The 288,358-nt window shown below is 38.1% G+C and overlaps 4 protein-coding genes across 6 annotated transcripts; 3 read left to right on the forward strand and 1 right to left on the reverse strand.

Moving 5' to 3' along the window:
- Window positions 1-42,140: 42,140 nt before the first annotated feature.
- On the forward strand, window positions 42,141-46,641 carry CCDC179 (coiled-coil domain containing 179). Its single transcript, XM_087433964.1, has 4 exons — window positions 42,141-42,185; window positions 42,977-43,021; window positions 44,365-44,469; window positions 46,522-46,641. The coding sequence occupies exons 1-4, from the start codon at window positions 42,141-42,143 to the stop codon at window positions 46,639-46,641; spliced, it is 315 nt and encodes a 104-aa protein (XP_087290090.1).
- An 11,045-nt stretch (window positions 46,642-57,686) lies between these two features.
- SVIP (small VCP interacting protein) lies at window positions 57,687-65,350 on the forward strand. Its single transcript, XM_087433083.1, has 4 exons — window positions 57,687-57,808; window positions 60,125-60,175; window positions 60,703-60,816; window positions 64,665-65,350. The coding sequence occupies exons 1-4, from the start codon at window positions 57,755-57,757 to the stop codon at window positions 64,677-64,679; spliced, it is 234 nt and encodes a 77-aa protein (XP_087289209.1). The 5' UTR covers window positions 57,687-57,754; the 3' UTR covers window positions 64,680-65,350.
- Window positions 65,351-70,273: 4,923 nt separating this feature from the next.
- Window positions 70,274-199,444, reverse strand: GAS2 (growth arrest specific 2). Of its 3 annotated transcripts, XM_087433976.1 has the most exons (9): window positions 199,380-199,444; window positions 192,971-193,108; window positions 190,798-190,962; window positions 179,817-179,938; window positions 150,831-150,972; window positions 139,360-139,423; window positions 130,146-130,287; window positions 123,234-123,341; window positions 70,274-71,458 (listed from the first exon to the last, which is right to left on the reverse strand). In XM_087433976.1, the coding sequence occupies exons 3-9, from the start codon at window positions 190,940-190,942 to the stop codon at window positions 71,240-71,242; spliced, it is 942 nt and encodes a 313-aa protein (XP_087290102.1). In that variant the 5' UTR covers window positions 190,943-190,962; window positions 192,971-193,108; window positions 199,380-199,444; the 3' UTR covers window positions 70,274-71,239. The 3 variants fall into 3 exon arrangements, with proteins under 3 accessions (XP_087290102.1, XP_014639087.1, XP_087290103.1); XM_014783601.2 differs by lacking the exon at window positions 192,971-193,108 and having other exon boundaries at window positions 199,380-199,435; XM_087433977.1 differs by lacking the exons at window positions 192,971-193,108; window positions 199,380-199,444 and adding an exon at window positions 199,126-199,266.
- A 24,838-nt stretch (window positions 199,445-224,282) lies between these two features.
- Window positions 224,283-227,615, forward strand: FANCF (FA complementation group F). The gene is given in 2 exon segments (XM_004443958.3): window positions 224,283-225,388; window positions 225,390-227,615. Coding segments are annotated over 2 exon segments (1,155 nt in total). The 5' UTR covers window positions 224,283-224,314; the 3' UTR covers window positions 225,471-227,615.
- The last annotated feature ends 60,743 nt before the right edge of the window (window positions 227,616-288,358 follow it).

The following is a 288,358-nucleotide window of genomic DNA, read 5'->3' on the forward strand; positions in this document are numbered from 1 at the left end:
CAGCAAATACTTGCTGAGCCCCTGCTCTGTGCAAGGCACTGAAGGAACAACAACAACCAGTATGCACCCTCTCTTCCCACACAGAGAGTGGAATCTAGTGGAGGAGACAGCAAATCAAGCAGCAGCCACAGGGGACGTTCCCTAGATGCCCGCAGAGTGCCTAGGGTCACAAAGGGGCCATCTGACTCAGACCAGGAGGGTCTTAGAGGACTTTCCTGTCTAAGGAACACCTGACCTGAGCTTAGAAGAACCCAGTACTAGTTAATTAGAGAAAAATGTTTGTGTGAGGGACAGAGAGTGTGTGTGTGTGTGTGTGTGTGTGTCACAGATGGCATTCCAAGCAGAAGAAACGTGTAGCAATTATTTTGATTATTTATAAGGAAAATTTTGACTTGTGGTAAAATATTATTTTGGTGAGGTGGAACTTTTAACCAAAAAGCTGGTGGGGGTGGAAGTGGGGATGGGGGAGTGGAGTGGGGGGCGTGGGGAGTGGGGTAGGGGGTGTGGGAGTGGAGTGGGGGGCGTGGAGAGTGGGGTAGGGGACGGGGGAGTGGAGTGGGGGGCGGGGCGAGTGGGGGTTACTGAGCTAGTGGGAGAGCCCAGCTTACCGCCCAGCAGCCGTATCTCAAAGATGTTATTTTTGTCCATACTTATCTAGTTGATCATAAATTTCATTGTGAGATAAAAATACATTTTATGAGTTTATGAAAAACATAATAAAGGTTAAGATTATTGGTTGCATCTAATCGGCTCTAGTTTGAATAAATGTGTTATTTCCTGTCTTTTGTTACCAACAGCAGATATAGATATGCTCCCACTCTTAAACAGACAAATCATATTACTTTGTATAATAATTTACATTAATTTTTACTTAATTCATCTATGACCAGTATTCTTTCACGTGGAGTGAGTATAAGTAATAGTACAGTACAACTTTCAGGATCACAAGGGCTGCAATTAGCGAGACCTTGCCTCACTCGTTCAGGCAGCTCAGGCTAATCTCAACACAGCAGTGCTCTCCATGAACGCCTTACCAAAACTCTTGGGAATCCCCTCTCTTGCTTTCTTACTTTCCCAGGACTGGAGTCAGATCACCCTGGCTTTCTCAAGGGTGAGTCACGCATCCATTCTCCGAGACCCTCACTGCAGGAAGCACATTTTAAAGTTCTCCAAGAGGAACTTTTGATCAAACCTGGGGTCAGAAAATAACCACTCCCACCCACCTCCATACGGACACTCATAGGTCAACCACAGCTCTCCAAAGAAAGCTCTTCACCAGGAACATCTCCTTGATCTTTTTCAATCTGAGAAGTGGTGAAGGGGGCCATGTGTTGCAGGAAAGTTGATCCTCCATTCCCCTTGTAAAACATCTGTGAGTGCAGGGGATGTGATTGGTCTCACTTTTGTATCCCCAAAATATCTAAAACCAAGCCAAGAAGAATTCCTTTCTAACATGTTATTACATAAGGATTTGACATTAAATCCAAACGATATGAATTTAAACATTTCTTTCAGAAATTTCTGACACGTTAGATTATCCAAACAATATTAAAATCAGGAAAATAAAATATTTTTCAGAAAGTATTCTTTAAATATCAGCACTGGGCTCTAGACCCTTGTTTTTTTTTTTTTTTTTGAGACCAGTAGGATAAAAAAATATCCAAAGTAGTTGTTTGAAATCAATTGAACGAAAAATTTATAAAACAGAAGCATGTTTATAAGAGAATCATCGATCAGGAAGAAACCTGAGAAATCATCTTTTTCCTCTTATAATTTTGCTAAAATTGTCTTATAATCGTTTCTAGTGAAGGGTGATCCATGTCACTTAAAGTAATCATAAGTCACTAATGGTGACACTGAAATAGTTAAACAATAAAACTATAATCATTAAGATGTTTAATGGTTCTATTGTTTCTAAATAAGAAGTATAATCTGGTCTGAAAAATAGAGGTTCTTGCTGTTGTAGATTTGTAATCCCTTATCTGAAATTCTTGAGGGCAGATTGTTTTGGAGTTCAGAACTTTTATGATTTCGCAAAAGTAGTCAAGTGCGTAATCTGGGTATCACATTATGCCCCAGAGGGGTCAGAGGCAGTAACCTCTAATGAAGCATTAATGTTACCACAATGAAATGTGTGGTTATTCACAATAAGTGGAGAAATAGAGGCCATTAATAGATTCTGATCAGTTCATTTCAAGTTTTGCCATGAAATAAGTTGTGAAATCTTTTAAATTTCTGATACTTTTCAAAATTTAATTTTCTGATAGTTTGTGGGTTGTGAACACATTACACCTTCAGAGAGAATACTCAGCCAGCTGATCATAAAACACAGAACACTTAAATTACAGAGAGATAGGAAATCTCATGGCCATGTAAACAGAAAATAAAGTCCTTTTCCTGTAATAAGTAAGTATTTTCACATTGGAAGGAACTTAAACCTCTTTATCAATAAAATTGAAAAAAAATGTTTCTCTCCTTAAAGGGAATCTTAAGCAAATGAACATAACAGACTGGGATTAACATAGCAAGGGACACGCAGGAGACAATAAACAAAATCTAGAAAACTGAAGGAGAAAAAATTTTCTTAACCACTTTGGTGAATGGATTTCTTCAATTTTTCGGAGGAGAAGAATGAATGGAAATTAAAATCATTGACCTATTCTATATGTCATAGTTCTGAATGTATGAATATTTGTAAGTTACCTCGCTAATAACCAGCATAGTGTCCTTAATCTATAATGGGAGTTGAGCCAACTGTGTAAAGCCTGAGCTGAAGAATCTTTATATTTGTGTGGATCTTGCAGAATTCTTCTCAATTCGGCAGCTAAAGCTCTAACGCCAGAGTAGGCAGATTTGGTGGCTTTATTTCTGTAGTGGGTGCTGCCTATTGTCCTGCCAGGCCTCCTGTGTGCATGTGCCTCCTATTTCATAAGCATAAGGCGTGAGAGAACATGTAGAGCTAGATAATTAATTAACATTAGGGTAATTTTTATCCTGCCCAATTCCAAAAGAGATTGGTGCTCAAAATAACAGTTATGATAGACATAAACAATGGACATAAAAAACTAGAGTATAAAACTGGGGATGGCGAGATGTGGAGAAAAAAATTAATTTCCTTTCTCTAAGAAAAGATAAAGTAATTGAGTGCAAAAATTTAACCCTGTGCTTCCAAGTAATCATGACACAAATGATGAATATAACTATGTGCTTTCAATGAAATAAGGTCAGATTCATTGACAGAGTCTGGAAATTTCCTTTATTTTATAAGTAATATTATGAATTATTTGTATATAAAATTATTTTTGGAAAAAGAGTTTTGTCTCTACCGTTTGAAATATCTATGAGCACTACATACAGATGTAATAAGTTTGGAGAGACCTATATAGATTTTAAAGATTACTATTCTGTTTTGATTTTCCCAAAAAACTTCAGAGGTCACTTTTTTGTTTTTAATAAATCTGAGATGCAGACAGCTGAGATCACTAGTCTAGATAGAAAATGAGGCTAATTGGTAAAAATTTTACTATAATGGAGAAAATTCTATAAGGCAAGGCCATTTCCATGCTCCTTTGGTAAAAGTGTTTTATTGAGTGGCTATCAAAATTTTGTATAATATAAACAATGAAAAACACTGAAAAAAGTACTTTCTGTGATTCTTCTACATCAAAATAATTTTAGTAAAAGTATTTTTTTCAATATGTTTAATGAAGAAGGAAAGATAATTTCAAATTTACTTATATCATTAAATAGCCTTTGTATTTCCATGTTGCACTGCCTGAGTTCGCAAGCTATGACACAAATACTCCACAAGATGCAGGATACCTGAAGCAACAAGATAACCGTGGAATATACTTGAAGTATGAATTTTCCTGGAAGATTTCAAAAGTTAATTTTATATTAAAACAACATATATTTTAAAGTATAATGAAAAATCTGCATGATCTTTTAAAGCAAAAGTCTAGATGTCAATGGATAACTGTGACATTGATGGGGCAACTCAAGTCACATTCCTGGAAAGTGGTTGCCTTGAGGAATGACTCAGGAGAATTTGAGATCTTTCCAGAATGGCACAATGTGCTTTTCTCCTCACCCTCAAATAGAGAAAATAAAATTATGTTCCCGATTAAGAAAAACTATAGATTAAGCATGAATGAAAAATTCCTAGTTTTATTGTCTTTAACATACCACTGAAGTAAAAACAAGAAATATCTTCTAGTCTCTTTCTCCAACTAGACTGCTTCCCTAAGCCCCCCAAATACAGACATTCTGGAGAAGCTCCTGCTCCCAGATCTCCTGGGGTCACCCATTTACTTTTCTCCACAGAAAAAAAATTTAGGCAGAAAAATTTAAGATGCACGACCTAGACTGTATGATCTTCAAGGGCGAGGACTCTGATTTCTCTGTGTGTTCCCAGGACCAACGTGGTGTCTGAGCTCAGTGAATGCTTATTATAGTGAATTTTCTTCACTTCTCTCTACTTAAATATCCCAAACACCCAAAATACATAAATTCCAATTTCACAAAACAAAAGCTCACACAGAGATCCTGAATTCAAATGATTTCCCTTCTTACTGGCTTTTTCAAATCAGAATGTTCCTGACAATTTGCCACTTTGGGAAACAGCTACAGTGGCCTGAAATAGTTCAGAGTCTATTGGTGGCCCCAGAATTTCCTTGTCCGAGAGGCTTTGGGGTGGTGATCTGGTTAGATATGGAAGATGGAGAACTAGGAGAAAAGTCTTGCAGTTGCATTACCATAACAAGCACATGATTCTGTTCTGTTTCTTTGGGAGGTCCTATTACAAATACAAATTTTTAGTACTTCCGTATGTGATAATAATGAAGAGTTTTTATATGAATTTACTTGAAAAACCAGTAATTTAGAAGAAAATCATTATGAAGAAGGAAGCCTAAACAGAATAAAAAGCTATTTTTCCTAAAATATTCAAACTATTAAAAGCAAAATAATACACCAAATATAATTAATAACACCAAAATTTTAAATAATTATCTGAGTAAGGGTGAAACTTTTATTTTTTTGATTTAAGGTAGGTCTTATTAAAGATTTTTTAAAAAAATAAACCTAGTCACAATTCTAGCTTTCATTGTCTTGTTGCCAATGTAAAGAATACATATATGTCACTGCATGTGCATTGTTTTTATATCTATATATATGCAAATTTAAGAGGGATATGAACTGTTTAATATTGCAAAATATTGTTTGTTTCATGTACAGTGGTTGCAAATACTGTGCTAGACTGTGAGTAATCATAAATTAGAACACAAAGAGAAGCAAAATATAAGGACTCAGCACTATTGTGAAAGCATACTTAAGTATGCAAGAATTGTTTGCATTTATGCTATCTTAGAGAAATAATTTGACAGATTAATTAATTTGTCTTTTCTTTTAAGCAAGCATTTCTGACTCTCAAATCATCTCAAATCATCCTTGCCCTCCAAAACAATGTGTTCTTCACGTCAGCAGTGGCACAAGCTATGTATCTTCATAGCATGAAAGCTATCATCTTGTTCCAAGGACATAAGGCAAATGATACAGAAAAACCATTTCCCTAGGGCCCAAAGAGAGTTCTTCACAAGTGTCTGGCACATAAACACCTCTTGCTCCATTCTAAGGGTGTCTATACATTTTTGTTCTCTGGATATTAGAGTCCTGCTGAGCATAAGAATGTTCTTTTTTGTCCAGGTCTGCCCTTCATGTTGCAGACCTTCTAGAATCCCTAAACCCTACCTACACAATGACAGTGGCACCACCTATCATTTGGGTAACGATATAGACTCCCATGGATTTCCTAAATACTCCCACCTAGTTTTACAATTCGCATTGAAAATACTGTCCTAGAGTGAGTCAAGTTAGAGCTACGAGCTAGTAAAATTTAGACTAATGTTAACGTGACCTCATTTAAACATAAGCTGGTAAGACAGCATTTGAGTTAACAGCTCTAAGAACGGCAGAGATAGTTATCAACACTTTTGCACAACAAAGGGGGTATTGGTGATCAGTGTTATGACATGCTTCCCTCTGACCAAGCAGAGCTTCATCTTCGGTGTGATTACAAAGTACCAATGACCCATTAATCACTATTATTATTGCTTCACTAGCTTGTATATAGTGACTACCATGAAGTCACGTAGATCTAAGAAGGCAGAAATGTGGAATGTATAGGCCATGACTCTTCCCATGGAAGATGGGACAAATTTGTCAATCCCAGAACACCTTCCTGCTAAGCAACCTGAGTCCTCTCTGTTCTCAGACCCACACTCCAGGTAGCCACAGCCAGGTGAGCTGAGTAGAACATGAGATGACAGTTGGTTGCCATCCTTCACGTAGACAAAGATTAACAAGCTATTAATGAGGCACTAAGAGATTAAGTTAATTTTTTGTCTTAAACGTCTCTACAAGAAATGCTACTACAGCTCTAGGCATCCTGGAATCACTACAAAGTGAACAAAGAACACCACCACCAAGGGCTTTATTCTCTGGCAGGAGACTGCAATTTATCTGACAGGTATGCATTCAGTTAACCAGTCTACTCTAAAAACCTCTTTCAGAAAGATTATTTACATCAAAATTACTGAGCTAACGTATGCTCCTGTTCTAAGATGCAGTAAACACACCCTCCCCATCTCTCACATTGATCGCAATTATGAAAGCTGCACAGAATGCACGGAGCAGCTATTTGAGGACTCTGAAAAGCAAACAGTAGTAGGCAGATGGAGGAAGAAGACCAGTATTTGAAGCACCACTGAACTATGAGTGAGTTCACCATTTTCTTCCCTCTGGTGTATCCCCAACCTGGACTCAACAGAGCCCTAGACGTGGAAGTGGGCAACGATGTGGCTAGTGTGAGCTCCACAAGAAACCTCCGGGTCTGACTCAAGGAGCTGGAAGTGAGTACTCTAATGCTTTGGGGGCGGGGGGGGGGGGGCAGGCATCCCCTGTTTGTTTGTTTCTCTCTTTTCTCATCCTCTAATGTCCCAAGCCCCAGGCAACCCTGCAGCATCAATGGTGACAATGGGGCTCACAGGACTAAATTTTTGAGGACGGGTAAACTTCCTCTCTGATCAGAGGTCCCAGCAGTGGAGGACAAGCCCTCATTTCTTTTTTCTCTCTCTCTCTGTCTTCCTGTTCTTTGGCTCTGAATGAGGGCATAGTCATGGGAAGTGTATAGCTTGAGTAAGGTAAATAAAGCCCAGATTTCTGCCCAGAGGACAGAATAGGGAAGCCTACGAGAGAACCAGAAAAGACTGCAGAGATCATGAAGAGGGAAGAGCTCAGGAAAGCAATCTCATAAAGTTGTGAGGTGTGCATGCATGGATCTGACACTAAATAGCATGCTGAAGACATTAAGAATTAACGACAGGAGAGATCACTGCCAAGGTCCCAACTAGCTATTGGGCGGTGCACACAGGGGATGCAGCAGAACAACATTATAAAAGCCTTGAAAATACAACTGATCTTGACACCAAAACTCACAGAAAGCTGGTCAGAACCTACAGCCTGAGCCCAACTGGGCTAATTAACTGCTAAAACAAAAATATCCCCATTGTTCATGGGATATAAACAAAAACCCAAGCTGCATATCATATTTAGAATGTCCAAGATATAACTCAAAATCACTTGCCATACCAAGAGCTGAGAAAATCTCATCTCACATAGAAAAGACAATTAACAGACACCAAGGTCGAGATGACATCAATATTAAAATTATCAGAAAAAGACTTTAAAGTAGCTTTTATAAAAATGTTCTAAGAATTAAGGGTAAAAAGCCTTGAAATAAATGGAAAAATATCAGCAATAAATGTATGATAAAAAGAACCAAACGGAAATTTTAGAATAGTAAATCCAATAATTAAAATAAAAAACTCACTCGATGGCCTCAATAGCAGAACTGAGATTACAGAGGAAATAGTCAGTGAGCTTGAAGATAGATGAACAGGAATTATGTGATCTGAACAACAGGGAGAAAAAAGGGAGTGAAAAAAATAAGAGACTCAGAAACCTGTGAGAAAATAACAAAAGGTTTAACATCCATGTTATTGGAGTCCCAGAAGGAGACAAGAGAGTGTGTAGTGCAGAAAAAATTATTTTTAAAAGTAATGACCTCAACAGGGGTGATTTTGTCCTCCCACCCACCCAGGGGACATTTGGCAAAGTTTAGAGTCAGTTTTGATAATCACCATGGGAGAGAGGTGCTACTGCCATCTAGTGGGTGGAGGCCAGGGATGCTGCCAAACTTCCTGCAATGCACAGGACAGCCCCACAACAAAGAATACTTTGGCCCCAAATATCAATAATGCTGCGGTTGAGAAGCCCTGCTTACAGGGGAACAGCTTTTCAAATGACTGAGAATTTCCCAGCAGAAACCACTGAGGACGGAAGGAAGTGAGACAACATTTTTAAAGCACTAAAAGCAAGGAACTGTCAACCCAGAATTCCACATCCAGTGAAAATATCTACCAGGAATGAAGAGGAAATAAAGACACTCCCAAATGAAAGAAAATAAGAATATATTTCCAGCAGACTTGCTCTTAAAAAACTATATAGAAATATATGTAAAATATACTAATGACAAATTGAAATATTAAAGATGTTCAGAACAAAAGAGAGTGAGAGAGAGAGAGATAAAGAGAGAAAGAAAGAAAGAAAAAGAAAGAAAGAGAAAACAGACAAATGAATAAAAGAGGGAAAAATCAGGAAATCTAATGTTGAGTAAAAGAAGCTGGTCTCAAAGGTTATACATTAGATGATCCCATTTATACAATATTCCTGAACTAACAAAACTACGGTGCCAGAGACACATCAGTCATCATCAGGAATTAAAGTTGGGGGGAGAGTGTAAATAAAAAGGCATAGCACAAGGAAATTCTGGGAGGTGATGGAATTTTTCTGGATCCTGATAGTGGAGGTAGTTATACGAATCTATATATGTATTAAAATTTCTAGAACTATACACCCAAAAAGAGTCAATTTTACTGTATCTAAATTTATGAAAATAAAATGTAAAAACTTTGAAAAAAGAGATAATATAATCTGCAGTAATGTATTGAAAGCACATCTTTTTAGACAAGGGAAATTTTTGTTCCCAAATTTGTGAATCAGTCCACAAAGATGTTGCATAACTACTGCAAATGTCTCTGACGATGCAAATAATCAATAATCAATCTGCAGATTAGAAAGACAAGGTGAGATTTATTTGAGCTGAGGACTAGCCCAGAAGTGTAATCCCCACCAGGGAAGAAAGCACTCCAGAGAAGCGTGGTTTACAGCGTGGTTATATACTGTTTCAAAACAAAGAATATACATCAAGCGTAACAGGAATACAGTTTTTTTTCAAAATCACAAGGTGATGTTTTGCTGCAGTTTAGCACGTACACAGTAAGTCAACTCGACCCTGGTTTTCTGGGAAGGAAAGCCTATCTTCAAAGAAGTACTAGTATTGACATCAAAGAAAGGGAGACATTCATTTCTATCTTCAAAGAGTGCATCCTTTTCTCTGGGATAATGTTTGAAGCAGATGCATAATGCATGTTTGTTAGGCCATAAGTCTGGCTGCTCTGGGAAAAACAACTTTTAGGCTGAATCAGGTTTAAATCAGAACAGCTTCTCCATATAATATACCTCAATATGTGAAAAATTCTTATTATTCTTATTATTTTCATCACCTTTAGGACTTAAATCTTTTTTTAACTGTTAAAATTAACAATAAAATTAACAACACAAATAAAAATTGTGGTAACATTCAGCTGCAAAAATCAACATTTTGGGATATTCTCATATACTGACATGTGAGCCAGACTCACACATTAGATAGGAAAACCAAGACTATTTTTCTATATTCATTGGCCTCTCCAAACTCAAAAATGTTTCAAAAGCATTATTCTTAATTTATAGAAAAATATGGCAAAACACAGGAAGAACTATGTAGGCATTCAAACTCTGATGCTCTAATTCCACTCCTAAGACTTCTTCATATGGTGCTATAGACTGAATGCTCGTGTCTCCCCCAAATTCATATGTTGAAATCTAATCCCCAATGTGGTGGTGTTAGGAGATGGGGCCTTTGGGGGGGATCAGGTGATGAAGGTGGAGCCCTTGTGAATGGGATTAGTGCCCTTCTAACAGAGGCCCCAGAGAGCTCTCTCACTCCCTTCTGCCATGTGAGGACACAGAGACAAGACGGCCGTCTATGAACCAAATAGCAGGCTCTCAGCAGACACCAAATTGGCCAGTGCCTTGATCTTGGACTTCCCAGCCTCCAGACCCGTGAGAAACAAATTTCTGTTGCTTATAAGCCACGCAGGCCACGCAGGCTATGGTATTCTGTTAAAGCACTCTGAATGGACTAAAGCTTATGGGAATAAAATAACAGAAGCATAAAAAAAAAGTACAAGTATTTCATTTACCAATTACTTCTCAAAGTATAAACTAAAAAAAAAAATAAAAAGATGGAAGGAAAAAAAGGAGGGAGGGAGGAAAATAGAAAGCCACATAAATGTCCAATGAAAAAGGAACATTGATATGCTAAATCAACAAAGTATAATATAACATAATCATTCGTAATTATGAAGTCTCTCAAGACACAGGAAAAAGTATAAGAAAATTTCAAAATCAGAAATGCTGTAGACATAATGACTACAACTACTTAAAATGCATAAAAATGTGGATTAGAAACCAGCTTTCACCTGTGAAAGTGAGTGTCATCAGGGCAGCAAAATTATGGAAGCTTTTTCTTCTTTTCAAAAATATTCCTCAATTTGCTATATTTCTATCCTAAATGATAAAAGAAAATACTTCAGTTTACAGTACATATGGTTGACTAATTTATAAACTTGCACACAAAATTATTCTCTATCATGAAAATTATGATCATTATAATAGTTTACTTTTAAATAAATCTTTAAAAAGGAGCTTTTTAACAAGAGACCAACAGGCAAAACAGAGTTATTTTTAGCAAAAAGAAAATAAATTTAAATAATGCAATTTATACAAAATTGACTTAGTCTAAAGAAACTTTTGTCCATGATAGGATATAGTCAATAGCATGTCTGACAGCAAAATAATTTAGGCAATGAAACGCTAACTAGCCTGAGTGAATGAATGAATAAAATTCAGTTTTAGCTACTTTTATCCAAACTCTATCTCAACATACTATAAACTGAGAGGAAGATGAAAGAATATGCATTCCCAGGGCTTTGTGAAGTGACTCTCATATATATTGAAGCACAAAATGATACACAAAGATTAGCCAACCTTTGTGAAATAAAAAGATTAAAATATACAGCAGACAAGGCTGCAATTAAACATGTGTACATTCATGAAGAACATGAGAACTCAATGAAAACTCAGAATCCTCTCTAAATATCCAGTTATACTGAATTTCTCTCTCTCTCTCTAGCTACTACTGCTATAGCTGATGAAATAGGTTTTCACTCTGATAACCTATGGTTATCATGCTTTAATCATTTGTATTCCTAGAGGTTGTATTAGTCATGCAAACCAAGAAATGGTAAAGCTTTAAAAGAAATTCTAGGCCTAAAATAGAAGCAGCTCCACAGTCTCGAGCCTGATTACACACTACCAGGTGAGACATCTGAACACCGAGTCGCTTTAGGTCACCTAGAATCCACCTCCTGTAGCTTAGGAAGCTGAAAGAGGCGAAGTGTTGTCCACTTGTGTTAGCTTTGGCCTCCACGAAAGAGAAACAGAAAGTGAATGATTATTGAGCGCCCACTGTGAGAGTTCATCTTGCATACATGATATCAATTTTTCTAAACAACCACTCCAAGGTACATATTTTTTCTCCATTTCTCAGATGAGGATAGTGAGGCTCAGTTTCTTACATTTCCCAAGTTAACCTGCTCATGAGGGAATAAAACTGGCTCTCTCCCTCCTAATTATCTCACTTTTCTCTCCCTCTTTCTATCTTTATTTGTTTTCTTCTCCTGCTTTACATTAAAACACTGAAGATGTGAACAACCAAAACCATTTAAAGAAATAGAATAATACTATCATTCAAACTTTCAATTTCCATTAGGCATTCGTTACCAGAATACCAATAAATACCAGAATGCTACCCCTGAGTTTCTACTGCGCAAAACCCAAAAGGCAGCCTTACATTACAGCTTCAGTAGACGATAGGGGAGTAAAGACGGCATGAGGCACGGGGTGTAGGTCACAAAATATTCATTCCGTAGATAAAGCATATCCAACTGTGGAACATACTCTTGTTTGGAGATAGAAGGCAAAGTGAAAGGTGTAAACTATACTTAATGTCGAAGAGACTCATTCTTCTCCCCAAATTCCCTGCTATTCTTGGCAGCTGCACGGAGCAGCTGAGCGGACAGCACATCCTCGCTGCACACAATGGAGACACCCTTGACAGGTGCAGCATAGGTAAGCTACTTCCTATTTGTTAGTTATTAAACAATGTAAATGAGGGTTGGAGAAATAATTTGAAGAACACTAATAATCAAAATATTCTAATCATTTATTTTATTCTTATGATTTGGGAAATGGTGCTTTTGTTATTAGCACAGGTCAATGATATAGCATAATTAAATTATGTGCTTTTATATCTGATTAATTAAAATCATAGCACTCAAATGGCTCTGTAGCCCAACCAATTTAAGTCCCTCACTTTATTATGTACCACAATGGCCAGGAGCATGATACATGAACACCCAAAAGAGTAACCCTCAGATCCATGACTAATATTAGATTTTTTTTTTATATTTTGTCTCTCAATCCCCATATGCCTAGGGATTATGACTCTACTCACTTCCTTATCAAGGATCCAATTGGTTTCTTTGATATTCCTAACTTTGTTTTGGTCAATTCTACATTTATATTTATTACCATCTCATTAATTCATAAAGGGGCACATATTAATGGAATTTCCAAAATATGCCTGTGCAAAAACTTTACTATAGTCATCTTTTATCAATTGGGATAAGTTAGGACAGCCTTCAACACCAAAAAAAAAAAAAAAAAAAAAAAAGATCTTTAATAGTAATTGTCAATTACATTGCTATTTATCAATAAAATATTTGTTACAGTTAGTAGAAGTGACCATTTTGGGTGTATGATCACCCCTATGTGATTTTTTTTTCTTTTTCTTTTTTTTTTTTTGTGAGCAAGATCAGCCCTGAGCTAACATCCATGCTAATCCTCCTCTTTTTGCTGAGGAAGACCGGCTCTGGGCTAACATCTATTGCCAATCCTCCTCCTTTTTTTCCCCCAAAGCCCCAGTAGATAGTTGTATGTCATAGTTGCACATCCTTCTAGTTGCTGTATGTGGGACGTGGCCTCAGCATGGCTGGAGAAGCGGTGCGTCGATGCACGCCCGGGATCCAAACCCCGGGCCGCCAGTAGTGGAGCGCGTGCACTTAACCACTAAGCCACAGGGCCGGCCCCCTATGTGATTTTTTAAATCACATAATCACCTGAAGAATGATCTTACCCTCTTAAGAATAAGAAATCTTAAGAGACTGATGCAAAGTTAAGAATTTATTTAGATATAAACAACTGAAACCCCAACAAATAATGACTTAATATAATAAGTTTGATTTCAGACTTCCAGCCTCCAGAACCATGAGAAATAAATTTTTCTCACAGTCATTTCTCACTGTTTCTTTTCTAAGCTTCGCAGTCTGCGGTATTTTGTTATATCAGCCCAAATGGACTATGAAAATTGGTACTAGAAGTAGGGGTGCTATTGTGACAAATATTGGCTTCCTCCTGTTTGAACTTCTCTGATAGTTCAGGTCCTCTGGGGTCACAGGATTCCTTTCCTGTTTCTGACCAGCTGTCATGCTGTTGGTTTTAATGAGCAGTTACATCCTTCAGGGATTGGAGCCAGGTGAGATGTCCATGTTACCTGGCAGCTGGCAGTCTGAGCTGGAAGGCAGAGCTGAAAGTCCTTTTTCTCCCAGGTGCAGTTTCCCTCCAAGAGCTACCCAGGGCCAGGGTGTGGTTTCAGAAAAGCTGATAATCTTACGTCACAGCCACCTCAAAAACACAAGCCATCCAAGTTATCCCTGCCACCCTCAAACACAGCGGCAATGTCAGCTATTTCGCTTCTCTCATAATCCACTTAACAAGTTACTTGCACACCTGTTAATGACCATTTTCAAAACTTGAAAACATTAAAAGCTCCAGGGACAGTGAGGTCAAATTCACTGTAATTATGTAACTTCTGAAATTTAGGCCCCTTTAGAAAAAACCTTAAAAATCTACTCCAATGCAAACCTGAAGCTATATATACATGATATCCAGAAAGGAATATATTTTTCCTAGCCTTAGGGATTATGTGCTTGAATTCCCTAAATTAGCTGGACTACTCCTCATGATAAGAATTCAGTGGTTCACTATACAGCTAGATCCACTGTAGATCACTGAAGTTAATATGTGGAACAAAAATGTACCCAACCCACAAAACGTATGAGTTGCTCTGAAAAGCATCTATGCTGAAGGACTAGAGAAATATTATATTTCTGATCTCATGCTCCACTACCTCAGTCCCTGTGACTGCCAGATCTAATTAAGTCATTACAAATATTGTCTCCCAGGAGACTACTGGGATTTTTGTTCTGCAATTTCATCTGATGCAATTATTTGCAAACTTTGAGAAGTAAATTAGCTTTATTTTCAATTTTTCTACTTAGCTGATTTAGATTTATAACTAATTTCAATGAGTCTAAACTTTTAATACAAGAAACTTTTCACAAAGGCCAGCTCCACTCATAATAAAAAATTTCTTTATTTCAGCCAAGGAGTGAATTTTGCACTAATGACTGGCATGCAGTGGATTTTCATTAAGCGTGTGTATGTGTGTGTGTGTGTGCATGCGCACTGGCACCCACACTAGATAGCCTCCATTTCCTCATCCAGTCTACTCTCCACTCATCTCCTTCTTCATCTCTGCCTTCAGAAGCTGACTTGTATGGGCTACATCAACAGCTTTTAGTACCTTCTGGCTTCCACGTGGATTCACCCAGTGGGTACCCCCCAGCAGTTGCTCAAAAGGAGCAGGAGAGTAAGATCCTGGAATTGATTTCACTGGCTGTCTCCTTTCAAGTAATCTGTGTCTCTTGATCAAAGACCTTTGCTCCTATCAAGATGAACATCTTGTTTGACTCTGTCCATGGTCCTGTAACAATTTCTTCCAATTATCCCTTTAGGCCTGGGTCAGGGAGATGGGAGATGGTTATAGACTTTGTGATCTTTAAGATGCATGAAATTTGAAAGTTTCTTTCTTGCCATCTAAGTAGCAGTGGGGAGGAAGCACAAAGGAAAAAACAGTGCCTTCCCCTTGACGAGTTTCCAGATGTCAGTGAGAAGTATACAAGACGGCAGCACCTGGGAATAAGGGAGTTCCACCTTGCTGAAGGATTCACTCTAGAAAGGAGATAAATGATTATCAAGGGGTCCTGCCATGAAAATATCTACTCTGAGTAAGGAGTTGCCCAGCATCAAATATCACAGAGGTTCTGGCTTTCAGGGAAGTAGAAATTTCCCCACATAAGTGTTTCCAGTGGCTTCCTATGATTTTTATGATGCCAAACACTGACCCCCCCAAAAATAAACATTCAATAAAATGTTACTCTTCTAAACTAATCTGAGTATTTTATTGTTTCTTTGTTAATTCAATCTCTTTTATAATCAGGCATCTTGTTTGGTTTCCACACCTAATATTTATACTCATCCCAATGGATCCAGTTTCTTTGGATTCACATCTTACATAATTTAATATTGTAGAGATTTCCAAGCTCACATAAAACAATAAGTGTTCTCCAAATTGATTCTTGGGTAAAATCCAGGAGTACAACCAATTTTTCACCACTTCAAGATGCAAGAATGACCCAATTCATCTAAAATAGTGGTTTCAAAACCAGGCACCTGAGCCCTGAGGGTAGGCAGCATAAGGGGATGGTTAAGAACATTTGGTTCAGAGCCTTCAGGCAGATCTGCCTCCAGTCCTGACTTGGACAGTTACTGCCTGGGTGACCCTTGGCAAGTTACTGACCCTCAAAAATCCTCAGTTTCGTCATCTCTAAATAAGTAAATCTTGCACATGAAGGCAATAATACCTACCCCACAGGGTCATTGTACAGATTACATGAAAAAATGTAAGCAAACTGAGCACAGACCTGGTACAGAGCAAGGGTCCAATAAGTTCTAACTATTATCCTCCATTGGAGATGTCTAAAAAGGAGACCTGAGACTAGGGAGTGAAATCCAGGACTCTCATTCTATGTCCCAAAGCAGCTCTGCTATTATCCAGTTTCCATTTTGGGCTTTCAGGTAAGACTACAGTCACACGTTGCTTAACGTTGGGGATACGTTCTGAGAAATGCATCATTTGGAGATTTTGTCCTTGTGTGAACATTAGAGAGTGTACTGAAGGGGAACAAAATTTGCTACCCCAAAATGTGTCTCTTTAACATGAGGATTATTTTAGGCTGATAATTTTTAAGAAATAAAGACAAAGTTTTCCTTCTTACCTCCCCCTTAACTGTCTAAAAGAATTCAGACAAAAAAACCTGCCTCAGGAAGCGAGCTATCATCTTAGCATAACATGAACTAGGTGGGAGACACGGAGGAACCTAGAAAAGCCTGTTTGTTGGGCTCCCCTCTGTGTTCTTCTGTTTCTGTGTGACCAAACATTTGTTTTCCAAACATTTGCTCCTTTTCACCTGTGAATTGTTTTCTCTTCCTTTGAAGCCCATGACCCTCCCCACCCCCAACATCTTCCTTTATCTTCAGCTGAAGATGGTATTTAAGGTGAGGACTTTGGCCATTTTGGTGAAATATTTTCTTGGGTTTCTCCCACATATACATGTTATGAAACTTTGGTTTGCTTTTCTCCCGTTAATCTGTCTTATGTCAATCTAATTCTTAGACCATCCAGAAGAACCTAGAAAGGTAGAGGAAAATTTATTCCTCCCCTACAGCACTTGCACAAACCTAGAGGATACAGCCTCCTACCCACCTAGGCTACATGGTGCTAATCCATGGGACCATCGTCAAATATGCAGTCCTTCATTGACTGAAACGTTGTTGAGTGCTGCATGACTGTATTTGAAGAGAGGTTTTCACTATGTAAAAGAAAAAGAGATTAAAATCAATACTCTAAGAAAATAATAATAAACAACATTCTTTGAGTATTTTTCATATGCTAGACATTATTCTGAGTGCTTTCTGTGGATTAACTAATTTAATTTCACAGCAAACTCGGTGATCGGTACAATAATCTATACTTTATAGAAGAGCAAAGTGAGACACAGAGAAGATAGGTAATTTGATCAATTCTACCCAGCTATTAACCTTGATATCCAGAATTTGAAATCAGAAATGCCAGCACCAGAGCCTGCACACTTAGCCCCTCCTCTCTCCTGTCTTTTGGAGTATAAGCCATTCTCTATAGACCCCAAATGCGTCTTTCTCTCTTGTGTTTTTAAAGGAACAATTACATTATTTACTTCATTGTCTAAAAGAGGATATGGACTGACAATAGAGACTTGAAAAGATAGCCATCCAGGAACAAACCCTGGTGGCCAAAAGATATTTCCACGGAAATATACAGGTAAAATACTGTGAACTATTCCAGTGCAAAGTCCTTAAACTTTAAAGTCAAGCAGACCTGGTTCAAATCCAAGGTGTGAACACAGTAGCTGTATATTCTCTATTAGGACTCTTAACTGACAAAATCTCAGGTCTTTACTGGCATAGGGTTTAGGGATTGGTTGGAAAGATAGTAGATGCCTCACAAAATCTAGAACAAGGCCAGCCAAGGGATCTCAAGGATTGGAACACAGGACTCAGTACCAACAGAACTTTCTTTTCTCTTCTCCTTACATTCTTTTCCTGTGTTCCCTCAGGACTGGCCTCAGCTCTGGGATCATACCCATAGCACTCATGGTCAAAGACAAAGGAGAGGTTTTCACTGCCAACTCCAGCACAAAATCCCAGAAGTGACTCCAAGTGCCCCAAGGTGGACCACCTCCCCTCCCTTCCCATCCAAACACTCAATCAGTGAGACCAAGCAGGTGCACTCCTGTTTCCAGACCAGAGAGGCCTGTCACCAGAAGAATGGGAATAATGAGAATTTACCAAGTAGATGGAAACCACAGTTACCACAGGGGCTCAAGTTGTTATCTGAAAAGTCAGGCAATTCTATTCACCCCATTGGCTTATAGTAATTAAAAGTTGGTTGGTATATGTAAAGCAACTGGCACACCATAGATGCTGAACAAATACTAGGTTCCTCAAATTTTGCAGCTCTTCCTCCAAGTCCTGGGAGCTGCTGACAGAGGACCAGAAGAACTAGCCGAGAAGGAGAGTGTGTGTGGGTGTGGATGTGCGTGTGTGTGTGTGTGTGTATGCATTCTTTATTTTTCCCAATCACTGTACTTTTGCAGTATTGGACTCCACGACAAGGCTTCTTCTCTGCAGTCTATTTTTCTAAGATGACCACTCCTCTTCTATCCATCCCACCCTCCTCAGCCTAGGTAATGTCATGGTGACTTGTGCTGTTCTAGAGTGGGTCTCACAGTAGCTTACAAACCATCTGGTGGTTTTGTGACCATGTGGTCCACAGAAAGAAATACATTTGATGTTTACACTCATCCTCATTATATTTCACTAAAATGGAACAAATTTTCACATGATATTAGCCTTACTGGGTATGCTCTCATATCTTTTGTTTTAGCCAATCCCTTTTTTTAAGGCCAATTATGGATCACTAAATTGATTTCAAGATCCTTTAAAAGGTCGTGATCCTCACTTTGAAAAAACACTGGCTTTGGTGGAAGTGAGGGGGGGGGTTGGGGAGGCTGGAATTCCTTCCTTTATTAAATTTATTAACTTTAGGTCCTTTCTCAGATTTTCAAGAGTGTCCCCTTGTGGTTGTCCCGTGGAGAAGCTGTGAAGCCCATGCTATTAATCATTTCCAAAATGCACAGGTGGAATGACAAAGGGCGGAAAGACAAAAGACAACTTGGTGATACTGGCACCCACAGGAAGAAAAACAAGGGCTGATTGGCAGCATAAATGGCATATTAAACAGCCCAGGATTTGAAGTCTTATAGATCTAGGTACAAATCACTACTTACCATGTAATAATGTCATATTACTTATCTCCAGTCCTCAGCCACATCTTCTGTAAACTAGAGAGCAGAAAAACACCATATCTTTCTCATAGGAATTTTTAATAATTAAGTGCATTAACATATGAGAACTGAAATAACCTGCTGTATAATTTAGAATGTAAATAACAGTCTCCAATAAATTTCCTGAAATATAACTTTGCATTAACTCATCGTCAACATATCAAACAGTCCAGTGCCTCTTGCCCACTGAGGCCTTCCCCAGGTACAATCAGAAATCCAAGTGCTTACTCTTGTCCAAAGAATATCTTCTCTCTCTCTTTGCCTCTGGAGCCAGAGCTCAGATATGCCCTGTGGAGGCAGGGGATTCTAAAATTGCTTCTGCCACCTGAAGTTGGCTGCTCCAAAACAAAATATTATGCTATATGGACATCATGGCTAGTGTCAAAGCCAGCGGCTGATTGGCACAGACGACATGAGACAAGGGATTCCAAAGGGATCCTCTGCTTACTGCTGCGGCCATGTCTGAAGTGTGCGGCTAGATCTGAATCCTCGGCTCAGGACCTTTCAACTGTAACTGATTCAAGTGCTTGCCCCAGGCTGCAATGGATATCTCTGGAGCAAGGGAGAACATCCCCTACCCCCAGTGCTATGATCAGCAGAAAACAGCGCTGCTTGGGGCCCAGTGCAGAGTAGATGCAGCGTAACTGTGCCATGAGAGGAGAGAGGATAATATTCCTATACCCCCACTTAGGAATGCCATTGCTGCTTTAGCATCCTTCCCCTTTCTGGGCCCTGGCCTAAGGAGACAGTAAGAAACTATTCATTTAGGTCAACATATATCACTGTCAGTCCCATGTGGCCTGAGTTCTTCTGGAAGCACGTTGAAAGATCCCTGAGTGACATGGAGGAGCGGGATGCAGGTTGAGGTACACTATCAGTTCAGCAGGTTACAGGAGGTCAATGAAACGAGGAGGGTGGACTCAGTCCCAATTTGTTGTGTGCTATATCTAGACTTTCTACAAAATCATAAATGCTGTGCCTCTGGTCCCAGATGACTGTAGAAGAAAAAACAGGGCAGAGTAGAAAGAACATGCACTTTGAAATCTGTCATGGGTTTGAGTCATGATTCTGTCACTTATTATTTTTGCTATCTTGAGCAAGTTATTGACTTCTCTCAACATGTTTCCTTGTTGATACAAGGTTGATCCATTACATCTTCTTCATATATGTCTTTTCTCACGAAATACAGAAAAGTATAATTGAAGCAAAGGATGGAAACTGCAAAACCAAACCAAATAAAGAAGAAAAGAAAAAAATCTTTGGCCACTGCTGTTAGAGGAGGTCATCCAGAGGACATGACCACCTGTTGACCCATGAACTGGACCTGGGCAATCGGAGGGTGCTCACCTCCTCCCCTCTCCTTGGAATGTACATTCTGCCCACTGTTCCCATAGTGGGAGTCATTTCAAGGACACAGCCTTGAAAGAGCAACGTGCCGTTGAGACCTCTGGATGGTGTATGTGACTGAACCCCATTGAGGCTTCTATATAAACTTTTAAGACTCTGGTGGGTGGGTGTGGAGATCTACTCATCTTACAGCTGCCCAAGAGCAGCCTTCTTTGTAAGTTCCCTTGCTCATTACAACTGCCACCTACCATTCTGAAGTGATCTGCCTCTGACTTCAATCTCTCCTTGCCCTCCGTGTACAGGGGCCAGTTTTGAATTTCACTGGTTGCGAACCAAACTCCTAAGCCTGCAAACCAACAACTGCTTGAATATTTGTCATTCATTTGGCCATGCGTATCTGAAACTCTTTTCTATTAAGGGTAGTGTTTCTCAACAACGACACTATTGATTTTTTAGACCAGATAATTCTCTGTTGTCATGACCTGTTCTGTGCATTGTAGGATGTTGAGTAGCATCTCTGGCCTCTACCCACTAGATGTCAGTAGTGACCCCACACCCCAGCCAAGGCATATCAGTAAAAAATTATCTACAGACATGGCCAAATGCTTCCCTAAACCACTGGTTTGGGAAATCCCTACCTAATGAGAAAAATATCATTTCCTACTATTGAAATAGAAAATTCCAAATTCTCATTTTCCTATCCTTTTTTGCAATTGAGGCTCAGGGATATAATCTAGTCTTCTTCAATTGCATGCACCCCTCCTGGACTTTGAATCGTATGTTACTAATACAAAAACCAGTAACTGCATAGAGTCTATTCTGCAGAGGGTGGCATTAGTAGTAAGACTATACCAGTGGTAAGCCACACCATGTATCCATAGATAGTGCCATGGACCAGTGTTGATGGTGTCTGCATAGTATACTGTGGTGCCTATGACAAGGGGAGTGCAGTGGTGTCTCAGTGTCATTTGGGACGTTGCTCTTGACTACCTAGTTTCAACCCTGGTTTGTACCCTTTTCAGAGATTTTGAGAACTGCTCAATAATCTTTCAATAAATTTTCTCTCAAATTATTAAGAGTTATTACTTTTACTTGCTCTTAATAATCCTGACTGATATAGTAGCTAATGCATAAATTCAGATGTTTCAGGAAGCTTGACAAACGCTTGTGAAATACATATAATTTTTTTTCTGTCAAGCTAGCTTTTTTCTTTAAAAGCAATCTTGATCTATCAGAATAAGTACAATCTGTTTCTCTAATACATCATGAAACACCTCTCTGTGATGTTTCTCTTCCAACATATAAACAGCAAAAGGGGTCGGCCAGCCTCTCTACAGGAGAAGACAAGAACATTCACTCGGAAACAAAGTGTGCCCTTTGCTATATTTTTGCATGGATTTTATAAGGTTCCTGTACAATATGGTACTATTATTCCTGAAAGATGGTAACTGGTCCAATCCCAAGCTCCTAAAAGGCTCTCAGGAAAGGCTTCTTAACTTGACAATGTGAAGCACATTATATGAACATTCCCTAACCATATTTTTACTACTTTCTGAACAGAATGTTGCTTTGGCTGGTGATTTTAGAATAGGAGTTATTCTGTAGAAAATCACATAGCAGAACTTTTCATTCAGAGGCCTACAAATCCGTTTCTTAACACAAGAGGCCTTCTGCATTTCAGAGTTTCGAGAAAGGGCAATTGAAAAGATGCTGGGATGTTAGAAAAAGGATTCATTTATCTCTCTGAAGTTGTGCTTTTAAGCCAGGATCACACACTAGCTAGCAGACAGGGAAGCATCCAAAAACTACCAGTCTTGGGCACCCTATCTTTTCATGGAAATACACTTAATTCTCTCACTTAACCCATAATCTTGCTTCTGCTCTCCCGTCCAGGGATGTCTGATCTTTTGTGTCTTATCTTTCATTCTCAGCCTCAGGTATACTTGGACATGATGGTTTCCTCAGCCTTGACTCTCTAAGCTTCCTGGAAGTTAACCTGTACTCACACGGAGACCTTTTCCTCCTCTGGATGCTTCAGATGCCCTCCCGTCCTGACGCAGTTCCATCCCACCACATAGAAGCGCAAATCCACCAGAATGATGCCCCAGCCCACCCCAAAAATCAAAAAGAGTATCCAATACCATGTTCATCAGTGAGAAGGCTCGCCCCTGAAAGAAGAAAACCTCCAATCAGAACCAGTTTAGACAACACAGGCACTCACCATCTCACCACATCAGAAGTCCACAGACAGGAGGCACCGGCGTTGGAGCAGCCACGCAGCACTGTCATCAAAGCTCCAGACTCCTCCCAGCATTTCTCTGCCATCGCTGTGCTGGCCATGAACCCCAACATGCTGGGGGGTCACTGCCACAGCTCGGGGCACAACCGCATTCCAAGCAGAAAAGAGTGCACGGGCAAAATGGGCTTCTGCTTACATGGCTCTCTTTTACCAGGAAGAAATTATCCCCAGGATATCCCCTGCAGACTTCTCTACATTTCTTTGCCCTCCAACTCCCAGCCCCGTAAATATCACAGGGCCGGGCACCCTACCACCCAAGCCCATTTGGAATCCTGTTAGCAAGAAAGGAAGAGATGCATTTGTATGTGCAACCAAAAATGTCTGCCACCCTACTGAGCAGGGGTAGAGACAGCCATGGCAAGGTATGTGCTATCCTGTTCTTTCCACATTTTCTCAAAAAACAACCAGAAAAAAGTCAGAAGCTTGGAAACAGAATTCGAGTTTTATTCGAAAGAGAATATTCAGTATTACCACAGCGGAAATTGTAGCCTGTAGTCTCAAATGGGGATCTCCTGCTTGTTGGGGGACCCCTCTGGTTACCGTCCCATGAGAAACCTTCTTTAGCGACTACAACCGACATCTCTGCTCTTGTTTCCTGTCACCCTATTTGTGCAGCAATATAAGGCAGGCGGGACGGCAGCCGCAGCAGAGCTGGGACATCCACACCAAGGAGAGGAATCACGCTGGAGCTCTTTTCTACAGGATCCTGGAGCACAGCACAGCATGTGGTAAGGTGGATGATGCATGTGGAGAGAAACAAGCACAAGGCAGATGTAAACCTTGTTTGTATGGGCTGTGCAGGCATGAGGAGCCATGGTGATAAATGTTAAAGAAGAAAGAGGGATTCAGCTGAACACTACTCCGACTGCACCGCAGAAGATGCTGCTGACTTGCTAGAAGATCTGCTAAAATAGAAGGCTTTAGGATAGACATCCAAAACAGAACTTATCACAGCACAGAAAGTCCTCAGTCAACCACCATGCCATATAACACAGTTTGCAATTGCCTGTGTGAACGGAATAGGTGGGCTGAAGCAATCCCCACACTATCGCAACTTCTTAGTGAAGTTTTACTTTCCTGGTACCATCTGCTCCAGAAAACAATCTTGAACTTGAGTCACCAGGCTTATTTCATATCAAATAAGTACATTTTATACATCTTTATGTTAAAAAACAGCACAGCCCTGTTGGTAGCAATTGGTTTTTTAAGATAGATAAGGATGGAAATAGTAATAATGTATAGGAAAAACATTCGTTAATGTTCTTCATCCGACTGCATAAAATGGATAATAATTATATTGCTCATCTGTCCTTTGAATGTTAACCTCCTGTGTGCTAAACACCTCATTTCTAATGGTTCTAAAAATCTTATATTTCAAATAATGAAACTGAGGCTCAAAGTGGTCTTCCCAGGACTATACAACCAGAGCTGGTCTTCAAACCCAAGTCTGTCTGACCCTAAAACCCTTGTATTTGACATCTCCTAATTTACTGTTTCATATGTACTACTGTTTCCCATAAAACCAGTTATACTTCAGGTCATCTGAACAAGCCAAACACGAGGAAGAGAGAAACAGGGAGGAACCACAAAGAAGAGGAGTTGAATTTCATCATGTGAGGGGCACAGAAATGGATGGGGTAAAAGGCTGATAAAGAGTTGTCGCCACAACATGAGCACTGACCCTTGACAAATGCTCTCTAAATAGTGGGGAAAAGGAAATCAAGAGAATTAGAACAGAACGTAATATTTGTGCTGCTGAAGCGTAACATTGGCAATATTAAATAAAGCAATTCTTATCATTACTTTCAATTTCTAGATTTTCCTCAGTCAAATTAACTCATAGCAACGTGTCAAAGATATTTCTGGGTGTGTCTGTGAGGGTGTTTTCAGATGAGATGAGCATCTGAATCGAGGACTCAGTCAGGTAGACTGGCCTCCCCAATGTGGGGGCATCATCCAATCCACCGAGGGCCTGAATAGAGCAAAAGGTGGAGGAAGGAGGGACTCACCTCTTTTTGCTTCCTGCCTGCCTGCTTGAGTTGGGACAGCTCATCTCATCTCTGGCCCTCAGGTGGTATTTAAACCATCACTCCCCCGGTTCTTGGGCCTTCAGACCCAAACTGAACTATACCACTGACTTTCCAGGTTCTGCAGCTTGCAGACCACAGATCGTGGAACTTCTCAGCTTCCAAAATCCTGTAAACCAATTTCTTATGATAAGCCTTTCTGTCTCTCTCTCTCTCTCTTTTTCCATATAGATCCATGAAAATGGTAAGTTACAAAGTATTTCCTAGTCTATGATCCATTTTATATGTGTGTGTGTGTGTGTATATATATATATATATATATATATTCCTCAGGACTTGTCAGATACCATTAACAAAAACTGAAGTCAATAATGATTAGGAAAAAAAGAAATTTTTTGGTGCATATAACCTATATATGGGACTTTGGGGTGCTGGGGTTGGAAGGGATAAGATTTGTTGTCCAGGAAAACATAAATATAGATCGAAGTAGTGTTTCCTAAAAGAAAAAGGGATACTGTTTTTACCTGCAAAAGGGTAGGAAGGTCTGCTGAATAAGTTAGAAAAATAATAACTACTTCCAATTGAATAGATGAGACAGATAGACAGATAGATAGACAGACAGACAGAATAACATACATGGAAAAAATAATAGATATGTGACAGAATGTAAATAGCTATTTTATCTGAATGGTCATATTATTAGAGATTTTTTTTTTCCAGCTTGGAGCTTCCCTAAATGTTATGGATATTTTGATTCTCAACCTCCATTCCACTCGTCTTCATTCTGGAGGCTTTGGAAAGCTGTAATCTAAGTGCCCCCAACACTCTTGCAGCTAGAATTCTGGATGCAAATTATGTATTTCCAGCACTTGCGAGAGATCTGGAAGGCAGAATGAAGAGAAGACCATTTCCCTACCACTCATGGCTCTTGCTGCTGGTAATTTAGAAATGTGAGACCTTCCTGTAGCTGCACTCCAGTGTCTGGGCTCCACTTTTGTGGGTACGCAAACACAGAGTGACTTCCTAGTCTACCTCTCTAATACATGGATCACAGCTTCAGCTGCTCTTTCTGCAGTGTGAGGGCAGGTGTCACAGCCAGGAGGAGTGGCTGCTTCAGAGACAGTAGCTCCCCTGGTGGGTCAGCTCTCTGTTACTCTGGAAACCAGTCCAGAACCTGTTCTTCCAGCCCTTCCAACGATTCTGTAAGTACATAATAGCTTGTATTAAATTCCTTTCTGCTTAAAATACTTAGAGTACTTTCTGTTCTCTGCACTCAACCCTACTGATTCACCTCTATTTCATCATACCGTGACTGTAAGTCTATATATCTTGTATAACAAAAATACTTCTAACTCTTATGCCATTCCTCTCCAACACAAATTCCTTGTTTAAATTAAGCCGGTCTCTTTGCCATTCCCAGAAATGCCTTGGTTCCTTTTTCCATGTGTGCATTTGCATTGTCTGTGTCTCCCTCTGTCTCCTCAAGCTGAACTGAGAGAAACCACGGCACACGGTGCAACAACAGAGTCCTAACGTCCCTGCCACATCCAGCACGCCCAGGAAAGCAACAGCAGTCCATGTAGGGAAACTGTAGGGTCCGACATGCAGGACAAAACCATAGTGAGATGGAGCTGCGAGAAATCCCCGGGGCCTACAGAAATTTTAGGCGGAAAGAGACTTTGCAGAAGTCTAGAGTTGCCCCTTGAGCTGGTAAGAACAGGAGCAAGGATGATTTGGAAGTGTAAGTTTATATATTCTGATCTGTATGTGTGATTTCATTATTATTCTCCCAACAGAACTCTAAATTTTGACAGTGCACACTGGAAATGAGAATCATCTACATCTCTGCTTGGCTATGATTCATTTCCTCCTTCTTATAGAAGAAAGTTCACATTAGATTGTATTATTTTGTGTCCTTCTTAGGTTTATTTTTCAAAGGTAGATGCATGTGGGAAAAATTCGACCCATAACGAAGTATATCAAATGTGTGAAGAGGGCGTTTCCACTCATCACCCTTGCAGCCATCCCAGTATGCAATCCCACTGCTCAGAGACGACCACTGCTCCCAGTTTGCATGAAGTCTTCCTGACACTGTTTGATGCTTTTGCATTATATTCCTTTTTCTTTAATAGGAACACACTGTACTTACTGTTTGCTACTTGATATTTTTCTCTTAACAATAGATCTTGGACATATTTCCATGTCAGTATACATTAGACTACCTCATTCTTTTATATGGCTGCATTGTGGCCCACTTCATGTGCGTAGTTTGTTTAACCTTTATCCTATTAATCAACTTTGAGATTGTTTCCTCACTTTGCTTCATGAAAACGAGGCAATATATATCTTTGTGTACTTGGAGTTAACTTGATTTTAAAAAAAACCTTCAAGTGCAGGTTTCATTTGCCATCTACAAAAAAAATGTTAAGAACTACTTAATTTATATATTATGAGACCTGAAGATGAATTAATATTTTTTTTGTAGTTTGATATAAAATTTGGATTGAGGCATAAAAGTTAGGAGCTAATATATTAAGAGTAAAGATCTTAACCCTTTTTCCTGCAATAGACTGAAAATAGGTTCATGGAACAAAGAGCTCATTAACCACTTATGTTTATGGATGAAATTGAGAAGATTAATATATTCGAAATACAGAATGTGGTCCACTTCCAAAAAGCAAATTAAAGAAGTTTTATGGATCCAAAATCCAAAATTATTCTCAAACATTAATTAGTAGACATTATCAGTGATTAAATAAAAGTTAGATTAAAAAATTGTAATTTGAAATAGACAATTTCGGCTTTTAGAGAGAATAATACATCTGAAATAGTGCTAGTTATATTATGTTTCAAATCTATCCCAAGAAGAGGCTGACAATATGAGTTTAAGCTGAAATTAGTGGTACAGATCATGTTAGGAAATCACGTTTTTTTAAAGTTCTAAACACAATGAAACTTAATCCCAAGAATTCTAAAGAAGAGCCCCCACTCCATCCAGCATTGGCCTCAGGACGCAATCAGCATGGCAAAGACAGAGATAATCTTTTAATAAATAATACCTCCACAGAATCTCAAAGCTCAAAAGGATTTCAAAGGCCACCTAATCACCCCTCTTGTTCTTGAATTCCCTTTACTGCTCCCCACCAAATGGACAACAAGCTTATGCTTGATTACCCATAGTTATAGGAAATTCTCCATCTATCACAGAAATTTGTTGTATTTTCAGATACTCAGTTTTTAAAATCTTGGATTTAATTCTTCCTATAAGTTTTCAGTCTTAGATCAACCCGTTGGAGCCACAAAGAATAAGCTTCACCTCTCCTTCATGCGACAGCCTTGCAGATATCAGAAGACAGCTATCATCCACATCCTGAGGTTTCTCTTAAGGGTAAACATCTTGTCAACGAAAAATATTCTGAACCATCAAATCAATTGCACTTTCCAGAGGCCTCTGACTTTTTCTTCGATCATTCATTGCATCGATCTACTAATATTTATTGAGAGCTTCCCACATGTCAGGTATGACACTCCCACTCACTAGGAATACAATAGTGAGAAAGGTGAACACTCCTCTGTCCTCACGAAGCTTACGTTAGAGTCAGGGCAAAAAGACATTGACAATTCATCCCCCAAAAGCCATGACCAATTACAGAGGGGAGAGCCGTAACGGAGAGTTAACAGTGCTGTGGAGCACACAACAGAGGGCCTTGACCTAGACCTCAGTGACAGGGTAGACTTCCCTGAGAAAGAGATGTTTGAGGTCTGATCCAAAGCACGTGTATGAGACATCTAGGTGGAGACGTGGAAGATGAGCTTTGTTGACAGAAAGACGATGTGGAGAAGACCTGTAAGAGGAGAGAGCATAGGCTGAGAAAGGTCGTGTGGCAAGGGCATAGAAAACGGGAAGAACGGTATGAGACAGACCTGGGGAAGTGCCATGAGAAGCCCATGGGCATGTTGGAGGTTTGGATATTTACAAGCAGTGGAAAGCTATTGAATGGTTTAAGAACGGAAATGAAACGATAAAATTTGCATTTATAAAATATCTGATTCCATGAGAGAAAACAGATTGGAGAGGGCAGGAGGAAATGTAAGTCAACTACCAGGATGCAATGGGAATGGTCCAGCAGCTGAGGCTAGACGATGAAGGAGACAGAGTGGCTGGTGAGAAACGGACACATGTAAGAGATATTTAATAGGTGAGTATTTAAAATTCCAAATAAACCAGTGACAATTTTTAGAAAATAGTCTTTGCTAATATTAAAGTTTGAAACAAAGTTACGAAGCAGTTTAATTTATATTTTCTGTTATTTTAAAGTGATTAAAGACTTGAACATTGACAACAGAATATACAAAGATATTAAAATTACACAGTATTTTAGAAAAGTCTACAAAGCACAATAAAAGAAATGTTTTAACACACTTTTCTTCCAATGTAGACACGTCAGAAAGTGTATCTGCGGGTTTCTAGATCTTCCAATTCAGTGTTTCGTCTTCCTAAGAGAATCTTAGTGGAAGACCAGAAGGAAAAGAACAAGGAATTTAAGCATAGATGATAAGTGCTTACATTTTTAAAGTATAATTTTGAAACATATGAAGATAGAGAAACAGTAAAATAAAAATATTTAAATATAACCTTTTTTCTTTTCAACAACTGTATGTGATAAAAAGTACAGTAGGAAAGTATTTCTTGCTTTCATGAGCTGGTCAGAGTTCTTTTATTGTAAAAGTAATAAATTCGAAGTTTAAATTAGAGGGTACTGAAAATACTGGAGAATTTAAACAATGGTGTCAATAATACCCTGATGATAAATTCTGGAATTCAGTAAAATTGAAGTTGCCAATTTCAAATCAGACATTGGTTTTTAGAGATTGGTCAGCTAGCACCATCTTCTGGCCATATAATAATTTCGGTTTTCCCCCACTACAAATTGTGACTGGTGTAAATATTGTGATTGTGGCGCCACCTGCTGGGTTTTTTTTTTCTAAAAAACGAACACATATCCTGAAGAATTGTTGCCAGGAAATTAGATGATTACACTGCAGGGGTATGACTTCTAATCTCTCTAGAAAAAAAAATTATATTTGCAAAGTAGCCAGGCCTCTTGATTCTAAGAATTATTCTGAATTATTCATACATAATATTCTAATATTCTCTAGAATTAGTCTGTGTTCTTTATTCTTAGGGAGAGTCATTCTCTATTTCCTCTTTGTCTCCGTGCAAACTTGAGCCACATGAGAAATTATCCCCGAACAGTTTAAGAGGAAAATAAACTAATACTTGAGCACATTTGAATACATGATTCCTTAAATCTTACCACTCTAAGAAATAGACAGTATTAGCCCCCTTTTAGTGACTGGAAAACAGATGTTTAGTGGTTTGGTAGCATCTAAAATAACTTATCCCAAAGCAGAACACAGAAAAATTTGAACCAATGTATTTTTTACACTGAAGCTCCTGCTTTTTCTACCCTACGTGTTTTCATTGTTACTTAACGTGGTTTAGGTAAATGTGGATTGTATATAGAAAAGATTTTTTAAAGCCTGTTTAAAGATTTTCTAATCTCCATTAATGTGTTTCCTTGTCAGAACTTTATAGCCCTTAGCCAAGATCACTTAGTTTCCTTTATTAATTTTTCCACAGGCTGAATGCCACACTTTCTAGGTCATGCTGGGCTTCTTTCTGCCTGGGTATCTCTAAAACCAGCCATGACATGCAAATCTCCCTTATTGGTATTTGGACAGAAAAGCACAAAGAAAGGGATAATAATTTGTCACTTGTTCTAAGTGTTTATTAGGTTCAATCTAAAAATAAGATTGCTAAGATTTATGACTTAAAAAACAGATGGTCCATTAATTTACTAATACTAATCATATTTAATGTGATTTAACATGAGATTTTTAATTATGCATTACAAATATTCTCTTAACTGGTAATATACACCAATCAGGGTCCTCCCCTCAAGCTGGGAGTAGGAGTGAAGACTCTCTCCCAGGTAGTGGGTCAAATTGTAAAGAAGGATGGTAGCCTAGCAGGATGGAGCTGGGTGCTATAGGTCCCCATTATCTGCAGGAAAACCTATAAGCAGCATGACAGAGTAAGGCCACCTACAGAGGAAAGCAAAACTAATAGAGATGAGTAATTATTGTTTGACTGAATCAAATTTCCTCCTATATTTCCCAGTCATGTAAACCAAAATAACAATCCCTTTCAGTTTACTTTCATAAGTATTTCTGTTCTTGCAACTAAAGGAATGCTAACTAATAAAATACTCCAAAAATATTTATTGACTAAATAAGTGTTGAATCGAATGACCTTGTTTAGTTCTTCTAATTTCTCTGAGCTTCATTTTTTACTCGATTATAAAGTAAAGGGAATCATACACTTTACCTTCATCCCAAGGCTTATGGTGTTCAAATGAAATGAATGCCATATAAAATGAAAGATTTAGAAACTTACTATAAATGTGCTATATAAATGTCAAAATCATAGTATCCAAACCTGCCATATTGTTGTAGAAATCAATCCATGTGCCCAGCATAGTGCTCCTTAAATATGGTATATGTTCAATAAAGTTTAATCTGTTTCACTAACTCAGTTCTCACCTGTAAAAGTAGGGATGGGGAACTTTCCAAGAGTTTTGTTATTTAATACAGCACTGTAACTCAATGTTATGACAAAGTTGATAAAGTATCAGTATAAAGATCACTGACATCTGTATTTGTCACACAATAGACTCTTGAAAGAAAATGCTTTACAAGAAACAACATTGTATTTACATTTTTTCTCTTTTGTAAAAAAGTGAAGTCAGTGTACCTGTCTATACAAAGTGAGATCATTTCCTACACTGGTTTTTCAGTTCCTGCTCTCTGGAAAATGTCTTTTATGAAATGCTGATCCAACTCTTAATACTCCTGTGGTTGTATAAAGAACCAGACGAGCAATTCATATTTATTTCTGTGATGTTAAATACACGACGCAGTTTTGGTAGGCTAATTAAATAAAGATCTAAGATAAGATGGAATCAGATGGCTTAGAAGAATGATGTCTTCAGTAAATAAAGTTACATTTTTCTTGCTTTACGAATAGGTCTGTGTGCTATTTGAATCTCCACTTCTATACTGTGTATTTTCATGTGCTCTCAAAATAGCAACTTGGTGTAGAAAATTGTATGATAGCTGAAACTAGAGAAAATATGAAGGAAGAGATTTGTTATCCTGTGAACCTGAATACAATCATCTGCTCTTACACAGGCTGACAGTTTTAGCATGCTCATCTTTCCATCCAACTTTCCCCATCATTTGAGATTTTAAGACTTTTAAGTACTATAAGAGAAGCTCGCTCCATCACTAAAACTGAAGTCTTAATCTTTGTTCTAAAAATAAATGGCATTGTGCTTTTTTCCAATAAGTAAATAAACTAAAGACTACAAAAAAAGAGAATTGATTAAGAAGTCTTCAAATGAATTTGTTTTGTCCCCCCTGTAAATTCACATAAAACAGTATGAACATAGAGTAAAATCGAGAGGAACAAGGAGATACAACTCTCATAACAGACCATAAGTCTTGAGCATTACTGACGCTCACATCAAGTTACCTTCAATATGCAATTCCTAGAAATGCATGTTATTATCTAATAAAGATGCATTTAACATCGAGCCATTTAAGCCATGCCTATCCAGATTAAGAGTTAAGTACTCAGCAATTATAAAGTGTGACTGTACATCATTGATTTCATCTTTGCTTTGATGATTGCCTAAAAATTAGTGTTAGATCCCAAAATTCAGGGTTGCATTTCCCAAAAGAGAGTTAATTCCCAATCTAGCTAAATAAGCCACTAATAGTTCATCTTTAGATTCATAACATTTCCAGGAGGAAATGTGAAAGTATGATGACTTTTGGAAGATTTCTCCAGATAGAAATTAGGCAACAAGGGGTTTTTCTATTCTTCTCTGCAGACCGCCCCTAATGGCAAAGAGATCCGAAAAGTTTTGCTGCGAAAGTGGATCACCCTTAGCATGACAAGTTTTTTTGTACTGTTGACTCTCTATTCAGAAAACTCTGAAGATCCAGCTGACTCTTACGCGTGAAGATCTGTCTTTCAGGACGAAGCAAGAACCACGGCTCCTATAACCTAGACTTCCATAAATCAGAGCATAGATGAGAAACCAAGATGAGCAGGCTCCTGCGTGTTTCTCTAGGCTGACCACATGCAATGAAAGGGAAGTCAGGGCAGAGACTTGAGGAATGAGAAAATGTTTTGCACCGTTAAATTAATTCAACAAGGAGGCTCTTAGACTGAGGTGGCTCTAACGCCGTGAGGGCCTACGTAAGCAATCCAAAATCTAAGCCTATGAAAGCCTCAAGCTTATGAAATCAAGATGCTAAGGACAACCAATCACACACAGCAACCTAGGCTTTAAGCTACAGCCCATCAAATAATTTCCTTTCTTTGCTTCCGCACTTTATGTCTTGCCCCGGTTCCTGTCAGCGGAGAGCTCCTAACCATTTCCGGTTTGGTGCTGCCCTATTCCAACGGATTCTTGCTCAAACAAACAAAAATTTTAATATGGCTCAGTTTATTTTTTAACAACACCATCCTTTGGAGCATGTGTGTGTGTTTGTGTGCGTGTGTCTATGTGTGTCTGATGATCTAATAGCAAGACTGGGTTCTTTCCGGTAAAGAATTGTGTTTTCAGTCCTTTCTAAACGTTTCAAATTATAATATAGGATTGATAAAAAGGGAAAACATTCCCACTAACAGAGAAAGAGACCATTTAGGAGGGCAAATAGCCTCAAAGTTTTATTTTTGTCAACTTGACTATTTAAACTTTTAGAGCCATATATCTACTTGTAACATGTATTTAATTTATTAATTTTCTTGCACATCCATATTTAAAACCACATATATAAATAAAATATCAGTTTAGAAATATTGCTGACCAACATTTCATTAAACAGTTTTATCCAACCTCTTCACGTGCATTTTCAGCATCACGGTCTTCACTGTCACCAGAGGCACTCTTTGAGCAGTTTTCAAAGATGTTCATTTTCACTCCTATCTCAGGGCCTCAAAATACAGCACTTTTTAAAATTCTAGTGTGATGCTGCTACATGTTACTAGGAATTTATCCAAAGCCCAAGTCCCCTTTCACACGACAGTTGTTCGTTCTTCCCATTTGTCCTTTAAGTGTATGTTTAGGATCTCTAAAATATAGATATTTATTCTACTCATTTCTAAAGTCACCTTTAAAAGGCACGTTTACAATGACTTGCAGAACTTCCAAATATGAGCTTGCACCCAGAGAGATAATTACTAAATTTCTTTACCTTGTGTTTTTACTGATTCTGACAGGGGACCTCGATCAATGTCCATGCTGGCATTCATTAAGCCCATTTCTGATTAGTGCATTTTCCTGAAAAACTTTTTCAAAATAAACTGATTGACAAAGAGCTCTGAAATACAGAGACTTTATAAGGGATCTGACGTCAAGCGACTCACTCTTTTCTGAGGCATAATTCTGAGGAAGGGCAGAGTCAGCCAGGGCAAGGAGGCTGCAATGCAGATCAAGTGCAGGACAACTTAGGAGAAAGCTGACCGAGTGGCAGCAGGGTTCATGGCGTATGAGCTCCATAAGGCTCAGGTAGGTGCAGGGCTGAGTGGAGGAAGGAGAGAGAAGCAGTGAGGAAAGAGCTATCACCACTGGTTTGTGGTTCTTCCAGCTGATTCACCTCCCTTTGCTAATCTCATCTCCCAATTCCATCTCTCTCCATTTAACCTCGTCTCTTTACATCACCAGATTCCACCACAGCTTTCTCTCCAGCCCAGGCTAACGCAAAGGTGACCCCCTAAATGGTCCCTCCCTGCCTTTAGAACTGTGTCTTGTGGACCCTCTCTGACTTCCCTCTCATCTCTCCTCTGCTTCACGCATTACCTACATATCAACATCAAGATAATTTAGGAGGAGGTCCAGGCCTGCTTCTGATTTCCTGTGCCTTGTGGAATTTCTCTAGTCCAGGCTCCATCTCTACTCTCCTGAAGCACTTGTTCTGACTTGTTCTTTCTGGTCGCAGTCTTAGGGGCTTAGTTTTTATTCATCTGCCAGGCCCAAGATTTCTGCAGCACCATTACCAGCTAGTAGCTCCCCACCTCTGCTGGCTATTCCTGTGCCCAGCCTCAACCAGAGCCCTGACTTACCTGCTGGTCCAGAAGGAATTCAGAAACCAGAAACAGTGACACATGATCTGTGTCATACTGAAGGGATACGTGATTAAAAGCACTATAAAGAAATTGTCAGACACTTTCTCATAGGTAATAATGGCAAAAGATGTCATTTGTTACTTCCAGCATTCTAACTCCAGCAGCTGGTTAGCTGCTTTCCTTACAATGGCCCAGTGACCTAGAGATACATTAAGTGTGGCCCTAGCTCTACACCAGAGGAGGAGTTACAGCTCCAGATGGTGGAAAGAACAAGCAGGTCCTCGTGGGGCAAAGGAGAAGGAGGTGAAATTAACCCCTACCCAGGGCCGGGTTCAGATGTATGGAAGCCCTAAGGATGAAAATGTATGAGGCGCTTCCTCCATGTGATTCAAAATTAAAAGGCAAAATTATCTGTGGTAGCTTAATAACTGTTCTCAAAGTTATGCCCATTTCATAGTCCTTGGAACCCATGAATGTTGCCTTATTAGGGAAAAAGCATCTTGCAGATGTGATTGAGGATTTTGAGGACATTCTCCCGGATTATCTGGGTGGGCCCTGAACACCATCACAAGTGTCTTTATAAGAAAGAGGCAGAGAGATTAAACACACCCGGAAGAGAAAACAGTGAAGATGGAGGCAGAGACTGGGATGACGTAGCTTCAAACCAATGAAGGCAGGCAGTCCCCAGAGGCTGGAAGCGACGAGCAATGGGGTCTACCTACTCTAGAGCCTGGAGCCCCCCAGAGAGCAAGGGCCTGCTGACACTTTGACTGCAGACTTATGGCCTCCAGAATTGTGAAAGAATAAACTTCTATTGTTCTAAGCCACCAAGTTATTGTCATCGGTCACAGCAGCAATAGGAAACTAATGCACTAACTCATGAAATAAACATAAGACAGTCCAAAAAAAAAATGCTGGATTTTTCTCCCTAGTTTAACTCCTTCATTGATTTCTTTGTGCAATATTAACTCTAGAAATTTATCTAAGTTAATTTCTAAGTTAGGGAGACGTTTACTGAAAAATCTTCAATATAGACTAGGAGTCCAAAGCGTATCTAGATTACAGCAATTTATCTGAAAAAGTCTTTCATGATATTGATGTGGTTGAGATGGATATAATCAAAACTAGTTGATATCAAATTTGAGTGAATTTGTAACCAAATAAACAATTCTACCAAAAGGTACTAGTGAATAATTATTGCTGAACCTGCGGTACAGCTTTCTGCACTGTGCTGCAGAGCACTCTTCTTAGCCCTGTTCTGTGCAAGGTTGTCATCACAAATTTGGATGATGACATAACATGCTGATCTAGTCAGCAGATGACATGGAGGTGCTGTGTTACAGAGAAGAACAAAGAAGGCTCTCGACAGGATGGAATGATAAGTTGAATCTAAAAAGATGCAACTTAATATAGACAAGTTAAAAAGTCTATAACCTAGATGTCACAATTTGACTGCCCAGGTACAGAAAAGGGAAAATTTGCTATAAACTCAGTACATGGCAATCATAATGAAAATTTACACTAAATGCTACTGTGTGCCAGGTGTTGATTGATAGATAGATAGATAGATAGATAGATAGATAGATAGATAGATAGATAGATAGATATTTCTCATAAACTCTGTAGGGTACGTTCAAAACCACCTACAAAATTTGCAGGTCCTAGTGTCAAATGAAAATGCAGGGCCACTTGCTTAAAAATTAAGGATTTTAAGAAGGCAAGAGCAGAGCAGTAACCTTCCTAAGCATGACTCCCTGGGTGACTACACAGATTGTACACCCATGGAGTCGGCCCTACACTGGTATTATTTTACACGGGACCCATTTATGAGGAATCATATCTGCCTGTTCAGTACTAAAACTCCAGCACAAGGCACAGAGTCTGGAGCAAAAGAGGCACTCAGTGGGTATAGATACTAGTGGAATGAAAGAATAGCCCAAAAGAAAGTGATGCATCTGTCGACATCCTATTTACTAAACAGACAAATAGCATTTTATCATGGAAAGGGAACAGACTTTAATTGTAAGAAAAATTTCCAATATTTAAAGAATCTTAGGACCTAGAAAAGAGTTACTCTCTCAAACTTTATTTTAAAAAATAAAGTCACAAGAAAATCCTAAATATATAAATTAGTCACAATTCTCCCATTTACTTTGGAAAATGGCTTCAGATCAAAAGGTAAACAGTTATATTGAAATCAAAGTAAATAAGGAAAGTTTCTTAATGCCCCAAAATAGATTACATGGCCCATCGGAAGCCCAGAAAACAGAAACTCTCTGAATAATGGTACAACATACATCAACGTTGATATTCCATTTCTTTCTGTACAAGTTGTTTCATTTATATGGAAAAGCTCACAAGTTAATTCCTTAAGAACTTGCCCTGTATTTGCATAAACTTACAAAAGTAAAATCTAATTATGGAAACATCAACAAACCTTAGAAGCTGTTTTATTCTTAAAATGTGAATGAAATATTTAAATGTTTCTATAAATTCAATTGCTAAATAATCAAGTTTTGAATTACTGTGGATGACAGCAAAGAAAGCTGAAGAGATACAAACCTCAAATGATTTCAATTGCAAAACTGAAAGAAAATACTTAATAGTTAAACTAAGGAAAATTGTGTGGATATTCTATTTGATAAATCTTATCCTGTTTCACACGATACAGACATAGCATTTATTAGTGCAATGCTACTTTAACTGATTCCATCAGCGTAGATTTATCAAATAGCCAGAGGAAGATAATAAAACATCAGTACGGAAACGCCCTAACAAGCTAATCTCACTTGCTTTATGAAACACCTACTTAAGACATACAACAAAAATTAGCGAATACTGCTTAGATAGAAAATAAGACACACAATGTGATGTGGGGAAAATCTGATTTAAATATTGATATTCAGAGTTGTTGATGTAATTTTATGACGTAACAAGGCCATTCTTAAAGCAATATAAAATAATATTTAGTTATTCAGAAACAACTACTATCTTTAATCTAGAATCCTCCACATATAAGTGAGAAAGACTATAGATGGCACACTGAAAAGGGGTCCCATAAGCAAGTAAATTGGAGAACATGGTATAATATATACGCTCTGGAAGCTCATAATCACTTTAGCACATGACAGGTTCTGAGTAGTCCTGCAGTAAAGCGACTTGTTTAACTTGGTTTAACCTAGAATATCTCAAACTTATTTGAACTCAGTATGCATTTCTGGGTAAGGGGGAAGGGCTTATTTCTTTTGTTTTTCATATAAAATTATAAACATTTTGCGATGGTGGCATTTTCTCGAGTTGACTTTGAGAATTTCAGCTTTATACCAATCAAACACAAACAAGCAGAAATATTGACTATGCTTGCATTTAGTATTTAGGAGTTTTCACAGTTTTACAGTTAAATTGTGTTCGTTTTTTTGCAAAGGCACTTTTTATGACAATATACTGTCCGGATTTGGGGAGTCAATGCTATCGCCCCTTTCACTCTTGGTCATACCACATTTTGAGATTTGTGTCTGGTGCAGGACATTGGCTGACTGTGGTATGATACACATTACCAACCTGGATAGTGGGGAGATTTGAAACCATTCTCAAAGACATCTAGTTGAAGGACTGCACGTGATTTAGGGCATGATGGTTGTTGTGCCACTCATTAACCTGCTGTCTTTCAGCTCTAAACCCACTAGTCCATATTCCTCTTTGTGAAGCCAGGGCTGAGACTCTGCATATTTTATTTCTCTTTAGAGATAAAGAGCTGGAAATTGAGCCAGCTGGCATCTCAATAGGCTTAGCCAATGGGGTGCTGGAGGGAGATTGGAAGGCAGATGTGGGGGAGAAGGATCTTACTCATTCCTGTTTCTTGCTCTCAGTGTCACCCCAGCAATGACACTTCACCTGCAGTAGCAGTTGTCTCCAGCAGGAGGTGATTCCAGTTTCTGAGTTCTTTCTACACATCCAGAATTGGTTTTACTACTCTTCCTTAATCACATCAGCACCTGCTAGATAGTGCCCCCTCCTAAGAGGTCTCTGACCCGCCTCTCTGAAAGATCCTCCCACCCCCATCCAACCTCCTGTGGTACTAGTTCAGCTTGGCAGTGTTCCCCTCCTCGGAGGTCTGATTCCTGGCTTGTGGGGTTCCTCATCCAAGCTTCTAGATTCTGACAGTCTCAGCCTCTTCCCCCAACTCTATCATCATGTAAAGGAGAATGAGTTTATTTTGTGAGGCCCTTGAGAACAGAGCTAGAACTAGTGGGTTGAAGTAAGAGGTTCCAATAATTAGAGGTGCCAAAAAATTGAATGGGCTGGAGTGAATTTCCTACCCATTAATTTATTCAAAAGAAAGGGGGACTGCCACAAAACTAACGTATTGACAGGGGATTTAAAGAATCAGATAGGAGATGGGACTGCATGAGATCTAAGGTTCTTCCCATTGGGACGATTCTACAATGTAGCCTATAGTAAAATATAACCACAACTGCCATTATTGAGTAACTCCCCAATTAGCAAGGAATTATCTCCCCAATTCCTTACTTATATCATTTCTAATGCTCATAACCACCCTATGTTATTTTATTATTCCTATTTTGTAAATGTAGAAAAGGGAATTGAGGCTCACACAAGATAATTAATTGACCAGGATCACAAAGTTTTCAAGTGAAGGTAGGATTGGATTCTTGTGGGTTCCACTGCCTGCTTCCTAATGTCTCAGACATGAAACTCTGACACATTCTTTTATCTTAGTCTCATGGTGCCTGAACCCAGCTAATCAATGTTTCGTTTCAACTTTGGCCCTTGTATTTTTTGTTTTTGTTTTTTACAGAATAAAAGAGGAGGAAAGGCAAGGATAAGTGATGAATGAAGAGTGGTAACAACTTGACACGAGTTACTTATTCACCAAACCCATCATACTGATCCATACCCCCTGCCATTTGAACATGCTGCTGCCCCCATCAGGAATGCTCTTTCTGTCTTTAGCTACCTCATAAACTCCTATACATCCTTTAAAGTCCAGCTCAGACACATCCAGATACATCTTCAGGGCCTGTCCTTATCCTAATGCACCTGTTCTGAGGATATTGGACAAACTAGAGGTGATTACAAGTGAACCCACCTGTGGAGGAATCATTCCAGGAGGGCAAAGGCAGATCAGGAAGTCAGAAGAATGGAACTAACATGAGTGGCCAATCTACCTACTCGCCTGGGAAAGTTTCTTGGCATCAACTGGAAGCCTTCATCTTCAGACAGAATTAGAGGTTCCTGCATTTCTGCACAAGATCTGTAGACCTCACAACACATTGTTTTACTTTTTTTTATTGTTACTAGTTTGACTAGTAGTGACTCTCTTTGAGGACAGTAATTTAACTTATTCATCTTTTTATTTCCAGGACCTAGCAGACATGTAACAGTAAGTATCCAAAACATATGTTCTTGAGGCTACACGGTATATTAGAGAAAGCATAGGATTTCAAGTCAATTCCTGGTTTGTGATCATGGGCAAGATTACATAATTTTTCTAAGTCATATTCCTCCCACAGAGGAGAGTTTCAAGAAGGGAGTGGTCAGAAGGGCAAGATGATTTAATTTTTCTAAGCCTAACTCTTCCAAGAACCCTCTCTGTGATTTCTAACACTACGCAAAAGTCATGTGGTAAAGTGTCCACTGAATTCAGCAGGAAGATCATTAGTGGCCATTTCGAAACAAGCACCAATGGGGTATAAGGGTTGAAGCAGGTTGCAGTGAGCCAAATATCAACGCTGGGTGTAAAGAAGAGGAAATGGGGATTGCAGACAACTCCCAGAAATCTTCACTGTAAATAGAGGGCGTGGACAACAGTTACAATTAGCTCTGGTTCAAAGGGTTTTGGTTTATTGGCTTGAAGAAGGGAAGATTTGAGTATTTAAATGTTTAAAGGGAGGAGGCAATGTACAGAGGTTAACAAGGTGAGGGAACACTCTGAGGAGTGAGATCTCTGAGGAGGCTTCTAGGAAGGAAATGGGAACAGAAATGGAGATTTATCTGAGATAAGAGGAGTTGCAACAACTTCAATTTCAACAGGATGGCAGGGAGAAGGATAACTACTAACCTTGTTAGTGGCTACTAACAAGGTTATAGGCTTGTCGGTGGCAAAGAATTGAGGTAGGTCCAGTCTGGCTTTGTAAAAGCAACCGGTAGCGGAGCACAGTGGTGAAGAGCACAGGCCTGGAGGCAGACTCTGTGGATTTTAATCCCAGCTCACCCTCTGACTGTAGAACCCTGGACAAGTTATCTAACACACCAGTGCCTTGTTTCCCAGACGGGAACAATCACGCACCTACCCTCCCGGGTTGTCGGAAGGAGTTGAGGCGTTAACATGTATCAATTCATGGAACAGCGCTGAGCATAAGTTCTATGTAAGTGTCAGCCATTATCCGCGTGTGAAGCAACCGTCCGCCTACTTCTGCTGGAAGTGCCTGGGAGGGTGACAGTGGGTTCAGAGATTATGGAGCGAAGACAGTTTGAAGGCAATGCTGCAGACTCCAGAAAAGCGCGGGCCAGCGCAGCGTAAGGGAAGTGGAAGCAGCGGCGACGACCCAGTTGAAGCTGTCGATGATGAATGCGCATCGCAGAATCTTCAAGCATTCCTCAGCCCGGTTATCGACAGGGAGAAGGCGGATCGTTGGAAGGATCCAACTGGAAGTTGCGACGGAAGAACAACGAGGTGATAGAATCGAGAACCTTGAAGACAGACTGAAGTGAAGGACCGTGGCATCTAAGCCAGACGTGTTAAGAAGGGGGCTCCACGGAGAAGGAGTGGAGAGAGGAGGACCAGAAAAGATGGAAAATTGTATTACGTGGCTGTCTGAGCACGAGAGCTGGAGGGATAGGGAACTGCGGGAACCCGACCCCTAATTCTGCAGACGCTCTCGGGACAGCTGGGGACCGGACATCCCGCGCCGGGCCCGGACGCCCACAGGGGGGCGGGCCGCGGGGCGCGCACAGAGAGGATTGTGACGCGCGGGGCCGGCGGGCGGGCGGCGCGGCCCGCGGTCGCGGGCTCGGGGCGAGGCGTGGGCGCCGGGCGCCCGAGGCTCTGCAGCATGTGCCTGCGCTGTACCGGCGACGACGCCGCCCAGGTCAACCCCGTGAGTCCGCGCCCCGCGTGGGTGCCGGGGATGGGGAACCCCGAGGGAAGCAGACAGAGTAGATCCCGGGATGCAGGGCCCACCCAGGACGAGGCACAGCCCCACCCTGCGCTTGCTAGGAGCCAGGCTCGCTCAGTCATGTTTGCTAACCGACCCATTGACCCGCCCTAGAAGGTGGGGTGGGGATTACAAAGGTGGGGGGCAGCATAAACTTCTCAATATTCAGATGGGGAGGAGATTGCTTTTGGGTCTTTGGGTTAAACAACTAGATCAAAATAAAGAGAGGGGAGTGTTTAAGGTACGATTTAGAAATTAGGGGAAGGAGTGGGAACTCCATAACTCCATAACAACCACTATCCGTATGCCTCAGAAAACCATACACCTCCTGGGGTTCCTCAGTCACCCCAGCTTTCCCAGGCTTTAGAAGCCACACTAAAGACAGTTCTTAAGCGAAGAGCAGCGTGGCACCATTGAAGTCACATACCAACAGAAACATGCATTTTTGGATTTCTTGTAGACCCTTTCCTTCCAGAATAAATCTCAAGACTCTACGTGTTCCCTTAATGTTGTTCACAGCTCATTCTTTTTTCTCGTAATACTATCGCCATCCCCCCTGATTTTTACCTCGGTGTTCTTATTCTGATCCTTCCTCTTGCAGTTGAGAAAATATACACATATTACTTAATTAAAAAAAAAAAACAGTAGCGTAGGATTCCTATTATAATAACTAATTTTTTTGTTTGCTCACCACTTTTATGGTTTTTTTTTTTTTAATTTAACGTTCTATGTAGGAAGGACCAAGGAGGTACCATCCTTCAGAGGTCACTGCAAGGCAGGTAACGTTTAAATAAATAATTTTGGGTATTGCAAAATTGTGACTTTACCATGTTCCTTTATGTGTGGTCCCTAATGTGATAGAACTTTTATGAGCCAGACACTTGCATTATCTTCCTCGGGACTCTGGGATCTTGTGACAACTATTAGAATGAGTCTTAAATGGATAACCTAATTGGCTTATATTCTCGTTTTTTAATGTAACATTTGATACTTACACAAGAATATATGTAGCATAACTTGTAAAGCAGAATAATAAAATATAGCTCCAACTTAAGAAAACATGATATGGGTATTCTTGAACTCATCTAGGGGCTGCTGCCCTCTTCCTCCCTGCATATCTCCCAGAGGTAACCACTATCTTGGATTTTACTGTTATCAATCTCATGTTTTCTTTAATAGTTTGTCACCTATGTGCCTCTGAAAGTATATTGCTTGGTTTTGAACTTCATAAACATATGGTCACACAAAATTTAGTATATGAGTTATTCTTTCTACTCAACACTGTTTCCTAAGATTCGTTCATAACGTTGTACATAGTTATAGTTCGTTTATTTTCACTGCTGTTTAATGTCCCTTGTGGAACATATCCCAGTGTATTAATCCTTTCTCCTGTTGATGGACATTGGGTTGTTTCCACATTTTCCTATAAGGAACACTGCTACTGCGAACATTCTCTGAACAAGAGTTTCACTTGATTATTCAGAAAGGAGTACAATGAGTGGATCATAGGGAAGGCAGATTTTTCATTGTTATAAAGTAATGCCACATTGTTTTCAAAGCAGCTGTACCAACTGTACTCCCATTCGAAGTGGATGAAAGTTCCTATTACTCATAACTTCTCCACTCTAATACTCCGTTATCTTCAAAGCATTCTAGTTTGATCCCCTAGGTCTCTGCTACATACAGATGCCATACAATGGGGACATAAAAAGCTCTGTGTGAAATGCAGCATTTAAGAGAACTAAAGAATGTGCATGGATTTTGTTTTCTTATTTCTATAAAGAAACTCTCTTTGGGGTTTTTAATGAACACTACCTTTAAAATAAAAGTAAACACATATATCCCTGAATCTTGGATCTACAATGTGCACAGTTGGTGAAGTGGGAATCAAGAGTAAAGAGTCTTATTTGAAAACTCTACCAATGCTCCAATGTGTTCTCTTCATCTGTGAACCGCACATTTGAAAAAAGGCTTTTCCCCACTTGCACGTTGCTAAGTAAACCATATACACTCATTGTGTTTATCTCTTTTTATTGCCACAAACCAAAACTATAATCAGCATGTTACCTTTTTCTGTTATAAAAGATATGATTTGTTTTCTTTCCTTTTAATTTTCCCCAAGTCCATGGCTAAACGTATTGAGAATATGCAAAACCTGAGGAAAGAGAAGAGAAAACTGAGCAAACGGTTTGCAAGACCTTCTCCTGTTCCGGAACCAGGCCTCCTGGTAAGTATAGAGCCTTCACTGAAATTAACTGACCCTTAAATGCAACAGACACTCTCATTTTTAATACATGTAATACGCATTTTAAATTTTGGTTTTCCCGTTTCCTTTGAGAAATATGTAGTTGCAGTCTGGGAAGGTACCTTAAAATTCCTCTAATCAAATTCTCATCCATTATTTAAATCTCCTTCGAAATCATCTCCTGGAGATGATGTGGTTTAATGAAAAGAGTACAATCTTTGAAATCACTTTGTTCTGGATTCCAGTTTTTGCTTTACCATAAATTATCTGACTGCCCAAAGTTATTTGCTTAAATCTTTTGGATTATGTTATTTGGAAAATAAATTACAAAATCTCCTGCCAAATAGTTATTCAGCCTAGGCGTGAACACTTGCAACATCCGAATACTCTACACCAATCGCAGCTTGCTCCATCTTTGCATATCTTGGACATGGATTTAAAAGTTCTTCCACATAACAGGTCATATTGTCTCCATGAGCCTTTTACATGTGTATTATATCTCTTGTAGCCAGACATAAATCCAATGGCCCTTCCATTTGAAAATTCTTCAGATATTTGAGAACAATGTTACCTTCCTTCATATTCAGGCTTTTCTTCAGGGTAAAAGTCCCCATTTTCCTCATCCATTCCTCTTTCAACTTAGTAGTGAGCCCTAGCCTTATTTGGGCAACCTCCAGAAACAGGATTATATTTCAATATAGAAAGATTTGGGAAAAGTTTTATTTCCAATAATTAAGATTTTTCTGTTGATTTTATTTTTGAAAGAGAATATTTTATGAGCACAATTAATGAACAGCTATGTCAGTTAAGAATTGTAACTTTAGTTCCTTATAAGAGAAACTCAACTACAGTGGCTTAACCAAATAGCAGTACATTTTTTTTCTCCAAACAAGAACTCCTGACCTAGGCAGTCTAGGGCTGATATGGTGGTTCCAAAAATCACCAGAGAAGTCCCAGGTTCCTTCTGTTTTTCTGATCCTCCAAACTTTTCACATGGCTTTTATTCTCATGGCCTCAAAAAGGCTTCTACATCAGTAGACATGGTGTCCACATTCCAAGAGAAAGGGCATAGGTCAAAGGGCAAAAAGTATATGCCAGCTGAAGCAGTTCCCTTTTGATCAGGAAAATAGCCCTCTCTTACTACATATCTATCGTTTTGTGTTTTTTATCAGCTTCATTGAAGTATCATTGACATACAATAAACTGCACATATTTCAAGTGTACTTTTTTTAATGTTTTGACACATGTGAACCATGAAACCATCACCACAACCAAGATAATGAACATATCCATCACCCTCAAAATTTTTCTTTCTCCTCCTTTTTATTTAAATTAATAGACTATTTTTATAGCAGTTTTAGGTTTATAGAAAAATTGAGCAGAAAATACAGAGTGCCCATACACTCTCCCTCTCCTCCTCACTCAACAGCTTCTGCTATTGTTGACACCTTGCATTGGGCTAATACATTTGTTACAGTCGATGAACCAATATCAGTACATTATTATTATTGACTAAAGTCCATAGCTTACATTAGGGCTCATTCTTTGTCTTGTACAGTTCTATGAGTCTTGACAAATGCATAATGTCTTAGATCCACCATTACATTATCATAAAGAATAGTTTCACTGCCCTAAAAATTCCCTGTGCTCCATCTATTCATCCCTTCCCTCCTCCTTCACCCCCCGCAAGCCCCTGGCAGTCATTGATCTTTCCAATGTCTCTATAATTTTGCCTTTTCCAGAATGCCATATAATTAGAATCATACAGTATATAGCCTTTCAAACTGGCTTTTTTCACTTAGCAATATCCATGTAAGGGTCTTCCATATCTTTTCATGGCTTGATAACCCATTTCTTTTTATCATTGAATAATATTCCATTGTATGGATGTGCCCCAGTTTGTTTATTCATTTACTTACTGAAAGACATCTTGGTTTCTTCCAGTTATCGGCAATCATGAATAAAGCTGCTATAAACACTTATGTGCAGGTTTTTGCATGGACGTAAGTTTTCACTCGTTTGGGTAAATACTAGGAGCACAACTGCTGGCTGGATCTTGTGGTAAAACTGTTTTTAGCTTTGTACGAAACTGGTAAACTGTCTTCCAAAGTAGCTGAATCATTTGATGTTCCCACCAGCAATGCCGACATTTGATGTTATCAGTGTTTTGGATTTTAGCAATTCTGACAGGTGTGTAGTGGTATCTTGTTGTTTTAATTTGCAATTCCCTGATGACATATACTATTGACAATCTTTTAATATGCTTATCTGCCATCTGTATAACTTCTTTGGTGAGGTATCTGTTCAGATCTTTTGCTCACTCTTTAATTGAGTTGTTTATTTTCTTATTGTTGAGTTTTAAAAGTCATTTGTATATTTTGGATACCAGTTCTTTATAAGATAATTGTTTTGCAAATATTTTCTCCAAGTTTATGTCTTGCCTTTTCATTCTTCTAATGGTGTCTTTCCCAGAACAGAAGTTTTTAATTTTAATGAAGTCCAACTTATCAATTATTTCTTTCACGGATCATGCTTTTGGTGTTGTATCTAAAAATTCATTGCCAAACCCAAGGTCACATAGTTTTTCTCCTGTGTTATCTTCTAGAAGTTTTACAGTTATGAATTTTACATTTAGGTCTATCATAAATTTTGAGTTAATTTTAATGGAAGGTATAAGGTGTCTAGGTTTTTTTTTTTTTTTTTTTTTTTTGCATGTGGATGTTGTTCCAGTAGTTCCAGCACCATTTGTTGAAAAGACTATCCTTTATCTATTGTATTGCCTTTGCTCTTTTGTCAAAGATCTGTTGACTGTCTGTGTGGGTCTATTTCTGGGCTCTCTACTCTGTTGCAGTGAATGAAGTACTTATCTGTTCTTTCGCCAATACCACACTGTCTTGATTACTATAGCTTTATAGCAAGTCTTGAAGTCGGGTAGTGTCAGTCTTCTAACTTTGTTCTTCTCCTTCAATGTTGTGTTGGCAATTCTGGATCTTTTGGCCTTCTATGTAAAATTTAGAATCAGTTTGTCAAAATCCACAAAGTATCTTCCTGTAATTTAGATTGGGATTGTGTTGAATTTATAGATCAATTTGGAAAGGACTGACATCTTAACAATATTAAGTCTTTTCTTATAAAGGAACATTGAGTTTCTACCATTTATTTAGATCATCCTTGATTTTGTTCATCAGAGTTTTGTAGTTTTCCTCATTCAGATCGTGAACATATTTGTTAGATTTATACCTAAGTATTTATTTTCTTTGGTGTTAATGTAAAAGGTGTTCTGTTTTTAATTTCAAATTCAAGTTGTTCATTGCTAGTATATAGGAAGTCAAGTGACTTTTCTATGTTAAACTTATATCCTGCAACTTTGCCTAATCATTAATAGTTCCAGAAATTTTTGTGTTTTTCTTATTGTTGATTCATTGGGATTTTCTACATAGACATTCATGTCATCTGTGAATGACAGTTTTATTTCTTCCTTCCCAATCTGTATACCTTTTATTTACTTTTCTTGTTTTATATCGCATTAGCTAAGACTTCCAATATGATGTTGAATAGAAGTGGTGAGAAGGGACATTCTTGCTTTGTTCCTGATCTTAGCTGGAAAGCATCCAATTACTCACCATTAAATATGATGTTAGCTATAGGTGCTTTGTAGATGTTCTTTACCAAGTTAAGGCAGTTTCCCTCTATTCCTAGTTGACTGAGAGTTCTTGTCATAAATGGGTTTTGTATTTTGTCAAACGCTTTTTCTACATCTACTGATATGATTGTATGATTTTTCTTCTTTAGCCTGCTGATGTGATCGATTATATTAATTGATTTTCAGATGTTGAACCAGCCTTGCATACCTGGGATAAATCCCACTTGGTCATGGTATATAATTCTTTGTATACATTGTTGGATTCAATTTGTTGAGGATTTTTGTGTCCATGCTCTGAGAGAGATTAGTCTGTCATTTCCTTTCTTGTAATGTCTTTGGTTTGGGTATTAGGGTAATGCTGATCTCATAGAATAAGTCAGGAAGTTTTCCCTCTCTTTCTATTTTCTGCAAGAGATTGTAGAGAACTGGTATAATTTCCTTTTTAAATGTTTGGTAGATTTCACCAGTGAACCTATCTGGGCCTGGTGCTTTCTGTTTGGGGAAGTTATTAATTATTGATAAAATTTCTTACAATTTTAATTGTCCCACAGTTCTTGGATATTCTATTTCACTTTTTTTCATCCTTTTTTCTCTTTGCTTTTTAGTTTGAACAATTTCTATTGACATATTGTCAAGCTCTCTGATTCTTTCTCCACTGTGTCCAGTCTACTGATGAGCCCATCAATGGCATTCTTAATTTATGCTACAATGTTTTAGATTTCTAGACTGACTTTGACCTTTCCTCCAAAATGTTATTTTTGGTTTCTACAAATTCTTCCTTCTTGTAGTGTTTGTTGCCTGACTGATAGAAAAAATGTTTATATCATATTTATCCCCAGATATGATTTATTTGATAATGCTAATTTTCATATCTGGCTTCTCTCTGAATGTGACCTTACTTTAAATTAGAATAGCATTTCTAGCTCCTTATACAATCTTTTTTTATAAAAAAGTCTTCTCCTTCTGATGGCTTTTCCAGATAATTTATAGTTTGCATAAAGTTTTCCTCATATAAATTTTAACTGAATTTCTTTTTCTTTGTGTATTTTAATTTCTTCTAGTGGACATAAAGCTGGAGTCTATATGGAAGAAATCATGTGTCAGACCAAAATATGCAGATTTCTAACATCAAGTGACATTTCGTGATTTGGCTTCGTTTGAAAAATAAAGGCAATATTCTGCCATTTCAGCAAAATAAACACAGTGCAACCATTTAATATCCAAACCACAGGCTCTAGAATTTTCTTAAATACTATATCTCCCTACCACTTTCTTTTCTGTGGTAAATTTAAGATCTGTTGCTTTTTAACAAATAATAATGAATATGTATAGGCTTTTGAAAATAATATACTCATGTTTAAATTTCTGGAATTGGATTATTGACTTATATGGAGATTTAGAATTATGCTTTAATAATAGGGGAAAATAGATTTTCTCTGCTATATATTTATAATGACTTATGTTTAAATAAAATATTTAAAATCTTTAAACAATCCTAAGAGAGAGTTTTAATATAACTAAAGCCTATGTTATGTGTAGATATTGCAAATAAGCCATAGTGTAATTAAAATTTTCATTTAAGGTAAACTTTGATACTGAATTAAATTTACTTTTATGTATGAAATAAATGATAATCATATCTGTCTGTATCAAATGCTTACTTCATTACATAAGTAATTCCTAACATGCAAATAGAATTATCACAATTATTTTCTAAATTAAAAAATTACCAACTACAGTCATGCACCGCTTAACGACATTTCAGTCAATGATGGACTGTGTTTACAATGGTGGTCCCATAAGATTAGTAGCATATAGCCTCAGCGTGTAGTAGGCTGTACCATCTAGGTTTATGTAAGTACACTCTATGATGTTCACACAATGACAAAATCACCTCATGACACATTTCTTAGAATGTACCCCCATCGTTAATTAACACATGACTGTACTGGATTAACATGAACATTATATGCAGTGACTGATTTGCACCCTCCAAAATACAGTTTGAAGTAAAGGGGATTCTGCTTCTAGGCATGACAGCAGTACTAGAATTATGGTTGCACGTAAACAACTAGAAAACAGGACAACATATTAAAAACAATGATTTTCAGAAATTAAACAAAAGTCAAAAAAAAGGGCTGTGATCCCTAAGAGAAGAGAAACAAGGTGACCCCTATGACTGCCCATCTTCTGTCTGGAAGAGCATTCCAGATCTTGATGCAGGGAAGGGGACCATAAGCAGAGCACAGCAGTCTTCCTGCGCTGAGAATGAGCTGAGGAACAGAGATTAGAATCCAAGGAGTCTGGGGTAGCTGGAAGTTGTAGGGCAGAGTTCCAGAGAGTAAGGAACCATACAAAGGACTATGTAGACCTGCATATGGCTTGCCTTGAGTCTTTGCTGAATGCTAAGCTGCACTTGCACAGGGTGAAACTCAACAAGGCCAGATCTGTTTACTCTCTGTCTGCTATCAATGTCCAATGTCTAGTCTCCAGTCAAAATTACTAGGCGTGTCAAGACGAATGAAAATGTAACACATAATTGGGGGAAATCAAGTCAATTGAAAGAGACACAGAAATGAAAAGAGATCATGTAATTAGAAGAATTAGTTTAAACATCTATGATACATACGTTAGCTATGCTCGGCAATTTAAAGAAAAACATGATACCAACAAGGAGAGAAATAAAAGATATCAAAAAGAACTAAATAGAACTTTTAGAACTGAAAAATATCTAAAATTTAAAAATTCACTAAATGACGTTAACAGTATATTAGATGTAAAAAAGAAGTCACTGAAATTGAAGAAATAGCAGATATAGCAATAGAAATAATCCAAACTGAAGCAGAGAAAAGGAGTGAAATAATGATTAGCACCTTGCTGAGCTGTGATACAGTATCGCATGAATAACTCACATGAATAATAACTTATGAATAATTGGCAATGTCTGAATAGGGGAGGATGGGAGTAAAAAAGAATTCCCAAAACTTTTCCAAATTTGATGAAAATTAACCCCATGGATCCAAAAAGCTAAATGAACACCAAGCAAGATAAAGGCCAAACCTTACCAAATTGCCTCATAATCAAATTGCTGAAAAACACTGAAAAGAGAAATGAAAACAGCAGGAAGAGGGGCACATTAAATACTGAGAATCAAGCATAAGAAAACCACAAACCTCATTAGAAACTATATAAGCCAGAATGACATCTTTAAAGAATGGATTGAAAAAAAAACAGTCAACCTAAAGTTTTATATGAAGCAAAAATATCCTTCAAAACTGAAGGCAAAATGCAGATTTTTTTTCATAAGAAGAGCTAAAAAATATTTATCACTACCAGATTTGCAGGAGAAAGATCTTTCTCTACCTAAAGGCAGAAGAAAAATTATATCAGATAGATTCTTAGATCTACACAAAACACTGAAAAGCTCTGGAAATGATACAAATACAAGTAAATGTAAAGTCATTTTATTCTAACTTTTTATTTATTTAAAAACTAATTGTTTTAAGCAAAATTAGTTATTTTGGTTTTAATAACATGCAGGGTAAAATATATGACAACAATAACAGGGTGGAAGAGGGTTAATGGAAGTACAATCATTGAAAGTTTCTTATATTTTACATGAAGAGGTATATTACTTGAAGGTAGACTTGGATATGTTAAAGACACACATTGTAAATACTAGAGAAACCACACACACACACACACACACACAAATAAAGAGGTACAGCTAATAGTGGAGATAAAATGGATGCTGAAAATCCATCCAAATGATGATAAAAAAGAAGAAAAGGAGAACAAAGAATGGATTTGAAAATAAAGAAAAACACAGGGCAAGATGATAGATTTAATTTCAAATTAATAAATAGCTACATTAAATCTAAATGGTCTAAATACTCCAATTAAAAGGCAGTATCAAGAACTGTGAAGGATATGAGATTTTATTATACTTACAAGATAACAAGTTAGACCGTCACAGATTCAGGGATGCTGGCAGAAAACAAGAGACTACTGGGTGGAGACAAAGGGCTTTATTATTCCTGGCACAGCAGGCAGTATCAAGTGTATGCTTGCATTGGTTTCCCTGGACTCCACAAGCCCCATGAGGGTGATGCAGAGGTGTGCCCAGGTGGATACTGTGCACACAGTGGGTTTCTATCACAGCTAAGGAAGCCCCAAGCGTATAGAAAAGGCTGCTGAGCAAACCCGCCCAACTTTTGCTCTGGAGGGAGACATTATCTCTACTATACTGGACAGTAACAAATCTGTTCTAGGGAAGACACTGTGTCTTCCAAGTTTGCTTACTATATAAACATCCTTGAAAAGATAGTCTAGAGCAAAAAATATGAAAACCTTTGCTCAGAAAACATACAGAAACATGCAGGACCCATAGAGAATCTTTTCCCAACAGGCAGAGACTGTCAAACTGGATTTTTAAAAAAGCAAAAGCCAAACACAAACTGTCTATTAGAAATACACTTTGGGGCTGGCCCAGCGGCATAGCGGTTAAGTTCGCGCATTCCACTTCGGCGGCCGGGGGTTCACCGGTTTGGATCCTGGGTCCAGACCTACTCACTGCTCATCAAGCCATGCTGAGGCGGCATCCCACAAGGAAGAACTAGAAGGACCTACAACGAGGATACACAACTAGGTACTGGGGCTTTGGGAAGAAAAAAAAAAGAGGAAGACTGGCAACAGATGTTAGCTCAGGGCCAATCTTCAAAAACAAAGAAATACACTTTGTATATAAACATTGATAAGTTTAAAAATAAAATGATGGAATAATATATACCATGAAAACAAAAATCTTATGAAAACTAGAATGGCTATACTAATAACACACAGATTGGTCTTCAGAGCAAGTCATATTATCAGGTGTATAGATGTACATTTTATAATGATAAATGGTTCAATTCACACACAGACATAATAATCATACACATATGTACCCAATAACAGAGGCTCAAAGGACATTAAGCAAAAACTGGAAGAATTTAAAGAACAAATAGACAAATCCACAATTAAAATTGAAATATAAACATTCCTCTCTTGGAAATTGACACAACAAATAGAAAATCATAGATATATAGCTATGCATATTGAAGACAACACTACCAGCCAACAAGTGTACTGATATTTATAGAATACTCCACCCAACGTCAACAGAACACATATTCTTTCAAGTGTACAATGGAATACTAAAATAGACTATCTGCTGGGCCATAAAGTAAATCTCAGTGGATGTCATAGAATTGAAGTGATATGGAATATGTTCTTTGACCACAAAATATAAACAACTATTAGAACTAAATCAAAGAATATAAACAAACTGATAAAATGGGCAAAAGATTTGAACTGGCATTTCTAAACAGATGTACCAACAGCCAAGTAGTAAATGAAAAGATGAGAAATGCAAATTAATACCACTATACACCCATTTTAACTGGTAAAATTAAAAAGACTGATCATATTAACTGTTGGTTAGGATGAGAAATAAATGGTACTTTCTCACATCACTGATATGAATGGAAATGGTATAAGCACTTTACCTTAAAGAAAATCCTAACAGTTTTCCATACATGTGAAATGTGACTCGGTTATTTCACTCTTAGGTGTTCATTAAAGAGAAATAAACACGTTCACACAAAGAATTGTACACAAATATTTATAGATCTTTGTTCATAATAGCCTCAAAATGCAAACAGCCCACATGTCCATGAATAATTAAATTAATTTTTAAAATGTGGTGTATCTATAAAAATGGAATATTATTGAAGGAACATACACACAATAACATTGATAAATTTTAGAAACTTTACGTTGAAGAAAAGAAGCCAGAAAAAAAAAAGTACATATGATATGATTCCATTTATCTGAAACTCTAGAAAATATAGTCAATCTATATGCACAGAGGCAAATCAGTGTTTTCCTTGGGCACAAATATGGAAAGATATCCCATGTTCATGGATCGGAAGAATTAATATTGTTAAAATGCCCATACTACCCAAAGCAATCTACTATTCAATGTAATGCCTATCAAAATTCTAGTGGTATTTTTCACAGAAATAGAACAATCTTAAAATTTGTATGGAACCACAAAAGACCCCAAATAGCCAAAGCAATCTTGAAAAAGAAGAACAAGCTGGAGGCATCACACTGTTTTATTTCAAATTATATCACAAACATAATATAATTTGTTTGTAATATAATAATCAAAACAGTATGGTATTGGCATAAAAACAGACAATGAAGCAGAATAGAGAGCCCAGAAATAAACTATGCATATATGATCAATTAACTTTTGACAGAATAGCCAAGAATATACAATGGGGAAAGGATAGTCTCTTCAATAAATGGTTTGGGGAACACTGGACAGCCACATGCAAAAGAATGAAACTGGACCACTATCTTACACCATCCACAAAAATCAACTCAAAATGAATTAAAGACTTCAATGTAAGACCTGAAACCATACAACTCCTAGAAGTAAGCATAAGGGATAAGTTCCTTGACATTGGTCTTGGCAATGATTTTTTTGGATTTGACATCAAAAGCAAAGGCAGGGCCGGCCCCGTGGCTTAGAGGTTAAGTGCGCGCGCTACGCTACTGGCGGCCCAGGTTCGGATCCCAGGCGCGCACCAATGCACCACTTCTCCAGCCACACTGAGGCCGCGTCCCACATACAGCAACTAGAAGGATGTGCAACTATGACATACAACTATACTGGGGCTTTGGGGTGGGGGGGGAAGCAAAGGCAACAAAAGCAAAAATAAACAGGTGCACTACATCAAACTAAAAAGCTTATGCACAGCAAATGAAACCATCAACAAAATGAAAAGGCAATCTATGGAATGGGAGAAAATATTTGTTAAGGGATTAATATCTAAAATATACAATGAACTCATACAACTCAATAGCAAAAAAACAAATAAATGGGCAAAGGACCTAAATAGACATTTTTCCAAAGAAGACATACAAATGGACAACGGTTACATGAAATGGTGTTCAACATCACTAATCATTAGAGACAACAAATCAAAACCACAATGAGCTACCACTTCACACCTATTAGGATGTCTATTATCAAAAAAACAAGAGATAAACGCAGGCGAGGATAAGGAGAAACGGAAACCCTTGTGCACTGTTGGTGGGGATGTAAACTGGTACAGCCATTATGGAAAACAGTATAGAGGTTCCTTGAGAAATTAAAATAGAACTACCATATTATCCAGAAATCCCACTTCTGGGCATACAGCCAAAGGAAATGAAGTTATTATCTTGAAGAGGTATCTGTATTCCCATGGTCACAGCAGCAGTATTCACAATAGCCGAGTTATGGAAACAACCTAAGTGTCCATTGACGAATGAATGAATCAAGAAGATGTGGTATATATATACAATGGAATATTATTCAGCCTTAAAAAAAGAAGAAAATCCTGTCATTTGCAACAAAATGGATGAACCTGGAGGATATTATGCTAAGTGAAATAAGCCAGACAGAGAGAGACAAATAGACAAATACTGCATGGTATCACTTACATAAAGAATCTAAAAAAAAAAAAGTTGAACTCATAGAAAATAGAAACAGAGAGTAGAAAAGTGGTTGCCAGCGCTTGGCAGGGGGCAGGGGGGGGGTGAGAGGGGGGGCCAGGTGGGGAATGGGGAGAGGTTGGTAAAAGGGTACAACTTTCAGTTATAAGATGAATAAGGTCTGAGGATCTAGTGTACAACATGGTGACCATAGTTGATAACTTTGTATAACTGACATTTGCTAAAGAGAGTAGAACTTAAATTTTTCTTACACACAGACACAAAGGTAAATGATGATGAGAGATGATGAATGTTTCAATTAACTCTATGAGGGGAATCCTGTCACAATGTATATCAAATCATCACACTGTACACTTTAAATATCTTACAATTTTATTTGTTCATTCTGCCTCAGTAAAGCTGGGGGGAAAAAAAGAAAGAAAAAAGAAAAATTATTCATGAAACTTGTTAAAATGGTAAGGAAGACCTTATTCAAAGGGAATACTACACTGGGGTTTATAGTAGAGGGGAGAGATCCAGTTCAACTCTGAATACAACAAGGAAAAGTGGGAATTTATAACCAAGGAGTAGGGTGGATTCAGTGGATGGAAAATTGCTAGGAGGAAACAGAGGTGAGGGGGATTCTGGCTAAACGAACCTACGAGGATGCTTGCTGAAGGCAGGCGGGGTGATCAGACAGCACTTGGGGGTAGTGGAGAAGGAGGAACCTGATCAGATACGGAAGGTGATCAGTTATTCAGGGTGCAGAATTCTGGCTTAACTGGCTTAGCAGAATTCTTACTAAAGTTGAGTGATGCATGGAGGGGCACAGAAGCCCAAAAATCAAGGCCCAGCTGAAAACAGAGTTCAAAGGAGCCTAATTAGAGTTTGGTCAAAGAGAGAATTTTTGTCACCGCCAGGTCTGGGATGGAGGATTGCCTGGGAATAAGAACAAGAGAACTTTCTGGGGTGATGAAAATTTCCACATCTTGAATTACATGGATGCATACATTTGTTAAAACTCAGCAAAACTGTACAATTAAAATGGGTGCATAAAATTATAAGTAAATATTACACCTATCCAAAAAATTAGCTTGGAAGAATATACATCAAAATGTTAACAGTAGTTTCTGAGGAAACTGTCACTTTACATCCTACCTTTTTGTAATATTTGACGATTTTCCAACAAGCAAGAAAAACTAACATAATGCAAGAAAAAAAATTAAACAAAAGCAGTATGTGGAGAAGAGATTAGTAACTTCATCATTACTCGGGAGTTTACTAGAAACGAATCTCAGGTTCCACCCTAGACCTACATTAAATCAGCAGGTACATTTTAACTAGATGCGCAGGTGATTTTCATGTCTATGAAAGTTTGAGAAGCACTCAATTAAAACATTTCTGAATCGATCAAGCTTTATTATTACTCTTGGAGGGATAAGAAAATCCAAAAGACCAGAAACCAGCGCGAATCGCAACCAAGGCCACCTCCGTGAGGCTGGATTCTCAACACAGAGACGGGATTCGTGTTTTGCTCTCTCAGCTGGAGTAGTACTGACAGTCATTTACAAGGCAGAAAGTGGTGCTGATGTCAATTTACAGTTTTGCCTTTAATTCCATCTCACAAAAGAAGTCGCATAAACTGTCCCGAGTAGTTTATAAACGGCCAGGCAAAGAGGGCCACGAAACAAGCTTTACCCTCCCTCCTCTGCAGGCTGCCGGAGCAGGCTCTCCGGGCAGCGAGGCCTTGCCTGGCGGGGCGGGGCTGGGCGCGGCGGCGCCGCGGGAGGTGGGGGCGGAGCCGAGCTGCAGGGCGGGGGCGGGGCGGGGCGGGGCGCGGGCGGTGGGGGCGGAGCCGAGCTGCAGGGGCGGGGGCGGGGCGGAGCGCGGGCGGTGGGGGCGGAGCCGAGCTGCAGGGGCGGGGCGGGGTGGGGCGGGGCGCGGGCGGTGGGGGCGGAGCCGGGGTGCAGGGGCGGGGGCGGGGCCGCCGGCCGGCTGGGGGCGGGGCGCGCGCGGCAGACGGGCCGCGGGTCTGACAGCGCAGCGCGCGCCGCCTGGAGTGGGGCGGCCGGGCGAGGGCCGCCAGCCGCTGTCCCCATGGGGCTGTGCTTGCCCTGTCCCGGGGAGTCCGCGCCTCCCTCGCCGGACCTGGTGAGTAGGGCCGCGCCCCGCGTCGCCGCCCGCGCACCTGTTCCCGGGGCGCGCGCGGAGGCCCGAGCTGCGGCGCCGGGCCGGGCGGTTGGCCGTGGCGGCGCGGGCCGGGGAGCCCGCCGGGGGGGACACTGGTGGCGAGGACGTGTGGACGCGCCCCGAGGGACCTTGGGGTCCGCCAGCGGGACCTGGGCCCCCGCCCCCGTGCCGGTCTCCCGTCTGGCGTTACGCAAAATTGTCCCGAGGCGGCGCGGTCCCGCGCTCGCTGAGCGGCCGCGGCGCCGGGCTCGCAGGGGGCGCGCGGGGGAAAAGCCTGCTTCTGCGGCGCCGAGCGCCTCTCCTCGCGGAGATGTGCGTTCTCCTGTGTCTCTACCAGCTGTTTCAAGAAGGTGCTCCTCCGTGAGGTCTCATGCTCCTGCGCTTCCGGGGATATTGTATTAATCAATGATTTCCCTTTAGGGTTTACCTCTTTCCTGTAAATCCTTTTTTTTGTTTGCCGGGAAAGATTCACCCTGAGCTAACCTCTGTTGCCAGTCTTCGTCCCCACCCCCGCACCCCCAGCCCCGGGGCATGGCTGTATATCCCAGTTGTCAGTCCTTCCAGTTCTTCTGTGAGCGCCCTGGCAACAGCATGGCAACTGGTGGTGTGGTTCCGCCGCCGGAAACGGACCTGGGCCACCCAAGGGATGAGAGCACTCAACTTGAACCACTAGGCCATCAGGGCTAGATCCAGTCCTTCCTTTTTTTTTAAAAAAAAAGAATATTTTATATAGTACAGTTTGTAACGTTGCCATATTTAGCAAACAAAAATACAGGGCGCCCGGTTAAATTTGAATTTTCAGATAAACAAGGAATACATTTTAAAAATAGACTCGTCTCATGCAATATTTGGGACATACTTGTACTAGGCATTATTCGTTATCTGAAATTCAAATTTAACTAGGCGTTTGTGGTACAACAGATTTATACTTTTCGTAGCTTTCTGTTTTTAACAGTATCTTTACATTAATAGTCCTTACAGGGATTTGATAACAGAAAACCTAAATTTCTCTTTTCTCTCATATCTAGCTAAAAGTTGGTTGAAAGAAATGAGTTATTCAGGGAAGTACATTACAGCCATTTGATTATAGGCTTCAGCCATTTGATTATAGGTACTAAAAATGACCTGGAAGTTGATAAGGGAAAGTTCACCTTGTCTTTCTTGCTACTGTTGCTTTTAAATGTTAATCTTGTTTATTTGGCTGTTGGTAAAATCCCATCTGTCAGCATTTGTTAAGCCCTCCCGCATCCCCACAGATAACCACGTGGCTCACTGCTTGAATGGCTCTTTATCTTTGAGGCTTTTCTTGACCACCTGAATAAAATAGATCCCCCACTGTAACCACCCACCCATCCTTCAGTTTCTTATCTACCATACTCTTCTTTATATTTCCCCAAAGCATTTACTGCTATCTGACAGACACATATTTACTTGATTATATTTGTGTGCCCTCATGAGAATTTAAGTTCCATTTGGGTGGAAACATTTATCTGTGTTTTTTCACTGCTGTATCCTTAGCACCTAGAAAAGTTCCTGAGGCATGATAGGTGCTCCATAAATATTTGTCCAATGAATGAATGAGTGTATGTATTGGGGTATGGAAAACAAGGGAACTATTAACACAGCTCCCAAGAGAATGCTACTTCCTGTCTTACATATTTAAAGATTTTATAATTAAGTAATACATGATATAGAAAAAGAATATTCACCGTTTCCCAACATGGAACAGTACCTCTCAAATTTCCTCCAGTCCTTCCTATCCTACACAGTGAGAGATTCACCCAGTTCATTCATGAACTTTTCCTAAAAACGCCAGCCTACTTCAAACTTCTTTTTAATTGGCAGTACCAAACCATATATTTCCCTCCTTGTATTATCAAATGTCATTTGTTTTATTATTGCCTTGACTAGCTTGTAAGCACTTTTTAAAAAAAAAGCAAATAGGTTATTTTATAAGCCAACCTTTATAAATATATATGTAATATATATGCATGTATAATATGTAACATATGACATATCTGTAATATAGATGACATATATCTATAAATATGTTTTAGCATGTGCTTATTTGAAGGTATATTGATTGATTGGAAGAATGAAATTCAGAAAGTTGAGTGTTTTATAAATATTGTAAATAGTGGCAGTCTTAGTGGGACCTTTTGGGCCAGTACTAAATATTTTTGTAAACTGTTTATTACCTATAAGTGTAGGTGTATAAATTATCCATGATAATGTTTGGTTTTACTTTAAAACATATTTTTTACACATTTTCTTTAGGAAGAGAAAAGAGCAAAGCTTGCAGAGGCTGCAGAGAGAAGACAGAAGGAGGTGAGAGTAAAAATAAAATTCTGCTTACTTAGGTAATTAAGTTTGTACTTCATTCTCGATAGCTGTCTGTTACCAATAGTATTCTCTAATGAAAATAGTATCTGATACTCTATAAATTTGTGTTTAAAGGTAATCATTTTTCAAAATGATTTCTGTTTTTGTAAAATGCATTTATATCACTCAATGTGTGAAAATTACCGTACAGATATCTTCTATAATGTAAGATGCCCCTTTAATAGCATTCTTCCTTGGGATAGAATGACCATGCCTTATAAAATACTAACAGATATGAAATAAGTTTAGGGGCAAAATTTGGATGGTTGCAAAATACCCAATGAAGAAATGATAATATGTTTTATGTTTTGTTAAGCTGTTGTAGAAATAGTCTAATTCTTTGTTACCAAATATAGACCAACCCCTCACTCCAAAGAAAAACCTAAAAAGCAAAAACAAACAAAAAAAGACCTTTTGGACACTGGATACTGATTTTCACTGTTTTTCTATACCGCTTAACAAATTTCTTAAAGGCTGCATCTCGGGGCATTTTGGATGTTCAGTCTGTGGAAAAAAAGAGAAAGAGAAAGGAAGAAATAGAAAGACAAATGGCTACATCTGGGCCCCCACCAGAAGGTGGACTTAGAGTAAGTACTAAAATTTACTTAAGGTTTAATTTACCTGGAATTTTTACGAACTTGTAAAAGCAATCCATTCAATAATTTCCTCTTGAAATGGATTATCAGAAAATTTTGAATTAATTTAAAAGCATGAATAATGTAGATTGGAAGAAGTATCAATTTATTTGGACATTCTAACATTCATTGAAATAGATTTGCTTTCTTTTTCCCAAAATGAAATAGATTTTTCCTGATTATCTTAACACTATATCTTAATCCTTCATACTTATAAAATTAATACTAATCTTAAGTGTGTAGAAAACTCAAAAAGTATGGACAAGTATAAAGAAGAAAGTAAAAATCACCCAAATTCAGTGTTATTTTGATAGACATCATTTCTAATCTCCATTTATACATCAATCTTATTAAATTGGGTTATACTATAAATTCTTTTTTTATAACCTACATTTTTTCACTCAATGATTTGAGGTGGTTTTGTTTTGCTGAATAAGATTCACCATGAGCTAACATCTGTGCCAGTCTTCCTCTATTTTGTATGTGGGTCACCCACCACAGCGTGGTTGACAGGTGGTATAGGTCCACACCTGGCACCTGAACCCGCAAACCCGGGCCGCCAAAGCGGAGCATGCCTAACTTAACCACCAGGCCATGGGGCTGGCCCCTGATTTGAACCTTTTGAGCTCCCCATTGTCACTCATGATCATAGTTATATAAATGTTAGTTTGGACAATAGAGTGAACGGGTGAGTGTGGCATATCCATCTCTCAATGTAGCAATTACAGCTCTAGAAACTGGACATATAATGATGGACAAGTTAAATAAGGTCCTTGAACTTGGGGATCTTACAGTCTAGCAGGACTATAAAGGTTTTATTTTACATGTTAAAATTCAGGAAAATAATGGTTCAGACATTAAGATTTTATTCTTTGGTTCATTTTTAAAGGAAATAGATTTCTCAAGTAAGTATATTTGTGAAAAGGACAATGACCTGAATTTCAGTCATTTTTATTTAATTTGTCAATGATTTATGAGCATTTTTTAGCTGATTCACTGTCTTTTCAATTCAGTTTGGTTTTTGCTCTTAAAACTATAGCTATAAATACATATATGTATATATACCCCTAACTTGTAGGGCAGGCCATTTAAGAGCATCCTGAGCAGGGTGATTCTGGCTTGGGAATATCACATAGAGATAAGATTTATCTGTGTGTATTTTACAATTGTATGTTACCTCATCTAATTTCATTTAATAAGTGAAATTAAAATTTTTTTATCATTAACTTTTAACAATGTATGAAATAATTGGTTTCAATGTTAAGGTAAATAGCTGTGACCATTTTGCTTTTGTCTTTTTATATACCCCCACGGTAGAATAGAATTTGGGAGATACAAGGTCAAATATTGATCAGAAGTGTAGATGTTTACTTTCAATATTCTGTTGAGATAAAGATCTATGTCACCAGGTTTACTTCATAGAGAGTTCCCAAAAACAAAAAAAATTGTGAAAATTAAATTATAGGACTGGAAATGACGCTGAGATCCACTGTTTCATAATAGAAGAAATGGAGGTATGGAGTGACTTAATCAGAGTGACATATAATGTTATAAGACAAGGATACTTTATATGTAGGCAGAATTAAGAAGGTACTTATTTCACATGTTCTAACCTAACAAATTTAACATCAGCTTTTAAACTATAAGAAAGGGGCTTTCTTAATTAACCTGAAGTTTCCATGCCCTGAAGCCTGCAGATTAGAAATGAATTAGGCCATATATGGCTGCTTGTCGCCTCAGACGTGCTCAGAATGAAAGACATTCCAGCGTTCAATTTGGTACTTTTTTGTGTGTGTGCTGTTCTTTTCATGAACCCCTCTGGCTCCCTGAGTAAAAATGACACTCGAGCCATCAAGCTGGACAGCGGCAGGAGGGTTTTTCCAAGAAGAGTGGCTTGTTCTCGTCCACCACTGCTCTGGCCCGCTGTGTCACTTTCCTGTGGAGTATTCCTCGTCACTTCTACCACCAACACACCGGCTTCAAGGGGCATCCTTCTTTCCCCTTGACCGCCTGCATAGCTCGTTGAGAGCATACGGTGCAGTTAAAAATGAATTTTTGGAAGCTCAGGAATAACGGAAGGGAAAATACAAGGCAGAGAATAACTCGAATCTTCAACCCCCTTGGCCTGGGGTCCTTTAAAGCCTGCTGTCAGGCCTGCTTTACAGGCCGGCCTGGAGTGTCCTAAGTATAGCTAGGTTCTTCCTAACCAGACTGCTTAGTCTGAGGAAGACACGTCCTTTCCCTGTCTTCGTGCCGTCCCCATATTCATCTCTGACTAGCTCTGCCTCTTCCCAGGATAATTGGCATGGCGATGCTCACTGTCTTCTGGAAAGGCAGCCTTATTTTAAGAAGTCGGTGTACTGATGGCACCAGGACTCACACTAACTTCAGTACAGGACACCCCAGGAGAGGAGTAGCGGCAGACTCTAGTGCAGTGCCTCTCAACCCTGGCTGTGCGCTGGTCTCACGAGGAGCTGTCAAAACAGGCTGAACCTGGGGTCCCAGCTCCGAGCAGTCAGAATCTCTAAGTGGGGCTTAGCCGTCAGGACTTTCTTATGCTCCCCAAGGTAATCTAATCTCAAACCAGACTGAGAATCACTGCTCTAGTGTTTTAACACTAGTCCTAAGAGATATATTATGGAAAATAGAGTGCCATAGTAAAAATGTTTTGAAATCCTGAATATTACATTGTATACTGAATCCCTTTCTTGGAGATTAAAAAGGCACGCTATTCAAGTCTCTAAGAAGTCCTAAAATAAAGAAAAGCAAGTTTACTTGGATTAATCCTTAATTTTCAAAACATATTTAAATAGAGATGTAAAAGTATATATATATAACACCCAGTAATATTCCTTGGATGTACTCGGGAAGCACTACTCCATAGGCTGGTAAGTATCTCTGGTCCTGTCCCACGGTGCTTTCAGAACTCACTATTGCAGAATTAATAGACTTGATGAAACAGAACAGCAGATGGAATAGTTTCTCAAGTCAAGCAAGGAAAAGACTTTGGCACACCATTGTTTAATATTTTCTACCATTTCTTAGCTCCTTGCCTCAAACAAGAATGCCTTTATTTTTATTTTGTAGTTTCATTGTTGGTTTTGTGTTGTGGTTTTTCGTTTACTGATTATTGGATATTTGGGATCTAGCTACCCGGTAGTCTGCCCAGATATATTGTATTACTTCTTTATATTTTTAAGCCATCATATATCTTATTTCAGACTTTTGACTGTAATGTAAAATTTTACTGGTCGCTGCTACTTACAAAAATCATTTTATGTTTGTGTAGCCCATATTAGTCAGCCTTGGTGGTCTAGTGGTTAAGATTTGGCTATCTCACCCCTGTGGCCCTGCTTTGTTTCCCATCCCAGTCAGGAAACCACACCACCGGTCTGTTGGTTGTCACACTGTGGCAGCTGCGTGTGGCTGTGATGCTGAAAGCTATGCCACTGGTATTTCACATACTACCAGGGTCACCCATGGTGGACAGGTTTCAGCGGAGCTTCCAGACTAAGACAGACTAGGAAGAAGGACCTGGCCACCCACTCCTGAAAAAATTGGCCATGAAAGCCCTGTGAATAGCAGCGGAGCATTGTCTGATATAGCACTGGAAGGTGAGAGCATGGTGCAAGACCAGGCAGGGTTCCCTCTGCTGTCCACGGGGTCTCTAGGAGTCAGAATCCACTCGATGGCAGTAACAACAAAAAAGCCCATATTCCTCTCTTTCTCTGTTTGTTCACTAGAATATTGTTACATAACTTTAAGTAAAATTTACTTTTCTCTGTTTTTATCTTTTCTAGTGGACAGTGTCATAAAGCATAACATAACATGAGTGGAAGAGTCTACTGCCAGTAACTAACATCTGCAATCAAATGGACTTCCTCAATTCAATTTCTGCTCTTTGAATAAATGAAGATTCAGACTTTGTAATTTTAGTGCCCTTAAGTGCAGTGCTTTTTCAATACCGAAATATTCAAAATGCTTTTGATTTTCAAACCAGACCTTTCATTAAATACTTATTTTCCTACATTTGCTCTTCTGCAGGTATGGAGTGATTTGCCATTTTTCGTAGTTAAAACATGGACCTAAAGAGTGACTATATGTATATATGCAGTGCATGTAAAAATTCTGCATACATCTCAAACATTAAAGTTTGCAGTTGTATTTTCCCTCTTTTATGAAATGATCTAGCTATTTATAGTTTGCTGCTTAACCTTACATCTCTTTTTATTTCATTATATATGAAGACTTGCTTAAACTTATGGACTTAGTGCCTTTAAACTGATCATCAGGGAAAATCTTGAAAAATCATTTGAAGGGCTTATGTGAAGGAACGCTATAAATTTTTATAACTTACTAAGTAGTGAATATTTGTAGGAAATGTTGCATTTCTCCTAATTTATTTTTTATTTCTGTAGCTTATAAAATTAACATGCTGTGTTTTACATTGCAATAAAGTGGCTTTTTTTGCTTGCTGAATTTAAAATTACATATAAGTGGTACCATCAGAGGGCAGTGATGTACTGTTGTACAACGTCACATTCAGCTCCATAAAGATCTTTGTGGTAACTGAGTTAAGCTCAGATTCTGGATGGGTTATACCGAGTGGTAATGTATTTGTCCAGATTTCATAGGCGTTTTTATTCTTTTGTATTTATTAAAGAATGGTCTTAAGATTTATACATATGTGAAATTGCCAAGGCAAATAGGAATGTGTGAAAGAGAAACATGTAGGTACTGTATATAAAAAGGTCTACTTGAAACATAAGAATATTACAAGTTAATTCTATATGATGCACAGTCATAAACTTTTTAGATTTTTTGTTCCTTAGTAACGTGTTTTATAGCATTTTTGTTTTTTGAGTTTTCCTTTCTAGTATATAATAAGCTAAAATAGAAGAATTGCTGTATCTTTTAATTTGGTTGCTAACTCTTTTGGATGACAGAGCCACAAACTGAGCCCTAAATTAGAATTTGCAGATACAGAGTGCCAACAGGGACTGTAAGTTAAATAGACCAGCTCATTTGATTTACACAAAGGAAACTGAGCCATCCCCTTGCTCATCCCTCCCACAAGTCTTGTGTTATATTGCAGTATATTGTATATGTTAATTTTAAAGAGTTTGAACTATAAAATAGGTCTCTTCATTTCTCATTGGAAAAATCACTTTTTTTCCATTATGAACTATTCTCTGAATATCTAGGCAAGACAGATACTTAGGCTCAATTTTCTTCATCTTTTAGAAGATTAGTGGTATTTTTTTGTTCATAAAGGATAGTGAAATTATTGAATTGTTTTTTAAAAATAAAATTTTTTACTTTATGAACATGATTAATTTTTCCAAGGCAGAAAGGAAGAAGGATCATTAATAGCTGGATTTAGAACCAGAGCATACCATCCTTAAACTGTGCAAATCTTTCCTTCTCTTTTAATATAGAAAGAACAATTTGACTGTACCACATCTTAAAGAATTACAGCTTGGGTTGGTGTAAACAAAAGGTTTACATCCAGGGGATAATACCCTATTTCTAACAGCAGTTTCTATCCAGATAGATACCATGCTTATTTACTGTTGAACCATGAATGATAGGCTGGTGTATTGCTTTCTGGGAACAGTAGGATATGCTGCTCCAACCATGACCTGCCTCCATGGGTGTGGTCAGCTTTCCCCCAAACCACGTGGGTTGCATGGGCTATGAGGTGATACTCAGATGTTAGGAACAGTGTTAGGAAGGGAAAGGGAAAAGGGGAGACTAGAAGCCTGAGAGGAAACCAGTAAGTGACTACTAAAAAAAAAAATTGTACACACACATCCAGGCATCTCCCTCATAAAGTATGAATCAGTTCCTGATGAAAACCTTAACTTGGAGCCAATTTTCCATAGTTTATAATTTAAATAGGAAAACATTATAATGCTTAATATGTCACCCAAACCCCCAACCAAATTACTAAAATATAACTGAAACAGTAAAATGTGTATATGTAATATTTTAAGATGTAAAATGCTTAAATCACTGCTTTTTAATTCTAATCATTAAACTATTAATATGGCTGGTAACAAAAAGTTGTGTATTATTACACAGCCCCTTTGTTGACATGCTGCATGTTTTTTAAGACATCTATATGTGATACTATTGTTCCACCGATTGTGTTTGGAATGTAATTAATAGTTTTCCTACACATGGTTTTGTTATAAATTCTGTATTGCTTTATGGGGATACAAATATACATTTTTTTCTATATAAAAATTGGCTTTTGCCATCTCTGTTGAACAAAATTTTATCTTCACTTAAGTAATTAGAACTTGGGTTAGTGGTTAGGGAGCCCTCCACTGCACTTTCATTTCTTTGGGATTAATGAGAACAGAGCTAAAGGCTGTTGGGTGTGTTCATACAATCCCTGAATGTATAGGAAGCCATGTTTCTTTTCCTATGCTCTAAAGGAGAAATGATATAACTAGTTTCCTGTTTCCTTAGAGAAATAATACTATAATAAAGGTTCTAGCTATCATCCTTGGTACTCCAGAATTGACATAAGCTTTGAATCTTCCTTTTCTCCACCAACAGTTCGACTTTTTATTTTCACTGATAAGAATTATGCTACACCCTTAGAAGAAAAAGTAAGTTTTGTGGGTTTTAGATTTGAATAATAATAGCTGCATAAATAGATCAGTAAGAGGTAGGTAGATCTGCATGCCTATCTGTGTTGACATTTAAGGTGTATTCTTTAACAGCTCCAAGTAAGAATCTCCAATTCCCATGACTACTGTATGTGCTTTAGTTGATTCAGATGTGGTACTGTGGCCTTTTCTTTGATTTTTCTCAAAAGCCACTGACACAAGGCAACTGTGTATATAGCAGACTGTGAAGAAATTTTGGTTTGATACAGAGAAGTTTGTATCCCAACAATTCAAACACTAAATCTCTTATATGATTTGGCTTTTTATTATCCTGCTCTCCCTCTTCCAGGTGTGCTTCATCTTACAAATGTTGCCTGTAAATACAATCATTATGGTCTAAGAACTGAATATTCATAAATTACTTGACCTGGATGTGATAGTTTAATTATATCCTGAATTGCATTGTCTATATTTATAGCAACATACTTGACTTGTGTTGAGTTTTGAGTTAATGTCCTCTACTGATAAAAACAGGTTTGAGCCATCTTTTGCAAGTACTTCTAACTTACCTCAAATGGAACTCCAGTCGTGTGCTGCATAACGACACTTTGGTCACCAACGGACCACATATATGACGGTGGTCCCATAAGATTAGTACCATATGGCCTAGGTGTGTAGTAGGCTAAACCATCTAGGTTTGTGTAAATACACACTATGAATGTTCACACAATGACAAAATTGCCTGACGTGTTTTTCAGAACGTATCCCCATCATTAAGTGAAGCATGACTATCATTAGTTTTGCACACAACCTGGCTCTCTCTAGGGTATTTCTCTAAAATCTATTTCATCATGTAAGTCAGAAGTAAGGGAGTTATGGTTACTCTACCTAACTCCTAAGGTGCCCTTTTCTCATTCTATGTTTCTTAGATACTCAGGTTATAAGTAACAGATATACTTAAATAGGTTAAAAAGATACCAAATGTTTCATATGTAGAAAATTATTAAGTATCTACACAAAATTTTGTAGAATTAATGACTTTAGCAAGGTTATAGAATACCAAATCAATATATGAAGAAGTCAATTCTATTTCTATATGCAAGTAATGAACAATCTGAAAATTAAATTAAGAAAACAATTTCAATCATTGTATCATTACTTAGAATAAAATACTTAGGAAAAAACAAAAGAAGTAAAAGATTTGAACTAAAAACTACAAAATATTGTGGATAAATAAAAAAAATCTAAATGGGGTGACATTGCATGTTTATGGATTGGAAGACTCAATATTATCAAGATGGCATTCTTAAATTGATCAATAAATTCAATGCAAAATCCCAGCAAGCTTTTTCAGAGAAATTGACAAAATGAGTCTATAATTTATATGGAAATGCAAGATTTGTAATAGCCAAAACAATTTTGAAAAAAGAACATGGTAATTTTTACTAAGGAGTAAATGAGTAAAAGCCATCTACATTTGGTAATTTCCTTCTGAATATAATCTCATTTTTCCATATCCCTCTTCAGTGCCACTCAGCAGCTAGACACCAATGTCAGTTGTGACCATGTTCTTAGTGACACTTAAAAGACCATCATAAATGTGGTATAGGCAGAAAGAATGCCACCCTCCTGCAAAGATGTTCACATCCTAATCCCTGGAACCTGGGAATATGTTATATTACATGGCAAAAGGTATTTTGCAGATGTGCTTCAGTTAATGACGTTAAAATGGGAAGGTTATATTGCATTATCTGGGTGCACCCAATCTAATCACATAGATCCTTAAAAGCAGAGAACCTTTCTGACCTGTGGTCAGACAAAGAGATGTAAAGAAAGAAGCATCATTGAGACACTCTATTGCTGGCTTTGAAGATAGAGGAAGGGGGACATGAGCCAAGGAAATCAGGCAAGCCTCTAGAAGGTAGAAAAGGCAAAGAAACAGATTCTCTCCTTGACTCCTCAGAAAGAACCAGCCCTGCTGACAACTTGATTTTAGCCCAGTGAGACCATCTCAAACTTCTGACCTACAGAACTCTAACGCAATAAATTTGTGTGGTTTAAGCCACTGTCTGGTAATTTGTTACATTAGCAATAGAAAACTAATAAAATAGATGGAGAGATTAATATTATTTTTGTTAACCTAGACTTATTTTTAACTAAATTAATGAAATTAACTTTAATTATCAAAGACATAAATATGTTTATGGTAAAAATTTAAGAACAGAAGAAAGTTTTGATGGAAATATTATTGCCAATTACTATACAGAGAAATTCAGTGTTAATATTATTTTAGAACATAAATCATTCAATGTCTGTATTTTAAAAGATATTACAATTATTCACTGTTCCAAGGTGATTTTATTTCCTACATAACTTGAATTTTTTTTTTCCCAGAATGATTATCACCACTTCCAGCACCACCAAATTATACCATGCCTATTGTTTCAAAACTTCCCAGTTAACAGGTTGTATATGCGTTGACTAAATCAGTCACAGAACAAACTGAGGTACTTCTTCCCTGATGTTCTGGGGCAAGAAAGGTGGATTTTGTTGTTGTTGAAATATAAATGACAAATTAACTCCGCCTATACTTTTTATACTCAAGGTAGCACTGAACGGACCACCTAGGAGAAAATCTAGACTCCCCACTAAGGAGAACACAACACAACCAGCACTCAGCAGCCCAAAAAGAAGTACTAGGAAACCATCATTTGACTCTTCCCATAATTCCAGGGGAAGTTGCCATTTGAAGACATTGAAATAGAGACAGATAAATTTTTTTAAAATTTATCTTTTTAATTCTTGAATCAGGGAGGACAATATTTTGCTGTTTATGGGTACAAAACAGCTGTGTCCTAGGTATACAAGGGTATATATAAGTCTGTAACATCATTAGCTACAGTGAATTTACCTTACTAGACAGCATAGCAAAGTAGGATTAACTAAAGATATACTTTAATAAGAAAATGCCTTAAAATAACATGAAGTCAGGGAACATTTGACTGTACAATTTACTCTGTCAAAATATAAACGTATGTCAGCTTATGTGTGTGCATTACACTGTCCGTCTCAACACAGCCATAAGCTTAGGAATGTGTGAAACAATTCATAAGCGACTCTCCCAGGGGTGTACGGAAAACATCTAAAAGTACCCCAGCTATTTGGCTGTAGATAAGGGATAAACTTTAAGGCAATCTTCCAAGTGAATGTAAACTTTTCTAAAGTGGCCCTTCCAGGAAACTATTACTGTTGTGAATACTCTGTACTTATTTATAGTGCTGTTGGATATTTTTAGTAGCACATTATCATACTAATTGTCACTTTTTAAAAATTAGCTTAAAAATCCTGCAATTAAAATGTCTGGGGTGCTTTTACTCTGTAGACATAAAACAGGCACCTTCTGTTGACTTATCTGCAAATCCTAAATACTTTCCTCTAATAACAGTTTTTATCTCTAGCTTGAATGGTATTTCTAATATTGTGTTCTAAAATACTGTGTTCACATAGTGAGAAATAATAATTTGCCTACAATTTGTCTAATTTAAATCTGAGTTTAGAATTTCTTTTAATAGGTTATTTTCTATAGAAGCATTAAAATAAATAGTGCTACTCTTTGGACATTTTTCAACATGATGACATTTTTCTGTGTTAAGCCTTTTTCCAAAGTAATTTTCAGAGCATGTGAACTAAACTGACTACACTGGAGAAGTGGATGCAGGCCATTATGAGAGTCCCCTTGTAATGACCAACTAGTTTCATTTAATCTCCTTCTTAGCCTTATAATTGGCAGAGACCACCAGGTAATTATCTGGATTCATGTCCTTGAGGGTTGGAGATTTGCTCTGGATGGGGGATGTTTTGCCATCCACGCGAGAGATCTGCAGCATCCGGCAGGGGTCGTGTTTCAAAAGGTACCCTGCAAATGTTTCCCATCCTCCTCCCACACGGACCATGACGTGTTTGTTGTGCAGCATCTGAAATGAAAGAGGAGCAAAAGTGTTAAATTCTGAGAATTCTTAGAGTATCTAAAATCAACTTTCAGTTCTAGTGTTGTTACCGTTTTTTGTCTGTCTTGTTTTTCATGCTCGTTGTTTTTCTACTTGGTGCACAGTGTCTGAGTTAGCATCCGGCTTAGGAAAGAAGCTTTGTTTTTTCCACGCACGTGGATCACAGGTACACGTCCCTGGGACCCAGCCTTGCCCTGCCACTGGAATCAGGGGCTCCGTACAATCCCCAGCTTGGGTCACCGTGTCTGGAGGCTTCTCTCTGAGCTCTGATGTTCCATTGCAGCCCCATCTCTGCCCCCATGTCCTGCTTCCAGCCTCAGACCTTGTGCTCAATTCTTCCCACCAGGTTATTCCCCTCTGAACCAGGACTTAAAATTCCATGGTAATGTCTGTTATTGATTATAATGTTAATAATCACACAAATATTCAGTACAAAATAGACCTGAAAATGCACTCAGAAAAAGTGAAGTCTTCCCTAGTCACTGTCTGAGCCCTTCAAGACAAGATCTTATTGAATGGCCAAACATGTATGTTTTCCTTTATGCTTATTCGTCCTAATTACTTCAGAATGCATCTTTTAAAAAAAACTTACCTTCACGCCCATGAGCCATCTAGAACTCCAGGTTGACAAGGCCATAGATTGAAAAAGTGAAGACTATGCTTCTTTCTATCTACTAAAAATATGTCCGAGTTGTGGAGAATTGGCATGGAGAGCCAAAGAATTTGATCTTGGCTTCTTTCAAATATCAGAAAATGTAAGCTAAGGGGGATACTGCACCACCACCAAAGACCTTGCTGACCCTCTCCCCTGCCCGCAATAGTATGAATACATACCGGCAATGTAATCTTGGGAGGGGATGTTGTTGTGTGAGGGGACTGGGAAGGCATTTTCGTTATAGAGCTTATAAAATCTATTTGAATTCCTCTCGCTCTGTGTCACCTTGAGATCTGGACTTTTTTGACTCCCATCGAGCGGGGGATGACTTGTGCTCTTACTGCTTTCATTTAGTTGTTGAAAATCTGGTTAAAGTTTTAGACTCTTTCTGTATGCCCAAATCTACCAAGTCTTTCATATGTGTTTATGGGTTTCACAGACTCCCAGAAATCCATCCATGGACTCAAGCTAAGAAATCCTGATTCATATGGTTGATACAAAGCATTTTCAAAATCAAATATTGTGCAAAGTAATAAAAATATGCTCAATAACAATAATTAAAACTATTGGACTCATGAGAATTAGAGTAAATGTAATTCTACTGGTTATTCTCATTTAGAGCATTAGAATTTTGGATAGAAAGGATCTTGGGAAACATCTTCTAGCTAAAAGTCTTTAAAGTTATTTTAGCATCAGAATCTACTCATTAAACAAAATCCAAACCGGAACCCCTGAAATATAAAGCAGATAAAAGGAGTCAGGATTTAACTTGTAACTGTGTTGCCTCCACGGTCCTGTCAGTGGTACCATGTGGTTTTTTCAGATGAAGACACTGAGGCCCAGATCTTTGATGTGATTTGAGTAGACTAGGACCCAGATTTCCTGACTCCCAGTCTAGTGCTTTTCCCACAACAGTTCCTCCTTATAAAATAAAATCCATCAAGGCTTTTATAACTCTACTGGCCTGTTCCCACTCCCACAAGTTCCTGTGTGTGCCTCCGCTGCCTGCTTCCCAAACTGGGAGCTACTGGGACAAAACTTGCAAAGGCCAGTGTCAAAATAGCACTTCAACCCTTTCTCCCATTGTTCCAGAGAGCGGCTTTGCCTATTGTTGAAGTTCTGGCATTTCCTAGCCCTGCAAGTTACGTTTAAGAGTTGCCTGTAAACATCCTTGGTATGAATGCCTCTGGGCAGAGTGCCCAAGTACATTTGATGTGAGCAGGCTGTTTTAACCCGAAAGAACCACCACTCCGAACAACTTTTAAACAATTAGTTAACTTCAGAAAACAGTGAAAGAAATGTTTTTCTGCCTTAAGTATACTGTCACTTATGCACAAACCCTGCCTGCAGACTCTTTAATGAATCCATAGAACTATGCACAGTGGATCCAATATGAAATGGAGTCAAACTGAATGTGAATAACACAGGAATTAAATTTCTGCCCACCTCCTCTTGCATCTCCTTCCTGTAGCTAGTCAGCAACATATGATTCGCTAAGAAAGCCAGTAGTCAAACTGGGCAACAGTTTCAAGCATGGAAGTTATCAGGCCCAGAGGGTTTACAGCCCTGATTGTAGAGATTTAAATTCCATGCCTTTTCTTAGTATATGTTCAGTTCTCAAGACAAGAATTTAACAGCCACCACCAACTGCATAAACAAAACCCCTACTGTTTAACCTAAAAGCAAATCAACCTGTTATAAACCAAATTACTCTCAACTCTTCCCTCCCTCCATCCACAGTGCTTACCCTACAAAATCCCAATCTTGGATCAAGTGTATAAACCATGGATCCTTCTAAACCATGGCAGAGCTTCTGAGCTATGCTGGAAGAACCCTTTCCATTTCAGATTAGTGACATTATGCCACCGGCAATCAACTGATCTTTTTACTTTTTATCGTGGTTAGCTCCATTTCCTATTCCTCTCTATTGTTTTCCAACACACCACCCATCTCCATCCTCAACAGGCTACTGATGACTTCACCTTCATCAGGCACGGGTTCCTCTCTCTTGGTACTTCCACTGGCTAATTTACTTCAATCTATACCTATCCTTTTCCACACCTTTCTCATCACAGAAAGAAGTCCTCCTGTCTAAGGTCACTCCTCTCCCGATGTCCTAATTTCCATTACCATTCATGAAGAGCCTAGCTACAGCAAATATCGCATCACTCTTCTCTCTCTCCAACTTATTGAATTATGGTCCTTACCCTTCAGGAAGTAAATATAACCACGCCTCTTCCACTCTTGAACAAAGCAAACTCTGCTCGTTCCATCCCAGTCTGTTTGCTCTCAGACCTTCTCCTTACATCTGAGCTTCCTGATAGTTAAGTTTACACTTGATGTCTTCCCATCTAATTTCCTGTTCACTGTCCAACCCACAGTACACATTGTTTCTGCCGCCTACCTCTTAACTGACTGCATGGGGGAAAGGGAACCAGATGGCTTCTAGAATGATCAAATCCAATGGATGGTCTTTAACCCTTATCTTTCTTGATCACTCAAGAAAGGCGTCTGATAGTATTGACCACTCCTTCCTTGAAACTCCCAACACCTTTCTTTTCTATGACACGACTCGATGGATCTCCTGATACCTAATTGTTCTTTCCCTGCCTTCTTCATAGGTTATATTTCTTCTATTATTTTGTGTGTATGTAAGGAAGATTAGCCCTGAGCTAACATCTGTTGCCTATCCTCCTCTATTTTTGCTGAGGAAGATGGGCCCTGGGCTAACCTCTGTGCCCATCTTCCTCTACTTTATATATGAGACACCTGCCACAGCATGGCTTGATGAGCGGTGCGTAGGTCCGCGCCCGGGATCCAAACTCGTGAACCCCAGGCTATTGAAGCAGAGCATGCAAACTTAACCACTATGCCACCAGGCTGGCCACTCTTCTCCCTATTTTTAAGTTTTGCTCTTCCAAAGGATTCTGCCCTTTGCCACTGTTCTTTTCACTCTACACTCTCTATTTGCAACTGCATGGATTTCACTACCATCTACTTCATCTCTCAAATTACAACTCTATCCCTTGCCATTTCCCTGAGCTTCCAAATGCAAAGGCATATCACCCAGTCCACTACCTTCCACTAGAAGGCCCCACAGGCTTTTCCCAAGAGGGTTGGTGGCACAGGCATTCTCTGTAACTAGTCAGATACCAAAACATTCATTCTCCCCTAAACACTTGTCAGGGTCTTGGTTAACATTGCCAGTATTTAGTTCAGTGCCTCATCTTTTCCCTGGACTACTGCAACGGTCCCACTGCCTCCAGCCTTACCCTCTGTGATCCATAGAGTAAACTGCCACCAAAGGGAACTGCATAAAACTATCACTCTTTCCCTCCCTCCTGTAGGCTGGGATTCAATACCCTTACTTGCATACATTATTCTCCACGGCCACCCCTGCCAGCCTCCCCTGCCCTTCCCTGAGCTCTGGGACCCATGAACTCCTTTAGTTCTACATTCCCAGACAACATACTCTTCCTTTCACACTTTTGCATGTCTGCCACTAAGTGTAGAATGCCCTTTCTGTTCTGTCCTCCATGCTTACCAGGACAAACATTCCCCCATTCAAATATCACCTCCCCCTGAAAAATCTTCCATGATCATCTCCCTCACCAGAGAAGTGAATCTTTCTTGCTGTATGCTGTTTAGTTTGCCCATGAGTTCATTGTTTCACTCATTCTACAGTGCTGTAATTGCTAATTTACCTGTCTGCCCCTTTTCATAATGTGTGAGCTCTCTAAGAGAGCGAGGATGTAGTTCTCATTTTTGGAATCTGACATGTGTGAGCTCAGAACAGTATCAATACTGTAATCAACAGTACTCCTTTTCATTTACACCTTCTCAGGTTCTGCTTCCTTTGCCTACCCTCTGATATCATTATCAGTATCCCTCCCATTTTATAGATAGGAAAACTGATGCTCTTTGAAGAACTAATGCTCTTCAACAACTTGTGCAAGATCACGCAACAAATCAGTGGCAGAACTGGGACCAGCATCCTTTTTCCCATTATACCACACCCCCTTTTTCTGTAAAGCTCCTAGATTTGGATTTTCATACCTGCTTAGTTACTTACCGTGATAATTTAGCACAGGCAAGGAATTACCAATGTCAGAAATAGTAATAAGCTATTTAAGCAGATTAAATGCTCATGTAAAATGATTTATAGTGTTATGGTTTAATATACCTTAAATAAACATTGAATTTAATGTCAAAAGATTATCTGCTAGTGGCCCTAATTATTTCAAAATTAAGCATGTGTCCAGTGCAGGTCATGGGATAGACTATATTTATAGCCAGCTCTCTGGTGGCATAAACAGGACTGGGCTTCACTGTCTGTGAGTGAATGCAGCTCCTTTATTTTTGATGCTTGAGTATTTTGATGTTGAGTAATTTTGTGTTTTCCATTCCAAAAGATAACTCCTCGTGACTTGTAGCATCGATGCTCATGTCAATTGAGTATTTAATACTGGCTTTCCATGCTGTTGTTTGTCGCATTTCTTCTCGAGTGAAGAAAAGTAAGTTAGAATTGCTACAAATCTTCCCTGATTTGTAATCAGCGAATGTAATGCAAAGCACTAGTCTTTGCATACTGGGCCTCTTCTGGCTGTTACTGTTTCCTACAATTGGCCTCATTCCTCACTGTGCCCTTGATCCTACCAAAGGGAAGGAAACTCATGACTGACTTAGACACATTTCTCAGTGCTGAAGGGAAAAAACAAAATAAGAAGAAGAATCGTGTCTCAATATTCCTCCCAATGGCCTGAATGAAGTTCTATAAGCACATCTGGGCTGTTGCAAACATTGCAAACATGTTCTTTTTTGATGCCTATGAGTGACATACATTTCTTGCCATATGCCTCAGTTATGTTTTGTTTTTTAATAATTTCTTTCAGTAACGGGAAAAAGCATTCCAACTCTTATCAAGGGCATTTTGTTTTATGACTTGGTCCTATTATGATGCGTAATGATGTGTTGCTTTCTTAGGAGGCCTCTTCCCATGTGCCAGCAAAAGGGACACTTTTTCCTTAGATGACACAGAGTCATAACATTAGAGTATCTACTATGGGCCAGGCAATCTACAAACATGCCTTGTTGAAATAAAGAGGATAAAAAGAATCACTGAGGCTACTGGCAATGCTGTCATCTCACAGACGGACAGACAGGCAGAGAGGGTCACACAGGGCGGTCCCTGAGGCCAGGCTAGAAACCACAGCCTCTTGGTTCCCAATCCAGTACACAGCTATACAGCTGAAGAGCTGTACTCTTCCCAAAATTATTAATCTAAAAATGAACCCATATTAAAAAGTGGGTGAATCACTTAATAGATGGACCCAGCAGTGGTTTATAACGTGCCAAGTAAGTGCGGACTTGTGTTACTGGATTCAATGCACATTTTGTTAGCCTACAATATGTTTACCTAACCCTGCTTTCTAGCACCACCTTTCAATCTTATTTTCCTAACATTATAAGGTAACAAACTATCCCATAACCAAGTTCTGTAGCTCATCCAGAGCTACTTCATTCAAAGGAAAAAAATGGGTGGAAAGGAAGTAAGTTAATTCTTCCATACTAACTTAGAACATAATAGAAAACTCAAAAGTTGTAGAAATAATGATTTAACTGCTCCCTACTAATCTTGAGGTCACTGAGGTATCTGGGGGTCCAGTGCTCTGGCTCTTATGATATGTGATAGGATTTCAGAAAGGAGATTTTTCTTTTCCTCTCTAATTATGTAGCTTGGGGAGACAGACTGGAATCACATTATGTGTAGGTATTAAGAGCTTAAAGCAGGGGCCGGCCCAGCGGCGCAAGCGGTTAAGTGCGCGCTCTGCTGTGGCGGCCCTGGGTTCACTGGTTCGGATCCTGGTGCGCACCGACGCACTGCTTGGCAAGCCATGCTGTGGCGGTGTCCCATATAAAGTGGAGGAAGATGGGCATGGATGTCAGCCCAGGGCCAGTCTTCCTCAGCAAAAAGAGGAGGATTAGCAGATGTTAGCACAGGGCTGATCTCCCTCACACACACACAAAAAACGAGCTTAAAGCAAGAAAACGTATATATTTTTCTTCTTGGGGACGTTAGTCTTTAGAAACAGAAATATATGAACTCACTTTTTGTTGACAGGCACAGCCGATATTTAAGTAGATCACAGAAAATCATATGTTTTACTATATGAAAAAAAGGTCACATAGAACCAGAAAATATGGATTTATTGATAAAGTATTTGTTTTTAAGGTGACCAAGCTGTATACAGCTATATTATACAAACAACAACACAAGCAAAAACACCACCATCAAAAATAAACAATAACTAACAGAAATGTCTTCCAGACAAGCAGAATTTAGAGTTAAATGACTCATGTCCATATTCGACAGCTTTATTTCATTAATTCCCCGCGTAGATCTGCCTGAATGTCCGCATCTGTCCTAAACTATAACTCCTATGAATGCGTCAGCTGCCACCACCTTCTCATGGAAACACTGACAAACCTCCTTCATTCTGGTCTGAATCTTGCGTCCGTGACCTCGAAACCCGAGGGCCGCAGGAGTATCCTCAAGAGCTGGGAATACGGATGTCATCAGCCCCCGAGGCTGTGAAAGCTTCCCAGCGGGACGCCCTCATCTCCCACGCTCACTAACCCACCTCCTCCTCTCCAGTGCCAGCGTCATCTTTCTAAAAGGAAAATCGGCTCACGCTGCTGCCTCGCTTAAAAACCTGCACGTGGTTCCCCATTGTCTGTTGTGTTTCTCAGTCAGTTTGAGCTCCAGCCCACCTGAGGAATGTGACTCATTCTCATTAGCACCAGAAGGCTGTGGCAAAGATTCTGGGAGAGCAGTGGTGTGAGCATGTGTGTGTGTGTAGGAGGGACAGGGCAGAATCTGCATCTCTAGGATGGGCAGAAGCACACGCAATTTGAAGAAACAATCCACCAGTGATTCTGATACCCTCTCTCCCTACCTCTGTCTCTCTCCTGCCCCCGATGAGAACAGCTAGCCTGACACATGAAGCACTTTATGGTCCAGCTACTATTCCTTTCCCACCTTCTTTCTCACTATGCCTTAATGACCACATACTGTTGTGCAGGTTGTGCACTGCACAACTATGCAGCTATATTGCGACCTTACTTGTCCATGCCCATGCCCACCTCCAAATTACCTACCCCACAAATATTCTGAACTCCTCAGAATCCCCTAAAGTTTCCTGCCTTTCTACATGCAGAAAACTGTTCCACATTCACCAGGTGAATCAAAGTGAGTCTCTTCCTTTGGTCATTCAACAAATATTTGTTGAGTGCCAGGCAAGGTTATTCCTTGCTAAATTTCATACCCCGAAGGCCTAGTACAGTGCCAAGTACACAATGGGCACTCAATAAATGCTTGTTAAATGAATGAATGAACAAAGTTAACACCTATTAACGCTCCAGCCAGGCAGCCCTGCCTTTATGGGATATTTTTGCACTCTCTACACCTTTAGATTACCTTCTTTGGGACTTGAGATTTTCCTGCACAGACCTCAAGCAGGGTACCTATAATACTTTGTTGCCTTATTTTCTTGTCCATCTTCCTCTAACTCCCCTGTGACCTTCCTAAAGGGTCACAGACTATTCAGCCTTGTATACCTGATAACAATTACAATATGTGATACATAGAAGACATTATTTATTTACAGAAAGTTAAGAAAAAGGAAAAGATGAGATGATTTGTCTTGAGAAGGGAGAGTCTGACAAAAACCAAGATGTGAATGATAATCCACATCAACTGTTGCTTATAGAATTCCTTTGAGAGAAAGATAGATTTGGGGTCAAAGAATGAAGATATAACAGGAATCATAAAGAAAGCAGGTGATTGGATTGAGAATCAATAGATCAGTAGACGAGAGAGAGAAAGGAGACAGGGGAAGGGAGGAGAGAAGAAAATATCCTGAATCCATCCAGAATTAAGTATAATATTCTCTTCATTATATAGCTTCACAAATTCTCATTCCACCTGGAGTGCATTCTTAAAAAAAATATTATTCACTATAGGAACAAATTATTTAATACAATTTTCATCCTCTCCTTTTTTTTCTTTTAATGCTTATGTGTTTTGGGTCACTCAGCACAACTCCGGCTCATTAAGCCCTTCCCCACTTAACTGACCACAACAGCTCATATTTCTTATCTCCACTGGAGCCATCATTTTAAGAGACAACCATCTCTGACACGCCCGCCTAGAGGAGACGACTCACCTAAGCGTAGATCAGTTCAGCCTCCTGGGAGATCATATGCTTCCTAACACCTCCTTGTCAACCCCATTCACTGTGTGTTTTTACAAGCCATCATAACTTGAGTGAAAATATTGTTTTTAGAATGCAGTCATCTGCTCTCCAGAGAAAGAGTGTTAAATTAATTTATAGGACAGCAGACTCTGTCATCATCTAATATTATCGTGAAATGGCATATGCTCAAAATTGGGCGACTGGGAATTCAGCTATCTGCCAAAGGTTCCCTGACACATGGAGGAGTGAGATGGCAGGTGTTCAATCGCTAGTTCGCCATGTTGAAAGCCTGATACCTGCATTTCTCAGGTAAGCGACAAGGTCACCTGTTAATAGGGCAACTGAGGCTCTGTTAACCATGAATGTCATGTGAAGACGTCTTCGTCAAAGGTTGGGGTTTCCTCTCAGCCACTCTAGCTTTTGAAATGATAAATGGTTAAATACTACCCAAATAAATAAGCTTCTGGAATTATCACTTTATTATTCACAAAGCATTTTTCATATTTATTGTCTCATTTTTATCTTCCTATGCCCTTTTCTTAGATAAAACTTCAGAGAGATGAACAACAGGAATCAGAGCAGAAGACACCCTTTGTTTTATCTTTACCAGACTGCCTGGATACGGCTACCACTAACTAGCTTTACAGCCCAAAGATATTTATTTAATCTCTCTGTGCTTCAGTTTCTCATCCGTAAAATGATTATAATAATTCCTTCCTCCTAGAGTTTTTTGGACAAAGTATTAATATGTGTAAGCGTGCAGCAACAGTGTCTGGCATATGATACTCAATAGTTGCCTGAAATTATTATTGTTAAAATTATAATATTGTTGATGTAATGATGATAAACTTATTATAGATTTTATTTCAGTTAATTCTTGGAGCAACTCTAAGTGGTTTGCATTATTATCCACATTTACAGATGGGGAAATTGTAGATTGTAGCTCAGAAAGGTTAAGTAAATTGCCCAAAGTCACCTAGCTGGCACTTGACAAAGTTTAAACAGAACCTGAATTTCTCTGATTTCAAAGACAATACTTATTCCCACCTAACCACACGCCCTAAAGGGGCTTTGCCAGGAGCCATCACTGTCTGAGTTCTTAGCTAGACTCTTCCCATGGGCAACACCTCTTTTCTTTAGGAATACATGTTGCCATTTTATGACGTCTACATTGATGATCATATTACCCAGCTCTGACCATACCCCAGACCCAGAACAAAGAAGGTGCTTAATGCATGCTTGGAAGAATTTCTTTGAATTTGAATCTGATTGTTTCACTCATATAAAAAGGATGCAAATTAGGTGCACCCAGAGTGCTTTGCCCTGGGCCCCACATTGCAAAAGGAAACCATATAGGAGAGATCCCTTCGAGTCTACTCAATACCTTCTCTTAAATCCTTTCATTTTGTTATCATACCTGCCCAGCGCTTCAGCAGGCTAGTGTTACTGCCCCCATTGCACAAGTGGAGAAAGAGAGCCTCAGAGAGGTCAAGTGGGTGACTCGTGGACACACAGCAAGAACACAGACACTAGTCTTTTGATTCCCAGTTTTGTGATTTGCTGTTGTCTTCAGTAATAAATCATACATCGGAGGAACGTAGTCCTCACATGCTCATTTGAAGGGTTAACTATTGCTGTGCCCTAAATGATGACAGCCAATCCGCCAACATGATCAGGGCCTTGAGTCAGAAATCTTTTGGCTATTGAGGCTGGCTAGAAAAAAATTTCTATCCTGCCTTTGTCGTCTCCCTTTGAGGGGAAAAGTTCACTTCCCAGGCACATTGTAGACAAATTACTCTCAGTGGCTTCGTTCTGGAAGCAAACACGAGAAGAACAGCTAGCAGATGAACGTACTGATCAACGGGCAGAAACGCCATTTTCATCTGCTTGAAAATCTGTGTGGGAGCACTTCATGCCAACTGCCCACCAGCTCTCACCTACCTGTTACGTAAGGGCTCCATTCTCCCGGCTCTGCGCCAAATGAAATTAAGAAGGCTTAGCTGCAATCTAATTACCAGTCTACGGCACCATTTCAGACAGGGAAGGCAGAGTTATGATAAATATTTGATAGAACACTCGGCACAGTGAAAGCGATGAGATGGAAAATGCTGCTGCTGGAGAGAGAAGGGCTGCCCAGAGAGGGATTTGTAGCTGGGACACAACAATTGAAACCAGAATTCCCCCACCCCAAAGATGCTGCAGCTGTTCAGGAAGGAGAGCTGGGCTCCAAGGGGCAATGAAAACCCATCCCTTCCAGTAATCAAATAGGGTCACGTGTGTCTGACTCAATCTGAACTCCATCCTCTCTTCTAAACACTGATATGAAAACCCAAACACAGACTGAAATCAGTACTGGGAGAGCCAAGGGTTAACATTTCGTGACAATGACGCCCATCGATGGTTTCCAACCTGGTGTTGACCTGGTCCTATAAGGTAACAACAGTGTCTGCAAATCCAGATATCCTGAAAACTGTTACTTTGCCACTGTTTTTAATGTATCTTTAGTATATTGGTAGAGCCATTGAAATGGAAAACAAAGTATTACTAAATACATTCAGATCATTTGTAGTGACAAAACACTTGAAAACATGAATCTCCTTCCTCTCAAAGCCCCACTCAAGGGAAAGGCAAGGAATAAAAATCTTATAAAGCCACAACGACAAAGGGAAATGCAGAGGATATAACAGTAGATAAGAGAGGTCAACACGTTTTTAGAAGATGGAAAACAGATAGATGAGTAGTAATTGACTAAGGGGGGGGCGGGGGAGAGCTGAAACTAAAATCCTGAAATGACCTTTGCCCAAAAGCAGGCAAATCCTGCCTGGAAACTATAGGGAATTCAGGTTTTAAAATCACCAATTACTTGCCTCAGACGAGGAAAGAAGTACAGCTGAAAACAGAATGGGTTGAATGTCAACCAATTAGGGATCAGTTAGCCCCCAGATTCACTGTGCCCCACCCCAGGTTTGCTCTGCCTGTGACTATCCCATAGTGCCAGTGACCACATCATCACCAAGGGAGACCGAATACTTATCTTTGCAGATCTTGAATCAGAGATGCTCCAGACTAGGGGATGATACAGGCACAGGATGGAGAGATGGACAGAAACGTGATAAAGCAAATCAAGCAAAGTGTTTACTCTAGAACCCAGATGGCAGGTATATGGCTATTAACTTCTCTGTATGTTTGCAATTTTTCACAGTAAAATGTTAAAGGGAAAGTTCACCCTGGATCCAATCTGTTCTCATCAGCTCCCCTGCTATCTTCCTTGTCCAAAGCTCCTTCATCTCACCAGGATGACCACGATCATCTTCGACTGCACTTCCTGCCTCTGCCCTGGCCCCTCAGTGTATCCTCAAGAGAGAAACTAGAGGGATCTTGTTAAAACAGAAGTCACCTTATGCCACATCTCCGCTCAAAGCCCTGCGTGGCTCCACATTTCACTGGGAGTAAACTGCAGAGTCCTTCCAACGGCCTGCGATTTCCTGTGTGGTCTGGACTCCCGTCACCTCGCTGACTTCACGGGCTACCACTGGCCCCTCATGTGCTCTGTTGCCGCCCCATTGGCCTCCCCGCTAGCTCACAGACCCTCCAGGGCCATGGCAGGCCTGCTCCTGACTTGGTGTTCCTTCCGTCTGGAAGACTTGTCCCCCAGATACCCGCAGGGCTAACTGCTCCCATCCTTCAGGCCCTTGCTAACCTCTCACCTTCTCAAGGAGGCTGACCCTGACTACGCTTTTAAAGCAGCAGGCTCTGCTCCTGGACTCCCAGTCTGCCTTATTTTTCCTTCTTCTTCCCAGTATGACATTTATCACTTGCTAGCAAGCTCTATAACTTACATATTTATTACGTTTATCGTTTAGACAGTATAATCCCTCCTAGCTAGCATTGTCAGATTTATCATATAAAAATACAGGACACCTAGGTGAATTTGAATTTCAGATAAATAATGAAGAACTCTCTTAGAATAAGTGTGTCCCCTGGAATATTTGGAATATACTTACACTAAAATGTATTTGTTGTTTATCTGAAATTGGAACGTAACTGAGCCCCCTGTACTTTATCTGGCAACCCTGCAAATACACACACACAGGAATAAGGTCCTCCAAGTAGTCAGGGATCATCTGTTCTGTTCTCTGATGTATCCTCAGCTCCCAGAACACTGCTTGTTTCATCATATATGTTCAATAAATATGTGTTGGATGAAAGAATGATTACACATTTTCTCAGGATGACCTCTCAGAAAACAAAGGAGTAATCCATATAAGACATGTGAACAAGGAAATAGGAGATCCAACATAAAGCAAATTAAGGAAGTGTCAGACAACACTGTGAGGCAGACCTGGGGAAGGGGGAACGTGGAGGGGCCGGAAATGAAACCAGCAGATTAACTGGTAGAGCTGCCTGGGACACCGTGGTGATGGGCTTTACTGATCTCTCAGGGGATCTACTAAGGGCTTCTTAGTCATACTCAGGACAAAAACATGAGACATTATTGACTTCAGGGAAAATAGAAGTTGTTGCAAAAAGGAAAAGTAATCATGACACACCACAATACTTACACAATCACTATAAATAAATACTGAATGCTGATGGGACCAACATTGTGGTTTCACCAAGCACGCTGGGCAAATACGAAGAGGGGAAGGTGTGCGTGTGGGGGGTGAGGGGGAGGCATAAGGTTGCTAAATCGTCCCTTCCTGCTCTTGCTACCTTGGGTTTATGGGGATACCACAGAAAAACGTCTCCACTAAGAACTCAGACAGGCCAGCATAAGTACACAGTTTAGAAACTTGCAGATAAATAGAGGAAGAAACAGCTATAAGAGGTGAAATTAACTGCCTCTGGGGAGAACTCAGGAGAAAGAAAAAAGCGGTGAAAAGAGATGGGGCAGGTTTGCTGTTTTGAGTCATAAATCCTATAGCACCATTTTATTACCTATATATGTGTATTTCTTTATAAAAATTACAATTAAATTTAAAATACTCAGTTCTGCTACTTAAGAAAACAAAAGCAATAAGAGAGAAACAGAATTTGCAAAACATAGGAAAAATATATATTTCATCATCTAGAAATTATTTTATTGCTATGAAAACTTTATTCTTCTTCTGCAAACTAGCTGGTAGGCTCTCACATACTTCACTACGTAAGGATGAAATTTTATCTGAAATCTGTATATAATTAATGACGTTCTTTTTTCCCCTTGATATACTTTAGGAGCAACAGAAAATAGAAGAGTATTCAGACCTTTAGTACAACCTGGCTACGTAACCTCAAACCTGTTTCCTAATGTTTTGATAGTACTTAATGGTCTACAAAATCCTTTCTAATGCCATTTCATTTTATCCTCTAATGTTACCTTTAAAATTATTTCCATATTACACGTATTTGAGTTTCTCCCGACATCAAACAAAACCGTCATAATATCCTCAGATAAGCCCGTGACATGAATTTAGGAACACAAAACTTTGCTATTTGCATTGTTTCCCTTTAGTTTGCTTTATCTTTCCCTTTTCTATCAGATATTTCTTGACTCTTGAACAATTATAAGTCTCAGCGCTTCTCTTCCAGAAACTTTCTTTCCAAGATCACGATTCCTTGTTCCTTCTGTTTCTCCCCACACTCTGATAAAATGTCGCACGCTCTCCAGGGCTGAACCCCGTGTCTTGTAATCCTAACTGGCTCCAAAAACATTCTCTGAGGCACAAAAGTGTTCCTCTTCCTTTAACTCGCTTTCTCATGCTATTTAAACAGTTTAAGAACACAGAGAAAAATATAAACCAATCTCACTTATCAATGTATATGTAAATATATGACTTTTATATACGACGTTCTAAAAATATCTTGTCTTTATCTTCCTCAAAATTATACTCTTTGCTACATCTTTTAAATAATTGTGCTATTCTGAATTCAAAAATCTTTCTTTACTGAATATTCTATTTCCACCCTTCATTTTCCAGTATGAGTGGGTGAAGTTTGGAGTTTGCATCCAAATTGTTCAGTCTTCTTAAAGATGAAGTCCAGAAGAATTAAACAATTCATGACTGGCTGTGTCCATCCACCCTTGCCTCAGGGCTGGTCACATGCTCACGTATAAATGAGCCTATTGTTCCATGGGGCTACCCAGAGGTTCCTGTAGGGAGGGTGACACAAACTCTCTTGATAAAAGCCGCACACAGCTAACACCCTAGGAAATGATCACCAGAAACTGCTTGCTCAAATCCACTATGTTTTCAGACATGAACTCCCAATGCTCCCATGTTGACTTTCTTTGCTCTTAAATTTACTTTTGCCTCCAAGAATTCTGGTGTCTCTTTTCCTGTCAAAGTTTACACTAAAATTTTCACCTGCCTAACCTCTATTTCTATATTTCCATAATTATATGTCTCTATTCTCTCATTTCTGTAATTTTTCTCATGATTTTCTAGTCTTTCATAGGTGTGTGTGTGTGTGTACAGAAGTGTTATACACACACATATACTTAGAGAAATAACATATAAATTTACCCCATCTGATATAAATATATATACACTCACCCCTACTCCCATGTCTTTTTTCCCTTCAATTACTGTTAGAGGGATGTCATTTGCCTCACTAAGTCCTGGCTGGCACAATGGAATAACTTTCTATTTGTATAGTCTCCCTCTCAAATACTGTGCATGTCTTCCCGACGAAATCCACACAACAAATCCTCAGCCTGGGGGTCCCTGCACAACTTTTCTCCCCTCAACAACCCACTGCACAGGATATGTTCCTGGTTCTATAAATACCCTCACAAATTTCAGGAACTCACTTGCATGGCTCTATCTCTGCATGCCACTAAGAAACTGTGGTTTTTCTAGTAAACACCTTCCTGTGCCACTTTTATTCTGAGCTAAATTATGATGTTGAGGAGCAACAATACCCACTCCTCATTGACAAGCCTGACCTATACTTCCTAACACTTTGTTTCAAATTCAGCTAAACCTCCAATAATGTGCTTGTTTAGATAGGGGCCTCATACACAGACTCCATCCTTCACTTGCTGGTATGAAGGGCAGGGTTGTTGAGACCGCGAAGCCCCCCTTCTCTGCAGTGTGTAGGGAGGCAAAGCTGGCAATGGGGTAGCTGGCTCTGATTCTGCTCCCTCCTCCTTTTGTCTTAAATGTTCTCTTTGGTTTCTTCTAATATCTTTTAAGGCCACCCAAAGCTCTTTTCTGTCACTTTGTGATTCATGCCCCCAAGCATCTAACAAGCTCACGTAGCAAGATCAAAATAAAAATTTTGTAATTAATGTTAAAGTCACATTAGTGGCCTCCAAATTCTAAGATCCCTCCTCTCTCTTGTTGTACATAATATGATTAATACATAATGGAAATGGATACTCCATATTTTGCCAATTTGTTTCTAAAAGTAGTTGTTAAAAGCATGACTGTCTGAGGTCTCGAGGACCTCAGCACCGAGGCCTACGAGCTGAGATGTGCTCTCTGTCTACACCAACCTGGTAGTGGTCTTTGAAGTGCGACATCAGCACCTAAAACCCTCGCCTGTCCCCTCTCTGCCTCGTTCTCCATTCAAAGAACTCTCCCTCCCCTCTGTACCTTTTCTAGCTTTTTCCACAGTTTCACAAAACTCTGTTATCTAGTCACCTTCTATTCATTCTTAAATCTCAGCACCTTCACCATCTATTCATTCTTAAATCTCAAACCTACCACCCTTTCTTCTCTGTCTCTCCCATATTCTAAGAAGTCTTCAGGAAGGGCATTCAATCTTGCCTGCCTTATCTTCCTTTGCTTTTCATTTTGAGCTTGTTTAATCTTCGACAGCAGCTATTTTTACTAGAATGTCTTCACTTCGTAGGAGTCTTGTTTTCATCTATATTCTCAACCTTATTTTTACTCCTCCCCTGATGGACATTTTTATAGGCTGATTTATTTCCAATTTTCTTTGACACCCTGAAGCAAAAACAGGTCTTCTGTGCATGCACCAATACTTTAAATTTCTTTTTATTCTAACATAATTTTAATCATCTCCACATACCTTTGCCAAGCTTGTTCTGATAAAGGTTTGCAAAGGATGCTGTGAGAGCATAGTGGAGAGACCAACAGCCTAGTCTTTGAGCGGCAAGGGTTCTTGTGAATATTTCTTTTTATTTTATTTTATTTTATTTTATTTATTTATTTTTTTTATAAATTTTTTGTTTATTGCAGTAACATTGGTTTATAACATTGTGGAGAGAAGGGAACTCTCATACACTGCTGGTGGGAGTGCAAACTGGTGCAGCCACTATGGAAAACAGTATGGAGATTCCTCAAAAAATCAAGGATAGAACTACCATATGATCCAGCTATTCCACTGTTGGGTATTTATCCAAAGAACTTGAAAACACCAATTTGCAAAGGTACATGCACCCCTGTGTTCATTGCAGCGTTATTCACAATAGCCAAGACTTGGAAGCAACCTAAGTGCCCATCAAGGGACGAATGGATAAAGAAGCTGTGGTATATATACACAATGGAATACTACTCAGCCATAAGAAATGATGAAATCCAGCCATTTGTGACAACATGGATGGACATTGAGGGCATGATGCAAAGTGAAATAAGTCAGAGGGAGAAGGTCAAATACCATATGATTTCCTTCATTAAGTAGTAGATAATAACAACAATAAACAAACACATAGGGACAGAGATTGTGAATATTTCTTGGAGGAAATGATCTGAGTCTCACAGTAGGGTGTTCCTGGATAAACAAGGGATAGAAGGGGATCTCAGGCTGAGGGAAAGCCATGTGCAAAGGGACAGAAATGTAAAGCAGCACGGTCTGCATACAACTCTGAGCAGCTCACATTACCACAGATACAATGTGAGAGGGATGAGGGGAGGCTGGTAGGTGATATGGCTCACGAGGTCGACAGCGACCAAGCGTAAGATGATCTTGGGTGCCTTCCCATGCACAGAACTCAGGGAGAGTCACTGATGGGTTTTAAGCAAGGGATTGGCATGACAAGATTTCTATTTGCACACAGATCTCCAGCAGACCCACGGGAAGTCAATATGTGCAGCAAGAGAGAGAAGACAAGAGGCTTTTACGGTATTTAGGAAAGCGGTGAAAATGACTGAGAGGAAGAGAAGGGACACCTTAAAGTGACCTTTCTGTGGCCCCTCACCTCCACGTAACTTCCTAAGTCATCTGTTCCATTTCCTGACCTTTAGTTTGCTTTACAAGAAACAACATAAAATTATGAGCATTATGTTTCAGCTCCTCATCTTGAAATCTCTCCGGGCCCGGGTAGGACCCCACATGGGTATGGGATCCCAGGATTTGAAAGGGTTTGTTCTTGGGGATGAGCTAGAAAAAGTCGCAGTCAGGAGTGAAGGAAGGTTTGGGAGATGTCTCAGGGGATGAGCAGAACAGACTCAAAAGAAGACAGACACACTGAAAAGCCAGCCCATGCTAAGTAGTCACCCAGCCCAATAGGCTTCAATTTCTGCCATCTCTCAAATCAGTTCCATACTTGCTCACCCCATCAACCATCATCAGATCTTTGTTCTTTTCCTGGGCAAGCAATAATTGCTTCAGGTTCCTCTGCCTTTCTTTTCAGGGCCACTGTACACACTGCTACAAGACTGAACTTACCCTTCACTGAAAAATATTTGATACACACATATGAGCTGAACTCAACTCTTTAGCCTTCTTCCCCGTTTATACCTACCTTACCGAGGCAGCAGCTAAACTATGTTACTAACTGTTTCCTGAATGCTGTCATTTTCTTTGAATGAAATACGTTCTTTCTGACAACATATAAAAAGTCATCCCAGATCTACTCATTTCCTGGATGCTTTCATACCTGCCTATCCCCAAATCAGATGCCATTGGTCCCTCCTTTGAATCACTCTCTTGTAATTTTTAAAAAATATTTTTTTATTATAATTACTTGTTTATTTACCTCATCTCTTGTAAAGAAAGAAGAGAGAAAAATAAATGCTTATTGTGAGATGGTGTCTCACCCAACACTTTACCCTCCACAGCACCAACACTGGGTTCTTTGTACTCCTTATTCTTTCCTTCAGAAGATGTTTACTAAGCAACTGCTACATGACAGATGATATATTAACCACCGGGGAGACCAGACAGAATAAATCCAACACTTCTCTGCCTTCATGGAGCTCAGAGTCTATTGAGGAAACAGACATTGAACCAATAATGCAAATGTGATGAGTGCCATAAAGGACAATTCCAGGGGCTAAGGGATCAAAAAACATGCTTTGAAAGTCAGTTTAGGTTAACTGACTCAGCAACCATTCTCAATCTCCTGCTCTCTTTCTGCTTCTATGCTAGACACTGAGAAATCGAAATAGTCACTTTCTCAGCCCTCCTTGCAGTGGGGGTGGCTACATGTCTCTATTGGCCAATAAGTGGTAAGGAGATCTCCAAAAAGAAGCCGTGGTTGGCACCGCCCCTTCCATCCATCTCCTTCCTGTCTTAAATTCAGTCACCATGTCTCCGGTTTGTAGCAGCTGTCTTACGACCATGAGGGAAGCCACGTGAACATGGAAGCCAACACACCAAGGGCAGCAGAGAAGAAGGTGGAAAAAGCCCGTGTCCTTAATGGGATCACTGTGTTGGTGAACCAAGAGCAGTAGTGACCGATCTCTGAAGTCCACTGTATGTGAAGTTTCAGCCACTCGCAACACAGTTTTTTGTAACATGGAATCAAATGTAATCCAGATGGGTCCAAAGGAAAACTAACAGTGTTGGGAAGTCCAAGAAGGCTTCCTGGAAGACGAACCTTTTGTGCTGAGCTTTGAAGGATGTGTATGTGTTACTTTATCAAAGGAAGCTGGGGCTGCAGCAGGCAGAGAAGAACATTCCAGCCATAGGAAATACCTTGGGCCCCCGATGTGGGGCACTGGACTCACTGAAGATGCTACAGAACTGTAGGTTGTGATGGTGGTGAAGAAAACAAGGAGGATAGAGTCATCATAACAGCCTGAAGAACCAGGAAGGAAGCCTGGAGAGCTGTGTAAGGGTTTCAGTCTCTAAATTCAATGCAAAGCCTTTTAAGGACTCTGAGGGGGGAAATAATGTGTTTACATTTTTACAAGCTCATTCTAGCTACACTGTGATGACTGGATAGAAAGGAGGAAAGAGTAGATATAATAGGCCAGTCTGGTGGCTACTGCAGTGGGCCCGGCTGAAGAAGGCTAACTGGACTGGGTGGGTGTGCCTGCTGGAATATTTCTTATAGTATCCCAATTACCTCATTCTCACCTCATTTCCCCCCAGGATGGATGTTATCTTCTTCCCAGAGTACACCCCTGATTCATAGGTGAGGATCATGTCATCCTCTCTGTTATGATGTGAGGTAAGTACAGTGGAGAGGTATCCATTCTCCATTTGACACAGGAGAAAAGCGAGACACAAAAGGCAAACTGCCTTACCAAACATTTCATCATTTTAGAGCAACTTCCAGAACAGGCTCTGAGATCCACGCCTGTATATCAGCCAAGTTAGAAAACACTTCATCATAATTAAGGTGTTATAATCAACCTTCACTCTAAAGTGCCTCATTTTATAACTCAGCATAAAACTGAGTTATAAACATAGGTAAAACATATTTCAGAGGTAAAACATATTTCTTTTCTGCTAGTTAATTTCACAGTATACAACGTGATATAGTTTTTTAAATCAAGGACCATCACACTGCTCCAGGAAGTTGGATTTTTCTCTACTTCAGCTCATTAATTATTGACTAGCAGTTGATTCTCTAAAAGCATCTCTGTCTTGTTAGTCAATCCCAATAAAAATGGCACCTAATAGGTCCCCAGACTTCTCCTTCGTCTATCACAGGAAGAATCAAATAATGATGTATAACTTTAACTTCTTTTTCCACCACAACTTTAACCTATTTTTCCAAAATAGGTTAACCAGCATTATCTCCCTAGTGACTGGCACAATCCCTGGCACATAGCATTTATTAAAAATATCTATTAGGAGCCAGCCCAGTAGCGTAGTGGTTAAGTTCACATGCTCTGCTTCGGTGGCCCAGGGTTCGCTGGTTTGGACCCCGCGCATGGACCTAAGCACCGCTTATCAAGCCACGCTGTGGTGGTGTCCCACATAAAGTAGAGGAAGATGGGCACGGATGTTAGCTCAGGGCCAATCTTCCTCAGCAAAAAGAGGAGGATTGGCAACAGATGTTAGCTCAGAGCTAATCTTCCTCACCAAAAAAAAAAAATCTATTAAACAATAACCAGTAATTATTCTGTAACTATTAATTAGTAGACACTGTGCTAAGGACTTTAAATGCAGTATCTCATTTAATTTTCACATTAATCTTATGAAGTAGACATAATTACTATCTCTAGCTTACAGTTGAAGAAAATGGATTCTAGAGATGTTAATTTAATTACAAAATTTAGTAAGTGGCCTAGCTGGGATTCAAATTCACTTATTAGTATATGATACTGCCTCTCTTGAATACGTGAATGAGTGAGTGAATAAATGAATGAATAGATTGAATTCGCTGACAATTCACTAGGCATCATATAACCTGTCTCTAATGAGGACAAACCCTAGACTAACTAAAAATTATACAAATCACTTGTTTACGTTTATTACCATCTGTGCTTTTATATTAGTGGTTCTTGACCCAGGGGACATTTGGCCATTTCTGGAGACAGTTTGGCCTCACATCTGGGAGGGGGAGTTGCACAGGCACCAGAGGGCAGGGGCCACGGATGTGTCTTAACCTCCTGAAGGACACAGGGCAGCCCCCCCAGGGAATGATCTGGTCCAATGTGTCATAGTGCTGAATCTGAGAAACCCTGTCACTCCATACCACATGATTGTTCATACGAAGTCAAATCACAACAAAACCCTTCCTGTAAAGAAACCCACATTTTAATCATTTCCCCAATCTCAATCATAATTTCTTGTTTCTCCTGTCATTTGGCCTCTCCTTTTAGTGCCATTTTTACTCCCAGGAGATTAATTAACATGCAAGACTCACAAAATAATATTTCACTAGAGGAATAATAACAGTGATCACAGAGGAGATGTGGTGACGCAGTCCCTTTTCTTCTAGGGCAGCAGTGCCTTGTTAAACGCAGACTCGAGGGGGAAATGCGCACCCTTTCAAGGTGCAGAGTGCCCTGACACCTAAGGACAGACAAGCCTCATGACCTGCAAGAAGCCAGTAGCCCACCCCGCCTGGGCCGGCAGCTCTTCACTACCACATACTTGAAAATGGAAGGGGGACAAATAAACTCCCACAGACACATCTCGACGTTATTTAACATCTGTTTCAAAATGACTGACAAGGTACCGAGCTGTTTTCTAACCTTGAATACCTGTCAATGAAAGAAACTTGTAGCAAAATTGTAGTTATTGGATCTAGGCACTAGGTGGCAGCAGCGCACAAGTGCCTGGGTTCAGCCCTGAAGAAAAATTTAGTGCTGCATTGTTTCAATTCTACTGGAACAAAAGAAGTAAACATGTTTTTCCCCAATATTTCTCATCATTGCCTCGCATTTCTTTCACCAGGCTTAAAAGTATTAAGCTGCTTTTGTTTTCTGAATAAATCTACTTTTCACTCTAGAATATTTGTTTCTCAGTGTAACAAATGTTTAGTGCGCATGTGTGTATATATACACATATATACAGACACAAATTACATACGTATAATTATGCATATGTACATAAATTGCATATAGTGAATATAACTGTATAAATTATATATATGCAATTTATAATAATAATGATGGTGAGGATGATACAATAATATTAGCCACTCTCTATTGAGCACTTTCTCTCATTTAATACTTTTAACAGCCTAATGGAGAAGGTATTAGCTTTCTCCCTTTGCAATTTAATTGCCAACGATCATAGAGATTGAACAACTTAGCCAGAGTGACACAGCCTCACGAGCTACATAAGTGGGATTCATGTTACACATTTCAGAGCTCAGAGTCTGCGAGTTTTCTGAGATCAGGGGTGTTGACTTAATTTCCCTCTCACCAAACATAGACAAGGGTTACCAGTGTATTATATCAGTTGTCAGAACAGCTTGTGCCCATTTCATGGTGTTAGGGAAAAATAATTCACGTGGGAAATGAAGGCAATTACCGCGATGCCTGTTAAAATGAGGATTACAGGCCCCACCCCAGACCAGTTAAATCAGAATTTCTCATGGAGGGTATTTTCTTAAAAATCTCCAGGGGATCCTAATATGCAGCTACTGTTGAAAATTAACAGGGTAGTGACGAAGAGAGTAAAGTTGTGAGTAGTTTTAGAAGCCTTTTCTCACTTCTTTTTGATAAGTCCTCAAAGATAGACCTGAAAATGCCAAGCAGCTCTGGAGAAGGTTGTGAACGTCATGTTGGCGCTGAAGGAGATAGGAGTTTGCAGCTCCCCAGTGGATAATGTCCCACCCATATGTGTTCTACACCTTCTGTGATCAATTTTATGACTCCAGCGACAGAGGCAGGAATCTATTTTTGTCCATTTCCATGAACAGCATTTTCACGCAATGGCAACATTCATGGAAGTTAGTGGTAGACACAGTTAGAGTCACTTCTGTCCTACATTGCTGATTATCTTCTAGGACCTCAGCAGAAGGTCCAAGATATATCTTGAGATGCGATTTATTATCAATACTGACTCTAAATTACTGTTATTGAACACAGATCCTTGCAACGATGTAAATGCAGATCCGTTTTCAGAAATGAAGGTCTGGCAAGCTTTGCGATTGTTTTAACGCAACTATGAGGTATAATTAGGAACATTTTAAGCCATTCTGAGGTGGTCGCAATAAAGGTGGCTCGCCTTTGGAAAGATAAAATAAGAGAGTGGAATTTTTGTTGTTGTTGTTTTGGCTTGCTTTGGTTTTTAACCAAAGCTCCCCATGGAAGCTATGGCCTTTTGCAGGACTTATCAAAGAAGTCTGCCTTGTATGTATTGTCCTGCTTTACGTTCAGAATCAATTCAGGTCACTACATATAACTCATAGTCAGTATTAGCATGAAAGCAATTCCTGGATGTGCTAACATGTTGACATCTTCCAGAATTATAATGCCAATTTCCCCATCAACGTAAAACCATCTATGTTAATATATATATATGTGTGTGTGTATATATATATATGTATATATATATTTTTTTGTCATTTATATTCCTGTAGACTCGTCATTCTGAAGAGGGGCACTGGGAAGGCTTTCTAACGACCCTGCCAGGGAAGGTGGCATTTCTTCCAGGACTTTGAATGGCAGAGAGCTCAGAGCAAAAAATCTAAGTGCTGCAGGTGTAGTAACAAAGTAAAGGTGGAGACACACTTAGCAAAGAGGCCCTGAAGAAGCTTGTGATCCATACGGATTGTCAGGGCACAGCTGTGGAGGTGACTGGGGCACTCCCTATTCCCAGGACATCAGCGAAGTCCTTTCATCAGCAGGTACATTGTTCTACTCTGTTGTTCTTGAATATTAAGCAGCTGGTGATTCGGTGCCATCTGGCACTTCCTGGTTAAGCACAGCTCTGAGGCAGTAAGAGTGTGTCAGGAGTAAGGAAAAATAGTTTCCAATGAGGATAATGTGTCAGAGTGAATCAGAGAGGCTAGGTGCGAGTGAGAGAGGGGACGGACTACTCCCCCCCCCCAGGATGAATAGAAACAGAGGAGGCACTAGGGCACCAAATGCCGTGCCATTGACCGTCTCTGTCCTGCTGCCTGTAAGGATGTACTTCCTGAGAGCTGTGGGTCCTTTGTTTTTTCCCTCAGCAAGGATGTTACGAAGTGTGGGTCTGTGATGGCACACGGTGGGCTGAGATGGCAAAACAGCCACAACTCACCCGGGCCAAAAAAGCTGTCCTTGGCATTCAGGGTCCTGGAGGGGGAGAATCTAGTGTGATAGAGGAACTCTGGAGTTTTCTCTCTTTTCCCCCTTTTGTCCTCTGAGAGTAAGGATGTCCTTGCAATTTAACCACAGGATTTTGCCTGCGTCAGGTTTACTGGAGCCTTCTATGGTCATGCCAGAAGATGCAAAATGGTCTGCAAATGAATCTAACCCAGGACTTCAGACCTCATACAGTCAGTTGTCACTTAATAATGGGGAAACGTTCTGAGAAATGCATCATTAGGCGACTTTGTTGTTGTGTGAACATCACAGCGTGTACTTACACAAACCTGGATGGTATCGCCTACTGCACACCTAGGCTCTATGGTACTAATCTTATGGGACCGCCGTCGTATATGTGGTCCCTCATTGACTGAAACGTCCTCATGCAGAGCATGACTGTAGTTAGAGGCAAAAATGAGTTGAGAAAAGCAGGCAGAAAGAGTATCAAGAGGGATGTCTCAGAAATGAGGGTTGAATGCCCTGACATGAGATGGATGTAGAAGATATGCAGAGGACCCAGACCACTTATGAGAACACAGGTGCAGGACTGGGACTGATTCCCAAGGCCCCTGGAGGAAGGGTATCGGCAACTTGGAGCTCACCCGAGAGAGTGGCCGGGATGGCAAAGAGCCTGGCAAACCCTGATGGTGGGAGGAGCTGAGCGAACTCCTGAGAATGACCAGCTGCCACTTAAAGTTTAAGCAATTTCTCCCCTATGCCAGGCTCTTAATGTACAATAATCCAGAAGGCAGATATTTCTATGTCCATTTTATAGGTAATGAAAGTAGGGTCACAGAAGAGCAGAGACTTGCCAGACAACACCGTTAGATGGCAGAGCTGGGGAAGTCTCAGTTGGGTGGTGAGGAATATAAACTAGCTACGCTATAAAGTACCTTAGAGATCAGCAGTCCAATGCCTTCCTTTTCACGGATGATAAGGAACTTTCCAATGACATCATGATGTGCCCAAGCCAGCTTTGCCCAGAGCAGCTGAGTCTTAGCTTTGTTGAGCCTTCAAACAGAGCTTCCTAACTGGTTCACAACTAATGAACCCTTTTACTTTATTTTTCTTTTAAACCCCATGTTTTGACAGAATGAGAATAACTATGATGATGATGATAGGATGAAAACCATCCTTTTCTAAGAGGCTATCACGTGCAGTTACTGGTCTGGGTATCCTCTCTCGTTCTCACAACAGATCTGGGGTAGAGACCATTAATCCCCTTTGTACAGAGGAGAGAATTCATTCTCACAGTAGCTGCTTGACTTACAGTGACTAACCAGTACCAGGGCGACAGCATATGTTTTATTCTAAGATCTACATTCTTTTTATGTATCATGCTGAGAGAATTTATTTACAAAACTTATTCATTAAGAAATAACTTACACCTCATTTTAGTTAATCAAAAACAAAAATACGCTACATAGAACACCAATTGATTAGCATAAAGCAACAATTATTATACTAATTCAACCTAAAGCCTGATGTTGGCTGAGCCCATGCACACTTGCCACTGGTGAAGGAACAAGTTCCATTTTGCTTCCTGAGATACTGAAGTCAGCCTAGGACCCCCCATTTCTATAAGTGCAAGACCTGGGGGTCTAGATATTTCAAGGTGGGAGCTACTTCGTTACATTATAAAAAATAATTCTGGCCAATATTATGTTTTTGGACTTTATAATATACTACACTGAGTTAAATAATAAACCTCAGGGAATTTACTCACATATCTTGAGCTAAAAGCACAGAACAACCGTTGTGATTTGCTTTCCATTAAGGGTCCCAAAGAAAATCTGCAAGTTGTTAAAGGGATCACGAATCTCTTCCTATGAAAACAAAGGCACTATAAACATGTGAGAGGTAATGAGCGCGGAGCTTTTCTCTCTGAGAGAGGAAAATTACAAAGAGAAATGATAGATGGTGCTTGCTAGAAATTTTAATTAAACCTGTGAGTGAAAAATTCTGAATCAGGCCAAGTGGCAGCTGCACTCATACACGACCTGCCGCAACAGCAGAGGCAGGCCACGCGTCAGAAAATGGATATCCTGTGAGAACAGCCGTAATACCCTTGAATTTCATTTAATCTAGCTCTCCACCAGGCCTAGCTCTGAAGAGTCTTCTGGGAGACACTCCTGGCTTAGTGAATAACTCAGAACACAAAGAAATCTGTTCTTGGTTGCTTAGTGACACCAGAATGTAGACCACAGCATATCTTGAGTGTGTGTGTGTGCTGTCCCCTGTGTGTCACAGGACAGAACACCTGCCACTCTACACTGCTGGCTTGGCTGCAGTAATTACATAATTAAAAGCCTTGAACCATGGAAGATTCCATATGAAGTTCCTCTAAGGGCCATGAATAGAGAATACCAGCTATCCACATAAATATCATAATGTATGCTCCTCTCCTATTGCCTGCTTTACCAAAAAGGCATTTAGGAGATGCATCTTTTCTCATCCACACTTCCTCATGTTCCCTCACCAGGTAGGGAGGCATTAGACCTGCCTTTGGGGACAGGAGGAAGAACTTGGACTTAATGTGACATGAACAGAGTTCAGTCTTGACTTTATCACTTGTAAGTCATCCGACTCTGGCCTGGTCTGTTAATTTTTCAGGTCCTCATCTGTAAATCTTTTTAGCTTTGGGGGCTCTTATAAGCTCAGATGTCCTTAATTCAAAGAGCTCTGTAAATAGTTAAGCATTAAACAAACACGAAGTGCTGTGACTATTTTTTTCTTTATTTCTAAACCATACTTACTCTCCTTTGTCATACTTTTTGAAAGTTAAAGACTTACATGGCTGATGGAATTTAATCTTGAATCCAAGTTACAATTAAACTGCTTGCAAGTCAATACATTTCATGAGAAAAACATGCTATTCCTTATTAAAACCATCCTTGATGTGTTCGTCTCCTGTATGGATTCCACCAAAATAGCAGAACAAAAACAAAAACCACTACTCAAAAGAATAGATGGTTTTGGTATCAGTAACTCTTGTGCCTTAAATTTTTATTAGGAACTATAGAACCAAAGCCTTAAATCCAAGCCACAGTTACTGCTTGACGCTCTCCCAGGTGGTCCCTCAGCTTATGCCTGACTGTGATGTGTGCCCTGACCTTCTGGGAGAGCAAAGTCGATCCTGGCACCTCTTTTCTTCCTCCAGAGCAGGAGGAATCTTAGTTGGGCACACACCTGCCTAGAATAAAGGCTTCTTTCGTAGTGTCCCTGCAGGCAGATGTGGCCGTGCCTCTAAGCTACAGCCAATGAGATGTAAGCAGAAGAGTCAAGTGAGTCGGGAACTTTCCTTAAGTGGCACAGGCACATTGTCCCTTCTTCATCCTTTCCTCCATGTTTCTGCCTGGGACACAGGGCACCTTGGACTATGTGTCTGAGACCCATCTGAGTGATGGCAGAGTGTTGAGCTGGGCAACCCTGAGGCCTTGAGTCCCTGAGGAGCAGAGTCATCAAAGCAGCCCTGGACTTTCAGGATGGAGAAATCAACGTGCATCTTCTTTAAGTCATTGATGTTTTGTTTATTTCTTTACTCACAGCCAACTAAAGAAATTACTTTTCCACATCTTTGTTTTCAGAGTCCCTCAACTTTCAAAAATCCTGCATTATGTCTCAACAATATCTGTTTATTTTGGTGCAATACATTGACAAATATTTATTATGTAATTCTCATATGCAAGACCAAGTACTGGAGAGTACGCTGTACTGAGAGAAGCCAGTGAGCAACTCCAACACAAGTCAAACCCCGACGGTCCCTAACAGTGATGACGGAGAAGTGTAGGATGCTTGGCATCAGTACCCCTTAACAGAGAAATCTAATCTCACAGGGGCCCAGTGTGCGGAGGGAGGAAGGTTTGTTGGAGGACAAGACATTGGGAGTAACGACTAAAAACTGGGACGTTAGGCAATGAGCAGAGAGAGGAGGTGCATTTCAGAAAGAGGAAGAGTATTTCCAAAGGATCTGAGAAGGAAACAACAGTGTGTTGAAAGAAGAGAAATCCAGCATGGCTAACGCAGAGCAAGGGAGACACCAGACACAACCACAGAGGTAGCCGTGGTCCGAAACCTCCCGCTCTATTCTCCATTGCCTCCTCCTCACCTCCTACACTAGGCGGGTGGACAAACAATGAGAAAGATGACTAGAGTTCAGGGAGAAGGAAATTCTAGGGCCCGCTTTTCAGAATTTTCTTGTGGGTGAGGAGATAGAATTTAAACCCACACCACAGAATCAAAGTATTCCCCCCCAATTCTAGTTTTTTGGGTTTTTTTCCTCAAAAACGAAAAACACTGAAGTGAAAAAAGATAACACTTAATGGGATCATTGTTTTGCTCCAGTTTATATAAGAATGAACAGACTCAACTAAAAAATGCAAGTCATCCCTCTCAACAGAGCCCTTCTTGTTCCCCTCTGTTTCCAATCCTCTCATTTACAAAAATAAATAAATATAACTCTCCTCTTTGCGGGAGCTGGCTTCTCAGAATTTTTTCCTTTGTTTCCTACATGAAGAAATATGAATGCATTTCACTGAACCGTTGTATGCACACACACTTTTCACATCCTCCCTGGGACTGACGAGAGTTGGGAAAAGCCTGCTAAGGATTAAATAATCCGCGGAGGACACTAGAGGGCAGGTGTCCCTTTCAAATCTGCTATAATTCGCACCCACAGACTGACGACCAACCACCATCACCACACGTATGCAGGCCTAATTGGTACCATTGTCCAGAACTGTTCAGATAGAAAGTAACAAATCTGCCTCACAGCTCCTCAAATAAGCCAAGCTTCGTGCTTGCTCTTCCCATCACCTCTAAACTGCTTTCCCTGCTCGTCTCAGGCCTGGCCCCTTATCATAGTTTAGGTCTCGATTCAAGTATCACCTCCTTGGAGAGTCTATCCCTCAGAGCTGGACCTAAAGTAACCCCTCCTGGATCCCAATACTCTATGTCACATCAAATGTTTCCTTCCAATGTTTTCCAGAACCCAAAACTACCTTGCACATGTGCTTACTTGAAAGTAATCTGTCTCTACTAGAAAGTGTGTTCCTTAAAGGCAGTGACTCTGTCTCATTCACTGCTCTATTCTCAGGAGCTAGAAAAGAATTTGTGGAATATCTACTGAATGAATGGTCAGTCCTTTAAAATGAGTATTATTATAATTCACATTACAGCTGACACAGAGATTTTAAATAACTTGATAAGGTTATGTAGCAGGTGGATGGTAGAATCACTTGACCTCAGAGACTCTTTTAAGCTATAAATGGTTCTTCTTTTAAATGTTTTTGGGAAAATAGTAATTTCTCTTAAGAAAATCATTTTCAAAATTCTAGTTTCTTCTTTACTTCTCCCCTCTATTCTTTTAGTATCCAGTTAAGCCTACCCTCAAAATACTATGCACAGGTGATTTCAGCAACACGGTGGAGTGAGCTGTTCCCTTTGTCTCTCTCTCTTTTGAACTACAACTAAATGGACATTCATTGACCAATGGAGGAAGCCCACACAGCAGAACAGGACACACACATGAGAGACACACACAGCTATACCTCTGAGGGTGGATTGACTAGCCCTCTAGGAAGTGGTGGAGATAGCATTATTCAAATAGCCAAGATGTGGAAGCAACCCAAGTGCCCTTCTATGGATGAATAGATAAAGAAGATATATATATATACAGTGGAATACTACTCAGCCACAAAAAAAGACAAAATTGTCCCGTTTGCAACAACATGGATGGAGATTATGATGTTAGGTGAAATAAGCCCGACAGAGAAAGACAAATACTGCATGATTTCACTCATATGTGGAAGATAACAAATACATGGATAAAGAGAACATATTAGTGGTTACCAGAGGGGAAGGGGGTTGGGGGCTGGGTGAAAGGGGTAAAGGGGCACATATGTGCGGTGATGGACAAAAATTAGACTACTGGTGGTGAGCACGATGAAGTCTATTCAGAAATTGATAAATAATAATGTATACTTGAAATTACACAATGTTATAAACCATTATGATCTCAATAAAATTACTGGGAAAAAAAAATAGGCTTTAGAATTAGATAGATGATCAGGAAACTGCCCGATGTGCTGTATTGTATAATATTCACTGCATTGTCCTATAATAATAGGATATCATTGTATTAATATTAATTGTATAATACTAAAAAAAATATTATTCACATCATTCACCCTTTTTCTTTCCATTCTCTCTGCCGCTATTTTAATTAATGCTCATATCCTATGAACGACTGGAGCAGCCTCCTAATTGGTTGCATTGCTTTAGTTTCTTCCTGCTCCAATCTATAATTCTATATATAAACCTCTCCTAGATTAATTGCTTTAAACTTCAATTTTATCATGCTATTGATCAACACCTTCAATTGCTGTCTAACACCTTCAGGTCAAAATGCAAACTTTTTGGCTTTACATTCAAGGCGCTCCACGATTGCCCCCAACCTACCTTTCTCACATTATTCCCTACAAACTCGCTACATGCTTTCCAGCTAAACTGGCCCACTCACTATTCAAACATCTCTTGAGTTCTTCCTGTTCCTCTACCATGCTTACCTTCTTATCCTCCAAAAACGCTCTCCCACATTCAAATCCCAAGACAGTGTTATTTCTCAAGACACTGGTGAATTTCCACTTTCTCTTTGAAAGCTTTCCAGATAAATACAATGCACTTGGATCCGCCTGTCTCTAAATTCAACGGTGGCTAGAGCCCAGCTCATCGTAGGCGCTCAGCAAATTTTTGTCAAATAAATAACTGAATCTGTAGTCGAAATCATGCCCTGTCTTATGGCACCTTTTATTTCGTCTTACTTTATTTAATCTGTGTTATTAACTTTTGGTTTCCTCTCCAACTGGATCTTTGAGGTCTGAGGCCATAATTTCTATTCAGCTCCTTGCACACAGGAGGTAATACCCATTGTCTGATAGATTATTCCACACGCTTTAACCCAGTGAGCCAAATCTCACATAGTATTATTGATAAACTTGCGCTCTCTGATTTGTTGTATAGCTCAGGATCTAACAACAACTACACATAAAACAACAAACCCTACAGACCTTAGCAGAGAGACCACTTGAGATTCGAAAGTGCGTCCCTCCTTTTCCTTCAATTAATGTTTTACCATCACTGATACATTATGAAAGCAAATTACTAACCGGAGCCATTTCTTGCCGGAATCCTAGCTGTATTCTTCTTTAACTTTTTTGATCCTTATGAAATGATAACCCAATCGTTGTGGTGTGCCAGCAATGTCAGGACACCCAACTAGGCACCCAGGATAGAAACTAGTATAAAACATGGTCCATACACTTCAGGGAGCATAGACGGAGGACATGCTGACTAATGTTACATTTTCTCAATGCTAATTGAGTATCGTCATTTAATAAATGCTATGGAAATTCAGAGGAAGTGTGAACTAATGAAGGCTGGGGCCCTACGGAAGGATTTCCGAAACTCTCTTTAATAACAGTGCAACAATTATTGAGTCCCTGTACCTGTCAGCCTGTTCTATGTGATCCTTACTTTCCATAAATTTGTAATCTGTAACTTAACGTTAATAACTTTACATGTATTTTCAAGAGGAAGAAGAACAGACGATATTGACAACTTGCTCTTTAATCACTTGGACATTGATTTAACCCAGTCACAAAGAAGTCTTCCTAACCACCGTGGCCAAAGCAGCCACATCCAGACCCTCTCTTCTACATTACCCTGTCTGTCCTCTTTCCCATTAGTACATGAGAACAGCTTACTTATTTATTGATCTATGTCAGGAGTCAGCAAAATGTGGCCCACTCTACTTTTATAAATAAAGCTTTATTGGAATACAGCCATGCTCATGCATTACATATTGCTTTTGTGCTAAGACAATAGAGTTGAGCATTGTGACAGAAACCATGTGGCCCACAAAGCCTAAAATATTTATACCTGGCCTTTTACTATCTGACCCTTGGTCTATGTGTTTATTGTTGCCTCCTCACTCCCAGAATATGGAAAGAGACTGTTTCCTTTACTGCTTTCGCCACGACACTAGTGCCTGGCACACAGTAGGTGCTTAATATCTGTTGCTGACGACTCACAGACTTAACAGAAGAGTAAATTGTGTTAACATGTACCCAGAGCTCTGAACTCAGCCATACATCTGGATTCATTGCTTTCTGGGTATATATGTAATGAACTCGTGTAAAGAAATTTGCAAATGGCCAAAGAATACTCTGGGGAGGATTCTTGGCCCAAGGAACAGTTTTCATAGAAATTGCCTTGGTCTCACTGCTGGGCTTACTGGGTGAGAGCACTGGATTTTTTATAGCCCTGCTATGCAAAACGAAACATGCACTAAATCACCAGGCAGACCTGGAACTGAGAATCTGGGTAACGTCTGGAAAATAAGAGCTTAGGGTAACAAATTCTGAAAAACTTGTTGATAGGAGCACCAGCCTGCGCCTTTTTATTAACTTATTTGACTCTTGTCAATTGATATTACCCAGAGAATTTTTTTAAAAAAAAAAACAACACAACAGTTGTAAAACATAAAAACACCATTTCCCGTCATTCTCTTTTAGTTTCTATGAGTAGCTTACAATCTTATTCTAAGTAAAATTCTCACCAAAGAAACTCCTTCTTAACAAGTGGAAATTCTGACCCATTGAAACCCAGCCAGTTCCTCTACGCTAGGCAGATGTGTCAGAACAAGCCAAAATCAACATGTTGCTTCTCAGATATTCTGTTTAAAGGGCAAAGATGAGCTTAACAGCGTTTCCATTTTAAACAACCTATACACCACGATAGAGAGCCTCACCCAGGAGACCATAATATGTATTATGTCTGGTATTTTTATCAGGTAGGTCTCCACACTGAGCAGCCACTGTCATGACCCCCCACTCCCCAAGCCGACACCGGTGGCTTACATCCTTTCAATTCATTCTCTACACTACAGCCTGAGTGTTTAAAGTGTGATCTACTCACATCTCTTCCCTTCTAAAAATTCTTCAGAATCTCCACATTGCCTTCAGGAGGAAGCCAAAGGTCTCTTAACACAGGTGGCTCTTTGTGAGTTGGCTGTGTGCCTGCCTGCCTCTTGTCACCCACAGCCACAGCCTCTCATCAGCCTCTCCTGCCCCTGCCCTCTGCTCTGCAGGCTGCACTTGAAAGGGTTTTGATAACATCTCCTTCTATCTCTGTCTCCCTTGCTTTGCCTTCTCTGGCACTTCTGAGCCTTTGTGCGTGCTGTTTCCTTTCTGATGCTGGTTGAAATACTTTCCCTTCTACTCTCTATTTGGCTAACATCTGCTTATTCCTTGAGTCTCACCTCAGACTTCTCTTTCTCCTGATAGCCTTTCTTGATTACTGAGGTCTAGAATAATAGAAAAATCCCATGATAGGTTACACTACTGGGAATTCTAACCCCAAGAAATACATCACATGAAAGATTAATCAAAGGTAGAGCTCTAACTTGACTTTGATGTCTCCCTCAACACGATCTAACTTCTTAAAGTCAATGTACGAAGTACATTCCACAAGTACATGAAGTATTCTCCTAAGCAATTCAACTGGGGGTCTCTTAGATCAATTTTCATATGCTTTGCTATGGAAAAAAATCCAAGATTATTCTTTAAAATACGGTAAAAGTTCTTTGTTTAAAATAGCACACTAAAGACATTTTAATCAAAGATATAAGTCTTGTTTTGAAAGTCCTTCACTTTAAGGAAATCAGAGAGAGAGAACATGGCTGAAGATAAGCCACGTGTAGTAGCTCCAACACCTAGTAATATGAGAAAGCACTAGGTTATTCTGGAGAAATACATGTAACAGAGTAAAAAGGTTTGGAGATCACTGAGTATGAAATTGCACAAAAAATGAAAAAGGAGCTTTGATGTATTTAACTGGGAATGTGTGGGCAGCAAATACCAGGTGGAGGCATTTTAAGTACATCGGCACCTCCCTCAGTAGCCTCTGGTTACATGGACACTGCTGTAACCTAAAGGGTTAAAAAGATGCCACTCTTTCTATAACCTGCTGTGGGAAGGGGGTCAAAAAGTGGCATCTTAGGAGTGAAAAGGATTTAAGAAGTGCCAAGAAAAGCAGGCAGAACAGGTAATCTTGCTTCAAAGAGAACAACAGTTCATACCAAACAAATCCCAAGGCAAATGCCAATCCCAGCCCTGCACAGACCTGGCAAGATCCAAAGGTGGTCTAAATTGCAGGGACATAGGAGTGGAGATGCCCCACACATAAGTCCCATCTGGGAAAGGTGTTTGCAATGAGGCGGGGAAAACGGAAAACCGGGTACAGACTCAAGTAATGAGGCTCAGGACTGAAGGTAGTGGGGCAAGCCTCCCCAGCAAGATTCAGAAGGGCCAGTGGGCTGAGCGTCCTCCAGGGAGCAGTGTGACAGCACAGTGGGACCACACGCAGCAGACTGCAGCCCTGGAGGAGGAAGAATTAGAGGGTGGCCTCTCCTGGCTCCCAGGTATCTCAGCCCTCGGGTCCAAGGAGAGGCAAAGCCTTTTACACCCTGCTTGCCAACGTCTAGGAAGCTCGCAGCATTCTCCCAGAACCTCCTGGGTTCAAGGGTAAAGGAGAGACGACCCTCCAGGGGCTGCACCCACTGAAGCCCCCTCTGATTGTTCTAGGACCAGAAAAGAGGCCAATGGTAAAGCTGAGCTCCAGGCTTTTCTCTGGGCATTACAGGGTCTCTGAGAAATGCCCCCAGGAAACCAGTCTTGCTCTTGATTTTCATGCATTTCACTTCATTTAGGACAATGCCGGTGTGGTCATTGTATGTTGGCATTTAAATAGACAGAAAAACAAGGAACCAGGAAGCCACCCTGAAAACTTGGCACAGTACCCTCCTTTCTTTACTCATCTTCTTCGGGAAAAGAGGGAAGGGGAGAGAGGACTCTGCACAGTTTTTAGCCTCCTCAAGGGGAACTTGAACTGCCCCCCAAAAGAACCAGCATGCCAGCTCCATTACAGACCTCCCCTACAAAATTATGATGCCTGCTGAGGTCATACGCACTTGGTGGATTTGCTTTAGAGCCTCACCCTAAAATACGAAGAATCGTGAGCATGGTTATCAGATGACCACATTCCTGACTTTCTAGTTCCCTTTGTGCCCTCTTAAAGACACTTATGAAAAATAAAAAATTACCTTCAAGAGAAGCAAGGAGAGGTGTGGCAATTTAAGTAGTGAAAAGAACAGACACTCGTATTCTTTGAACACAGAAAACCTGTCAGGCAACATCTTCCTCTTTAACCAAGTGACATCTGAATAGTGGGAAGGGGAACTTTGCACCCAGCCAGTAAGAGTGGTTCAGTCAACTCTGGTGATAGATGGGGCCAAGGCTGTCAGATCCAGATTAGCAATGGACTCAGGTTTCACCTTCATTTACTAGTAATTGCTTCATAAGTCCTCATGCAACATCTTTCAACAGGTCCAAGGAAAGTTATGTCTGGTGCTTCTGCCACCCAACCGGGTCATGCACTTTGATGTTCTATAACATATGCTCAGGTTCATTGAGGAGATCTTAGAAATGACTTTTCGGGAACTCATTTCTTTCTCTTGCTTGTCAAATATTAATGTGGAGAAGCAATCAAATTATACTTCATTGTCAGAATTATTAGTAGTATATAACCAATTATTTACATTGTTAAGCATGATCTTTACAAAGAAACAGAGCTTACAGAGAAACTGTATCCTCAAGATTTCTCATAGTTCTGTGCACATGGCACACGCTCATGTATTTGGTGAATGAATGAAAGAATAATTTATGAATAAAGAGATACATTTAAGAATACTTTTTTAGAAATCTAAACTAATTCTCATAATGTAGTTTTAAGGTACAGTCATCCTATTTCAGTAATTTACAAAATGTGACTTTTCCAATAATTATTTTGTATTTATGTGAAACAGACAAGACATACTCAAGTAAGTTGCTCTTTCTAGATCATAATTATTAATAATTAAAAGCTAAAAATGAGCCAACCCTCCTATGGACACTGGCAACCTCAGGGCTGCAAATTCAAGTCCTATCCACTCCCTATCCTCTTTAACCTTTGATGTACCAAAGTAATAAATAACACGTGTTAGGCAAAGCACTGTTGATACACCTGGAGGTAGGTCTGGTGTCAGGAGCAGAGATTCGGCCGGGGTCCAAGACATTCCATGTGTTAAACTCCAAAGGGAAATTTGTGCAATGGGAGTAGAATGGAAATATTCTGAGATTATGTGGTATTTCATGTTTATTCCACAAGAGTATTCTTGTAAATATTTTAAAGCAAAGACCAGGATGATATTGCACACAGAAGCTAAACCCAGGTTTATACTTTTGAACAATTTCAATCATAAGCTCAGTGAAGGGACGCACTGGAGGAGGGGCATTGCACTCAGAAAAGACAAAAATTACCATGTCATCGCCCGTCACCCACCCACAGTTAGCCCCAGACTGCCATTTTTACAAAGTATTCTGGGAAAACCAAAGGAGAAAAATCCTTTTAATACCTCACTTAAAAAAAGGTAAAATATTCACTTTTTGGTGCCCAGCTTCCCTCATTTGATTGGAAGCCAAGGCTCCACAGTGAAAGCAGAGGGAGAGGTCTCCCCTTACCTATCTAGTAATTACCTTGAACATCTGCTTTGCTTTGGCTGTGGAGACACAGTCACAACCACGAAGACCCTACTGAAACAAGAAGATAGGAAGTTCATAAAACGCTCTCCGTCTCCACTGCAGAAAGGCACAGGAACGTCACCTGAAAATGCAAACTGTGATCTTTTGTGACGAGATTAAAGAAAACCTGTTCATTCAAGTTACAATGAGAATGACTATTCCTATATTTTTTCATATCCCTCGTGAAAGGAAGTTTTATTGCCTGAGAATCCACGTTAAGTGATAACTGAAGCATATAGAGTCTGAGAAATTGTAGACTCTTGGCCGTTGGTATTTTAAAACACAAATGTTAGAATTATCTATTTTCTGGGGGTCCTTTGGTCTCCTGTTCCTTGCTCAGAGCTCTTACTATAAAAATAAGAAATACATGTAAGGAAATAATTTTGCCCAACAAACAGACATCAAATCCATGTCTTACTTCTACAACAGAAACATACCACAATCTAGAGAATGTCTAATGAAGTCTTAGAGAAAATTGTTAAGCAAATGAAGTGCTTATTCCTGCCATCTTGTTCTGACTTCCCTGGTACCCATTCAGCTCACTCATGTTGGCCTCTGGCTTTTCTTCAAGGCTCTACCATTATATTTACCCTCAGAAAATTGTGTGGCACACAAGGCACTCAACTACTTCCTTCTGCTCTAATTAGAAAGGTATTTATGCAGTGTCCTAATCTCACAATATAGAGGTCACATACTCACAAGGAGACACCTACTTTATCTGACAGGTGATTTGCTGAAGGGCCTTCAGTCAGAATTGAAGGACATGGCCCAGATTCTCCGCCTAAGCTTCAGGGTTCCAAAGTAAAGTCATCCTTGCGCAACATTTTTTTCCCATACTGTGATTGGATACTATTACAGCTGTAATTTCTTTACTTATTAGTCAAGGCTATCTTCCCTTTTATCCTTAGAATATTTCATCTTTACCTTTCCTCTAGCTGATATGTGTAAATGTGTTTCCATCAGATCTATGGATGCTGTACATGAAGGAAGATCCTATTCAATCCTTGGCGCCAAGATGTCAAGTAAAATTCAGGTTTCTCTGGAATTAGTACTCATTGGAGGATTTCTTTTTGTTTTAAGACACTGAGTAAATACAGGAGATAGATGAGATCTCCAAGATTGGATATGAGAGCCATTGCTCTCTTTGCTTCTGAGAACACTTCTAGTTCCTTGTCATGTTGGCTGTAGATTGTTAGGGAAATATAAGGAGGTAGAAAGGTGTTGTAAACACCATCATGAGAGAGGAATTTTGTAATATATACAGTGCAGTCCAAAGTGCTTCTTTGTGCAAGGCTGAAGCCCACCTTAGCCTTAGTCCTCTCAGGTGGGCAGGCAATGAGACGTTAATAAAATTCCTAAGGCTCTGTGTGCCATATGAGTTTCCATAATTTTTCTATTAACCCAGGACTTCAAAAGACCATGATAATCCAAAAAAAAGAGTCCTGGGTTGGGTAACATTATCATAGCTAACACACTGGTGGATGATGACAAATTAATGTGTTACTGTTGGCCTGGGCGTCGCAATTTTGGAGTGGGATTTTTGGAGATCTTTTACCTAATGCCAAAGTTAGAAGAGATATTTGAAATCAGGTCTGTATCTGCCTTCAAATGGGGCCTCATAGAGACTATCCAATTATCTCTGCCCCACATAGTCTCTGAGGCTGGATTTCAAGAAAAATATAACAAATGACCATGTTCAGAGTGAAGGTTGGAGACTGTTAACCAAGGTGTCAGTTTCTGGGAAAAATGAACGAATAAAACATTGACTCGGTTGGTTTAAAAAAAGAAAAGGATGAAAAAGCCCTTTACAGAGTGATAACTCAAATAATTATAATTTTTCCACGGAATTTATAGTCCCCTAAAATTTGTCTATAGCACAAACTACATTATAAGAACTCTAGGCTAGAGAGAAGGCATTTCTCCATAACAGCCAAGAGTGTTAGAAGGACAAGGTGGGAGTGTGGTGCAGGATTAGACGTTGGCAATAGAAGCTAGTGTGTAAAAGAGATGGTGATGTGAGAGAGCTACAAGTAGAGGAAGAGGAAGGTTGTCATGTAGTGGTTTTTTGCTGGTGTTCTTTTAGGGAAACAGGGCAAATATCTCTAAATAACTCACTGGTTTTTTTTTTTTTTTTTTAGTGACATCAGGATTTTCATTATAAAGCAAATTGAAGATATCTCCTAAGGCCAATATTAAACCCAAATTCTTATACCTTGATCCTCCCAAAATCTACACAAAGATTTCCTTAAGATCTTAGTATATTTCTAACAAGACGGCAGGAAATAGCAGAATATATCCTAAAACAAAACACAACCAAGCTTCAAATGAAAATGTTAAGACTAATAAAATTGGACCACACCATTCCAGTGAACCAAAATTTGATGTAAATCAGTAAGGCTCCTGCAATGAAAGGCTTGGCAGTTAGGTGAGGGAAGCACTTGCTGACTCCAGGACCAGAATTCCATGTTTTTACTGAGGAACTGAAATTTAAAATGTTAAGTATTAGAGGAAAAATGTAAGACAAGGTCTAAATTGACCAAATCATGCAGAAACTTAACTCATTGATTTTATGAAAAAGATACCACTAAATAAATGAGTCCTAATTTATTACAGTCAATGTTGTAATGATGAAATTTCCACTATGCTTGACTATATTCAATACAAACTCAAGATGGCCACATTTGCAAAGTATGTTGCTTAATGAATCTGGCCTCATCCTGTTTATGCCACATGAGCCCGTGGGAGAATTACATACGATTTATAACGACAGACATTTCACAGATTTATTCTTTGGCTGCTAGAAGACTCATCAATAATTCAAGAATACAACATCTTATGTACAATTGTTTCATTTCTTTCCCTTTTGCAAAAAAATCATTTGTATTTTAATTAAAAATCATTCACATTTATATCAGCATAGAATACGTAAACGAAAAAATGTTCTTGTTGGGAAGACTACGAAAGAAAAGAAAAATCTTATAAACTTTACAATCTCACATTACTGTGTAATGTCTACTTTATAATGCAAAACAAATGATTCTTAAATCAAAAACACAATGAACAACTAAGTGTTTTCATTTATGTTAAGATAAAACAAAAACTTCAAAGAGGAAATTTTATTGTGTGCAATTTAAAATATATGGAATTTAATATATAAAAATTTAAAATGTGATTTAACCCTGGATCAACCACTTACTAGCCAAATTATCTTGGGAAAGTTGTTAAATCTCTATTATCTGCAGTTTCTTCATCAATAAGATGTGTAAATTAACAATTACACTAATTTTTCTCAAAGAGCAATAATGAAAATAAAATGAAATAATGTATAAGTGAATGCACTTTACAAACCACATATAAGAAAGATATGCTCTACCACCATCAAGTAACAGGATAAAAACAGTTTAGAAAAAATGTTATTTAAAATTAATTTACTTGACATCAATTTTTAGGGAAATTCCTTGAAAAGCATTAGTTTCTATGCCAAAAGTTTTCAGTTTGCACTTTATCATAAGTCTAATTTAAACCCTTTAATAAAAGTATAGGTACAAAAGTCAATTTCACCTCCTTACCCCACCATAGCATGTTTAGAAAATCCTTTCATACATAATCAACTTAAGGTGATTTGACCTTAACCGCATAAAAGCAAACTGGAAATGGAAATAGATAATTGCAGGAAATTGAGAACATTGCTTAGTTTCTTCATTTCCAGAATACATTTTTGTTTCTGGGAGACTTTTCAAGTCTGGTCAATATGTTGAAAATAAAAGCAATAAATATGTTGAACAATGTGAAAATGATTTTGGTTGGTTTCTCTGAATTTTTGGGGGAGAGTTGTTATTGTTTTCTAAGACTCTTTGTTTCCTGGGTACTCTCTTCTGACTCTCCAGCAGGGATTGGCTATTAAATCCCATGCCAAAGCACACCAGCAGAGGAATAAGCAAATTAGGAGATGCACATTAAGTACTACGGGTCCATTATTAATGGATGTGGAAAGGCTGAGCAGCAGTACTCACAACAGGACATGCCAAAAGACGGGACAGTCTGAGAGAATCAGTAGCACACAGTTAGAACTGTGGGCTCTGAAATCAGATATGTTGAGTTCAAAGAAAAGTTTTGACTCTTATAGCTGTGTGACCTTTGGCAAGTAATTTAACTCCCTACTGCTTGGTTTCCTTATTGTTAACATGGAGATAATAATAGTGCCTATCTCCAAGAGTTGTGAGGGCTAAATAAAAGAATCCAAGGAAGGTACTTAGAAAAGCACCAGACACACAGAAAACATTCAGTGAGTGCTAAATAGAAGATGTAAAGAAGTAGAAACAAAATAAATGGTTTATTTTTCTCACAAAGTTCTTTACTAGGGATTCAAGTTTCACTCACAGAAAAGTCAACTTGAGATCTCTTTTAAAATCAAAGTGTCAAATCATTGGACTAATTCAACTCTCTAATATTGTGCCTTTTCACAACATACATACATACACATACACATGTGTGTGTATATACACAAATATATACACACAGACAGACATAAGACTTATATATACACACAACAAATTTAACTGAATGGCAGGAAGGCTATAGCAATGCAGAAATTGGGAACACAGATCATAGGACCTGTGCATTTCCTCAATGAAGCCATTTAATTTTCCAGTGCTTCCGTAAGTTTAAATAATTTTGATTTGTGGCTAGTGAAAAAAATTTGTCCATTTATTCTATATGCAGTGCAAAGGCAAAAGAAAATGATTCAAAGTGAAATAGAGTCACACATGTATTGAACAACTTAAAGGCATGGTAAACCTTGCTAATCCAGTTGGAGATGAGTAAGAATGCTTATTCAGTCAAGTGAAAGGTAGACACAATTTTTAAAAAATCTACTCATTGTTAAATGGCCAATAGTGGCAAATTCTCAGGGAAAAAGGACCTTTGGTTCTGAGCTCTCATTTGTTTATTGTTCTTCACACTCGGTATACCTCTTAACAATTTGATGGAAGGAGAAGTGAATTCTCTAACTTAAATAAGAATATAGAGAACTGCCCAGATATATTAGCTAATCTTTCCATTCTTATAAGAGATATCAAACTGCAACTTTTTTCATGCTTCCAAGAGTGGTGTTAAATGCAGTGTTGGGTGCAATCTGGGACAAAGTCTAGTTTCAATTTTTCTATGTTTAAAGGTTTTCAACATCAAGGGATAAATCTCAGAAAGACAACGCCCCAACAGCTGAATTTTTTACAGCAATGGTTAATTGCTATTTGTTTATTTTGCATTCATCCCAGGTATATGCTTTTCTTGGAAAGAGGAGATTAAGAGGACTTATTAACATTTGCAAAGTCCTTTGAGAGATGTGTTACAAAAGTGTAAATTATATCCATGTTATTTATTAGCCCAGCCTCATTGAACATGAATAAATTATGAACAAACAAGAGTGTCTTTAATGGAGCAAAAATATTACAAAAAAAAGAATTTAAAATCTAAAATTAAAGTGTTTGAATACATTTTAAATGCTGTTCCTTGCTTTTCCTGAATTAACGTTTAGTGTTGAGGCAGCTGGGAAAAGAAAGGGACCCAGTCTGGAAATATTCGTGTGCTAATAGCAGCCATGTTTCTCTCACCATGGATTAAAGCACTGTGACCGTGGTCTGAGATTTTACGTATATCAGAGGCAAACAAGGAAATATTTTTTTCCTAGAAACAAATATAAACCATTAGATGGTTTTGAAATCATACTCGCTGCTCCCATAAATTGCTAAATTAGATGAAAGATTTATATTCATGTTATTAAAAAAATGAATTTTCGACATTCAGCTGCTGAGTAATGGCTGTTAGTGCAATGTTTCTACCAAGATAAAAGGAAGTTTTACTCCCCTTGCTACTTGTTTAAAACTCCTTTGCATAGTTACACAACAGCCCATTTTTCATTACCAGGAAAGGTATGCTATTTGAACCATTCTACTTTTTTACTCACAGTAAATCAATATGTGTCATAAAAACAGAAAAGAAAGTAATACCATTCGCTATCATTGGACCTTCCCTTAGAGCGAGTCCCAGAAGACACTGCTAGGCTGGGTTGCTATAGCAACAGAGCTCTGGTGCCTCTCTTGCTTGGTTTGTTACATGAGTTGATTTTTACCACACAGGTACAACCTCGAAAATTTTTTATGGTAAAGAAAAAGTACAAAGAATCAATGACAATGTGCGTGACCTTTCCATTGATTTGAGATGATTTAATTCAAAAGTAGTATAAAGAAGGTGATTCCGTAACATTTCACATCTCTTTGCTGACTTCCAATTAAATTATTCATTGTCTTTTCTTTAGTGTCCTTAAGTAGTCATATTTCTTAAAATGTGAAAAAAAAAATACTCTGAACCGTCAGAGTGTTAGCATGGAACCTCATATGGTTTAACCCAACTGTGAGGGTCTGCTACAAAAATGTCTTGAAATAATATCAATCCACTTAAAAAATATCTATAATTAGCAAGAAGACTCAACCAGACTATACTGGCAATATAGAATAATTATCTTCTGACTTCTATTAAAAAGCTATCAGGACGGATTACAGCATATTTTACGATGTATAGAGTGCTAATTAGTTTTCCCTATTAAACAAGATAGGCCATGTAAAGCATTTTGAACAGTGTCTGGCATTCAAGTAAACACCTAATAAATATTATTATAATTTTTATTGCTATTGTAATACAGTCAGGCAACACATTATATCTCTTTCTTTACAGTAGGCACTATTGGTTATGCAATTGTAATGCCTTTTGCATTCTGAATATTTTTAAATAAAAATGGTATAAAGAATGACCTACTATATAGTTGAGCCTTAGATATATTCTAAAAACATTCAGGTCCTTTTTAGGGGACTAACCTTATGAAGAAAACATTTGCATTTAACGGACATGCCACAGGGAGCAGCTTGAAGGGGAGTGTGCTATGGGTTTGAGAGTTAGGACTTCAATCTTGTTTAGCATACTACTAACTTGAAACCTTAACCTCTCTAAGACTTTGTCTTTTCACCTGTTACAAAAGGATAAAAACAATTTCCCAGCTGTGTGGTAGAGAGGATTCAGTGAGACAATGTATATAAAGCATATGCTAAAATGCCTAGCACAGATGATACTTACTAAATTTTAGCTGTCTTTCCTCTAAAGGTTTTCCAGTCATTTCCTTGAATCATAATTTCCAAATGGAACTTGAAAGTAAAAATGGGTATAAATTCAATATTTCTTAGCAGTACTTCAATATATATGGGTTTTAACTCTGGCAAAATGTCGAAAACTTTCATTTCAATATAATTCTATGTTACAAAATTATTTTTTTAATTTGCATCAATTGATAAGGTCTTTCCCAAAGTATGTTTTCATGACCTAGCCCAGGATGATGCTCTGGAAAAAAAAAAGGTGGGAGAAGGACTATTTCTATGGTCAGATACATTTAGAAAATGCTATGTAGTACATCTCACTCTAGGGATTAACAGATCACATTAGTATATTCAACCCTCCAAGAAATCCCAGATAATCCCAGATAAATAAATCAGTATTGCTTAGTGGTAAAGAGAAGAAATTCAGGAGTTAGGCCTTGGGACCCCACTTTCACCACTCATTAGCTTATAATTCTGGGAAGTTAATCAACCTCCAGGTTTCAGCTTCCTGTCTGTAAAATGGGAATGGCAACCGTATTTACCATGCCGGGTTGACAGGTTAAAATGAGATGTCTCACATGTTCAGACAGGGGCTAATAGAGTCAATTATCAATAATGAGAGTTCTTAAAGAAGTCTTTTTAAACTCTTTACCATAATAACTCTTCTTTACAAATAATATCTTTGAATATCTTCTAGAACTATGATTCCTTGGAACACACTTTGAACAACGCTAAAGTACAATGTTAGGGTAGTGATAAATTGTCATTAAGTAAAAAAGTATTCATTATATTAGTGCCCAAGGCAAGTAGCACAAAAAGTCAGCTACCGCACAACATGTGACCTCACTGGCTTGCTATTGTGCTAGAAAGTCCCACTACCAGAACATTAGAGCAACTATGGTGAGTGTATAGATCTCCCCCCATGGATGTTCTCCTCATTAGAGCCATTTACATCCATTTCATGCATTAGCACAGATCAGTTCATCATAATAGGTTATTTGCATGTCATTAAATTTGAGCCTTAAAGGAAAAGGATGTCAAATAATTAAAGCTTTAATGACTAGGAGAGAGAAAACTGAGGATATGGCTCACTGATGGGGTCTGCAAAGAGAAGGGACATTATTCAGATGTTTGCATGTTTCCTAGGGCTAACCCAAAACATCTGAGTGAGTTTTCAAAATGGAGATAAAATAGTAAAGGAAGATAAGAAAAGGTGAGAGCTTCATCCAAGGAAAAATATGCTACTAGTTCACAACAAAATGCAAAGTCCTCCCTGGTAAATAACACTACGACTCCTCCAATAAACCTCCTGCCATTTGCCAGAAGATGGGAAGCTTAGCTAAAGGACCAGAAAAATGAGCAGTCAGCTAATTAATCTGAAGCCTTTTAGAAGTCCTTTTATTTATCCTCAAATCTGCAACTGTATCAGGTTGCTGACTTCTCTTCTTTTAAAGAGTTCATATGTTTTAATATCATCATCAGAAATAAATGCAGAACAGAAAAAAAATTGCTCACTCATAATTCTATGCCCTCAACAATGAAAAACTATTTTCAATTATTCCTGTTCCCTTCAAGTCTTAACCATAATTATATAGTATCATGTCTACACAGAGGTATTTTTACATGTAAATACAATTTCAAAGTCTGTTTTTTTCTTATATTATATCACTTAATATTATATCTTCAGTATTTCCTCACAATGATATGTAGAAGTCTTCAAAATGATCATTTCTAGTATCTGAATGGTTATATTCTTCCATGACCAGACATGCAAATGATCTCTGATTACGTTGTTGTACAACGAATCTCTTCCTTCACATAGTTTTCTTTCTTTTAGATTAGTGGTTTCAAACTTCACACATCAGAATCAGCTGGAGGGCTTGTTAAAACACAGGTGGCTGGGACCCACCCTCAGAGCTTCTGATTCAGAAGATCTGGGGTGAGGCCCGAGAATGTGCACTTCTAGCAAATTCTCAGGTGATGCTGATGCTGCTTATCTAGGGATCACTTTTAAAAAGTACTGTTAGATTATTTACATAGAATATTGTCATCATCGAATTGAGGTTGACAAATCAAATTGTATAACATTTTCATGGCATCTATGACATATTTCTAAAAACCTTTTCTACAAGCTTACACAGATTTATGTGGCCAACTGACTTCTTGGCACTTGAAGCCTGGGTAGATACCAATTAACTGAATGAACAAAAGAACAAAGGAAAAGTCTTACTTCTCTCCTCCTCAAAACCATAACGTTAGGCCTGAGATCCATCCCTTTACATTTGAAAGATACATAGCATGGCTACATGGTAATATCCCATCTGTGTTACCACAGAAATCAGCAAGGAGCTTTTATCATCACTGTCCAAATTCAAAAGTCACTGAAAAATAACTGAAATATTTACACCTTGGAGGGGAGCACTCCGCAGATACAAATTAGCTGCATTTAGCTTGCTTGTCCACCAGAGAGTTCAAAAACAATGTTGCTCAGTGGAAGGAGTAGGGCAAAAATCTGGGTTTGAAAAATTATTTTTGATAAACTAGAAACAAGAGAATTCCCATCTTGGCAGGGGATTATTAGCACGTTTGCCTAAAAGTCACAGTCAAACACCTCAGAGGTTCTCCCTTGTACTAAAGAATTCTTTATATTTGGGTAGAGATTAATCCCTCCCCTTTAAATGGAGACATATGCAAATAAACAAAGATGCCTACATAAGCATCGAGATGCATCTACATAAGTGCACATTAGATAGTCATGTGCGCAAAGTATCTATCCATATGTTGGTTTCTAGAAACCCACAGATAAGACATGTGCATAGCAAAGATATCCTCTGCAGCGCTCTTTGTCTGTAATCTGCACACATTCTTAGAGCTTTCATTCTTATTTGTTTTTTTATTGTGTCTGTTTGAATGTATAAAGAGAAGATGTGTTCATAGACATAATAATCATAAAACTATACATAAGTAAAGTGATTGGGTGTTGTTAATAAACCTTGGAATTTGGTTAGCAATAAAATTGTTAACTCTGGCTCACGTTGAGAAGAGCAAATCAAGAGTAAATGTGTTAGCTACAGACTTATTAAGAGAATCTTGTATTTATGACTTTCTAAGGGACAGTTTCTTCTGAGTCAGTGTTTTGGTAATTCTGTTACCTTTAAGTAAGAGCTAAGTCAACACTCTTAACAGTCTTAATTGACCCTAAATTGTTCTTTGCATGGACAGGTTCATTATGGCCATATAAAAACACTGCTGCTCTCAGGATGGAAAGAACTAGGAGATAAATGCTAAGACACCATGTATATTTCATTGTCTGTATATTTTATAGAATAACATGCATAAATGCATCTACTTATTATGTATTATGTAGAAAATAAGACCATATTTGGCAGCCTCAAAAAAGATATGACAGGGGCCAGCTTGGTGGCATAGTGGTAAAGTTCATGTGCTCTGCTTTGGCGGCCCGGGGTTCACGGGTTCAGATCCTGGACACAGACCTACACACTGTTCATCAAGCCATGCTGTGGTGGCGTCCCACATAAAAAATAAAGGAAGATTGGCATAGATGTTAGCTCAGGGCCAATCTTCCTCAGCCAAAAAAAAAAGATACAACAAAGTTTAAAATATGCCAATGTTAAAATGCAAACTTCAACCCAGAACTGCAATGCAGACACTGGGAGTCGATCATTCCCCTGGTGTGTTTGAGAATCTGACTATGGGCACTTATTGCTTAATCCAGGTGTTCAAAGAAACAAAGCTAAGATATTAGCAGCAACAATCATATGATCATTTAAAAACCAATACCTCTGAGTTTTTTTGAGTAATAACTGCCAGTTCCTTACAACGAGTCAGTGCAGAATGACACTCAATTAAATATAGTGCCTGCCACAAATCAAAATTACCAAAGTGTGTACATATAATGAGACATTTTTAGTTCATCCATTCAATGTAGGGCTCCTGGTGGTCTAGTGGTTAACAAGATCCAGCGCTCTGCCTTGGCCCAGGGTCATTTCCAGGTCAGAGAACCACACCACCAGTCTCTGGGTTGTCACACTGTGGTGGCTGTGTGTTGCTGTGATGCTGAAAGCTATGCCACTAGTATCTCCAATACCAGCAGGATCACCCATGGTGGACCGATTTCAGCAGAGCTTCCAGAACAAGACAGACTAGGAAGAAGGACCTGGCCACCCACTTCTGAAAAAATTGGCCATGAAAACCCTGTGAATAGCAGCAGAACATTGTCTGACCGAGTGCCGGAAGGTGAGAGGATGGTACAAAAGGCCCGGGCAAGGACTCTGTGCAAAGGGTTGCTAGGGGTCCGAATCCACTCAACGGCACTAACAACAAATTCTATGCAGAGGAGGAAATAGGGAGAAAATGTGCAATGAAAGGTGCATATGACCTGCACATGAATTTTCAATTCCTGAAACTCAAGGAAACGGAAGGTAAAAAGCTGTTAGGGATAACCAGAGACAAGGAGAGGAGCCTTTGAGAATCACTACACCATCAGGGTGGAAATGGACCCCTGGCAAGCCAAAGGACAAGAATGTCAAGAAATATATATTAACGGATATTCTCCTTTTTTGACAAATACTTTTAGTTTCCAATTTAGGCAGTGATAGAAAATTTCCTTTGAAAAAAATTAAGATTTGCAAAAATGGGTCAATTTTAAAATGAAGTCTGTTTTTAAAAGTAGTACAAATTATATGTGGACAGTGCAGAAATTAAAAAAGTGAATGACTCAAATTAATTAAAACGCTGTCCTGAGACACCTGTCATAGCAGCATGATGCCCTAACTTGCTGGGCCACTCAGCAAATGACCACACCACAGTTCTCTCTCCTACTGTAGGCTTACCTGGAGCATTAGAAGACACTGAATGTGCACAACATGTTGTGCTATATTAATGGTATTAAATTCAAATGCTATCACTAAGGAATTTGATGCAATTTTTTGCAGTAAAGCAAACCTCAATTCATCTATAAACAATACACGGATAGATTTCACCAAAAGGAAACCATTTTCTGAAAAGAAAAATGGAAGATCAAAGACTATCTTAAATGTCAAATACCATATAAATTTATGTTATTCATAAATATAGTTATCAAATTCTTTGACAATTGACTAAATATGGAAGACCAGACACAAATAAACATATGTAATGTATATTTTTGCCTAGAAATATTAGGTTACATTAGAGGGAAAAGTATCTAATTTATTAATCATGTGTTTTATCAACACCTCTATTATAAAAAGGAATAATCGTTTAAATAAATGAAACCCTATGTTTTGATTCTAGGCTCTCTGGCCTAATATTCTAAAGGAGCCTCATTCTCAACTTCGAAAGGTCAACCTGGTAAAATTTAAACACATCTGTGAAGATAATAATCACTATTTTTTATGTACTAAAGCAAAAGCAAGCAGCTTGGCTAAAATACACGTGTATGTTATCCTTGCAATAAAAAACAAGAGAACAATAAGCAACGACTGGGGCAACTGTCTGTCCTAGTGAGGCCATTCTCCCAGATTTGGTCTCAAACGCCTAATAATAACATTTCGTTATATCCCTTTCCTTGCCATTCCAAAGCAAAATAGCAATCCTCACCTGTAAATTTTTTTTAATCATTAAACATTGACCTACAATTAGATTAAAATACAAAATGAATGGCATTATTTTTGAAGGCTAATTACGATCAAATTTTTCTTCAAATAACATGTTGCAGAGCCTTAAATTGTCATATAAATGTTTCAGTCAAAAGTTGAAACTAAGAAAATTTTACACTCACAAAATTTCTACTGGGCCATCCCTGATTTGAGTATTGTTAAGAATATTCATTGATTATACTAGATGTACACATTCAAATCATTCTGCTCTACAAAATAAAATAACAAGCAAGATATGTTTAACTTATTCAAATGAGAAGAGAATATAGCTCCAATGAATCAAAACCTCTATTCTTTCAGGAAATGACTGAAAAAATAAGGTAGAAAAACATTTATTAATTGCAAATTTCTAGGAATATATCAGTGCTATTTTTTTCATTTTCTTATTTCTGAAAAGAAGAATTCTTGGTTTTAGGAAAAATCACAAACTTATTTTGAGAGATTAAATTCTCTTGATTATTAACAAAACAGATCACAAGTGAAGGTCTGAAATGTCACTTCATTGAGCCATTAATACAATCTAACACTGTTCACGATATCTAGTCAGATTTCTTTTTTTTGTTTTTTTTTTTTGTGAGGAAGATCAGCCCTGAGCTAACATCCATGCCAATCCTCCTCTTTTTGTTGAGGAAGACCAGCCCTGAGCTAACATCTATTGCCAATCCTCCTCCTTTTTTCTCCCCAAAGCCCCAGTAGATAGCTGTATGTCATAGTTGCACATCCTTCTAGTTGCTGTATGTGGGACGCCGCCTCAGCATGGTCGGACAAGCGGTGTGTCGGTGTGCGCCCAGGACCGAACCCGGGCCGCCAATAGCGGAGCGCACTTAACTGCTAAGCCACAGGGCCGGCCCCACTAGTCAGATTTCTAATTAGGATGACTGTAAAATGGATAGAGACGACCAAATCCTTCATTGGCACAGGCCCACATTTCTGTATTCTAACCCAGAAAACTAAGTGAGAAATGGCAGTCACCATTTACCCATGCTATTGTAACGAGCTGTCATTTTCCTCACTCTGGTTCATAACCCAAACTTCTTGAAAAATCATGTTTGAATCATTTGAAAGTTACCAGGACCAACAGAATGATCATTTCCCAAACTTGAGATATGGAAGACCAGGGCACAATACTGTCTCTATGTCCCATCAGGAGGGGACAAGTTTCTGTGAAACTAAATGTATCAACAAAAAAGGAATTTGGTTTTTTTTCTTTTCCTCATTTTATTTGATCTCTATCATCTGCTTGGTGCAGGTGTTTGTGTATATGTAAAAAGAGAAAGACAGTTCTATTTATTTAGCCCTCGTACTGTTTACACATGATACACTAAAAAATGTCCATACCTTGTATCTTCAGATCCAACTGTAAGCACCACAAGGGAAGTTCTTGCTTAGTTACTGGTCATGTTTCCCCCACAATCTCCAACGCAAGGCCTTAATATTCTCATACAGGACAAGATATCAAGTGAAAAGTAAAACTTTACCCTAATGAAGAGGATCTTTTCTCCCACTCGGTATCTTCCTTGAGAGAGCCTCTCCACACAGAATTTGTTTGGGCATTTGCAAGGAGGATCTTCAGAAATCCGTTTCACCTGAAATAGAAGAGCAGGGAAGGTCATTCTCCTTAATTAGGTCCCATTTAGATTAATTTGTTCCCTGAGTTCAAAGGCCCCTGGACCATTAATGTTTTTAAATTTGTTCTATATCAGACTCTGGACATGATGTGAGCACAGAACTATCACATTAAATCCTAACGACGTCAAGGTCAGGCCCTGAAGGTATCTACTGAAGGCCAAAAACTGCATAAGACACAAGCTGGGTGATGACAATGTGAATGATGCTGCAGGATAATGACAATCAAGTCATCTGGCAGTACAGGAATGATGAGCTGGGTTCTCATTTTTGGAGGATTAAAAAGATCATGTACATTAGCTTGCCAAGATAAATATATTGAAAACTAGAATAGAACATATGTTAACATAGGATATATGTTTCCTCATTATAATTTTAATTATATTAATTTTACCCATTTTCTAAATAAATGAGAAATAAACAAATTATTTTTTTAATGAAACTATTGTTTCATCTTATTTTAAACTCTAAGACTTTAAGAAGTCATCTCTAATTCACCCAGACTCACCCAGCAATTCACTCCATCTCAGTAATTCCCACCTACCAAAACCTACTTCTGTGGCAGTATCTTACAATCTACATGATTTTTGTAGAATCCATGTCTGAATATCAGATTTTATCTCTATTTTATCTATGTCCCTACTCTTTAACAAATACTTAATCTGAATGATACGCTAACAATGTTTATAAATAGTTGTGACCATTAGAAAAAAATATATAGTCCATGATTTTAGGACTTTAGGAATAGGTTTATATTTGTATTTTCCTCATTGGGAACCTGCCATGTGGTGTCTCATAACTGTCCTCTCTTCAACTAACCAATCAACCATACAACCCAAAACAATAATTTCCTGTGTTTTGAGTCAAAGTTTCCATGGAAGAAAGATCTAAACAATGCGCAACTTGTATTTGAGAAGCTTGATAGAGTAAATTTAGATTCTGAAGGAATGAGCTTGAACTCTGCTCACTCAAATTCTTTATTCCACAAAGATATGGTTCCTAGAATTTTGTCATCAAAGAAATTCAGTCATTCCCTCAAATAATTCAATGTCTGACTTCAGTCAGCCTTCTACTAGGCAAATCTATGGGAAGAGTAACACATGAACTCACATGTTGGTGTAAAGGGCTTACACAGCTTGGTTTCACTAGAATAAGAGGGGTTCCAAAAGGTATGGAAGCATGAGACACCACAGGGAAAGCTAGAAAGGGTGCAGGAATCCTGAAGCAAAACTTAAGAACTATACAATTACGCCTCAGTGAAGACCTACAAAGAAGAACCAACACTATTGCTGGGGGAAAGAGAACCAACATCAGGATACATATTTTCATCAGTCCCTTCTAGAATCCCTAATTCTCCCAACATATAAACCTACAGTTCTTGGTATTTATTTTTATCGTAGCAAATTATATCTCAGTTATTGGTTAACCTTAACGTCTCTTTGCTAGATTGTGAGTTACTTAAGGGTTAAGATAGTATTTCATTAAGATAGTTTTAAATCCTTGAAATAAAGCATAATGCCTTAATGGCATGTAATGTGTGTTTAATAAATGCACATTGAATAAATAAATGAATGGATAAATAAGAACATGAACCTATATAGGACACAGGGGGAAATCAGTGCAACAGATTAAGATTCAAAGAATCTTAGTGACAACTTTCATGGAAAAATGAAGGAACTGCCTAATGTCATTAAGTTAGGGATTAGGCCCATGTCTTTGAGTTCTGAATTTATCCTACCATACAATACTTGGTCCATAGATAAATCCACCCACTCCCCCAGTATTAACAGGAGTCAGTCTCTAGGGATTTTGTGAAGGATAGTCTTGAACAAGATAGTGATAAGAGAACAAGAACAAATGTTGGATAACAGTAGCATCTTTCCTTCCATAACGCAGAACCACATTTTGGGGTGGGGGTGGGGTCATAGGACAAATAAACGTGTGCTGGTTTCAGTGTTCCTCTACATATATCTCTTTCTATATGTATTTATAAAAGTGTTTTAAAAATATAAATGTATGTATATATAAATTATGTTTAATTTATACCATTGCTAGAAGTGGTACAGTTTTCCTTACCACCACAAGGGCTTCCATGAGAGAAGAAGGAAAGAAGGAAAGGAGGGAAGGAAGAAAGGAGGGAGAGAGGGAAAGAGGGAGGGAGAAGGACTTTGGCCATCCAGAGGGAAATCAGACAGTCAGCATCATAAAAGCACATGGCCCAAACTTGAGGAGAGCCACACTTGGCACAGCCTCACCGCCGTGTGGTAATTGAGCAAAGAGTAAATTGGCGTTCAAGTGGTTCCTCTGCTAAGAAATGACAGGCACAAGTATGTAGGAAAATATTTCCATCTTGAAGTGTTCTCAGACGAAACACAGAAACTGTTGGTATCAAAGGAAGGAAAATACAAGATGCATTTTCTAAAGTGGCCTGCCCTCTAATGCCTTCCTACCTTTGAAAATGGACTTGTTTTTTAAAATCAAGGGCTTTTTTGTAGAGTGGGAGAGGTGGAGGCAGAAGTGGAAGAGACAAGACCAGACTGCAGGTCGTGGAAACAGACTGTTAAGTCAACAGTGACTGACGACAACTGTGCTTCTTGAATCACCTCGAGAGAAGTCAGTCTGGCAGGTGTTCTGTTTCAGGCCAGGAACCCAGCCAGTTTTCTGCTGAAATGGGATTTCAAGAGGAGCCTGATTACTCAGAACTACACTATCTCCCAGCCCCAGACTGAGGAAGTTGATGGAGAAGAGCAAGAAAGTAAGAATGGTTTCTTAGAACTGTATTCAACTCATTGTGTGGGAAGCAGCTCAACAGGAGGGAATGCGAAGAAGAGAGCTAAACCCGACCCGCCATTTTATTGTGCTGAATCACTCCATCAGGACATCTGGAGAATACATTAATCTGAATGGACTCCACTGTGTTCCTTTTGTGACATCTTGATCAAAGAAGGTGGGATGTACTATCCCCATAAAGGGTCACCTATTTCTTTGTTCAATTTCCCACAATTCCCCTAAGTAGCAAACAAGGAAATGTGAGAAAACATTGAAAGTTTCAAAACTGGCAGTTATTGTTGAAACTGGTCACTGGAATGTGATATCTTAACCCAGGTCTGCTTCTCTTCCTTTCTTTCTTTTTCCTTTTTCTTTATTCTTTTCTCTATTTTTTCCTTTTCCTGCTTTTACTCCTCCTCTTTATTCTCCTTCTTCTTTTCTTTTCTTTTTTTTGATGCAAATCATAACTTTGCCCGAGTAGAAATAGCCAATATTAGCAACTAAACACAGGAACTTTGCAGGCAATCCCTATTATATCCTATTCTAAAGCACCTGATGAAGTCCACGAATTTCAACCTCCAATGGCCACCTATGCCTCACATGCAGTGAAGCAGTTGCCATAGGAACTATTTCCTTTTTATATTTGACAGATGAAGCTCTGATTTAAACCATTAGTGAGGCTCAAATTATTTTTCCCTCTGTTCCTTGTCCCTGAAATAAAACACTTCAGTGAAAAACTATCACTTAAACAGAATTCAAATATTTCAATGCAATTTCCCCAACATAGAATGAAGGAGACTGTGAGAGACTTCCACGGCCAAGCAAGTTTGGAAAATTCCACGTTAAACAAGATCTCATTATGGAACTCACTAGCGCCTTTGATATACCAAAGTGCATTGCCAAACTCTAGGTGGGACTACGGTAAACTATATTACTCAAATGAACCTAACCACAGAATTCTTTTCCCGGTGGGTCATCTGGTGGTGTTAGTGTTGATTAAACATTCTTTGAGAAATGCTGGTTTAAAGACTTTCAGAACATAGTATTCTAGCGGACAACAGTACAGAAACATCCACGTTGCACATTTCCTACATTCAATTAAAACCCCTTTCTAAACAGATGATTATGTTCCCAAACTCTGTTTGGTAAACTTTAAAGGGGATTTAAGCTTTTCAGAAAACCCCTTCATTGTTTCCAGTTGAGAGAACAGAACTCGGAGAGAGGAGAACAACCACAGAGTCTCAGTCCTGCCATTTTAAAGGGAGTATCTATCCCATTCTGAGCTGGAGTATGGGTAAAACTTTTCCAAAATTCCTTTCATAGTTGTTTTGCCCCCTTCTCCCTCCTGTCATTTTCTCCCCTTCTCAAGGATGAGGGGTGGCCACACATGACACAGACTGGTGAAGAAAGGGAACCATTCTGGCTACTTCTCCCAGGTTCATGTAAACGGCTTCAAGTGGCAACATCCCCTCCCTCTGCAAAGCGACAGCAGAGTTGAAAAGTGCATGTATTTCCAGAGCACAAGGCCATTCCAGATAAATATAAAAAAGTAGAAGCTTTTTAAAACTTTAATTACATTGATCATTTATCCAACAAGTGTGGCACTGAATACAGATTAATAAAATACAGTCCTCGTCTTTGCAAACAAGGACTGCACCCAGAGAAGGATGGGGATTGATGCCCAGTAACGTAAATACTTCATTAAATATATAAAAATTCTTGGGGTACAAAGATGAATTTGTTGATTTTATCTGGGATGAGAGATGCCAAGAAAAGCTTTACATAGAAGGCCATACAACCTGAATTTTAAAGATGACAAGGTGTTTAAAAGTAGATTTAAAAGATGAGTAGGCAGAAGTATGGGGAGAAAAGCAAGTGAGAAAAAAACACAGGGTGTAAAACGTCCTTAGGAACTTGAGGTTAGCAGGCATGTGTACGATGGATACATCCCAATGCAAAAAGGAGTCCAGAGGCAAAAGGCTGGGAAAGATGAACTGGGCCCCAACACGGAGGGCTCATGCGACATTTCAGTGAGTTTGAGCTTTACCCTTGGTGTTATTGGTAACCCCCATATAATTTTAATCAAATCTGAGTTGCAATTAGGTTGATCGTTCTGGTAGCAATAATGTTCATGGAGAGGAATTTCAAGAACAGACTGGTCAAATGCCGGAAAGGTCTCATAATTTGAGGACTAAAAAAATTCATTTGCTTCAGTAATTCATCCATTAGGAGGTTAAGGGCAATGTTGGACATAACGCTGACTATAAAGAGTTAAAGAAAGTGAATGGAGGTGACAGCTGAGAGGAAATGGTCTGATATCAAGCATAGCGGCCCCAGAGAAACATAGTTATGAGAGAAAGACTAAAGGGACATCTTCAATTAAGTTGAACCAAAAAATATAATTCAGAGAGAACAAACACTGTTCTCATCAATATATAAAAAATGCATCATTATCTACTACTAATACGATATGTTATTCAAATTTCCTTACAAAATAAAAATAAAATACTATGACAAGCAAGGCACGTGACTGATCCTTAAAAACAGTCCTGTGATTACAAAATCCTTTTCGGTGGCATTATATTAAAATGCCCTGCCTATTCTTTAATTCCTGGGTGGACTGAACAAAGAAAACTAAATTAAACTGTTATTGGCTAAGATACCTCAACGGGCTAAGTTGAAGTTTGCTGTCCTTAGCGGAAATGGGAATTCTCAATCTGTCAGAGAAATTGTTACATTGCTGCTCATCTAAGCAATATAGGTTATACTGTCATATGGAGGAAAGGAAAAGATAGGAGGATCTCTCTTTCTGCATTCTATAATGTTAATTGGCCATTTTCCCAGCTCTCTTCAGCACAGACCAGAGAAAAGGACCCTCTCAGGTAGCGGCCGGCTGTCATTTTCAGTGTTGTCTGTTTCACAGAGCTGGCATTATGGTTGGTTTTGCTTTCTAAGGATCTCCCCGTGTATGTGAGACATACTTCAGTCTAATGTCCCTGAGGTTATCATTTTCTATAAAATGCATGAGCATTTTTTACATTTACACTCAAAATATATGTGCAGGGGGCTGGCCCCACGGCCTAGTGGTTAAGTTCGGCCCTTTCCACTTCAGCACCCTGGGTTTGACAGACCTACACCACTCACCAGTGGCCATGCTGTGGCAGTGACCCACATACAAAATAGAGGAAGATTGGCACAGATGTTAGCTCAGGGAGAACCTTCCTCAGGGAGAAAAAAAAATACGTGCAGGAAAGTGAATGCATATACACAATCAAACATGCTACTTATAACCAAGAACTACTTGACAGACAACAGAGGTAGCCAGAGAGTTTTAATTCATCCTATTTGCTGTTACACCCAGAAATTGTTTTCTGTGATTATGAGGGCATAACGAAAATATTACTTAATCTGCCCGAGACTGTGTCTCAAGGACTCTGCTAAGTAGAGGGTTGGGGACCCCAGAGAGTCAGACAAAACTAGGTTGGAATCTAAGCTCCTCTCCTCCCCTCAGCAGGTGACTCAACTTCTAAGGTTCAGTTTCCTCAACAAGAAGCCTGCCTCACAGATAACAAGAACACTTGAAAAACAGTGATGGAGGCAAAGGGCAGTTCTCTTCTCTGTGGTAGGCTTGCTTCCCCTCTGTAACAGTCCTCAAGACTTCATGCCCCAGGCTGCTTATCTGTGAAATGAGGAACCACGAACCCATAACAACAAGGCTTAAGTGTTTCCAAAGACAATGTTCAGGAAGTTGATTCATTATCCTATAATTTTAGATGCTACTCAGCAGAATTAAGTGACACTCTATTTTAAATGACTGGCTCAGTTTTGAATCTCAAAATGAACTGTAGGACTACAAACATTTTCATAGGACTTTTAAATGAATTGCAAGGAAATTGAAATAGGTAAAGGTCAGACTGATAAGAGATTGTACAGAATGAGTTTTGAAATTCAAAAAAGACTAAATGCTGGTAAGAAGTCAGACCAGTTTTACTTACTGCATCATCCAGTAAGTTGCCCGTACTTTTTTTTCCAGAAGATTTTGATGAAGGAGAAGGTGAAGGAGAAGGGGCAGAAAGTGTTTCTTCTTGTTCAATCTCTTTTTCCAACTTTATCAAACCAGGAGGCTCCACACCATACCTTGTAAAAGACACCAGATCAATACACGTGCATAACTTATGATACACTTACCATATGCTACGTTTGATTGTGAACACCTTAGGACCAAATTACTGACTTTTTAAAGTAACATTAACTTTTTCTGGCATTAAATTGGTAAGTTCTCAAACTGACATCCTTTTAAGCAGGGAAAACACATATAGCTGATTCAGATACATATAGATAGAGAGAGAGGCACACATACATAGACATACACACATTTAGATATATATATGCACATATATGAACACATAATAACATACTAACAATAAAAATACACCATGAAATACATTAATGAGTCAATAACATGAATTAATATGTAAAATTTCATCTTCAGCTTTCAGATTTTACTAGCTTTAACGATGTTGGTGCTGTAATTGAACTCTTATTTCGAACACAAGCTTGTTAAAGATGGAAATAAAATCAAAGAGTCAGAGTCAAGCTTGAAAACAGCAATCTTCCAAAACAAACATCCTTAAATGATTTAACAGAGAGAAAGTTCACTGTTAATTGTATACTTCCTAGGGGCCAGAACAATGTAGTATGGCTTATACAGTATATTACAGGTTATGCTCGTAAGAACAGCATGATGAAAGCATGTATGGTGTTATTTGGAAAGAGAGGAAGCAGAGAAATAATTTAGAATAACAATAGCTTAAAAATTGTGTGCTGTAAATTATAAATGCCCTAGAAGTTCAAAGAAAGAGATGTAGTTATCAGCATTCTTACCTCCCATGATCATATTTTTTTGATGAAGGAGAAAGCTAAATTTACAGGAGAAGATGAAGGAGAAGGCTAAATGAAGGAGAAGGAGGCTAAATTTACAATTGGTTTGGTTTCCTAGATGGGTATCAATTGACCTAAGTGGAGGAGGCCAAAGATAATTCCAGAATTTGAGAGTTGGGAAGGACCTTTGGGATTGAGACATACCCTTGCATTTTTATACAATTAAGAATACAAATCTAGGAGCCTGCCCGATGGCATAGTGGTTAAGTTCTCGCACTCCGCTTTAGCGGCCCAAGGTTCATGGGTTCAGATCCTGGGCATCGACCTACATACCGCTTCTCAAGCCATATTGTGGTGGGGTCCCACTTACATAACGGAGGAGGATTGGCACAAATGTTAGCTCAGGGCCAATCTTCCTCACCAAAAAAAAAAAAAAGAAAGAAAAAGAAACGAAAAGACTGCAGATCCAGAGAAGGTATAGAACTAGCTTAGGAACAGGACAAAAATGCAAATCCAGGTTTTATGACTTCAGGGCCAAGGCTATTTTTCTCTGACGTTTTAATCAGGTGATCACGCGTTAGAAAGGAGAAAAAAAATCACTTGAAATTAAAAATAAGTTATGGATAATCCACAAAGTAAATAATCTATATAGAGAGAATAAGTATGTTGACAATATCTCTAGTACCTACAGTGAACAGTATATTAAAACATCATTAAATGTAAAAGCTTCGATTATTGTCCTGTTCTAGTGGCTTGTTATTTTAACTGACATCATCACACGTGTGTTCAGTACACACTTCTACCAATGGCGGCAGCGATGTTCCCACTCTTGAGGTTTTGTTCTTGTGGAGGATGCTCTATTAGTTTAATTCCTGGCCTCTCTCTTTCATTACTCACTCTTCTCCAACGCGATGAAGGGATTTATCAAATTGTTAAATCTAAGAAAAACGGAGCGTCCTTGACTCAGTTCACCCTTCTCCTTCTAGGGAAGAAACTGCCCACAGAGGCCTCCCTAGGACCCCCACCCTGACTCATCTTTGCTCATGATTAGGTAGTTGATTGGCCTAATTCTAGAGTTCAGTTAAAGACACTTAGCATGTCTGTCAGCTTAGACCTTATCAGTAATAAAGGTGATATTTGATGTTCCATCAGCCACTCTTTTATTTCATTTTCTAATTTTTTCAGAATTCAGAGAGTAAGGATGGGTGCTACGTGTCAGGTACCCTTTGAGAGCTGGAAAACAAGACAGTTTAAGCTGGCACATCTCAACTGAACAATTGCTGTTTTGAGAACTGCTTCTAGTTAACAGAGTAATTTTAGTCACACAAATCATTAGCTAAAAGACCTAGGGACCATTTGTCATATTTCTCACCTTTTATACATATTGACCAGTTAATGGGACATTAGTGGAAACATGAGCTAGACTGCAAATTCTCTAACAGTAGAGAGAACTGTCAGATTCACAGCATCCCAGCAGTTAGTATCAATCCTGGCACACAGTAGGTACTTAATAGCTACTGGTTGAATGAAAAAATAATTCCTGTATTCTCATATAACAATGGTTCAGGTTCCATATATGAATTTGGTTTCATTGTTTGGATCTTTAAAATATTACTTTAATAAAATATGTCAATATTAAATGTATGTAAATGCTTTACCCAAAAAAAAAAAAATGTTCTTCTAGAAGACTTTAAACCCTGTCCAAACTAAATTATATTTTTTTACTTTCTAGGACTCATTAATAACACTGAATTCAACCCAGTGTTTCATGACCGTTGACAAGTACCAACAATACTCACATGGAGATCTGTGTTCATTCTTCCCTGAGGTAGACTTGAGCTAACTGTGCCATTAACCTACTTTTTAAACTTAGCAAATCACTTAACTTCTAGGAGTCTGTTTTCTATCAGGAGTGTAGAGATGAAAATGACCTGCCCTGGAGGTCTGACGCAGCCGTGGAGGGAGGGAGGAGGAAGACTGTGTGAGAAGCAACTGCCATTGAACATCTTCTGTGCCTCTGGCACATTTGGGCATCTTGACAGACTTTATTTCTGAGCCTCAGTTTTATTTCAATGTAAAATGGAAATTCTAATTCCTGTATTTTAATATTGTTAAAAGAAATTAAAACAGTATCCATAAGGTGCCTAGCACAGTGCCTGAGACAAGCACAACCTCTAGGGCTGCTGCTGATAATCAATGTGTCATAGGTAGCACAGCTAGGAAACTGCAGCACTAACATACTTTTGCCAACACTTTTATTTTTTAATATATTATACCGTCAAATGAAATAATGTAACAGCTTCAAAATTAAGATGTAAGGTAGTATGATTACTGTTGTTTATATTATTACTATATGTTTTGATTCTTTACAAAAGAATTTACTATGGCTTTCTTTAAATTGATTTTCCCAGAACTCTGGAAGAGTAGAAAGATCTCCGTGCTAGAGTAACAGCAGAACAAGCTATCCATTCAGCCCTGCTACTAACTCGTTTGAGGAACGGCAGCAGGCAACCCTTTTCGATCTCTATAGACGTCTTTGAATTCCTAGTACAATCAAGGTATAAAATTTTGTTATGTTCTTCAGAGAATAACAGAAACTGGGCAGTGAAGCTAGAGGAATTTAACACACTAGAATTCACAGCCAATTAAAAGTCAATCATAAGTAAAAACATCATATTTGAAAGTATAAATTGGGTCAGTTGGAAAATATGACTTCATTTGTAATTATAGATGGATTCCTGCCACCTTTCGGGAACGGGTTGCATAATTTCTTCTTTTCTTTTTTTTACAAAGTGAAATAATAAGAAATATGTTATTAGAGTAACAACAGGCTCCACTCCCTGAGCGATACAAAGTAGAGTAATTTGAATGAAGTTGGTAAAAAAGTCATGCATGGGAAACCTTGCCTTGGAGATTTTTCTTTAACTGGGAATGCTGAAAATTACCTATGCCACTGAACACAGAAAATCAACACTAAGCCCCAAATCTCTGCTTACATTGGCTTTTGAATACTTCAAGCTGCCTAAGGTCCAGTCAGCCAGTCCCGAAATGCACACTTAAATACGATTCATGGGCTTCCTGTCTGTCTGGAGATGTCAACAGGCTGTAAATCATGGCATTCCCCTGTGTGGGGAGCCTGCACCTGCAAGCCAACTTAGTCATCAAATCAGCCTTTTTTCTGCTCTCCAAAAGGCCGCTTCATTCTGGTTTCCATGATTAACGCTATACCACTTCACAGTTCTATTTTGTCTATGAGGTTTTCACAAATTTATACTGTTTTCTACTCCTTTCCAACTACTGCAAGATTTTAGAGCTTTGGGGGAAAGGAGGAAACTGCTGCTTTCAAACTGAATAAGGGTCAAAGTAAAGAGAGTAAGAGGGTGGAATCCCCTCAAACCAAACCCTCACATCTGTCCACCCCAGTGATAGGAAAGGAAGGTGGGCATTGAAAGGGAAGGTTTGGGGTTTTTTTTGTCTCATTAAAAAAAAAAAGCAAAGTGCTAGAGAAAGGATCTTGTGGTTAATGACTTTACAATGAGATTCTAGGAATGGACTTCTCATTTTCCTGACACGTGACACAACTTTTGAGATTGGTCTAGATGAAATAATTGAGTCCCCAAACTGAGCCCTGAACTATAAAATTTACTCAAACTATTTAGTAGATTATAGTTTTCAAACAAAAGACATCTGGGGCCTATCTTACTAGAGTTAGAGGGACAAGTTTTAGAAACGCTCCCTTTCTAAGGTATGTAACAGATAGTTTATAGATTCTTGCAAGATAGTTTTTGCCCCATTTTTATTCTGTTTTAAAGTAACTTAAAGATAGATTTAGATCTGGAAAGAAATTTCACCCATGTGAAAACGTGATATTCTTAGCAGTCAGAGTCAAGTGCTTTAAATAGGATGAGTTACTTAATAAGCCTCATATAAGAATACTTTTTTTTTTTTGGCGAGGAAGAGCAGCCCTGAGCTAACATCTGATGCCAATCCTCCTGTTTTTTTTTTTTTTTTTTTTTTTTACTGAGGAAGATTGGCCCTGAGCTAACATCTGTGCCCATCTTCCTCCACTTTATATGGGACGCCGCCACAGCATGGCCTGACAAGTGCTGCATCCATGTGTGCCGCGATCCGAACCTGCGAACCAGCGGCAACCAAAGCGGAGCACGCGCACTTGTGCCACCGGGCGGCCCCAAGAATACTTTTCTTTTAAGTAACATTTTCATTAGGTCATTGAATAGGAGATTAATGAAAATATTCACAAGGTATATTTCTTTTGAATGGTCACAAATTTTGTTCAAAATCAAGTAAGTACTCAAAAATAAAAATACAAAAAAGCCCCACTATGATGTTGATTACTGATTATGGCCCCAAACCAAAATATCAAAGGTTTTTTACTTTTACCATAAAGCTAATCTTAATTCTGCAGTTTGTAAAAAGGTTGACTTCAGAGTACCTTTTTTTCAGCAATACTATCAATGCCCTGTCATTAACAAGATCTTTGAGGTTTTACGGATCTGCTTTTGCTGAGTATTTTACCTCTCAGAAGGCAAACGGGCATATTTTACCTTCAGAAACTGACATGGCTCCTGAAATACTAACAGAGGGATTTCCCTCTCCAGCAGTGATAGCTCTATTTAGTTGAAAATAAAAAAAACCACAAGAACAAAAATGAGTGGTCTCGTTCTCCCGTCTCAGAACTCAGAAAAGCCCACAGCTCTCAGAGGAGCTGCAGCAAGGGCTCCCAGACAGGAGAACATGGCAGAGAATCAGAAACATTTTGTGAATCGTTTCCAAAGTGATGTTGATGCTTTTAAGATGACATTTATGTAATTTTGAGAAGTAAATGTTTAGAATCAAATATAAAAAAACATCATCTATCAGTGATATAAAAAAAGAAAAACCCCACAAAACTCCCAAGATTGTACTGGGGACACATTATACTGTTATGGTCAAAACTCATCTCTCGTGTGTGCAAATTAATGTGATCCTTGAGAGCTCTCCCAAAATCACTTCTAGTTTTGGGGGGCTAAAGCTGACTTAATAATTTACATAATCCTCCATGGAGGATTGGGGGCAGGGAGGAAGCACCAAGTAAGGATCTGAATATGTTTAATATATCTAAAGAAAAATTTAGGAGTAAAATTAGATTGGGGGAATGAATTCCCTTTTTTCCTTTAACTAATATGCTTCAACATACGGCTAAGGTAGTGCGACTTGGGTTGATGGGATTGCTGTTTGTAAAGCACAATTGAACTTCCACCAAATAAAAAATCTTCAAATATATACCAAGAGAAACTTCAATGGACATTTATCCTTAAATGTTCAATCTATCCAATGGGTATTCAACTGTTTAACCTTATGCTGCACACAATAACAAAAGCAGCACCCTGAAGAATCTCTGAGCATATTCTTTTTCAGTGTAAGTGTGCAATTCTTCAAACCACTCAAGGAGGTAAAGAAAATAAAAAGCAAAATTTACAAATTGAGTATTGTAATGTAAGGGTTATCTTAGTCCTTAGATAACTCTTTTATGAAATTAGTAATTTTTTTTGTAAAGTGAATAATCACTGCTTTCATCAGCTTGGATGGTCATAAGTGTGGTCAAAAATGGAACAACCCCTGGGCTGGACTGGTGGCATAGCAGTTAAGTTCACGCACTCTGCTGCAGCGGCCCCGGGGTTCACAGGTTTGGATCCCTGGCACAGACCGAAGCACCACTGGTCAAGCCATGCTGCGGTGGCATCCCATATAAAGTAGACGAAGATGGGCACGGATATTAGCCCAGGGCTAATCTTTCTCAGCAAAAAGAGGAAGATTGGCAACGGATGTTAGCTCAGGGCTAATCTGCCCCACAAAAAAAGAAAAAAAAAAGGAGCAACCCATTCTTATCATAAATAATAATAACAATAATAGAGTAGGAGGAAACTTTTGGAGGTGATGGATATGTTTATAGCATAGATAGTGATGATGGTTTCACAGATGTATACTTATCTCCAAACTCATCAAGTTGTATATGTCAAATATATACAGCTTTTTGTATGGCCATCATGCCTCAATAAAGTGGTTTTTTTAAAAAAAGAAATAGAGTAACCTAGAATCTCAATTTTTAAATATTTGGGGAAAAACCAAACCAAAATGCAGAACTCTTCATATGATGCTTCACCTTGAAATCGACCGGGTGATTATGAGTCCCTTTCGTTAACCAAGATTTTAATTTGTTTTCTATACTATGGTGAGGGGCATATGGCAGGCTCAGAACTGGAGGAAAAGTGATCTCTAAAGGGATTCTGTCATTGGGTAGCATGTCCTCTCCTTTGATTACTTGGTCATAGTTAAAATGTTTAGTTTAGCAGGATTCCTAATCAGAGTCTTCAGGTAATAAAAAATATAATTACAAAAAATAAAATAAATCCAGAAAAGAGACAAATAATATAAACTAAGCAAGAGGAAAATGACAACTCCCAGCTAATTCTATAGATAGTGCAACTCTTTCTCTTTGCCTCTATCACACAACTTTCAGAATCATGATACTTATTTGATTCATATATTTAGATTATTAAAGCAACAAAATGGAATCTGGCCTTTTTAGATTACTCTAACCATATGATTAAAACAAACACTAAACAAAAAGTTTTCTGCCAAACGCTCTATTAGGTAGAAACTCAAGACCATCCTGTTTCTTTTACTCCAGTGTTTCAGTGGCACAGTTCATTAACTGAGATTTTCCTTTGTGTGTTCCTCCCCACTGTATTTTTAACTTCCCCTTTCCTAAGGGATGTCTGCTGAGTCCTTGGTATTCCCTTGACTCAAGGCTTTTGTCCTGCAGGCCAGAAGCCCCAAACTGGCGGAAGAGTGGCTTAGCAGAGTCCTAGAAGCAACAGGTACCTTTGGCTTGCTCCCTCACAGAACCCAACAAAGTGACAGCACTGAAGGGGAATGGAGTCCTAAGAAACAGCCAGACGCTATAAGCTTGCACTATGCCTGCACAATGGAGACCTGAGTGGGCTGAAGACTAGGGGTCCCTCTCCGGAGGCCTGCACACAGTAGCTGGGAACCGTGCAAGAGAGGAGGGAAGACTCCCAATGTCTCAGATTGATTTTTTCACTCCTTGTTGAGTGGAGCCCCAGTCATATTTAATTTGAAATTTTTTTTAATTTAAGCAATCTTTCTTGCACCCAATTATTGTGGTATAGTAAAATTCGCACCTGATGCACAATTTTTTTAAGATTATATTGACTATGGTGTTTTAAAGAACTTGGGGTTACTTCTTCTGATTACAGGTTAATTTTCCATCGGATCAAAAAAAAGTCTCCTCATTGGGAGCAAGCTTTCTGCTCATCACTGTAACTTGCTGATGTGCGTATCTTGTATTTTCTTTTCTTTGAGTTTCTTTATAAATTTCCCTTTGAGAATTTACGCCCAGAGCTAGCTTTCTCTTTATCTTATTGGTTCATCTGATCTTGACCCTAAAGTATAATCAGATCTGGATGAGAAAACATCTTCTAATTAATTATAATTTTTTTTTCTTTTGTATCAAGACTTCTTCGAACATTTATATCTTCATTTCTAATTCTTTGGGCTTCATAAAACTGTCAGAAGCCCTGTTTGGTGGTTTGCAAGATGACAAAGGAGAAGACGTGAACCCAAAGCCAGTTCGCTGAGCTAATCAAGTCCCTCCCTCTGCTTCTTTAGCTATGATTATGGTTTCTACAATTACTTCTCGGTTTTTTTTCTAGAAGAAAAAATATTTCAAAGATGTCTATACATATGAAGGATAATATCCTACATCTTTCTCTAATCAAAATAGAGAGAATAATTTAAAAACTATCCCCCTACTCAGAAGTAGAAACTAAAAGAGCTGAGGCATGTGATGTTGAGGGGGAAAAAAAGAGGAAAAAGGAAAAAAAGAGGAGGCTGAAAATTATTAAAAAGTAAACAGGGAGAGAAAGGGTGAAGGAGTTGGGAAAGAGAAACAGTAATGGGAATAGACTTTCCACTAAGGAAAGAGTAATTGTGACACACAACTTCAGGTACAAGATCCTCCCCCACCCGCCAAGAAAGGGTTGGAGGGAAAGTGTATTCGATTAAAGGACATTTAGCAAATGCTTCGACACAGTGGCTTTGACAACAAGATCATGATGTTAAGAGTATTGGTGGCATGCTTTTAGTTTGAACAACTGCTCTTGAGATGTTCGTACTGATCATATTTGAAGAAGAAGCTTCTCAACACCCAGGTTGAACACCAGCAATGAAAAGCCAACAAGATTCTCAATTGCTCGGATGCTGAGATGCTCGACGTCTTGACACAGTGGCAGTCGTCGGACCTACCTGGCTGCAATCCGGCCAAGCTCTAGCAAACAGAGACACACTTCTCTGGGTTGCTTGTGGAGGACTGAAAGACAAGACAGGGGTGGACACCTTTACAATGGAAGGGATTGTAGAGCAGCTCGGGGGACAGGCTCGCCAATGACCCCTCATCCCTCATGCTCCCAGTAAGTGAATCAGTCTTCACGCTGACGTTCACAGAAACCACCCTCTCCCACAGTACACTTAGCTCCACTAAATTCTTAAGGCAGCTTTCAAAACTCTTTGCGCAACCTCCCTCCTAAAAGCCATGAGTCTCAGGAAATCTCACCCTGAAAATTTTTTCTTTAATTAGTTAATATTAGTAAGTCAATATTGAAAACATATGTAGCTGTAATTATGATATACATAGTTGATAGATATTTAAAAACACACAGCACACAGAAGGCTGTGGAGCAAAGACTGGTCTTTTTAAAATCCTGAGTCTATCTTAGCCACTGATTTCAGCAGAAATAATGCAATGAACAAGGATAAAGATTACACACCACAGCCCTTTGTTACCCTCCAGACAGTAATGTCAAGTGAGACTGAAACCTGATGTCCTTTCCTAATCAAATCTGGCTAAATATATGTTAGAAAGAAACTTTCAACTGACTAGATTTTGTATATATGTACCAATATATACCATTGGCCAGCTCTGCCCATAAAATGAGCAAATTAGAAGATTATTCTTTGCACTGATATTTCTATTCTAATATAATCTGATTACTTAATAAATTTGCTTTACCATACTTGCATTTGTTGAGCCTACCAGAGGAGTATGGACTACTTACACTGCTCTCTTTTTTAAACAAGAGAATTTTTAAAATGTTATTATACATATATACACACCTAATAAAGACAACACATATTGGAAAAAAATATTGCATTGTGAATAGTCTTTACATAGACACAAAATCCTGATAAAAGAAAATACTAGCTTATTGATAAACTTTAACAAAAATAGCAATATTGCTTTAATTTTTAAACATAGAATTTTATAATCATTCAATTTCCTAGCATCATTCTATTCCTTTAACTTAAATATCAATTCCTTCTCTCCATAGATTATGGTAGTGGCAATATTTGGTCCACCAACACCAGAATGGAATTTGTTGGGTGAGGTGAGTGGAAAGATACATTTACTTGGATTGTAAAAGTATATGATTTCACTTGGCTTTAAACAGATACAAAGTTATTATCTTGTTATAAAACGTCACCTTTAAAACTTTTAAAATAAATTCTAATCTCATCAGCAATGCTCATTAAAATATAATTGATTTTGGGAAATCTGAATTACAGAATAATTCCATTCTTGGTAATGTAAATTTTAGTTTCAGTTGACCCTTAGCGAATTGTCACAAAACCCTAATTAGGGAAGCCTAAAATTACTTCTAATTAAAGAGAGCTTAAAATAAAGATATCTACTAGCTCCAGTTTCAAATGCACAACTAATTGACTCTGGATAGAGTGATACAATCTTCACAACTTTTGATATATTAAATCAACTTGATACAATATAATGTATGGACCGTAAAATCACATCATTTCAAACAAAGAACAATAGCAAACATCATGACACAGAAGCAAACAAATGAAAATCAATCTTCTTGTCTAGATAATCAATTTCTTCTGACTGGGATTTTTTAAAAAAATTTTGTCCATGGTACAAAATAGCAAAAAGGAGTTCTGAGTGGGAAAAAGGAATACATAAAAGCTGAGGAGGGGAAGATTTTTAAGGCCCTGCTAACACCCTCATCTCAGTGAAAGCCGTGTGAAACAAGTGGGGAAAGCTCCAGAAGGCTTGGAATCAATCTCATGATTTCCTAATGGAAGCAGTGTTAAAATATGAAAACTATTAGTGAACTGACCAAACTCTGTCAATGTGCAGTCGATAACCAACTGTAAAAATACCTGGCCCAAGTATAATGATTCCTTAACTTACTTATTGTATGTATTTTGAGGACTATATAAGCATTGGAAGTAAATAGACACATTTTATGGAAAATAACATTCATCCTGAAGAAAACAACAATGTGGGTAATATAACAAAGACAACGTGATATAGGATGCATTGCTATTGTGTTTTTCTTTGCTTCCTCAACAGAGCTATAAATTTTAAACAGCTTTTGTATGCAAAACTCAAATGTCAAATCTACTGTGGATTCATTAGAAAATCAGTTTGGCAAACTGAAAAGTAACTGTGTGATTCTCCATTTTATACCCTTAACAGAACCAGCCTATAAAATTTAAGACAAATAAACCTCTTCCTCAGCATCATTTCTTAGGAAAATTCTAATAGAAAGATAATGTTTTACTTTCCAGTTTTCTTGGAAATATTATCTTTTATAAAGCAATAATATTGCTTCAAAACACACCTATAATATTGTCTCACATGTTAATGGCTTTTTTAACATCGGGCATATCATGCCTGGCCCATAAAAAAAATTCAACGTTTGACGACTAGTAGGCAGTGAATGAGATAAATCTGTAGAGTGTATAACTTAGCACACTGCCCAGAACACAGTAATTACTCAGTAAGTATTACACCTCAAAACATTGAGGATGATGACAATTATGTGGTGATGATAAGTGGTCGTGACAATGAACAAACTGAATAAAGACTCAAATCTTATCTAGTATCTTTAGAAAAGGCAAGAATTTAAATTATGTAAATGTTTATTTAATTGTAAAAGCAAACACTCTTACCTTATTGCTATAAAATTAAAGTCAAGAGTCTTTAAGGAACGTCTATATTGTACCAAAGAGGTGACTTTCTTTGGTTTTTGCACTCAAGCAAGTTCTAAACCAAAGTCAACAGATGCAAAGAGTACAGTGGCCGTGGGGTTCAGGACACGAAGATCTGGGTGTGAGTGTGAGCGCTAACCTTCACTAGTTGTGCTATCAGGAGAGGTTATTCTATAAAATCTCAGTTTTCCGAGGGAAAACACTATTGCGTATCTTGCAATATTTTTGTGAAGATTAAACAAAGTAATATTTATTGTTATTCTTAGCACAGTGCTTAGCACATAGGAAAGACTTGCCCAAGGTTAATTCTTTTTATTATTATTTTTATTTTTGTTGTTATAAATTGTTTTCTTAAAGATTATCTTCGTTTGGCTTAGTCAACATTAATTCACTGATTTTTTTCTCCTATAAGCATTTTTTTGTGCACCTCTCATGTGTCAGTCACTATCCTAAGCAGTGGAAGAAACTTCGGAATTAAAACACATTACTATTGGTAGATACGTATAATTTAAAGTGGTCCTATTATAATGAGTGCATTTTGAATACTTTATCATGTATACTGTATCAGAGATAGTTAATTCTAAATTTAATCAAATTTCAGGTTAAGCAGGGCTATTTGGCCAGCATCTATAGACAGATACCGAGCAGGTATCCTATAGCTACTCTGAGTTTGTGCTAAGTATAGAGCTTAACTAACAATTACATTAGAACACATCATTTTGTGAAATACCAAACATCTTACCATTAATTTTCCTCTGTCACTGAGGAAAAAGTGATTTAGATGAGTCCATTTTCAATAAATTATCTAAGTTGATTATGTTTTGTATATTTTAGAAGAACAAATAACTGAATGCATGTCTTTGTCAGGACGGTTAGAAAGACAACTTTTAGTACATTGTGTTTGAACTAAAGCCTTCATATTGAGTCATATGTACTACTCATTTTAAACACATTACTGGTTTATCTTTTCAAAAAAATAAGGAAACTTCCACTTATGCTGAAGTTTACAGTAGGAAACATTTTTTTTCACTCTATCGTTGTACCATTAGTACGGTCTTTCACTTTGAGATAGGAGTAGAAGAGGGGATCGCTATTGCTTTCTTTCCTCTGAACAAATTATCTTTAAGACAAATAAGTTCTCTAGTCAATGGTGATTATTATGCAAAAGGTTTTACCATTGGAGGCTTCTTTTTAAATAATCAAAACCATTTCAAAGAAAAGTATAATGCAGAACACCTCTGGGAAATGTAACACAGATCCCTATTCAACAATATGTGGCAAGAGAGTCAATCTTATAACCTAGATTCTATAAAAATCTCATGGGCATCAAATGTCAAATGGAATGCTGCTAGCTCCAGGAATAGAAAATGAGGCTTTCTGCTAAAGCAAGGAGTAGAGTTTCAATGTCACAGAATCCACAAGGATAAAATGCATTAGACCATGAATGTATAGTTTAGCTAAATATATTAAGTTTTAACAGATGGGCAAAGAAATGAAAGCATGAAAAATTGTGCTATTTGGTTTCTGTACATTAGAGGCTACAATATTCATGTCTGTTTTGAAGGAAACTGGTTTTTAGATTTATATTTAGGAATAAAATTCAAAAAAAATTATATTTTTGGCTGAATTCTGTTGAATTATGAAAATATCATAAATTAATAGCGGCCCACTTTCCCAGAGTAGAGAAAAGGTTCTAATACTCCGAAAGAGTAGTACAGTAGAAGATACAGTAAACTACAAGTGAGGAGGGTTGGGTTCTAGTCCAGGCTGCATAATATCTTCATCTCTCAAACAGGTGTCTTGCCTCCTACTTGTTCTTCCTTAGGACGTGGTTTTATGGTTACAAGCACTTGGTAAACAGTAAGCACTTGACAGATGTTACTCCGCTGCGACTTAAGTGTGGTCCACAGACCAGCAGCATTGGCATCAGCTGGGAGCTTGATAGAAACGCAAATTATTGGGTCGCACCCCAGACTTACTCATCAGAATCTATATTTAAACAAGCCCTCCAGGTGATGAGTATGCACATTAAAGTTGAGAAGCACTGAATTAATCAATGCTATGATTATTATAGTAAGCATCAGTTACAATTCCTACATCTGTTTTGTTAAAAATATTCAAATGTGTTTTGATCTATGAAATATGCTCTACAAGTGTTTAGGATAATAGTCATGATGGTGATGATGAATGGAGGGAAAATAACCCACACACTGGATTAGCCTTTAATGGGTATTATGGGCATTTCTCTTCTGCCAGGATTGAAAAGGTACCAAAGATGCCTCCCAAGAGAGTGAAGAGATAGCCACAAACCGCTCCCTATGTCACATCACTCCCAGGAAGACCCAGGCAGAAATCTTTGAGTTAAAGGTAGGAGGCAATTAGGAATAGCACAGCAATTTAGGTGCCTTAAAACTGATCTGAGGGAGGCAAAAGAGGGGAAAAGGCAAAAGAGGGGAAAAGGCAAACAGAAGAATCTCACAAACTCATTAATGCTGAGTGTGTGTGTATTCAAATTTCTCAGAATCACTATTCACATTTAAAATGGGATATAACATCCATATAATCATATAAACAAGGAGAATTCATTCATAATCCCATCAGTAATGAAGATGTGTAGAATAAAATGTAGTTTATTGCCTTTGACACTAAGTTGAGAAATGTCCTGGAACAGGTAGGGCCCTTTCTTTCTCCAGCACCCAGACCTTATGTGAAATTAATGGATGAAGTCACAATCACTCAGAACAGCAATAAGAGGCAAGAGTCTTTTCTAATTTGGTTTATATTTATATATTTTTTTCCTTTTACTTGAAATAATCATATGAATTTCTCGAATTAACTCAAATAAAGCATAACTTCCTGTAACACGGAGGCATTATCTTTGGAGGTAAATGAAGCTGAATTCAAGTCCTAGCTGGGCCATTGAGAAGCTGAGTAACATTGGACAAGTTATTTAATTCTCTAGGTCTCGGCCTTCTCATTTATAAAGTGATGGTTGCTGGGAGAGTGGATATGATAGCACATGTGCACTGCTTACCCACCATTATTGAGCATGTAGCTATTATTATTGAATACTGTAGAGTGAAAATTTGATTCTGGGAAAGCTAGAAAGCTGTCCACTTTCCTAATTCAACCCTGACTCCCTCAAGTCCATGATACACCTGTCATCCCAGAGAGATCCTTAGTTCTCTCAATCAGACTCCATACCGTTCTCTCTTATATTTTCTCGGGCATAGGACAAATGGCTAAATTTGGAAAGAGTTTGAGTTCAAAAGTAAAAAGTGAATTGAGATGCTAATAAGAACAGGTGTGAAAAAATCCAAAGTCTAAAATAAATTGTTCTTGGGAAAGGAAGAAAGTGAATATAAATAACCCAAGGCTGACTGGGTGTCCTGAAATTGTTCTACATTCATACTAATAAAAGTAATGTAACTTTTTTCTACAGAAATACTCTTATAGTCCTCAATATAGACAACAACAACGAATGATTTACCAAACACTGGAAGGCAGGCACAGATTCTTTTTCTGATGCAACAGGTATAAAATGGAAAATGTTCATGTTTGAAAATCCACACATAATCCTTTACAGTTTTGTGCAGCAACATCAAGCCAACACTGCAGGTAGGTCAGTGCTTGACCAGTGTTCAGCAGAACAAAGGATTTGTCAAACTGCTCATCAGTGTCATGCATCAAAAGAAGACAGTGTCACACAGCACACACGAACACAGAAAAAAAAAAAAAAAAAACAACAAATCACACACATTTGCATGCTAGCACAGCAGTTAGCAAACCCTTTTCTTGCTGAGTAGATTCTTTCCCAGAGAAATAGATGAAGAATAGTCATTGGCCTCCAAATCCTATAATCATCCAATAACATAATGATATTGACACAATTACAGCAAGGAAAAATTATGCATTTTTAAAGTATTTCCCCCCATCCTTTTTTTCCCCATCTCCCAGGTCACCAGAATGCATATAAACAAAGCAAAATAAACAAGGCTTTGGGAAAAAAATTAAACTAACTTGACAACTTCTAAATTCATGTGCTAAAGTAAATTACAAATAATAAATCCACCACACACGAATATCATTAACTGAAGGAAACAGTTTCTTACTTAAAATATCTTAGAAAAAATTCCTATAAGAGCATACATTTTAGGACTCATAACTTAAAATTTTTTGAGATTGAGAATAAATCATAGATTTCTGGTCTTAATTTAAATAATAAAAATAATTCATAACAAAATATTCAGCATTATTTTAGAAAAGTGGTTATTAAAGTATTTAACCTTTGAAAAATTATTATATTTACTGTTAGGAAGAATATTGACTAATACAGTCTCATAACTTTTACATCTCTGTCACACTGAAAACAGAAATGCTTTCATACCTAGAGCCTTCTAAACATTTTTTTCTTTACTCCACAATTAAAAGTTTATTTCTTTTAAAATAATTATTGGGGAAATATTTTGTTTTTAGAATGATAAACTACATACTTTTAAACTCAAGAAAACATTCATGTTCATCTTTTTAACCTAAAGCACAATCCTACATATTTTTAAGGAATCCAGTGAAACCAATTATTAGTCTTAATAAATTAGATATGAACAAGAAAATCTCCTCCAGTCCCTAACTGACATGTTAGCATGTTTGAACAGTGGGGGCTGCCGGCGAGCATCATGTGTAGGCCTGTAAGGTGCAAGGATGCTCTGCAGAGCACACAAAGACCTAGGTCATCTGTGCCTACAGCAGGATACAACTCTACAGTCACTTGACATGTCAGGTTAACCTCAACGACACGAAACTGCCTTCACACTACACTGATGTATAAAATTTTACGTCAGTAAATAATTCTCTATGCAAATTGGTTCAAATTGTATCTTAATATAACTAAAGTTAATTATTCATGTTTCAGGGTACATGCCAGACCTGTTTACTGTCTAAAGTTTGTTCACAGATAATTGAACAAGAAAATGCTATCACTTAGCAACCCAGTTACTATTTATCTTACTTTCAAATTCTGAATATATTTTGTTATTTACTAGATATAAATGCTTGACCTCATGTTCATAGTAATCATAATTTTCCCATATCCTTAAATAGTCTCAAAACTATTATAAATATTATTTTTGGTTGCTTTCTATGGATGACTGTAGTTTGTTTAAGCTACCACCAAATGTCATAGATTCAGTTCATTTCCATTTTTTTACTCTTATAAAAAATGTTTCAATGGACATTCTAGTGCCTATCTCTATGTATTTCCTTCAAATAAACTTTTAGAAGTAGGACAACTTGATAAAAGGATATGAACACTTCTGAGGTCTTTGATACATAACATCAAATTGCCCTCCAAGGCATACCAATTTCCAATTTTCTCCAGCAATGTATAGGAGGTCCTATTTTCTTACATACTCAACACTAAATACACAATTTTCTTAATCTTTGCTAATTTTTCATAGTTTTTATTTGCATTTACCCTATTACTAAGCTAACATTTTTATGTCTTTACTGGATTCTTTAAGTCTTTTATAAATAGGCTGTTCATGACATTTCTCCATTTTTCTATTGGCTCATTTATAAAACTACTCAGGATATTAGTGAACTTAGGATATAAGAACTGGCATTTCACAAAGGAAAAACATCTCTCAAGAATGTTATAGAAGATAAACTGCAGGTTATACCCTGCATGTGATTGCATCATACGGCACAGGAAGTTATCTGCCAAGAATCAACAAGACAAGAAGCATGAGAGAAGCATCAGGAATAACCTGCTGTCCATACTCTGCAGTTCATCCCTAGCATACCTTCCCCACCCACGGAGATTTCTTGTCTTTAGCTGTTGTGGAAAGAGAACAGATTGAATGAGTTGTGAATCCAGATCCTCTCGCAAATAATTGTACAAAAAACCACTGCGACAGAGGGCAGCAGATCAGTTGCCGCGAAGATAAGAATGCTTTATGCAGGCAGAGACCTTTGAACTGCTAAAGACAGAAGCCTCTTGATACACACTTGGTACAGTGATCTACTTTATCATTCATTCAGACAGATTTTTCCCCTTCATCAAGGCATCTTTTCATTTTATTTGCTCTTCACAACACTGGGACACAAAGGATGCTCTTCATCTTGTGTGCTACTGAAATGGAATCTTGAGGTAGCGAAAAAAAGAAAAAACCCTTGCCCTAAATTCCCTTTCAAAAGTGAAGTGTGGAAAGACATCAAGCAGAGTACACAGTGCGATTGTTGTGAGAAAGTCAATTCTGCAAGTACAGAGTCCACGGCTATCAGGGGCCCCATCACTTCCCCACCCACAGGGAATAATAAGAAAAAGCCAAGGAGAAAGGGCTCCACTTGGGGAAATGGAATTTCTCATTGTCCTTCCTCTTGATTAGCATGAACATCTATGGGCACAGCTGTTTCCTTTCTCTGAATAATCCTCAAGTCAATGCTATAATATTGGCTCCTTCTTCCATCTCCACAGGGCCTATTATACATCACCTCACCTCCTATTCTGAGCAGCAGAAATTTCAAATTTATCTTTCCACTGAGCAGCAAACTAGAAAACCTAACTATTTAATTTAGTTTGATACCGAGAGGATTAAATAATATTTTAAAATTTCTATAGCCTTGAAAACTTGGTCTTATTAAATTTTCTTGGATATATAAATACATTTTAATTGCAAGGTATAAGCTAGTCATAAAATAGAAGACAGTTAAAATCAAAGATATTTTAACAAAATACTCGAGTTATTATATATAAATTATTCTGGACTTTCCTTTTACAAAGTCAGCTTTTTTCAGAGAAGGTGAAGAACTAGGCCATCTCAAAATACTTCTTGACATAACTATATGCTACATAAGAGTATGTATTTATACACCAGCACCAATATTATATAAGTTGCTTTAGGCTTTATTGTTTCAAGACAAAATGCATTCCTTATTGCCTGAGTGGGGTTTTAAAAAGCCATCCAAGCTTCTCGGATTCCAACCAAAAGTTTTTTAGTTCAACCAACAAAAGAACTCATGGACAGTGAGAAAATGGAGACAAGATCATATTTACATTTAGCTTCTAGTAATCCACTTGGCCTAGAGTAGTCACTGAAAAAAGACTTCTTTAATGAAGACCTGTACAATGAACAAATTAACAAACTATAAAGCAGTTTCCCCACGTTACAGGTCTTCAGCAATGCAGGGGCAATCCAGAATCATAAACCATGATGTCATCTGTCCACACAAGAAGAGCGGACATTCACTAGATCTTCCGCAAATAATTCCTTCACACTCCCTTCCTATAATCCTCCACTCACCTAGTTTCCTATAAACCTGCAAGTTAAAATCTATCTATAAAATTACCACTGGACTAAAAAAGAGTTATATACGACACACACATCTGCTATCAAGCTTGTTTTACTTTGATGTGAGAATATGGTAAGAACACTCAAAGCCCATTTACATAATCAGCATGCAAGGAGCACACTATCGTATATCGTATGCTACCGTGCAATTATTCTGGTTTATTTTTCCTTCCGGTATAAAATGTTCTCCTACTCTAAATTCATGTAATTCTCTTCTCTGCTGAGAGAATTCTCAGAAATTTGATGACAATCTTTTCCCATATCACATCAACTCCTCCTCTTGGAACAAATACAAATTTCCTTAAGCATATAAGATGAGTAAGATTTTAGCTGTTACCATCAATTTCCTATGTGCGGCAGGGGAATATTGCTTTCTGAGGCCTGGGGCAGAGGGTATTCTGACTGTTTGGAAGGCAATTTGTATACTTGTTCTCTCTGAAGGATGCTCAGCTTACTTTAATGTTAATATTTGATATTATCTGGTATTGTGAATTGATTTTTTTAAAGCCTCAGGCTAAAGAACAAAAGCTTCTCCTCTCTCTCACCAAAGATGTCTCCTTTTTTACTTAGTTCTATTTCACTAGAATGGGACTGTAATTCCAACATTCTTCACATTAGAGCTGTACTGGAGTGGCGCCTATATAGGAGATTTGAACATTTAATGGTAGGGTATCAAGTATGTCAAAACACTGAACATGTATGCTTTTTCTCAAGGAAATACAAAAGCTCGTTCTATGGTCTGGAAGTGGATTTGCCAAAATTTGATCATAAAATAAAATAAGACAGAAAACTACAATTATCTGGGTAGGCCTAGGCACTAAGGTATCTATCTTCTATTTTATCATTTGCAATTACCCCAATCTTCTGCTTGCTTGCCTGATTTTGAACTCACTAAAAAATAGATAAATACATAGATAAACAAACTTCAGTTTCAACAAAGATAAATTTATGGGAGATGGTGCTTTCATATTTTTGTAGAGGTGAAAAGACAATAGTGCTCTTGATGGCTGGCTGGAGCACATATAGCCACCTCTCCAGTCCAGGCTGGAGCCAGGTGGTAAAATTGAACCCTATGGCCCTATTTTGCACTGTAGAAGCTTGTTTTTAGCTTGGAAAGAATTGTGCTCCTTATGTTCCTATTCTCTCATGCATAAGGTGACCAATCGCAAGAGGACATGCATCTTTCGACCTTCAAAGACAAGTTTATGACAAATCTGCAAATTGTTTTTCCAACTATAAATTTTTTAAAGTTAATCTGTGAAATGACATCACACACAAAAGTTAGTTCTGAAAGTCATACGGACAAAGACAAAATAACTTGAATACTTTATCAGCTAAAATTCTGAAGAAAATACATACCCAAACCTTCCGACTCAAACAGACATGTTTCATCTACCCCTAAATCTCGGCACCAGGATAAGAAATTTGCTGTGTTGTCTCGGGCGAAAAAGGATCCTGAGGGTGCGCTGGCTTTGCATGGAATCTTCTTCAAGGGCAGATTCTGAAAAACAAATCGCTCTCTGGTGGAATATCTGGCAAAGTCATCACAGTGACACATTACACATTTATGTTATGAACAAAACACTTTGGAATGACCTCATGTCAATAAATAGGTTTGTGAAGAACTATAGAAAAGGAAGCGAAATGCAAATGAAACTTACCTGGCATTAAGGGACTATGAAACTCTGTGCCTGTAAATGTATCCTCCCCTTTTTAGTACCTAGTAGTAAATATACCTAAGTCCCTTCCTTGGTTCAGATTGCCTGTTCTCTTTCTCTTCTATTATTTTTTTGGCCTTCTCTTTCATCTAAGCATTCTATTAGTATTTCTCACAAAGTAGTTAAAAACTTATTTTTCATTTGTGAAAGAATGAAACACAAATATAATATATGAATATATACAATATATATAACACACATACTTGCATTCTTATGTGTGTTACAGTGTGTGTGTATACATACACATACCATAAAAATTACACAAGAATCAGAAAGTCAAAAGAGAGCAGCAGAATTATCTAACATCACAAGTCTCTCTTACTAATACCAAGAAAGGAGAAATATTAAAAATCTTTTAACAATATTCTACTGTCTTCCTTCCAGACTATTTCATTTTAAACACAGGGTATTGTTATATTATATAATATAAAAATAATTCCTGTCAGACTTCTGCCATCTGAATTTATTATTTACATTGTGCAGCATTTCTTCTCTGGGATAAGACAATGCATAAGATAAGGGAGGGTGTGAACCGGGACAGACTTTTCTACGAACAGTCTCTCATAAATTTTAGGCAGGAAATCTCCCTTGGCACCATACTGAGTGTTATAAAGAGTTGTGTGTGTTTTTCCTTTAATAGAATATAACCAGTCTCCATGGCATTCCATGAAGTCATAGAATATGATTCTATGTGATGCGAAAGACTGCGCTGAGTATTTGGATGATGTGGGCTACACAGAGCTTTGCCTGAGAGAGCAAAAGGATCAAGAGAGAAGAACTTTGTGATTTCATTCATAGATAGGATGTTTCCTCTATTCACTGTGAACCCGCGAATACAAACAAAATGTCGTCGATTATTGAGTTTATTTACACAGATGTTTATAAACAATGAAATGGTGGCCTTAGTGGATTGGTGAAGTCCTGCTAATATCAAACTGTTACTAGATTTCTTCATGTCCAAGAATTTTATGGCCACGAAAGTAAAACATCCAGCTGCTACATCACTTAAAGGCTGTGTCTGTCCAATCGCAAAGATCCATCTCTTTGTTGCTGACTGAATTTGATGTAGGATAGACATAATCACAATTTTTGCATGAATCCACAAATACTTATATAGATATATACTTTAGGCACTATAGATATATAAATCATATACAGAGTTCCCTATATAGCAATACCCCCTTAACCAATTTGGTAAGCAATGTTCTTCAAAGAAATGCTTTCCTATATGAATTGTAAAAACAATCAGAAATAGCATAGTATAGTGTCTCCTTTATAAAATATTCATGAACGTCAATTAGTCAGTATTTATTAAAACTAAAATACATATATCCTTAAATCCAGCAACTCACTTCTAAGAATATATCCTACAGATATAATAGCATTAGTAGTTAAAATATACGTACAACTATATATGTTGCAACAGTGATGGAACAGAAAAAAAATAGAAATAAGAATATGTCAAGAGAGGGCTGGCGGAATAATATATAGTATACAAATACAATGGAACTCTATGCAATCATTTAAAAAGAATAAGATAAATGTGTATGCACTGAACCATAAAGATGTTTGGTATATACTGTTAAGCAGGAGCAAATAATTTGCAAACATATATATATACACCACAATTTCATTTTATGATGTGTGCATATACATATACTGGTGTGTGTATGTGTATATATATACACACACAATATAAATGGACATATATAAAATTATATTGCCTATAAATATGAATATTTATTTATACAATGTTAATTTAGAAAAAATTCAAGAAGAACATGCATCCAATTAATAGTAATTACCTTTGAGGAAGGTGACTGATGCATAATCATTTACTTCTTATTTTACATAATTCCAAAATAAGTAGTAGGATCTTGAGGGACTTTGTCATTTTATCAATATTTTCAGATAATCACAATGAGTAAATTATGTCAGCCAAAATATTAAAAAAGAGGATTTGCTGGGACAAAAAATCTCCAAGAGGTGAGTCTATAAAGCTTTTTTATGGTGTGAATATGGTTCTTTAAGAAAAGAACATAAAAAGATTCAAACACTGAGCCATTCTAAGATCTGCCACTTCTAGCCCTGTGTAGCAGAAAAAACTTGCAAAACCGCATCAAACCAATGAATGAGTTTGCGTACAGGAACTATAGCCTAGGAACTAGAAAATATTTGACGTAGCTAACGGCATGCTAAAGGATGTGAGGTGCACGGTTTATGTGGCAACAAGGAATCCAATATTCATATTGCACTGGAGAAGCTAGAGATTGATTTGACACTTAATCCACCAAGGGACACATTTTGAGAGAATACCCACAAGCGACAAGCCCTCAAAAATCATTCAGTCTCCTCTTTAAGAACTTACAAGGACAAGCACTGAGCACATAAATGAAAATAGTATTTTTCCCCCTACAAGCTTGTGGTCCTTACAAAGTCACCTACATATCATATACCAGAATGTATTTATTTAAAATTCATTCATATTGAAAGCTACGAAAGTTATTTTAGGACAAATAAAATGATAGCTGGCTGTTGATACTTCATAACTTGGGAATTCCCAATGCAGAGGAATTCAGTGTAACACTGAGCCAACAACTTGGCATTTAAGTGATTTATGGGGTATTTGTTTCTGTTCTGGAGCTGTTGGAGTCAGTGCTTCCATGCCAGCTGAAGACTGGGAAACTGTAGCCATGTGAACGGAAGCTTCCAGTATTCATCCAGATGAAATATTTTATTTGGTAAAGTTTTAAAAACTCATCCTCATTAGTCCAAATGACTAATGAACCTCACACCCAGTGCCTACAAAGTCCATCACGTATAACCAGAAGTAAGGCTCTCTGCTCATTGGCTGAGAGCAGTAGTACATAGATTATAGGATCCAATATTTTTCCCAGTTGCACACCAACCAAAAATCAAAGGCTCAAGAGTCTTCCCAGAGTTGTTGTGCCATTTATAACTAAGAGTTTTAGAGGTGAAGTCTGCTTTCACCAGCACTCAATACCTTTGGAACTTAAAAATATTTTTGACATATTTTGCACAAAAATATTTAGAAAAGGCGAAACCCTTAGCAATTATCTCTCTTCCAGTTCCGTGATTTTTAAATTTAATTTCTCTAGGTTCTCATGAAAATCCTGGGGGAAAAAGCCACCTCTGAATCTCTTCTTTTTTGTGTGTGTGTGAGGAGACCAGCTCTGTGCTAACATCTGCCAATCATCCTCTTTTTCTGCTGAGGAAGACTGGCCCTGGGCTAACATCCATGCCCATCTTCCTCCACTTTATATGGGACGCCGCCACAGCATGGCTTGCCAAGCAGTGCGTGGGTGCGCGCCCGGGATCCGAACTGGCGAACTCTGGGCCTCCGCACCGGTCGGCCCCTGAATCTCTTCTTTAATATCAGTAAATAAAATAAAAACTAACTGATATATTGAATAAAATCAACTTTCACCTTGCCAAGGAAATCTTGTAGAAGAGGCTTAGAATAGAAACCTGCCATGAGTAATTATGGACGTGTATACTTAAATAGCTGAAAAATTGACCACAAACACGGAGAGGAATACTTCAGATCTAAAGAACTGGGAATTCAAAATAGAACCTCCACACATAGCTTATTTGATGTATCTTACATATTAGTTTTCCCTTTACTGCTTAACTCTGCAAAGAACTCCTACAGCATTTAAATTAGATACCATCCTTAACTATTTATACATATGTTTTTCCAGACAATGCTGTAATATGTTATGTCCTCCAAATCTGGTTGATGAATGCATGAATGACTGGCAGACTCGACCCGTCAAACCAGATCATAACCAACCCAAGGACAGGAGCAAACACTCTGTTTCAGAGATTTTACATTCCCAAGGGACATAGTTCCAGGGCCTTCAAAAGTCACAAGATTCATAGCATAATTATACATAAAATCCTTCCCATAAATTAAGAAAAGCATAACTGAAAAATTTAAGTAACATCTTCCAACTATTTTTGAAAGTTACTGAATACGGAATGTTGAGTAGAGAACAGTCGCCAAGCTGAACTGAGACTGGGTAGAAATTTAGGCTCACTTACTCACTAGCAAGAGTCATGCTACTATACCAGCCTCCATGGTGTGGGATTCAATATTTTGTCTTAGCAAAATGAGAAATGACTACCAATAAACTATTGGTATCATGTGCAAGTAGTCAATAGGATGCATACTAACTTTTCTAACGTCAAGAGTCTAATGTTTCTTTTTATATTCCAATGGGATTAACCCAAGATATGTACTCACGGCCCCTAAAATACTTACAGATTGGATGATTAACATACAAGAGAATCATGTGAATTCCAAAAGTGCCCTCCCCATTCCTTCAGGCAATAGCCAAGTTGGGTTGCAATAAAAAGAAAATTTTAATTGCTTCTAAAGGCTTTTAATTTAATCCATTACCTCTTAGGTTAATCACCTGCTAGGGCTTTGGAATCCAATTACCTGAATTTAAACTCAACTATATCACCTTCCTGCTATGATACTTGGGGAAAATTACTTCACGTTTCTGTGCCTCAGTCTCCTCTTCTTTTCAATGCACTTAAGAAAAAATGCATCTTGTTGGCTATGCATGTGTGAGAGTGAATTAAATAATGTAATTCAAGTGTAGAAGGCAGTGTTCAACAAAAGTTATCTATTATCATTGTCATCAATGCAAATAAAAATATACTGAATCACCTATGATTTCCTTCTCTCATTTGTTCTTGCAAACATTTCATTTTTTCTGCTATGGGTGCAAGAACTCAGAAAAAGATTGGCGAACGATTTACTTCTATCTTCACCAATTGAACTTCACCTTTAGAATAGTTTTCCAATAGAACTTTCTGTAATGATGGAAATGTTCTGTATCTGTGCTACCTATTACAGTAACCACTGGTGACATGTGGCTATTGAGCACTTGAACTGTGGTGAGTGTGACTGGAGAACTAGTTTTTAAATTTTATTTCATTTTAATCAATTTAAATTTAAATAGCCACCTGTGGCTGGTGACTGTCATATTAGACGGCACATTCATAATGGGGAAAGTAAAGCCATTATCTGGGGGTTTAGAGAGTCCAATATTTGACCACTTGACTAGTTTCCCTCTAATTAGTATTGTCCTCATGTCTTTCAACTCCTCTCAAATCCAATAGTTCCTCTGGATATAGTTTCAGCACACAACTATGTTGGTCATTTACAAAGAGTTTACGCATATGTTGCAGAGTTCAACATGTGTATGTCCTAGTTACGGTGTCGTGGGTGTTACAGCTTCAAAAGCCCAGTAGTAACTAATTCTACCTATAATACTTATAATAATCTACACTTAGAGAACCAGGATCTTATTTGTCATTATACTGCCACATTGCCAAATACAGTGCTTTATGCATAAGGGATAATGACTGTTTTCTGACAGTGCTTTACACATAAGGGATACTGACTGTTTTCTGAATCATACAGTGGCTGGGAAAGCAGAGAATTAACATTGTGAATGCCTACCATGCTCTGGGCACACAAAACTTACTTTCTTATGGATTATTCAATTTAATTCTCCAAAAATGACGCCATGAATTAGGTAGGTAATACTATCTCCATTTTCTAAGGTGAAAAAACTGAGCTCATACACAGTTCAAATCAAATCATTCAGTCTCATACCTACACACTTCTAACTGTTTCATGAGAGCTCACCAATGCCTGGAATTTAATATATTTCAGCATTTGATTTATTTCCAATTTTTGGCAGGGTAACATTAAAATAAAGAATTATTTTCATATTCTCTCTCACCTACTCAAACTAGAAAAAAATGGAGAGAATGGTATCTTTAGTTCTCCATATGCAGTGAACTGAAAATTTAATACTAGTAGTTTAAATGACCCATTCTTCACAAAAGTTTGAGACAAACTACTCCCCTTGATTACATCGAGTAGACATTTCAGATATAAAACAGAAGAAATATATAAAAGATGTGGAAATTGCCAAGAACTAATATTTTTCCATTTCCAAAGGGTATATAGAATGTGCTGCTCAAATATGCAGACAATAAAGTCACTCTTTCCATGATTGCATTAATGTTTCCACTTGTATCCTCTTGCTACTTTTAGTTTCACTGTAAATTTTATTGAAAAAAATCTCTCTCAATAAAATTATTCCATTGAACATGCAAAGTATCAAGGTATTTAAATATAATTACCAAGTGGCTTTAGAAAGGATGAAAATATATTTTTCAAGATCAAAACTACTGAAATTAAAAATAGGGGAAAAATTCTTTCTGGTACCATCAACCTCTGCTGAGGACTCTGCAGTAGGACCTCATGTCTCAGACGGAACAACTCTGATTTAGGACAATAGCAACCGAACTCACTAGGATTGAATTCAAAATGGACCTTCCCTCTCCTTTCCCTCTCCAAGATGTATTCCACTCTGTAGAAAACAGGTCTTACAGCAAAATTTGGTGTAATCTTCATGCTGTAATGTCTTAAGAATATTCACATAAATAAAACAGAAATATGGAAAAAAAGGTTTCTCACAGTAGAATTCTGGTATACCCTGTAAAATCACGAGGAAATCACTTAAATAACAAAGTTAGAAAATATGTTAGGTATTCTCAATTATCTGAAATTATCTCCATCATAATGTAAAATGATGTTGAAAATGAAAGTCAAGCCTAGTGTTCAAATTTCAGGCTTAAAAGATGAGTTGGACAATAAAAAGATAAACGAGTTGAAAATTTATCTCCACACAAAACCCTGCACATGGATATATATAGCAGCTCTATTCATAACTGCCAAAACTTAGACGCAAACAAGATGTCCTTCTTGTGAATGGATAAATACACTGTGGTACATCCAGACAACGGAATAGTACTCAGCGCTAAAAAGAAATGAGCTATCGAGCCATAAAAGCCATGGTAGAATCTTAAATATATATTACTAAGTGGAAGAAGCCAATCTGAAAAGGCTACGCATTATACGATTCCAAGATTGTGACATTCTGGAAAAAGTAAAACTATAGGTGAAGCCTATAACCTTAGGGTTACAGTAGATATTAAACTAATTTGCTGTTTTTCCTGTTTAACTTAAGGGGTGACTCAGGGGTCTGGAGGATTTGTGAGCTTGTTTTGCAAAGGAAAGAGAATGCCTTCAGGGAGGTTGTGATCACCAGATGGCTGGCCCTCAGCAGCCCTTTGATGCCTAGAAGTCAGATTGCCCAGGGGCTTGTTGGGAGTGACTCCTTTGTTTCCCCAAAGCTCTTCCTGCCAAACCCCTTAGCTCTATAAAATCCCCCTGCTTTCTGTTCTTGGAGAGGCAGATTTGAGCGAACCCAGGCTCCCACCTACTTGTTGTGGCCAATTCAAATAAATCTTTCTCCATCTCCAAGCACCAATGTCTCAGTATTTGGCTCTCTGTGCATCAGGCATATGAACTTGAGATTAAGAGGCTGAGTATCATAGGGACAGGAAAATGATTAGGGGTTAGGGAGGAGGGTGGGACGAATAGGTGATTTATCATGAGATTCATCACACAGGATTCTTAGGGCAGTGAAACTATTCTGTACAATACTATAATGGTGGATATGTGTCCTTATACATTTGTCAAAACCCATAGAATGTACAACACCAAGAGTAAATCTTAATGCAACTATGGACTTTGAGTGATAATTCTGTCTCAGTGTAGGTTCATTGATTGTAATAAATGTAGCACTGTGTTGTATTTTCTGCTCAATTTTGTTATAAACCTAAAACTGCTCTAAAAATTAAAGTCTATAAAAAAAGTTATGTCATTGATTGTTTAAGATGCACCAAATGCTTCACAAAGGGGAAAATATAGGAAGTTCAACAACAAAAGAATTCTTTCCGTCTTTATATGCATTATGTCTAATTTTACACATACATCCACATGGGAATCATTATATAAACGCTATGCTACTATGAAAACTTCTGTTCTCTCAACTAATTGTTTACATATGACTAGACAAAGATTAGCCTCTTAAAAATTTCTAAAATCTAATCCTACACTTAAAAATTCAGTTAATTGGTGGGGCTATCTAAAAATTTTAAATAGAAATTTAATCTGATTCAACTCAACCAGTAATTATTAAATCACAACTCTATACCAGTTGTGACACTAGTCACTGAGGACTGAAAAACAAAAAGGAAAAGGCCCAGGTTCCTTTCTGGAGGCCCTCAGTGTCTTTGAGAACAGACTTAAAATTCATGACATCACATGGTAAGAATAACAATATAAGTATTTAAGAGTTTAAATTTAGTTCTGTGTGAAATTTAAGGGTGTGCATTTAACTTTGGGGAGGGGTTGATTGGGCATCATTATAGGAAGGCCTTACAAAGGAGCAGCAATTTAGAAAATTGAAGGATCTCAAGTACTCATCAGGCATAAAAAAAGGGCCGAGTATTCCATAAAGTGAAACATCTGCCAGAGGCTTGAACAAGCACGGGTGTTATTGATGATACACAATGCATGTGGAGGAGAAAATGAGATCAGAAAAGTTGACTGGGCCAGGATCAGAAATGGTATTTCATGCCTAACAAGAATTTCTAATATTATAATCTCAACCAGAGGTTATGAAGTCAAAGGCCCAGAGGAGGCCAGGCAGATTAAATAAAAGAATGAAATGGCTAGCTCCAGGGTACTACAAGGAGTAGTGGGGATTGTGGAAAACTGAAAAGCTCATGCCATGTCCAGGAGGGGCAGCTATATTCATTTTAGTTCTAACTCGTTGTTACCATAAAGAAACGCAGCCCCAATGTTGTTAGATCTTCCAATTTTTCAGAAGAATTTGGAAATCCAGATATTTTAATGTGAAAATCCCGATTTTGAACCATTGGATCTATAGGCAGATGTACTTGGCTGCCTGCCTATAAACTCAGTGTTCATAATGGGGAGTAATGAAAAGATTTTAACATTTTAAACTAAGAAGTAACCCAATTATATGTGTGCTTTGGAAAAATAATTATGTCATTTGTTGTCAAGGATGGATTGAAGGAATGAAGAAAATTTTTAGATAATTCTATGGAAGTACAAAAACAGTGGTTTCTTTTTCTTTTGCACCCCTATCTTCACAGCTAGAGTAGTGAGACTGCAAGAGCGAGATTTCAACGTAAGGAAGAAAGACTTTCCTGCGAAGATGAAAGATTTCTCCGAGAAAGAAGTGTTGGAGACCAGGCACGACAGTCCCCCAGATTCTCAACAAAATTAATAGTAACTGTTAATTATTAACTAATTATAGGAGCTCAAACAAATTGAGGATAGTTTTAAAAATTTTTTTGAGAATGTATGTCCGTTTTCTGTGTCCCTTCTACAACCAAGGAATTACCTTGAGGGAATAGGCAAGAAAATTCTTTTATAATGTATCTTGAATTTTTCCTTTCCAATAAATATTTTCTACATATTAAGATGCAATAATTTATCATTATTGGCAGCATATTTTGAGTTCACAGAGTCACTGATTCTAATATTTTAGCTAACACTCCTTTTTGGTACCCATCTGTAAAATATCCAACAAAGAAAAGCCTTTGTCATAAGTCCAAAGATTGTTAGATGGATTCCAGGAAACACAGTTTACTTTAGTGGCTAACAGATTTCCAAACACTTTTTGAGCAAAGATTGTTTTTCACTTTTTTGGTAGCTTCACTGCACTGCAGACTTTGGGCACACAGTTAAGCGCTATCCATTCACTGAGGGTATCTCCTTAGACTCGCAGTAAGTTTGAAACATGAGGATGTTAAACTTTTAGTCATTTAAGGAGGAAAAGCTTAAGCCTTGAAATGGCAACTTACTAGCAATAAGACTAGAGGCCCAAGGATGATTATTCTGATTATTTCGTCTATTTAACCTTTTGGAACTTCAGGGCTATCATTTGTAACATGTTTTGAAGATTAAATAAGATGTTTTGGAAAGTGCCTAATACCAATCCTAGACTCTAGTTTATCTACAATTAATGTTAATTTTCTTCAGGAATGCCCTGATGAGAGTCGAAAAATAGTTACACCATCTGTAATTACTGTAATGAGCCCACATATATATAGGAAAACAATTTAAAACATATGCTTTACATTCGTATGGTGAATTAATTACAATTTGTTTTTATCCATCTTCTAATTTTTTTCATCATCATATTGTGCATTCATCTTTGTTCTCTACACTCTAATCAGAGTGGACTTTTCAAAAGGCAAATTTAGCTTCCCAGTGCTCTCAGGATAAAGACAAAGCTCCTTGTAATATGGCTGCCACGGTCTGTACTAGCCTGGCTCCTCACTGCTGACCTCGGGAGGGTCCCGTGCTCTCTCCTCTAGGCAAACTATCGTGGGTTCCCACTCCTGCATACTCCCCATGCTCCCTCCACCACACAGCCCTTACACATAACTGTCCTCTCTGCCCTTCCCAAACCTCTTTGCCAGACTAAGTCCCGAACCCAGATGAAGGATCGCTTACCCCAAAACACCACCCCTCACACTTCCACACAAGTGGTTAAAATCCACTTCGTTCAAGCGCTCCTGCTGCTGCATTCCTGCCTGTGATGAATTGATTAGCAACTCTCTCCCTCCAGACTGTTCAGTTCCATGAAGAATGCAACATGCCTGATTTTGTTCACCATTTTATCTCTGGCATCTAATATAATACTATCAAATAGCATTTATGGAATATTTGTTGAATAAATACTGTGGGCGGTCAGAATGGGCCACCCCAAAATGTATCCCTTTGGCTTGATTATTTTTAAGAACAAAAGACTGTGAAAGAAACTTTGACCTTCCCCTTAACTGCCTAAAAGAACTTAAAATAGAAGGCCTGTCCCAGGAAGGAGCTATCACCATGGACAACTCTGGGTATGATAGACTGAGAGGGTCCCTGCTAAGCCTATTTTTATCAAAGTTCTCTCTCTTGGGTCACATTGTCTACAGATAGCCCAGCACACATTTGCTTTTCCATCTCCATGTGAATTCCCTTCCTCCCCTTTGAAGTCCCAGACCACTAGCCTCAACATCCTCCTTTGTCCTTAGCTAAAGATGGTATTTAAGGTAGTGGGTTCCACCATTCTGGCGAGTTACTCAGATTTCCTGGGTTTCTCCCATGTATACATGTTATTAAACTTGTATTATTTTCTCCTGTTATTCTGTCACATGTCAATTCAATTCTTAGACCGCCAGAAGGACCTAGAGGGCAGAAGAATAGTTCTCCCTCCCTTACAATACAAATCTGAGTGTCACTAGGAAATATATGTCACCTCCATTGAGGGGCAGCCCAAGTGGAGTGGTTACAAGCACAAACTTTGGTGCTAGACTACCTGGGTTTGAATCCAGGATTTTCACTTATTAGTTGTGTTACTTCAGGAAGTAACTTAATTTCATCTGTGAAATGGCATAAGAATGGTATCTACATCATAGAGTTGCTGTAAAGGATACATGAGTTTATATGGGAAGTTCTTGAAATAACGCCTGGCACATAGTCGAGTTTAAATGTGTGTTTGTTAGAAAACTGAAGCCAAGGGAAGTTTAAAAAAATATATAAAATTCAGCCTGGGGCTTCAATGAACCTCTTGGGAATTTTAATGATCACTGAGACACATAGGCACAATCTCAAAAATATCCCTCCTCTCCATTTACATGTCTTGCCATCCAGGATGCCTATCAAGTCATGATATTTCTCCCCCAAACAGAATTTCCTTCTTTTAGTTTTGTGCACTGTAGTTTTTAAAACTTCACAAATCATAGTATAGCTTTGATTCTTCCCTTACCCCTTCCTACTGTAGCCAATAAATCACCAATTCAGATCATTGTTATTTTCAGGTAAATATATCTTCAACTATCCTGCCCCTTTCAATACAATATTGACACCCTTACTCTAAATGCTTTAATATCTCACGTCTGGACCAATGCAGAAACTTCACAAAATGTTCTTTCCATCTTCAGGCTCAGATCTCTCCAGCTCAATCTGCACAGCATCATCATATTAATCTTCCTAAATTTAACGCTCTCAGTCTCCAGCTCACTGCCTATGACACAAGGTTCAAATGTGTAAGCCTTGCAGTTATGAGGCTTGTCAACTTCACCAGTCCATGCGCCAAAAGTTCTCCCCATAGACTCTCCACATCAACCATCTCAGGCTATTCACCATCCCTAGAATATGCCTGTGTTTTTCCAACTTCAATATTTGGTTCATTCACTACGAATTTACACTGCATTTGCTTTTAATCTCTGTACATCTATTTGCACCAGGTCTAGGTGATCCAAATTCCATGCTTCCGTGCAAACTTCCCTGGGCACTCTAAAAAATGGACTTGTTTCCTGAACCCCTATAGAATCTACTATCTATATCAGCAGATGTCAATGTACAATGATGTGTTTCAATCAACGGGCTAAATGTTAAGTCTACAGATGTTTGTGACTGAAAAAAGTATTGATTCCACAGTTTACAGTTGAATGTCTTTTCAGGTATATGCCAATTAAGACATATATTCAAGGTTATCTCTAGAGTGCCCCCTTTCTCATTTGTTTATATTTTTTTCTTGAGTAGAGATGAAAGGAGTGGTGTGACATGGAGCCCACCAGGCTCATAACGCTTGGGTACTCATGGAGGTATATGGCACATGTGCATAGGAACCCATGATCCTTCCCCAAGCCTACTCTTCCCTTGCCTTTCCAATTGCAAAATAAAGCACCACCATCCATCCATTTCCTCACATAGGAAACCCTGGACCAATCTCCCTTACCCCTCCTATCCAATTCATCACCAAATCCTGCCAAGCCCACTGAAGGGAGCAGAATATGCCACTCCAATAAATGCCACTGTGGCATATTGATTGTTTTGAATTAAAAGTACTTGAGAGACAGCAGGTGCAAGAAGGACACTCTTACCCCCTTTTGCCCCCTGAGAGCAGGAGATGAATCTCCAGTATGAAAGGCGCCCTCCAGTGTGAGGAGGGTAGAAGGCTCCTCATCACCAGAGATAGGGAATTTAGGGCTGACAAGGATGTATAAACAAACCTTGTCACTTCTCCATCAATTTAACTCCCTTTTGTCAGTTCTTCACACATTTGCTTCTTTGTCTAAAAGGTAAAAAAGCTTCCTGCTTTGGGCGCTTCTTGAGTCTTATATTTTTACGGGGCTCCCATGTGTACGAAATTAAATTTGTCTTTCTCCTGTTAATCTTATGTCAATTTAATCATTAGACCAACCAAAAAACCTAGAAGGGAAGAAGGGAAAATTATTTTGCCCCTACACCACTCAGTGTCAATGTATTTCAAAACCATCTGCCTCTTTCCAGCACTCTCGCTACCACCCCAGACTAAAGGGTCATTACCCTCACCCGGCCTGGGCAACAGCTTCCTAAGTGGGGTCCTCAGCTCCACTGTCACCTCTGCCTTCCAATCTATTTACGACATTGCCGATGTCATCTTTGTACAAGATTTTATCACGCTCCTGTTTAAAACACTTCAATGGCATAAAGTTGTTCTTAAAACAGATGCCAACATCCAACAGACTCAGCTCTGGTCTCATCTCTTGACACTCTAGTATCACACACACTAGTATCCAGACACGCTCACTTCCCTTTAGCTCCTCAAACTCATCATGCACCTCCACACCTGAGGGCTCTCACATGCGCTATTTTCTGTATTTGGAACCCTCTGGATTCCCTCTCTGTCCGGCTAATTCCCATTCCTGCTTCAGAATAATGTAAAAATCCTTTCTACAAGACCAGATTGTCCTCTTCAAGCCATTCGTGTACATGTACTTTCCCATGCTTACACATAACACAGCTGTAATCCACTGTTTGTCCAATTATTAACTTAACGTTATTCTCCTTTCCCTGCTACTCTACAAGGTAACTTGTCCTGCATATTTTAGGTGTTCAATAAACATTTGTTGAATAATTGATTGAATGTCATCAATATAATGTGTTATGGTGATACAAAGTTTGAGAACCACTGGTATATATCATTTATTGAGCACTTATCATTGATATCTCTATTTTTATATGTTCATATTTGAGTTACCTACCTAGACTGTAAGCCCTTTGAGAGGAGACAGAAATGCTTTACTCTTCTTTTTATTTATCAGCATCTTAAACATAGTTAGCTCTCAATAAATGTCTATCAGTTGAAAATTCTAGAAGAGCATCCTTGAAAGATATTTTATATAGGGTGGTCAGGGAAGCCATCAACCAAAAGATGACATTTGAACAGAGACCCAAAAGGAGTAAGGAGCAAGTCGTACACATATCTGAGGAAAGAATGCTCAAAGAAGATAGAAAAGTAAGTGCAAAGGCCCTGTGGTAGATGGGACCTGATTGTTGGGTTCAAAGAACAGCAAGGACTCCATATGGCTGCAGCAAAGTGGGATGAGGGGAAAGTCATAGGAAATGAGATCAGATAGTTAGCTGGAAAATAGAGGATGCAGGGACTTGTAGGCAGTCGTAAAGATTTTGGCTTTTACTCAAAGTCAGTCAAGGTGCCATTGGAGAATTTTGAGCTAAGAAGTGACACGGTCTGACTTAAGTTTTAAATTATTTGATGATTTAATCCATGCTAAAAGCTTACTCCGACTGGCACAGAATAAGTACTTAGTAAATGTTTGCTTTATTACCATATCACATGGTATTCACTCAGTCTGAGAAAAAAGACCAGACATCTGCTTTTCAATCTTTAAACAATGTTTACGTATGACAAATATGACAACATGGAACAAAATATGTTTTTTGGTTCCTCATTTATAATTTACATACATACGTATTTATACATATTTGCACACACGTGTATTATACAGGTAAAAATACAAAGATTAACCTCTCCTGTCTTTATTCTCCCACTGTACTTTATTTAAAATCTGTTTATTCTGAGTTTTATATGTTTATGACAATATTCCTCACTAGGTTGTGATCATCCAGAACAAGAGTTCTTGGTCTGGGAGGACCATGAACTTGAGATGAGCAAAAAATTATCTTTATTTTTATTTTCCTCTAACAAAATTTTAATACTCCTTTATTATGAATGTAATCAAACTTTAATAGCTTTCTCACAAATAGGAATTATAGATGCTTGTATTTGACATTACAAATGTTGTAGACGTCTGGAAATATTGGGTTTACTCTCTCCTGTACTTTAAAACTGCAATATTTTTTAGAACCAATGCCAGATTAATAAAAACAAGCAAGTATATTGTTTATTTTTAACTTGTGCTTTCATATTTAATATCATAATAACTGTATTTCAGTATAATTGATTCCCTTTATTTTGTATTTGTAATCCTGTATGTTTTGCTTCATGTATTTAAAAACATCATTATGCGAAGGGATCCACAGGCTTCACTCAACTGCTAAGGGAGGCCTGGTACAAAAACAAGTATTCCTGATCTAGAAGGAAGAGTCCATGACTTATTTACCCTCACGTGGTTCATAACATCTATCCTCAAGAGATTTCCTGAACTTATTCAGAATTTAGTCGGTTAACTCCCATTTTAGGATTCCTTTCTTCTTTTTCACTTCAAAGGTTTAATTCTTTTTAACTACTGTTGACTGAGCTAAGTGTTCGTTTTTGTTAATTTTTTAATTTTGGCTTCAAGATGCACGAAATGCTACATTATTTATTTCTTAGTTGGAGCTAATGGATGCTAGCAAGGCGTCCACTAGACAAGCAGCCTAGGCTGGTGTGAAATTAGACATGACTAGCAAAGTAATCTAAGCACAAAATACGTACTAGACGGCTTCATGCATGACATGTAATGCATTTTCAGACCGTTCAGTGAAACAATAGAAGGTATTCATGGAGTCAGCCCCCAAAAACGTAAGATACAGTTGAAGAGCTCTATATACTGTAAACTCAATTACCTCATCTAAAACACATTATGCCATTACTCTGTAATGTACCAGTACCACATACCCTGGACCACACACACATAAATGTGGTAAGTACTTACATTTTAAATCACTTAGAATCCTCAGACATTTTTGATTTAAAAAGGAACACTTTTCCCCTAATTTTCAGTCCCTTAAACAAGGCTCTTGGTATAAAATCTGTTCTACTCTAAGAAATGGCATGCATATTCATTGTTGATTTGTTTAAATGACCTGAATTTCTCTAAAGCATTTAGTAATAGCTCATTTTAAAATAATTAATTTCTACTTTCCATATGGTGAGGGTGACTTTTCTTGACACAGTAATCCATATCCACAGTGCTTTGAAACAGCAGCGACCACAATTAGTGCTATCGAATATCATGAAAACAGTTCCCCACTTACACTGCTTTTACAATCTTGTCCTGCCCATGTGCCTGCATGCGGTTAAAAGCAGGATGCGAGCCCGTAAGTGGAAGGGATGATGTCATCGTGGAAAAATCCGATCAGGTTTACTTTTATGCTCGGGGGGAAGGTTCTGCTGGCGCTGTGAAATTATGTGGATGACAAATGTGTGTATGTGCGTGTGTGTGCCTCCTTCTAATCCAGAATTTGTTCTATGTTTTTTCATGCTTTCTGGAATTTCAATTCAACATGTTTTATTTTAGTCTTATGCTTCATATGCTTTTAATGCAACCGTTATTTACACCACCAAACAAGAGCTTTCAGTCTGAACTTCTGAAAGAACTTCTGAAGAGTTTTGAAGGAGGATCCTTTATCAACAGATTCGCGTAAACTTGCAGCCTCTGAAACCTGGCAAATTTCTAGGTGAAATGCTGCCGCCTGGTCTCTCTCCTCTCCCCTCGCTCTGGAACGTGGGGATTCTTAACAGGGCACTGAAGAAGGCTAGAAATAGCCCCTCTCACATCTCTTAGCTCCAAGAGCTCATCAGAAGCAAACTCCAATATGAAAAGAACATCAGAATTTGGGAAAACAATGCCTCGCTCTTGCTCACATAGAAAGACTGGCAACGACTGGTCCATAACACAAATGAAAGGAGACAAACACCATAACAGTAGATTGTATTTTACTCTCATGTACTTTGAGGGGAATTCTGAAATAATTCTGATTCTTTTCATTTTCTTCTTTGTACATACAAAGAAAGCCATCTCAAATGTGAGTGCTTGTCATGAAGGTTAATTCCATGCTTTGCATGTGGTTATTCTCCATTTGGCTAGGATCTATACACTTGTCCAAATAATTATAAGTATGTAAAGCCTTAATGTAGTTCAACTTCTATTTCCATCTACAGATAAGTCAACAAACTTTTTATTATTTTAAGTAATTTTCCCAAAGAACCTCCGCCCATCTTCTTAGACACTAGCTTTCCCTGCCACCCACCCAAAGAGCATACGAGAGAGTGGCAATTCCTTTGTGATTCATGGAGGACAACCAAATCAGAATAATTTAGATTTTGAGTTTGTGATAATAAAAAGTAAGATTAAAGGATGTAATAATGGATAAATAGTAGGAATGGTCAAATTAATGTATTGAAATCCACCTAAAAATTATTGCAATAGGCCCATATATAACCATGCTGGGCGTTGCAGTGTGTGCCTAGCCATTATATTTTATAAAGCATGTATTATTATTTTTAAATAATATACTTTTTGACTTAGGAAGTAGATGAGACACTCAAAATAAAATTTTTAAAAACCTGTGTGTATGAACTTTCGGTGTATACTACTATATGTTTTAGTTCTAGTCTAAATTCAGCCACATAATAAAATATTGCCTTTTTCTTATTTAACCTGTGACTACTTGAAATTAAGTTTTTTCAAATAATTTTGTAAGCCTGATCTCAAAATCTATATATTATCACATGCATCGTATTTCTCCCTCATAGACAGTAAATTCCTTGGGTAGACTGTGTCTGTCTTTAAGTCACACTTTTTCTCACCAACATATATGCACATAAACATTCACAGTAAATATCATCATCTCTTGTCCCTAACATATACTCATCAATATCTATCAAATTTTGGGCCGGCCCCGTGGCTTAGCGGTTAAGTGCGTGCGCTCCGCTGCCGGCGGCCCGGGTTCGGATCCCGGGTGCGCACCGAGGCACCGCTCCTCCGGCCATGCTGAGGCCGCGTCCCACATACAGCAGCTAGAAGGATGTGCAGCTATGACAGACAACTATGTACTGGGGCTTTGGGGGAAAAATAAATAAATAAAATCTTTAAAAAAAAAAAAAAAATCTATCAAATTTTAAAATAACACATATAAGTAGGACTCAATTATCATAAAATACTTGTAGTTTATAACATTCTATGTTATTAAAGGTTGATAAAATGATGAACTTGCTATACTCCATGACCATTCTTATCTCCTTTTTGATTTATCCATGGGTTAATAAAACAACATATTTTTGGAAAGCCAGTAGTGGCATTTATTGCTCACTGTTCCTAAGCACCGTAATTCTGATTCCCTCCTAGAGTTTTACAGAAACTGTATTTTTACCTTGGTTGTTAAACGGCATTTTGGAAGTTGGCTAATTAGGGGCTCTGAGAAGAAACAATGGTTCTTATATTCCCATTTCTCTCACCAACTATTTTATTGGACAAAAAGGGGCAGTTATTGAGAAAAGATGCAAAAAACCCCATGGTGATTTCATTTTTATGGCTCCTTCAGTAATTGAAAGACATAACCTTTAATTACTGTAACAATACCTCATTTCAGGTCAAAAGTATCTCTTGAGAGCCTGTTACATAAAAGGCTCTATAATTATTCTTTTTCCTAATTCTCAATGGTGAGCAAATTCATAAAACCACTAGTTATCACTCATCTGATCCTTATTTTACTGGCACCATGGCAAACACTAAAAATAGGCCTTGAAAAATAATCCTCAAACTGAATAAAACATTTGGATATTAATATGCTCCTTTTTGTCATCATTTTTACCTTTAGATAATGCTCTGACCTCAAATAATAATATATCATGTGACTATATAAGATCTACAATTAACTAAATGATCGATCTCCTCCAGAATTCTCTTACTAACTAGTTTAGACCTCCAGGGTCTACCACTTCAGCCAATCCCTTTTCAACACTTTTAATGTCCTCAGGTCTTTTTTCCTCCCCAGAACCATCCTAAGATTCTCCAGTCCTCTGTCTTCTCCATTACTTAAAGGTCAACTTTGTTCCTTATGATTTTGAACTTCAAAGACTTTTGAGCTAAGCAAAACCAGCAGAGGGAAGAATTTCAAACTTGGTGAGAATAAAAGTCTTCAGGATTAAAAATCAAGAATTGCTAAAATCCACTACAGCATTCTGAATCTACAAGTAAATACTCACATTGGGCCACTCATTCATTCATTCATTCATTTATTCATCCAAAAACATATCTACTGAGCACCTATATGCCAGATATTATGATAGACCCATATATGAATAAAACATAAACCACGTCCTCCAGGATCTTAGAGTCTAGTAAAGAGACAAAGACAAGCAAACAACTAAGTATAACAATACGGTACAGGAGCTCTGACTGATGGGGAAACCATAAACACGGAGGCCAGCGCTACCCACACAGTATGGAGATCACAGAAGATATCTCCGCTCTTCCAGGATCCTTTTCCCTTCCTTTGGGCAATAATCCCTCTCTCCTTTTATTCAGTCTGAGCAAATGTCAATCAAGGTGAGGCCATGACCTGGTCAGAGAGTTGCCTGTCATCACACTAATTGGATTCTCTCTTGCTAAAATTTGAATCCTGAGAGAAATTATAAAATAAATTTAATAGCTTAATATTAATGAGCACACATATGTACTAGGTACTACTCGGTGCTTACATATATTAATTTATTTAGTCTTCACAACAACTTGATAAAGTAGGTACTATTATTATCTACCTGTTACAAATGAGGAAATTAAGGCACAGAGAAGTAAAGTAATGTTCCCAAGCTAATAAATGGTGGAGACATGACTAAAACCCAGGAAGTCTGGCTGCTGAGTCCACAGTATTAACCCCTTCTGTTTAGCTGTGCTCTCTAAAAAAGGTTTAAAATAATTCCTTCTGACAGCGGGTCTCTGAAGTGACTGCCCATGTATCTGCGTTTTATAACCTTTGGAAATGTTAAAAATCTAGGCCCTCCAAAGCCCTTTGTCGTTATCTCCTTAGTACCAGAGAGTAAAGTTCAGGCATCAGGCCTCGGAAAAAGATGGGATATTTGGAATTAGTGTTGAAGCTGATATTGGATCAAAACTGTGCAATGAAAAACTACCAGCCCATGGTATTAGGCAAGGATTGGAGAATATACTATTTTTGTGAGGTTTTAAGCTTATACTATTTTGGGGTCCTTTTTCTGAAAAAGAAAACAGGATTATGAATATAAAGCTAGATATAAAATTAAATATTTATTTAGGATAACAAAAGGTACAACAAATTCATAACTTTTAAAAGACGATAAACCCTAGAACCGTCACAAAGTACAGAAAAACAACATAATATTTTTATTAATTAATTGCCTGATAGAACCCTAATTTATTTTCCCCTATAGATTTTGGCTTTATATATATATATTTTTTTTGGTGAGGAAGATTGTCCCTGAGCTAACATCTGCGCGAATCTTCCTCTATTTTGTATGTGGGACACTGCCACAGCACGGCCTGATGAGCAGAGTGTAGGTCCACACCCAGGATCCGAACCTGCGAACCCCAGGCCACCAAAGTGGAGTGCACAAACTTAACCACTACACCACCGGGCCGGCCCCTTGGCTTTGTACTTTTTGATAGCCTCTTTATAAACAATGATTTAGAAATATTTTCATAAGGAGAATAGAAAGATATTTTTATTTCAGCACGATTAATCAGAATAAATTTTTTTAATCATTCAGAAAAATCTCTTTCAACCTCACAACTCATTATTGGTAAATATCATAAATTTTGAAATTTACAAAAGTTCTGTTGTCAAACGTGGAGAAATCTATCAAATCTCTTTATATGTGAGCTTTTGGATGTGGAAGAGTTTTCCACAGAATAGTCGTGATACAAGGAATTCACATAATAATATGATTTGCATTTGGTATTGGCTCCTGTCCTTTGCTTAATTCCTGACCAGTTCCTGTTCTCAAACGGGAAAGAGCCTAAATTCTCATCTTGGGGGAGGGGCAGAGACACAGAGAGAAAGGGCGAGCTGGGAGATGAAACAGCAGCCCCCCCCTCAGGAAGTAGGGATGGTCCATGGTGGATTCCCTCACCCCTGGTATTCTCCAAGACAGGCCAAGAAAAAGGTATCAATTTACCTGGACATTCTTGGAACCACTGCTCCGTCCTGAAAATCTCAGCTAGCCGTAGCCAGAGCTGACGACCTCCACTAGGTATCAAAATCCTGCAGCATGGATCAGGATGGATTTATGCCCATCTCACAGCAAGACTCCTGGCCAACTAGTTACATCGCCTTAACATACATTTAAAATCTTGAGTGCCACTAAGTGTATTACGGCAGGGCTTATCTCTATTTATGTAACAGACTTTGGGGGTGTTAGTCTGAGGAAAATAGAATGTAATTTTAGATTTGGCAGAATTAATTTACTCTAACTGCACTAACTAGAATTCAGTGTGCTAGCATGGACTGCCTCTGATGATCCTGTAAAAGTTTGCTCGATTTGCTAACTCAAACATAGATCCAACGTTAGCCTACATGAAATGACACTAAAAGGCCAGAAATCACTTGGTATAATACAGAGAAAGGAATTCAAAACTTGGAGAAGTAATGCTGCATGCAATTTATAATGTCCACCTCAGCTAAGCATACTGTTGACTATGTCACTCGGTAGGGCCCAAAGAGGTTCTATTTTTCACTAAGATGTAAAGAACAGGTTGGTGAGGAAAGTTCTAGAATTTTTTAATGTGATGTTTCTCTCCAGAATGAGAATGCTGGTGACAGGAGCTCTCTCATTTTAATGTGAGTAGGGATTCTCAGGGTGGCAGGAACACATGCTGGCACTTAACCTCCACAGTCCAGGTGGATATGGTGGCCAGAATACAAAGAAGGCATATCAGATCTCTTAGGATGACCTGTCCCACAGAGATCTGACTTGGGTTATCAATCATGGGGCCTTTAGGTGTAAATTGAAAGGGAACTCCCTAAGTTCTCGATCTGTATAACAAAAACAGCAACAACAACAAAATGAGAGAATCCTTCTAAGGACCAAATTCCCAAACTAGAGTCAATTTATAGACCCAAGGTCCACTGAATGAAAGGAGTAATGACCTCAAGTCTTTACTAAAAGCTTCCTTCTAATCTTCAAAGAGACCTGAACTGTTTACTATGCATTAGGGAAAGGGAAGTGCCTTGTGGGGATCAGCTGACAGATGGATTTTTGACCTAAGTCCACCTTACGCTATGACTATTGTGCCTTTGAACACATCAGAGGTTATTTTTATATTTTTCCCTGAATGTGTAATTGGCATAGATATTCTCAGCAACTGTAGGAATTTTTATTCCCTGACATATGGAATAAGTTTTTATTTGGTAGAAGGCTGAAATAAAAGATCACAACTTTGAAAAAATCAGAGATGCATACTACTATCAATGACCTGAACATTGCAAGGAAAGTGATTTCTATAACATCTGTATTCAATTCGAGCCAATATAAAAGATGGATGGGATGTGGAGAACAGCAGGGAAATTACAGTGAAGTAACAGCTTCAATCAGAGCTGCTGTTCCAGATGTGGTCTTCTCACTGCGGTATATTAGTAAACATCCTGGTACTTGGCATGCATCCATTGGTCTGGAAAATGCAATTTTCTTAATCTTGATAAATAGAAAACTCCAGAAGCAGTTTGCATACACTTGACAAAAATAACAGAACTCTTTTAATATCCTGTACCTCAGCTCCAGCTCTGCGACATAACGTATAGGGACTGTGGACATTTTAACATGGCACAAGACATCAAACTATTCTACTATCTCACGATATTTTGCTGATTTGATATTGAAGAGCAGGAATAGTAGACAACTAGATGGCTTCATAAAACACATGCATTCCAGAGAGTAGAAGATAAATCCCACGAGAACCCAGGATGAGGGCTTTGCCAACTAAATGAAGTTTTGGGGTTCAGTGGTAGGGACCGTGTAAGAACATTGCCTTCTTTGTAAAGGACACCACGCAAATCTTCCTAGCTTGCCATTGTTGTCTGACGGAGGTTGATTCTCCATCTTGGGATACCAGTGACCGTAAAACTTGAACTGTTTATCATGCACTTAGTGCCAGATGATCAACTTGGCCATATTTGTAGTTGTGCCCAGCAATATTCTTTCATCAAGTAGAAGTGTCACATATGGGATTAGTTCAATTAGGTCTGAAGATCCAGGTAAATTCCATAAGCACATCATTCACTGCCTAGTATGCCCACTTTTTCACACTGCTGTTTTCTTTTTTCTCATCCTGCACATATAGCCCATATCAAGTCCCTGAAGACTAGTCAACTACAGGTGGGAAAAAAAGTCAAGCTCCTTTCCATATCATTCTGTATGACATGCCAACAATTATTGCTATGGCACTGAAACCCCACTGAGGCATATCCTTGTAAGCTGGTATAGAACAGAAACATGCCCGATGAGAAAAACATGAAGTAAGACATTTTATTGTCTCTGACCTAGAGATGAAAGACTTTCTAGGTGGTTGGGGACTTAGAAATGGTGAAAAGGGAATTTAATTTCATACTGGGAAATACTTTAACATATTTAAAGCTTGAAGATATTCATATTTTGTTTTTTAAATCCTGAGGAATGGGACTTTATCGCTAACTTTTCTTTTCTTTTTTTTCTTCTATTCCCCTCAGTCTCAGGCAGCAAAATAGCACATCAAAAAAAAAAAATCATTTATTTCCATGTCATTACACCTATATTCCCTCCATCTCATCATGATTTACTCTGTTGGTTTAATCTTTGCATTTCAAAACTGTGAATTTGGGGCCAGCCCAGTGGCCTAGTGGTTAAGTTCGTGCGCTCCACTGCGGCAGCTGTGCAGGCTCAGATCCCAGGCACAGACCTACACACCACTTATTAAGCCATGCTGTGGCAGGCGTCCCACATATAAAGTAGAGGAAGGTGGGCACGGATGTTAGCCCAGGGCCAATCTCCCTCAGCCAAAAGAGGAGGACTGGCAACAGATGTTAGCTCAGGGCTGATCTTCATCATCAAAAAAAAAAAAAAAAAAACTGTGAATTTAAGGAATACATAATTATTTTAGTTGTATAGCCAGATATGGATGATTCTAGATTAATCACAGCTGAAATTTTCTTTTCAAGAAAAACCTTTTATCACTTCTACTATACGTTCTTGTTCTGTCAGAGATATCGGGAGTAAACACAAACTTCTGGATTTCTCTGAATTCAATCTTGATAAGCTGTTCTCTAAACAAAACTTGCGATTGTTTTTTGAGGGGAAAAACTCTAATCTTTATGTCTTATTTAATTCCTGGATGGCACAGCATCCTGAGGTATTGTTATCTTGCAGCTCAGAGAACTAGGCAGCCATGATGGGCAAATGTACTACGGGCATTCTATCTGACTAGGATGTCCTTTCCCCCAAACAAGGACTGAATTCTACATTTAGATGGTGAATGCTCAGTTCCTTCCTTGGAGCATAATGTGGCATTCTACTAGGTAACAGAACTTCTGTTTTTTCTTTTCCCTTCATGTGCTTCAAACCTGATCTAACAGGCAGGGCTCTTTGAAGTCAAAGGAAGCTCTGAACCCAGGGAAACTCTGATGTCTGGGGCAGAGATTCTCAAGATAAATGAGACAAACGGAAAGGAATGTTAGGAGAAAAAGAGAGGTTGAGCCCTTTGAATAGCTTGCACCATGTTGATGCCCCAGTGGTTGGGAGAATCTTGTACATGAATCAGCAAGTCATGACCGGTGGAAAAGAACAGAGTAAATATATAGCAAAAAGAGTTTTATCCAGTTGAACTCTATCTGGACCAGAAAGTGCAAGTCCATACATCAATGTAACAATTATTCTGTCTCAACTGGAGATGCCAACTTTGAGTCAGGAAAATAAGGGTCAGAAGGCATAAAACCTAACCTTGGGCTTTTCACTTGTTTTGGTTTTTTCATCCTGATAGGATACTGGAAAGATTAGTTTTGTTTAGATTTTTGCCTTTAAAGGTCCTCAGCTCCAGGAATATTAACACTTATAGTGAATTTATCTATGGTACATATAAACTAATCTAAATCAAATTATACATTAAATTGCTGCCCACTGGTCGCAAATGCTTCTACCCAACTACTGCCTAATTCTGTGAAATCTCAGCATTGCTTCCATGCAGTGTGAGAAAATGCAAAGGCTAAGAAGAACTACTTATAACAAACATAGAGAGGCTACTTTTGTTTTTATTGATCTATTGATGCCTGGAAAGAAGGAATCATTGGATATCATTTGTTTTCATTCAGAGTATTTTATCAAGCCAGAACAGGATATGAGTCATGCATTTATACCTAAAATATCAAATACATAAACTAACACATTTGTTAAATTTACTTGCAAATATTAAGAGTGTTTAAATCACTCTTAACACAAACATACTTCACGCATACCAGGCATAATTTACTGGCGTAAATGTGTTTACACAGCTGTAAAATCCCCAAATTAACCATCAATCAGGAAAAGTAAAAATATTGCTATGAGAACGGGAATGTGAGATTTCAGCTGCTGGAAGATAACTACAAAGGGCTTCCTGTGACACAACTTTAGATGGGATCAAGTTTGTCATTGATTTTTTTTTTTAAAGTAATTCTAACACCTCCCTAAACATAATAGTTTTTTAAATTTAGCAAAGTTATTGACCAACTCATCTATCTTCACCACTATTGTCTCTAAATTTCAAAATGCTAAGGTAGAAAATAATTACACATGTGCGCACACACACAAGCAGACTTAATATTGTAACCTACAAGTTATTTACACCCAATCTGAAAGCTTCTTTTTTTTCTATGGGAAATATTCAATGTAAACTTAACTACCTAGGTTTTAGTGAATCTATTCCTATTTAAATTTAGATTTAATAATAACAAAATGCTGTAGAATCTCATATAATGTATTTTCCTATTTATAGACAAAAAATGGATTGAAAACCACAAGTCTTGACAAAATTATATTTATGAATAATAATAGCTAGAAAGATATTAGCCATTTGGATTCTCATCATTTGAAAAATTTCTCATAAAATGTAAGAAAGAAAAACTAGCCTTCTTCGCATTGTTCCTATAGTAAGGCACATGCTGTTTTGATTTAAGCTGCATAAAGTTGGAAGTAAGTTGTGAAATATATAAAATCTGCCAAGGACACAGAAGGCAACTCAGTCAAGAATAACTGTGTCAACTTCTAATTCAACTTAAATTTGATTTTTTGAGCATTGAAAGTGAGGTCATAAAGGGTATTTTAAAATTTACACTTGTTCAATTACCACAGTTGAGTTTTGAAACTAAAATATATTTATCATAATCAGAATAAATTTGAGTTTATATTCAATTAAACAAATGGCTTAGAGTCAAGGAAATATTTCAAGTCTAATAAACCCTCTTGCAGTTTTACTTACTTTGACAGGAAAATTTTCTTTGTTTCTTTTTACATTTTATAGTATTATTATAAAAATAATATAATTTGAAATAAATGTTTCAAAGGAAAACAGCTATCAAAATCTTGACCGGTAACTATTCTCAATATTACATACTTTCATGGAGATTTGGGGCAAATGTACACATATTTGTATAGAGTAGCTATCACACTAACTATGAACATTTACAAAGTCCTTTTTTTTTCCTCCTAGTTTCTTCTAGTTAATCTAAAATTCTTATCAGGTCTCAACGCTTTTTCATAAGGAGGAGAAATAATATTTCTCTAGAGCCTTCTTTGTGCAATGTTTTCTAAAGGTGTATATACATCATTATTAATCCTATTTTACAGATAAAGAAGCTAAGGCTCAGACATGTCCAATTAGTAAATAAAACTAGAACCCAACTAAAATGTGCTCAACATCAAAGCTTTTAAATGATAGACCAATGTTTTGGGGGTTGTCTTATACTTGACAATCTTCTAATTACAATTCTATCTTAGCTTCTGTTTTAAAAAGCAAAAGCTTACAAAACAAACAAAGCCAGAAAACTGTGCACTAGCCTTAGTCGAGTTGCTTATTCTTTGTCACTAGGAAGGACTCAAGATCTTAACATGGAGGCAATGGGCTCTATTTCCCCAACAATAAGCAATACAAAGAGAGGTTTCAGGACCTAGGCAATATTAAGATTATGCTCTCAAATGAGTCTGAGCACAACACTTTCTTTTCCTCTGTTAATTATTTTAGGGTGACTTTCTATACAAATTCTCCTCCTATTAGGCACTATGTTTTCTCGTCAGTAAGCTGAAATCAAGGCCGTTACATTACAATGGAAACTGCAGGCAAAGGACAATTGGTTTCCTAATATTCTAACATTGTTTGACACAAAGCATTTTCAGAAACAGTCTCCTTATGTCTGTGCTACCCATAGTGAACCAAAATGAGAGAGCACTAGACTTGGAAAGAAGATGACTACGTCCAGTTCTTGCTCGGTCGCTGACTAGCTGGGTGATCTTGTCTAAGCCACTTAGTCTGCGTCTATCCAATAGCGAAGAAAAGAAATGAACGCAGTGGTTCCCAAACTTTGCTGCACATTAGCATCAACTGCAGAGCTGTTTTAGAAATCCCAGTCCCCAGATTGCACCCCATAGAGATAAGATCAGAATGTTCAGGCTTAGGAGTCAGTTCTCAGTAGCTTTTAAAGATATTCAGCAGATTCCAAAGTGCAGCAAGGTTTGGGAGCCACTGAATTAACTAATACTTTCACAGAGCTGCTTTTAAGATTAAAAAAAAATGGAGGGGCTTTGTATATTATATAGTACTTTACAGAGTGATATAAAATATTATCCCCAAAATAAGTACAGCACTGTAAAAAACAAATACACTGTTTTAGGGGGCTTGATCTTTTATTCAGATTTTAGTTCAGTAATCATTAAGAAACTATACAGAAATAATTGGTTTTACTCTTTTTCACAGAATGCTTAACAGTTGTTTTTTATTTTTATTTTAATCTTATTTTTTCTTACGTCTTTCCCTTCTCTATTAAAAATTAAGAAAAATGTCATCTATCTTGTTTGCTTCAAAAAATATCAAACACTACACTTTTATTATGTGTTTATAATAACCAGAAAAGAATATTAGAACTAATGTCCAGAAAAGAAATCTGAGCATTCAGAAAGAAAATAATTTGTCCAAAGTTACTTAATTCAATGCTACTACTTATTTAAAACAAACAAAAAATTATTCAGTCCAGAGCTTTTGTTCCAGTATTCTGCCACAAAAATCTATTTGGAAACAAAGACCTATTCAGTAAATCTTTCTTGGCCAGATTTTTTTATTGTCTGATGACATAAATTATTTCCCTGCTAAATTTTCAACTGATAGATCAGATTTGACCGGTTTATACACAGTAGTTGTTTTGTATTAACACCAACAATTTCCAAGACCTTCTCTTTAATTAGACTTACAAAAAGGATTACGTAATTTATGTAATTAGAATACAAATAACGTTACCTAATTAAAAAGCACCCTCTGTGTTTTGTTGTTGTTAGAGACATTGATGTATCCATTCACAACAAAATTCTCAAATGAAACTCAATTTCTGAGTAACTACAAATGTAATCCACCTCCTGACAGTGATTTTTGCCTTGGCATCTTTTACCTTTGTGGGCTTGTTGGCATCCACGCTCTCTTTGAATTTCTCCTGCACAGTTTCTGCAAGTTGACAGAGCAAGGCACCATTATCCAATTTCTCCATGAAAGTTTCTGCAGTTATCTCCTTCCCTGCAATACCACAACGAAGTGTTATAAAAGCATCATCATTCCGCAACACAAATGTGACATTCACGCCAACATATTTGACACAGTTTTTACGATCAACATTTCTATTCCAGCTAAGTTACACGTGTGGGATAGGAACTCACCGGAAAGAATGGTTTCTTTGGAATTTTATGTTTTTCTTTGGTTGCAAGAATCTCAACATTTTATATCTTCATAATATAGTTTCAAGTGCATAAAAGTTTCATTTCACACTACAAGTGGCAAAATGATATCCTGGGTGAAAGAGTCCCACCATTTAGCAATTGAGAGGAATAAAAACCAACCAGTCAATGAAACCCAAGGAACGAGCTTTACCAATGATTATACAATTCAGCCTCTGAGATTCATTCAGTTCTCATCCTCAGTAGCCCATTCAATTACATTGGGCTGCAAAGCAAGGGCATGAAGCAGAACTGGTATTTCATGTTACATACATGTCTTTGATTATAAGAACGCTATAGCTCTCTTTTCTTTAATTTGAAAGAGAGTCATACCATATCAAAAATCAACCACCATTGGCAACTTTAATTGCATGGCCAAAGCATAAAGCCACATCTCTAAATTCTATTGAATTTGTTTTCGTGATTAAAATAATACAGGTAAAATTAATGTAAGTGATAAGGTCTCGGTAAGAAAACCCACCTCTCTAACCATTCCCCCTCCTACCACAGTCCATGACCTGTGGGATCATCGGGTTCGGGTCCCTACTTTGTTCTCTCTCTTTATAACCAGTCTCACAGCTTCAACGACTGCTCTGATGAACATGATTCACAGTTGTTCATCCCTGACATTGAACTGGTTAAAGGTTATTTTTCTTTTTTCTTATATGCCCCAAAGCATATTTTCTTTCTTTTTTTTTTTCTTTTATTTTGGTCACAGCTCTTTTGTGATATAATTCACATAACTTACAATTCACCCATTTAAAGTGTATAATTCAATGGCTTTTAGCTATTCATAGAATCGTGCAATCATCACAACAATTTTAGAACATTTTTATCACCTCCAAAAGACACCCTGCACCCTTTAACTGACACTCCTGATTTCTTTATTCCCCAGCCCTATAAAACCACTAATTTTTTTCTTATATGCTCCCCAAACTCATCTCTCCCAAAGCTCTCTCCTTTTCCTAGTTTTGCAATTCTCTAAGTTTCAGAATATTTTATTTTCGTGCCTTAATTTCCTATAACTTATTAGTCACAAGTCCTGAAGATTCATGCTTCCTTCTGTTTCTGGTATCATTACCTTAATAAAAATTTTCATCATCTGATAACTAAACCTCTAGCAATAATAACAACAGCTATTCCTGTATCCTCAACTTCTCTCTCTAAACTTACCACATTCATTGCTAAAATTACTATTGCTAGACAACACCCTCACTGGGTCATTCTTCATCTTTATTGCATAGTTCCTAATATTTTCCCCTACCTAAAGATGAGACATATCCACTTTAACTCAATATCCAAAGGCCTCCCGTTTCCTCTGATCCACCTTTCTTATCTAACATCCTTAGACCCTGCTCCTTGGTCTATACCTGGCCTTCACAGTTCCTCTAGCAGACCTTCCCATTCCTACTGTCATGCCTTTGTTCCTGGAATGGCCCCTGCCTACAATGTCCTCCTAACTTCTACCTGCCTGGCCAAGGTCTATCGTTCCTTTCATTAGAAATCCAGAAAGAGATCCTCCCAGTGCACACTGCTTTCTTTCCTCTATGGTCATACTGATGAGTACCACTCACTCTGGCACTTGTCAACCTTCTTCTATTGCTTTGTATAAAGTTCTCGTCTTCCTCAATACACTATAAACCTCTTGAGGGATATCTGTGTGTGTGTGTTCCTACAGAGGTAAGCATAATGTTATTCACATAGTAGGCACCTAGTAAAATCCAGGCTCACCTGTGTTCTGTGAGCATGTGAACTAACGAATGAAGAAATAAACTACTGGAAAACTTTGAGAAAATGTTGGGTATTATTTTTGTGAAAAGTAGTTACGTTAAAGCAAGAAAAGGAAGTATTTTACAGTTTTATGCTGAGACTCTCATAGGATTAACTTTCATCTTAAAACAAATGCATGCAGTTCAATTCCACGAACACTCAAACATAATGCAACTAGAACAATAGATAAACTACTGGCTTAAAGTTAAACTCACAGTATCTAATATATTTGGATTTCAAGAAACATCTGTTTGAAATGATTTTTTTTTTCAGTTTGGGGGGAAGGGCAGATGAAGAAGGGAAGAGAATTACTTTTTTTTTAATGTTCTTTTTCCTCTACTGGAGAGTTCACATTTTAGCCTCCAGTTAGAATAATGACTTCTGCAGGTGGCAAAACATCAGTAGCTCTAAGTACTCGCCACGAGGGAGCCTACACAGAGCTACTATTATTTCAAAACTGTATGCAGCTCAACTCAATTCGGGAATGAAAGTAATAGTCTCAAGATACAAAAAGCCAGCACAACAGAATTACTATTATGCATTCACCATATTGGCCTTCATTTTTTACAATAATAAGTTATTTTGCAAACAAGTACAAAAAATAAAAATTAGAAATACGTTCAAAATTACCAATTAAATTTCAAGGTAAAGAAGGTAAACTTTACTCTAAATTGTTGAACGATTCCTCTCTAAATTATGTATAAGACTTTCTAAATTTGAAGAGGTTTTTAGGTATTCTTATTTCACTAAGCTCCATGGCAATTTAAAGATTCTATTCATAATTTTAAGTGACAAGATGATTACAATAAATTTAAAAGAACTTATAAATTATAAAAAGAAGAATGGCTTTCATTAAAAAGTCATTAGCAATTTACCAAAAGGTACGATTTTTACTTTTTATGCCTTATACCTGAAAAATTTTAGTTCTCCTGCTTTTCATGAATACTTGAAGAATTTTACATTGAACATCTGTATCTAATGAAAAATATATTAGGTGTCAGCTTTCAATTCTGTATATTTTATAGCTCCAAAAGGTGGGATTTTTTTCTTTTTTTTGGCTAAAACAGACACTGTTACATACTTTATAGCTGAAATGTACTGACTCGAATGAAGGAAAAATGCAAGACAGAGAAGCTTTTTAAAAAAAAACCTTCATATGTAACATATTTTCCATCCAAAGATTAAGAATCATAAAAGATACATTTTAAATATACTGTATAACTGTAAGAAATCAGTTATAATCCTTATATGGGATGATATATGATCTTTATTGTATTAGTATTGCCAAAAGTCAAAAAAAAAAAACAGAATACAAAATTAACTGAATTTAACCATGACAAATCCATTGGAATAGGCTGTGAAGTACTAACTACAATTTCTCAAGTAAACATTATACAAAGTTAAATATCTCTGTGAGGCAGAACCAGATCTGCTTTAATATAAATTGTATAGCTAGTTAGAGACATTAGATTATAAATACTAGGAACAGTAGGATTTCAGCACCATAGAATCATTTCTTCCCTAACCCCATCTTTCCATGCTGTTGATATACTTAGAGAAAGAAAACCAATAGATACACAGTACTCCCCCCTTATCCACAGGGATATGTTCCAAGACCCCCAGTGGATGCCTGAAACTTCGGAGAGTACTGAACTCTATACATACTATGTTATTTCTTATACATACATACATATGATAAAGTTTAATTTATAAATTAGGCACAGTAAGAGATTAACAACAATAACTAATAATAAAGTTGGCTTTGGGGCCATTATTAAGTAAAATAAGGGTTACTTGAACACAAGCACTGCGATACCATGACAGTGCATCTGATAACCAAGAGGCTACTAAGTGACTAACGGGCAGGTGGTGTATACAGCATAGGTCCGCTGGACAAAGGGAGTCATGTCCCAGGCAGGAGATTTCGTCACACTACTCAGAATGGTGTACAATTTAAAACTTTTGAACTGCTTATTTCTAGAATTTTCCATTTACTATTTTCGGACCGTGGTTGACCACAGGTAACTGAAACCACAGATAAGGGGGGACTACTGTACAGTCATGCATTGCTGAACGACAGGGATACATTCTGAGAAATGTGTCATTAGGCGATTTCGTCATTGTGTGAACATCACAGAGTGTACTCACACAAATCTAGACTGTGTAGCCTACTACACACCTAGGCTCTATGGTACTAATCTTATGGCACCGCCGTCGTATATGTGGTTTGTTGTTGACCAAAACATCATTATGCAGCGTACGACTATAACTAAATCATCTTTGAATACTGACCCACAATAGGTTGTAAAGATTACTGACTTGAAAGTTAATCTAAAATAGCCAAGGTTAGAAGCAATATTTTTACTTCCTGGGTCCATAACTGTTTACTGGCATGATTGACAGTTAGTCAAATATTGTGGTTAGTCACTTCCTCTTAAAATATTAGGGCACAATGATATGAAATACACGTCTACCCGAAATCTTGCATCAGGTCACTAAGATCAACATGTATGTTTGCATATATCAGTGTATTCCTCCCAGAAATATGTGCTTGCCATAATTTCCATAAAGATTAAGTGTCAATCTGTAAAGTAGTTTAGACTGGAGCCACCTGGAAAAAAGAACTCCTTTATCTTCTATTTTGCTAAGAAAGAATGTTTTCCCCCCAGCAAGTTATCAGTATAAACTCAGGTTCCTAAAGATACGACAACATCTAATAATGATATTTAATATTTGAGTTCTTATCATATGCCAGGCACTTTACGTGTATACATGTTTTTAATCTTCTCATAAAACTGTGAAGTAGGTGCTACCATTATATCCATTTTACAAATGATGAAACTGTGGTATTTAGATTAAGTAACTCATCTGAAGTCACAGGGTGAATCTGGCTTTTTAACCCAAAAGTCTAGGTTCACAGTCTATGCTCTTAGCCAGTATGCTTGGCTACTAAAATAAATGTTTGCTGAATACACAAATGACTATTTCCTATAACAATGCATCCTCACAATGCAGTTGTTTTTCTCTGTAGAAACTCCACAGAATTTTTCTCTGTAGAAATTCCTTCAGGAAAAAAACAGCTTGAGGCTGAGGACAGTGGTGCTGAAAACTGAATAGCAGTCCACCTTGTCAACTGGAGAATGGCTGAGAATGTCCTTCAGGCATGCTCTGATATGTAGCCTGATTCACTGAAGAAGAAAACTGGCATATTTTATCTCTAAAGGTGATCCAGACACCATCCAATTTTACTTCAACGTCTCCTGCACCTCTCAATCCCAGTATATTTCTCTAACTGGAGAACTCAAAGCAACTCATCTGCTATTTAACTCAAATTATTCAATGTTTTGAGACTGAAATTTGAAGGTTGTACAAGAGGAAATGATTCATTATATCCAGAAACCCGAGCTGAACACCTGCTCCACAGTGATTCCAAGTGTCCACCCTGCATTTACATCAAGAAAAGACAAAGCTCGTTCTGTGGGAAAAGTTGAGTAAAAAAATTAGGCAGTAACTGGTCTGAAAAGTGTCAGTTTGTGAACATGAATTTGATTCTTTAAACTTTTGAACTAGTGTAAGATATCACTTTTCCTAAGAAATCTTTATTGACTATATCAAGAATATAAGAACTCTGCAGGATAAGTATCTGGTAAAAGGGCTTTAAGAAAAAAGAAAAGAAAGTCGTTCCAAACTAATTAGACAGCAGTTGTATTTGACAGCTGCAAGTCCAATAAATAGGTGTTGAACTTATTAATGCTTAAAATAGGTTATTTTAAGAAATAGCTGAAAAAATGGAAACATTACATATTGATCATTTTAAGCCTATAACAACTGAGTTTTCTTTAATGTGCTTGTAGAAAGGTCAGAGAAACGGAAAATCATCAGAACATCAACTGTCAAAATGCATTTCTAAATATAAGGAAAATCAATTCAGCATAACTTGATTTGTAACATCTTATGATTTACTCAAAGTCTCTGCATATATTCAAACATATATGCCTACATCCTAAAGATCTACAATCTTTAAGAACAATGTTAATGTCTTTAATGCTTAACAACTACAATATTTTCTCAAAAATATACTCCCATATGATTCATATAGTGTTATTAAACAAATGCTAATTGAAGATACAGGTAGACCATCATTTTCAAATGATTAAAGAAACACAAGTGAAATAAACAATTTGAAAACATTTATGTCAGTATATTCGTTTCAAAGCTAAGCCAACAACAATCTTCAATAGTCCATCAACAATCATGAAATTCGTAGAATGTGCCCCATCTATTTGAATGATGGGTAGTTGCTATAATCTAGGACTGTTAATTTAACAACATGCTGTTTTCCTGTGACAATTAAGACAATCTTTTTCCCCAAGATTTATTTGTATAATCACTTGATGTTCAAATATGTCCCAAGGACACAGTTAAATAACAAATGGGCAATAGCTAGTTCACGAACAAAAATAACAAGACAGAAGGTCTAAAATAAAGATGAAACTTGTATTTAATGCATAACAGGAGACAATGGCCAAAGAAATGTTTTACATGGAAGAATGAAGGGATCTTCAGGATTCCTTTGCTATCTTTTCCGAATGTTAGTCACAAAACTGCACCATGGTTGCCAGCTATTAGAAACATACTTGGACTATAAAGACTATTTTCAAGAAGATCAGTCGACATTTGCAACGATATGTGAGCAGTAGATAAATATCACATCATGATCTTCTCATGAATTCAACTGGAATGCTACCCCATAAACAAATCCCGACTTCTATACTATTTATTCATCTTAACTAATTAACTTATCACAAGATAGCTGACATTTTATATTCTAATATATAAATTTTAGTTAGTCTAAAAATTTGCTATTGCTGCTTTAATTCTATGTCTAGAAATCTAACATGGTATTTATTATTGTTACTGAATAAGTAAGTACACAGTAATTGAAAATTACTGTATTATACCTACATATGTGAATGTGAATATTGGTCTACAAACCAATGAAATAATTTTCTTCTCTGTCAAATAACTTTTATGCACCAAAAAAATCTGAATATGAATTGAGTCTTCTTTAAGAACTACATCTTTCAATTGACATTTTATATGTAGGACCAGAAATATCATAATTTAGAATATCATTAATACTCCTTTTGAAAGACATGAAAGGAAAAAAGTCACATTTCCGTCATGTATTACTAGAGAGAAGCAAAAAATCTTTCCACAACTAAGGTCCACATCACAATGGTGAAATCTAATTAAAAGCTTTAACTTAGTAGTAAATTTCGACCTCACCAAAAAATTCAGATCCTTAAAAGGAGACAGGATCAACTTTGAAACTACTTTCAAGATAGCTCTAACTTTCAAGTAGATAAAAAGCAAGAATTGAAAGAGAGGTGCACAATACAAATTTGCAAATACTTCTGAGGTAACAAAATAGCCAGCAATAAATAATTTTAAAATTTAATGACTCCATTTCAAAATATGTGAATACTAATTGTATCTATTATGTGTAATAAAAATATCTTCTATCATAGCAATACTTTTTTCCTTCTCTTCTTATTATCACCATTCTAGTACATATTGCATTTTCTTACCTTCAAATGTTTTACCACCTTAAACAATCTCAAGCTTTTGGTCTACTTTCCAAGTTACTGTGAGGATATTCACTTGAAGTCTATTATCTATCCACATACGAATTCAAGTCAATGCAAGGTAGCACCTTACTATATCTTAAGATTCTTTTACGATTCCTTTTCTGAGAAAATTTCAGAAGATATCAGTTGCATTTGTGTTACTAACTCCTAACATTAAAAGAAATTAGTCTTCTTATTCTTTAAAAGAAAGATTATTCATTTATGTAAATTGTCTTCTCCTTGTTTATACATATTGATGATCTCAAACTGGGTCTCAAGAGATGGATTTCTTGGAAACTTAGACTTTTGGAACTGGAAAGGACATTAGAGATTATTTACTCCAACCCCTTCATTTTATGGCTGAGGACACTGAGCCCAGAAAAGATAGCTGAGTTACTTCGGGCAAGTTTCCTACCAAGTGGCAGAGCCAGAACTCAAAGCCAGGTCTCCTGACGCCCAGTTAGGAGCCAGGTATCCTGACTTTTAGTCCAAGGATCTTTCCATTACACACACACTGACTCTCTATTCTTTGAGGCTGTCTTGGGCTGCTCACACTGATCAAGCTGCTTCGTAAATGATCACATTCACCAAATAAAATGCCTTTGATGACAAATCATGGGACCTTGGAACATGCCTGTATAATCCAGCTATACTCTAATTAATCACAATCTTCCCTGCTTAGAATATCTCAATGGCTCCTCATTGATCATACAATAAATCCTAAGCTCCTTTACATGATCCTCAAAGCAGTATGTGATCTAGCACAAGAAATCTCATGAAACTCTCCCCCTCTTGATGTGCTGTCGACACCAGCCTTCGTTCAGTTCTTCCAATGTACCAAACTCCTTCCTATCTTAGCACAAGCCATTCTCTCCGCCTAGCATCTTCTCCCACGCTTTGTCTGGCCTGCTATTAATTATTCTTCGGTTCTCAGTTTAAATATAGGACTCTTTAAAGAGGATTTCCTCACGCCCTCTAATCTTTTGCCCCACTCTCATCTCCTCATTTTTACATTCTTATTGCAACCTATATCTTTTAGTATTTATAACAAGTGCAATTAATGAATTATTTATTCAATTACTTAATGTTTCTTTTTCACTCTGCTCCAAGCTCTATAAGAACAGCCACTCTGTCAGTTCTTAATCACCACTCTACCCTCCAGGACCTAGCAGGCTGTGTCTGGAACACGATCATCACAATAACTCATATTTACCATAGCTAGTTGATAGCTATGTGCCAGACCTCGTTCTAAAGGTGATCATCTCACTCAAAATCTCCAAAAATCCTATGAGATTGGTACTAGTATCATACTTATTTTACAGATGATGAAACTGAGGCAAGGTGCATTAAGACACTTGCCCAGTATCGCAGAGCTAGTGATAGAACCGAGATTTGAATTCAAGCGTTCTGATTCCAGAGTCCATTTTTTAAACTAATACATTATGCTGCTGCACACTCAAATATTTGTTGAAGAAATGAATGAACTGATCCATAAAATCAAATTAACAGTATCATTGAACTATATAAATGGAATAACAACAACACATATAGTGTTTGCAATATGCCAGGCACTGTTCTAAGTAGTACATATATTTTAATCATTTGATCCCATAGCAACCTTACAAAGTAGACACTACTATTATTACCACTTTACAGATGAGGAAACTGAGGCACAGAGAGGTTAAATGACTTGCTCAAGGTCATATTGCTGTTAAGTGGCGGATCTGGGGTTCAAACACAGGCAGTCTGTTTCAAGTCTGCATTCTTAACTTCTATGCTGCCATACTTGCGAGAGCCCATATCTGAAGATAACTCAAAGTTAATAATAAGTTACTAATGTACCAATCATTAGCAAACCCCAGAAGGACAAAAAAAATGAGGAAATTCATCCGATTAGGCTAAATTGACTCCCTCTATGTGAAGTAGATAAAAGCTGCTCTTTTGCATGGATGAATTACTAAAAGGGGGTAGCCCCTTCCTTCTGGTGGTCACAGGTCCCTGGTGTGGTGAAGGGTCTTCTGGGGCACGCCTCCTGCATTTCTGCCCTTGCCCTTCAGCTGGGCGCCCTTGTGAAGGGTACAACGTGCGTACCCATAGGTGGTAGCCCTGGTTAGACTACACAGGGTTGTCAAAATAGCGTGCACACAAGTGAGGAAAAAAGAATAACAAAAGCTGAAAAAATACAAAAGCAATGCAAAACTCCAGAGCCATAGTGAGCAAAAGGAAAATCTTGCTAAAATGTGATAAAACCCTGCCAAATCTTGCTAAAACCTCGCTAAAATTTCAGATGGACAGTGCGCTTCTCACTAAGCTCTCTAGTTTCATCAGCTAGAAAGTGAGAATAACAACACTCACCTTGAAGAAGGCTTTAAATAACAAAATAATTATTAAAGAATGCTTTAAATAATAAAATAATAAAATAAAATAAATAATAAAGTAATGTTGGTGAAATGCCTTCTGCAAATGATAAAGTACCAGACAAATTTGATGTTTACTCAACATTCAAGACTTATATCTTATAAACTCTCTAAGGGTCCTTGCCTTGGGTCTTAAATAAATTTTATTCTCTGAAAACTATTGCTGGAAATAGTGCTGCTCTATGTGATGATCCTTTAAATGTGTGATTCCATTCTGCACATGGTTGGAATTTTAGCCTATGACTATGCCAGCACAATAGAAACAAAACAAAAGACAGCCTTAGCAGGAGAAAGCATTTTTCTCGAAGACAGTACTTTTAGAAGAGTACTTAAAAACAAAAATGAAATGAAAAGCAAAATTTCAGTTCAAGGTCGAGTGACTGTAGTTGGCTTATTTGGACAAAGGATAGATGCTTTTGTTCTGCAGCTGGGTATTCGGCAGTTTTAGAAGACGCGCTATGAAAGCGGAGCAGGGAAACTTAGTTTTAAAAGTCAGATGTCACAGACTGCGGCCCGGGTACCATGTCAAAGGATAGGCTAAATTGGTCAGTCGCATGAAAGAACGGTGAAAAATGAATCAGATCAGCATATAGATGAAATAAGCAATCGGACCACATATTTCCACATTTCGATGCATGATATTGGAATTGCTAAGCACAGTTAATGTGAGAGACACTGGGAAATTCATTTAAAGTTTCCACATGCTTCAAGTTTCCTAGATGCAAAATCCAAATAATGAAGTCTTTTTCCAAGGGCTGTCACATGCTTAGGTGAAGGACACTACATGAGGGGAAAAAAAACAAACCTGTTATCTTTGCTCACGAAATGAGATCTTATAACCTTACCTAATAGGTTGGTTAACCACAAGGCCAGATCTTCTTTCATAGGTAGCAAATTAGCTTCATGTCTGCTGGCCAGCCATTGGCTATACTGATGCATATCAGAGAGGCCAGGTCCACTGCGTACCTTTGGGCTCAGAGCAGTGCACATTATTTATCCACTTGTAATACCTGTTTTGGAAACAAAAGAACAATTGCTTTTTATATACAGACTTCTCTTGTTAAAATCTTTCTGCCAATGATGTAGTAAGGAACCGGATCCATGGACACTTTGATGACAGGTCAGGTTATTAATTATTAAACCCCTTGAAACACTGTTTGCTTTGTCTGTATTGGTCCTACCACTTTGACCAACCACTAGGTAGGAAACAGCAGCAATCAAAGGTCAAACAGAAAACAAACAGTAAGCTCTATGCTTACTCGGAAAAAGTCAGCTTCCTATTTGGAAAAAGTCAGCCTCTAAGGTAAAAATACCACTTATCTAAAAGCAATAGAAAGTGATTGATTAAAATTTTAGTACCCAAACTGTAAACTTCCATTGTTTAGGTTAATTTTGAAACCAAAGATTTACACAGAATTTTAGGACTGAGTGCTATCAAAGACAGCATTTGCACAACTTGTTGTAAACATACAGTCACTACTCTTAAAATTATTATCTCTAAGATTAAACAGCACAGCACTCGGTTCTTGGCAGATGGCTAAGCAATCATAGACTGATAATTTAGAGAACTGGGTGGGAAACAGGGTAGGAGGTGCTCTCAAAGAGTCCCCTCTACATTTTTCTCATTTTACAGTAAATGAAAACACAAACAGAGAGGATAAGTGACTTCACCAAGATCTGACAGGTAGGTCATGGCAGAGTCAGGCTTGAACTGGGGTTTCCATACTCTAAGATCATTACTCTTTCCAGAATGACACAATTTACAAAATAGATTCATCAAGAACCCATATTATAACCCAAGAATTACCCCATAATTCTAATAAATACTGCCACAGGTTTTTCTTTTGTCTTAATTTTTATCCTCCCACTTTATGTTTTACAGACTAGGTTTTGTTTGCAATCATCTTCAGAGTAATTAAATATCTTACATCTACAAAATAAGAAATGATTTCATTAACCCGATCACTTTATGAATAGCACAATCCCCTATGTGGGTTGTAGAAAAGATGTTTGATTATATCCCTGGCCTTGAATGGAGCACTTCTGTGTGCATTATTTATAGGACCTAAGACTACAGAAGTAATACTAAAGCAGCTAAAGTTACAAACTCCTAAGTTTAACAATGTGTAGGACTCCTTTCTGTATACAAATAGTGCATATGAAATAACCAAATGAGTTATGACTGAATTAAAATGATAATAAAAACATTTGCAACTGACAAATAGTAAAGTTTATATGATATAATAAGGTTTTTAGCTATATTTCAATATTTGTGGTATTTTAAATTTACCAATATAAGTTGTATACGCTCTTGTTGGTTTTATTCTTTGAAACTTTACATAGCATTTCTTTCTAGTTAATCTCAAACTCTAATGCTCTTAGCATAGGTTAATTTTTGTGTTTTAAAGATGGCCTTTGAAAAAATATAAGACCTTGGTGTTCAGAAAAATGCAGAATGTGACCGTCTCCCAAACATTTTGCTGTAGTATTAGGAAAGACTGCTGGCAGCATGAGTAAACACTCAGAAAGTATTATAAATAGATAATTTAGAAGCACAGAGAATTTCATTTCCAAAGCAATTATGCTTTAGAGTAATTTTTTCCAAGAAAATTACCATAAATTCTCTTTGAAGACATTTTTAATAAATCTCTATATATCTAATTATCTAAAGTTAACCAGCACAAATGTGAAATATTTTTAATATACTTTGTCAGATGTTACTAAATGATCATTATAGGAACCAGAACATCACAGTTGTCTATTCTGTAGCAATTAATCACGACATTATTCATAGAAAGTCCTATTTCTCCAAACTCTGTAAATAAATCCCAGAAACCTAAACCAGTTTTGTCCCAGTTCTTTTAAAAATTTCCAGTCCCAGGAAAACAGAACATCTCCCCCTAGCTGGTTAGGATTCCTATAGACTAGCTAGCCTCAGAAACAAACATTCAAGTAATAACACATTTAAGCACATGATTCATACATTTAAATAACTAATTGAAATCTTAAAAGGGTTACCTCTAAAATGCCTTTCTTCTCAAGACACAGCCTCTCCCACTACTTTCCTGAAAGTGAGATGTGGTGGTTCTGTAACTTTACCTAGATCGTATTATGTGCTCTGCAACTTCCATTTAAGCATCAGAGTCCTATTTTGCTCTGTAAAAGCAAGAAGACACCTCAGATTCTTAAGCTCATTGTCCAGCAAAGAATTCATCAAGGGATAGTTTACAGTAAGCCCAATGGCATGTAACAGTTTCAATGAGCCAGAGGGACACAATCCTTCCCCTCAATACTTCTAAACAGTGAGTTTTTATTTTCCCTGACAGTGGCACATTTATTTCTCATGTAGTCTGTCCTATATTTTGCCAGAAATGTAATTCAAACTATCTTCTAATATTTACAGATGATCATTAAGAAAACGTAATAAGACTAATTAAGCAATTTTTGTTATGCTCCTTTGTAGATAATCAAAATTATACAAAGGGAAAAAAAAAAAATAGAGGTGTATTTTCCCAGTAGGCAAAAGTGGGAGAAAGAAAGTTTAGTGGGTAATTAGCATTCAAGAGAAGTTAATTAAGCATATGCCAAATATATAGACCTAAAGTCACTGTCATAGACAGGGACTCCTCTCTTTAAGTCCCTTGTGAAAAAAATTAGGATTTCAATCCAAATTCTTCTGATCATTTTTTCATATTTTAAATCACCATCAAACTTAGCATGACCCTATGGTTTAGCTGAAAGTCACTACGTGGAGGTCTTGGATTTAGACATGGCAGAGACATGAACAGGAAACATGGAAATGCACCTAGCTCGCAGGATGAAAATTCGGAGTGTGGAAGAATTACCCCATGGTGAAGTAGTTTTCAACTGAAATGATTAAATTGGGGTCAACAAAGGTCAAATAAATTTATATTTCCCAGATAAAAAGATCACTACAGGATTGCAACCTTTTTATAATTTTCAACAAATGTTTAATCAATCTGGATGAGCTGAATTAGAACACAAAGAACAAACTATAACAAAAAGATCACTTCTGATCTTTTGAATTCATTCAAAAGTTTTCAAAAACCACAAGACATGCCAAGGGGTAGCTTTTAAAGATGGGAAACGAAACGATTAATGATCCACTAGACTTGAAGAAAAAAGTTAACATTGAGAGAAAGAAAACTTTTTTTGTATAATTTATCTAAACACTGAAAGATGTTACTATTAAAATTCATATAATCTAAATGTTTAAAAAGCTTGATAAGTAACTCTGGTGAGTATTAAGCAAAGCCGATCATTTTGGAAAGGACTCATGCTTCTATGACCCCTCTCAACTATGGCTCCTCTAAGCTTTATGGGTCTATCTAAAAATGGATCACTCAACTCTCAGGATTTGGAATTCAGAAAAATAAAACTTAAAGGGAAAAACATGCAGAAACAATACAGAATTCTTTAAAGAATGTGTGTGTTTTTTTTTTTTTTTCTTTCTTTCCATAGTAGAAGTGATTCTGGAATAACCATTACGAACATGATGAGACTTGAACTAGCCCAGAGGAGGAAGAAAAAATTAATGACTCCATAAGTAAAATATCACATGTTTAAAGACTCTGTTTAGTCTGTTGCTCCAGAATCCCAGTTGAAGACATCATAGTTATGACTCTGAAGAAAAAGCATTCATTTATGCCACCTAGAGGTGTGCTTTGATTATGACCAAGATGGTTTCCGGTCTAACTCTAGACTTTGCTGACATGTTATAAAAAATGTATTGCAATATTGCATAGAAAATAAATTGGGGGCCGGCTGGTGGCTTAGCAGTTAAGTGCTCGCGCTCTGCTACTGGCGGCCTGGGTTCGGATCCCAGGCACGCACCGACGCATCGTCTCTCCGGCCATGCTGAGGCCGCGTCCCACATACAGCAACTAGAAGGATGTGCAACTATGACATACAACTATCTACTGGGGCTTTGGGGAAAAAAAAAAAAAAGGAGGAGGATTGGCAATAGATGTTAGCTCAGAGCCGGTCTTCCTCAACAAAAAAAGGAGGATTATCACGGATGTTAGCTCAGGGCTGATCTTCCTCACAAAAAAAAAAAAAAAAGAAAGAAATTGGAAGGAAAGAAAAATAAGAATAAAATGATAAACATTATATCACTACTGTCTGCTGTGAGATTCCACTAAGGCAGCTGATGAATGGATAGAATATTAGAATTGGAATCAGAAGTTCTGGAGTCGAATGCTGGCTCCACTCCCTAGCCAGTTAGTAGCCCTTCCATTCTGGTTATGTGACTTTTTCTCTTGTACCTGAGTTCTCCAGTATGGACAACGGAGGCCAACACCTCAAATACAATTGTGAAGATTAACTGTTTGTGCCAGTGTTTGGCATATATTTTATATTCAATAAACACTAGCTGAGTCTAAATGATCACCATAGGAAATGTGCCAAACTAAAACTTCCACTGACTTATTTTAAGAGGAAAAAGAATTCCGTAAAAAAATAGGAAGATTTTGTAGAACCCTAAATCACTAAGAAAAGACAAAGGATAAGGGGGAGAAATGAAAAAAAGTATTGATGAAATAAAACCGTAAATAACAGAAAATCTAAAGTTTTCTTCATATTGAGAGGGATGAAGACCTCAAGATGAATAAAATGTTGAGCTCTAAAATGAGTAGCTTACATATGTTTTTAAAAACAAATTTTGGTCACAAATTATACTTCATTTTTGATATCAGTTAAAGACTCAATAAGCTATTAAGATAAAGGAATGCTAATAGTACCTCCCAAAATAAATGTCAGAGGGTGACAGTACACCACCCCCAACTCACCACTCCTGCCCCGCCCCCCCCCACAGACTCCTTAACTGTGGCCAGTTAAACAAAAAGTGCTAATGAATCCACCATTGGCAGAGACCCATCAAGGGTCTCTTCCCTAAAGGCCACCTTTATTGTCATCTGCAGCATTGACCTCACCTCTATCTTGTCAATTTTGTGTGTTATGGGTGTGAAACAATGAAGAAACAAAGTTTTATAGGCCAATAACACTATTTCTTAAAATTAAAAAACAAACAAACAAACAAAAAACCCAAGTCAAACACCCTTACAAAACCTGGAAGGAGAAAATACCATCTTTCAAGCTAGACTCAAAGAATTACCAACCAAGGATGGCTTAGATGGCTCTTTCACTATTCTGAGTTCTTTTCAGCAAACCAATAATATCTCTATAAAGCTACAAATTCTCAACCAATATCATGCATGCAAAATCTTAACCTAAGGGTCTAAGCAGAAAATAAAAGTTCAAATTTAATCATAAAGGTAGTTCTAGATCTTGTAAATGGACCTCGACTTCTGGCTAAGGGGAGCAACTTGTCTACAAATAAAAAATCACCAAGCATAAAGGCAAAATAACACTCATTACTAGTTTTTCTAATTACGTAACAAAATATTTAAACTCAAATGGACCTTAGAGGATTTACCTAGTCAAATTCCTGGTTATTAATGAGGGACTGGAGGCCTATGATATTTTGCCCAAAGTATCAAGGCTATGGAGCCACAGAGTCATTACCAGTATCCTCCTCAGCCCTCCTGGTGCCCAGTCTCAGGTCATGGTAATTCTCTTCCAAGACTCTCTTTCTAATCCTGGAACCCCACAATGACTGTCTTATACCACAATAATGATATACCTGCAATAATAATTCCTTCTCAAATCCTGACCCCAAAAATTAAGACTGAGTGGGAATTGATTTCTTATATTTTCGTGGCATTAAAGATTTTTTTTCAAGTTTTTTTAACTCTACTAAACTACTCTTACAAACAGTTTAGCATAGCTTTAGGTTTTTGGACCCCTTCTAGGTTAACTTGAAACATAACTTGAATAGAAAACCATCTGAAAGTCACTAATCAATTAGAATATTTAAGGACTTACATCAAAATTTCATCTAAGTTGATTAGGTAAACCTTAATTCATGAGAAGATTTTGGGTGTTTTTGTGCTGTTTGTAATACAAAGATTTCTGTTTTACTGAACTCTAAAGTAGTTCAGAGCTAGCAGAGTTCTGTCTGTTGAAAAATAAATTTATATACATACATATAATCACATGTAAGGGGAGAGTATATTAGCAAAAGCTCAATTGAATTGACCCTGAAAATATTTAGGACAGAAAAATTACACAAGCATCTTACTCATTTTGACAAGAGAGATTTTCTACCTTCACTCAATTCTCTCTAGTCTGGAAACACTGAGTGGAAAACCTTGATAGTTGCTCAGGAGAAATGAAAAGGAACAGTGGGATCCTGTTTGTGCCTACATGTCAAAAGCACAAACATGCTAAAATAGCCTTAACATCAACTGCAGTTTTAACAAACTCCCTCTGCAAACAAATTGTTAGTGCCTCATTATTTGGTTTCAACTAAGGTAACTTCGGCCTTCCAAAGGCTCCAAAGGTCTGTAGTGCAGGCTTGGGGTCTTGAAGCAAAGTTCTAAAATTATGCATAACATACTTAGGATTAATATGAGACCCGACATTTCACCATACCTGCAAGTTTAAGTTTTAACTTAGATTTCATACCAAGATACTAGAAAACTCAGCGGCAATCACACGACCTTTTGCACCAGGTGAAATAAATTTTGCCATGTGAATTTATTTCCCAATAAAGCACAATCCAAGTTGCAAAAGTATGGTGTTTAGCAATAAAGTGAAGAAATAAGCCCAAAGTTTAGTAGCATACAGGCTAAAATCCAAGCTACCTTTCTGTTTCAGAGCCCACTTTGGGAGCCATGTGCAAAGGCTGCCTGTCCCATGCCTCAGACCTCTGTCCCTTACCTTCACTTAGGCAGTCAGAACCAGGATGCCCATGTTGGAGAGGACCCCCACAGCCTCCTCCTCTGCAGTTAGTGGGGAGCATTCCTCGAGAAGGAACTCATTGATGGGTTTCAAAGACAGGCTGGGCAAACTAGATCCCAGCTGCCGTTAATCAGTGTCCACACTGCTAAGAGCTTGGGGGAAAAGAAGCAATGAGCACAAGGGCTTGTTCTCAGCCTTGCCTCTGTGACTCGCAGGGGATAGGTGGGGAGGAAAGGTGGACTTCCTCTGCCTGGCTGGCACATCCGACCTGTCTGAGCCTTTATTTTAACACTAGGAAGCCAAATGGGTGTTCCTGTGCACAAGTAGATCTTATTTCCTCTGCCTAAGATCTCCCATACACAACTGATCCAGGCTCTTGGGGAAAGGGAGGAGTTTACAGAGGGACAGTCAAGTTGTGCAAACTCTCGACTCTAGAGGATGAAGATGAAGGAGGTGAGAGGATGAAGGTCAAAAAGGTGGAGAGAGTAAAGGTTTTGATTTCCAAAAATGTTAACTGGGGTCAAGTACTGAATAACCCACCCCCACGCCCCACTTGTGCTGGAACGTAGAAAACAGAATAACCCCTGCTCTGGCTCCCTCTCCATTTAAGAGGGCGGAACCTCAGGTGTCTGGGGTGGGTTGACGACAGTTTACCCTAGCGGGCTGATAGAACTTAATTGATGCCTCCAAAGCACAGTTGGCTCCTCTGCTCCCCAAACAATTTCAGATTCCAAAACCCTGCTCTTTAGACTAAAAGAACAATGCTATGCAAAATCTTCCCAAAGGAGGTTAATTCATAGGCTAGCACTTGTTTAGTCACGTAAAAAAGCTCGACTCTGTCAAACTCATCAGTGGAAAACAGAGAGGATCACCCCAAATCACACGTGTCGCGCTCTTCCCTCCCATCCCGGCCTCCTTGGCTGGAGCAAAACATTCAGGATCAATCCATTAAGCCCATCGCTGCTCGGCTCCCCTCTCCCCAGTAACAGACCACGCTGAGCATGCATTAGAGACCCCCGTGCACCAGTGCACGTGTGTGCGTTCATAATCGCTGTGCTAATTAGAAGTCCTCGCTTCCGTCCCTGGTTGGCTGAGCTGCCGCATTTGGGCTGTGCCACAAGAGCGATGAGGAACACATGGTTGTTGCCGGGGGCTCAGTCACCCACGGCAGTGACCACCCGCTCGGCGCCCGAGCCCGTCCAGCCGTCGGCGGCTCTGCCCGCTCCCGGCCGCGTCCCCAGGCTGCGTCTCACGCCCGCCCCTGCCCCGCCGGCCCGGCGGCCCCGCGGGCCCCGGCGCCCGGGCTGCGGCGCGCGCGCTGCGGCGGCGGCGCGGGCCGGCCGGCTGCTCACCGCGCTCCGAGCTGGGCCGCGGGCTCTCAGCGGCGCCGGGGCTGCGGGCGGGGCTCCCGCGGCGTCTCGGCGCCGGCCCCCTCCCGGCGCGGGTCCTGCGGCGGCCGCGCTCCGGCTGCAGCCGCGCCGGCCCTCCTCATGCTTCTGCGACGGCTCCGCTCGGGGCTGTTTGGGAGAACGCTTTTCCCCCTGCCAGAAACAGATTTCCTACATGTCATCAGTCCACACAGACCGAGCGGAAGTAAAATGCTTACTTTTTCTGGTGGACAGCAAACGCAATCGACACTGATTTACCCTTCAAACGGGGAGAGATTGTATTACAAGCCCTTGGCAGCAGTTCCGAGCTTGGGGCCCAGCTCCGGCCCCCTCCGGCCCCCAAACACTAACCTAAGAGAGAAAGGGCGGGGGCTGGGGAGGGGATCGTATTTAACTCCAGGGTTTTAACATAGTCAATGGCTTTAGCACAATATTAAAATTGGGTGTTGGAAAAGTTGTGCTTTCCTGGCCAGTGTTTCTGCAGACTCAGAGGCATGAGCTTTCCAGTAACTTCGGCCACTCTTCGTTCCAAATTGAGCAATTTGACTTCTTAACAATTCTCTTTCAATATCAGATTTTAGAAGAGGCTGCACTCACGGCTGTTTTCACTTTACGAAAGGAAATACAATTCTACCCTCCTCTCAGCCTCAGCTCAGCGTTATGTTGAGTGTCTTAGACAATTTTCTCCAACTGTTGCATAGTAGTACAGGTATTCTGAGATGAAAAGGCTTCCCATGAGGCGGACAGATGTTCAAGCGTCTGCTTCACCGCTGATACACACGTGACCTCTTGCCGAGTGTCCTCATCGCCTCAGGTTACCACTGTCCCTGGAGCATAGGTGAAAAGTATCGCATATTCTCGTTTTGTTTTCATGTGCATCCGTTTCAGGTACATCTCCATCCACTGCATATGATGGCGGTGGCACAGGGATTCCCATCCCTCTCTGGGACCCATTCCTCACTCCCCTCAAATTAGAAACTACCTGTAGATCCACGATAGCAACGTGGTGGGGATAATTTTAGATATAATTGAAAAAATGCATTTTGCATTTATTATTGCTTTCATCTGGAAATGGTTATTTGCTCTAAAACGTCTAGAAACTGCATCAGTTATTGCTTGTGGCAGCAGTACAAATAATGAAGGGGAGAAAACAGATTGAAAAGTTTGGTGGCATTGAACTCCAAGCTTCTTATTTTTAATTCAATTTGGTGTTGCAGCTGTCAGCTCCATAGTCCTCCTTGGCTTCCCAGAAGAAAGGAAAAAGAGCCATTCCTCATTTTAAGAAGAAACAGCATTATAAAAAGGCCTATATTATTGCTTGAATATACATTAACAACAACAAACATGGGGAACAGGTTACTGATGAATTTGAGTAAATGATTCTGAAAATAAAGTTTCTCAAAATTTAAGCAGATCTGAGTATTCCTAGAGCCCCAACAAAGTATTTCACGTTTCTGAACCTGTACAATTTAAGTAAAAAGTCAAACATCCTTTAATTTTTTGTGATCAAAGCATCATCAGCCAATAAACGTTAATTTAAGTATTTTCAGGATATATGATGTGTTCAAAAAACCTAAGGCCTTGGATTTTGAAAATCTTATATCCTATTCCTCTCCAGATTTGAATATTCTTGCTGCATTGTTTAATATTGATGTTATAAAAGGCAAAGTGTAAGGCAATATTTTTGTTGATTCAGGGACAATACTAAACCCAGTTTGGGAAAATAAGGAGGCTTACAGAGGAGTTGGGAAAGCATGAGCATTCAAAATTACTTCTTCTCATGCCTCTTCCTTCCAGGTATTTTTAGTTTTAAATTCTGCATTATATCAAATCTTCTGAGCAAGAGCCGAAACGAAAATACTAGGAGAAATATACATTTTCTCTCTTAGCTTCTAAGAGTTGTGCTGAATGTTCTTTTGGTGACAAAAGAGAGGTAATACAAAAGATTTCTGAAGAGCCATCAAAATAGTATTTTCATTAAAATTTTTTTGACATTTGTAACAATTCCCATTTGATTTTTATTTCGTATTTTTCAAAATAAAATGTCTATTTATATATTCTGATCAGTCACTGATATAATTGTCAGACAATCTTTTTGTCCAAGAATTTTCTTGCCTTGATCTCAACCTAAACATGTTCACCTTAGGAAATCATCGTCCAGCTGACTCAGCTACAACCCCCCTGATGGGAAGGGAAGGGAAGCAATGCCTTATCCAATGGGATGAAAAGTGTCTAAATATATTCTTGAAACTTGACAGCATAACAAAGAAAAGTCAAGCCAGATTTAAAGAAAACATAGTTTTTCTTTTTAAGTTATCACAGGTTAGAGGACTTTAATATTGATAAAGTTTCTGGGTTGCTATGCGTTTCAGACATTCTAAACCTTCAACATTGTCTCAAATATGAACTCTACCCTTTCTCTAAAAAAAATCACGTGGGTTTAAAAAGAGCCCTCCCCCCTCCTTCCCTGTTTCTCCTCCCTCCCTCTCTCATCTCTCTCCTTCCCTCAGGGAAATAATATATACTCACTTATTCTGAAAAGTGGGGCAAACCTTCAATAGATGATGGAGATTAGAGGACACTTGGAAATAAGTTAAATAACATGGAAATAGACAAAGGGTTTAAGAAAAGTAAATTTCCAAGATGGCCAAGACATTCTTATATTCCTAAAAAGCTTCAAAAGGGCAGTTAAAGATGGCAAGTGATGGCCTTAGAAGCAAGTGAGAATAATGATACAGAAAGCAGTATGAAGACATGCAATTGGGGCTGGAGAAATATATGCAACAATGGAATAAGTGAAAACACTTATTTACATTTTATTGAAATATTTTATCAGTAATGTAAAATATATTTATCTTTCCCTACCTAGAATCTTGGCCCATAGTATAGGCCTTCAACTGATATATATTGAAATAATTTTAAATGTCATAAGGCAAACAAATGGATTTTATAAGTCCTAGTATGGTAATTATAAATACTGTTCGGGATAAAAAGTAAATGCTATTACTTTTCATCACTATTTATGTAAAAAACTACAAAGAATAAATTAAATGAGAGAAATTTTATGTAAAAAGTTCAAGGTTTACTTTCAGTTTGATATGCAGCTTAAAAAATCTATTGCTTTACTCTCAATGGAGAACTTGAAACTTTATAAGTACAACACAACAGTAGTATAGATATTCATTCCCTACTGTGCAGGACTCATATTTTTGCAAAATGTGTGTTATATATGAGCATATGTCTTCTACTTTTTACACAGGGGATAGATTAAAATCATTTCTTGAAATATTCCATTTATCTCATCTAGTTTTAAACATCCTATGCAATATATACAGTTGTCTGATTTTCCTTGTCTAAGTTGGAGTTGGGTTTTTATTTTTCCTTCATTACATATTTTCATGGTTTGTTTCTAAATCTTTTATAAAAATATCTGTGCCATCCTAATTGGATGAAGGTCAAATTTAATATGTATGTTTAATATAAAATATTTTTATTCCAATAATCTTGTCTTTCTTTTGCACCACTGTTATCTCCAGCGTCTAGAATTCCATTGGGCATATGGTAGGCACTCAATAATTGTTGAATGAATGAATGACTATTATAGAAGAAGGCAGTCTCTTAGGAAGCTTACTACTAATTGGTTATATTTTTATATATTGTCTTTAATTTAGTAGTTTGGAACTCAGAATAGAAAAATAATGTTAAAATAACATAAATGGTGGTTTCATTGCTAAGCTAGAATCATTTCACCTGGTAAAATATAACTACAGTTCAGTAAAACAGATGCTTGCCTGTGTGCCAGGCTTATAAATGAGGTCAGTCTGTGTCACTTGTCACTTCATTAAAAACCAAGGTTGATTTGGACTCAAGGTTTTAATCATAACCAATATAATATGAGTGCAATGAAAAGTAATAGAAAATATTACTGTTTCAGTGGCTCTCAAACTTTTTTTATTGTGACCCACAATAAGAAATACATTATGGTACAGACACAGAAACACACTCAGACACACACACAACGAAAACATGTTTCACAAAACAGGACTTACCTTCCTAAGTTAATGCACCCTGATATTTTTCTATTTGGCTTTATTCTAGTCTTTTCTATGCCATTTAGTTGAAAAGAAACGCTGTTGGAGAACTGCTAAATTTATTTTACAACCCACAGTTTGAAAAATCTGACTTAGAAACTAAACTAAGGAGACAATCAATCAAAATTGAGGTAGGGTATCAGGCAACAGTTGGTTTCATTATAAAGTACAAAACGAATGTGCGTAGACATTCTCAGCGATCGACTTGACGTGATGTCACATCGCAATAAACCAAACATCGCGCACCCACACACCTTCGTGCCTGTGCTCAAGCCGACTCGAATGATATTTTACCTTTTACTTTTTCCCTTTGAAGATATCAGATTCATTCTTCCAGGGCCAGCTTAATTGTCATCTTCTTTGTGTCTCTCTTCATCTCCCTGGCAGAAATATTGCTGTATCTCTGTGTCCAGTGCTCTGAGAATTTTTCCATTCCTTTCATGTCTCATTTATAACATAGTATCACAATTCTTTTCTTTCTTTTCTTTTTTTTCTGTGAGAAAGATCGGCCCTGAGCTAACATCTGCCAATCCTCCTCTTTTTGCTGAGGAAGACTGGCCCTGGGCTAACATCCATGCCCATCTTCTTCCACTTTATATGGGACGCTGCCACAGCGTGGCCTGACAAGTGGTGCGTCGGTTCGCGCCCGGTCCGAACCGGTGAATCACAGGCCACCACAGCGGAGAGCGCGCACTTAACCGCTTGTGACACCGGGCCCCTCACAATTATTTTCTAATGTATCTACCTTCCCTACTAAACTGTGAGTCCCTAGAGAGCAGAGACTAGATTATCCATCCTTGCATACCAAGTCCTTAGCACAGTACCAAGCCTAAGGTTGTTGAATGATTGAATGAATGGATAAATGAACCGTTAAACCACTGAACATCTGAAAGAGAAAAAGCGGGTGTCAGTGGCTGATGGGACAGGTACCAGAAGGAAGGACTGTGCTCCTCAAAAGGGAACTGAATGGAAATCCTTCTGTAAAGATGGCACCACTTGTTGATTTTGCATCGTTGTGGATAGAACAATTTACATTTTAAGTGAGATTTTACTGTCACATTCTGGGGACTCTCTTGCAGGTAGACCTTGGTCCAGTTATCCATTTATTTATTTATTTATTTGTTTTTGTAAGGAAGAACAGCCCTAAGCTAACATCCATTGCCAATCGTCCTCTTTTTGCTGAGGAAGATTGGTCCTGGGCTAACATCTGTGCCCATTTTCCTCTACTTTATATGGGACGCCACCACAGCATGGCTTGATAAGCAGTGCGTAGGTCTGCACCTGGGATCTGAACCTGCGAACCCCAGGCCGCCAAGGCGGAGTGCGCAAACTTAACCACTAGGCCACCTGGCTGGCCCTATCCATTTATTTTCAACAGTAATACTGACAAATTTAGGATTAATTTTTAAAAGGACGAGAAAACTTGCTAAAATTTCCATTATTGAAACTGTAACACACAAAATCATTCACAATCATTTCACAAACATGAAATTGTTGCCTACTGCTGATTTACACAAAGCATTGATGGAAATGGGTCTTAAAATTATCTCATCAGAGGGCTTTTCTAGTACCAAATAGTAGACCAGACAGCACGCCAGGAAAGAAAGCACACTTAGCTGTGAGTGAGAGAAATGTGTAGGAAGGGGTTAGGGTCGGTGGGGCTTCTCTTGGCGGGAGGAAATGTTGCCATCCACTGCTGTCACTGTAGCCACTTGGACTATAGAGCCATTTGCAAAGAGATTTCACCAGCTGTCATCCCCACCGAAGCTGTCAAGGAATAGACATATTAAGTTGTAGAAACAATAGTCACTACAGTGAGCATAATAATTGAGAGTCCAGAATTGGAGACAGACAAAACCAAGGTCAAGTTTTAGCTTCTTCACCTACTTACTAAAAATTATGGGCAAATTAACCTTTCTAATCATCAGTTTCACATCTGTAAGTGGATTTAACAAATAGCTCCTCTCTTATAGACATATCTTGAGAGTTCTATGAGATGATACATGTCAGATATTTAGTTTACTATCTGACATATAGCAAGCATGAAATGGATGTTAGGTATTTTATTATTAATTGAGCACCTAAATCATCTTATTAACTCATTACAACAATCTCCTGGGGTAAGGACATTACCATCATTAAAAATGCAGAAGATCAGAGAATTTTATGCGTCGTTCCTCTGAATTTTTCTCTCTTCTCCACTTTATGGCATCTCATTTTATGCCCTTTGAGACATCCAGGGGCTTCATGGTTCATTCATTCACTCTCCAACCTCCTCTGTGCACTCGTTACATAAAGATGAAGTTGAAGGCCCTGCTCTCCAGGAGCTCCAATCTATTCAACAGCACAGGTGGAATTCAGGCTCATGTCTGAGTCTGACTGATTTGAAAGTCTGTGCTCATTCTCTCCCTTCTTTCTGCCTCCCTGCCTCTCTTCCCTCTCTCCCTTCCTCCTTCCCCCCTTCCTCCTTCCCCCTCCCTCCTTCCCCCCTTCCTCCCTTCTTTCCCTCTCTCCTCCCTTCCTTCCCTCCCTCCCTCCCTCCTTCCCTCCTTCCCTCCTTCCCTCCTTCCTTCCTTCCTTCCCTCTGTTCTTGCTATTTTCTTTCTTATAGGAGGGGGAAGAGTCTATACATTAACGGTTTTTACCTCTGAGATAAAATTAAAATGAATTTATGCCTCAATGTGATAATAAAATACTCTGAGAGCAAAATAAATGAATCATTTCTTAAAAGAGGAGATTGTTTTTGTCAGGCATCCTAACTCAGGGCCAGATGAGCTGCTGCTTGTGCTGAGGGTTCCACGTCACATAGAATTAAGTCAAATACCTTATAGCAGTATGAGAAAGAACTCACAAAAAGAACACAGCAGAAGATGTTGAGAGAAAGCTTTGGACCAGGAAAAGTCAAGAGCACATTTTAAACCCTACCCAGAAATCATCTCTTTCTTTTTGGCTTTGGCTGCAGGAAAGGATAGATGGCAGTCAGGGACGGCGTCTTCTTAATTAGCTCTCACAGCCCAAGCAGGCTGAATAGCCCAGAAGCCTAAAGAGATTTATTACCTGGAATTGGCCCATGTGATTACAGAGGCTGGTAAATTCGAAGATCTGCAGGGTGAGTTGGCAAGTTGGAGACCAAGGAGAGCCGATGGTGTAGTTCTAGTCTGAAGGCCAGAAGGCTCAAGATCCAGGAAGAGCCAATGTTTCAGTCTGAGTCCAAAGGCAGGAAAAAGGTGATGTTCCAGTTTAAAGGCAGTCGGGCAGGAGGATTTCTCTCTTACTCAGGGAGTCAGCCTTATTTTATTAAGGCCTTCAACTGATCGGATGAGCCCACCACATTAAGAAGGTCAATATACCAATTTAAATGTTATTTTCATTCTAAAACATCCTCACAGAAACATCCAGAATAATGTTTGACCAAATATTTGGGCCCAGTCAAGTTAACACATAAAGTTAACCACCACAGGAGAGAGAGGTGACAAGGAACATGGGTGCTGATTTAAACACTCATAATCTTTATGACTCTTAGCAATCTAAGTTTCCTTGTTTTCTGTGCAAATTGAGATGCTAGCATGAAATATGTGTAGCTTGAAAAAAAGAAGAAAAAACGAAAGTAGGAAGAGTTTGCACTGTGTTCCGTTTGAAATAAAGCATAATGCCTGAGGTTCTGACACACTCCTTCAGTGCCAGAGTAGCATTTCTGCATCACAAACTGCTTAACATACGAATGTACAATAAACATAAATGTTCAACTAATCTTATATAAAAAGGCAGCCACTAACTGTTCCTGCTTTACAGCTCTTTACATATCCTTGAGTAGAAAATCAAGATCTTTTCCCTAGAAACATCCTTCCCTTGAAAGTACCTTTTATTCTGCTACTTTATTTTCTTTAAAGTACCATTTATTCTGCTAGCAATAAATTATTAAACTGAGGCATGATTTGTTCTTTCCAGGGGAGACAAAGTCCCTAACTCCATAGAACTTATATTTTACTGAAGTGAGAGAGAAATTAAACAAATAAGACAATAAAATTTATATGTAATATATCAGGTGATAATAAGAGTGTTCTGCATAAAAATGAAATGAGGGTAAAGGGACTAGAAAGTGCTGAGAGATGGCGGCTGTTATGTATGGTCACAGAAGGCCTCACTCATAAAATGACATCTGAGCAGAGATCCAAAGGAAAGATTTGCTCTGTGCAATTCCTAAAGACCATTTCAGACAAAGGAACAGCCAGTGCAAAGTCACTGAGGCAGGGAAATGCCACAAATCAAATGTTCAGGAATTCAAAGAGGCTCCCACGGCAGAGATAAGTGAAGAAGGGATAAGAGATAAAGTCGGTGGGCGGGTGTCTAGACCCCATTGGGCCCTGTAAGTCTTGGTAAGGACTTTGTTTTTCTCTCAGAGTTTGAGCAGAGGGGTGACATGATCAGGATTTATGGTTTAAAGCTGTCACTCTGACTCCCAGGTGGAGAATAGACTGGAGGAGGACATGGGTGATTGCAGGGAAACAGCTCGTCCCTGTGGCCACTGTGATAATCCAGGTGAGAGGTGGCAGTGACATGGATGAGAGTGAAAGCCACAGAGCCACGGTGAATAATTCCATTCTGGATATCATTTGAATGGTTATTCTCTGTTCTTCACACTCTTTCTCCCCAGCATATTCATTTTATAACGAGGCGGATGAATTATGTAAATATTGCATCTTAGTCTGTGATACTTCATTATCCCTGATATGTTTCACTATGACTTTTATTTTAAATTATGATTTAAATTTTATCACTGATGGATGGATATGCAGTGTGACAGACAGATAAGGAGGACCGCAAGGTTGTTTGTGGAAGCAATCACAGAAGCTCTGCTGCCGTTTACTGAAAGAGGAAAGACTTTGGGAAGAAGTTGTTTGTTTTGCCTTGTCTCATTTTGAGGAGAGTGGAACTTAGGTTTCTAGGCTTGGACACGTTTGAGATGACTATTTAATATCCAAGGAAAGCTATTGTGTGGTCAGTGGAGGCTAAAAAGATGGTCAATCAAACATAATTGAGTCTCTTAAAAGTAAATCTTATGTGTGTATACAAGCATTCAGTTGTCTCCATTCCTCCCCTTCCCACGAACACGGCCAGGTTGTTTCAAGTCTCTCACATCAAATATTGGAAAACTGCTGAATAAAAGTAGAAATATTAATTTTCATTTCTAATTGTTTAGCTACAAGTTGTGTAACTCTGAGGGACACTCAGTCCGTTACTAAATTGTGAAGTGAATTTAAATCCTAATAAAATGTATTAGCAGTAATGAATGTATGGTTATGGGCCAAGATGTGATGCTCACATAATTGGGCCGCCCCATTCGGCAACAGAAGCCCTGCGGAGAACGAGCCTGAGGAAAAAGAGTACCATCACCCTGCAGGTTAAAAAAAGAAAAGAACCACATAAAGAACACCTTGTTCAGGACATAACCTACTGTTTTTCCCTTCCCTACTGCTTTCTCCGTTCTTCTTTGCCTTTGCCTTGTTTATATTTAGAGTTTATTTGGCTCTCTCTCTATATATATATATTTTTTTGGTCCAGGGAAGTGTAATATAGTGGGGTGTGGGGTTTGATTGTTTGTTTGTTTTTAAGTTGTCTTGACCCAGTTTTGAGGCCCTGGGTAGAGTCTGGTCAGTTCAACTTTTAGAGCAGACAATTAAGTCCACACCCTAACCACTTCCCTCCTTGGGCTGTCATTCTGAGTCACTATGCACCCTCACTCGCCCTAACCTCCCTGGGGCCAGGTATCAGACAATCAGTGACAGTCCCTATGCCCTGGGGGTCTGCAAAATTATTCCAATTAGCCAGTCCATAGGGATCTCTGGAAAACTAGCTAAACCCCCTCAGCTTTCCATATGGAACCTGCCCCCTACAGCACCAGCTCGCTGTTACCCTCCCTGCAACTCCTGTGTGGCTCTGCCTGGCAGCTTCTCCCATCTGGAGCTGCAACAGAGTTCTGATTTTCATCTGTCCAGTGTGAGTATGTTTTGACATGTCCTGGCATGAAACAGATCTTTACATTTTACAAAACAGGAAAGAAGGGATGGACAACTCTGTTTTTATCCTATTTCCCTTCTTCACCTTACTTACACTTCTAGAATTCCCCTCGTCTTATATGATCACTAGATTCTTCCTGCTTCATTGTCCTTCTCTCTCAAAATACTGCTTCTTTCCCACTATCTCCTCTTTATAGAAACACAGTGATCACACTTCTCTGTGCTCGTGAATTTCTGTAAGTTATCTCAAAATACTTGGTAAAAGTAAGACCTAAAGAAAAGATATGAGTAAAAAAAATATTAAAACTTTAATAGAGTTAAAATGAAAATGTCCGGTTGAGAGTATAAGGCAGGTACATGCTAGATGTCACACAGACACACATACACACGCATCATGACAGACATCAGCGGTGGGAAGCAGTAAGTAATCCTTCTGCGTGATAGCCACTGTAACGTGAACTGCCTTGGACCATTTCCACCGTCAGCAATTCTCTGGCTCATACATCATACAGCTTATAAATAAAGTATGGGCACGATTTTCATGTGTTAATATTGCTTTACCACGTGGTTGCGGATTCGTCAAAAGCATAAGGTTTACCTCTAAATGCTTTTTATTTTAGTTTTTTTTATTCTAGTAATTCTTTACAGTTTACCTGGATTATACATTCTTTTCTTCCTCCAACATGTGAACATTCTCTTTACATTCATTCAGTTTCTCCTTTACACGATTCTGTTCTATTTTTTCTTTTTCTTACACCAATTTTCTTTGCTTCAACAGATTTCTATTTTCAATGTTCTGTGCCTTAGGCCCATCTCCCTAATTGGGGCTGGTGTCTGTCATGTGTGGAATTAAGAACAATAGTGGAGGTTACCCAACTCCCTTCATGTTGCTGCAACTCATAAGGAGACTATGAAAAATTTCAAGTTCCAGAAAATATAGCCAAGTTTAAGACCCAAAAATCTAAGTAAAAAATCAGAAGAGATGTCAACAACTAGTATATGGTTTTACAGTCAGTAGAAATTATTGATGTGATTCTAATTTGTTTTGAAACATTTTTATTTCCTTGTTCATGAATAACTTTGATCTGCAGTTTTATATAGACAACAAGACACCACATAAAGATATTTTTACTTTTTAGTAAATAAGAATATTTCTATGAAATAACAGGAAGAAGGTATAATCCAAGAGGCACAGGAAGTACAAAAACATACTAGAGACAAAAAGTTTATTTAACATTCTTCCTCAGAATTATTAAATAATTTATAAAATCTCATATACTCAGCCTTAAATATTTCACTTTTTGCTAATTAAAATTTAATATTTAACCTTAAATATGTGTGCTAGACACATAGAAGTAAGGAAATAAAGCTAGGCTCTGTACCAAGAAAGAATATGATTTACATTTTATGGTTTGGTTTAATTTCTTTGCTGAGCGAGCACACAGTCATTTAGGAGGCCTGCCAAACCATATATTAATTTTTTTCATTGAAGCAGAGTTCGTAAGTGGAACCAAATTATGTATGGGAATTATACAGATATCTTCATGAATAGAGACACTAATTTTTTCTGAAACAGATTGGCGATTTCCACAATTTGGAGTTTATGATTTCAACGAAGTGCAGTAATTTTTGTTTTCGTTCTTGTTTTTCAAGTTCTTTGAAATAATTTTGGAATTAAAGAGTAGATGGAGACACTGGTAATGTTTTTGGAATGCTTCTTGCCATATCACAAACTTTCAGTTCTTTAAATATTTTTTTTTATCATTTAAGAAATCTTTATTAAATACCTAAGATGGGCTCTGTGGGAATACAAGGATGAATTAGACACAAGCTTTCCCTTGAAGAATTTTCCGTTGGTGAAGGAAACAGACATGAAGAATTAGCCTAAAGCAGAGTGAAATAAGTGCTAAATATAGATACAAAAGATGGTCTACGGAAGAGCAAAGAGATGTAAGACCAGCATGTCTCTGGGAATCAGGGTAGGTGGCATGGTAGGGTGACCCTTCCAGGATAAAGTAGGAGAGTTGAGGCCAGGAATGGAGGTGTGAAAGTGTACAGTTTCCAGGGAATGAGAGGCAGACTGGAGAGCCTGGGGGTTCAGATCATAGAGGGTAAGAGCAGGGAGGAGGCTCTGATCAGATTGTGGATGGTCTTGAATACCATATTAAGAAGGTTGGACTCTTAATAGTATAACAAGTTTCAATTCAATTAATTTTCTAACAGATTTGGTTATTAATTCAGGTATAAGCATCACACAACATATTTTTCTCCTCTGATGAAAATTTTCATTTTCTAACCATGAGGAATAGCTATATAGCTCTGTGTCAACCTTAACTCTTTATAGTCTACCTTTTAGTTTCATAATAAAAATTCAAGGAGACACTTCACATTGGGAAGGAATGTTTCCCTTATCAGAATAAAAATAACTTTAATATTAATTATTTCTCATCACTTCGACCTACAAGTTGCTTTACAAGTTACTTTACACTTACTTAGAAAGAAAATTATTTAAATACTTTCAACTAGAGGGTTTAAAAATATTATTGGACCGTTAAGTGATAATGACCTCGTAGTCTTTAGCCTGGTTTTGAGTTGAGCCCCTTCACCCGGGTATCACCTAATGCTCCAATTCCTATTCTACGGAACAAAGCACCCCAGAGTTAGTGATGCAAAACAACCACCGTGTGATTTTGCCAATGAACACTACGGGAAATATCAGACAGAGCACTGCAGGCTTATCTCTGTCCCACAATGCCTGGCATCTCAGGTGGGAAAACTCAAACATCTCGGGACTGAAATAATCTGCGGGCTTTGTCACTCATATCTGGCGCCTCGGCTTGGATGACTGAAGGCTTCTGCATGTGAACTGGCCTTCTCAGAGCATGGCAGCCAGATTCCTAGATGGAGTGTTGCTAGAGGAATGTCCTGAGAGCAAGCAGTCCAAGAGAACCGGGTGGAAGCTGCCTGGCCTTTAGGATCTAGCCTCAGGAGTCACACGGCATCCTTTCTGTAATGCATTACTGCTCAAATCGGTCACAAGTCCATCCTTCCAATGGGAGGAGGATTGAACATTTCTGGGGCCATGTTTAAAACTGTCATACCCAGTATCCTGATCCTAACTATGACTATTGACTATTTGAAGCTTTCTTCTCCCTTAGACTGGGTTTTGCTGATGCAGACTCTACTTTATTCATCATTATATCCCTAGAACATAATATGGCACGTGGTATGGGTTCAAAAAGTATTAGTTGAAAAAATGAATAAACTATTTCCCAAATGCATTTGCTCACCTCATTTTTTTTCATATTGCCAGTCCTCATAGCCAGAATATTCTTTCCATTCTTCTGTCTACCAATTCATACATGTAGATACACCTTAATGAGAAAGAGGGAAAGAACTCTCTAACATCAATTGCATGTAGACGATGTACTAGTAACTATGCTGGGTGCCTTACAAACATGATTTCATGCAGTCCTCATAACAACTTTATGAAAAATATTATTGTCTCCTCTTTATGGGTGAAGAAACAGACTCAGCAAAGTTAAGTAACTTGCCTGAGGTAGACTTAAAAGCAACACTGGTATTAATCCCAGGTCTGTCTGATTCCAAAATTTTGTTGAGCTCAACAAACACTGAACACCAACTATGTATCAGTGATTGTGCTAGAAACAAAGGTACAAAGACTCAGCCCCTCCCCTTTAGGAGTTCAACGTCTGATGAAAAGAAGTCTCACCGTCTAAGAAAGTGCATGTTCTTTCTACTCCGTCGTCTTGCATCCCTACATCCCGGAAGGCACTGTAGAAAGTATTGTGGACATTAAAAATACTATTAAGACACAGTCATCCCATTCAAAAAGGTTAAGTTGCAGCTACAATGCACATAATCACCTGACAATGTAATTAGCTTGCGTATTCTTACCCTTTTTGTGGAGGAGGGACCCTGCACAATGAAACTGGACTATTAAATCCTTGTGGTAGCAATATGCCTAGCTTGGTGATGGATCCAGTAGGTCCATGTCATTAAACATTTGGATCACTAAAAGAACCTGACTTGTAGTAAAAGGCAGAAAATAGTAAATGACAAATTAACAATCCAGCCACAAACGTTATAGGAACCTGGAAGTGAAACCGATTACTTTCAGCTGGAGTTGTCAGGAAAAACTCATAACAGAGGTAGGATTTGATTTGGGTTTTGTAGCACAGAAGGAAGTGTTTCACGTGAAGCAGAAGGGAAGACAATGATTCCAGGTGCAAGAAACATTAGGCACAAAGAGGTTGAGAAGGAAAAGAACAAGACGGTTCTGGGATAGAAAGGAGACTAGTTTAGTCAAGTTAGAGGTAAGGTGCATATTTTTTTCGGAAAGATCATAAAATGAAGTCTGCATATATTTCTGACTACTTCTGAGCTCCTATACTACACAAAATAATATTAACTCTCTTTTTCTGAGTGCTTTGTATTCCGCAAAGCTGGTGAGTCTTATTCTGACCATATATAGAAACAAATGAGGGAAGAGAAAGAGGAAGAGACGAAAGAACGAAGGAAGGAAGGAAAGAAGGAAGGAAAGAAGGAAGGAAGGAAGGAAGGAACAAACGAAGGGAGGGAGGGAGGAAAGAAGGAAGGGAGGATATTTTAGAATTAGAAAGCAATCTTGGCAGGGTGGAAATACTACTTAACTAGGCTGCTTACCATGGATGGTGTCTGAAGTAGGTTTTTGATTTCTGATTACCTTCTAAAAGAGATGCCATACAAAAACAATTTAACACAGTCAAATGTCTTATGACTTTCTGTTTCCAAAACACCCTACCTTTCTCAAAACAGATTTTTCTTTTGGCAGTTTCAATTGCCTATTGCCTTTAATGTTGTGCCGGAAGTCCTTCCAATTTCCTATCATCTGGGTATCAGACTAATATTCATAGTTTGTGTTCCTCAACCATACACCTAATGAGATTACAAAATTCAAGAATGCGTAGATTTAAAGTTGTAAATACTTGGACTGCAACAACTTGAGTGCTACATTTAGTGTGCTTTAGGCTCTAACAAGTAGAGAAGAGTAAGGGGAAATTTGGCAGCTAGTCTATGCAAGAAAGGGTAAATTAATCCTAAAGCTCACTGTAGAGATATTCAGTCATCCTGTTAAAGTTAAATTAAGCTATTTTTTTTCCTTTTTACTAAAATCTGTAAACAAACTAATTAAAATCATCACATTGGAAAGTTAGAGGAGAACACAGTGTTCACCTTAATCCTTTCTCCTTAACAGAAAGGCAGACGTTAACTGATATTCTCCTGGTTGGGCAGAGGTTAAGAACACCAAATTAGTTTTTCTCATTTAAATGAATAAAATCAAATGCATATTAGTTTTATTTCCAACCAAGAACACCAAGAACAGAAAATTTTCTTTGAACTAGAAAAAGTTAAGAATGTTATACTTGTGAAAAGATTTCAATCTAAAATGGAACCAGAGAATATGAAATGGAGACTCTAACGCGTACGCCCTCAGAAGACCGGAACTTAAGAACTGAGAGATTGATTTCCTACAAATGCCTGTTTTACAGAAGACTGAGACTTATCTCCTGACCAATAAACCTCTGCCAAGAATCTCTCCCCACCTTCAAGCCAATGAACTTACCGCTTGGACTCTGGCTGGACTTCTTTGCTCTCCTTGCCCATAAATACAGCCTGCCCTAAACCCTTAAGGGACTCTCCTGTAGCTTGGTACAGCATGAGTTTCCCAATTGCAATTCCTCTGTTATTCCCCAATAAACTTGATTTCTGGTAATTTGAGCTTGCCTCAGTTTACCTTTTTATTTAGTTTGATACCCTTTAAAAATTACAATTTTGGGGCTGGCCTGGTGGTGTAGTGGTTAAGTTCATGCAGTCCACTTCAGCGGCCCAGGGTTCACAGGCCTGGATCCTATGCACTGCTTATCAATCCATGCTGTGGAGGCGTTTCACATATAAAGTAGAGGAAGATGGGCATGGATGTTAGCCCAGGGCCAATCTTCCTCAGCAGAGAAAAAAAAAAAGAGGACTGGCAACAGATGTTAACTCAGGGCTAATCTTCCTCATCAAAAATAATAATAATAATAATAATAATAATAATATTTACTAACAAAAATTTGTACTATAAAATTTGACATTCTTTACTTGATTAAAATGACATTGTTGATTGCAGTTCCTAATTTTGTAATATTTCAATAACATTATTGTTTAGGAAAATACCTCTTTGAAAATTTTCTCAATGTTTCCCATTATATAGTCAAATTTAACATGCTACGTATTTTTTTTTAAATCTTGCCTTTATTATTATCACTAACTTCCTCCTTCTATCCTACAGTTCTCTCAGTAATTTTGTCTTGTTCTGAATTCTTAGCATGTTCTGACATGCTGAATTGTCTGGAAATACTGAAATGTCTTTAAATGGATCCAGGTACTACCAACATCCTGGTAACAGAGATGTTGCTAGGTTGTACGCATCTCCTCCTCTATGCCCAGTGTCAATAAAACAGATGAATACCAAAATTTTATCAACTGAGGGAAAGGTGAAGATACACCATATGCTAAAATAACAAGAGACAGGGGCTTTTACTCATTGGATCTGTTTAAGTAAGAATATACAAACTGTTAGAAAATTTCATTCATGGATCCACTCAAAGAATAAAGTGAAAAGAAATATTAATTATGGTACTTTCACTTCAAACACCTCTCTCTCCCCTTAAATGGAGTGTTTCCCTCAAATCTGATAGAACATTCCCTTTATTTATTTATTTTTTTTTGTGAGGAGATCAGCCCTATGCTAACATCAGCCAATCCTCCTTTTTTTTTTTTGCTGAGGAAGACTGGCCCTGGGCTAACATCCGTGCCCATCTTCCTCCACTTTATATGGGACACTGCCACAGCATGGCTTGCCAAGCAGTGCGGTGGTGCGCGCCCGGAATCCGAACCGGCGAACCCTGGGCCACCGCAGCAGAATGCGCGCACTTAACCACTTGTGCCACCGGGCTGGCCCCTGGAATATTCCCTTTAAAGCCTCCCTTTATACTTAAAATTTGGTAACTAACTGATAAAAACATGACCAGAAAGAATTTTTACATTCCAGTGAAATGTCTCTATGATATTGTGAGTTTTGTTTTAATCACTTATTTGGCTTATTTCAGCCAGTTTATTTTGAAATGCTAGGAATCTGGGGAAAACACTTCTTGACACTGATGATATTAACAGACTAGTCCAATCTAAGAACTAAGATTAGGTCTGGAAGCTATTACAAACAAGCAAGTTTCTTGATAATTTTTCTACCACATTTGCTACTCAGTGAGAGAATATTAATAAGAAAAATTAGATTCATCTATTACCTTTTTAAGGAAAATTTAAAATGAGTTTCCACGTCTATATACCAGTATTATACACACATACTTTTCTTTGCTTTCCATTTCCTTAGTTTTATTTTTTTATATATTAATTCTCTTAGGACATTTCAGGTTATATGTCTGGAAACTTCAGCCATCCAGAAAAAAAGAAGGTCGGGAAATAATGAAAAAAATACGCTGAAAGAATTCACATAAAAGTTTTGGAGACTTGAAAATGGGAACAACAGACACTTAAAAAGTTATTGAACCAAAAAAAAGCCCTTCCTGGCAGGTACTTATACAGCAATATACTGATAACTGTGGGATAAAAAATAAAGGCACCCAGACATTATTATAGAGCTCTGCTCCATGAAATTAAACATCCAATTCAAAGGTAAAGAGAGAACCTGATTCCTATTTTTTTCTTTCTGGTTTGGACATTAGGAAAAAAATCACCAATTGTAAAAGAAAAATGAAATCTTAAAAATAAATTTAGTTCAATTATTTAGTTCAAGTATCTTCTTAGGAATTTCATCTCATATACTTCTATACAAATATACATATACACACAGAGGAGGGTGTATAATCTGTGTATTGATATATAGTGTCAAAACTATATATTATATATTCAATTCATGTCACCATGAATTTCATCATTGTCTCTTTTGTCTAATTTTGTTTTTTCAGAACAGGCACCCAAGCAATGGAAAAAATATAAACATGATAAAAGTCAGAGGAGCTTTTTCCAGTGGGATTAATTCAAGTATTTAAGTAGTTTCTGATTGTTAGCAATCCAAGAGCTATCAAGTTAAATGCTCAGATTCTGGGAATTGAATTGGAGATCATTTAAGGAAAGGGATTAAATATTTTTAATTTTAAATTCTTCCTTCTGCATAATTCAATCCATGAATTTAATAACTCAACTTTCATGCAATCAGGTTGTCTTCTGGAGTGACCAGAGTATTCACTAATTATCTCTTCTATTATCTAATACGCTAATCCAGGGCATCCTGAAGAGTGTGAGGAATGACAGAAGTCTGGGACTAAATAACAAATTCATAAGAATTGCCACTTAGCCATGTTTTGCTAGGAGGTTTTTTTCTCTTTCCCAATTACTAGCATCAGTTGAAATCCATACCAGTCTGCACGTTCCATTCCAAAGGCAGAGACTTCACCTATCACTTTGAGAATTGATTCTCCTCTCCATTAAGATTTATTGATTCTTCTTCAGAAAGAATTTTCAAGTCTGAGCACCATCCTCTCCCCACCCCTCCTTAATGTTTCCTCTGCCATTTCCTTGGTGAAACTGTCATTTTGTGCACCTGGACTATTGCAATATTTTTCTAGTGGACCTCTATCTCTAGCCATTTGTCCCAGCTGGCTACAACCAGTTCTCTACATTGCTTCATAACAGATATGATCACATCATTCTTGTGCTCTGAAATTGTCAATAGCATCTGAATGCCAGTTGAACATAGCCCCTATTCCTTAGCACCGTATTTCAAGGTCTTCATAATCAGGGTCCACCTACAAACATGTCTACCATTTCCCACACTAGACAGGAGATTTTCAGAACTATGGATTTCACAGATTTATTATCTATCTAGATATAGATATATACATATATCTATATATTAATACCCCACACACACATATATTCTAAAGTAGGTGGCTAAGATAATAACGGCAAACTTTTTAATTTTTCCAAACAAAGAAAACACAAAATTACCATTTATATACCATTACTTTAAAAAGAAATGCTTTCTTCCCTTCACTTAAATTAATTACATTGACTAAAACACTTCCCATTGTCCTGCCATACATTTTTCAGGTATCACTGTGACAGTGCTGACTTGGTCATGGATTGGCAGCGGTGTATGGCAATGACAGGTATTTGGGAGTCACTGCACTAGACTCTCCGCATCCCCTACACATACACTGATTGATAATATTATAACTCACAGACTGACGTTAATTATAAGAATGGCTGAGAAATCAAACAACTGTGTAAGTCAAGATCTTGGCAGGAAACGGGCACAGTCAGGAGGGATTTTGAAAATAATTTAATAGAGCAATATTTACAGAGGTATGGCCAGGGTTAAGGGAATCAATAAGGCATGTGAGGCACCCTGGGCTTAGCAACAGCAGGAGGTCCCTAGGACTGCAGGGAGTAAGAAGTGCTATCAGAAGCTCAGGGAGGTCTTGTAGAACTTTCAGAGGAAGGAATGAGAATCCTGAGGCCTTAGCAGAGAGCAGAGGAAGAAAAACCCTACATCTCTCTCCTCCCGATTACTTGCTAATGCCTCTCATTGGTCAATTGAGCAGCAAAAAAGAGGGCAAGGGAAGGAGGCTGACACAGTGAGTAAGGATCAGGCCAGACTGTGCAGAGCAGGTTAAAGAAGGGAGATACGGATGGGGTGAAGTGAAAAGTACAAACGGAGAAGAACTAGCCAACCTTCTCCACATCCTACTTATTTACAGAAACCTAAGGCAGGCTAATTTGAATCACAGTGCCTCTCCTTTTGTTCCTATTCCTTAGCTAATTGCCTGAGAATGTCTCTTTAGAGAGCGCTTCCCAGCCTTTTTCACTTTATAGCATGTGGCGGTCAACCAAAGAGGATTTCGGAGGCATGTATAAAAGACTGGGTGAAAAAAATTTTTTCGCACTTTTCCGTATGATAGTATAAATGCAGATGATTCTACATATTAAATTTATATGACACTACTTCTCAACATTTAAAACTCTGAAATTTTTAAAAGAGAAAATCTTGCTTCTATGATTTTTTTAATATAATTTTTCACATTTGAATGGTCAGTCACGATTCCTGATCAAGACTTTAAGTTCTCTTCATATTCTTGAGAGTTAGCATTGACTAGAAATGTTGTTGAAAAAACAGGTAAAGTCATTTTTACAGCCATTCAAAATTTACAAGAAATGAGATTATATTTAAAGAAAAACTCTTCTTTTCTTATAAAGGCAACATAACATTAAACCTAATTATGATGATGCAAATGAATTTTGAATCCAAAGAAAATTTTTAATTATCAAGTATTTCAAAGTTTTCATGAAGCTCTGATTTTCAGAATATACACATATTGCTAGAGCAGTCTTCCTGCTGCCGAGTTTGAGGCCACATAAAGTCACACACACTGCAAACGGAAAGGAGTATCTCAAATTTGTGAAAACAGAGATTTGGAGTCTTCATCTAGATCTGTGCAAACAAGGAGATCTCAGCCTTTAATCTCTCCTCCATCTCCCTCCTCTGAATTCACAAGGGCTATGCCCTGTTCTTGGACATCTGGAACCTTTCCACTAACTTGCCGGGTCCCTTGTGCATGAGGGGTTGCAACGTGTACTCCAGCCACCGAATAGATGTCCAGGTGGTAGAGCATGTGTCAAGGACCGAAGGATGGGTTATCAGACCTCTCTTCACCTCAGTAACGACTCCAGCCTCCAGGACCTCACTCATATGCCCCAGGGCCACAGGAGATCAGTGTCTCAGGCACACAGTTGTAACCCTTTCTGCTGTACACTGATTGGGATGCTCAGGAACCACAGAAAGATTTGCTAAGTTACAGTCAGTTATCTTTTGGAAAACAATTCTGAAGGTAGGAAAGGTAAACATTGTGTGTTTTTTCCCGATCTGCTACATAAATTTAATATTGTTGAGATTTGGTATGGAGTTCTACAGTCTGATCAGGGATTATAGGCCATTTCTTCCTGGAAACCTAATTGTGTGATTCCCTATACATGCCTGAAGTCCTCTATCCATTATAATTCACTTCATGAATTTTCCCCTTTGTCAGGGAAACAAGTGAAATGAAGAAATTTTGATTTTACCGAAGTTAATCCCACTAAGATCTATGTTCCCCTTTCTCAGAAAGATAGATTGCATTGTTGCAAAAAAACGGCAAATATGTCTGCAAAGTTTTTATGAGAAACCTCTCTTCAAAAGTTGTGCCAGCTTGCTATTTATTGTTGCTACTAAAGAACAGAGAGAGACCTACTCTGACCCCTGTCTTGGATGAAGTAATGGAGTCAGGATCAGGTGCAATCACTGCCCATATTTGCCCTCAGAACGACTGTAAAAAGGTCTATACACTTTCCTTCCGAGAACCACATTCCTGGATGAAGGAAAACCCTCTATGTCTGCCCTGCCTGAAGACGTGGAGTCCAGGTCTGCTTGTTCATACAGAAAAATATTATTTCAACACCCAGTGGGCTGAAATTAATGTGGTAATATGCGAATATGGTATTGTTCAGCGAAGAATAAAGGGACATCACAATACTTCGTTTTCATTGGTCTCTCAATTGCATAGTGTCCTATAATTTCCGACTTATTGCATATCTTAAAATAACCAAAAATTTAGAGCTAACCTAGAGAATGGCATCAATTCAATTTTTCTAGTCATAGTCCATTGAGCAAGATTGTAGTAGAAACCTCTCAGGACCAAGAGTAGTCAGCACAGCAGCAAGCCACATCTTTCTTCCATGAAATTTTCTCCACCACTGCCCACAACGATATTGGGGGTTGCGCTTTTATATCTGGGAGGAGTGGAATTTGGAGAAGACATGGGATGATGTATACTTTGGAGGCTTATATAATATTAACAACAACAATAGCCAATGTTTATTGTTTCTATGTGCCGGTGTTCTAAAGGGCTTGTATTATATGGGTGCATTTAGCTGAAAGCAAAAGAAAATAAAACTGAAACTGGTAAAAAAAAAAAAAAAAAAAACACCAACACAAAAAACAATTGGTAATATATAGGGTTATAATCCTACACAAGGTTACTTTGAGAGTTGTCTTCATCCAAAGTATTCTTTGTGATTCTGAGATTCTCTTGGCTCTGAGAAGGAGATGGCTGTGGTAGCTTTGGGCTTCATATAAATGTATAACAACATCAAGAGGAAGAGAGAAACTAGCTCTTAAGTGTGCCTGCTATTCAGCTGGTACACACTCACACAGTCTATTACGACTATCTCTTCCTATTGGTCAATATTCATACTCTATGGACTGCGAGGAATAAGAAAAGTATTCTCTGAATCATCTAGGCCTAATGGATTGGAATTGACTCACCTAGCCATTTCTGAACACATTTCTATCATTAGGAAATGCTGTACATCAATAGGCTTACGACTGGGTTCCTAAATTAATTACTGAATTAAGAGAGGGGTGGATTAAAATGACTGGCTCAAAATTATCAGGCTTTACCCCTTGAGATGAGCTGTAGTTGATATCCCAAAGTGCATCATTATTATGCAAAGAGGGTGGGAGTGATGGTAGAATGGATATTAAAAGACAGTCATAATAACGGTATGGCATAATCAGGCACAAAATCTCCTGATCTTTGGCCTTCCGTTCTTTGTCCTAATTTACCACACCCCAGACACTTAAGGATCCTAACCAAGAAGTGGGAGATGGGTCCTAGTGTTCGTAGCACACACTATACACGTTCATGTCTTTATATGTTTTACCTCATGTTATTCTCGCACTTGAATTGTCCTTTATTCCATGATTGCTCAACAGTTGGAGGCCTACATGAAGTATCAGTCCTTTGTAAAGCCTTCCCAGAACTCTCCTGTCAGTATACAACCGGTCTCTCAGAGAATCATTCTTACAATTTTTAAAACACATAAAATCTGATTTGCATTACAGTTAAGTGTTCTTGTGCCCCTCCTCATCTCTGCTTCAAGAATGTAGGTTTCTTGAAGTGAAGGACCTTGCCATAACCATCTTTCAATCCCTAATCTTTACATACAGAAAGAAGCTTAATAAATACTCATTACATTTTGTTGAATTAAATGGAACATTGAGAAGCTCTCAACTCTAGGCTTTTCTTTCTCCTAAAGGGGAAAACTTCATAGATATTGTGTCTATTTAACGAAAATAGGCTAATGTGAAATATGTATAAATTTATACATTATAATGCTCAAGTAAGGATTTAAAATAGAATAAAATTTTAAATAGATAAGTGGAAAGATATGAAGTTGAAGAAGTTCATCTGCACAGTTCTTCCCTATGGTCTCATCCCATCCTGGACTGAAGGCCCCTTTAGTGGTCCTCTCTCATCTCCTTGAATGGACGGGGCTTTCTCAACTCAGGTACATGCAAATGAACTGTTCCCTCGACCTCGAAAACTTGTCTCAACACTCATCTTTGAGATTTCAGGCGAAAAGTTAGTTTCTTAAAGAGGCTTTTCCTATCACCTTTAAGTCTTGCTGACCTACCTCCATTATATCCTATCACATTTGAGGTTATTTGTTTAATGTCTCTCTTACATGTTAGGAAACGAACTCCTCCGCTAGGACAAGGACTACATTTATTTTATTTACCACTAATCTTACACTATGTGACATAATAAATGCTCAAATAAGAATAAATAAATGAATTGAGTGAAGGCTGTACATTTGCTAAAGGTAGGCTGCACATTTGGCTCAAAGTTTCTAGTAGCCAAGACAAAGATTTTAGGATACACAGTACCCTTAGAATAAAATCAAGTAACTACTTCAGGACCAAATGGGAGTTGGGCTAACTGATAAATATCAAATAAGACTGAATTAACAGCATAAGCACCACTGCTTTATGTATTCATTTTATAAAAGGTGTGGGAATGCTCATTTTAATAAATGAAAAATGACTCTCCTCCTCTTAAATTTGTTTCTCTTCACCTTTTAGTTAAAGCAAAACACCAATTCTACCTACTGAAAATAGTTTTGACTAGTTAGTGTCTTTATGATTGGAAAGAAATTCAGCTCAAATGAGTTATTATGTCATCAACTTAAGTAAGTTAGAAATTGTCGGTTTTTGAACAATGTGACTCCTAGGCGTGAGCAAATAAATATTTGTTGACTGCATACATGAGTGAATAATCCAGATGATATTCCAGAAATGGGTCCCTTTTCCTCTCTCCTCTCTCTTCCTGCAATCTTCAGCCAAACGTGTGTTTCTGCTGTATGTTCTTAAATGCCATTTCGCTCAATTATTTGAGTGAAATAAGAGTGAACTAAGCTATTTTGCCGTGGAAACTACGAAAACAAAAAATTGTGCAATTTTGAAATAAAATTTTAAGTTCCTTTAAAATTTTTAATGAAGTACTAATCTTGAAGGTTTTTGTTTGTTTGATTCAATTTATTTGGGCTTCGGTTCTAATAATGAAAGAACATTGTGAAACGCCCCGAGTTTAACATAGTGCATGGCATTAATTAATTGGAGGTCAGTGCATTTTTACTACACTGAACCGAACTAAAAATTCCATTTACTATGTAACAGCCTGTCTTATAGGTGACAGCTTGTCTCTGGCGTTATCCAATTTTGATAAACCTCCACACAGACTGTCACAGGCAAAGCTCAGGCAACTTCTATTAGGGCTTATTTCCAAAACGAAAGGAAGCACGGAGACTTTCGCGACTATTAGCATCGCGCAGGTGGCTCCGGGAACTCGCGCTAGGATACCCGACACTTACGTTCCCTTCCCCCAAGAGCTTCTTCAATATCGGCGGCGAAAGTGAAACTGTCACGCCGCTTCCCCACTTTAAATTTCCCAGAGTCGGGATACCCGGATTAAAGACGCTGTCGGATTGACAGGGACTTTGACCAATAGCATTGCAGAGAGGCGTACCATTTCACGGACGCTCCAATCGGCACGCAGAGAGTCGCCGTCTCCCAGGTGAAGGCGGAAGTAAGCCGTGGCGCGCCCTATGGAGTCGCTCCTGCAGCACCTGGAGCGCTTCTCGGAGGTGCTGGCCGTCTCCCGCACGCCGCACGTCAGCACCTGGGACCCCGCGACCGTGCGCAGGGCCCTGCAGTGGGCTCGCTACCTGCGCCACGTCCACAGGCGCTTTGGCCGCCATGCCCGCATTCGCATGGCTCTGGAGCGGCGGCTGCAGAAGCAGTGGAGGCAGGAGGGCGGCTCTGGGCCGGCGGCGGCCCCGGGGCTGACGAACTTCCAGGCCTTGGGGCGCTGCGACGTCCTCCTGTCCTTGCGCCTGCTGCAGAACCGGGCCCTCGGGGAGGCCGCCTGCCACTCCCTGCTGCAGCAGCTCTTTCCCGGCCCCGGCGTCCCGGGCGCCGACGAGGACACGCTGCAAGGCCGCCTGGCCCGCCTGGCCCGCCGCCGGTCGGCCGTCCACATGCTGCGCCTCTGCGGCTCCAGGGAGAGCCCGGTCCTGCAGGAGGACGCCCTGATGAAGACGCAGGCGGAGCTGCTGCTGGCGCGCCTGCGGGAGGAAGGCCGGGCCGCGGCCGCGGGCCCCGGCGGGCTGCTCAGCAGCCTGTGGGAGCGCGTGCCCCACGACAACTTCCTGAAGGTGGTGGCGGCCGCGCTGCTGCTGCCGCCGTCGAGCCCCCGGCCCCGGGGAGAGGAGCTGGAGCCCGGCACCCCCAGCACGGCCGGAGAGGGGCGTCCCGAGCTGGTCCGCTGGCTTCTGGGCAGGTCGGACATCATGGCCGCCTTCTGCCGCCGCCTCCCCGCCGGCGTGTTAGCTTCCGTGGCAGGCCGCCACCCGGAGCTCTCCCGGGGCTACCTGGGCCTCCTCACGGACTGGGGGCGCCAGCTGCGCTACGACCTGCAGCAGGGCGTCTGGGTTGGAGCAGAGCCCCAAGGCGTGCCCTGGGAGGAGTTGTACGGCAGGTTTCAAAGCCTCTGTCGGGCCCCTCCTCCTCTGAAGGATGAAGTCCTAACTGCGCTGGAGTCCTGGAAGGCCCAGGATGGAGGTTTCCAAGTCCGTGGTCTCAGCGTGTGGACAGACCTGTTGTTAGCTCTTGGGAGTGGTACATGACATTGCATTTGGGAAACGACGAGTTTTAGGTCTCCGCCCAGGCCCCAGTTCCCTATGGGCCACGTTCTGTTATTGATTATTCGAATATACGGTTTACAAAATTAAAATTCCGGTGTTCTCACCACATCTCCTATACTTTCATGTGTCCAAAAATTATTTTAGGTGCTAATTTACAAGAGGTGTAATATTTACAATTATAAATACGTAAAGTGACTGGCTTGTAGTGCCATGGATTTTCTGGATAGAGGAGGTGACATTGGAAGTTATCCTACTTAAAGCCATGGAATCAACAATAGTTTGCTTTTTTAGAAGATCGTTTCTAAGAATGCCAAAAAGATAACGTACTTTTTAAAGAAAAAGCAGCTTTAAAGTGACAGACAAGACTTTTTTCTATCAGTATGGTTTACTTTTGTAGGGTTCTTTTCCCCCCAGGTAATGAAGAGTTTTCTTTAACTACAACAATGAGTTGTCAGAAATGTTGATTTGAAAAGCTAACTGGCTTATTTGGAGTTTAAACCCTAGACTTTGGCCTGGTTAACCTAATGTCCTAACCAATTAACCAGCCTCAACATGTATTAAAATTGTGTTGTTCAGAAAGTTTGTTTCTCATTTCTTCAGCTTAACTGCTCTGAGATGGAAATACCAAACAGTACTTTAAAGCATTGACTTAAGGACAAGAAAAAAAATTGTTCAAAGTATAGTAAATACAAATATATGCCTTTGGATATTAATTCAGTATTTGATGATATAAGAATCAAAACTTCTGAATTAGAAGACACAGATTTCAGTGCTGCTTCTGCCATTAGCTAGGTTAATAAATCACAACCTTGATGTTGTAGTTGCCTCATATGTTAAATGAAGTGTTTAGACTAGAATAGTTAAATTCTCTAATTTCCCCTTGGTGGCTGCCCTATGGGGACAGCTTAGAATATTTGTTTAGTGTGTATAGGAATCTAATTTTGTGACTTTACCCAGGTGCTCCACAACTGGCACAGTGTCACCAAACTTAAGAAAAATTTATTAAGAAAATTGATTCATTTTTGTTAGTGGGTTATAACTTTCCCTTCATCAAGATATTTTTGTCCGTATCCCAGTTAGTTGGTAGCAAAAATCTTTGGAAAACATTGACATTCAGAAAGTTCATTTCTAATTCCAGAAATGAAATTAGAGCAAAAGAAGTTGTATAATCTTGTACAATTTTTTATTCTATAGTAGAACTTGGAATAAGCTACTGTTCCGCTAGCAAGTCCATTTTTCTAGAATGTCCTGGGTTAACACTAACAGGTTCTTGTTTCCTGTGGTCCGATTCCTTTTTCTAGCTCAACAACATTTGCCATTAATGCAAGAAGAAAGGCAATTCCTTCTGTCAGTTACATGAAAGTCTTTTTTCAGGAAACATAACCCAATGAAGAGTTCTACCTGGCCAAGTCCTAATATTGGCCCATAACCCTAAGCTTTAGTTTTAGAGAATGACAGTTTGTAAGCTTATTCCCCTATTTCTGCAGCTACATGGCACACTCTAAGACAAAAGGATAAAAATTGATCTTGGTAAAGAAAATTTTAAAATACATTTTTATACTTACCATATCTTATTTTAGGCTCCATGCTATGTTCAGTACATAGATAATCTTATTTAATCCTCACACCAAGACTGTTCTTATAAATCAGGATATAGGCTAAAAGAGATTAGGTACAATGCTCAAGGGCATGCAGGAAATAAGCAACATGACAGCAGAAGCTGTATCTTGTTTTTTTCCCCCAGAGCCTAGGGCAGCGCCTGGCATGTGGTAGGTACTCCAAATGTTTGAATAAATGAAGCCAGGGTTAGAACCTTAATCTATATTCTTTATCTTGTTTTAAACAAAATTAAAGGCTTAAAAGATGCTGTTGACTATAGTAATAATCTTACTGCTCTAGGAATCTATGTCTAGGAAGAAAAAGTGAGAGGAATGAATGGGAAATTGAATAAAAAATTGAAGCTTCTCATGAGCCAGCAGATAAAATGACTGCACGTCTGTTGTTTCCTGTTAGAATATTTGAGGACAAATATCTCAATGCTCTCTTAGAACTACTCTTGGGCTTGTTGTATATTTACTGAGTATGTTAGAATATTTCAAAACTAAATGCTGTTGTGTCTGTGATGGCTGTTTATTAAGGTTCTGATGCTAGTGGAAGATGTGAAAGATTTGGCATTTAGTGAATAAATAAGGCTTTGCATTTGTATGGTGTCATATAGTTTACAAAATTCTATAATTAAATCATCTTAGCAGAACCTCTTAATATATCTGTAAGACAGGGCCATGTGCTGTGAGCGTCAAATTTTATTAATCAAGGAACTGAGACTTAGGGTAGTGATTTGTCCAACATTGTACGGCTCTTCGGTGGTAAAGTCAACAAGGATCTGGATCTTTTCTAACTTAAATTTGCCGCACAAAATTTTTTTAGGGAGGTAGATTGGTGATTTGAAAACTAATTGAATTAAAAGGTCTGTATCATCATCTTATACTCTAACACAGGGCCCAGCACATGAGATGCATTACACTTGTTGAATATTGTATAAATTTGGGTTATTATTTACTGCTGTAACTTTTACCAAGTCATTTCACTCTCTGAATCAGAGTTTATTCATCTATAAAATGGAAAAATTCCACCATTTCTAACAACTTAGCATAATTAAAGAATAAAATGAAATATGAAATGAAAATCTGAAATATGAATATGAAAATTATGTCAGAAGTTATAAACAGGCAGATTCACTTATTTTCTCTTCTTTAAATTGATAAACATATAAATAAATGTATGTAAAATATGATCTACACTTAATCCATTAGTGTTTATGAAAAGCAACCATACATGAAGGTATAATAAGAACTAAGAAACAGACTCATCATCAAGAATTGACCATTAAAATAAATTTAAAAATAAAACAAGGTTGGAAGTTTAATATTTTAAATACACTTTATGGGATAAATAATACAATAACAATATTAAAGGGATATCCTGTCACCTTAGCACTATTTTTGTTTTTGTGTATTCTTTTCCGTCTTTTGGTCATATGTCTGCTATTTCCATAGCTGTAGTAAATGTACATGCTATTTCTAGATTTTATAAAGTTATCAAATATTTTCAGGTTTAGACTTTAAAAATAAAGAAAAATGTGCACCTATTATAGAAAAAGTCCTCAATAAATGCTGGTTGAATGCTTTTCCTCTATGTAATGAGATGAAAATGTTGAGGTCTTTTCCCACATTTACTATGTTAACTTTTCTAATGATAATTTGCCATTCCATTTCTGGGATACTCAGCTTAGTCAAATGTATTAACTTTTTAATATTCTGTTCAATTCAGTTTATATTTTGTTTAGATTTTTGATTCTGAGTTCATGAGTGAGATTGGCCTGTCACTTTTATTCTTACATTTCTTTTGTTTAAAATTAATGCCAAGATTATATTGGCCATATAGAATGAATTAGGGACTATTCCTCTTTTTCCTGTTCTCTGTAAGAGTTTTATAAAATTGGAATGATCAGTTCCTTGCAAGTTTTATAGAATTATTCTTAAATACAATCTGAGCCTAATTTTTTTTTAATTGAATGACTTAATTACAATTTCAATTTCTTTAGTGGTTATAAGAGCTGTTCACACTTTCTATTTCTTCTTAAGTCATATTTAATAAGTTATATTTATCTAAAAATTTATTTCATCTAAGCTTTTAAATTTATTGGAACAAAGTTGTTTCTTACCTTTTTTATCACTAATATTTTCTTACCTTTTTTATCACTAGTGTATCTGTAGTTCTGTTTCATTTTTATTCCTATTTTTCCTTATGCCTTATTTCCTTATTTCCTGTCTTTGCTTTTTCTTGATTTGTGTTCCCGGATGTTGTCTACTACATAATTTTTCCCAGTGAACTAACACTTTGTTATATAATTTTATTCTATTTCAAAAATTTATGCTCTTATTTTATCTATTTTCTTCTTTGCTTTTATTCTGCTGTTCTTTCCTCACTGCTTAAGCAAGGACATTTGGTTCATTTGTAACTTTTCTCTTTTTTTATTGTATTAGCATTTAAATTGTCTTCTAAATTCTGCTTTCACTGCAAGTCTCATGTTTTGATTTGTAACATTTTCCTTATCATTCAGTTCTAAGTATTTATGTTTTAGTTTCCACAATGATTTCTTCTCTAATCTATGAATTTAGAATCATTTTTAAAATTCCTCAATGAATAAAGATTTTTTAAAAATTATCTTTTTGTTATTCTTTTCCAAATTAATTTGATTTTGGTCAGAAAATGTAGTTTATATTATGCTGAATCTTTGATATTTATTGAGACTCAGTTTATTGTCCAAATAAGTGGTCAGTTTTTGTATATGGACTACATGTACTTGAAAAGAATGTGTTTTCTCTAATTTTGGGACATAGAATTCTATGTATGTTTTTAAAATTAACTTTGTTAACATTTTGTTCAATTGTTCTGCATATTTACTAATTTTTTTCTATTTGTCCTATCAAGTGAGGGAGCAGTGTTCAAATTCCCCACTATGATCTTGGTTCAAGAAATTTTATCAATTATTGTTTTATGTATTTTGAGCAATTTTATGACATGCAAAGAAGTAGAATTGTTATATCATCTTAATGAGTTAAACCTTCTATTCTGTAGTGACCACCTTTCTGCTTTAAAGTCTGTTTTTTCTGTTATTGTTTCATTGTTAATGTGATTGGATTTTTTTCTGCTACCCTGCTTCGTGCTTTCTATTTGTCTTGATTTTTCTGTTTCATTTCTCTGTCAGCTCTTTTTGGTTGACTGAAGTTTTGTTTGTTTGTCTCATTCCATTTCTCCCTCTACCACTTGGGATGCTATATTCTATGCCTATGCTTTTACTCTTAAAACTTTTACCACTTTTAATTTGAAAATATCTAAAATTAGTCAATATCTTAATCTTCCTTCCTAACCATACAGTGGACCTTCAGATTAACCCTGGTCTCATCTCCCAACTCACAAGTTATTAATTTATCCAGTGTTTCAATTTTGTTCTTTTCAAGGAAAAATCCAACAAATTAGAACACCGTATTTAATATTTTATACAGACAAGTGCATTTTGATTTGCCTACATGTTTAAAAATTTTCTTTCCCATTGCATCTCAGACATTTCCTCTGGGATCAATTTCCTTATTGTTTTTTTAGAAATTCTCTTGATGGTAAACTTTTTCAGTTTTATCTGAAAATATCTTTATCTTGTCAATGTTCTTGGAAGATAATTTTGCTGTGTATGTGATTCTAGGTTAACATGTTAACGATAATGCTTTTCTGTTTTCCACTGTTGATATTAAAAAAGCTGTTGTCAGTCTATTTGTAGTTTTTTTCTAAGTGATCTCTTTCTGGTTTCTTTTAAGATAGTTCTTCCTAGGGGCTGGCTTATGGCCTAGTAGTTAAGTTTGCACTCTTTGGCAGCTTGGGTTCATGGGTTCAGATCCCAGGCTTGGACATACGCCACTCATCAGCCATGCTGTGGTGGCTACCCACATACAAAATAGAGGAAGATTGGCAATAGATGTTAGCTCAGGGTGAATCTTCCTCAGCAAAGAAAAAAGATATTTCTTCCTTCAGTAAATGCAGTCACTACGACATATCTACTTGTGGATTTCTCTGTTTTTCTTGCTTGTTATGTGTTGTGTTTCATTTATCTATGGATTTGTGTTTTTCTCTGGTCATTTTTTCTTTCAGTGTTTCTTTTCCTCCACTTTTTCTAATCTCTCTTGTGACTGATTAGGCCTATATTGGATCTTCTCATACTACCCTTATATCCTATAACCTCTCTTTCATAGTTCTTAACTCCTATCACTCTATGGTGGTGTGGAAACTGCTGTTATCTCCAAGGGTCCATCTCCCTGTCTTCATCTTAGTAATAATATCTCACCCCCAAGTTTCAGCTAGAAATGGCCACCCAACTAGAGGGTAAATTTCCCAATTTCTCTTGCAGTTACACGTGGCCATACACTAGGTTTTGACCACTTGTATATAAGCAAAATTGATATGCACAACTTAGGATTCACACCCTAGAAATATGAAACCATTTGCCCTAATGCTGTTTCTCCCATCAAATAGGCTGTAAAGTCAGTGTGGTGCTAGTGAGCTGCCTTGAATCCTATGGCCCAGGAGGACTGGAACAGTTGCTGTAGACAAAGATGAACCTGCATGCTCAGCATGGCAGAACAGAGTCCGCTCACCCAGCTTGTCTTGTTATATGGGAGACAGTACACTTCTCTCTTTTCCAGATAACTGTTTTGGGGTGTCGTCCCACTGACTTCGCCTACATCTTTTGTAGTAGTAGTACATTCTTGTTAATTGCACCTGATATCTGATATTTAATCCATCCATTGAGTTTTAAATTTCAACATTTTTTTCCTAAATGTTTTATTTGGCTTCCCCCCTCCACACACACACCATCCAAATCTGCCTGATCATTTTTGATAATCTCATATTCATACTTATTTTTTGTCATTCTATTTTTATTTTTTTAAGATTATTTTATATTCTGTAGTCATAATTTCAAAACCTGAAGTCCGTGGGGATCTGAACCTGGTTGTTGTTTTTGTGATTCTCACTCATGGTGATTTATTTCTTTATATGTCTTGTGATTTCTTATTGTGAGTCCACATTTATTTGATTTCAGTCTATGGAAACCTAGGAATCTAAATCGGGTATTCTTTCCCCATGAGGGCACTTTCAATTGCTTCTCTCAGAACCAGTGAACACCTCTAACCTAGGGCCACATTGACAAGGTTCCTGGCTTAACACAAGCATTTTGGCTTTAGTTTCCCTACCTCGTGTCTTGCTCAAAGCATAGTTTCCAAATCATTTTTGCATGCTGCTCACATCTCCCTGCTTTTAGAGATATATATGTTTGGTGAGGTGGTGAGGGGGTGGAGAGAGATGGCCTGGAAATTTTCTTTATTTCTGGAAATTCCAACAAAGTATTAGAAGCATGTTTTATTGAGAATCTAAACGTAGCAACTGGCCCTCCTGAAGATATAGCCATGGCTTTGCCAGAAGTGGAAGTCCTCATTTTTCCCTTTAACTCACACCAACCTAACTTCTGCCCTCAACACTCCTCTGAAATAAGTCTCGTCAAGGTCACTGATCGTCTCCATGATGCCAAGTTCAAAGGACACTTTTCTGGTAACAAGCTACTTGACCTCTCAGCAGCATTAGACATTTTGGCCACTCCCTTCTTTTTGAAACTAGACTTGAAATTCTGTTCTCATACTTATGGGATACACTCTGTCCTGGTTTCCTCTTATATTTCTAGCTGCTTTTTCTCAGTCTGGTTTTCTGGCTCCTCCTCCCCTAATTAGCCTTTCCCAGGATTTTTCAGAGTTTAATAGTCTGCTTCCTCTTGTGTACACTCTCATCCCATGTGATCTCATCCATTTCCATGGCTTTAAATGCTACCTATGTGCTGTCAGTTGCACAATTTATATCTCCAGCCCGGAGCTGTCATAGAGCTTCATGACTAATATCCCCACTTGAATGTTTCACAAGTCTCTCAAACCAAACATATCCAAAGCAGAATTCTTAATATCCCCACAAAAGCCTGCCTATCCCCATGGATTTCTCAGAAAATAGGCAGAAACCTGGGACTTATCCTTGAATTCTTCCTCTCTTCTAACCCTCAAATTCATTCCATCAACATATTTCCCTTATCTTCATTTCTACTCATCACCCTGGTATACATGATGTGACCATAAATTCTTGTTTGCTCAGGACAGATTTGGATAATGCCTGTCGTCCTGACATAATTACTACACGCCTCCCCTTTTATTCTCTAAAGTGTTGGGCTGATAATTTATATGGTCACCTAGTCCCGGCCATCATAGCACTGCCAGATCACTGCAATTAGCTCATTTCTCTGCTTTCTTGACTGCACCTCTACAATCCATACTCCACCTAACAGCTCAAGGTGGACTCTCAGTCACAGTCACTGAGAAGTTGGAAGAAAGAGAACTTAGGCAGACTCTTACCACTACATCTATCTTTACTAGCATCTCTACCCACATACTTCACCTTCTCTTTGTTTTCAGAGATAAGCTATTCTATATTAAGCCACTTTCTATTCACTCCAGAAATACAGGAATTCTTTCAGTTCTTGGAATAGGCTGAGCTTTTTCCTGTCTTAGGACCTTTGCTTACATTGTTCCTTCAGCCAAGAATGTTCTCAGGTCTGCCACTTCTCAGCTTAATTTCATTCTCTCACCATAATGCCTCTATCTAAATATGTCTCACCCTATTATTTTTCCTCCAGACCATTCATTTCCTATTAATTATAGTGGTAGTGTTTGTCTCCACTAACGTATTAGCTCAGTGAGGACAGGACTGCCTCTGTTTTGCTTGAAAGTCCAAGCCTTCACACTATGACTGACATATGTTAAGTAGTTGACAACTGTTCATGAATGCATAGGAACGGAGTAGACGTTGGATTAGAGCGTCACCCTTTGGGTCATATCTTTAAGAAACAGAAGTCATTTTAGTAGTGGCTACAAGGAGTAGAAATCCAAATGAAACGAGTGGGGGCCCCAATATATAGTAACATCTTGAAGCTACAACCAAACAATCTGAAAAATCTTCCAAAGCTGTTTTGTTGCATTTGAGTTGGATCAACATTCATCAATGTCAAGATTGAGTTGCTGTGGTAAAATTACCCAGTTTTAGTTGATCTTTATAGCTCTTTTATACATTTTGTGAGCTCTGAAACAGTATACTGAAGCTCTAAAGTAGTAACCAGTTATAAATAGAATGGCCCATCTTCCCTAGCAAATTGTGGATATCAGGTATTCATATTAACATAAATTGGTTAATGTAAATGCTCTAGGAAGGAACCATTGATTTCTCCCGGGAATTAATTGGAAATGATCAATCACTATATTAGAAGTGTGGCAGGGGCATCACTTATCAGATGCTAATTGTCATAGTGGGCTAAGAATGCCCTTTTTGCTTAGAAATATGGTGGCCTGGAGGGAAACTAGCTTGAATAATTACAATAATTAATGTGTATACAACTGTCTCTTGAAGCTTCATTACTCTTAATATTGGGTAAAGGTTTGAGTTTGAAATTGGTTACAGTATTTTAAAGTCTTTTTGTGGTTTTATCTTTTTATCTCATGAATGATCAGGACTTAAATCCTGTATTAGTAATTTTTTATATGCAGTAATTCAGAAGTATAAGCATAGGGATATAAATGTGAATAATGAGTTTATATATTATATTTATACATATAATACAAGTAGTATTGTCACATTCTGAATGAGGTCCATGATAATCTCAGTGTTAGGGATATATTTGAAATTTGTATTTGAAATTTGCATTTTACACATCAGTATTTAACATAAATTTATTCTAAAGGCAAATTTATTTATTTATCGTTACAAATAAAGCCTCTTTATATATAACCTTTCAGTTTTATATGTGTTGCAAACTTTTACTCATTTATTCAATAAGCATTTGATCACCTACTTATATGTCAGACTATGATTTATTGTGCTAAAAATTATTACAAACCAACTTATTTAGCTTAGATATTTTTATGTTATGAACCGAATTTCTTATTTCTTAAAATAAAATACATCTGGAAAGCAATATGTGAGGTATAGACATATGTGTAGATCAATATTGGATATTTTACCCTCCATAATTGTTCAAATCTCTATGGAATAGCTGTTGAAATATTCATTATTATACCAAGCTTCTGACACAATATCAATACTGATTGGGTAAGATATTCTGTTTGAGGCTGTGCATATATTTATGAACATTGACAATATACCAAAAATGAAATAAGAAAATAGCACACTGTTAGCTTTTGCTGAATATAGATAGACAAGAATGGGTAAAAGTTCTTTGCTAATCTCAGACACATTAGGTACGTTAAAAATGTTAACTGAATTTGAATCCACAATGGATCTTAAGATCAAATTTCAAATAATCTATCACTAATAAATTGACTATCAAAATGCAGAAAACAAAAAACAACGCAGATTATAAATTATTTTATAGTCTCTTCTAGAGATAAAGAGATCTCATAATTTTGTAATAAATATTCTGGGCAGAAAGGGAGTATCTTTTCCAATCTTGTATTTTAAAAAAATCATGTTCACAATCTTTGATGATTTTCAAAAATATTCAGTAGTTTCCATAAACATTAATAGCTAAGAGTGGGGATGAGGTTGGAGGTACACATTCTCTGGTCTGTTTTTCCAATAATTGCAAAAACATGTGTTCTTGACACGATTGGTTTGAAATTGCTGTTGGAAACGTAAAATAAATTACCAGTGACTAACAAGAGCAATTTACAGAAGATACATGATCTAGTCCACTAGTCAGCAGGCATAGGTTGCACATGGAATTACTATAGTAACCAAAACTAATCAAGAGCAGGCACCATTTTCTAATTACAGCTGGGAGCCCTGGACCTTGTGCACTGCACCAGTAAATTGGCCCCAGTAGATGCAAAATGATTTCACTGTTTGTCATTATAGACATTTGCTAAGGCAGGATATTTAAAAGAACATGGTTTCTGCAATTTGTTAAACGTATTATACCCATTTTTATAGTCTAGTTCTGTGAATGGAATATTATAATTACTAGTATAATATTACAATTGAAGGGCATTTATAATTCCATTTAAGAGTTAAAGAAGATTTAAAAAAGCAATGATTTTTTTTTTATAGTAAGTAACTAAAGTGTAACTAAGGAGACAAAAAGTGGGAAATAAATGAAAAACCTTGTTAAATGGCTTTCTTTTATGACTGATTTTTATCATATAGCACTATCTCTGGACAACCTTGGATAAATTCTTTCATTGCTCTAAGCTTCCATGTTCTCAATTATACAATTTGGAGAATAATAACTGCATCTTCCTTTAGTAAAACAATTAAGAGCATGAATATTCAAGAAATTCTTTTAGTCACTCTTTTAGTGTAGGTCTATTGGTGTCACATTCTCCTAATTTCCTTCATCTGTGAATGTCTTGACTTCCCGTTTATTCCTGAAGGATAATTTAACCAGATATAGAATTTGAGGCTAACTTGCCTTTTCTTTGAGCATTTGAAAATGTGGCATTTCCTTCTGGCATCCACGGTTTATGATGATAAATCTGTCATTTGAATAGTTTTTCCCCTATAGGTAAAATGTCATTTCTCTCTTTCTGCTTTCTGATTTTTTTCTTTGTCTATAGTTTTTAGAAGTTTGATTATGGTGTATCTTGGTGTGGATTTCTTTGGGTTTATCCCATTTGGAATGTGCTCAGCTTCTTGAATCCTCCACAATCTGAATTTGAATCCAGAATGGATGTTAAGATCAAATTTCAAATAATCTATCACTAATAAATTGACCTTCCATCCAGACTTTAGTTTCGGCAGTCCATACCTCAGCTGATACTAGTGGTTCTCGATGTATCCCCCTGCCACTTCATTAGGCATACAGCCTCTCAGTTCTCGGGTATGTAAATAATTTCCATACCTTGTCAATGTCCTATGGAAGCTAACTAAAATTCAAGGGGAGAGAGATGAGGAATCTGAAGCCATTAGTCTTTTGGGAACTGCCATGCTTACGAGACGGCATGGGTGCACTCTGCATGACTGTCTCAACTCTGTCTCCAGAGTTTCAGATGGGAAGTCATGTAAAAGCTCTCAAGCTCCTTCTGCTTTTGTTTAGCCAAACCTGTCAAGGGTTTCCTATGATTTCTCTAGGGTTTTGACTCAAAGAGGAGGTAAAGTTGGAAGCAGACTTCCACACTCACATCTAAACTCTTTCCCAAATCCTTTCCAAACTCCTGTGCCTGTCTCAGAAATAATTTGAATCTCTTTTCTATAGGAAAACTGGTCTAATGGCATCATGTAATCTTCCCTCATAATGTGGTTCATTGTATAATCCTGTGGTCTGAGTCTTCCATATATGTGCTCTTAACATGCACAACTAGGTTTTCAGAATTCAAAAGCAGACAGACAACCGCAATAAAACTTTTGAAAAACCTGTTTAGGATCCTATTGATATCATTGTATCCTCCCTCTCTCCAAGGAAATAAGGGTCTCTTACTCACTGGTGGAGGGGAGAAATGAAGCCACAAGGAATATTGGCTATCAAAATGTTATAATGTCATAGTAGGATAGAGTTAGGTCAAAAAACCCAACAAATAAAGAGGTTTTGGAGAGTGTCTTTTAAGAACAAAGGGAAAGCCAGTATAGATTTACCTTTAATTTTGATAGGGAGGGGAAGAGAAGAGAAAGAAAGCACAGTTATTCTTGGAACTGAGATTAAAAATGAGCATAGTTTACAACTTCTTGTGCCTCATGCATTCACCAATCACTTCTTTCTTAAAAGAGTAGCAATACTTCTAATGGAAATAGCAGTTTCTAGCTAAATGAACAAAGCATTGGAGTGATGGGTAGGGAGGAGTCCTGGGGCCTGCAGGAAGAGAGGTTAACATTTATGGAGCATCTCCTATTTGCCAGATACTTTGTTAGGCTTTTTACTTACATTATCTTATTTAGTCAACACAATAACCTTGCAAAATAAATGGCATTGTTATAAATGAGGAAATGGAAGTTCAGGGAACTTGTCCAAGGTCATTCAGTTAGTCAGTGAAAGAAAGAGAATTACAACTCGACGCTTTCCAAAACTTAGTTCTTTTCTCTGCTGCACTGATTTACAGCGTGTAGGCCATTGACCCAGGCTTCATAGGAAAACGTTTTTAGAGTCCTTGAATTCACATTTGCTTATATATATTCCTAATTCATGGATACTGATATAAGACTACTCAATGAAAGCATGCAGAAAGTCTGGACAGAGTTGCCCACGTTAGGCAGAAAGAAGATGAAAAGAAGTGGAATGGAAAATATGCAAACACACCACAACGGCAAGAAAGAAAGAAAAATAAGAGAGAGAAAAACAAAGAAAGACAGAAAGGAAGAAAGAGTTTGTTTAGCATATAATAAACAAGCCTGAAACTATTCTCGACGAAAACATAACTCAAAGGAAAGGGTAAAATTCTCCAGCTGTTCTTCATACTATAGAAAAACAGTGAGCTAAGGAATTCAGTGAAAAAAGAGCTCAAAGACAATGGATAGAAATGAAGAGAGATGTAAAACTAAAGAAACAAATTGTGACACAAACCTACTATTACAGAAATAATAAGTAATAATCTTATAAAACTTATAAAAAAGAGAATTTCAATTTACTGACACAGAGAAAGGTTTGAGATAATCCTAGTAATTATGAAAGGTGCATGAGAGATAAAAACATTAAGGAAATAATTGAGAAGATAAATGTGAAGGATAAACACAGTTTAACTGAAGGGTAATAAAGGGCATTAAAATGTCCTTGGAGTAGGACATTTTAATGGAACCGGCAAATGGAACAAATAAAAATATTCAAAAATATAATAGGAAAAAAAAACCCGAAATAAGAAAAAATCTAAACCTAAAGAATGAAAAGCCATATCATATTCTAGGAAAACTCAACAGCAAACAATCAAGTAGTATGTGCTGATTAAGTTACTGTACTTGAAGGATCAAGGCAGAAATTTTCAGAGGGCCAGATGGAAAAAATGAGTCAACTATGAAGAAAAAGAGCAGGTTGGCCTCAGATTTCCCCACAGCAAGGTTGAATGCCACAAGGAAAATAAGCAATATAAATGGTATTCTGATAGAGGGTGAAAAGGTTTGGTGGAAGAATATTAGGCTAGTCTTGATATTTTGTCAAGAAAAAGGTAGCAGGCAGAAATTCTTAATCACAAAAGAACTTAGGAAATTTAGTTAAAAAATTAAAAATAACATACTTGTATATGAGATCCAGCCAATTGAAAGACAAAAGGAGGAGCCTATGCAAAAATGAGTGCAACACTCATTTCCTGAAGAAAGTAAAGCAATGGCCCCCAAATCTGAGTCATGAATTTTATACTCAGCTATACTTCTTTTTAATAGTATGACAACAGTCATTCTCAAGGAGGCAAGATCTCATGCAAGAACTCAAGAAATGTTGCAGATATGAATCCTTTGTAAAGAAATATTTAAAAATAGAATTCAAACAAATGATAATTAATAAATTAAAGAGTACAAGCATGGCGTAAGACTGGTAAATATTGAATCTATTCAAATGTATATGAGTGTGTGTAAAGTATAATGCATGTTATAAATCTTGACCAAGTAACAAATATATAACTGATAAAAAATGGGAGATGGAGAGAAGGGAAGAGGGGGAAAGCAGAAAAGATAATTTCTCCATCTTTTGCGACAAAAAAGTCAATCAATACTGTCCTAAATTAAAATATGGCTTAACAAAAGTCTTCAACTCTTTCTTCTTGCTCCTAATCTTTTTTTCTTTCCTTATCTGCTACTTTGTTGTCTTCCAGGTCTAGTCTTAAAAATAGTGGCACCAGTAATTTGTCTATTGGCTTCCAGGTCTACTTTTCACTCTGTCCTTGCTTTGCTCTATAAATCGTGGAGCTAATCCCTATGAGCTATGTTTCCCAGACCTCCTTGCCCATAGACTTCCAATTGGGTTTAGCCAATGGAAATCACTGGCAGGGAGATTGATGGATGAGGAGAAGCCAATTTATGTCTTCCTCTCTCTCTCTTTCTGCTTTGGATACCATCTCTGGCAATAGCTATCTACGTGATTCCAACACCCAAAGAACAGCCTCCTGTGGGGGGAAGAGGGAGAATCTCCCCCTGCCCTTTTCCTTAAGGTTCTTATGGCTAGCCAAGTAATTAACAAGACAGGTTAGCAGGAGAAAATAATACCAAGTTGAATAACATGTATACATGGGAGAAAGCAGGGACACTGCACTTCTCAACACAATAGCAGAAATTCTCATCTTAAATACCATGTTCAGCCAACGACAAGGAGGATGTTGGGGGTGGGGGGAGTCAGTTACAGGAGATTACCACTAAAGCACAGTAAAGAAGAGTAAGGTTATTATGCAGGTTTAAGGCCTCATCTTCCACACTGATAAGCCTCTAGAAATGAGGCCATCCCCCCCTTTCCCAAAACAGAGAGGGAGATACCTTTACAAATGGAGATTTCCCTTATAAATGTAAATGTTTGTCTGGCAACTCCTTGCAGGGCCATCCAGAGAATGTGGCCAGAGAGACAGAACTTCCGATAAGATGGGCTTGTTGGTGCCTTTCCTATTGTAACATTTATCCTACGTTATCTTTACAGCCATCATGATAGAAGATCTGTTCCAGGAAGGAGCCACCATGTCAAATTCTTTAGGTAGTTAGTGGGGGAGGTCAAATGTCCCTCAGAGAAAACAATCAAGGTAAAGCTATAGATTTCAGGGTGACCAAATCTTGATCTCCCACACTCCATAGGCCCACCTCCCTCTGGGAAGCCCAGGCTCCTGAATTCTGATAAACCACTTCCTTCTTTGTTCCTGGAGGGTGGTGTGTCTTCTTGCTCTTTTTAGTGATTGCTTGGCTCTTTGTAACTATTTTAACTAGTTCTTCAATGTAAATTTCCTCTAATAAACCTTCTAATGGATCACCTGGCATGGGCTCTGTTTTCTTGATTAGACTCTGATAGTTATGTTTTTCCCATAGAGGGATCTTTAAGTCATTAATATCTCTTAACTATTTATTAGCAATTTTCTTAATTTATACTTCAGTGAGTTTTTCCGGTAAAACCAATTTTTGTAATGTTATTTTTGTCTATTTATGTACTTGCTTACTATCTACCTACTTAACTCCCTATCTGCACATCTATATAAATGTGGATCTGGATATAGGTATTAAGACACATAGACATAGACATAGATCTATGCATAGAAAAGTATCTGGCAGTTCAGCTGAATTTAACTATCATTATTTCTAAATATTGAGATAGGGTCTGATTTTCACTTTCTTATTTGCACTTTTGTTGAATTAAAGTAAGCATATATGATTTTTTTATATACAATAAAAGTGCCAAACATTTTCCTTAAGAATGATCTTTATGAATGCAGTTGAAGAGATAAGTCAATATAGCCACCATCTAATTGATTTGGTAACCACTACCCAGGTGACTAGACACATTAATTTTATACTCATCAACAGGACATTGATTTGATAAATTTTAAATGTGGATCTATAGACTCTTTGGAACTGATTTATGTCCTTTTTAGAATAATTGTGCAGCAATCAGATACATTTTCTCCCTGGACTACTAATATATGTCATAACAGTGGAAGGCACAAAGATGGGAGAAGCCAGAGAAAAGAGATAACTGGCTAAATGATAAAACAAAATATGTGCCTGTATGTTGCTATAAACAATTATATATAATTGACAACCAAACTTTTTGACCATTTATTTTTATTTATTTATTTTGCTAGAAGTTGTTTTCCTTTTTAAAAGGTTAGGAGGAAAGGCATACTTTGTTTATAATTAGATCTGTTAGTTGAAAATGATTTGTCTGTAACTTTGAGATGGAGGCACCAAACCAAGTTCCTTTCAAACATTCTTTTGAGTCAGGAAAGATTGATTGAAGGGTAGAGATAATTGTGACCTTTCTGCAACTGGAAATTGCAAACTATTGGCCTGTCTTCAAAGGTAACATATTGGCTAACATTATCTAATAGTCATCAAATAAATCTCTACCTTTTTTAATGTCCTAATTATGGATAAATACATAAAGACACACAGTGTTAAGATTAGAAGAAAGAAATAAAGGTGTGTAACAATTACTCAAATATCCTATTTTACATTAAATTGAATAAATAGAAATATGTTATGTTTTAAATATTCTATTCTGAAACTCTGGTGTGAATAAAAATATCTGCTTTACAATGGCTTCTTGGAGATATAATTTTGCATGGTGAATAATATAAACAATAACCCCATTACAGAATAACTGTCAAAAAATGGGCCCTAAAGAAAGGTGTTATTTAAGTGTTTGTCCCCATAACTGTTCCTTCAGGCTATTCCAAAGGAGGGCTACTGCTAAGCTTTAACTGAGTCCAGAAATTGCTAAAGGGGAATTTTTTTAAAAAATCACTGACAATACTGCCATTCATTCAGTTCATAACCAGTCCTCATTATTTTTTGTTTCTTTTTGTTTTTAATTTTTAACCCATACCATGTCAGAGAGAAATTAACAACTAAAATGAGTGACTTCTAGTTGACAAAGACTCTCTCCTCCATTAAACTTTAGTTAGGTTCCTCTGAACCCTCTTTTCAACTAACCCTCAGTGCTGGCCTCTGTCCAGTCCTGTCTTTGTCCTGCTCAGCCCAGTCTTAGCAGATAACCCCGCTAAGTCATCTCCCCACCCTTGATATTTGTTCACTCTCGATACCTGATCAAGTTTTCCTTACCCCACTTTTGATGTCTAAGTCCTTGGCCTGCCTCTAGCAAGAATTCTGTAAGGCCAGTCTAGCAAGAATCCCCCATCTCTGAGGTCTCCTGTTAGTAATTTTCCATCCACTAACCCCCACCCCCTACCCGACTCCCACCCCACCCCACCCCACCCTGCTTGCTGGCTATAAATCTCCAGCTGTCTTTGCTGTATCCAGAGCAGTGTTGAGCCAGATCTCTGTCCCTTAATGCAATACCCCTACTGTGGATAGTCTTCAATAAAGTATTCCTTACCATTTTAACGAGTATTGGAATAAATTTTCTCTTTAACAGAGTCATAATAGCAAGATAAATCAAACTTGAAGAAGTAGCTTTCCAGGGTTTTCTATATAATCTGAGTGTAGGTAGGAGAACATAGAAACAAGTATCATTCTTTCCACTTCAAAGTTCATAACCAATCACTGAACAGATGATTTGGTGAGAACTTGTAAAAGTATCTTGCCCAAATCATAAGTTTTGTCTACGGCATTTCCAAGAATATTAGCCTAGTAAACTTCACATAAAGGAAATAATCTTTGTTTTCATGACTTGTTGTTACTTTGTGCAACCACAAAGTAACCAGTGGCAGCCAGCAAGGATTCACTAAGAACAAGTCACGAAAACAAAGATTATTTCATTTACATGGAGTTCACTAGGCAAATATTCTTGGAAATCACATAGACAAAACTTATCATGATTTGGGCAAGATACTTGACAAAATACGTTGTGATATCTTTGTGTGCCAGATGAAGGAATATGAGCTGGGTGATTGTTGGTTGGATCCATTGATGTATGAAGTAGCCCTCCCTCCACCACCACCCTCTACACCCTCGATTTACTCTAATATCTGAGTCTATTTTATTTTCATCATGGTGCTTATCACTATTTGGGATTACTTGTTCATTTATTTGATTATTAATTTAACTTATTCTTCACAGCACCATGTAAGATAGGTGCCATTATCCTCTTGATTTTACAGATAAAGAAACTGGGGAATAGAAAGTTAAATAACTTAGTCAAGCTTATACATCTATGACTGCTGCATTGTACCACCTTCCCTAGCAGGGATTGAAGATGATGAGTTTTTATGCACACATGAGTGGCTGTTCATCACTCAAAAAGGCATACCAGACACCAGGCTTATGACCCCTAAAATCTCTTCTAAGCTCCACTCCATGGTAAGGATTCGCTGGGGAAATAAGCAGAGTGGAATAAGCTGTTTAGACTTATTTAGTCTTGGAGATCAGAGTAACTGGGGAAAATCTAAGACTAATGTTAAGTAATCATCATTCCACTACTTAAAAGGCAATTTCAATGTTCTAAACAAAATTCATGAAACAATTTAAATAGTTGACAAAATTTAGTGGCCTAATGGTGCTAATATAGAAATAGAGATGTTCCAAAAGGCATCCAATTAAGATATATTTTATATATAAGTTTGAGAGGCTACTTCTCTGCAGACAGTTGCAAACATGAAGTTAGAACTTAAAGAGTTATAAATAGATATATAGCATTTGACATGAATAGCATTAAGGATGACGGCCACGAGACTTGATTAGCTCTAACAAAGTTGGCATAAAATCCATCCTTGGGCTTGGGCTTTTTGTCTTCAGCACTTTATATGCTGAGTTATGATGGAAGGGGAACAACATTAGCCACCCCCAGATGTATATCTTTAAGATGAAGATTATTTTAAGCAGATTATTTTTAAGAAACAGAAGACTCAGAAAATTTTTCTTGTTACCTCCCTCTTAACTGCCTAAAAGAATTTAGGTAAATGGTCTGTAACAGGAACAGAGCTATCACCAGAGATATCTACAAAGAATATGGGCTAAGTGTGGTAGGGGAGACTCAGCAGGACCTAGAGATCCGAGTCCTCTCCACGTCCCATTGTCTCTGCATGGCATGGCAAACATTTGTTTACTAAACATTTCCTTTCCCATCTCCATGTGAATTGCCTTCCTTCCCTTTGAAGTCCCAAACCACTACCAGCAACATCCTCCTTTGTCTTTAGTTGAAGATGGTATTTAAGGTGACGGCTTTGGCCATACTCAGTTTTCCTGGGTCTCTCTCTTGTATACTTTATCAAACTTTGTTTGATTTTCTCTTGTTAACCTGTCTCAAGGCAATTTAATTCTTAGACCAGCCAGAAGAACCTAGAAGGGTAGAGGAAAATTTCTTCCTCCCCTACACATTCAAAAGGAGAAAGAAAGATCTTAAAAGTTGACATACAAGAGGATGAGAGGAAGACAAAAGGGGTGTTGATGCAAATAATACATAATCAATCTATAAATCAAAATTGGGGTGAGTTTATTATGAGCCAAATTTGAGGACCATATAGCCCGGGGCCTTCCTTCCCCAAGGAGGGAAGGGCACTGAAGAAGTGGGGTGTACAGAGCGCTGATATACCGTCAAAGAGCATGTATCACATATGATTGCAATGTCCCTTTTACAACAGTCATGAGATTGCCTTGTCAGATTGCCCTGTTAGCACAGTGATTGATGGACACAGTAGGTAGCAGGCCTGCTGTCTCCATGGGCATGGCAGGTAGCAGGTCTGTTGTCTCAAGTTGGGTGGTCACAGGATGAGCACAGCAATCAAATCTTAGCCTAGGGAGAAATGATTATCCTTAAGGAAATGCCAATGTGCAGGAAGTTTCATCCTTATCTTAAGGGCATTTGTTCTTGTCTTTGGGACATGGTAATTGCTTAAAGCAGATATACAATGCATGTTCAAGGGCCACAGGCCCTTTTGGAAAAACAAGCTCAGGCTGAATTAGTTTTACACCAAATGGCTTCCTCATATGCTCCAACATATCCTATTGCTTGCCATTTATTTATCAGGGTCATGATGTCATGTTTCAAAAAGAGGTTAGTCCATGGTGTTATCTGGAAATAGAAGGTCGAGAGAAATGGAGGCTGCCTAGGATTTGATTAAAAGAAGGTTTTTGATAAACTGAGAAACAGTAGTTTCTCAGGGCTTGTGAGGAACAGAAGACAGTTTTTAAAAGATTTAAAAAAGTATATCAATGCAATAAAAACATAGAAAACAGACTATAGACCACTGACTTGAAAAACCCATTGTGAATAGAAATATTACAGTGTAATTCATCAGAACCCAGTATTTAGAACTAGGCACATGCAGGTTGGAACCCTATTGAGTAATAGACTTGGTTTCTTCATCTGAAAAAAATGATAATTATAATAGTATCTACCAACAGAGTCCTTGTAAGGATAAATAATATAATGCAAGTAAAATATTTAGAACAGTGTTTACATATGATGATGCTCAATGTACGATATCTGTTATTATGGAATGATAGCTGTAAGAGGCGAGTGAGAGTATTTTAGGGTGTATGTTCATGTGTATGCATGTATTTAAAATGATTTTGTGCGTGGTTGGAGGGGGAGCATAATGGAGATTGGAGTTTCTGCCTTCTAGCATGCAGTGCCTCCTAGGTAACAGCACCGTGCTTCTGCTTTAGGAAAAACCACACTCTTCTTTGTATACTGTCCAGTGAGGCTCTGGTTAAGGTACTCTGCTCTCCCTTAGGCCAAAATATGAAAAAAGTGGTTGGAATTGCTTCACCCTAATCATGGTGTCTTGACAGACTTGAGCTCATTGTCTGGATCCTTAGAGCTTCCTGGTTTCTGGCCCTTTCCTGTTTTTTCCAATTATTCCTGTAAGTCTATGAGGAACTCTTATGCTTCCAATAAATTTTCTTTTTCATTGGTTGGCCTGGGACAATCTCTGTTGCTTGTGACCATATAATCCTAAGTGATATAAAGAGGAACCAGGAAGGAGTTAGAGATTTAAGACATAGGGAAAGAATAAGAGTGGATGGAATTCAAAGACAATGGATGGAAAAGTTACTTTGGAGCAGAAGATAGGTGCCCTTTCATCTAAGATTACAGTAGCAGGGAGCGAACAGAGTTATAGACAAGAATGTGTGGAAGTAAAAGGTATTAGAGAATTTACATGTGAAAGCACAGGTAGAGGGCCTTCACCTCAGTCAAGAAAAATACTAGGGGCCGGCCCCGTGGCTTAGCGGTTAAGTGTGTGCGCTCTGCTACTGGCGGCAAAAGTTTGGATCCTGGGCGCACACCGACGCACCGCTTCTCCCGCCATGCTGAGGCCGCGTCCCACATACAGCAACTAGAAGGATGTGCAACTATGACTTACAGCTATCTACTGGGGCTTTGGGGGGAAAAAAAAAGGAGGAGGACTGGCAATAGATGTTAGCTCAGAGCCGGTCTTCCTCAGCAAAAAGAGGAGGATTAGCATGGATGTTAGCTCAGGGCTGATCTCCCTCACAAAAAGAAAAATACTACATGGTCATTCACTGTAAGGACGGAGGGAAGGAAGTGGGATTTTAAGAAGAAAGAAGCTGTGAAATATCTGTAATGAGGGGTCATTTGGAAAGAGAGAACTCATAAAACCAGAAGGATTTTTCAGGTCTTGGCAGGATAACTTCATAATAAATTATAGGAGGAAGAGAACTGAGTATGCTAATATATTTTTTCTCCTGATAAAACCATCCCATATCAGTGAGCCTTATCTAATCCAGATTCCTTGTTCTTTGACAGCAAGTAATGATGAAAGTAATTACTTCACATCAACCAAGCTGAAAAATTAGATTTTCAGGCACAGTAAAATGTTCGAGTATAAAGGAGTGATGAAATCCTGGGAATTAGTGCATAGTACCACAGTGAACTCAAAGCACGACGTGCCCTGAAGACACAGAAAAATGATCACATCCATGTCACATCTGTCAGAGAGGTGCAGGAAACAGTACTTACTGGCTGCCTCTGTCATTGAAGTATTGAGGAGATTAAAAGGGAAAACTTGAATTATTTATATGCAAGACTATACTTCAGGAAAAAACACCTTCTAGTTCTTCTAGCTGATTTTATCTCAGCTCTCCAGACCAGAACTGAGCACTAGAACTTTTGTGATGATGAAATGTTCTATAATGACAAAGATAATTTTAACACATATAATCTGTGCTGTCCAATACGGTAGCCACATGTGCCGATTGAGTACTTGAAATATTCTAGTGCAACTGAGGGAATGAATGTTTAATTTTGTTAAAGTTAATTTTAATTAAGTTAAATTTAAATAGTCACGTGTGACTAGTGTCTACTGTATTGGACAGCACAGCTGTAGATCATATATATCATATTCATCTAGTAATATTCTAAAATCATGTATGTAATATCCAAGAATAATCCAAATGGATGGTATAGATAATAATCTAAGAACAGCTAAAATAGCTAGGATTCAGTTATAGTTTCAATAGGTTTGCAAAAGGTGTACTAATTCTTGTTACATATACTAATGTTGTCATACTTCCAGTTGAAGTTAAAAAGAAAATAAATCTTTAAATTCTAAATTAAAGGATACCACTCTTATCAAAATCATTATAATTACAAACGATAGTTTAATACATGTATAATACTTTAAAAAAATCATACAGTATGAATTGACATTTAAGTAATAGTTCCAGTGTAAAATACCAGGGAGCTGGGGACAGTGGGGGTTAGAGGAAAGAATAGTCAGATATTTCTATCCTGGTTCACATACCTAGCAATGCACTGCAACTTTTGAGATTTTCTTGCTTCAGAAACACCCAATCAAATGAGGGAGGTAGCATAAGTAATTTCAAGGTAGACTAGTAGAGGACGTATAAGAAAGTACAGAGGAAGAAGAGATTAATTCAAATTGAGACATCCAAGTTTTGTTTCTCTTCACATGGAATTTTGCCTTTTGCCAAATTGAGATATCCTGATAAAGTTTTAGATGGTGAACAGAAAGATAGGTTCCTGACCATGTAGATATCATATGAATTATCATGATAGAATTTTAAAATATAGGAAGATAAAAATTTGTATCTGCTGAGACTCTTATGTATCAGGAATATTTAAGTTGTCTATCAACTTTCATTTTCTTAGAGTTATGCAAAAAGAAAATCGAAGAGGTAATTTCTTATGAAAGACTTCATGATACAGAAATAAGTAGCTTATTTTTATTAAGACACAAAATACTCATTTTCTGCATCTATAATATTTTTCATGCAAGTGGGAAAGAGCATGATATTATTTCTTAAAGGCAAAGAGAATTTCCTTAAAATTAATGTGTACTTAATCTATACAGTGATTTTTTTGGGAAATGATTCATTCCTATCTTTGGAGGATTTACTGATTTGACTGACATATCCACTGAATAGGTTTTTTTTTTTTTTTAAGATTTTATTTATTCAGTTTTTTTCCCCCCAAAGCCCCAGTAGATAGTTGTATGTCATAGGTTCACATCCTTCCAGTTGCTGTACGTGGGACTCGGCCTCGCGTTGGACGGAGAAGTGGTGCCTCGGGGCGCTCCCGGGATCCGAACCCGGGCCGCCAGCATCAGAGCGCGCGCACTTAACCGCCAAGCCACGGAGCCAGCCCTGAATAGGTTTTGATGAGACAATATTTTGCTTCATCATTTAGAATTCTGCTCCTAGAGTTTATACTTTAAGTAGTACAAATAAATATATTTATTACTAATTGGTAATTTTGGCTATAACAGTAACAAAAATATGTAAAAGACAGCTGCAGATGTGGAAAATTAGAATGCAAAAGGTTACGCATATATATTATAATCATATATGTATTTATATATATAATTTTGTATATATAATTTATTTGGTATGGCTTTATCTTAAAGTCTAGAAAATTGAGCCTGTGCTGAATCTACATAAAAATAAGTTGTCAAATGAAAAGTGTTAACTTTCAGTCAGTAATATGGGAGTGTTAACTATATGCAGGGAAACTATCATCATACCCATATATTAGTTATCATATAGATGCTACTAATATCATAGGAGAGCACAGTACTTAACGTGGCTCATGTAGAATTTAGATATATCTTAGGTTAACATATGTATGAGAAAAATATACAAGTAAAGATAGTATTAACACAGTACTTTGCTCATTTATGGATAGCAATATGTGTATGAGATTCAAATAACTGAAAATCAAGTTAAATCCACAGAATGTAATAACCGTATTCAGCACAGCTTGCTTAATGCCCAAATAGATTACAAAATGAGTTCTGCCCTAAACATAGATTTTGCTTTGGATATCTGTCCTCATAGCCATTTTTTTTCTTCTCTTACCTTTATATTTCATATTGACTGCATTAATTGCCAGAGCTGGAAAGCTGCAATTAGCTCAGCATTTCAATTTCCCAAAATGAATTCCATGAACACTGATTTCAAAGGATATCAACAACTTGCAAAACAGGAATTTAAAAATTAAATAGTTTTATTTACTGAGGAACCAGTCAGAAGTTTGAATACACTAGTACACATCATTAATTTCCAATTGAGAGATATTTTAATTTTATTAAAAATTTTAAAAAGGGATTGTTGAGGGCCTGCTCTTTGTTCTGTTATTCATGGCACTTGTTAACGACAGTCCGGCAAACTTTACTCAGCACCATCGCAATAGGTGTAGGGACCACCGCAATGGACTTTCATAGTGGGGGAAGGAGGTTGGGGGCAACTCCAATTTACAACAAGGAAAAGTGGGGATTTTATAGCCAAGGAGCAGGGAGGGGGGATCTGTAGATGGAAAATTACCAGGAGGAACCATCACGGGTAAGGGAGGATTCTGGCTAAAACCGTCAGGGGTGGTCAGACATCACCTTGGGGTGGTGGAAGATGAGGAACGAGATCAGTCTTGAGGGTGATTAGATATCGAGGGTGGCTGTTTCTGGTTAAACTGACTTCACAGGATTCTTGCAAAAATTGGACTATGCAGAGACAGACAAGGAAGCCTAAAAGTCAGGGCCTAGTTGAGAAGAAAGTTCAGAGGAGCCTGACTAAAGTTTGGTCAGGGAGAGAATCTTTGTCAGTTAGGCTGAACATAAGAAACATGAATCCCACCATCATGGAATTTATAAACTAACGGGGAAGACAAAGACAGATATGCAATAAACACACAAATATATGTAGGCAAACATATTTAGAAGTAAAAGATGCACGAAGATAAAATGTAGTATTTCCCCCGAATAAGACTACATGACCATATTTTGCTCAGAGCATCTCACGGTGCTAGTATTATGAGGGATAACTTGGGTAGATTTTGATTAGAAAATTTCTAATCTGGTCATTTTTTCTTTACGTGATTCAACATATTTGCCTTTTGTAACTGATAGGTAACACCTTCTCAAATATAATTCCTTTTTCATGGGGCAATGCTGTCTGTGTTCTGATTTCTCTGATATTCTTATGGTCCTAAGAAACAATTGTGGTAAAGAACCTGAGAACTTTGAAGTATAAGGTTTTTCCCTTTTTGGTTTCCAGCTATAATACAATGTCATTTTACTGAAGTCATGAGTAAATTCCAACAGTAAAAGAAATGCCTTATTTGGTAGAATATATTAATATGTATTATATATTTTATTATACAAAATATATATAGCATAATAAATATATTAACTCAATAATAACTGAATCAAATTATATTTCCCTAGGCCATTTGCAAGAGAAGTAATGACTGATTCTCCATTCCCTTAGTGAGTATTCACATTTATTAATTAAAATGAAGTCACTATGTTTTTGTTTATTTTAATACAATAAATATCCTAGATTACATATGAAGCACATTTTTGTAGATTGATATATCTTTCAAACTTTACCTTTTATAATATATTTACTTAAATTAATGGCAGTGAATTTCCACTGCATTGGTTTAATTGTCCTCCTAATGTACCTATCAGTCTGGAAAAGATTACCAAGCCATTTTAGCAATGTAAATAACAACATCTAAAATGAAACTTGAGTGCATATTAAAATATATTCTACATAATAGATCATTTTGACTATATGTCCTAATTTTTAAAGATACAATTAACGAAATTTGTTTTTCTATTCTACACATATTTTGCTTTTGAGTCATTTTTCTGGTCAATATGTTTATTTTTCTAGGAAACAACCACCATTATGTGAGAGATGATGTATTTCTATTGAGTATATGTGAGTAATACAGAATGTAGAATTTGAGAAAATTTTCTGGTCCCAAATTTCCAGTGATGTATGCCACTTGTCAAATCCCTTCATATTTTAACTGCTGAAACAGCTCTTTGGTGAAGCCATGCAGACCATTCATCACAGTGACTCAATGTTGAGTGTGAGTGTTGTTTACACATAATTCTGGCTACATCTTCATGTTCCTAGAGTAAAGAGGTGGCCAAAAAAGAGTATGTGAACTACTGTAAGTGAGAGACAGGTCTGTCCCTTCTCTAGTTCCTGAACTACATGAAGCCATTTATTTTATTTTATTTTTTTAAAGATTTTATTTATTCAGCTTTTTCCCCCCAAAGCCCCAGTAGATAGTTGTATGTCATAGGTTCACATCCTTCTAGTTGCTGTACGCGGGACTCGGCCTCGCGTTGGAGGGAGAAGTGGTGCCTCCGGGCGCTCCCGGGATCCGAACCCGGGCCGCCAGCATCAGAGCGCGCGCACTCAACCGCCAAGCCACAGAGCCGGCCCCATGAAGCCATTTATTGAAATGTTCACCTCCACATTACACATGGCTAAGGTGTGACTTGAAATCAAGGAAATACAGTTGCACTTCCCTGAACTTATTTATAATTAACTTTATTAGTAGTATTTATTTCACTAATAAAATAGTTAAGATTCTCTAAACTGTTGAGTATCTGTGTTGGCAACACAGAAGGAGAGGTATGATTCCATTATAAATATGCACAGGTATACACAGTACATGTTATAAATCAGGGCATAATATGCTATACTTAATCATCCTTTACATTAAATGACTGTAAATGTCTACTTCAATGCATAGCATCTACTTCTCTAAGGAACCACGTCTTCCTTACTCATCTTGTTATGCCTGCATTTAGTTCTTCATTCCGTCAGTTAACACTTTACCACACTCCCACTATGTAAGGCTCTGATCAGGATAAGAAATGAGTAAATGCATAAGATAATCACTTTCATTGTACAGTTTGAGACTTGTTCACTTATAAAAGCTACGTTAACACTTAAATTACTCTCAATTCCAATAATGGAATACAAAATTAAGAAATTTAGAGTTTCTTGTTGTTGAAAATTATGAAGAACAATTTCATCTGCTCGTAACTATGAAGCTTAAAACTAAGAGGGTTAACACAATTTAATAATTAGTTTTGACAGTAGAAATGTAACCAGGACCTTAAGTTATATATTAGCCAAGTGTTTAGTTTTATATCAAGTAAGGTTTTACTTATTGGATTTATTCTTTTTCTTAAAATTCTACTTATTAACATATTTGTTATTGCATTAATAATAAACAAAATGCACTTAAATTTTTATCAAGTTCTTTTTTGCCTGGAGTATTGAAAATAAAGGAAGAGCAAGCACAAATGCTGTGATAAGAGCAAACAAGAAAAGAAAAAGAAAAAAGAGACTTAAAGGCCAGCTCTGAAAGGATAAAAACCAGAAGAAGCTGAAATCTCACATTAAACTCTGCTTTTCGTCCAGAGGTATTTGCAAACGATGTTTCCCCGTCAAGAGCCGTGGAAAGCAGATGATCTTACACGCTAAATATTTACTAATGACTGGTGAGAAAAAGACTAATCTTTCTGTCTTTGAAAGAAAAAATCAAAAATATTTTTAAAAGAAACAAAATTAATATTTCTTTTTTAATGTAGAGTACTAAAAAGATTCTGGTGAATCATTAAATTCTTAACTTCCCATTTAGCTCATAGTACAGTAGGTGTAAGGACAAAACTCGTGAGAATTACAAAGAAAGTATTTCTCTATTGAGTCTGATTCTCTTATTACTCTCATAAACTATCGAAGTATTAAACTATCAAAATCAACAGCAGAGTCAAATATCTTGACTTACAAGTATTTTTATAGAGAGAAAGATTCAAATGGAAAACTGAATTGTTTGACTTTCACCTGGATTGGTGATAATTCTCTGACTGATGATGACGGCTTCCTGAAGTGCTGAGTTGAGGATTCGGGGACGACGACCTCCGGGCTCAGTATTTGCTGATTAACCTCTGCGGACTCCACTGGGATGAGGGAGTAGGGGCATGCACACCAGGTGTTTATCACGGGCTGCATCTAACTTTTCACTAAGACGATTTCCCTGTGTAGACTGTCAAGTGATTGCATCAGTAACAGGAAGTCTCTCTATTTAGCTGGCCTACTGATTCACATCTAAGTTAAGATTTCTGTATGTTATTATGTAAAAAATGGATGGTATGCTTCAGCTATAGACTGTTACTGAGCAGGACAGAGGTTCAGAAACAACATTGGTGGATGTGATTATTTTACTTTTTACCTGGCATATGGTTCTTTTATGGAGGGAAAGAAATCCCTCCTGCTGACTTAGTTATTTTTCACGTTTATAAGGTGTAAGTATAGGCTCATATGGTAAATCCATATAAAACAGTCAGCTGCGAATAACTTATAAAACATGATTTATTTATATTAGTTCCACATTTTCCTTTTTATATAAAATACATTTTATATATTTTGTTAAAGTTATCACATTTTATCACTTAAAAATTGCAAAGATTGTGCCTATGCTTTCTTTGTTTCTTAGTTTAAAATGAGATTTATTACTTTTAGCTGAAAAGGTGCTTTTATAATGGCAATACCTCATGCACCAGCAGAGGTAGTCTCCATTCCTGCTTGTGCCAGCCTTGTCTGACTGTCATCCCTGTTGACACACTTTTTACCTGTTGCAGTCTGCAGTCTCTGCCTCAGGATCTCGGAGTGCAGCCATGCAAGGAGGGATTCGGAGGCTGGCCTTTTCGTAGTCATGCACCCACGTCCCTTCCTCTCACAGCTCAGGTAGTGTTCTTAACATTTTCATCTTTTTTTGTGTGTGAGGAAGATTAGCTCTGAGCTAACATCCGTTGCCAATCCTCTTCTTTTTGCTGAGGAAAATTGGCCCTGGGCTAGCATCCATGCCCAACTTCCTCTGTTTTATATGGGAGGCCACCATAGCATGGCTTGACAGGCAGTGCATCGGTCCACGCCTGGGGTCCGAACCTGCACACCCCGTGCCACCACAGTGGAGCACTCAAACTTCACCACTACGCCATCGGGCTGGCCCCAACATTTTCATTTTTTTAAATTTCAGAAATAATTTAAATCCAGCCATACAGCCAAAATAGTGAAACCCCCCTCACATTGCCCCTGTCATCTATACCCAGTCTCACTTCATCTTGCAGAGAGAATCACTTTAACAATATGGTGTATATGCTTTCAGACAGAAAAGAGATGGTTTTTTTTAAAAAACATATATCACATGATAAATGTTGTTCAGTCACTTGCTTTTTTTCACTTTTAATTAGATATCTCTTGGAGATATTTCCATCTTTGTTCATGTGGGCCTAACTCATTCCTTCTAATAGCTGCATGTTATTCTGCAACGTGAATGGATCATTATATATATTTTATAAGTATATAAAATCATTCCCATAGTAAGGACATTTAGATTTCCAGTTTATTGCTATTAAAATACTGCAATATGCATCCTTTTACAGACATTATTTTTTAACGTTAAAAGTATTTCTGCAGAATAGGTTCTGAGTCCCAAGTCATCATTATTTTAAATTTTAACACTGTCTCCAAATTTCCTCCTCAAAAGGCAGTACTCATTTACAAATGCACAAACATCACTCGTTGCAGTAATTCTACTCGTAGGAACTAATCCTGCAGGTATATTCACATCTATGTGGTACAACTTACATACGGTGTTTTTTATTGTAGCATTATAATCAACCTATATATCCATCAATTACGTTGCATCTATACAATGGAACACTATAAAGCCGTAAAAAAGAATGAGAAAGCTGTGTGTTTGCGTGAAAATTAAAGTGCAAACTACTTGTATTTGCTTATAAATGCATAAAATTATTTTTGTAAAAATACATAGAAGATCAATCATATTAATTGCCTGTAAGAGAGAAATTGTTTGCAGGGAAGGAGACATTATTATATAGCATTTTTTACTTGTGCATTTTGACCCAAATATTAAATTTAAAAAGTATACAATTTGCCCTGCCAAATTTCATATGAATGTACTCTATATCTTACATGCTAAATTCTCATTTTAAAATGTATTTCCTTGATTATCAGTGACATTAAGCATCTCTCATATGGTGACTGGCCATTGGTATTTCTCCTTTAGTGAAATATCTGTTTATCTTTTACCCCTATCTTTATCTTACAGGTTTTTAGCCTTCTTATATATTTGAGATGTTAGTATTTTATGTGTTAAAAGTGTTCCAAACACTTTCTCTCCAAACTGACCCTTATATTTTAACTGTTTTTATAGCATCTTGAATCATAATGGTGTTAAGTTTTTAAAAGCCAATTGTGCTTTTTCTTTATAGTCTCTGAGTTGCTTACTTAGGAAAGCTTCCACTACTTTAATATTATCAAAACTCTCCTCCTCTATTTTCTTCTGAAATTTTATAGTTTTTGGTTTTTATGCTTCTTATGTATATTTTTATTATATTTAATTCATTTAAAGTTTATCTCTATTCCTCTGGAATTTATTTTTGCCGTTAGTAAGTACAAATGGAGATCCAGTTATCCCAATACCACCTATTAAGGGATGTTTATCTTCCCCACTGATTTGCAAAGTTAGCTTTTTATATACTAAAATTCTCAAGAAAATGTTTCTAGATTCTCTATTCTGTTTGATCTCTTTCTTCACTAAACCTACTCTGCTTTAATATCTGTATCCTTGTAATGTGATTTGATATCTGGTAAGATAAGTTTCCTTGCATTATTTTTACCAAGAATTTCTTAGTTATTCTAACACATTTTCCACTTGAGGTGAATTTTATTACCATACTAAATTCTATCTAAACATTTAATGGCTTTCTCATTGGATTATATTAAATTTATATATTAATTTGGGGCTGCTATCTCTGTAATGTTTTAGTCTTCCCATCTGGGAAAATTATAGCTCTCTCCTTTTTCAGTGACTTTTGTGTACTTTGTGTTATTTATTTTTTTGTTCGTTATGTTATGTTATTTGAGTTATTCTTCATAGATCTTGGACATTTTTGTTAAGTTTCTTTCTAGGTATTTTATAGCTTTGTTGCTGTTTTGAAATACCTTTTGTTTCTAAAGTACTTGAAAGGACCATAAATAAGAGGCAGTTACTTCTGCCAGTCATTTCTTATACTCAATATTTTTGTCCTACTGTATATAAAATCTTTTATTTGAGAAATATGATTTTATGAATGTGTATAAACTAGATATATATATTATACACACACACACGTACTCGTGTTTGTTGGTTTCTTAAGCTTCACTATTTGAGGGTTAATCTCAAGCTAACTGAACTCTCAAAATTTCAGGAGAAAATATTCTACATTTCTTGTCCTTGAGAAAAGGCAACACCCCTTGTCTTCAATTTCAGTGTTTTTGGGAACAAGTACAAAAAATGTATTCAAGTATTTTTAGGTTTTGCCTTCAGATTCCGTTTGTGTGCAAGGTGAAATATGGAACTAGATTTGAGGAACATTTCAGTTTATTTTTACCCTAAGACTTCTCTCTCTGTGCAGCCTCTAAGTTTCTGCCAGTCAAGTTATGAAATTTAAATTTGCATAGCTATTTTGGACATCATTCCTTATATCACTGATTCAGCTGTATACACTTCGTGATGGTTTATTCATTTCAGAAAGTGGGAATGCAAACAAAAGAAGCAAACAATTTTTAAAATCACGTAGATTAACCATATATTTGGCACAATACCTTGTTACATTGCAGCAGATCGTTTTCAGACATTCTCCTCTCTGGTCTACGCACAAGGCTTTAAGCAGCCTGGCCACGGCTAATCTTCATCCCAATTTCTCTACGTGATATACACATATATTTATTTTTTCATCTCAGATTCTACATATGTTAATGCTGACTAACACTTCTCTCATCTTGGTTACTTTCACTCCTTCTGCTACTGAAGAGAGATTTTTAAAAAATAAAACAAGACAAGAGCTCATGTTGAAAAATCATCCTGACTTGCAGGAAACATTGGCATTTCTGTTTAATGTCTCTCAGTGCGGAGCCGTCACCGTTGAAAGAATCGCAGAGATGAATACCGACTTTTTCGTTGTTAGCAGTTGTCCTGGGAAGGTGTAAACAATGAAGTGTCCGTTGTCACTGAGTAGTTGGTAGTCTGGCATCTATCACTGTGTGGCCCCTGCTGCTTTCTGTATGGTTTGGCTCCGAACCCTAGGGCTCTTTATTGGAAGATTGCTTTCAGGACTGCGGCCTGCTTTGCCAGACTTGTGGAGAGTTAGAAGTGTGTGGGGATTTAAATTTATGTCTCCCCACTTCTCTGGGGTAGCCTGACACCAATGGATAAAACTCCAGCTCTCTCTCCTCAAACTGGGACAACACAGAGGTGATTTACATTCCAGGAATTGCCTGAAGGTCCGATGAACTTTCCCTCTGTGAGACTTTTCTTGCAGACAACCCATCTTTGTTTGGCCTTCTCCCTTTCCCTAGTCAGCTTCCCACCCTCTCTTGCTGGTTTTCCCCAAGAATCTTTCCTTGCTAACCCACTTACTGTGAATCCTTGTCTCAAGTTCTTTCCTGTGGGCAACCTGATCTAAGATATGGCAAATAGAAGCATTTTGAATGTCATTTTTATATTTGTGCACATTTTCCCCATTAAATTGGTTCTCTATATGTTCTTCTTTTGGCTCTCTATATGTTCCTCTTTTGCCTTTTTTTCCTCTTCATTTTACTATAAAAACTCTGCCTTTTTCAATAATTAACACCACATCACTACCTGGTGTCCCTAAGTCTCTGTTTTTCGTGAGTCTTGCCTTGTCACTCAGACTTACCTCACAACCCTAGGCCTTCTGCCTTTGCCAACAATTTCTGCAGGAGGTTGAGGGGATCAAACTTGGCAAGATTATGCTTGAGGTTTAACCTCAATTAGCCTACAAAGAGTTTTTTGAGTGCATAATCTCAGGCATCGGTGGGGGAAAAAATCATGAGAACGCATAGTCACCATTTATTGAGTGCTTGCCATATGCCAGGTACTCTGCTAAATATTTTCATATATTATTTATTTAAATATCATGATACCCATATAAAATATTGATATTGTTATCAAATTTTTATATATAAAGAAATTAAGGCATGGAGAGATGAATAATTTCCCTGTTATCTACTCAATTAGTAAGTACAGAAGTAGAATTTGAGCTCATGTCTCTCTGACTCCACTTCACAGTTTTAACCACTCTGCAGCATTGCCTCACAGAAGTAAGACCCTTAGGAGTTGAGTTAGACCCCAGTTTCTGAGAGTCTGGTCCAGGGAACAGCAGCATCTAAATCACTTGGGAGCTTATTAGAAGGGCAAAAACTCGGCCCAACCTAGATCTCCTCAATTAGAATCTGAATTTTAACAAAATCCTCAGGTAATCATGTTCACATGTGTTTGAGAAGCACTTGGCTAGAGCTCTTGATGTCATCAACCTAGATGGAAATCAAACTGACAAATAGTTAATTTATTCCACAAACTTTTATTGAAATTTTGCTTTGGGTAGCTTTGTATTCGGGTAGAAGCGATAAAATTCATCCCTGTCTTTAAGGTGTTTATAGCTGAGTTGGGACTCAAAGGAGTCAACCAACGAATAGATAAAGATTCTCAGCCTGATAGTCAGTGTGCAAACCACTGGGAACTATGGAGTCAGTTGCACAGTGAATGGAGGCGCCTACCATCTAGAAAAGTCTACACCTGATTTTCATCACTCTCTCTTTCTTACTCAGATCTACCTCACAATCCTGGACCTCCTGCATTTGCTGTTAATTTCTGCAGGGGATTGGGGAATCTAACTTGCCAAGATTAGGCTTGACGTTTAGCCTCATTTAAGCTCTATCTATCTATCTATCTATCTATCTATCTATCTATCTATCCACCCATCCATCCATCTATCTATCCATCTATCTATCTATCCATCTATCTATCCATCTATCATGTATCTACCTGTCTATCTATCTATAAAATATTTTAAAACAGCCAGTGAATGTTGGCTTGGATCTCAGATCAAAATTACTCATGTTTTAACAGAGTTTAGCACTTTTGCATTTGTTTACAACTGATAAAATGAATTTAGCTAGTTAGGTATGTACCATAGTTAAGCAGTGGAAGATTTTGTTTTCCCCTTGATATTCCCACTTAAAATGGAAACTCAATATCTATTTTAAAGGTAGAATAGTGTTAAAAATAATGAGAACTGGATAGAGCATTACTTTTTTTCAAGAGTAATGATGGAGTCCTAGTTATTTCTGTACTTGCTTTTGCTAACTCCCTTGTGGTTTAAGTAGAATACCTGACAGTTCTAAAACTATCTTTACCCAAGTAGGTCAAGGATTCATGCAAATATTATCTTGTTAAGTGTGAATATTTATCTTGGACACAGCAAGACTATTTCTTTCTATTTTATAGTCTAAAGCTTGTGTTGCCAGATGTCCATAAAACTACTGGATTACCAGAAAAGTCATGGAAAAAAATCTACTCCTCAGTCTAGGACTCAAGGTGAAGTTTTTGATGATATGAGCACCAAGAACTCAAGAATAACTGATTATTGCCTCATCCCTGACCCAAGAAGTCCCACAGAAAGCTCCACATTCAAACAAGAGCAGAACAGGTCTTGCTTTTTTATTAACTCGTCAAGTGCCTGGTATCACTTATGCAGCATTCTGGTAAAGCGCAGTTGGAAAATCAGCTTAGATTTGAGGTCTAAACAGAGCATCCATCTTTCGTCTTGGTCCTCTGGGAAACTCACCCCTAGCTGGTCTCTGAGTCAGAAGATATGACAGTACTGTAGTGTGCAGGGGAGAAATGGGGATCAAAGAGTGAGATGGTTGAATCTGCTCTGAAGAAATAAGACTCAGTTTACCTATTCAGCAGCATAGCATGCACATGGGTGTACTTAACTCTGTCAGTAACCAATAAGTAGTAAGTAAGGCCCAATTAGGATCTGTGATCTAGACATTCAAATATACGTATGTAATTTCCCTTTGGGAAGAGCAAGGAGTTTTTCCTGGCATGGGAGGACAACTGAGAGCTCCCTCCTCATACAAGGGTTATGACAGCCTTTTTCAAGTAAAATTTTTAACATCTCATTCTGAAGTACTTTCATTTGGTCAACTCCACCAAAATCAGGGGCTGAATGGAGGTTATTGAGTAGGAACTTAACCATGAGGTTTATAAAGTGATCCCTCTCACAATTAAGAAAGAAAAAAGAATTTAATAAAAAGAAACATTTCTTCTTCTACCCTTAAGCTCATAAATATCTACTAGTTTTAGAATTCAATCTCTGCTTTCACCCTTTAAAAGTTCAGGAATACTGAGTTTAATCTGAGCTAACAGACTTAAACAGAGCCTCCATATTTCATCTTAGCCCAAATTGAAAACTTACCCCTATCTGGTTTCTGAGCAGAAAGAGATTTGAAACAGCCTGTTAGGTGCTCATAAAATCACTAGAAGGGCTGGAGGAGCAGGTTCTAGCCTAGTCCCTGAGAAAAGACCCCCAGAATAAACTGCAAGACTAGCTTACTATGGGAACGGCTGTGTCTTCCCAATGAGGAGGTTGGGAATCGTGAAATAATTATATAGCTACTGGCTCCTGCACCACATTCCCTCATCCACAATCCAATCAGGAAGCTGCCGCTACTACATCATTCCCTCCAGGACATCGTGGCTTAGCAGTGAGGTGGAAGTTAGGAGGAACCTGCAGGCAAGACTGGCTTCAGATCCTTGCTCCCCCTGCTGATCTACACCTGTAAAATGGACGCCTCAGGTCTGGATTCTCTCCTCAGAGTTCACCTGCTTGGCAGAACCAATATCACGTCTGGAACCCTAGCTTCCAGGAAGTCTGGGAAATTCCATTTTCACCTTTCCATATTCTGTGTACAGGAAAGTACTATAAAAGAAGGCTGTAACAGATGTAGAGTGAGTCTCTCCAGAGAAGAGGACATGGTCCACTCTAGTCTTAGAGAATCCTGCTTTAAAACCAAGAATGTTTTACCTGTTAGGACATGATGTTTACACATCTATTGTTTTATTATTTCATTTACTATAAAGAAAGTTAAAATGTCAAAGTATTAAGTTAAAGTTCAGACACCTGGCAACCATTAGTAGCATGGGAACCTTAAGTACCAAAATGAAAGCTACAGAAAATGTCAGTGACAAACTTATAGAAACCAAGAGTAGGAAGTATGTTTCAATTTCTAAGTATACCGCTTCCTTAGTCATTTTAGAAAAGTGTATGAATGATTAATGAAAATATCTTCCATTCACTATACTTTTCATGATTAGTTCTGGGCCTTTGAGAACATTTTTAAATTTTTCATGATTTAACGGTTTCTCTAATAACTATTCGAGCAGGAATTTCAACTACGGTAATGACTGGCAATGCTGGATAAACCAGGATAATATTTTAAGATGCAAATCTGAGCTATGAATCTATTTCTCCTATAAGAAGACACAATATTAGACTATTTGGCTAACACCCCTCCTCCACCATTCTGAAGGATATAGTGTAGCTGTGAATACCTAAACTGAATCCATTAATAAAAGTGTTCATATCCTCATTTTTTTCCATTAAGCTTAGATTTTGCCTTTGATTAAAAATTCTTTGTACCATTTGTAGACTGTTCGAGGAAGTAAAACAATGGATTTATAATCCATTTGGTTTCCCCTGGGTAAAATTGTACCAATGTTCCATTGTTTGAAAAATTGAAGTGCTCTTCTAGCTGTACAAGTCAATTTGTCATTCCTCAACCTTTTGGAGAAATTGAGTCATATTTTCTACAACTTTATATTCTATATAAGCTTAGTCTAGTGCTAAGGCAAAAATATCGTACTCCCAAAAGGATGTAATTGAAACTGTACCAACTCACACAATCAGGTAGTCACACTCTAAGATGCATACTGCGTGGAAGATTCTAAGAGCCCTTGATTGTTTGAAGTGGCTTACTAGACATGGAGCTTTGCTATGGGGGTGCACCTAACTATTAAGAGGGAGAATTAGAAAGGATGACCAGATACATACATTGTGAGGTTTTAAGATTCAAATCTAGAGAGTCATACATAGTTACATGAGAAAACACGGTGAAAGGCCAACACAAAACCAGTGGTGGATCAAAAAGAAGTAAGCATAATTTATGCACCCAGCTTTTAGCATGTCTGGCTCTTGCTTGACATTTAGATCTCAGCACAGCCTTCACATCAGTTGGCTCTTCCAGAAATTAGCTAGCCATACACTGACCCGTTACTTTCTATTACATCATTCTGTTTTATTTTTTCATGTTTCTTACCAGTCAGCAATCATCTTATTCATGTGTTGCTTTAGTTGTATGTCACCTAACACTTTCCAGTAGAATATTATCTCTACAAGCACAGATGCCTTGTCTCTCATGTTCCCCATGTCTCTCCAGGGCCCAGGACAGGGTCTGGCACATAGTAGTCACTCAATAAATATTGAATGAAAGAATCCTTAGCCAGGTGCTCTTGCTTTCTCTGTCAAAGCTTTCTAGGTACACCCTCATACACATGAATTATAATATGTAGTTTCCGGGATTATCCTCAGTTAGGCTTCAATGGAAAATTCCCTAAAGGTGTTCCAACACCATCTTATACCTTTGACTATATTGAATCTACTAAAACCAGTCTATAAAATCTCAAAACTAATAACTTGACACTTCTGGTTAGAGCCAATATTACAAGTAAAATATGTCTCATGATTAGATGCTCTGTGAGGGTTTGTGTCACAGCTGTTATTTATTGGATATTGCTAATGAGTCAGGTCTTCATATCAAATCACCCTAGGTCCATTTTACGGAACATATATTTATATGGAATATAATAGTAACATTATAGACCTTGGCATAAGCCCTTGGAAAATTCTCTCCCAGGGTTATACTTTTCTCATAACAGTGATTATTTTTCCAGCATGATGTTCCCGGCCAAGACAACGAACATTCCATATTACCCAGTATTGATTCTCCATTGTTGGGTTTAGGTTCCCTGTCTGTAGCTTTCTCTGCATATCCATCTCCAGAGTTTGTCCTTAGTATTACTCATCCTTTTATTAAATTTCCAATAGAACAGTTATGCTTTTCTGGTTATGAGGTGTTTTCATTGGGTGAACTTTCTTTTTGATGGAGGGTTGCCTTAATAAGCTTGGGGATATCATTGAATCTTTGATGATGGCAATTTTATAGTGCTGAAAGTCATCAATCTGGACATCAACTCACATTTAAAGCACCTTAGATGCAGAAGGAAATGATTTATAGACTTCCATGAAAGTAATTTTTTTATCATACCTCAGAAAAAAGAACAACTCACGGGTTGAATAGCTAATTTCTTAGAAAAATAGAGAGTAGGAGAAAATAAAATTCTGTTACTTTGTAATGTTGATGTTTTTTACAAAAACTATTTTAAATGTTTGGATTCAATTTTGAAGAAAAAATTCATTCTTAACATTTATTCAAAGTTGTTCATATTATTAAAACATTTTATATAATCCATAAACATCTTTAAAATTCATTTATAAAACAAACCTTCATTCCCCTCATATTATGAGACTTATGAGAATCATAAAGTGTCTATCTGAGTACTCTATCTGAAAATTACGTATTGCCCACACAGGCTCAGAGTAGGAAAATGAGAAAAGTAGCAACTAGATCTTGAGGGTTCAGTTCTTAGGCAATTTTTTTAAGAGCTTAGATTTTGCAGTTGGATCAGCCTGGCTTCAAACCTCAGTCCTGATAGTCAGATTTTGGACAAGCTGTTTAACGCTGAGTTTCCCCATTTGTAAAATGAGAAAAATTGTAATGTCTACTTCATAAGGTAACTGTAAAGGTTAAATGAGAAACTATTAGCACCAAAACTGAAACAGAGTAAACTATCTCTAATATTAGCTATTATTGCTGTTGGTTTTATAATTCCCCGAACCTAGAAAAAGCTGCTCCTAAACTATCCTCCCTTGTAAAAATGCAATAACCAAAATCCTTGTGATGCATTATAAGATCTTTGAATGAGAGAATAAATATTTGAACCTTAGGCTAACCTTACAGTTTAAGATTTATCATTGGTACAAACTAGTGCCCTGTGAACTACCTCTCCCAACAAATTTGTGTATCTTTTACCCATCCTGAGTCACTCACTTGTATTACCTACCAGTCCTCTGTAGGCACTTGAGTTTTGACCCTGGATATATAAAATAAAATACACCCACTGAGGAGCATAATAATATATGATCTTAGAGTATATATATACAATAATCTAAGAGTATGTGTGTATATACATATGTATATGTAAATCAGTATATATGTATATATATACTCAAGTATATATATATGAGTATATATGAGTATATATATACTCACGTATATATGAGTATATATATACGTATATACAAATATATATATACACACACACATACTCTTAGAAATTCTAAGCCATATGCATGCATTATTTTTATTTTTAAAAATGTCAACACGGGTTATGTGGGTTTTTGGGTAATAGGATTATGGTTTTTTGTTTTGTTTTAATTTTTCTAAGATAATAAAAGAAATTTATACATAAAAACATTTAAGAGACTTATCTGATTAAAGTGGTGCCCCTCTTCCTATCTCTTCCTATTTCCTTCTCCTGGTCCCAAATATAAAGTCTACTTATAAATTATGGAAGGAAAAGTATGAAAACATGTGTCTCCTATTATCTCAACTCTTGGTTTCACAAAGTTCCGCTTGTGAAATTGAAGATGAGCAACGCTAAGTACGTAATCACGTATTCACCTATGACAGCCAGAGCCAACTGTTGATTTGCCATGGATTTGAGGCCACCAGGTTAGTCACAGTTTGCACATGGCAGGACTGGTGACTCTTTCACACAACATTCCACACACACAGGACACATAACATACTTGGAAGCTTGGGCTACACTGATGGAGCCTGCCAGGGTTTCTCTGAAGGAATCCGGCTCATGATGGTGGCTGATTCTTTAGAGAGCACCCAGGGACTTGACCTAGTCCTCCCTCATTTAACAAAGGAGCTAAGGATGGAAATGCTTTGAAATATATTTGCTAATCTATAAACTGTATTAAATCAACTCCAGAGACCATCTGGAACAAACTTCCAGAGTACAATGTTATCAAAGGTGAAGACATACCTCATTTTAAGACATTTGACAGGAACAGAATTTCAATAGGAAAGAAACATTGAAGAAATATGAATTATATCTAATTAACTATCTAGTTTTAGCTTTTTTCAAAAGAATAGTCTGATGGAGTAACAGACAGATTTCCTTGGCTTGAGATACACTTCAATATGGGCTACAAATAGACTCAATATCATTTCTCAAATTGCACTGTAAATACATTTCAGAATCCCATGCTGTACAGGGATCTATTTGGGAGGTTTTCATCTAATGAGAAGGGGGAAAGGAGAATTTAGGCTTTTTACTCACAAAAAAGTGAGCCAGGTAAATTGTTAAGGTGACATAAGAGCCTATTACCCTCAGCGGTAGTGCATCTCTTGGGACTTTAATGGTTAAGATTCATTGAGTTTTTCTTTGTGTCAGGAAATGTGTTAAGTATTCAATATGTGTAATCATATTTAATCCCCTTAAAAACCCTGTGAAGCAGGTACTATTATTATCTTCATTTTACACACACACACACACACACACACACACACACACACAAAGGTAGTTGCTTGTAAGTGGCCAAGCTGGGATTCAAAACTAGGAAGTCAAACTCCATAACTCACGCCCTTAACCAGAAAGCTATACTGATTTTAACAAACGTAGAGCATTTAGCTGAAAGATACATTACATAGTTGTATGGGCCCTTTGAGGTGTCTGATAACCTGTAAATAAGCTTCAGTGATTTATACAGACCTCAAATTAGGACCACTCCTGGTGCCTTACCTGGGATTCCCAATCTTTTAATCGAAACAATCACCTTCATTTTCCTATAAGACTTTAATCACTCTGAAAAGGATAAAAGGTAAACACTTACGTGTGGAGGGGCAATTAAGGGGAAACGTGCACTGCTTTAGTCACGGGAAGAGCTCCTTTAATAATTGCTGCAATTTGTGGAGTATCTGGGACTAACTTTAAATTTTGTCCTCATTACAAACTTGCGTGGTGGGTATTATTTTACTGATGAGGAATTGAAGCTGAGAGATGTTAAACAACTTGCACAGAGTCACACAGGACTCTGGTAATTTGTCTCCTGTTGTTTTTTTCTCTGTACCATACTGACTGCTTATGATCAATCAGGTAAAATTTAGTGATTAAAGAACTAGGGCATCTTAATGGGCCTTTCCAGGAACCTTCAGCCTTTGAACATCTTAGCCATTCAAGCTGTATGTGGAAAACTGCTGTACAATCCATTCTAAGGGGATTATTAATATGATCCAAAACAAACAAACAAGAAATGATTAAAACCAATAAATAACCACAGAGTTCGGTTCATGCTTGAGAACTCCTGACCCTAAGGAGTGGAAGAATAATTACATGGGAAAACAAATCAAACACACGATAGCCCTGGAGTAATATATCCTCCTCCTTCATCTACTTTAATGTGCTCATAAGAGCCACTCTGACTAAAATGATGGCTGGTGGGGTATATGTTCCATGCAAATATGGCCCAAGAAAGGCTGGGTAGTGAAAAGGAGATGAGTAGAGTATGATGTTAAAAGTTTAGTCCCTCTAAATCAGTACAGAAACTAAAACAAAGAACAGAGCTAAAAATCAAAGTGACTTAGCCGTATTAGCAACAAGATCCAGCAGAAATCTGGTGATAATGTTTATTGGAAATATTCTACTTTCAAAGAGAGACTCTAAGATACCTGAGGATCCTTGACTAAGAGTTCAAAGATTCAAGAAGTGGAGGTCTTTCAGCAGAAAGTATTAAGGAACACAAAGACTGAAGGAAGAGACTATGGTTGGGCTGGGATCAACCCCCCTCCTCTGTATTGGTTATCTAGGATGGCATAACACATCCCTCCATTAAGTGCCTTAAAGCAACAATAATCATTTATTTATCTTGTGGTTTCTGTGGGTGGTGCATTCAGGAGCAGCTCCCTTGGTCAGTTCTCGCTAGGGTCTGTCAGGAGATTACAGACAGATGTCAGCTGTGGCTGCAGAATCTGAAGGGTTGATGACTAGAGCATCCATTTCCAAGGTGGATTATTCAATGCCTGGCAAGTTAGTGCTGGCTGCTGGCAGGAGGCCTCGCTTTCTAACCTTGTGGGCATCTCCACAGGACTGCTCGAGTGCCTCATGCCATGGCGGCAGAGTGAAAATTCCAAAAGAACAAGGCAGGAGCTATCCTTTTTATGACCTAGCCCTGAAAGTCACTCACCGTGACATCTGTTGTATTCTGAAGATTACACATGCCAGCCCTGATTCTATGTGGAGGAGAACTCTGTAAGGGTGTGAATATGAGGAAGTGAGGATCACTGGAGGTCATAGGAGGCTAGCTACCCTATTTTCCAATCTCCTCCCCACAACCTTGAAAAATAGCTTGTGAACTATTGCTGACTACCAGTGTGGGGATCTAAGCCAAGTTCAGAGTTATAAAAATGCAACATAAGAGATCTGTAATTGGTTGCATATGTCTTATTTAAATACCCGGCAAATCTTGTCATTAATTCATCCCCATTGTGAGTATAATGTTATTTTTATTTAATACTTTTTCCTTATTAAGAAGCTTATCATGTTATGTCATTAAAAATAGCTAAATAATGATATTTACCAGGACTACCATTTATTGAGCCCTTAACTATGTACTAGTAATATGCCAAGCACTTAGAGGCATTACGTAATTTAATTCTCACAATAACTATACTATCCTCATTTCACAGGTAAACAGGCTGAAGCAAGAGAATTTAAGGAAGATGCGCAAGGCAGTAGAGCTGAGATTTGAACTTATATTGATCTGAATCCAAAAGTTGTCCTATTAACCTCTATGCTATTCTTCTAGGTTCCAGTAGTATTCTGATCACCAAGCTTTGCGTCCTAACATTAGTCGAAGTAGTAAAGGGGCTACAGCGTCAACTTCAAAAGAGGGATAGTTACCAGCTGTAAGCAATAGAAAGAGAGATTGAGGTGTACTAGAGGGATTGGAAGAAATGTAATGAGCTAGAGAGGGTACAGCAAGGTTGGAGGGTATCAACAAGGGAGACATATGGCAAAAGAAATCACAGTAAGTGTGATGATCAGATCCACAGCCCCTTTGAAGCAGAAAAAAATGGTGAATAGCTAGGAATATCTGGGCTGGATTAAGTGCTAAGGAGATTGTGAGGGTGGCAGGGTGCGAGGAAAAGCAGGCATGTACTTGAGATTCAGGCTGACCAGGGTTCAGCACTTGGCTGCACTGCTACTAGTCATTTGGTGATCTTAGACAAGTTAGTTGAACTCCTTGAGCCTTAGCATTCTAATCTTTCAAATGGGAATTATAATGATAATATCCACCTTATTGGGTAGTTGTAAAGACTAAAGAAAATACCATTATTAATGCACCTAAGGGAATGCTTGGCGCATAGAAGGCCAACACAGACAGCATTTACTGTGTCCCAGGCTCTAAGCTAAGCGTTTTATACAGTATCCCCCGTTATCTGCAGCTTTACTTCCCATGGTTGCAGTTTACCCACACTCAACCATGATCTGAATATATTAAATGGAAAATTCCAGAAATAAACAATTCATAAGTTTTATGTTGTGTGCCCTTCTGAGCAGCCTGATGAAATCTTGCACTGTCCCGCTCCGTGTCCCATCGGGGATGTGACTCATCCCTTTGTCCAGCGGATCCCCGCTGTGTACGTCAGTCACTTAGTAGCCCTCTGGGTTATTAGATCTACTGTCATGGTATCGCAGGGCTTATCTTCAAGGAACCCTTATTTTACTTAATGACGGTCCCAAAGCACATGAGTAGTGATGTTGGCAATTTGGATATTCTCAAGAGAATCTGTAAAGTGCTTCCTTTAAGTGAAAAGGTGAACGTTCTTGACTTAAATAAGGAAAGAAAAAAATCATATGCTGAGGTTGCTAAGATCTACGGTAAGAACCAATCTTCTATTCATGAAGTTGTGAAGAAGGAAAAAGAAATTCATGCTAGTTTTGCTGTTGTACCTCATGTGTGTACGTACAGGAAAAAACATAGTATACATAGGGTTGGGTGCTATTTGTGGTTTCAGGCAAGATCCATGGGGATCTTGGAACATTTCCCCTGCAGATAAGAAGGGACTACTGTACACATTATTTCATTTAATCATTAATACAAGCTTGGATTCTCCACTTTCTGGGATAAGACCCTGAGGGACATAAGGTGAGATACCTATAATGCCAGAACAATTTAAAACTGAGCTTAGTTAACCTAAATGGTAACAGAAAATAAACATTCTCCATAAGGATAATTTCATTAGAAAATTAATGTAAATATTTTTGTTTTTTGGATTAAGGACTCAAATATACTCCTTTAGCATTCTGTAATTCCAAAATTATAGCACTTAATTTGCTGTTTGATAAGTATTTGTTGATTAATCCATGTCCCCTCCGTTTCCCCATTGAATCATAATCTTTGTGAGGGCAGACCTTTTTCTTTCTGATTCATTCTCACATTCCCAGCCCTTGGTACGGTACCTGGCACAGAGGGAGGCCTCAAATGTTTACATAGTTAAATAAAAGAAGTTACTGTAAAGAGGTGTGGTGAAGAATGACATGCATTAGCTTTGCAATTGTATAACAACACACATATACATGAAGTTTTATTATCATGAATATTTTGCATTATTATATTCAGTATCATTTTAGCTTTAATCCAGGCCTATAAGATGAATTTGGGCTCTTCTCCACAGGAACATTAGGCAAGAGTCAGAAGATAAATACTATCTTTCATGAATAAAGCCAAATTTTATTTTCTTTTTAAAAGTAGCATTCTTTTATTTTTAATTTTTTTCTCTAGCTTTATTGAGATAAAATTGGCAATAAAATTGTAAGATATTTAAAGTGTACGTTGTGATGATTTGATACATGTACACAAGCCAATCATGTTTTATCAGTTATAGCAATATTGTTATATTCAGTGGGGAAATTGTGAGTGTGGAAAACTGATCGATAAGCCTGATATATTTTGAGCAGACACTGGAGGAGCATGCTGTACATATTCTAGTCCTTAAGCCCCTCCATAGACTAGAAAAACAATGGCCTCTTGTTATCCTTTGACTCTCAATAAATCCACCCTTATTAGATACTATGACCGGGTGTAACATAATGGAAAATATGTATTGATCTGCCCCCGGTTCCTAGCACAGAGCTTCCGAAACCCTTGTAATTTCCTAAGTGATAGAGTGATAGGAGCATCTTTTGTCCTAATATTTGATCTTTGACTCTGTTTCCTGACACAAAGCTCCTGAAATCCTTGTAATTTCCTGGGTGATAGGAGTGTCTTTTGTTTTAAGGAGGTAACTCTGGGCGGGTTCCTAGCTGAGGGCTGATCACTGGAAAGACTAAGATATGATTAGAAGCTTGGAATTTTCAGCCCCATCCCCCATTCTCTTGAGAAGAGAGAATGGAAATGGAATTAATGATAGATCATGCCCATATGAGGCAGCTTCCATGAGTCCCAATAGTATGGAGTATGGAGAGCTTCCATGTTGGCGAACACGTGAAGATGCAGGGAGGGTGGTGTGCCCAGAGAGGGTGTGGAAGCTCACGCCCCTTCCCACAGGCCCTGCCCTATGCATGTCTTCCATCTGGATGTTCATCTGTATCCTTTTATAATAAACTGCTATTGGTAAATAAATGTTTCCCTGAGTTCTGTGAACTGCTCTAACAAATTAATTGAACCTGAGGAAGGGGTCATGGGAACCTCCAATTTGTAGTCAAAGTGGACAGAAGTTGTGGGTAACCTGGAGACCTACTATTTGCGATTGGCATCTGAAGTGGGGTGGGAGCAGTCTTGTGGATAACCGTGGATGTCCTGGGTTACGCAGGAGCATGGAAGAGACATCCTATGCATCGTTTAAAAGGGAGGAAGAGGAGGAAAGAAGATGAGGGCTAGGGTTTTAGGGAATTTTACTGATGAGGGAATGAGCTTGAATTTTTCCTTTCCATCATTGGGACCCACTTTTTTCAACTGCAAACTTATTCTGGTATGGCCAGCCAGGATAAAGTACGTTCCAACTTGCTTCAATTATTTCACTGTGCTCATATAATCCTATCCAGTGTTTGCTGCTAATTACATTGCATAGTCAACAAATAGTCTTTGAACACCTACTGTGCGTGGGTGCCATGGAAATCCAGTGGTAAACAAGAGAAAGTGCCTCCTTCGTGCAATTGACAGTGTTATTGAATTTGCAAATAAGCATATATTTCAAGTTTGAAATAATGTTTTTGGCATGACAGATTTGAAAGGAAAAATACATACAGTTATGCTGGGTCTTTCTAGAAACAGCAATGAGTGTAACTATTTTATTTGAGATCCAATCCATTAATTTGTAGAGCTAAACAGATATTATTATGACTGTTTTTACTAAGGCGATTTTTTTTTCCCATTGCAGGCCTTGTAAATTAGTTTTCACGTAATGGTAAGGGTAATGGTAAAATGATATTTTTCAAACTATTTTTTCTACTAGCCTTCCTCCTCCTGACAAATGTACATTTAAAGTGGGATTTAAATGAAAGCCTTAAACCCATTACTCAGCATGCAGGTGTCTCTGATGAGCTTGGATCCATATGAAGCTATAGGGAAGTGAGGCGTGGAGAGTTACTGTAATAAAATGATTTGGTGATGAGAAGAAATGAAACAGCTGGGGCAAGACGAAGTCGTGGACTCCAGGGGACATCAAAATCATGTCCACGCTAATGCTCTGACTAGCTGACGCACTGGAACACAAATACAATTTATTAGATACATTTACTGTAGTGAATGCTTTTTCCAGAATCACTGGTGCACTGCTGCTGAATATTATAACAATAGACAGAATAATAAAGATTTTTAATCATGTTGATTACTGATTTTTTTCCATTTACTTCAAGAGCAGTTAAAAAAGAAGCAATTACTTGCTGTTTCATTTGGATTGATGAAAAAGTGAAACCCAATATGTAAAGAATTACAAGTTCATTTTCTTTTCTTGTTTTTTAGTATAGACTTTCAACATAATTTATAATGCATTTCCTTCTAATTAGACTGAACTAAAATTTCAGCTAAAGCAGGCATGAATCCTCTATTGTTTTATTTAAACAATGACCATGCAGAAACCCAACTTTTATCCAATGCAGAATGGGGAGCAGGTCTAGAAGGTTGCCATTGAGAGGGGCAATGACTGTTTTTATTTAAATGGAAAATTCGTATCTGGTGACCTCGCTGTATAACGTTTTTTTATGTGTGCGTGCAGTTTTTATTTTTTCACAGGGAGGTGAGATCGTGTGCTGTGGGTTTTCTCTGGAGGTCTGTTCTCCTGGCTGGATGTGTATGACAGGTTTAGACATTAAATGGCTTTAAGCTTGTCAAAGAAAGGTTATTAAAAATGTCCCTGCCTTTCAGGCTCCGTGCTCAGTAGGAGCCCAAATGCAGTCCTGTGGGGCCTTCTCTCTATTTAGTCATGTCATTTGGCTCTTTGCCTATAGCAAAAAATGAGACACCATCTGTTATTTCTCACTAATGGCTGTCGGACCTGGCTTGCCTGGCTCGCTATGCTTATCCGTTTCCCACCAGCGCCTGGACGCAGCTTCACCAGCACGAGTCTATTGAGAAGTGTGCTTTATTATCAAATGGGCTTAGAGATGTGGAAGCGCTCACATTCTCTAAAACACTATTCAAATCTAAGGTACTGTCGTTATGTTATTACCACTGTGAAATCTATAAATTTTTTATATTAGGGTGATCCAGATTATATGTGGAATCTGCCTTTTTGCTGATAATAACAATAGCTCGTACTAATTGAAGGCTTATGTGAGTTATCCCTTTAATTTTCACAAAGCCCTATGAGCTAGGCACTATTACCTCCATTTTATAGATGAGAAAACAGGCACAAGTTTACATAACTTGCTGAGTTCCACAGCAACACAGAGCAGAATCAGGACTCACCCCGTTCAAACCTTCCTCCAGAGCTGTACTCTAGACCACTGTACTGTTGCTTCTGCAGGTAACATGCTGGGCTCTTTGCTGTTATGATCTGAAATTTGAAGCTTAAAAATCACTATAGGCTGGAAGCAAATTATTTTCTCTTGGGTGATTTTCAGTGTCTGCATGTATTTATGAGTGAAGAAACATCTTCTGTTTAGCTTCAAGAACCATCGTGGATTTCCAGCTTTGCATTCAGCCTAGCTAAGAATTCTCCTCAGTTTACAGATGGGGATTCAGAACCCGTGAAGACCTGCGATGTCAGCCTGATGTCAGGCTCTCACAAGCAGCACTCACTTGAAAAACATTGGCTGAAACACCACTTCTCATCAGCGCCTGATGTCTTTTCCATTTCAAAACCACAACATGAGGCACTGCTTTGGGGGCAGACGTCTATTATACAGCAACAGATATCTATTGTATTAGACTAAAAGCTTGGTGAGTTTTTCGGCTAGGATACATTTTTTTCCCCAAGGTACAAAAATTTTTTGCATGGTTTTAAAAACCTTACTGTGTTACTTGTGATGAAGGAAATTGCAAATACTGAAATATCTAAAAGAATAAAAATAAGTTCGACTTTCTTTGTAAATTCAAATCAAACTTTGCTCCTAAAGACCTCACTATGATTAATGCGACGCTAAAAAACATGCTCACTATCTTGTTGGGGTATCATTTCTGGCAATTTTTTTTGGACATTTAGAGATGAGTTGGGCAAACTGTAAATTGTTATAGACCATGAATTGTTACTCAGAATGCTAGATTTGCAGTATGTTAATAGAGGTCAAGCAAAAGGAAAGTTTCATTGTCAAATGCATTTTACAAACATTATTTAACTTGAAAACATATGGGTCTTTTTACTTGAAAAAACAACAAAAAACTTTTGATCTTTAATATATTGATGGCATTGTAAATCTCCAAAAGCACAAGATTCACAGTATTTTCTAAACCTATTTATCCACAGAAACTTATTTTTTGAAGTTTTCACATGGCTAATTTTCCTATGAACAGGCATTGGAAAATACTTATCAGATATATTACCTCCATGTTCAAAAGCTCACATTTACGCTTTCTCACCTCCCCAGCTAAAGATCTCACTTCCCCAGTGGTCCAAGGCGAAACCTCATAAGATTCCTTCATGTCTTATTTTCTTCATCTCTCACATCAATTGATTGCCAATTCCTATTCATTTCACCTCCTAACAAACCCTCAGAGATGATCGCTCTTTTCCACGCCCACTGCTCATGCCCCAGCTCATGTCATTATCGTATCTTGTCTCCGTACCACTGTAATAGCTTCCCAAGATCTCTCTTGTTTTCCATCTCCACATTATAGCCAGAACAATCTTCCTAGAATACAAATTGGGTTTTGTACATCAGGTCCTTGCATGACTTCGCAGGTTCTCCACAGTGAACAATAAATTCACCCCTTCTTGGCATGGCTTTCAAAGACTCCTGTGACCCAGGCTTCTATCTCTCACTCTTCCTATGCTTTAGCCACATTGAGCCTCTTGTGCTTTCCCAAACACAGGGTAACATTTTTTCACATATGTCTGCTTTCCCTGTTTAACCTGCCTGGAGTGTCTGCCTACCTGTCGGCTCCACCTGTTGATGAAATTATCATTCTTTCTGCAAGACTGTGATTAAACTCATCTCTTTTGCAAAAGCTTTCTGGCCTCTCCAGGCACAGTTATATATTTGGCTTCTTATTAGGACAGGGTTTCTTAGCCTAGGGTCTATGGTGCATTTTTCTGGGAAGAGGTCCATGGAGAATGTGGTAGTTAACTCTAAAGATGGCCCCCAAAGATCCCTGCATCCTTGTATTCATGCCCTTGTGTAGTCTTCCTCCACATTTTATCAAGGTTGGTCTGTGTGACCAATAGGATACAGCATAAGGGATGGTATGGTGCTTCTGATGCTAGCTCATAGAAAGCACCACAGCTTTCTCCTCTGTCCATTTCATGGATTACCTGCTCTGAGGAGAGCCAACTGCCATGTTGTAATGCATCCCATGAAGAGGTCCATGTGGCTGGAACCTGAGTTTCTCTGCCACAGCCTGTAGGGCACTCCGAGGCCTCCTTCCAACAGCCATATAAAGTGAGCCATATTGGAAAATTATCCTCCAGCTCCAGTCAAGCTTTCAGCTGACAGCAGCCCCCACAGACAGCTTGACTGCAACCTCATGAGAGACCCTAAGCCAGAACCATCTGCCAAGCCACTTTCAGATTCTTGACCTTCAGTAATTATGTGAGATAATAAATGTTTGTTGTTTTAAGCCAGTAAGCATTCAAGCAAATATTTCTTATATAGCAACAGATAACTGATATAGACCATCATGTTCTCAAAAGGGTCCATGACCCAAAAAGAATTAAGAATCCCTGGCATACATACTGTTCTAACTTTTATTAGCATTTGTCACTAGGTGTCATTTAATTATGGTGTGCTTGCCAGCCTCTCCTTGCTGTAACCTACCTGAAAACAATAAAATTGCATTAATCATTATATCTTCAGTACCTATCTCAGAGCTGGAAATGTTAACATACATTGTTTAAAAAGATTTGCGGCCAGCCCTGTGGCATAGTAGTTAAGTTTGGTGCAATCTGCTTTGGCAGACCAGGTTCTTGGGTTCAGATCCCGGGTGTGGACCTACACCATTCCTCAGCCATGCTGTGGTGTCGACCCACATACAAAGTAGAGGAACATTGGCACAGATGTTAGCTCAGGGCAAATCTTCATCAGCAAAAAGAAAAAAATTTGCTGATTAAGAAAAGTTTGCCTTTTATGTGGAGCTTGAAGCCAATGCTGACTCATAGGAAAGATTCAAGTCACTGGAAAGCCATTTTAAGGGCTTTTGATGCTATGGGATGTTTACTGAGAAGCACTAGAGAATTCCAAGGTGTCTGAGACTTAAAGGAGTTCTCCCAGTGGAAGAGATATAGAGAAAAACACATGTACATGAAAAATGTTGGCATGGAAAGGAACTGTAGCACTTTCCTTGTCTCTCAACAGAATTCAAACCTGTCTTATGATGTGCAAGTTAGGGAAAAAAATATCCCCCAGTCATTTTGAGGTGATTGGGTCATCGATGAATAAGGACATTATAAACTAGGTATGTCCTCAGAATAGTCTGTGTGTACATGTGTGTGCACATGCATGTGTGTATGTGTGTGTGTGTGTGTGTGTGTGTGTGTGTGTGACCTATTTGGCTATGAGGCAATTAGAAAGTGTTATGTTTTTGTAAAACTCAACGTCTGGCTTGAAGAAATTTTTATGGGATTCTATAAAAGGCACACAGGGTTTTTGCATGGGGTTAACTAAAGCACATCTGCACAAAAAGAGAAGGTTTTTATGATTGCTTGTATCCACTGATTAAGATATTTCATATAAGTTCTAGTTTATGATTAAAAGACCCACTCTTGTGCTTTATAATAAAGAATATTACTTCTGTATCTTCCTTGTTTTTGCGAGAGAAAGAACTCTCTTATGCAGAAATGACTGAGTGGGCAGTCTAGCAAGGGTGGCAGTATACATTATACCATGCACAAAGAAAATTCTAGAAGTTCCAGATCATTCAAAAATACAAAATCAAAAGGAATTAGAAGAAAGGAATGGACTTATCCAAACGGAGCTGCCTTACAAACACCTTATGTTCATTTATATTTTTATTCAACAGTTGAATCAAAGTTTACAATTTTATAGGGAAAAATTGACGCTATCTGCTCGTATTCGTCTTTTCTCATCACTCTTCAGCTGGACGCAGGTTATTGACACTAGTCACACACAATCAGCAAGAGTGAGTCAGTTTTTTCCACATTTTGACATCTTTTGGAGGGGAAAAAAGCAAAGAAGAAAACAGTTTTCTTAAAATGTGAATGTTGTATTCCCAGGACTGTACAACTCTAGCTAGGACTGAGATTTCTGAGAGTCTTGCAATTGTCTGATCAGAAAGGAATCTCCAAGACTTTACTTTGTCCCTGGGAAATTTTTAATGGCATCCTTTCCTCAGATGTTTGCCCCTGTGGACTAGCTTGCTTTGTTGTGGTGGTTTGTTTGTTTGTTTTTAATCGAAAGTAAGTGATTCACAAAACCTTCCTGTTGAGATGGACTTAAATATGCAACAGGCCCGGCACCCTTTTATCACCTTCACAAAATCCTAACCCGGTTGTGGTTTAGCTCACACTTAGACAGCTCTGGAGACAGAGGCTCACTGCCTTCACAACGCTGACTCAGGAAATTTTTCCTTCTTTTAATTTAAAATATCTTTCTATAGCATCTATAGCCTGAAGTGTATCAGGCTACTCCTCCTTCCGTAGGACAGGCTATCTGGAAATGTCTCACTCTGCCCAACTCCACCCACTCCCATCCTGCCACTGTAATCTGCTCTTTAGACTAAATATGCAACTTCCTTGGCTCAGCCTTTCTTTCAGTCTGCTAATGGGCTCCTCCTTCCTGTGCATGCCCTTTTCCCAGCCTGGAATGTTCCCTCGTCCTTCACCTACTAAACTGTTAATCGTCCCTTCAGAGCTCAGCCCGACAGTTGTTTCCTCAGAGAAGCAGTCCCATGCACTGCCCAGAGAGCCCCCAGGGATACTCCATTAAAAGCACACTGTACATCTCCGTCATTGCTCTTATTATGGTCTGTAATTTTACATCTGTGTGACCGCTAGATAAACGTCTGTGTCCCCCACTAGACTCTGTGCTCTACAGGGCAGAGACTGGATCCCCAAGCCGGGCGCAGTGCCTAGTACATAGTAGGTATTCAATAAATAGATGTTAAATGAGTGAAAGAATTCCTCATACATCGTGGGCTTGATCGTCTTAACAACCAAGGAGCTCTTCTCCTTAAGACAAGAGAGTTTCACAGGATTGTTTTGACAGCAGAGCATAGAATGGGTCTGTCACAAGCAATACTTAAATGTGATTATTTTAATGTAGCCCAAGATCTCCTTAGTGTTTTGGTGGCCACACCTCCCTGCATCACCCTGTTGAAGCATGGAGACTCTTTTTCCTCCAGTGGTGCTGTTACGTCTTCACTTTTACCCCTCCTCCCGTTTTTTTAATCCGAGCATAGGAACTGACAGTAAATCAGACTGCAACCAATAGCATCAAGCCTCTTGTGTTGTGCATGTGGAAATGTTCCCCAAATTGTTCAAGAGCGACAGGAAGGTAATTGTAGTTTCTCCCCAGAGTTTGGTCAGGATCTTAATTACTGCTAACTGGTTAAAGGCAGGTCCTTAGTTCTATAGAAGGTTTGAATACTAAACAGTCTAACTAACAAGCTACAGAGGGACAGCCTAGTCGAAACTCAGTTTTCAAAGTTGGGCCAATCTAGGATTAGGAAAAACCCCAATTTAGTATCTACAGGGGCATCTAGGCCCTATACCATTTTTGTGCCAGGTTTCCTGCCTGGCTGGAAGCAACTAAGACTCTAGGTGGGAGGTGAAAAGGGGTACAAGGACCTGAGAACCCAGCAGAATTGCTGGGGCCACAGAATTTTAGTTCAAACAGGGAAGATGACCATATAACCAACCATACAACATTTGAGAGCGAGGGGGGGAATATGAAGAACCTTGTCAAGACAGTAGGTGTAACCAGGGACCGTTTTTGGTAAACCATGATGTGTGGTCATCCTAGTGATGGCTTAATTCTCCATCCCATCGGCTTCTGACACTGTTCATGTTCTGCTTTATTTTTCTCATCTGTAAGAAGAGAGCTAATAATATTTACCTCACGAATAGGGCCTAACACACCACGTGACTCAGTGTAGAATCTCAAATTTAATCATTATTAGTCACTCTCCCTGCTTTCCTCTTTACCTATCCAGTACTGGCTCAGAAATTGAGACGTTGCTCCTGGAAAAGGAGAGGAGGCGTCAGCAGACACAGCAGAGTGTTGGTAGAGACAGAGAAAATTAGGTCTGCCAAGTCAAAGAGATTTTTTTAGCCTAGGTGTGTGTGGGCTGGGATGCTGGCTTTCCAAATTCCACCAAATCATAGAACACAAGAAATTGTCACTCACCTACTCATGTGCCCAGTACCAACCAGAGAGTGTTGCAGGGATCCTTTGGGGGAGGTGTTTTTAAAAACTAACACTACAGGTCTAAAATAATTAATGTTGCAGCTGCTTGATTTATGAGCCAAGTATTCAGGAAAACCTGTATAGGAAATGGAGAAAAGAAGACAACACGATTGGACCATAGATTTAGGAGCCCAGGCCCCATCCCAGTGGAATGCTCTCAGGCCGTAACACTCAATTCTCTTGAATTCACACTTCATTTTCTTGGTTCTTGTATTTAGGATTTTCATGGTTCTTCATTCTCTCTGAATACTTTTTCCAAACGTCAGAGTTTTGAAGGCAAGTTTCCAAGGAAGGGAAAGAAAACACAAAATGGATAGTGGTTGATTCTTTTTATTGTTTTCTTTGAAAGTTTTCAGACAGATTGCCAACTTAAAATCACAGCGACATACTAAGGATGCAGAAATTAGATGAAATATGAGCCAACCAGCAACAAAAATTAGCTGTGAGGAATCGGCTTGTTAGCATCTTCCTGGGGAAGTCGGAGAATAAGGGAGGCTTTCGGGACTTGCTTCCAGCTCATCTTCACTCGTGGTTTATAAGATGAAGCTGACACTAAGGCCCTGGGTGGAGAGAGTGCTGGTGATCCACGAAACTAAATTCACTGGTTCACCGCTCCTCTAGAGCAGAGTGGAGGCATTTCTGCCTTGCCTTTGGGGAGATGGGAGAGGAGAGAAAACACTGGAAAACTGCCCCACCGTTCTCTCACCTCTGTCCCTTGTGGTGAGAAGTTGGATGACGTGATGACTAGGAAGGGACTCCTGAGCTAGACTGCTTGGCGCCAATCTTTGCCCTGCCCCTTATTTGCTGTGTGACCTTGAGCTTATTATTTCTCCTCTTACACCTCCTTTTTCTCACCTATAAAGTGGGAGTAATTCAGCCTCATAGGATTTTTTTGAGCCTAAATAAACTAACAGATGTAAAGTTCTTAGGACAAGGTCTGCCTCAGAGTAGGTACTCTATGAGTGTGGTCTGGTATTATTATTAATTATTATTGTTAGGTAAATCCTCCTCTCTCCCCTTATCCTCACTACAGACACATCAAGAGCCCCATATTCTTCTCATAGGATTCAGCAAGTCCTATCACTGATTAACCCACCCAACAAGCAAACCCAGGTTTTATTATCTCTGTGTGCCCAGTGTCTAGCATAGTGTCTGGGATATGACATTTAATAAAGTTTGTTGAACTGAAAGGTTGTACATCCGTTATGTACAATACAGAAAAATGTGCCATTTGGGATCCCAGTTGGGCAGGATCTTAGGTTTACCTAAGGTATATAAATGAAAAAAAGGTCTCAATACAATGCCTACTCTGACTACCTGAGATGCACTGTGACATTTTTATTTTCCCCTATTTATTTCTGTTATGTCCTGTTCTAGTCTAGTGGAGCCGATCTTATAACTACAATATGCAGTTTTTAGGCACCCTCCCCCATTGCTGCCATTCTGATTTGCATATATTGAGATTCTTGGTCCTCATCTTTGGAAATACAAAGCTCGATCAATGTTCAAACTTATAGTTCAGAAAGACAACTTTTCTGGTGAGCTGGAATGCAAGTGTGCAATGGAAGCCAGCTTATCAGGAACATTTAGGCCCCTAAAAAAACAGTCCAGGTAGAAGCAATCTGGCTTAGAGAGCTAGATAAAGCTGCTGACTGTTACTTGAACATTCCTAACAAAAAGAAAAAATGGAAAAGAGAAGAGTCTAAAACCCATAGAGACAATCTGCCCTGCTGTGGGATCTCTCCTAAAACTCAGAGTCGGAGAAAGGAAAGGTACTTCTCACCTGGCAGGATCAAGGTGACCCTAAGAGTCTTGAGCTGAAGGCAGCTTTAGTGAGCAATTTGAGGCCATGCAGCAGATGGCCCATGGAAAAATATTTCACAAATAGAGAGGGAAGGGAATGGCACTGTTTATTACAGGTGTATTCACACTGGAGGTATATCAGATTTTCTCTGAGATTCTCTATGAGCGTGGTGGTGGAGCGGGGATGGGTTTACCTACACTGTTTTAGTAAGCTCTATACAGTTCATTCTATAGTGGGAATTCAGTTTCTTTCAAGAAGTTCCTAAGCCCTGAATTAAATGGTATTCTGGTATCGCAAAGAGAGTTACAAATCTTGGGGTTTTGAGGAATCATCTCCTCCTCCCTAACTTTTTTCTCCTTTCTTAAAGAGCGGTTCAAGAACAGATCTTTTTCCTTTATAAATGGTTTAGATATTGTAAAAAGTATTTCAGGGCAAGCACTGTGTGTCTGTATGAGGAGGCGGTCACATTGCAAAGAATAATAAAATGATAACTGCTAATTTCATTGAATACCTAGTATCTGCCAGTTGCTTTATGTACATTAGCTCATACAGTTCTCACAACAAATCTGTGAGGTACTTTTGTGTCATCCTCATTTTATAGATGAGAGAAATAAAGAATGATTTACTGTGTCCACTTCAAGGGACAGAAAGAATCTTGAAAGCCTGGGCTCATTTCACCACACTACTATTAAGAGGGAACCTGCATTCTTCTGGGCTCTGAGTATCTATGAGATGAGTCCTGAGCTAGAGAACCATTCATGGAATACCACCCATCCGTCACCCAGTCCTCCCCAGGGTCAGGTGTGCTTTATTTGATTGGTAAATAGAGTAATGGAACCAGGCATGCTCCGCTCCTTCTCTGCATTTTGGGATTTATCTAGAGACATTGCATTCTGGTCTGCTTTCTAATACGTCATAAAGTTACTAGACAGGATTTTCTTCTAGGAGGTGAGGAAACAGACTGCAGTTGTCTAGCTGAATAAAAAGTGGGTGGGGAAATGCATATAATAATGTATCAATGAAATATTAACTTATTTGGCCACATACCTAAACCACGTTCTCCATGTGTCTTATTTCTCAGTTATTTTGGAAATAGAAGGGAAAGAAAGGGATGATATTAATTGGCCTCTAGCCCCAAAGATTATCTGGCTGGCTATATCAAGTGAAAGCTCCTCCCAAAAGAGGCAATATTTTAACTAGTTTTCAAAACTATCTTCTAGTAGGAGATATTAAATTGTTCTTTTAAATTTTAATTTACTGGGACCGTCCGGGTGGCATAGCAGTTAAGTTCACACACTCTGCTTCAGCGGCCCGGGGTTCACAGGTTCGGATCCTGGGCACAGACCTACACACAGCTTATCAAGCCATGTTGTGGCAGGTGTCCTACATATAAAAAATAGAGGAAGGTGGGCACAGATGTTAGCCCAGGTCCAATCTTCCTCAGCAAAAACAGGAGGATTGGCAATGGATGTTAGCTCAGGGCTAATCTTCCTCACACACACACACAAAATTTTAATTTACTTACCTATTTTTTTTTTACTTTGGTGCCAATCAGGGTGTTATGAGTCCTATCGACTATGTAATCTGGCTAATGGAGATAGACAAGTACTAGCTATGAAAGCTCTGCCTTTCTCTGACTCAGATTTCAGTTGTTTGCTTACCCAAAATCCTCTTAGGTTTCATGTAATTCCCTGATTTATTGGTCTGGGCTGCTGATTTACCATTTTCTCTGTCAATGCCGCTATCTAGTCTATGTTCTTGCCTTGCAAAGTTATGGAGAACTCTACAAAGTAGCGCACATGGTATATGGGGAAAAAACTTGAAAGCTATCCCTTAGCAACATCATTTTCAATTTGATGATGTTGATTATTTTATGATTGTCTCAATTATTTTGATTTTATCCAATGCTTGCAACTGGATTCATTTGTGTACTTTTGCCTTTCTCAGTTCCTTCACTGCAAACTACTTGAGATCAGGGCCATGTCATATGCATCTCAGTATTACCCACATAGCTGGGACTCCAGCCTAGAAAGTGTAATTATTTAATATGAGCATCTTTGACCAATACATAATCCTAGAAGCAACCCTTCTGGTTTTCCCAGTTATCAGGTTCCATCATGCTGACTATGTTGGATATAGTCTGTAACTAGTTTCCTACCAATGCCTTTAGATTGCTGAGCAGTAGACAGACGGGAAACTCAAGCCAAAGGCATGGTCTGCTGGTGACAAAGCTTCTACCACAAACCTTATATTCAACGCTGGTGAGTTTGATGGTTGAATGGAAGAAACTCAATGACCTCCATTTAAAAATTCTCAATCCCTGGGAGATGGTATCAAAATTATCTTGGGGGGGTGGAGTCAATAGCTTTTTAAAATCATGAGTTTGAGTGTTAGTGAATCACAAAAGATGTGCCTTTTACAAATTTGTATTAAAGTTTTTTATTGGTAGCTCTCTTACTGCCTTTACCCTGCCAACCGAAGATTTTTTCCATAAACCTGGCAAATGGGGTATCTGGAGCCTGCACGACGTCATCATTGTGCCAGAGCCCTTCACAGGTTGGGCCTGGAGGGCAGAAATTGAGGGATGGGAAGATAAAGGGGCGGCTGATCAATTGCAGCAAAAGAAGGTTTTGAACTGGGTGAGCTAGGCTGAGTTATATGAAGATAGGGAAATTCATTAATAGGTAAGACACATGAAAATGAACCATTCATCTACAAAATCTAAACATATGCTAAGGGCTCCCCTTTCCATCTGCACCTCATGGAGTTGGTTTTAATATGGTGCTCCATTTTGAAGGATTTGCTCAAATTGGCAGTTCAGAAATGATCCACAAAAGAAAAGCTTGCGCGAAGAGTTCTTGTTTATGTTTTGTTAATGGCATTTGCCAAACCTCCCATCAAAATGAAAAAAGCCCCCCACAAAATAACAATCTCCTATTTCTCAGATTGCTTTTGTGATTGTTGTTTTGGTTTTATTTTAGGCTGCTTGAGTTTTTTTTTTAATTTGAACAGAAATTTAATAGAATTCATCATTTTCGTCTGCTGACTAAACTCTACCTGGAGGCATCATCTGGCAGTTGTCCCCGGTGCCTCTAATTGCTTAATTAACATTCAAATCCAAGGTTTTAGGGAAGGCTTGGTATTATTATAAGTTATGAGGTGGTTAATTGCTGCTGTGACACATTTGAAGCCTTCATATAGTATCTATAAAGAGATTAGTGGGAGATGGGTCTTGTTTGAGGTAAAATGAAAAATTACAGGTTTTTAAAAACTATGTGACTAATAACTCACAGATTAGTATTTCTCTTCCAGAAAAATAGTATCTAACCATGAAATTTATAATTTAGTGCTGTTTATTCAATCTAATAAATAAATAGCTTTTTAAAAATATTTATGGATTTTAAAATTATTTTATGTTGTCATGAAGCAATATTTACACCAAATAGGTGCCAATGTATTTCATTTTATTTATGAATTTCAGACAATTTTATAAATAATGAGTCAATTTGAAAAAAATATGGCACAAGAGGATTCAGTGATGCATATTTAGGGTATATGCCCTATAAACAAGTACAACTCCTCTGATCTAATAAAATATTTTGTCTGAAAAATATTATCTCCTAAAAATAATTACAGTTATCTCCATCTCCTGTAGATATAATTTAATTTGTAATATAATCTTTTAAATTTGCTATTGGAAAGCAGAGTTAGCTTATCAAACTGTTTATACAAACTCAAATCAGAAAAAAGTGTTTTATTTGGAAAAATAAAAATCGATAAAGGAAAGATCAAGATTACAACAGATAGATGGATAAAAAGCACAAATACATAATTCACAAAGGCAGAAATATTAAACAAGAATGTGTAAACAACCTTAACAAACAAATAATCAGAAAATGCAAATTGAAAAACAGAACAATGTTCTTTACATCCATTAACTTAATTATTAAAATAGTAATATTTAATGCCACAAAACTGTAGAAAATCTGTACATTCACAACTGGTCACAGAGTAAACTGACATACATTTAAAAAGTAATTTGTCAATATCTATCAAAACCATAAACCTTCTATATAATTTAGCTGATTAATCTTGTGTTTGATAATTTTGCCAAAGAAAGTATTTCAAAGGAAGTAAAATACTATATACACAAACATGCTTGTTTTGCTATTATCCATAAGTATAAAGAAACTGGAGATAACATTAACATCTGAAAATATGAGAAAGCCACTCAATGTTTTCCATTTGTCAGCCAAAAGGGTAATAATGACAACTTTAATTAATAATATTGTTTTTAGTATAATATTAGGTGAAGAGTGAAATATGAAATTACATTTGTGCCAACTATAAAAAAATATGCCTATGACAAAAGAGCATGGAAATATAAAAATGTTCGCTGAGTTGGGATAGTGGAATTATCGGTGGTACTGAGGAGGCTACTACAGGAGAAGGAAGCAGATCTAGGCTGGGCTGGTATTTGCTGCATGTACTATCTTATAAAATTATATAACTTCTCTGAGTTTAGTTTTCTCTTTTGCAAAGAGATGAGGTTACATCTACTTCATAAAGTTGTCAGTGTTAGACGACATGATGTGTATACAGTGTAGAATGGATTCTCCAAAAACCAAAAACTTTTATCATGTTATTCAGGGCAGTCCTGGTATCAAACAATATGTGAAAGAAGTTGAACAACAACACTCATGAATCATTAAAGGAGCCTCTCCTTTACTTTAAACACTGTGGTTAGACACTGTCATAAGAGCAGGAATATCAAAGCTCTGGTGGTGACTCAGGATGAAAACAGACACACATACCATCTTGTTCAACCTTGAGAGGTGGATGATGTTATTATTTGTATCCCTTTCTGTGTCAGGCCAAGAGAGGCTAATAAATTTATGGAAGGTAACGCAACATGTAATAATCATTATTGTGAACATTTACTGAATGCTTATCAGATGCCATGAACTGTCTCATCACTTTACAGCCATTAAGTCACGTAATACTCAGAAGAACTCTATGATGTAAATACTATTATTATTCCAACTTTTCTGAAGAGAAACTGAGACAGATAGAAAGTAAGTATCATACCTCAGTTTTTATCAATAGTCAGTTAGCAGAGCCAGGATCTAAATCAAGCCACTTACTCCAGACTCTATATTTTAAACACAGAGAGCTGACATTCAAACAACAGTCTGTCTGAATCCTAACACATTTCTTGATAGCTACAAATATAATGCCTTTCTTTGAATAAAGGGCAGTTTTAAAAAGTGAGTTGTATATGAATGACCTAGAATGATGCTTGTTTTGTAGGATTTCTCTCTGTTTGAGATGCAGAGTTTGTAGCAAGATGCTCCATTACCTTGACAGAGGTAAGTTACAAGCATCTCCCAGGTGAAATGACTTTCACTGGGCTGCAGGTTTATCACAAATGTTACCCAACATTGTAATGATTAATTATGGAATTGAATAACTGGAATAAAAAAGTAAGAACAAACCAAGCAGTATAATATCCCTGCTGCTATGGATCCTCCAGTCTGTGGGGAGACAGACAGTCAACAAATGGACCATTTGTAAGGAGGAGATAGTGCTCTGACCAGAAACAAGACCCAGTAAATTGACAGTGGTTCTCAGTCTCTTTTGGTTCACTGATGCTTTAAACATTTTTGAAAGCTATGGAATTTCCCACAAGAAGAATGAACATGTGTATCACATTTACGATTTTATATATAATTTCAAAGGATTAACAGTCCCCTGTGCAGAACCCCTCCAGAGGGGCCCCTGATCCTAGGGTAAGAACTACAGGCAGAGTGATGACAGGGCCTGGGTGGTGATCGTTTAGATAGAGTGCCTATCACAGAGAAGGCCTCTGATAAAGTAGTATTGCAGAGGAAAATTGAAGGAGATGAGAGAGGAGCTGTATGGACATTGAGGGGAAAGTTTTCCAGGGAAAGGGAATGGCAAGTGCAAATACTCTGGTGGGGAAATTTGTATGGCTTTTGTGACAATCACATACGTGATAATAGTATCAATCGTTATTTAACAATTTTTTGCTAGCATCTCCTGAGTACTAGGCACTGGCTGAGCGTAGGTTTAAAATAGTCCTTCCCCCTTGATAGGTTCAAAATACAGAATGGAAAACACATGCATTTTAATTTATCCATTACAAATACCCTAAATCTCAGGGGCTAAAAACTATGATTATTTAATACTGTAGTTCATGGGTCAGTGGGTTCTCTGGGAGCTGGCTGAGGGTTGGCTGATCTTGGCTGACTTGCTCACACTTCTGTTGGTTGGCAGGAGGCCCTCCTTAGGCTGGGCTTGACTAAGGCACCTCGGGTGGGGCAGCTCTGCTCCACATGTCTCTCATATTTCTCCTGGGACCAGCTGGTGTGTTCTTTTCATGGTTTTGGAAGAAATGCAAGATTGAAGCCCAATAGTTTTTTCAAGCCTCTGGGGCCTGAGACACAACCCTGAGAGTGAGAGCTGCCCTAAATTTTGCCCCCTAGGTACCTCACTCAAAATACCATAGTCCTGGTCTGCAGTC

The sequence above is a fragment of the Ceratotherium simum genome, chromosome 7 (assembly GCF_057802395.1).
Source record: "Ceratotherium simum simum isolate JZ-2026a chromosome 7, ASM5780239v1, whole genome shotgun sequence".
Lineage (NCBI taxonomy): Eukaryota > Metazoa > Chordata > Mammalia > Perissodactyla > Rhinocerotidae > Ceratotherium > Ceratotherium simum.

Bases quoted from the DNA above. Each gene is read 5' to 3' on its own strand.
- CCDC179 (XM_087433964.1), top strand. From the start codon at position 42,141: ATGTGCCTGCGCTGTACCGGCGACGACGCCGCCCAGGTCAACCCC. The intron at 43,022-44,364 runs GTAACGTTTAAA...ATTTTCCCCAAG, and splicing joins CAGAGGTCACTGCAAGGCAG to TCCATGGCTAAACGTATTGA. The intron at 44,470-46,521 runs GTAAGTATAGAG...GGTAAATACTAG, and splicing joins TTCCGGAACCAGGCCTCCTG to GAGCACAACTGCTGGCTGGA.
- SVIP (XM_087433083.1), top strand. From the start codon at position 57,755: ATGGGGCTGTGCTTGCCCTGTCCCGGGGAGTCCGCGCCTCCCTCGCCG. The intron at 57,809-60,124 runs GTGAGTAGGGCC...CATTTTCTTTAG, and splicing joins CGCCTCCCTCGCCGGACCTG to GAAGAGAAAAGAGCAAAGCT. The intron at 60,176-60,702 runs GTGAGAGTAAAA...AATTTCTTAAAG, and splicing joins CAGAGAGAAGACAGAAGGAG to GCTGCATCTCGGGGCATTTT.
- GAS2 (XM_087433976.1), bottom strand. From the start codon at position 190,942: ATGTGCACTGCTCTGAGCCCAAAGGTACGCAGTGGACCTGGCCTCTCT. The intron at 139,424-150,830 runs GTATGTATTTTC...CTTGTCTTTCAG, and splicing joins GTTTGAGTCGGAAGGTTTGG to TCCTCCACAAGCAACCCAGA. The intron at 123,342-130,145 runs GTAAGTAAAACT...CTTCTATTTCAG, and splicing joins GCAACTTACTGGATGATGCA to GTGAAACGGATTTCTGAAGA.